This window comes from Rhinolophus hipposideros, assembly GCF_964194185.1.
Source record: "Rhinolophus hipposideros genome assembly, chromosome: 13".
Lineage (NCBI taxonomy): Eukaryota > Metazoa > Chordata > Mammalia > Chiroptera > Rhinolophidae > Rhinolophus > Rhinolophus hipposideros.
In genome coordinates, this window is record NC_138059.1 from 12,506,456 (window position 1) to 12,751,857 (window position 245,402).

The 245,402-nt window shown below is 41.9% G+C and overlaps 6 protein-coding genes and 1 pseudogene across 18 annotated transcripts; 5 read left to right on the forward strand and 2 right to left on the reverse strand.

Moving 5' to 3' along the window:
• Positions 1 to 3,653: 3,653 nt before the first annotated feature.
• Positions 3,654 to 89,447, reverse strand: NTAQ1 (N-terminal glutamine amidase 1). 7 transcript variants are annotated; one of them, XM_081070090.1, is made up of 7 exons: positions 87,525 to 88,803; positions 86,514 to 86,654; positions 83,980 to 84,079; positions 83,131 to 83,181; positions 79,474 to 79,622; positions 78,720 to 78,844; positions 74,907 to 76,906 (listed from the first exon to the last, which is right to left on the reverse strand). In XM_081070090.1, the coding sequence occupies exons 2-7, from the start codon at positions 86,567 to 86,569 to the stop codon at positions 76,740 to 76,742; spliced, it is 648 nt and encodes a 215-aa protein (XP_080926216.1). In that variant the 5' UTR covers positions 86,570 to 86,654; positions 87,525 to 88,803; the 3' UTR covers positions 74,907 to 76,739. The 7 variants fall into 7 exon arrangements, with proteins under 7 accessions (XP_080926218.1, XP_080926220.1, XP_080926217.1 ...); XM_081070092.1 differs by lacking the exons at positions 74,907 to 76,906; positions 86,514 to 86,654; positions 87,525 to 88,803 and adding exons at positions 3,654 to 3,979; positions 89,217 to 89,411; XM_081070094.1 differs by lacking the exons at positions 74,907 to 76,906; positions 86,514 to 86,654; positions 87,525 to 88,803 and adding exons at positions 64,282 to 64,401; positions 89,217 to 89,411.
• Positions 7,917 to 37,171, forward strand: FBXO32 (F-box protein 32). The gene is made up of 9 exons (XM_081070750.1): positions 7,917 to 8,498; positions 14,129 to 14,241; positions 15,089 to 15,138; positions 16,315 to 16,407; positions 27,923 to 28,016; positions 29,052 to 29,236; positions 34,912 to 35,094; positions 36,062 to 36,205; positions 36,626 to 37,171. The coding sequence occupies exons 1-9, from the start codon at positions 8,383 to 8,385 to the stop codon at positions 36,713 to 36,715; spliced, it is 1,068 nt and encodes a 355-aa protein (XP_080926876.1). The 5' UTR covers positions 7,917 to 8,382; the 3' UTR covers positions 36,716 to 37,171.
• LOC308506860 (small nuclear ribonucleoprotein-associated protein N-like) lies at positions 62,706 to 63,330 on the forward strand (annotated as a pseudogene). Its single transcript has one exon. The product of its transcript is annotated as a small nuclear ribonucleoprotein-associated protein N-like (transcript).
• Positions 89,448 to 97,214: 7,767 nt separating the features above from the next.
• On the forward strand, positions 97,215 to 153,709 carry ATAD2 (ATPase family AAA domain containing 2). Of its 4 annotated transcripts, XM_081070936.1 has the most exons (29): positions 97,215 to 97,509; positions 106,434 to 106,564; positions 109,262 to 109,311; positions 110,800 to 110,965; positions 111,292 to 111,394; positions 111,649 to 111,736; positions 112,641 to 112,811; positions 113,424 to 113,541; positions 118,794 to 118,901; positions 122,351 to 122,459; positions 122,724 to 122,839; positions 126,584 to 126,758; positions 127,621 to 127,709; positions 131,085 to 131,244; positions 131,952 to 132,042; positions 132,728 to 133,042; positions 133,562 to 133,694; positions 134,045 to 134,231; positions 134,914 to 135,099; positions 141,965 to 142,100; positions 143,060 to 143,256; positions 143,795 to 143,954; positions 146,427 to 146,549; positions 146,673 to 146,816; positions 148,409 to 148,798; positions 150,394 to 150,527; positions 151,497 to 151,625; positions 152,394 to 152,445; positions 152,869 to 153,273. In XM_081070936.1, exons 1-28 carry the CDS (start codon positions 97,342 to 97,344, stop codon positions 152,436 to 152,438), a joined length of 4,122 nt encoding a protein of 1,373 aa, XP_080927062.1. In that variant the 5' UTR covers positions 97,215 to 97,341; the 3' UTR covers positions 152,439 to 152,445; positions 152,869 to 153,273. The 4 variants fall into 4 exon arrangements, with proteins under 4 accessions (XP_080927062.1, XP_080927061.1, XP_080927063.1 ...); XM_081070935.1 differs by having other exon boundaries at positions 152,394 to 153,709; XM_081070937.1 differs by having other exon boundaries at positions 131,952 to 132,036; positions 152,394 to 153,696.
• A 14,910-nt stretch (positions 153,710 to 168,619) lies between these two features.
• ZHX1 (zinc fingers and homeoboxes 1) lies at positions 168,620 to 191,754 on the forward strand. Of its 3 annotated transcripts, none has more exons than XM_081070188.1 (4): positions 168,620 to 169,788; positions 176,063 to 176,179; positions 183,847 to 186,689; positions 189,852 to 191,754. In XM_081070188.1, the coding sequence occupies exon 3, from the start codon at positions 184,068 to 184,070 to the stop codon at positions 186,684 to 186,686; it is 2,619 nt and encodes an 872-aa protein (XP_080926314.1). In that variant the 5' UTR covers positions 168,620 to 169,788; positions 176,063 to 176,179; positions 183,847 to 184,067; the 3' UTR covers positions 186,687 to 186,689; positions 189,852 to 191,754. The 3 variants fall into 3 exon arrangements, with proteins under 3 accessions (XP_080926314.1, XP_080926315.1, XP_080926316.1); XM_081070189.1 differs by having other exon boundaries at positions 168,620 to 169,701; XM_081070190.1 differs by lacking the exon at positions 168,620 to 169,788 and adding an exon at positions 170,731 to 173,566.
• Positions 191,755 to 194,353: 2,599 nt separating this feature from the next.
• Positions 194,354 to 209,798, forward strand: LOC308506734 (uncharacterized protein C8orf76). The gene is made up of 6 exons (XM_081070623.1): positions 194,354 to 194,539; positions 195,463 to 195,558; positions 196,295 to 196,438; positions 200,060 to 200,517; positions 204,206 to 204,338; positions 209,467 to 209,798. Exons 1-6 carry the CDS (start codon positions 194,423 to 194,425, stop codon positions 209,662 to 209,664), a joined length of 1,146 nt encoding a protein of 381 aa, XP_080926749.1. The 5' UTR covers positions 194,354 to 194,422; the 3' UTR covers positions 209,665 to 209,798.
• A 6,808-nt stretch (positions 209,799 to 216,606) lies between these two features.
• On the reverse strand, positions 216,607 to 231,972 carry FAM83A (family with sequence similarity 83 member A; the record flags this gene model as incomplete). Its single annotated transcript, XM_081070573.1, has 4 exons — positions 216,607 to 217,117; positions 220,333 to 220,457; positions 222,113 to 222,280; positions 231,493 to 231,972. 4 exons carry the CDS (start codon positions 231,970 to 231,972, stop codon positions 216,607 to 216,609), a joined length of 1,284 nt encoding a protein of 427 aa, XP_080926699.1.
• Positions 231,973 to 245,402: the final 13,430 nt, after the last annotated feature.

Genomic DNA, 245,402 nt, shown 5'->3' on the forward strand with positions numbered 1-245,402 from the left:
AGGATGCCCTCCAACGAGGAACCACCAACCTCCTTCTGTCACCCCCCCTGGGAGACTGTGTGATGGATCCCTCAACCCTAAGTCCCATGCCTGCCCCTGGCTCGACCACAGCAGGGAGCGAGAGCTGCTCCCTTGAGTGCCTATATTTGAGAATAAGCACAATCTCCTCCCATCGAGACACAAAGTCGTCCATCTGAATCATACATATACCAGAGGTGCCAAAAAAATGTACATGCATTTTAAGAGATGTTAGCTATGCTCAAGCAGTAGGCCGCTGTAATCGGAAGGGTCTGGACGCTGATGGTAAGTAACCACTTTGAGCACCTCATGTCATTGCAGCAGTGAAACGTGACTTGTATTCGTCTTTTGTTATTGGTATATATTAATACCGTTTTTTCCTTTCTTAAAACGTGTATACGTTTTTTTGGCACCCCTGGTATGTAAAATTTTCAGCACACTCCCAATCATGTATTGGTTTTAGCCAATTTCATCCTTTGCTTATTTGTTTAAAACACAGTTCGTTATAACTGATTTGTAGTGAGAAATAGCTCTCTACACACTTACAACATTTTTTGAGGAACATTTCATTTCATAGTACAGGACTGTGTGTTGTAACCACTGGCACAGAAAACCTATCTTACTCAAGATGGATCAGAGAGGAGAGGACAAAAAAGAGAAGATCCGTTCTGAACATTGTTCCAAATGGAGTTCCTGCCTCTTTGGGCAGGCCCGAGCAATTAGGAAGAAGTCCTTCCAGCAACACAGGCTATCTTCCCCAGGGCAGAGGAAACTCAGAGCTTCTTCTGTTCTTGGCCCTAAAATCAGTAAAAGTGGAGGTCTCACTCAGAGCAATGAGACTCTAGTCCTCAGTCTCCCTTCCACCCATTCATTTCTTCTTTCCCTTAAAGGTGAACCTTAAAAGCCCTCTTCGGCACTCCCCTTTATTCATCGCTTGCCTCCGAACACAGGTCTCAAGTTCTTCTCCATCCCCACCTCTCCTCACTTTCTGCCTCACATTCGGTCCTTCACCGCATCCCATGCTACTTGCCTCCTCTTGTCCTTGTTCTGCCGGCTCCTCAACCTGGATGCCCAAGCCCATCTTTATCTCCTTCAGTTCCTACTCGTCCTTTAAGACCCAGCTGAAGAGCAACTTTAGGAAGCCTCACCCACTCACTATTCCAGCCAGGTTGGGTTAAGTGCCTTATCCCCACGTGTGTCCCAACAACCCCTGTGCAAATTTCTATCACTGCACATGTCACATATCTTTAGGAATTCATGTTTATGTCCCTTTCTCTCCCTGTGGCCTGATACACTCCCTGAGAGGAAATGTTCATCCTTGTGTTTCCCAAGCTGCTTGAGAAGAGTACCAGAAACATAGCAAGAGTGTGATTTATCCCTGTTGAGACAACGAATGAATGATAGTCTAATAAATTTTCTAGTCTGTAAAGTGATCAAAAACAAAACTAATGACAACCACTCCTTTTACGTAGTTGACAGAGGAGGAAAAAACGAATTTATCCATCATCTCTTCAATAGATATACAACATGAAGACCTTCTGCAAAGGCTTTTATGGAATACCATTTTTAGGAAAGCAGATGTTCAAAAGACTAAATTAGTTCTTAAATTACCATCAACAGTAAACCCTGGTTGAAAATATCATGTCCCTTAAGGGACTAAATTTCTTAAGCAGGAGTCAGAATGGGAAAGAAGACGAACATTCTGTACTTCTTTTTAAATTACTTGCTTCTTACTGAAGTGAATGTACTGTTGTTTAGAAGAAATTGTGGTTCAGTTTTATTTCTATTGAATCATCTAAGACAAACAGTAAAATGGTTTTCAGTTCATGGGCCACAATTTCTAGGCTATAACTTTGAAATTCAATTCCACATACACTGACACCTCATTTGTGCTGGACATCAAGCATGCAGCAGTGAGCAGAAAACATCTGTAGACTTTTGCTTTTTATGAGGAAATGATGGGTTTAAGACAGGCTGAGATAAGCAAACCACCCAAGAAACAGGACAGGAGAGAACTGTGTTGTTCTATTTCCCAATGAAAATTTGGAATTATTATTAATGATCACCCTTCAACCAATGATGTCATAGGCTCATACAACCATCTCAATTAACACATGTGTGCATATAAATGTAAAAACTGAACAGATTAAGTGACGTCAGAATTTGACAAATCTGTAGCTAACGCATATGAAGAAACACACTTACCATGACTCCCAAACCATTTCTCCAATCATTAGGTTGACAAGTCAAAACCTGCTGTGATTACAATTTGTAAAAATATAACAAGCTGCAGATCTGCATTCAATCTGATGGTCAGGTAAGGACATATATAAAGCATCTGATTGTTCAAATCTGCTATTTCTCTAGGATCCTGGCTGACTTTGAATACCTATTGTTTTTTTTGTACTTTTTGGACCAAACTCATTGATGAGAAGTCCTGATAAAATCCAATCACTGGAATGTGTAAATCATAGCATTTGAATTTTACTTTGAAATTTACATTTCTCCTGGCATCGGTCAGTACAGCAAGATTAATGGAATATTCTAACCCTTTCAGCTTGGTCTCATGGTATCCAATTCCCAGGACTACTACTAACTAGTTGTGTTCAAGTGACTCTCTCTTCTTTGGGTCTTGGCTTCCGCATGGGTAAAAGGAGGGAAATGAACTAGGTTATCTCTAAAAGTTTGTTTGGGTTTTTAAGCAGACCTTTGAGTAAGTGGTTAACATATCTGAGCCTTAGTCTCTTTATCTATAAAATGGGGATAAAAATACCATTTGAAAGATTATAGACAAGCTTGCTTTAACCAATTCCAGGCACTAATATAATAGTTAAAGCTTTTCATCCATAACAAATTTAACATACAGATTTACCATAACACATTTAACATCCTCATTTTAAAATTTGTGTTTTTAAAAAAAGACGGTGGAAGTCTGGGCAACTGGTGTAAATGTTGTGGCTTCATTCATTTCCCTATATTATACAAAAGTTAGCAGTCTTGTCTCCAAATTATTTTTGCCACTTATTAAAAGAAAAATAAAGAATTTTCATTAAAATTCAACGATTGGGCTATGAAACAAGGAGGATTATAGCAAAATGTCCTTGACCCTCTTTCAAAAACACAGCCAGGGCCACATTTGAGGAATATCAAATGATTCTCATTAAAGTAATGAGAATATTTTCAGTGACATGTGTCTGACCAACTTGAATTTAGTCGGTAGGACTCATGGCAGCCCGAGACCCAAAAATAACACACAGCCAGCAGTTTCTGCTCAAACACACCTAACAGAGGAGGACATAGTTCACAGTTTCAAGAATGCCCCTCCCCCACCAGAGGGACTGGGTGTAAGGTCATATGCAAATTGCTGTGGCATTAAACATACATTCCTTGTGACAACACTGACCAGTTGAATTTAATAAACTGAGTTCCTCCAGCTGTTCCTTCATAAAATTCACTCTAATTTGGAAGGGTGAGCCAACAGATTTGGTTGATTCCAGCCCCTGCCCCACCCAACAGCTAAAGTTATTTTTAACTTACAACAACTGTTGATAAGTATTTTTCACACACACAGAAAAAGCACCCTTTCAGAAAGAGAAACTATGAAAAAACAAAACACCATTACAATTCAGTGAGTAGTCAGTCCCTCATTTACAGTCAGCCAAAAGTATAAACGAATGTCATTTTGGTTTAGAAATAACAGCACACTTCATCTTTATCAAGTTTTTCAGTTATTTCCACAAACAGGTTCTCTAAACAACCTTATGAGGTAATAGGCAGGCTACAATTGTACTGGGTTTACCTTTGAAAATGTAGTCTTCTGAACAGAATAAGACTCATGTCCATAGTTCAAGTGCAATAAAGAGTAACTAATAATATGAAAACTATCATTTCGTTGTACAGTTTGCTCCAACTGACACATTTTCCCATATCTGGAAAATTCGGTGGCGAAGACAGACAGGGCCTTAAGGAAGAAAAAGATGGAGGTGTGAACTTTGCATAAAAATAATAATATTATAATAACTACCATTGGCATTGGCACCATTATAGGTATTCCAGACACATTAATTATCTCAACACATTTTCACAACACCTTTTGAGATAGGTACTATCATTGTTCCCATTTCAAAAATGAGAAAACTGTGGCACAGAGAGGTTAAGTAACTTGTCCAAGGGCACACAGCTATTTATGTGGGGAACTATAATTTGAACTCAGTCGATCTGGCTCCAGTTGGCATTTGCAATAGACCTGGGTAGCAGCTTGGGTTCCACCACCTACTAGCTGGGTGATATTAGGCAGGCTATTAAGTTTTCTGAGCCTCAGCTTTCTTGTCTATAAAATGGAAATAACAATACTTAGCTCACAAGCTTTCGTAAATAGTATTAAACAGGACTATCTTTGCAAAGTGTTGGTTTGGCACAGTATCCTCAGCATGAATGACATCTGCTATCAGGGGAACAAACACATTCAAACATTTTTTTCTAAGATGCTACCTTTTGATCACCTTCACTATTAGCCTCACCAGCTGGTAACGCATGACTGTTAGAGAATTCAGCTATGAGGGTAGAATTTGGGGGTGCCAACCCTCTCTCTTCCCCACCTTGCTATGTCCTTAGAAGTAATAAGATGTCAATAGGTGAAGATATGGGAATAACAGCATCCCAGCGTAGTTCAAAAAATTTATTGTGTTATTTATTGATTGCCTGTCATGTACCCATCACCACGCTAGGCACTGTGGTAACCAAACCACTAAGACACAGCCCTACCAACAAAGAGCCCCGTAAGAGAGAAGCACACATTAAAAAAAAAAAAATCAGAAAACCAAATACCCAGCATAGAATCTGGGCAACCTGTTGCACCAAGCTACTCAGGAGAAGCACGAGCTCAGTGTCCACACTATGGAACTCACGGCGTGGTACACACATGGTGTGCTCTGCTCGAGCCCTCAGGACATGCTGGTCCTCCCCAGTCTGTGCCTTGTGAAATTCTCCGAGTATCCTCTGCCTCTGTGTCTTCAGTCCAAAGCTACGACACTGATACTCTGCCTTTGTGATTTTCAAATGGTCAGCCATGATAAGGCTTCCACTCACAGAGTCTTCTGCAAAGTCAAGCCAACATGTGATGGGAAGATAACTGTTCCTGACATGGCCTAGCGTAGTCTTTGTTTTGAGGAGCTCAGCATTACAAGGCTTCTCGGTAGAAACCATGTGTTTGAAGAAGGATCCAGTTAGATTTTTAATGGCGTAAGAAATCTAAAGCAGTCACTCATGCTTCAGAAGAAGCCTCAGTTAAGATCTGATAGCCACAACTTTTTCTTTTCTTTCTTTTTTTGAGAAGGATACAGCTGTAGGACTAGAGACAAACATTGTGGGTTCCTGCGATTAGTTCTTAACCTAAAAGGACAGAAAAAAATTTTGATTTTCCACTTATGCTTGAATTTTAGAAATTAAAAAAATACTTTCACAATCTTTCAGCCACGCAACCCTTTGTAGTAGTCTGCTATTAACACAATAATGTTGCGTAATGAAAGACCACAATAATCTCAGTGGCATTCAACAGTAAACATTTATTTCTTGCTAACATATCTGTGGGGCATCTGGAGTGTGTGTCCGCTCCTGTGTCCAATCCTGCGACCAAGGCTGGAGGAGCAGTGGCTACCCAGGGTGTGCTCTTGCCATGGCATTGGTGGAAACACAAGGGGACAAGCCCAACCGTGCAAACACACACATATCCTCTGCTCACATCACGTCCACAAGCATTCCACTGGCCAAAGCAAGTCCCGTGGCCAAGCCCAATGTCAAAATCAGGGAAGTACACATCACTAACAGGCCATGGGTCGTGTGGGTACTTAACACTACCAAGGAGGAGGAAAGAACTGTTACCAATTGATATAGGCCGGCTGATAAAGGAACGCACATGGCTGTCTGCAGGTGCAGCCAACAGATATTTTGTTGTTTTCTTGCAGACATGGCTCTCTATCCATAGGTCAGGGTGTCTGAAACCTAACACCAATAGTCCCATTTACCACACTTCCTAACAATCCTGAAAGGGTAGGCATTCTAGGCTCTACCATGTTTCCCGAAAATAAGACCTACTCCGAAAACAAGCCCCAATTAAGATCATCAGCCAGACGGTCACATTTAGTACATTATGACTGTGTTCCAGAAGAAGATGGCATGACCATATTTGAATAAATGTAGATTGATGTACATGAAAAAATAAGACATCCCCTAAAAATACGCCCTAATGCGTCTTTTGGAGCAAAAATTAATGTAAGACCCAGTCTTATTTGGGGGGAAACGCGGTATTCTTTCTTGACAGCTGAGAAAATTGAGCCTCCAGAATTTAACTCATTCATCCAGATTGGACAGGCAGTATGTCACTCTAGCAGAATTAGAATCATCCAAATTGCCTGCCTCCTGTGATTTCTACAGCTTACTGTGGATGTAGCTTGCATGTGCATAACTAGTGATTATTAACCTGGCTACTTGAAAACAGACTTTCTTAAAAAACATCTTCACCTTCCAACATATACCTTCCCAAGACATGCACAATTTCTTTGTCTACTCCGAGCCTTAAAGATCGCACAGAGTCAGTGGAATGGAAGGTTTTGGTGGCTGCAGAGGAAGGGATATGGACAGATCCAGTTGGAAGCTAATTCTGGAGCACGGAATTTTTATTCTGCTGTGACTGCTCTGTGCAATCTCATTGCCAAACGGCTCAGAATGTGAAGCCTCATAACTAGAAGTCATGAAGGGCAAGAAGCTACCCTGGTGCCAGCACCCTCCCACATCCATTCACCTCTTCACACGGCAAAGCGTTATTGAATGGCTGTCCACTCCAGACCGGTCAAGGTGTTGGGATGCTGTATGGGCATGATGGACTACCGGTAGCTAGCATGGAGTTTGCATTCGGCAGAGATGGATAGATTGTTACCAAAAAAAAAAAAAAAAAAAAAAAAAAAAAAAAAAAAAAACCCAAAAAAAAGTGAAAGCAAAAAGGGTACTTTCAGATTGTACTAAGGCTTGTGAAGAACTACCTAGCTTTGTGACCCTGGGTAGGTCACTGGCCCAACCCTTCTGTGGGGGGGGGGGCATGCTTTCATGTGGCATTCACAGCGCAGGTCCTTTAGCCCCCATCAGTGGTTCTGAGGGGCATTCTGGGCCCCTTTCCCTTAACTAACGCTCACCAAAACGAAAACGCTTGCCCTGTTATTTCCTGGGAGAGGACTAATAGCTCAAAAGATGCCGAACAGAGGGCAAAGGAGTGTACAGTTGTTCTTCAAAACAAACGCCCAGCCCCCGGAGCCCAAGAGAAGGTGTAGAGGAGAGTGTGCAGGGCTAGGGCACCTCTTACATCGTCCCTGGCGTCTTCGTGCCGGGGGTCAGGCGCCGCGGACGCGTGCTTAGGGTGGGGTGGGGGGTTGTCTCTTTTCTCGACTTCCACCCCGCGGGGACCAGATGCCTCCCTGTCCTCTCCCCTCTGTCACCCGGAAACAAGCCTGCCAGCGGACTAGTTAACGACAGTCGGGGGCAGAGTGGGGTACGGGGCTATCCCTCTTCGGTCCAAGAGTGGGGGCTAAGTGGCGAGAAGGCTCGGGTGGCCGCGCGCCACCCCCACCCCTGCTCCTGCCGGCGCCGCGCTGGGGCCCCGCTCCCGGAGAGCTGCTCAGACTGCAGGGCCCGATGGTGACGGCTCGCGAGTGGGAGGGGAGCCGTCCCTCTTTCCCACCCCCACCTCGCAGCGCTCCCGACGTCCCTCCGGCCTCCTTCTCCCAGCACCCCGCCAGCCCAGGAGCTCCCGGAGGATGGGACGCGGCTTCCGGAGCGCCGGGCCTGGCTCTCGGGGCGGGGGCCGCTGCGCCCGGGGGGCGGGGAGGGAGCGCGGGGCGGACAGAAGCGGGGGGGGGGGGGCAGCGGGAGCCCCAGACTCGCGGCGGGGCTTCAAGTTTCCACCCGCGCGCGGTTGTGCAACAGCCAGAGGCGCGGGAGCCGCGGGCGCCACGGAAAACAAGCAGAGCCCATAAACAAAGCCACGTGGCCTCCGGGCCGGGGGGGCCGGGCTAAGAGCAGGCGGCTCTTCCGGCAACAAAGAGCCGCGGCCGGCGGCTCGGGATAAATACGGCGGCTGGGGCAGCGGCGCCGCACACTGAGCCCCGCGCGCCGAGAGACCCTCCCCAGCGCAGCGCCCTCCGCCGAGGCACGCACGCCGGGCCGCACCCCGAAACCCGCAGCCTTGCACGCGGGGTCCCCGCCGCCCGCCCCAGCACCCCGAGCGTCCGGCCCGGGCAGCGCGTCCCCGAGGCCGCCGGGCCGCTCCCGTCCGTCAGTCCGCGGCGTCCGTCGGTCGCGTCCAGTGGCGGTGCCATGCCGTTCCTCGGGCAGGACTGGCGGTCCCCCGGGCAGAGCTGGGTGAAGACGGCCGACGGCTGGAAGCGCTTCCTGGACGAGAAGAGCGGCAGCTTCGTGAGCGACCTCAGCAGGTAAGTGGTTCCACCACCAACTTCCAGCCCCGCGAAACAGACGCGGGCGGGTTGGGGGTGGGGGGGGCAGGGTTGTCGCGGGGAGAGCGAGGGGAGCGGGCCAGCAAGCTTGGAAGAGGGTACGGAGGGGGCCTCTGACCGGGGGTACGGGAACGAGTGGCCGGGTTTCTGCAGAGGTCGCCAGAGCACGGGATTCGGGGGATTCGGTTTCTCTTATTGTTCAAGGTCAGCGTCTGCAAGTGGGCAGGGCTCCTTACAGAACCCCGAGTCCCTCCGAGAATCTGACGACAGACGCGGATCTTGTTCACCAATGCTCAAACTTAAGCACGCAACGTGAGGGGTGCCCTGCCTTAAGGACGCCGGAGTGGCGCAGTTTGCAAGTGTGGGGGCGCGGGCGAGTGGGCCGCGCACCTTTCACCGCTGAGATGGTGGGGCTTGAAGCGCCCCAGCGCTGTGGGCGCAGTAGGGTGACGGCATTGAACGCGGGTTCCGCCCGGAGCGCCGCCAGGCTCTTCCCACGCACAGGCGACCACAGAATGGGCAGAGAGGATGAGTAACCAGGAAGGGACGGCCAGATTGTCCCTGGGGCACCAGCGCTTGCAGAGCAGACTTGCTGAGCAGTGGTCAGGACTAGGCGCTGCAAAGCTGAGGAGGAGGGCAGGGAGGAGGGGGATGAAACCCACAAGTCTTGTGCTTCTGGGAGGACCAAGCATTTGTACCTGTTTCCTCAGTGACCCGTTAGGTTCGTTTTCTTTGTATGATGAGTGCACCCCCATTTCAACTGGTGCTTATCAACTGCAGAAAGACCTCCTGGCTCTGCTGAGCCCCTGGGCTCGAGGTCCCACCTTAGCTGTCAGCCTGGTGGAAAATCCGAGGTCCACTGAGCCAGGTGCTCCCGTTGGTTAATAGCACAGAAGTACCAAATACCTTATTAATAAGTTAGGTGGTCTGGAATCTGTCCTGGATCTCAACGGTTGACTTCCAAATGCCTGGCATTTGGCCCAGGTGAGGAGAGCAGTGAGAGTGGGTCCAGAGGGGGTCTGTGCAGCCTGGTCACTCTTGGATGCCTTTTTCCCTCCACGCCTTTTGGTTAAACACCAGGCCAACCTGCACACCCTTAAGTTGACTTCAGTAAGTGGTCTGTGACAGCCAGGTTCCCATTTACTGAGACCAGGGGTTGGCTGAGCCCTTGACACTGAATTTTAAGAAAACTATCAAGAAAATATGATTATTTTGACAACTTGACCTCCAGAGCCCCCAATCTGTTTGTGATTTATAAAGCATCAAACTCCCTTTGCCCCCAATGGGGGAAACAACAACAACAGTATTTAGTCTTGGAAGCCTGTCAGGGGAGACAAGACCTTTACGTTAAAGAAACTTTTAGATAGACCCTGAGCATTTTGGGGAGCACTACAAAGAAATTTTGTTTATGGGAAATCAGAGAATTTACTTACAGAAAAATAAGAAAATCACCTATTGTCACCAGACTATGTCTCTTGGGGACTCGAGTTACCAATCATGCCTAAATTATTCTGTCCTAGTAGAGTAGAAGCTTCCTTCCTTCTTCCTCGTTCCCAAGGAACGATGATCTAATATTGTGATACTTCATTTCTAACAGTTCAGATTCTTTCTAGGGAGGTACAGCAATGATCTGCTGAGCTGTGTCACAGTGGCTCACCCAAATATAACTGTGGGATGCGCCTCCAGGGAAAGCAGGCCATTGGGTTCAGCAGGAGAGGATTCCAAATACAGAGCTTCTGGTTTGTAGAGATTCCCCCTGTACCTGCTCCAGGAGATAAGCTGGTATCACTCCCCTGTTATAGTAAATAGTGGTGCCTCTCTCTCCACAGTAAGATGGTTTTAACTGACCACAAAAGTTGAACCTCACCTAGGATCTGTAGCTTCCCGCCCACTTTGTCTCCTTCATGAGTCTCCTTTCTTTCCTTCCATTTCACACCTTCTGAGCTACAGCTGTCACACGCACCATCATTATCACAAATGGTGATCGATCTAGTGACTGCCTGCGGTTCTCTGATGAGTCAGAGTTTAGGAATCATTTGGTAGCTCCTAGCAAAGCAGCCAGCTGTTTGTTTGTGGAGTGCTGTATTTTTTTTCCCCAGCAATTGTAAACAATCTCTTCCCTACTTAGCATGAGAAGTCTGCCAAGTTCTTAAAAGCGGTTGGCCTTCTGCGACCTGGGTCTGTAGTCTCAAATATCCCCACTGTTTTCAGTCTTGGTGCTGTTTCTCTGTGATGTCAGGTTTGGGCTGAGTGCCTGCCTACACAGGTGAAGTTGAATGCCTCTCCTGTTAGGAGAAAACAAAAGGCAGGCCCTTTCAAAAAGGGGGCGGGGGATATAAAACAGAGGACTACAGAGACACGGTACACTTCTCTAATTCCACATACCATTGTGTGAGCTGCCCAAACAAGAGTCAGGGATGATGGGTACATTTGGTGTGTTTCAGCCTGGGGGCTGGGGTTTAGTGTTGACCACAACTTATCTGTATTGTACTCCTTCTCTGGACTCTGCTGGCCATTCTTTCTGTGGTCTTGGGTCCTGTTCTCCTCCAGCAGCAAAATGGTACAAAGCCCATCACAGCTAAGTGCCCCAAACTGAGGATTTCAGATAAGCTTAAAGCAGGGCCCCCCCTCCTCAAAAAGTTGACACTACATAAAATAGAGAAGGATGACAGGTGTTAAATCTGATGGGGCAGATTTAAGAATTCAAGAAAGAACTCAGAATGAATTGGGGTGATCCAAGAATGCTTCAAGGAAGTGGTGGTTGAGGCACCTCAGATAGCCCTTCTCACCAACAACCCCCTCCCGCCCCCTCCACCCCCAGATAAGTAATCTCAGCTATCTGTGCCCCGGCCACCCTTCTTCAAACCTCCAGCCTTGCGTTGAAAACTTTGATGTTGCTTTCCAATATAGCTAAGGCTAAACCAGGAAGCAGGAAGTTTACCTTGGTTCCTTGGATGAGTAGTGCATAAGAAAATAAAAATAATAGTTACGATTTTATGAATGCTTACTGAGTGCAACCCACTGTTCTAAGCCCTTTATACAGTAGGCTGGTTTTTTGTGGGGGTTTTTTTGTTTGTTTTTCGTTTTTTTACCAAGCAATCCGGGTACTAGCCATCTGAGTAGGACAATTTGTTGGAGCAAATTAGCATGGAAATCTCACTGGCCTTACTCTGCAACTAAACCCTTTGGGGCTGCCACTGCTTTCTTAAATGGCCTGTTATTGCAAATGAAATGAGAAATAGGGCTTTGTTTTTTTCCCCTCCTTTCCCTTTGTCTCTGCTGCCAAAATGATCTTCCTTTGAAATCTTTCCACTTTTTCTAAAGTTGCCTTAAAGTATCTTGGAATGCGATGTTAGTATAATAGGGCTAGGAGACCTGTTATTCATTCTAGGCCTGTGCCTATAAAAATCAAGATTAGTAAGAACTGACTACAAAATAGCAACTTACTGGCTATGATTGATCTTAATGAAGAAAGCAGCCTCTTTAACTGGTTTTGCTTATTTTAAAATAAATAAATAAATAAATGTCACCGTTCCTAAATCGTGGTGGCTTTTCTTGTTAAAAATTTTCTGTTGTAATTTTTCCATTGGCTTTGCAGTTCCTTGCAATAGACATAATTGACCTCTGAAAATAGCCTCTAATTGAACATATCATTGCTTAAAAGACAACATATAAGCAGGCAACATAAGTAAACCCCTTAGCCCTTCCTTCCAGGACCTACCTCTGGGGTCCAAAGCCTAAGAACCAAGCCAAAAGTGCAGGATTTCTCTTTGGTTAAAGCTTTTGTACATTCTACAGGGCGAGAACATCATCAGTTATGTCAGATTCTTCTGAAACTAGCTTTGGAAATGAGTCACTCGGATTTAAAGCACCTTATTGTCATTTCTGTGAGTAAAGCAAGTGCTCCAATTCCGTTGAGGAATGTTTTCAATTAGAAAAGAATCAGATGAAATACAAATATTTAAAATTTCTAAGGAATGGTCACAGCCTATGGCCCAGACTCTGAAAATCTTCTGCTACACCTTAAGTGTGTGATTGAGAATAAGAACCATAAGCTTCAGTTTATGGTTCTCTATAGGTGGAATTTAGGCTCTAGGTTTTGTCTATAGTGCATGTTTTCTTTTAAAAATAAAGCTTCCTGTGGTATTTTTGCACACAGAATGTCCTAACTGCTTTTCAAAGCTGTTCTCGGCTTTGGTACATCATGGACCAGACAAGTGACCTTCCATTTTTGCCCCTTCTCCTCAACTTGGATTGAAATTTCTTAAGTTAGCTTTCAGGACTCAGAATTCTGCCCTCCCTTTGTTCTGCGCCTCTTTTCCTGCTGACCTTGGAGTAGATAATTGACTGGTTGGTGGTTTGGTACCCCTGTCGTTATGCAAGTAGACAAACACACACTCACGTGCAACACAAAGCCTGGCCCAAAACATTCACCCTTGGCTTGCCTAAGAAAGTACCTCTGAGAGAGGACCTTTCTGCAGAAATCTCTCTGAAACCTAAAAATATCCTGTGTTCCTGAATGAAAAGGAGAAGGCTAAAGATATTAGGAAACTCAGTCGATAGTGTTAAACAGGGTCTTACGGGGAAGATTAACAAATGATTAGTTACCCATCATGCTTATCCCTGTGGGTCCAGAAACATTGAGTATACTGCTGGTGACGTCACATGCAAGCATTTTAGCAAGATACTTATTGTACTTACTGAAGTACTACTTGAGAGACTATTGTAGCAATAGGACCCTGGAACGTGTTTCAAACACTTTTTTTTTTTTTTTTTTTTACCATTACACAATGTCCATGGAATGGAGAAGTACAGGTATAACTTATTTTACTCCATAGGTGTATGTCCAAAAAAGATATATCAAATCACATTTCAAATTCAGCAGAGCAACTCATAACATTAAAGGACTCTGATACATTGGTAGTGTAATTTTTAAAAAACCTAATTTATGTTTTATTGGTTGGCATTAGAAAACCTGCCCCAAGGGAGTTGGGAGAGTCGAGAACCTACCTTCTCATGACACCTCATTATTTCTCCTGCACCCCTTCTGTGGAAACTCTTCAGAAATTTACTTTGAGTCAGATTGTTGTAAATGTGATCATGTTTTTAAGGCATGATACAAGCACGCTAATTAAAAGCAGCTTGGGTGCACTTTAAATAGGAGAATTGTATGGTATAAGAATAATATCTTTTGAAAAAGCTTGGGGTGCATGCTTTTGCAAAATGAAGGCATTGTGTATTACAGTGATACCAGTAATGCCCCTCTCCCTCCCCCCTATTCATCCTTTTTGCTTAAAGTAATATTGTAGTACCCTGCATTGCCCTTCATTAAAGAGTACAGGGCTGTGTGTCAAATACAATGGCAGGCACTGTTTGGAATTCAGAAGAAGCAGAAGCCCCCATCCCTGCCTTCCACCGAGATGGGACAATATTTGAGCCTAATAGAGGGAGGTCTGTGCCTGTTTAGACTTCTCTTGGGGAATCTTTATTGGTTTGTTTCAGAAGCATGTATGTTTGTGTTTTATAATCCAATAAGTTATTTATAGAAACAGCTCATATTAAAGTATAGCTGTTACAGCACATCCCCTCCTGTCTTCTGTTTCTCCTAGTTACTGCAACAAGGAAGTATACAATAAGGAGAATCTTTTCAACAGCCTGAATTATGATGTTGCCGCCAAGAAGAGAAAGAAAGACATGCTGAACAGCAAAACCAAAACTCAGTGTAAGCCGTTTGTTTTGAACTTAAGAAGAAAGCTGTTCAAAGATTGTAAGGATTGGTTCTTTGGAAGAAAAAAAAATCACACCTCGCATGTTAAACATCTGCTTCAATGTTTACTGTGTCATTGACAGAGGATACTGGGATCTTTGCACTCAGAAACCTGGCTGTGCCTTTTATGAGCGAGATTAATGTGTGCTTTATAGTCTTGTTTATAAGTCAGTTGCTAGTTGGGGCGTTTTTTTCCTGCTTGTCACTTATATTTAACATAGTTAATTTAGTTATTTATACAGTGATATGGTCAGCTGAATCAGGTCCAGCGTTTGCTTTTAAACTGTGTTTTGAGGCTTTGAAAGTAAATTTGTTTCTCCCTCTTTCCTTGTATAAATACTTATAACATTTCTAGAAGCTGTATATGAATATTAACAGAGTATGAAGTTCTATTAATAAGCAGATTACAGATCTTTAGTTTAATGCATCTGTACTGCATGGTTTCCTCATATTACGTATCTGTTTTATTTCAGTGTTTTTTATGCCCTGGTATAAGTTGTAGCCTTGGCATTTAAAACAAACTTGTACTTGGGTATTAGATTTTTATATATACATGTATATATAATTTGGAGCTATGAGATATTAAATCTGAGTATCTAAGATTTGGAATGCTTCAGACAAAGTAAATTATAATGCCGGTATTTATATACTGCAGAAATTAAGCATTTGTGTCCTCTTAGATGGTCAGTAGAGTTTTTGTATTTTTCGTCAAAACTTTTTTGAAATAAGTGAAAAGGAAACAAGTTTAAAATCTTGGGCATGTCACAAATTTTAACGCTGGGTGGTTTTTTTCTCTCCGTAGATTTCCACCAAGAAAAATGGATCTATGTTCACAAAGGAAGCACTAAAGAGGTGAGCATCCACCTGTTGAATAAATTTATTAAAAAGTATGCATAGCTTTATGCCTTCCTCAATAAAGTAGGTGGGAAACTGGGCAACAGTATTACTTCAAATCCTGACTGTCTTCTTGAATGTGGGTAGTGGTGACTAGCAGACTATTAATTATCTGACCATCAGAATTTAGGGCTACAGAGAGAGAAGAAAAAGTCACCAGGTGGATCCCCCCAATCATTCAGTGAGATAATATGTGTAAAAAAGTTTATAAAGATTAATATGCCCACGTCAAATGTATTATGACAAAGCCCTGTCCTTTCCCTCAGGGCTGTGCCTCCTTTTTGTTTTAAGATCTCTTTAGACTGCAACTCAGTGAAGTTTGAGCCCTAGAAGGGCTAGTCACTAACTATAGCAGAAGTTTTAGTGCCTTTTCCCTGAGGGGCACCAAGCTGGATTTAGAAGGGGACAAGACATTGTAATACCTACATTTGCTGGCACTTTAGAAAACCCTTTTCTGTATATTTTTCTCTCTACACAGGCATTTGCTCAGACAGCTAGGATACAGGGCAGTATAACAGAATGATAGAAGGTCTCTTGTCAGGGACCTGGGAGGTCATCCTGCTCCCCCTGTGGTTTAAGGCCCGGAGGGGGTCATTGGTACACCCTGGCCCACCCAGATACTCAGAGCAGAGCTGGGACTGTGAATCAGGGCTCTCTACTCCAGTTCATAGGTCAAAGCTCAAAACTTTTGCTTCTTCATGAAGCCTTAAAACATTTCTGATGGTCATAATGAGCAAAGCACTAGAGATGTGATGCAAGGTAGCCGGCAAACTTGACACAGGTAGATCTAATGTTCCTCCCAGGAGTACGTTATCAGGACCAACCATCATCGTCTCACACATCATATATCCAGCTCCCAACCTTTCCTGGATAAGCAACTGCTTATGGTTTTCCCTGGCTAGTGCGTGCAGAGAACAAAGACCCAAATGGTACAAGTCACGAAGAGGGGTGTTTAACCTGTGAGTCACTGACTAAAGCAGTTGCCAGCTGCACTACCCCCATATTTATGGGTTCTCAGAAAAAGCACAGGAAAGCCAATGGCCATGGTTACCTAAGACAGGCATCAAACTCGTTCAGTAGAGTCCAGGTGGATTGCTCTGGAATAATTTCTGCACACCTTCTTCTCATGTTCAGCGCCATGGTTACTGCACGTTGGGGGAAGCTTTCAACAGGCTGGACTTCTCAACTGCCATTCTGGATTCCAGAAGATTTAACTACGTCGTACGGGTAAGTCTTAAGAACCCAAAGGCTTATCCAGCCTCCCTCTCAAGTTGAGTTGTCTTTTTGAGTTGTCTCGAAGTAGTTTCCCCCAAAGTAACTTTTTAGGACCCTGGGAATTTTGAGGAAAACAGGGAGTGGACTGACTACTCAACTTCCCTCTCCCTCAACGTACTTCAAGTTCTTATGTAGATACTGCTAGGATGTCCCTGAGATTGGTCCTGACAGACAGGGACAGCCATGATACCTCAAGTGAGACATTCCCAGCCCCTGTGGAAAAATGGGAACACGCTGCAGCCAGCGCTGGTTCTGGTGGCAACATTAGCAAGAGAGAATTCAGCAGTAAGCAAGCCATAAATAAAGCACCTTGACTTGTTTTGAAAACCTTCTGCACCTCTGATAGTTCTCACTGTCCAATTCCTTGTCCGACTGCAGCTAACTCTAGACCCCAAGGTATTTGGGGTTTTCAGTCCTGTGTTTACCTAAAGCTTGAAACTACCTGTTTGGGTCAATTGCTTTCCCTTTTAAACCCTATGTTGGGGGTGGGGGGTTTTGATGAGCTTTAGCAAAATATCACGGATGAAGATAGTAAAGCAAATAAGTCTAAGGATGGCCTTCAAGTCAGTGATTCTTCTTAATAGGTTTATTGTTGTTTTTCCCCTTAAGCTCCCTTGTGCAGGGTTTTTTTGTCAGTGGTTCAACCTGGGAGGGTTTTAGGCTCTGAAATAGGAACGAATTTTCCCCTGTAGGTGTTGATTGGTTTGGTTTTTATTTTCTTTTTCCTGGGTTGTTGTGCTTCTCGGTGCCATGTCATTGAGTCAGATGATTGCAAAGGTTTGGCCAGAGTGATGACATTCAAGCCCCCTTGAGGCCTGAATCGTTCAGCTGTCATCTGGGCAGATGCAGGGCCGCCATCCCGACTGACCTGACAAAAACCCAGGCCTCCTGGAGGTTAGAGGCTCTGAGCTGAGCCCGTGACCGCATGGGCAGATCTGTCCAGTCTTCAGCTAAGCCCGTGTTCCAATCCAAAAGGTTGAAAATAAGAGACCATCTTGATGAAATGTTCGGGTCATCCGGTGTGACTCTGCCGCTTCAGGGAGGTCACTGCAGCCTGCAACCCAGTCCAGGCTGGTTGGAGACAGGCCCAGAAAGATCTGGAAAGTCTGTTGCTAAGAATATGAATAGTTTCCATAGCCTAGGTGTTAGAGGCAGACACCCAGATCTGGCATGTTGATTACAAACGGGTCAGCAAAATGGACAGTTTTTAGATGGTTCTCCACCGTAGCTGTTTTTCCTTTCACAAGAAATAAAATTAAGCAAAGGAATAAGGATCGTAATAGTGAAAATCTATTTTGTGCTATTATGTGCATTATCATCCATTATCCGTTCAATAACCCCATGAAGTACAGGTACTTTTATTATCTCTGTTTAAACACGTCGGGTACAGCAAGATAAAATGACTTGTCCAAGGTCATGAAGCTACATAAATACAGAATCAGGATGTGAAACCTGGGCAGTCTGAGTCTACACTCTTTACTGCTACAGTAAGTTCAGTATAAGCAGAGGCTTGAAAGTAAAATGGCCTAGGGTCAGATTCCAGGTCCACCTCTGTCACACTTTTAGCTTCTCTAAGACCAGGTTTCCCCCTCTGTAAGAGGGACTTAGAACAACCTCAACTTCATAGGATAGCTATAATATATTATATATAGAAAGACTCTGCAGACAAGAATCTATTATGCAGTTAGCTACTAATAGTTTTTATCACCAACTTACCCATTATTGTCATTGATTCCCCCTAACATACCTTATGCCTTTTCAATGTAGTTGATAAAAGTGTTTTTCTACTTAAAAAAATAATAATTAACTGGGGAATCTTGCAGTTGATTAAGACTCAGCACATAGAACTTGGGTCTGATAACATCTAATTGCAAAATATATCATGAGCTCTTTCTCTTAAAAAACTTTTAAGTTAGAGAAACTGTTGGATGCTTTCAGAGTTGTTAAACTCAAAAGTACTGGAAAAATATTTCTATTTTGGAAAGAACAATCTTTTTTTCCCCTTCACTGTTAGAGCCCTCTGTAATTTGAGAAATAATATGTTATTTTTATGAAGAGCTTAAAACATTTTAATGATAGGCACCGCATTTTGAGGCTTTTCTTCTAAGGAACTCAATATACTTCTCATATATTCTTCTTATCCTTAAACCAACTTTGCAAAGTAGCTTGCCAGTGTATTATCCCCATCTTACTAATGGTTTCTTAATACTACGATTCCTTAGTTCCAATAAGAAACCGAACCAACTTTGAAGGCCTTCAAAAAAAGTTGTTTTAAATCTCTTTAAAGGCAAACTACATTTTTTAAACTGTGTTGTGTTCATGCTGGCTGTCATCTTCAGAAAAAGAGATATGCAGAGGGAATAAAAGAGATGGCTGGCCAGCACTGCTATCTCAAAATGTTACAATTTTTATCAGGAAGCCCAGAAATTTTGTGGAACTTTCAGAATAAAAAAATTTTAATATAAATTGCAGAGGATTTTATATAGCATTTTTACCTTATCTTAACTGGCTTCTGGCAATACTCATTGCCTGTAGCCCCTTCCATACATATCCCCAATGGCTTAAATACAATTTTAACTGCGGATTTTAAAGATGACTTAAAATCTTTAGAAGCAGCAATTTACTCACTTATGAAAGGTCATTAAAAAAAAAAAATGGGTTTACACCACACCTCAAGACCAACACATTTTGGAAATTCCCCTGGGGCGCTGGAGAGTGCCCAGGGGCTGGGCTGGTGGTAGGGTTGGAACTCGGTAACCCCAAGAAGCTGAGTGCTGACTAACTCACCCAGGGCACAGAGAGGCCAGCAGGGAAAGTGGGTCTCCAGTAAACCAGGAGAGGGTTTCAAAGGCCACGCACTAGCTCAAGACTCTGAGGTGACACTCTGTGGCCCAGTGGTTCCCAACCCTGGCTGCACATCAGAACTACCTGCAGAGCTGGTCTACAGAAGCCTACCGCTAGAGCATCGGATTTCATTCGAGGAAGGTGGTGCCCAGGCATTGCTACTGAAATTTATCCACTAGGTGATCCCAGTGTTTTCCAGTTTGCGAACAAGCTCAGAAACTACTTGGAAACTCAAATGTTATATTTTGCCCACTACGTTTTTAAACAAGACACACTGAGGCTGACGCACAGAGAGCACTTGAATGCTTTAATGCCGTGATGGCCTTTGACCTGGTCCTCCCAGCTTTCTCCCTGGAATGAGAATGTGGTTGCATAGATGGTAACTATAGATGCCACGTTCAGACCCGGAAGGACCTTGAGTATGAGTTTCCTGAATGAACTGACCCATAGACGGTAGCAGATCGGGAAGGAAACAAAAGCTTGCAACCCCACTCTCTGTCCCTTTGCAGCAAAGAACGTCACAACCTAAATCGATGCACATTCGTTGTGTGTTTTTTTCTGTATTACCACCCTAAGTCCATTTGAATGTTTCCAGCAAGTTATGCATTCCTACCACCCCGAAAAATCTCTTCCAGAAACATGTTTTAGTTTAAGTTGACTGGCGGTTTGGCAAACGAAAGTCTGAAATGTGGCACTATGACTCAAATGCGAACCCAATGCCCTCAATTAAAGGCATGCTGGTGCCAGCCCCCGGTGGGTCGTGACGTGCGTTAGCGGCCTGGCCCCTTCACCGGGGCCCTCTGCCACAGTGACCTTGGGTTAATCTGGTACTGCACACACGTGGTGGCCTTCCTTTGATGGAGAGTGGCTTCTGCCACTTGGATCTTAAAGCTGGTGGTATCTTTTTCCACTGGGATGGAGAAGCTGGGATAGAGGGAAGAAGGCCAGCTACCTCAGCAGCAACAAAGTGAAAATAGCAGAGCCACGAGCCCATGTGAAAATCACTCGCAGAAATGGTTGGGAATTGGGAGAACCCACTACAGGGCACTGCCGGTGAGGGCACAGGTCCGGCAGTGACTGCTGAAACAGGCTGCCCATGATTTTAACAGGAGAAAGTCTGCATCTCTTGGAATTCCTGGCCTTCTCAGTCAGACTAGTAAGCGTTCACACAAGCAGACCCTGCAATGTCTGGGTGCCCACAGAAGTGGGGCATACTCAGAGGCGAGGGTCTGACCACACAAGTGAGGGCGTGGACGCAGACCTGGGAAGTTACCTGAAGAAGTGGGGGTGGGGAGGTGCCCATGGCACCACAGAAATAATGGGGTTCTTACAGAAGAGGGTACCCCCAGAAGTGGGGTCATCTGAGGAAATGGGGGAGGCAGAGAGACCAGATAGTGGTGTTTTTCACCATGGACTCCTACCAGTAAATAAATAACGAAAGCATGTACTCTCCATGTATGTATCTTCATAAATTCATTTGTAAATCATACACCTTTAGAAGGGGCTCCTAATGGCATCTACCCCGTCGTGGTACTGTGAGAATTAAACTGAATCGAAACACGTAAAATGCTTTCAGACAGGGCCTGCGTGTGGTAAGCACTCGGTGCACATCAGTTGTTGCTGTTACCATCATCTTTAGGGGCCTAACTACAGGCATTAGAAAACACACAAAAATAGGAATTAAAGATGAAATAAAATATAGACATGGATGTTTTACAATTTTTTTCTATCTGATTTTCTTTCCCATCCCACTTTGGAGACTGCTCTTTGCATAAAGTTTTTCTCGAGGACTCATCATCTAACCATACCCCACCATGGGCCCAGAAATGTATTTTATACTGAAATTCTACCTAGAAGTCTAGGCTAAATCGGGTGCTTACGACACAGGCGAATATGCTAAATTGGACAGGTTGAGCAGAGTGTTAAGTATCAGTTCAACAGACTTATCTCCTTTTGAACCCCTAAATAGGTATTTCTGTATTACGCCCATGCCATACACTTAGTGTTGCCATAGCCACTTGGGAATCATGTCAGAGCTGGCCCCTTCTCAGGAGCCTCCGGGCTACTTTGGGGGAACAAGGTGCAACTACTGAAGCAGAAAATTGAGTTTGGTCCTGTTTGGAGGATGGAGAAAGGAGCACAGGAGACAGCTTCTTGGAAGAGGTAAAACCTGAGTGTCTGTTTCCTTGAAGGACGGCCAGAAATTGGCTAGGTGGAAATGCAGATGGAAGGCTTCGCAGGGGCAAATGGCATGAGGAGAAAGCTGGGGACAGGAAAGAACGGAAGTGAAGAGGAGTGATGGAAGGACAGGGGCTGAGGGACAGGGGCATGTGACATCCAACCTCATAGAATCCTAGGGTGAGGAGTGCTGGAGTAGTTGGGGAGCCCAATTTAAGCAGGATCATTGAATCAAACAGAGCTGCCTTAGACTGATGCAGCAGAGAATAGGGCGCCATTGCAAGTTCAAAAATATCTGGGCTAGATGGAAGACAGAGAGGCAAGCTTCTCTTGGCTGAGAATACAATTAATCTGTGTAAACTTGGCCCTCCTTCTTAGGATTTTAACACCCTCAGTTAGAGAGATGTTTCACTTGCAAATAATATTTACCCAATCTTGACATGCCTGAAGATTATTAATGTAGCTGAAATGTTCCCTCTTCCAACCTGTCAGTGTTCAAGCTCAAAGTCAGGACAAAACTTTCCAGGTTTTTAATCTGTGTTATTCATTGAATAAATAAGGGTCTTGGAAGTACACAGCACTTGGTGCAGGCAGAGGCACTGCCTGATGTAACCAAAGATTGATTGCAAATACTTAGTCTTTCTGTGGGCACCCAGCTTGGATACTGAACATGTGACAAATGGCAGGGCTTTCTTGAAGCTTCTTTCCTACCTTTGATAATCCTGTGGCATGTTTTACAATCAGATATATAATGCAAACTGCAGTGCACACTGTGTTAGGAGGTGGAGGCAGTTAGGGGTAAATTACGTCCTTGGTAGTCTATGCAAGATGGACTGTACTTGGCACCAGACTCATGGTTAACCTCGGTGTGGATTTACCTCAAACTATAACAGGTAGGGCAGCTGTTGTTTTTTGTTGATGCTTCTGAAGCCCCAGTGTTTTAGTGTCCCTCTAGATCTCAGCTGCTTGCCCTCCTGGAAAGTGTTTGCAATATGTTTACATGATAAGTAATTTCTTCCTGGGGCATCAATCTGGGACCAGACCCCATAGGAATACTAGCCTGACAATTCAGACCGCCTCCCATTGACCTGGATTGTGTCACTTGACCATCATGAACCTCCTCGTCTATCGCAGGAGGAACTTGGGTACACGGTTTCCCAGGTCCCCTCTGGCTATAACACTCCTTGATTCTAAAAGACAAATGTATTAACAAGCAAATATTGGTTGAATATCTACCATGTGCCAGGTTGGGGTAGAGGGATAAACAAAACAACCCTGCTGTCTTGAAGTTCATGTCCTGATTGGAGAACCAGCGAGTAAGCAGAAAAGGTCATTTCAGATATTTTGATGGAACAATGAAGAACAATGAAACCCTAGTAAGACAAAGATGGCGACTGAGAGGTTTCCAAAGGGGATAGTCAGGGACGGTCTCCTGAGCAAGTGACATATGAACTGAGATCTGAGGGATAGGGTGGAGCCAGCACGTGATGACCTGGCAAGGGCAAAGGTGGGGAAGTGGGAATGAGCCGAGCCTGTTCACGGAACCAAAGATGGGCTGTGTGGCCACAGCAGAATGAGTTGGGGAAGTGCTGTGCAAAATAAGGCTGGAGAAGGAGCACGACCAGATCAGGGTGGGCCTTGCCAGGCATCGTAAGGAGTTTGGATGTTTTCTGAAGCGCGCAGGGAAGCCATTTGAGGGTTTCAAGCAGAGAAGTGACATGAGCTGATTTATTTGTTAAAGATGAACTGAAGGGAAGAAAAGATATGACACGTGCTTTTTCTGTGGGTAAAGTGAGATAGGAGGGAAATCTCTCTTCTCCCCATTCATCTTCCACACATCACTTCAAACTGTGGTTGATATCCGCTCTGAGGTTTGCTATATCATATTGCCTGCAACTAGATTTTTCTCCCACTGAGTGTGTCCAAAACGAGCATGAGCCAAAGCTGAGGGGCAGGATGTGGTTTCGTCATGCGGTGACCACCATCCCTTCCTCCGGTAGCTGAGAACCATTCCTGTTACTTCACCACTAGTCACTGCAAATCATGCCAGATACGGAGACTGCCCACATGGTGATGACACCACCGAATCCAGGAGGAGCCGAGAACCCTCCTCATCTTTCCCCTTCACCCTTCTGCCTCTCCTTTAAACAGAACCACAAATTACTGGCACCTGGGCTAAAATTTGCCCAGCAGAAAACAAACAGCCATTTCCAAACAAGACATTTTCCTCTGCTCTGTTTTTCTCTTGTGGCTAGGGGCAAAGAATCCAATTGGCTAAGCCATCTTGGTAAATAAATTGCTAGCTACAATCCTTCTCTCTCAGGCACACAGCTCTCTTGACACAGAAATAAAACTAATACATTCGGTCCTGTTGACCACGAGTTTCACACAATACTACTATCGACTGGTTCTGGGCCTGTAGCATTCTGCTGATATGGAAAGACGACCTAAATGGTTTACCCAAAACAACTGCCTCATCCTAAACGTGTTATTAACACTTTCTGGCTATCATTTCTCCCTGAATGGTAAAGGCTGATTACCTGTCACAATGTAATGTATTATAAAATTTCCCGACTCTGTTTCCCAGGACAGAAAACATGGTATTGCTACTATTTTTAGCGCAAAGGTTGGCCCTAGATGCAAATTTGATTGGCCTTGACAGACTGAAGTCCTGAAGCTATCAAAATGCATATTCTCTGTTAGACACTTCTGAGCTGAAGTCCTGGCTCCACCACTTACTACTGCTGGTATGTGATAGGTGAGTTCCTTCTCTGAGCTGAGTAGCCTCTTTTGTCAAACGGAGAACCCTCCCCACTGGGTTGCCTTCGAACATTCAGCAAGATCACACATGTAAAGCACTTAGCACAGTTACTGGCGTGTAATAAACAGCCATTATTATTAGCAAAATAAGACTTCATGGTAGATGCAACTATGTTAAATCATCAAATGTATCAACATTAATGGTTATCAACAGAAAGAGAGCTATTGGGGGGAGAAAAAAAACCCAGAGAGCTATTAAATGTATCACAAGCATAATAAAAAAGACAGAAAGGAATATTAAAATTTGAAAGCGTTTAAGCATTTGGTTGATAATGCATAAACTTGAAATACAGGGATTCTAAAAGACTTTAACCCAGTTATATTTTACTCTACTCACTCACTATACCCTCCCTGGTAATATTGTTACCTAGTAATATTCTCTGTATTATGATAAAATCTAATAATTTACTGAGTACCCTCTTGGTACCAGGCACTGTTATGCGAGCTTTATGAACACATTTAATCTTTACAGCAACTCTGACGTAGGTACTATTATTATGCATATTTTGCAGATGGGGAAACTGAGACAGGCAGTTTGGCTCTGCATCCCTCACTCTTGAACTTTGTATGTTTACATCAGAAGTTGGTAAACTATGGCCCAAGGGCTAAATATGTCCGCCACCTGTTTTTGTAAATAAAGTTTTATTGGAACACAGCCACACCTATTCCTTTTCCGTATTGTCTACAGCTGTTTTTATACTACTACTGCTGAATTGAGTATTTGCAACAAAAACCATATGGGCCAGAAAGACTAAAATAATTACTATCTGGCCCTTCACAGAAAAAAAAAAAAAAAAGTTTGCTAACCCTTGATATCAATTTTAATCGTCATTAAAAGATTAGGGTTTGGAGGGGGAAGAAATAATACCTTATAATAATAATGCCTTATATTTGGTTTTTACAGTGGGTTTTTACACATTTATCTCATTTAGTTCTCCTAACAACCCAGTGACATAAGTAGTCTTTTTATTTCCATTATAGAAATAAAGAAACAGGTTCCAAGAGGTTAAATGACTTACACCATAAACTCGACGGTAAACTCTATGAGTCTTTATCGTCCTATCACAACGCTAGGACAGAATGGCCACTCAAAAAATATATATGTACTTGCTAAATGAATGACAGTTGTAAAGGTCAGACAGCCAGGGAATCCAGGTCTCTCCCTATTCCGGGTTCTTTCTCCTGACCCCACAGCTGCGTGGAGATGAAAGAGGGGGCTTTCTCTTGAGATAGGATAAAACACAGGGTTGTTAACATGTCATCCTGCGTCAGTTGACAACATTTTTGCTGCTGTATTCCTACTCTTTAGTCAGAGATCATCTCAGTCGGACCAGAGGGTGTTTTCTTTTCCCTCCAGGGCACAGTCATGGCTCTGAGAGTCCTCTTGTCCTTGTGATTGGTGCATTTTTAGACAAGATTAAAACGGACACCCTCATGAGACAGGAGTCACGTGGGATCTGGGTTTTGGATGGGTTTCAGGCTGAACTCTGCCCGCCCTCCTCCCACCCCATGATGAGTCACAGTGCATAGCCAACTGCCCTTCGAAGAGCCACGCAAGGCTTTGTTTCCTTTCATCTTGCTTTGTGCTGCTCATGGGAGGCTCAGCGTATTAATAGACCATTGGCTTGGCCTTCTGAATCCGGTTGGTCAGGGAGATTAATGAAAGGTTTGGCCAATCCCTTTGTGCCATTCTTCACTCCTCTTTTGACTGTCACATGCTGGTGGGTGGAAGAGCTGAACCAGACAGGCAGAGGGCATGCAGTGTGGTTACCACCCGTGGACGTGGCCTGATGTTTTGAGGTCTTGCCTCTCTTAGTGGCCGCTTGGTTAGCTCCTGACTTCCACCCTTGAATCACCAGGACTGATCTTAACAAATCGGCCTCAGCCTTTGCCTGCTGCCTTCTCCCAGTCAGATGACTACACCTCTGCCTACATGTGTGAGAGATAATAGAAGCCAGGCAGGATAACGTTTTGGGGTTTTTGTGTTGTGGGGGTTTTTTTGTTTTGTTTTGTTTTTTAACATCAAGAAAAATTATGCTCGGGAAATTAAAAGTCTGCACGTGGTTTGACAAGCTCCTAAGGAGCTCCACAGGGACAAAATTTTTAAACAAACACCTTGGAAGCAGAAGTTCTTTGAATGGCTTGGAGCTTTGATCCAAAGGTTTCAGTTCTCCTAGGTAGCCCAGTTTTTAGAATGTCACTTGTCTAGTTCCCTCAGCCTTGATTCCAGCACCCAGCACAGTTGTCTATGAACCTGCAGAGAAGTTGGGCGGGGGGCTGGTTAGGAGATGAAACTCCCTTGGAAAGTGTCCTAGGAGCAGAGATTCAAGCTCTAACGTAAAACAGGGGTCTTGGTTTTCTAAGTCTAGTTTACTTTTTAAGTCTAAGGCTAGTCCATTTTACTTGGGGGGGGGGGCTGGTGGGTTCTGGTAAAATTACCTATTTTCATTTTTACATCAACTTCTTTTGTGTGGTAACTCCATGAAAACATGAACTGTGTTGAGAAAGAGTCTGCTGAGCCCTCTCACTGCTTTTGGCGTCGTTGGGGAGGTTTAGTCTCCCAAGCCTCAGTTTGCTCATCTGTTAAATGAGTTGAACCACATGACCTCTAAGACCCGCTTCACTCTAAGGTTTCATTTTCAACAATAGAATCTTTGAACTTAAAAAATCTTGCCACATCTGTAAAGAATTTTGCGATGGAAGGGAAGAAAGGTTGGGCTAAGAATGCACCAACTTAAGTTATTATCTTTATCTCTTCTTATTTGGCGATGATGGGAGTGGGGGGAATGGAACGTACTCCTTCAATGAACACCCCCACCTTTATTTGCCACCTAAGTTTCGCCAGCCACTGTGCTATAAGGGCTGTGTGTGCATGCCCTCATTCAAAGCTCTCCACCATCTTGGGGGCTCTATTAGAGATGAAGAAAGTTGCCCATAGTCACAGAGCTAAGAAGTGGTCAAACCAAGATTTGAACCTAAACCTAGACCTGCAAGTATCCTAGCATTTAAGTAGAAATAAATGTATATATACTATACATCCCTGAAGTTCTCTGTCTTCCAGCAATTGGCTTCTTTCTACAGAAAGTTAAATGTCTAATTAAGAGACATTTTTTATTGAACGCCGCATAAGCAGGAGCTATCTGAGTAAAAATTGCCGCTTCCTTGGAAAGTGCACCTTGATGCTGAACATGAGCTTTAGGTGCCTTGAGAGCAGTCAGTGCCAGTGGGGAAGGAGTTCAAGCGGGGGTAGAAGAATTCCCGCTGGGAGTGATTACATGACACTCAAACATTCACAGGTCATAGGAGGTTTTGTTCCCTTGGGCATACGTCAGCTTCACTTGTTGAAGTAGGACAAGTAGAATGAATTAGCCGTGGCTGAAGCCAAACTCTTTATAGTTAAAAGAAAAAAAGCAATTAAATATTCAGCCTGATTCCTGGGTTTTGAATTACCCCCCATTTGTCTTTCACTTTGAGCATCTGCTTTTTATTGCATTGTGGCCCTGCCTGCCATTTATCTCTCCCTGTCGTCAGTCAGTATCTGCGTGTCATGTGACCCAAACGCGAAGATTAGAGGAGAAAAATATCTCTGTATTCTAAGCCTGGCAACTTCTATTTTTACCCACAGCTGTTGGAACTGATAGCAAAGTCACAGCTCACATCCCTGAGTGGCATTGCCCAAAAGAACTTCATGAACATTTTGGAAAAAGTGGTACTGAAAGGTGAGCTCTCTTTCACTCTCTCACCCCTTTTTATAGGCAAGGGGACGGGCTGATGGATTTTCTAGTAGAGTGGACATGTCGTTAGATTTAAGGGAATGTGAGTGGATAGAAATGAATAACTGCAGATGCATTTTAAAAGGGCCAGATTCCAGTTCAGAAAGAGGTAAAACTGATGGTCGTGACAAAGGGTGAGACCCTCACCCTCCTGTCGTTTTATTGGGATAATCCGTTTGCCCTGCAATAAGCCTCTCAAGCTTCTCAGTGCAAATACATGTCCCCACTGAGCCTCTGGATTCCAAATTCCTAGAAGATTGAGCTGTGTGCAAGGCAGAATAAGTTCATAGACTAGGTCTCTGGCTCAACTGACTCATTGGACATTTGGGGAAACTGAGGCCCCTGAGAGTGATTTGTCCATAATCAAAAGAGTCACCCATACAGAATTAGGACCCATGCTCCCGACCCCCGCCCCATACTCCAACCACTGACCACCTAAAAGGGATAGCACTGCAGGGCGAAAGAAACTGCTTTCAGGTCAGGTGAGCCATTGGTGCTGGTGTAACAATGAAAAGAGAAGAGTCTTTGTAGAAAACCGGGGAGAAGAGAACAAAGAGAGACCTAGATAATGGAAACTCTACCTGGTAACCTGGAGTGCAGAAGCTTAGCCAAGTGGAGAAGAAACCCCAGCGAGAAAGAAAACCATATCCTCAGAGGCAGGACCCAGGTAACACGAGCAGAATAGAGAAGAAGAAAAGGCCCACTTATAAAATATGGAGGGCTAGGGGCAGCCGGTTAGCTTAGTTGGTTAGAGCGTGATGCTTGTTAACACCGGGGTTGTCGGTTTCATCCCACACGGGCCACCGTGAGCTGCGCCCTCCACAGCCAGATTGAAACAACTACTTGACTTGGAGCTGATGGGTCCTGGAAATACACACTTAAAATAAATGAAAAGTTTAAAACAAAAGTTTAAAAAAATAAAATGAAATATGGAGTGTTCGTTAGCATAACTATTATTTCTTTTTTTCTTCCCCACTCAAGTCCTTGAAGACCAGCAAAACATTAGACTCATAAGGGAACTACTCCAGACCCTCTACACGTCCTTATGTACATTGGTCCAAAGAGTTGGCAAATGTGTGCTGGTTGGGAATATTAACATGTGGGTGTACCGAATGGAGACCATTCTACACTGGCAGCAACAACTGAACAACATCCAGATCACCAGGGTAAGTAGGAAACCCCAGCTTCCTCCCAGCAGGAAAGGCTTCAGTCGGTTCCTTTGCTGGGGTGCCGGGCAGCCTTGCCAGGATTTTATCTCTAGTCCGGTGATGGAAGAGACTGGACCATTCCATTCTGATGCTTTATACTGGGTGTTGAAGGGGAGCCTGGGGTGCTTCCTGATAAAGGGAGAGTGGGAAGGAGAACTTGGCAAAACAGGATCAAAATATGGGAAAGATGACAGCCAGTGGAAACAGGATGGGAGAACCAGAAACTCAGCTTTGGGGTAGATGTTGGCTCGACCACTGAAATCTTCAGTGCAATTTGGAGATCTCTCCTCTTTGCCCGTTTCCTCTTAAAGCATATGTTGTTTATCGCTTTAGGGATGGTGCCTTGGGATACTTGGATAGAGCTGAGATGGCAGCAGAACTGGTACCAACCTTTTAAAATTCTATTAATAGATCTAAGAATCAATAGTTATGACAAAGGAAGCCTTTGATATTAGACTGTGAACATACATCTAAGAAAAGACATGAGCAATTCTAACTCAAAGCCAAAAACAAAACAGTCCTATATTACCAGCTTAACTACTAGCCGTAGTTTCTTTTAACTTTTAAAACATAACTTGGTCCTCAGCTTTTATCCTCTTCATAGTGAACAGGAGGACCAAGGCTCACAGAAAATGTGAGAAACATGCTGGTGTAAAGGCTCCCTAATGTTCAGGCACTCATGTAGGCAGCTCATGTAGCACTTGGCTAACTTATCTAATCACTGACCACAGAGGTTTTAAGTGGTTCCGGGAGCCAACCTGATAAAGGTGGGGGCTGCCCCACCTCTCAAGAAAGTAACATGTAAAAACCTCTTTGACCCCCTTTTAAATAATTATTTTCCTCTATGAAGATTTCAAAAGGCAGTGTCCTTGACTTTACTATGAATAGCCTCTCTGGGCCTTCGTTTCTTAAACTCTGCCACAGAGGGAATAATTAGAAGCGTCAGAGTTATGTGACTTCCTTAGGCTACCACACACACACACACACACACACACGCACACACACACACACGCACACACACGCATGCATACACACACACGCACACACACGTGCATACAGGATACAGAGCACAAGTCCAGGTAATCTTTCAAAAACTGTCTCAATTATTTGTTTATTATAAGAGAATAGGAGTATTTCTTATGAACCTCTACCAGATTTATTTGAATAATTGATTCCCATTCTCATCTCTCCAGTGTAGGCAGAGTCTGACACTTTGAATTTGAGACCCACATGGCCAGCTTCTCTCGCACGGAAAACCCATTTACACCTTCCGTGTGACTTCTGGCATCCGCAATAGCGTGGACTCAATACTTACTGGTTTTTCTAAGCCCAGGACCCAGTATTACCCAGCCAGTGATATATACGAGCAAGTCCCATTTGTCCCAAGGGCATCTTCCCTCCAGCAATTTTGGGACACCCATTTGAAGGGTCACCCTTGCCGAGACCTGGCCTCCGTTCCCTCTGCCCACCTCACAGGAGCCCCCCGGCCACATCCACCCGCTTCTATGAGCTTACTTCCCCAGAGGCCCCCTTACTTGAGCCACACACACTCTTCAGAGGTAGCCACTGCAGTTGCTATTACTCTTCATGGGGTGGGACCAGAGAAGCCCAGTAACTTTTCCCGAATTACACAGCAATTAGGGCCAGAGCTGAGGCCAGAACCCTGGACTCCTTATTCCTAAAATGGCAAAGCTTTCTTCACATCAGTAGTTTCCAAACTTTTTTTCAATCCAGCTCCCTTCCAAGTATTTATTCAGTGATCCAGCTTTTTGCAAGCCTTTTAAATCCAATGAAATCCCATGCAGGACCAATTAAACCCTGAGGTTCATCTCACTCTCCCTTCATCTCACTCTCTCTTCTGCTCACAGTACTCCAGCCAAGGCAAGCTATTCTCTGCATACGCTATGCTTGTCCTACCTTGGGGCTTTGAAACTTGCTGTCTCCCCTGACTGCCCAGTCTCCTGAAGCCACTGTCATCTCGCCTTCAGAGTAGTTATTACCGTCTGAAAATATCTCATATGTGTATTCACTTTCCCGTCTCTATCTGCTGGCTTATCAACTCCACAAAGAAAGGACATGATCATCTTTGTTCCCTGCTCTGTACTCTCTACCTGGCACAGAGCGGAAAGTAGTCAATACATTTCAGTTGAATGAATGAATGATTGAAGGGAAGACCCTCCCGCCTGAAGCTGCCTGAAGGACTTGTTCAAAGTTCAGAGGAATACAATTGGAAATCATCGCCCTATATTATGGATCATGATGAAAATTTACCAATTGTAGGATTTGGGGCAAGTTCTTTAGCCTCTTCATGTCTCACTTTCCTCATTTGGAAAATAATGTCTATCTCATAGCCTTGGTGTGAAATTTAATAAGTGAATACATAGAAAGCACGTGGAACCATGCCTGACATGTAGTAAGTATTGGAAATTCATCAGCTATTGTTGTTATTATTAAGGGCTGACTCTGGCAGACACACTTCTAAGTCCTTTACATATATTAATTCATCTAGTGAAGAATTATAAGTAGGAGTCATTATAATAGCTAATATTTATTGGGCATTGTGGTAAGGACTTCCATGCATTATCTCATCCATTCCTCCCAGAAACCCCGTAAGATATGTTTTCCTCATTTTATAAATGAGAAAAGTGAGACAAAGTAGTTTAGGAATAATCTGACCTAGGTCTCACCACCAGTAAGCTATAGCACGGGGATTGAACCCAGGCCTGTCTGCAGAGGCTGTGCTTTTACTCAATGCTCTCTCCTCCCTCCTGCCCTCCTTCCCAACCCTCCTTGGCTCTGAGCTGCATGATTTTGAGAGCAGGGAACCCACAGAGCCCTGAAGAGCTTTTCACCCAAATGCCCAACTCTCCAAAAGAAAGAAAGATGTGTTGAGGGGGGCGGACTTAATTACTTCAGTCTGGACTGTATTTTAAAGCTTACTTTATAACAGGTTGGACCAAAGAAAAGTATGTTATTACACGAAAATGTTAAGGTAACATTTACAGTAATTGCTTTCTATTGGCCAAAATTCTATCAGTGTTTTCCCAACACCTAATCTTGCTTTCCTTCAAAATTTCATATCTAATTCTATGGAGCCAATTTTTATGGGTAAAATAATTAACATAATAAAGGACGAAGGGGGGGAAAAAGAAGAGAACTGGTGTGTAGGAAGGAAAATTTAACAGTGTGCTGTGATTGAGGCAGGGTTCTGAAGCACATGGGGGCAGGGTAGACATAAAGGATTGTATCCAAATGCTTGGTTGGAGGAGCAAGAGTGACTCCTTATTTTTCTCTTACATGTTTATGTAAAAAGAGAAGAAAGCACACAAGCAGTTAACCATTTATCAGGAGTTAAATACTTGGCATGGGGTGTGGGCAAGGATTTTGGAAAAGTTCAGGTTTGAAAATTTGAGCGTGAACTCTGCCAAGTGGACTTTATAGGAGTTCATATAATAATTGGCCTGGGAGTTTTCACCAAAAAAGTAGATGCTTTGAAGTGCTAGGAACAAAAAGAAAATCTCATGGCAGTTTTATGAGCTCATATGATCAGCAGCATATGATAAACGACAAATAGGTCTAGAGCCTTCTGCAGCCCAGCAAAGTCCTGAATTTTGCAAAGAACGAAAAGTTCAACCCAGCTGCCGGAGCGATAAAATTGCCAAGTCATGGGCACTTCTGATGAGTTAGGGGCTGAAACTGCTCCAAAGCTGAGATTGTGGGAGCTGGAAGGGGTCTTCAGAATCTTCTAAACCAATTCATTTTGGACATGGGGAAATTGCGATCCAGTCTTCCCAAGAGTACCTGGGATGCGGGGTTCCTCCCATGCCACCTCCCATTCCTCTCCATAGTCCATCTTCCCACGGCCCCCTGCCACTGCCCACCTTTCCTCTACATGCCTGTCCTGCTTTGCAGGGGACACAGGATGGAATTCCTAAGACTGTGTGTCCCCTGGGAATCCTGTGTGTCTCGGCTTTGATGTGTCTCGTACAGTCTAGAGCCCTAAAAATGTGAGGCGGGAACAAGATACTCATACTCATTCCCAGGATATTTTCCCCTGAGTTAAAGAAGGGTTCTTCATGCTGTAATTTTTTTTTCCCTGTGACCCGCTCTGCCCCCAGAGGTGACAGAATACTGAGCTAAAAATGTCAATAGTGCAAACTCAAGAGCTCACCCAGGAATCAAGGGAAGGACAAGGAACCACAGTCTCAGGTGATTTGTGCTGACTTCTTATCCAGATGGCAACATCCAGCTGCTAGTCAGGACCTATCCGCAAATACTAGTGAGGACCTCCCGTGTACAGATGGTTCCCAGAGCGTTTGCACATGCCTCCTTGATAGCATTTAACAGACTGTTCTGTAATTATTGGCTTATGTTTCTGGATCTCTCGCCAGCCTAATGAGCCCATTGCAGCACCTCAAGGGTCAGCCCATGGTAGGCCGTCGAAAGAGGTTGTTTATGCTGAACTAATCTGCAAGGGATATGAAACTAGACCCTGGCTTCAAGGATCTAGGTCTGGGTGGGGTAACACAAGCTCATCAAAATTTAAGTAATAAAGGGCTTAAATGTAAGTTCAGGGATACAGTAGAAGAAGCTTCTGGAGAAGTTCATGCTTAATTACCAATGTATTATCCACAGACGAACAGTTTTCAAAATGCTCCATGGAGGCCTAGGTTTGAATAAAGCAGATTTAGGCCAAAGGGTTCTGGACCAGCCATTTTCCAAGGGCATGTACATGTGTGCACACATGCCGGCACTCACGAGTGCACGCACATATACACATCAGTGCGGGTCTTTCTGTTGTTGTTTACCTATTTAATGATTTGGGTTTCATTCATTCCACAAGTATTTATTGAGGGCCTGCTATGTGCTAGGCACTCTTCTAGACACTGGGGACACAGCGAGGACAAAAGATCAATATTCCTGCCTCCTTGGAGCTTACATTCTAACAGGAATGTTCCATTCCAGCTTTCTTTTGGAAGAAGGTTGCATTACATAACAAAAGGCCGGCGGGGAGGGGGCTTGTTGCACAAGGTATCTGAGAGAGATCATAGGAATTCTAGGGAGATGTGAAGAATAAGGCCTGAGAGTCACAAAACGCAGAAAAGGCGTTTCAGAGGAAGTAGGTTTGACTGGCTCTGAGGAAGAGTAACATTTGGACAGGCAGAGAGGATTGGGAGGGGGGGACCTTGCAGGCAGCGCGTTTGGGTGTGGGTGAGAAAACCTGCTTGGAGGGTCAGTGGTCATTAGAGGACAGTGAGATACAAAGCTGGGGTGGCAGGTGGGGGTGCTCTGTCCAGGGCAGTGAGCCCTTCCAGAAGGTAGCAAATCTCCTTCCTGAGTGAACTGAGTGAAGCCCAAGAATCCAACATGTGCCTCGGGGAGAATCTTTAAGCGTCCAAGTATAAAGCTTTGTGAAACAGGAAAATCGCTCTGGCGCCCGCCCTTCCAGGCTGTGCTTTGTGATCTCAGCCACGGATCTTGTTTCTTAGGGCAGGGAGAACGACTGCTTTTGATCTCTGATCAATAAACCAGCTTGAAAACGGAGGGTGAGGGGTCAGATGCAGCCTCGGAAGGTGTGGCCCAGCAAGTGGCTGCTCTCCCCCCACCACCTAACGGGAACCCTTCTCCTGCAGCCTGCCTTCAAGGGCCTCACCTTCACCGACCTGCCTTTGTGCCTACAACTGAACATCATGCAGAGACTGAGTGATGGGCGCGACCTGGTCAGCCTGGGCCAGGTAGCCCCCAACCTACACGTGCTCAGCGAGGACCGGCTGCTGTGGAAGAGGCTGTGCCAGTACCACTTCTCCGAGAGGCAGGTGGGTGGGGCCGGGCCGGCACTCCTTCCTTCTCACCCTTCTCTGCCCCCCACCCTCCAGCTTCCTTCTCATCCTTCGCAAGCTTGGAGTGTGGGTGCTCACCCTCCAGAGCTTCCTGGTTTGACTGGAAAGTTTCTAAATGTGTGTGAGGTTTGGTTTTGTTTTTTTAAGATGGTTTCGATAAGGAGAAAAAAGAAACTTACGTTCTTAACCTGTTCACATTTTACAACTTTCTCCCAAAAAAAATATTGACAAATTGGCACCAGTCCTTTTTTTCTATAACAAAATAATTTATACTTTTATGATAGTTTATAGCTAAGGTACTTTTACAGATAGTATTTCATTTTATTTTTAAAGACCCAGGGAAAGGTACCCAGAAGGGGGTCAGATATCATGATGCCCGCTTTAAAGAGATGGAGAGCCTGAGACCACAAATGGCTAAGTGACATTTTGAAATTAGTGAAGTGGCTCTCTAGGTGAGGAAACTGGCCTTGAATTTGAATGTGGGCCTTCTGACACCAGCTCTAGGCCTCACACAGACTCAGATGTTTGTTTTCCAACTTCTTTATATAGAACTGTGAGTTCAACAAGTTCTGTTCATGAAGCCTCTAATATTTAAATAGAAAATAGAGCCACTAGCATCTCCCTGGAAATGATCACCCAAGTCTACAGCAAAGAAAAGACTAAAGTTGTTTGCTGAGATCACCTAAATTGTAAAGGACCATCCAAATGCAGTTTAGTAGAGGTCACCAACCACCTATTTCTTTTAAAGACTGGTTAAAAGTTACCGTTTTAACTGGGTAGAGCTCAGAAGATACTTCTTTCAATCTTGGCTATGTTTGCCTAGCTGTTGCAGGGTAGAGATGGAAAAGAGGAGGAGGGGTGGGAGCAGAATTTTTCAGAACCAGAAAACCACAAACCCTCTTTTTAATTAACTCTCCTGCAATGACTTTTATTTGATATTTAGATCCGCAAGCGATTAATTCTGTCAGACAAAGGACAGCTGGATTGGAAGAAGATGTATTTTAAACTTGTGCGATGTTACCCACGGAAAGAGCAGTATGGAGATACCCTACAGCTTTGCAAACACTGTCACATTCTTTCCTGGAAGGTATGTGTCTCGGAAGTGGCTGCCACAGACCCCTAGCCCAGCCCCTAAGAGCCAGTAGGGCCAGCGTTCCAATGCCAAATCCTTTCCTACTCTACTCCAGCTGAAGGTGAAGGTAAAACCAGTTCTGTCTCTGGGGAGAGAAACTTTGAAAGACCTTAATTTCCTTCACCTCCCTCGCCCCCTGCGTTATGTTTATTTTTTTCCTGCAACCACCCATCCCCAAATTCTCCCATCTCTTTGTGCACAAGTGCGCACACACACACACACACACACACACACACACGCAGCTCTTTCGTTTTTCCAGTCCTTATGGCATTCTTGGCAGAAGAAAGTTGTTTTGAGTTGGGCAATGGCTTACGGTGCTCCAAGCCAACAAGATGCTTCTGAGAACTCAAACCTGACCATCCCATTCCTTTCCAGGGCACTGACCACCCGTGCACAGCCAATAACCCAGAGAGCTGCTCCGTTTCACTTTCACCCCAGGACTTTATCAACTTGTTCAAGTTCTGAATCCCAGCACATGACAACACTTCAGAAGGGTTCCCCTGCTGATTGGTTGGGAATACAGAGTTGGACACTTCATTTGTAAATAGTGTACATTTTAAACATTGGCTCGAAGCTTCTGAGATAAGTCGTGGAGAGGACGTTGGAGGGGAGAGATGCAGGCGCTGGCTGGGAATTTCAGAATATGGACTTCTCATTAGAATTGGTATGGAAAAGTGGAAATACTGTAAATAAACTTTTTTTCCTAACGATTTGCCAGCAAGACTGTAAGGGCAGGAGTTCTATTTCATCGATGAAAACGGAATTCTCTTGATGTTCACTGAAAATCCTGTATAGTTTCCCAGAGACGTGGAAGCGAAAGGCAAAGCTCGAGTACAAGGTAGAACATGCTTTGTTTACAACGTGAAAATTTGTTTTTTTAAAAAAAGAAGAAAAAAGAAGAAGAAAAATTACAGATGAGAATTTTCTGGGCTTTTGGTTTTGATTTTGGGTTTGTTTTGAAAAGGCAACAGAAGTACCACCCATCTTAAACCCATGTGGGCATAGGGCCTTATCTTACGAAGATATCACACAATAGTCTACCTCGGAAAGCATACAGTGATCTCTGACAAAGTGCATTGTCCAGTAGGCAGTGTCTGTGTTTGTTTTTTCATCATATACAAAAGTGATTTAAAATGGGAAGGGAGCTTGGAAGCAGTCCTCATCGTGTTCTTTTTTAGGCAAATGGGGCACTCCTTGGTTGCCTCTTTTCTAGAACAACCACAGAACACTTAGGCCTTTTTTCCTTTCATGTTGTAGCTCCCTCAGGGCAACCTAAGGCCAATTAAAAACAGTCCTAGAGGAAGTGCTGCTGCAGAAAAGATAGAATCAGTCACCCCGTAGCTGTGAAGACTTTCTTATTCCTGTTTAATTTCTTGGCTTGTCTGCTTCCTGGGGTATCTTCACGGATAAGCATAAGTGTATCTCTGTGGACTGGTCGGAGCCAGAGTGCTGATAAAGTCTTGTGACACAGGACTGACATATCAGTGAAACGTTTTACCAGCTGCCGTTCCTCTGGGCGGTGATGAGCTGAGGAGCTTTCTTTCCTTTCCATCCTACATCAAAATGTAGTCAGCCTGAGCTAGGGCTTCGTACAGGGATGATAAAATAAAGCCTGGAGTTCCAGCCAGATAGGGAACAGAGATGCTGTTGAGTTCATCTTCAAATTGCTCCATACCCCAGGCCATCTTGCTAGGCAAAGATCAGCAGGTAACTATGTGGAAGAAAGGAAATCTCAGGCTTTAGTGAGTTTCTTGTCAAATATTCCTGGGAGGGGGTAGGGAGTGTTTTTGTTTTTTACTTTTTATAGAACTTTGCTTTTCTACAACAATGTACATATTTTTGCCGTTGTATTTACTTTGCCTTTTTTCTTTCTTTCTTTTATTATTTTTTTTTTTGTAAATAAAATTACCACCCTGCATGTACCTAGGCAAATACGTGAAGCAGAAATAGGAATTTGCTTCACATTCACGTTGAAGAAGAGTGAATTCTTAGGGATTAAACTTGGGGTGACCTGGAGAGGTCAAAGATAATTAAGTGTATACAGAAACGAGCCCAGGGACCAGCTAGCAATGCAGGGCCTCTTCATACCCTTCCCTCAACACGCAACCCAAGTACCTGCGTTTGGAAGGGCGCCAACCAGTCAATGCTCCTCACTTTGCAGTGTTTGTGCCTACACCAGGGTTTTCATTATCACCCTCCAAAAAGAAAAAAATTAAATTGAATTTAAATTCTCCCTCATGAGAAAAATTAAAGATTAAACAATAAAATCTTGGTGGGTAAACTTGAGCTTTGGAGGGCCACAAACCATTGTAAAACTGAGGGGTCTGTTCCCCCCCCCACCTTCCGCCTCCGCAACTCAAGGTCACACTGAGGATGAAAAACCTAGTTCTTCTATAAGTCAGACAGTTCTCTCAAATGTGACAGGGTTATGGCTGTCCACAGTGATTACCTCGATGGTGCCTCTGGGACCACCTCCCCTGGTGTTATTGGCAGTGGTGTGAGACAGAGTCGAGGGAAATTTTGAAGGACCAAAAAAAAAAAAAAAAAAAGAAACCGACATTTGTGGCTCTCTTTTACTGAAAGAGGAGAATAAGAAAGGAAATGGCAGGTGGAGAGGGAGAGGGAAGGGAATAGAAATGGCATATCTTTGGTGTTGTGGTTTGTGTGAGGGCAGCAGGGATGAGCTTCGTGGGCACGGGGCAGCTGTAAGTGCCACAGGGTAGCTGTGAAGCATGGCCAGAACTTCCTGTATAAGTAAAGTGAGGTAAAAAGAAAATCCTTGTTCCCTGGGCATTAATCATCTATAAAATATCTATTGTCAAATCCTCCCAGGACAACCTGAACTAAAAATCCAAAAACAGAGAATCCCTACCTCAGAACTGCTAGTCTAAAAGCCAGAAGGGGACACGACAATGGAAATTGCTGGAAGAGACAGAATGCTCTACTCTCGTTGCTGTACGAACCTATCCCATCCCAACCCTGTGACATAGAATTTGAAATTGATACCTAATGTGAAGTAATTTCAACTTTCAGAAAAGAAAAGAGTTTTGTCCAGGGCAACGAGTGCCAACGTTGTTATATCCCTATGGAGGGATATAACATCCCTTTGGAGGGATGTTATAAAATTTGGTCCAACTCAAAGGTTTCTGAGCAATGAGCCTAGAGTTTCTTGAGAACAAGGCACAGCATTTGAGGAGAGGGAATATATGAAGCTTAAGAACCTTCACTCCAGAGCAAGATCCAGAAAGAAGTCCAATGACGTTTTAAACTAGATAGCATTATTACTCAATGCTGTTCCTTTGAACAGATGGATCAGTCACGTTGGGAGGATGAGTGGCAGAAACTACAGGTGAAAACATCCCCGGTGGGGCACTTGCGCGATGACATTTCAGTGATGATCAATTTTACGTGGAAGTGGGTTGGAGGAGATAGTTTAGATGAGCTAGATTTTCACTGCAAAACTCAACACAAGAACAGGCTTGACTTGGCGATGGTGAAGTAAGCCGATGAGTGCATATTGCATTATTGCCTCAGTTCTCATCTTTGTGGATTCAAAAACTGTTTTTCATGATGAGCTTGCTATTAACAGAGGCTCCATGTTCCTATTGTTTTTACGTGGGAGAAGAGAAAGAGTTTGGAATTTCATTTGTCTCATCAAGTGGTGTGATGTACAAGGTCAATCATTTCAAGACAAGTGCAACAGTTTATCATCCTTAGCATTCAACACAATGTTTATCATAAAATATGCACCTGAGTTTATATTTTTCTGCCAGGCTGTAGGGCAATGATGTCTTGCTATGGCCAACACTCTATTTTACGTGTGAATTTTTTTAACTGTAATTTTATGTGTGAATTTTTTTCTAACTAAACTATATCAGTTTCTATGTTGACATCTGTTGTTTTGGGTTTTTTAATCTGTTTCCAACTATCTGAGTCTGTGATCCGTCGTCCCTTCTGACTGGATGCTGGCCTAAAATCCTATTAGTGTTTAAAAAGCCCTCAGAAACACCCTGCACCGTTAGGCAAATGCAGACACGTGAGTCTGATATAGCTTGGGCTCTTGATGTCTTCAACAAACAAAATCGTAATTCCTTTCAACTCAATGTTTTCTGTAGATGCTTTCTTCTCTGTTTTGTTAAGGAAAGTAAACCCTCTGTGGTTTTCCAAGAGAAGAAAACTCTTACCCCAGACTTCAGCGCTGGAAGGGAGATTAGCATGGTGACATCTGGCACTCTCTCTGACTTTCAAGATGACATAGCAGGTCCAGAATATTCAGGGGACATGCCGCAGCCCTCCCGGAACTCAGTGGTGAACCTGAGTATACACCTGAGGCCTTGCTTGTGTGCCCCCTTCCCCAGCACCTTTTGGTGTGGCGGGAGACACGTGACACCCGACCTGCTGCTTCTCAAGACCTTCACTGTGGAAGGTCCACTGTTAGGCATCTGGGCGTTAACTTTTCCAAACCTGTTAAGTCCCTGATTCTTTCTGGAAAAGTCAAGGAGCCACCTAACGTTTCTTAGAGACTTCTGACTCTGTTATAAGTGCAGCATTCTAGTGAGTGCAATCTGCTTGCCATAAAGTGAGCAGCATGCTTTGACAAATTTATCTTTCCCTGGGTACTTACCATTTTAATTACAAAGGTGGCCCTTAAGATAGATGATGGCTGAGCAGCTGGCTTACTTTCCAGAAACTGAGGTTCTGCTGATTACCAAGCAGGTATTTCCTCTCCTCTAGACTAAGACGTACATTTAATCCATCCTCTCCATTTCCCTGTCCTCTGGTACCTGTTGTGGATACCATCCCGGGAGCTTCCATTCCAGTGGAAGTTCACTCTCTGCTAACCTCATCTTCCATGAGGCAGCAAGGAGCAAGGGATCACAAGATCCGTGACTTGTCTGCTGGATATTTTTCAAAGTGTCCTTGAATTCACTCAGCAAACAAAGCTTCCTAAAAAATCTCTCAAAACGTAGGCCCTGCTCCATTTGGCCAAAAATGGATGGCTGCTCCAAGATTCTGAACTTCTTGAAACTCCATCTGCTACAACATTACTTCTGGAGTTTGAACACGACTTTTTCTGTATTTGAGTATAGAAATGTTTGTTTAATTAACGATGCACCAGCCTGTTAAACAGAAGGTTCCAAGCGGTCGGTACTCTACACTTGTTGCCATCTTCATTCTACCAAGTGCCAGTCACCCTGGCTAAAGGGGGTGTACATTAAATTCCATATCCTAAGCTTAGAGCCTTTACCTTTTTAATGAAAAATGCTATGGGGAAAGAGGGGGTTGAACATTGTAACTAAAAGTGTAAGGTTAGACCAATTACATGCAAAAGTGTTTATTTAATATTGTGTGAGCTGAGTCCTTCTGTATAAATTATTTGCACACTTTTCTTGCATGATGAACTGATTTTTTTTTATAGTTGTTTGTACCAGACGGTGGCATATTTTTGTAAGAAATTTTTGACACTGAATTGCAATAAATGTTTTTTTCCAACAACATACACTGGTACATTTTTAGTGTGTGTCAATTCAAGTTGGCTTTTGATCATACTGAGTATGTTTATCTTTCGCCTAGAGAGGCTTATATTCCTTCTCCCAGAAACTGATCATTGTTGTAACATTTCTAGGAATACATAGAAACAGAAGCTTGCTGCTGAGTACCAACCTGAGTCAATAATACAGCATTATGCTCAAAGGGGATATTTCCACATATCGTCTGGATAGTACAATGATTAGGGAGTAATGAACTTGGAAGTCAATATCAATGAACTCATCAACAGACATTTATTGACTGACTATACTATGTGTTAGACTCTGTGCAAGGTACAGTGATAGGATGGAACTTCGATAGGATGGAGCCTTAATGGAACTCCGACTCTAGTGGAAAAGACAAAGAAAAGTAGGAAAAGAATTTAATTTGTAATAAGTGCTATGAAGGGAATAAAGGGTCTGAGATGCAGAATAACAAGGGGGAGCTACTTAAGATAGGCTGAGCAGGGGGCCCTCTCCGAGAAAGTGGTGTTGAAGCTGGGACCTGAAAGGTGGTGAGAAGGAGCTGGCCTCAGCAGAATAAAGGCATGAGCCATTCCAGAAAGAGGAAACAGCTGTGCAAGGTTCGGAGCATGGTCCTGCCACTTACCTGCAGTGTGACCTTTGTCACCTTACTTAATTCCTCTCTGTCTCAATTTCCTCGACTCTAAAAGGGTGATAATAAATCGATTTCTTGTAGATCTGAGGGTTAAGTGAACTAACACTGTAAAGTGCTTGGAGCCGGGCACATAATCCGAGTTCAATAAATGTTAGTGATTATGATTCCCTGAGCAACAAGAGTCTGAAAATTGGGTTAGGAAATTGCACTGCATTGCCAGTTGGGTGGGATCTGCTCAGGTGACTTACCTGTGGATGACTGACTTACTCTATACTTGCACGCTGGAACATACCCTGATCCTGCCACGAATTCTCCATCAGAAAATGACATAAAAGGTTCACGACAGACCTTTTTTTAAAAAAATTTCTACGAGGATCACCATTCCAGAAATATCCCATGCATTCTTTGCTCAGGCTGTTCCACCTCCCTAGAATTCTGTTCCCCCAGCCCCTCTGCCTGGTAAGTGTCTATTGCTCCTTCGGGCCACCTGCTTGCTGAAGCCCCCTCCAAATGAGTCAGTCTCATCTCCCATAACATTGTAGTCTTATTTGTGGCTGTGTCATAGTACCCTTCACTGTGCCAGGGCTGAATGAATTAATGAACCCACACATATTCATAAAATGCTTTTGAAAGTCTCACTTATAACCACATAACTTCAACTAGAATAAGAATCAGCGTACATTTAATGTGCATAGTTTCTTGGTTAAAAATTAATGGTGGTTGATAAAGTAACAAATGTGGAGACCCAGTTTTCATGAAAGTTTCTTTTAAGTTCAACTAAATCTTTACAAGTCTAGTAAATTTTCATACAAAATAAAAGGGCCTTCTTTTACTGTTTGATCAACTCACATTGAACATGCTAAAGTCCCTTTCAAAACAAGTCACTTTAACAAACTTAATAAAAATTCCTTTAAACGTTTTAAAGCTTCAATTATATATACAGCTAATGAATTTGCCTTTTTTATAAGCACTTCAAATACCTGCTCAGATAAGCTTCGACTCTAATAAGCAAAACATTCCCAAGAAAATTAATAACTTATAAATTTAATAAGTTAAGCATAAATGTGTCTCAAATTCTCTAAAAGACTCTAACATTGCGAAAATCAGTAAAATTATTATACCTTTCCATTTAAAAATCATATCTTACTCTAATTACTTATTTTAAATGAAAATCATAAGGCTACTGTAGTAGGCAGGATAGGGGTTCCCACAGCTGTCCACAGAACTGTGAACACGTGGTGTTACGTAGCAAAAGGGAAATGCCACGTGATTAAATTAAGCACTTTGAGATGGCGAGATTACCCTGTATTATCTGGGTGGGCCCAATGTAATCACAAGGGTCCTTAAAATTGGATATTCTGTATCTGCATAAATGATAGATAGATAGATAAGATAGATAGATTAGATAGATAGATTAGATAGATTAGATTAGATAGATAGATAGATAGATAGATGATTAGATAGATAGACAGACAGACAGACAGACAGACAGATAGATAGATACCATGTTTCCCCAAAAATAAGACCTAGCTGAACCATCAGCGCTAATGCATCTTTTGGAGCAAAAATTAATATAAGACCCAGTCTCATTTTAATGTAAGACTAGGTATTATATAACATTATAATACAATATATAATATAATATAATATAATATAATATAATATAATATAATATAATATAATATCGGGTCTTATATTAATTTTTGCTCCAAAAGGTGCATTAGAGCTGATGGCCTGGTAGGTCTTATTTTTGGGGAAACACGGTAGATGGATGGATAGATAGATCGACAGATAGATAGACAGACAGACACAGACAAGCAGACACATCCCATTGGTTCTGTTCCCCTGGAGAACCCTGACTAATACAAGCTCCTACCGTGTTTCCCCGAAAATAAGACCTAGCAGTACAATCAGCTCTAATGCATCTTTTGGAGCAAAAATTAATATGACTCAATATTATGTTATATATTTATTATATTATATTATATTTATTATATATGAGACCCAGTTCTAGTTTACTATATAGGGGGGAAACACAGTAGAAAGAGAACAAGGGCAAGAAAAATCTAGAGGAAGGCTTCAGAGGGCAGGAGGGAAAAGGAGAAAATCCAGAGGCAGAGCAGAATCTAGTGACTGCAAGAGGCAGTCAGCCAATACCACATCCTGAGAAATCATCTTTGGCAGATGCCAAAGAGTGCAACAAAATAGTCACTCCTAACCCACATGCAAGTGTTTCAGTGGCTCCTCTGCTTCGTACTTTTAACTTGCATTGAATTGTTCTAATTATCTTTAATATTTAGCTTTTTCTTAATTTCAAAATTATTCCAAGGCTCCCCTACAGCCTTGAGAGCGGCAGCACAGCAGTCAAGAGGAAAGAATCTGAAGCCAAACTGCCTGGGTTCAAACACCACTCCGCCACTTCCTAGCTGTATCAGACATGGTGTTAAACCCTGACATGCTTCAGTCCCCTTGTCTGTAAAATGGGGATGATGACAGTACCTGCATCATAGTACTGCTGTGAGGAGTAATTGAGTTGATGCATTTTATGCGATTAATACGTTTTGTGTGGTTAGAGCAGTGGTTAGCCCATACTAAGCTTCATATAAACATTCGTTCTTATGGATCACAAGTCCACTTTCCGTTTTGTTTTTGCATCATGTGCTTCGGGCAGAAAAACCACGTAGCCTTCACTGTCTATAAAGAGACGCATGATGAGTAAATCAATGACCCGCTCCCCCGACCCCTGCAAATCTAGCATTTGTTTATTGTTTGAACCAGCCTCTCCAACTATCCATCAGTAAAAATTTTTAAGCATAAACCCAATATATGTGTATTTATGAAGGATAGGCAAGCACCATTTTTATTAACTAATATTTCAAAGCCTAATGAACACTTACGAGAGCCATCATCAGGAATGATGGATATAAACCATATTTCAAAATAGTTGTGATCATTTTTAACTTTTTGGCCAATTTTTGGACAGATCCCATTAGCTCATCATTGGTTTTACCTCACACTGCAACCAACCATGTGGAGTGCTATGGGTCAGATCTGAGAGAGAAGTTATAAAATAAACCAGCCTGAGGCTGAGATACTGGAGTGAAACCACTTATAACCAATAGGAGATGAAAAGCTATTAAGATGGCCTGAAGGTATTCAAGGGAGACATTCCCATGAAGCCTCAGGAAAAGCCATATGAGATGGTTAGGAGTCAATACTGAAAAAAAAAACAAAAACCAATTTCATGTTTATATCTCAAACTGAGATTTCCCAGTAAGCTAGTTCAAGTTTATTCCCAAGGAGAATATATTATTTCCCAAAGGAAGTACTTTGAAGGTGACCGTAGTGACATTCAGCAATGAGGTATGTAGCACTTTTTCTAGGATGAGTTCGCGAACAATTTTAATTATCAGACCTCGTATATACAGTACTATTTATCTGCTGTGTGTCTGGCCCTAGGTCTACCAAGTCAAAAAAGACAGCTAGAGTCACCATGTTTGAGGCGCCCATATATTGACGGGAGAGAGCCAGGCATACAAACCAATAGCTTTCGTATTCCACAATCAAGTATAGATGAGGTTTAGCAGAGACGGAATAATACTTATATTGAATAGACTTTTCTGTGTTTCCATTTCTTCATCTATAAAATGGGAATAACACCAGCACCTACCTCATAGGATGGTAAAATGAGCTATTTTAAGTAGAACAGTGCCTGGCTCAGAATAAATAGGACACTTGCTAGTGTTCAATATTATAGTTATTATTGTTATTTTTATATCAAATCACTAGGCATTCCTTCTCAGCATGCTAAATGCTTGATTATCCCAACAAGACTATAAAATAGGTACTATTTACTATCCCGGTATTACAGAAGAGGGAAGTAGACAGCTTGCCCACAGACACACAGTGGAAGTGGGATTCAAACTTAGACTGTCTAAATCCAGAGGCCGCTCTCAATGTGTAGTACAGGGGTTAACAGTGGCCAATTTTGCTGGGCACTTGCGGGAATGCGAAGGCGAAAGTACTTTTTCCAAAACAACAACCGATAAAATGCAATCCTAAAATAACTCGCAACCAAAACGTCTGGCTCTCAACTTTTTAAAAACATTTGCATGGATTTTTCAATCCAATTACAATGAGAAAAGACAGAATACTTCATCATGAGGTCGCAGCTGTGAGCTCGCTGGCTGGTGCGATTCAGGCCTATCCCTACACGTTGATCCTTTAACCCTACATTCAGTTCTTTTGCAGAAAGCTGTGTCCCTATCCCTCAGCCAACTGCCTCCTTTGGTTTTGGATGCCACACCCTCCAAAGGGGAATTTCAGGTCCTCAAAGTGTAGCCTGGGCAAGCTATGCCTGCTCTCGTTGTTTATATAACCAGTCCAGCTCCAAAACAAGGGATGCTGGTACTCGGTAATTACAGACTTGCAAGCCTGTTGCTGGGGAGAAGAAAACACGGATAATAGCTCCATCTGCCTGTGGAATCCAATCTCTCTCCAGAAGCCTAAGGAGCTCCTGGAAAAGGAAGCAGCAGGCCCAGGTCCCCTAGCACCACCATTCAAAGCATCCATTTTTATTAAATAAACAGAATTTGGCTGCCCCCAAACTGAGCGTGACTGTGGTCTTGTAAATGACATCATCACATCTGGGTAGCATTTTGTTAAATGGAGAGGCTCCTATACATTTTCCAGCCACATAAATCCTCCCACCCCCGCCCAAAACATGTTCGTTAATCAAGAACAGCAAGAGTTCAACTTGAGAAGCATAAAAAAGACATGTTCATTAATCCATACTGTGTATCAGGATTCCAGACACCAAAATCATGCTTCTCTTTTACACACTAATAAATTGTGACCGCATGTCCACTGCTCCCATGGCGGGGCGGGCGTTGGCTCTCCCATCTTTAAATTCTAATGCATTTTACCAATTCTAAGATGAACATTCTTTTCATCTTTGATATCTTTGAAGTCAGGCTGCATCTTACAAGCCGTGGCATCTTAAACTCAATGAAACACAGACTCATGATTGGAACACATGTAGTTCATCAATTCTACTCTTAAATCTTCCCCTGATCATCCCCTTCTCTCCTCCACTGCTTCCTCCCACACGACAACCAGCAGCATCACTTGCCTAGAAGTTTGCAAGAGGTGCTTGACTTGTCTCCTCATCTCCAGCCTGAATCCCTGCAACACATCTACTTTGCTGCCCAAGAGGTCTTTCTAGAACACATATCTAATCATGTCACGCCCCTGCTTAAAATCACTCAACGTTGAATCTGGGTGATATGTAAATGAAAATTCTTTTTACTATTTTTTCTACTTTTGGTAGGTGTCTTAGTCTCGGGCTGCCATAAAAAATACCATAGACTGTGACCTTAAACAGCAAAAATTTATTTTTTCACAGTTCTGGAGGCTGGAAAGTCCAACATAAAGGTCTGGCCGGGTCCAGTTTCTAGTGAGAGCTCTCTTCCAGGCTTGCAGACAGCTGCCTTCTCACTGTGGCCTCATAGGGCAGATGACCTGACCTCATTTAATCTTTATTTTTATTGAGATATAATTGACATAGCGGTATACCTTGTTTAATCGTGCTTCGCTTTATTGCACTTCATTGATGTTGCTTTATTCTTTTTTTTATATTTTTACAAATTAAAGGCAAGACCCTCCACCAGGAAAAAAGATTACTACTCACTTCATTGGGGTGATCTGGAACTGAACAGGCTGTATCTCCGAGGTGTGCCTGTGTACCATTATATTACTTTCAAGTGTACAACATAATGATTTGATATTTATATACACTGCAAAATGATTACCACAATGAACGTCTACCCTTTTCACCTGAAAATAAGACCCAGTTAAGATCTCAGCCAGATGGACACATTTAGTACGTTATGACAATGTTCCAGAAGATGACATGACTGTAATTGAATAAATGTAGATTGTTGTACATGAAAAAAATAAGACATCCCCTGAAAATACGCCCTAATGGAGCAAAAATTAATATAAGACCCGGTCTTATTTTCAGGGAAACATGGTATTACTACACATATCACTACAAATATTTACAACATTTTTCTTGCGATAAGAACTTTCAAGACCCACTCTCTTTACCAACTTTCAAATATACAACACTATTATTAACTATAGTCACCATGCTGTATATTACATGCCTAGGTCTTATTTATGTTGTAACTGGAAGTTCGTACCTTTTGACCCACCCCCTCTCCTCTACCTCCCTCTCTCTGGCAAGTACCAATCTGTTCTCTGTATCTATGAGTTCCCTTTTTTTTTTTAGATTCCACATATACGTGAGATCATACCATATTTGTGTTTCTCTGACATATTTCATTATTTCACTCAGTATAATCCCCTCAGGATCCATCCATGTTGTCAAAAATTTACTTAATCTTCATTTCCTCCTAAACACCCTATCTCCAGATACAGTCACATTGGGGTGAGGGTTCAACACATTGAATTTTACGGGGACAGAATTCAGTCTATAGCAGTAAGTTTGAAATTTTACATAACAAAATTTTTAACACATCAGTGAGGAGGCACCAGACCATTAACAACAGCCACCTCTGTGGTGGTGGGGGCGCAGGGGCTGTACCAATTTGGATGGATGCAAAAGAGAGCCGTGAAAGGCACCTTTCACATTTTAACGTAAAATAATTCTGGGTTGTTTGGAAGTGTGGCAAGAGTTCCCTTTGTCATTTTTATAATAATTTTTCAAAACATTTTGAGGCTGTCTCGCAACTGGTCTAACACTGAAACTCACCACTACGGCAGCAGGGCCAGTTATACTAATCAAGCCCCTGCCTCTCCCAAAGCCTCATCGAAAGCCATAGTATCCTCTGCTCCAGCTCCTCCAAAGCACATGCAGTTCCCTAAACTAGCCACCTACTTCTTGCCTCTGTTGCCTGTGCTGTTCTTACTATCTAGAATGACCTCCCCTGTCTTGTCTGCCTGGTAAACTCCTACACTCCCGACAAGGTCCAGTTCAGATGTCACCTCTTCTGTAAAGCCTTCTCAGCCTCCAATTCCTGAGGCGCTGTGTTCATAGTCCCATTATAGGCCTGATCTTGCCATGTTATAATTATTTGTTTGCAGAGTTGTCCCTCCCAATAGACTAAGTCCTTAAAAACCTGCATGACAATTCATTCATGTTGGAATCCACAGACCTAGTTGAACGGCTTGCACACCACAGTGGTTCATTACCTATACGAGGTCTGACAATGAAGGTCACGAACTTGTTGCAATGCTGTGGCTAACCTTTTTTGATATCAGAGGGATTATCCATTATGAATTTGTACCAAGTGGACAAACAGTTAACCAAGTTTACTGGCTGCATGGAAAAGTTAGACGACCTGAACTTTTCGCCAACAATTCATGGCTCTTGCATCACGACAATGCACCAGCTCACACGGCACTGTCTGTGAGGGAGTTTTCAGCCAGTAAACAAATAACTGTATTGGAACACCCTCCCTACTCACCTGATCTGGCCCCCAATGACTTCTTTCTTTACCTGAAGATAAAGGAGATATTGAAAGGAAGACATTTTGATGACATTCAGGACATCAAGGGTAATATGACAGCTCTGATGGCCATTCCAGAAAAAGAGTTCCCAAATTGCTTTGAAGGGTGGACTAGGCACTGGCGTCAGTGCATAGCTTCCCAAGGGGAGGACTTCGAAGGTGACCCCAGTGATATTCAGCAGTGAGCTATGGAGCACTCTCTCTAGGGTGAGTTCGCAAACTTAATAGTCAGACCTCGTATATACAATAGTTATACTGTATAGTAGTCATACCATTAATGAAATGGACTTTTTTGTTCATACAATACTGTGTTCGATGAATTTATTTACAATCACAATCTAGCTAACTGGCAGCAGAACAGGGTACTGTTTTGTAGAAGGTAGGTTTAAGATGAATAAAAACCCTGCTTTCACACAATATGTAACTATGAAGTCTGTTGTCAGTTTGCCTTAAGAAATGGTCTAGATCTAAGGCACCTGTTGCTCATGAGCATCTCTGGGGGCGCATTTAAAAAAGATATCCGCCATCCTTACTCCAGGCTTGCTAAATCAGAATCTCCAAGGATGAGATCCCCAAATCTGGGAAATCTTAAAACATCCCTGGGAATCCCGATGTAGTCCATCCAAGGATAGATGTTTTGGGACCTCTACTTTCGGGCAAAATATGAAGTGTCTAAAAGAGTTCAGGTAAATTCATTTGTGATACTGTGATGCCACCTGCTTTTTGGTCTTTTTTTATAGTAAATGATGGACTGACCTTAATTCATATCATTTCCTTTGAAAACTTGCTACATCACACAGAGGGGTGCATTAGATATTAGAAACAGGTGCGCTGACTTCATTATTCTGTGCTATAAAAATATGAGGTAAAACCAAAGAAATTAGAAGCCTATACAACTCACAAAAGAAAGGGCAGAAGCAAGGGCACCATTCCAAATTTCCTACTTTACTATAAGCTCCCGATAAAAAGCAAACCACCCAGCTTGGTAACTTACACTGGGCTGGATATTTTCTATTTGCTGCTTCAAACCCACTGTCCACCCTCCTCCATCCCCTTCATGGCCTGGAAAGCTGACCCTGGTGACCTCCATCTGGGGGTCCCTTGCCTGTAGCTCCTGGTTAGATCTGGCCAGTGAGAGGAAGACAAGAAGGTCTGGAGGGTGAGGCAGGATGGGGGGAGACTATTCCTGGTGACACCTCCCTGCCAGGCCACAGGCTAGCTGCCTCCCTCTCCTGAAAGCCACAGTGGCTGTCAGTTGACCCTCTCCATGGAGCTTTCTCCCTGGGTTCTAGTCATACTTTCCTTCCCCTTACTCCTTTAGGCTTCAGGTCTGTAAAGTTTCCTGTATTCATTTCCAATCCTGCTGTAACAAATGACCACAAACCGACTGGCTTCAAAGCGACAACTATTTATGATTTTGTTATCTGTCGGTCAGAAGGCTAAAATGGGCTGCGTTCCTTCTGGAAGCTCTAGGAGAGAATCCATTTCTTCACGTTTTTCAGTTTCTAGAGGCTGCCTGCATGCCTTGGCTCTTGGCCCCACATCACTCTGACTTTGATCTCTACTCCCATCCTCACGTCTCCTTTTCTGTCTCCGGCCATCTAGCCTCCCGATTATAAGGACTACTTAGTACCAACCACCATCATTTTAGATACACACAACCCCAACAGCATTCTGATCCTGTCTAGTCCATTCTCCACACAGCGGCACATCAAATTATGTCACTCATTTACCACAAAGTGATAAGGCCCTCCATGATTTGGTACGGCCTTTTTTTAGTCTCATCTCATCCCACTCTCCCCATTATGCTCCAGCCACTCTCATCTCTTCAGGCCCTTGAACTTGTCAAGCTCCTTCCCACCTCAAAGCCTCTGTATGCTCCCTCTTCCTAGACTTTTTCACCATCCAGTCTGAAATGTCACCCACCTAAGGAAGCCTTCCTTTACTACCCCAAGTAGGGTCTGAGCCTTCTTCCCCCTGCCCCAACTCCATTATTCTATATCGCAACTCTGAGTATTTCCTTGATGGCACTTATCATCCTTTGTAATGATTTCATTTGTTGGTTTTCAATTTATTCCCTATTAGATTGCAAATTCCATGTCTCATCTAATATTGTATCATGATAGCCTTTGAATCTGACAAAACAGGCCCTTAACATGGACTGTTAAATGTAGTATATCGTCATTTCTTAGACTTGAAGAAGCAAGGGTTAATAACTGTCAACTTGGTCGCAGTGTGGGCCCCTGCACTTGTTTACAAACCCTCTAATCTGACCAGCTGTTGCTGCGACTGTATCTCCAACCCACTACAATGCCACGCGTAATAAATACGTACATTGAGTACAAACCCTCACCACCACTATTCATTTTAATTCAATAGCTACTTAGGAGCACTGAGTACTGTGTGTATCTTACCATAGGCGTGTGAGTAGCATTATCTACTTTAATACTGAAGAACAGCATTATTTTACTTATACATGTAAATAATAGCAGGAATTGTGATGCATATTATGGGCTAGAAATTGTGATAAGTTTGTTACATACATCATCTCATTTAATCTTCACAATAGCCCTACACAGTACATCATTCCTACTAAGAACATAAGTTCTGGAATTACACTGATTTGGGTTTAAATGCCAGTTCTGCTACTCTTGCAAAGTTCCATAACTTCGCTGTGCTTCTATTTCATCATGAGTAAAATGGGGGATGATAACAGTAACCACATCTTTGGGTGACTGAGAAGATTAAATGAGATAATATATGTGAGATGCTTAGCTCAGTGGCTAGCACATAAAAAGCATCCCATAAATGCCAGCTGCTTCCTCTGAGCTTGCACTTCTGGGGACATTTTACATCCTGCGGCACCAAACTGTGTATCAAGCACGAAGGGAGAATGCGTTCTCTAGGCTGACTTCCTGTTCTTTCAGAGCACGCGATCGATCCCAGACAGCTGTGAGCACATACTTAGAATTCAGAAGGAGACAGCCAACATGCTCATCCAAACGGCTCCGTTCATTTTACGGTCCAAGCACAGTAAACCCATGTTCTCATTTCCTTTTCCACCAAAATAGCCCTGGATTATTATAGTTCCTTAAATGCCCTGAAATTCTCAGGGGAGAAGGAATGTTTTTTAAAAAAACAAGCAGAGCTTGGAGCTAGAAGACAAAAGGTTAAATTCTCTTAAGCTACGACAATGTAACTCATTTCCTGTTTTTCTCAACTGTCTAGACACAGATCTCATAAGCATTAGCCATGAATCCCACCATCAGGTTAAAAATAGAAGGTTTAAATATGAAATGCTGTGGTGGAGGAAAGATTGTAGGTTTCTACCTTCATCCACAAAATGACTACTTTGAGAAAGGATTTTTTGTCTTTGTTGTTACCTTTTCCATAAATTCTGTGATGCTGTATGTCAATGGCAGGAATAGAGAACACCTTTTTTCTAAAGAATATATTTGCCCCCTTGATAAAGCTCGTGCAATTTCCCTGCAATTTAAGGTTTTAAGAGCCATGTGAAGACATATCTTCTGGCAGCCTCTCTTAACAAGGAACGTGGTCACACTTTAAAATTTTCAGGTTATTGTACAGTTTGTCCCAAATAAATTTGTGGGACAGAAAATGCATATAGATTTGACACGTTTACTTTTTCTTCTTGTATCTTCTGCTTCCATAACGTCTGATAAATGTTTTGTTTTAAACATATAATTTTTCTGTAAGACATACTTTAAAAATCCCTGGGCAGAGTTACACAGTGTGGGGGATCCACCATGCCGAATTTCCCAAACTTATTGGACCACAGAGCTCTTTCATCCTGACAATAAGCTCATTAACACCTCCCAGAACAGCACTGCACAGAATTCGAGCCTAGGAAATGTGAATTGGATACCCCTATTATTATCTTTATTTCTGGTTTCAGAATTATATGAGCTTACGTCTCTTCTCTGGCAACCTCAGCTATCTGAATCATAACATAAAATTGAAAGTAAACAAGTATTATTGACTGCAATATTGCAATGGACTTGTTCTCTTTATTATTAGGAGACAAATAGAAGCCTGCCTTACAGATACTCATGCATTTACCTTAGAATGAATGGCTTCATCATGGCTTTTAATATTTAGACAGATACATACTGAATTAAATGTAGATGTGTGTGTATGTTCGTATCCATACAAATATTTCTTGTTCACCGAGAAGACCTAGAAGCAATGATGCCCCAGAAGCAACACGCACACCCACCACCACCAAGATTTCTAAATCCATTCTCCAGTAAAAGAAACTGGTGCTTCTTGGAGAAAAGGCTGATTCCAAGGTCGGTACAAGGAAAATATAAGACAAGCCGAAAACAAAAAGGAAGTGCTCAAAAAAAAGACTGAAAAATGATGGGACATGTTAAAAGGTACAACCTGATTAAGCTCCTAAATGGCCAGAGCTGGAATGATTTGAGCAGCCCAATAAATAACGATCACATTAGATTATAACCGACCATAAAATAAATATGCGTAAGCCCATTCTAGTGTAAATAAATAAATAGGGACAACTCTTCCTTACAGAGGAATTCCAATTAATAAACGGAGAAGACATAAAAGAAATAGAAAACCGTCAATAATGAAACGTCACAGTGATAACTGCTGCAGGCAAGAATCATCTGTAGATGCTAAAACTAGCAGGCGAAAAGTGTGAGAAACAGGATATTTTCATAGTCTCAAAGTCTCTCCCCAAGATATTTGTTAGTCACAAAAGGAAAAAGAATAATGGACGGTGGAGAAAGCCGGCAGGCACCCCTTTAGCCAAGAGGTGAAGGTTAGCATCACGAGTGATAAAACAAATTGACTTGTGTATGTACCTCCTGAGATGGTGCACGGAGAACATCACATTGCTTCTGAGGTATTCGTGCCCAAACTGCATTACCTCAATTTAAATCTGAGAAGACAGAGACAAACCCAAGTGGAAGGACTTTCCATAAAGTAACTGACCATCTCTCTTCAACACTGTACAGGTCATCGAGACAAGGAGAATAAGAGAAGACTAAGTTAGTCTCTTTCTCATAACTACGTTTAATGTGGGATCCGTGATTGGATCCCGGCTCAGGAAAAAAATCCTTAATGCAAAAACTAACAAATTTAAGTAAGATCTGGAGTTCGCTTAGTATTCCATCAATGTTAAGTTCCTAGTTATGATCACTGTACTCTATGTAAGATGTTACTATTAGGGGAAGGCCGTGAAGTAATGTGGGAATTCTCTGTCATATTTTTGTAACGTTTGTTAAGTCTAAAATTATTTCAAAAATGTTAAAAAGTTTGAAAAAGGAACCATGATGTCCAAAGCCAAATATGTGTCACTCAGTGCCTGTGCATACCAAGGATATTGGTAACCTAGATAGCAATAATAGTAATGTGATTATTTTGTAAACTTTCACTTCCTGACCACCTGTAATGTACCAGGAACTGAAGCTGAGCTTGTATTTGTTCTTTCCTTTAACCTTCACAATCTGACATCATAAAGTAACATGAATAAGGTGTCAAAATCATGGAAAACAAAGAAAGATTGAGAAACTGTCGCAGAGCAGAAGAGGCTAAAGAGACATGACAACTAAATGCAATGTGGTCCATTCAACCGTGGTACAGAAAGAAGGGTATTAGTGAAAAAACTGGCGAACTCCAAATAAAGTCTGGAGTTTAACTAATAGTAATGTATCAATGTTGGTTTCTTAGTTTTCGACGAAAGTACCATGAAAATATGTTAATATTAGGGAAAAACGAAACTCAATGAGGGATATATGGGAACTCTGCAACTCTTCTATAACCCAAAATATTCCAAAGTAAAAAGTTTATTTAAAAAAAAAAAAAGGATGGGATCTACATTATGGAGTAAGGACTATATCCGAGTTAAGGGACAGTTAACTTAAGCATAAATAATTTGATTACAACAATGATTCAGTTGGGTTTCTCATATAAACTTGATACACCTCTTAATGATATTGAAAATCCTTCATCATACGGAGCTAAGAGAAGTAATGCTGAGGGAACAGTCAATGCAAGAGACTCCAATTCACACATGCATACCTCCATTAAAAAAGAAATAAAACACCTGTTAAGGCAGAGGGATTGTAATGGTGGCACTAAATCTTCTATTTTGAGGTTTGAATCTCTGGTATAATTTGATTTAACAAGTGTAATTTAGCTTGGGACTTTTTGAAAGCTTTTTTTTTCCTTCCTTCCTTTGCTTCCTTTCCGTGACCTCCTTTCCACCAACTGTTAATGGTTCTGCTTCCTGTACGTTTACTATGCAGACCAATTTTACTGTTTCTATTTACTTCAGCCCAGTGCTAGCCATGTGACTTGGGAAAGGTTTTGTACCTGTGTGAGACCCACTCCTGACTCCAACTTAAATTTACATACCATATGCACCTTCCCCCACCCCAACTGACAAAGCCGAACTCGCTAGAAAATTCCACTACAGGCTTAAGAAATTTACATCCTGACTAGAAAATATAAAACTAAAGATGAAACAAAGACTGCAGGTAGTAGTTTCCAGCAGACTCTGCCCAGCCCACTCTCCCCTTACTTTAGTAAATCGTCTATATTTCTATCTGACTCGTGAAATTCTTTCACCGCCCATGAGCAAACAACCACACCACCACCTAACCAATTAACTGCAAAACAAAGCATTGTGTTAACTCATACACAACTGCCATTGTTCAGCCCAAGTGAGGGTGCCACTGAATGTCTCTGTTAGCCTGTGACTTGGAAAAGCAATGTCTCTTTTTACCTGATTTTCTCTGTGTTTCTTGCACGGAGCACTTAGGTTCCTGAAACAACAGAAACTTTGGTTTCAATCAGAGTGGGATGCATTGGGGGAGACAGTGAGAAACAGCTCTACAGACAGAACGCTGGCTCCTTCCAGAGATCTGGCCAAAACCCTCAGTCTCTAAGGCCTCTTCCCTTTCATTCTCCAAGCCAGGAAATGGGTCTGTCTCATCAGGTATTAGCCCTTAGCAAAGAGCAATGAACACAGAGGAGATCTGGTGGGTCATAAGAAGAAGCTCACATGGGCTCTTGAGAGCAAGGACAGTAACTCACAGTCCCTTATATGCCTCTCCAAACTCCTAGCAGAGGAAGGGCAAGCACACACATTTTTGTTGATGCTGCTAACAGAAAATGAGATTCTACACAGAAACACAGATATCAGGGACTTCTCTCTTACACATACCTGTGTTCCCTGGGCCTAGTTAAAGCCTGCATTGTGGGCACGCAATAATCACTCTCTTGGTGAATTAGTTTCTCAATTAACTGATTCTCCCTTGTCATTGATGACATCTTATGAAAAGGTGTGATTAGGTCCCCATCCAATAGTCTCAAAGTTTTATTTACATTTTCATATTTTTATTCTGACCTCTCCACTTCATTCAAAAGGTCATGATAGACCCCTAATCTACCTTAAACAAGAAGAATTCTGAGACTGTATTATTTTTTCACCAATAAAAAATAATCACAACATTTGATAAGCTTTGACAAGGCTGCCAATACCACCTAATAGGAAAACAGTAGTCGTCTCTTCAACAAATGGTGTTGGAAAAACTGGATATCCACAGGCAAAAGAAGGAACTTATCTTACACCACATAAAAAATCATATACAAAAATTAACTCAAAACGGATTAAAGACCGAAAACTATAAATCTCCTAGAAGAAAACACAGGGAAGAAGCTTTATGACATTGGACTTGGCAATTTCTTCGATATGACACCAAAAGCACAGGTAACAAAAGCAACAATAGACAAAGGGGTTTACCTCAAACTTTAACATTCTGTGCATCAAAAGATACAATCAACAGTGTGAAAAGGCAACTAAGGAATAGAAGAAAATATTTGCAAATTATATATCTGATAAAGAGCTCATGTCCAGAATATATAAAGAACTCCCACAACCCAACAACAAAAAATAAAATAACCTGATTTAAAAATGAGCAAAGGAGTTGAATAGACATTTCTTCGAAGAAGATATACAAATGGCCAACAAGCATATGAAAAGATATTCAATATCATTAATCATCAGAGAGTCAAAACCACGATGAGGTATCACCTCATACCTATTGGGATAGCTAATATGGAAGGAAAATAACCAGAAAAGAATGTGTTGGTAAGGATGTGGGGAAACTGGAACCCTTGTGCGCTATTGGTGGGACTGTAAAATGCTGCAATCACTGTGAAAAACAGTATGGAATTTCCCAAAAAAGTTAAAAATAGAACTACCATGGGATCCAGCAATCCTACTTCTGCATATATATCCAAAAAAATTGAAACCAGAGTCTCTAAGGTATTTGTACACTCACGTTCATAGCCGCACTACTCACAATAGCCAAGAGGTGGCAGCAACCCAAATGTCCATCAACAGATGAATGGATAAACAAAATGGGGTCTGTACATACAACGTACAGCTCAATACTATTATTCAGCTTTAAGAAGGAAGGAACTCCTATCAATGTCAGGCATGGATGAACCTCGAGGACATTATGCTAAGTGAAATAAGCCAGCCACAAAAAGGCAAATATTGCACTTATATTGAGATATCTAGAGTAGCCAAACTCATAGAAACAGTAAGTAAAATGATGACTGGGGGGGGAGGGGAGGTTGGGGGAAGGGGATAGGGGATGTTGTTCTTCAAAGGGTAAATAAAGAATTTCCATTTTGCAAGATGAAAAAGTTCTGGAGGTGTTTCACATCAATGTGAATACTTAGCACTACTGAACTGCACACTTAAAAATGATTAAGATAGTCAATTTTGTGTTTTTTTTACAATAAATACTTTTTGAATTCATTGATATTTGGGGAGGTGGAGCATATCTCCTATCCCACTGCCCAGATTGAGGCCTGGGCCAGAATCTTTGTGTCCTGAGGCCCTTTCCCACCTCATCTTCCAACCTCATGGCCATCTCCTTACTCCTGGTTCCTTGTTTCATTTAGTGCCTTGTTTCACTCATAGCCCTTGAACCTGTCTCTTGTATTCTGATCCTCTGGCCGTGACCTCTCCCTTTCCTCCTTGCCCACAAATCCTACAGGAGTTGATCTTCTAAGTGCTCCAGGAAATCTTCTGGAAGCTGGATGTGAACAGCCAGTAATTAATTTATTATACAAAATCAGACCCTTAGCAAGAATCTATACTCGAGATATTAATGCCAAGTTTAAAGAGATTGCTAAAACACCTAATACAAGAATTGTCGTATAATAAAAGCACTTTAAAAATTATTCCAAACCTCAAATAGCACACTTAATCCCATTATATTAACAATCTTATATTATCCTGTACCATTAAATATGTGATAAAACTTTCACACAGTAGCTGGTGGGAATGTAAATTGGTACAAACCCTTAGAAAAGCAATTTGGCAATATATTTTGAGAACCACAAAAATATCCATGCCCTTTGACCTATCAACCCCATTCCTAGGAATTTACTCCAAGAAAATTATACTATAAAAGAAACGAAGGGCTTATGTATAGATGTTTATTTCTAATTTATTTATGGAACTGCTGTGTGGACATAATCAAAATGCACTTTACTGTTCTTTTCCCACCATCCTTTTAAAATGTATTCATTGTGGGCCAGCCCGGTGGCTCAGGCGGTTAAAGCTCCGTGTTCCTAACTCCGAAGGCTGCCGGTTCGATTCCCACATGGGCCAGTGGGCTCTCAACAACAAGGTTGCCAGTTCAATTTCTCGACTCCTACAAGGGATGGTGGGCTGCGCCCCCTGCAACTAGCAATGGCAACTGGACCTGGAGCTGAGCTGCACCCTCCACAACTAAGACTGAAAGGACAACTTGACGCTGAACGGCACCTTCCACAACTAAGATTGAAAGGACAACAACTTGACTTGGAAAAAAGGCCTGGAAGTACACACAGTTTCCCAATAAAGTCCTGTTCCCTTCCCCAATAAAATCTTTTAAAAAAAAGTATTCATTGTGGTGGGATGGGGGTTGGGGGCAGTAAGAAGAAGAAAGGAGCTTGTCCTTGATTCCAGTGACAACTATTGCAGTACCCTGCCTGCTCGGGTCATTTTCAGATAATGACAATCTGAGGGTCACATCAAGTCACAAACATGGTCTTGATAGAGTAATTGTGACTCTATTTGTGATAGAGTAATTGTTACTCAATTGTGAGTAATTGTGATAGAGTACTTGAATGTGTCACTTTATTATATTAATTGACAATTCAGTTTTCATTCCACAGATTTCTGCCCCTTCTCAGCTAGAGCCGGCACCTCAGTGAGAGGTGAGTAGAAAGGGACTTCAATGCAGCCAGTCTCCTCTCTCTTCCACTACGCCTTCACATTTCCTCCCCCACTCACTGGCTGCCCTTTTGGATTCCATGTCAAAACGGACGGAAGGTGGAGACATAAGTGGTTCTGTCTGGAAATACTGTAACTGGCTTGAGACTGCTACTGTTGGAAACTGATTTCATGCTCACTGGGCTTTGCCAACGTATAAAATTGCCTCTTGCTTGTGGCACTTTTCATGGACTCTTTGGAGATCCCCATCTTGGGGGACCTCTCCAGTTTTAATTCTCAGGACAAGGGAGACGTATTTCATCCCAGCAGCCACTACCACTCTGCCCCTCTTCCCCGGCAGTCCTCTCCATTCAGACTTCCTTGAGCTCCCCTCACCCTCCCCGAGGATCCCCTCAGGGCGGGACTTACATGACTCCCACTGGGAAGGGATACACAAACTAAGTCCGGGTATACAACTGAATACTACTGAGATCTAAAAAAGAATGAACTGTCGACACACGCAACCACCTGGGACTCAAGGATGTTACACTGAATGAAAAGAGCGAATCTCCAAAGGTTACATGCTGCACAATTCCATTATGGAATATTCTTGGAATGATAAAATAGTGATGGAGAACAGATCAGTGGTTGCCAAGAGATAGGGTTGGCTGGAGGGTCTGACTGCAAAGCTGTAGATGGAGGGAGGTGGGCTCTTTGTAGTAATGGAGCAATGATGTAGCCTGACTGTGGTGGTGATTATACAAACCCACAAATCTATTTTATGTGATAAAATGTCATGGTACACACACACACACACACACACGAGTACATGTAAAAATTCATGAAAACCAAGGAAAGTCTGTAGTTTAATTCATAATACTGTACCAATGTCAACGTCAATTCGCTAGTTTTGAAAATGTGCTCTGGTTTTAAGATGTTATTGGGGAAAGCTGGGTGAAGGGCTCATGGGAACTCTTTTATTTTTGCAACTTCTCATGCGTCTTCAATACATTTTTTCCAAGATTCTTTTTTTAAGTGTCTCTCACCCAGTTCTCTCTTTCTCAGGGAGCCTACATTCTCATCATTTGCCCCAACAAACCCAGGGAGGGCAGAACTAAACCTACTGTGTCCTGCTGTCACAGGCCACTCTAGCCAGTTCTTTGCCACCAACTGTAGAAACTATTTTTCAAGTTCGATATGTGGTCCTGAGGTAGCCCCCTTGATACACCTTCAGAGAAGGCGGTAGCACCCCAGCCTTTCCCCTGGGAAGTGAGGGAGGAGTCACACATGCAATGCTTTCTCCAGGGGCATCACTCTGCCCTCCCCCTCCTCCCCGTTTGGGTATTCAGTATGGCTGCCCGAGTCCAAGACTTCACAACAGGTCCGTGAGACTCCCTGGTGTAGTTGATGCTGTGGTCTCTGCCCACATCTCCCCTGAGGATGGAGACCCTCACTCCCACTCTGAGTCTCTCTGAAAAGTGCTCTAAGGTGAAGAGAGAGCTACTTCCCCTAAGGTCACATCCCCTCCCCTGGAGCAATCTGCTTCCATGACTGGTCCATATAGAGGTATAAAGCCCTGGCCTCCTTGCCTCAATAAGGGACAACTCTGCAGGACCATCTCAGCTCCGGACCTAGAGAAGGGTCGGCAGGGGCCTTTGTGGTGACTGCATCGAAGTTCAACTATTCCCTCTGCCCAGTCCCACTTCCTTTATTCTTCCACAGATCCCAAACCCTCCCCAAAACCTCCTGTACACAAATCTCCATCACAGACTCTTTTCTGGGAACCTGACCCACTGTGACACTTGGTGAATTCTATATATGATGGTCAGTCTCGCTCTCACTTTGGAATCTGGTATCTGTTGAATTGGTTCCTGAGTCAAAATTGAGGGGAAGAAAGTTCCACTTAGCACCACGTTATATTTATAACAGGAACCAAAGAGAAATGTATTGATAAATCATGGCAAATCAGCTTCATGGAGTAGTAAATAGCCAGTAAAAATTATGAACATTTTGCAGCAACATATTCCAGAAAAATGACGAAGACCTAACACAAAAATGTTGGCCCGGTGGCTGGAGATGCCTGATGTTCTGTTCTAAGGAACGGCCAGCAGCACGAAGCAGCAGGCCAGGGACCGCTTACACTCGAGATGGACTATAGAACAGCACCTACGAGAGCTGAAAGACCGACTCAAACATGGGAGGACAGGAACCAAGGGCATCAGCTCTCCCGGAGGCGATCTCAGCAGCAGCAGCAGCAGCAAGCACCTGTGGGCGATTTCCAGGCAGAACTGAGGCAGGTGTTCTTAGCCGAGACGCCCCTAAGGTGGTTAGAGCAGTCTTGGAACATTCCAGAGAGCCGACTCCAAGTGAAAAATCAGGTTCCCACCTGCTGATTGAAGCTTCTGCCCCAGGTTTCACTCTCTGTAGCAGAACCTGCGTCATACCTTTATCGGTAGCCTTCCCTGAGGTCCTAGGGTTCCCAAATGTTACTGTAGATATTGGATTTGTGACCATCATGACTGTGGGAAAGAGCAGCAAGACGCTGCAGCACTTTCACTACAGAATGAGGTGGATCCTGCACGATGGCCGAGTCTTCACGGGCACCTTGAAGGCTTTCGACAAGCCTGTGAACTGGATCCTCTGTGACTGTGATGAGTTCAGGAAGATGGAGCCAAAGAATGCGAAGCAGCCAGAGCATGTTGCGCGTCTGGTGTTACTGCTCGCGGAGAACTTGGTCTCCATGACTGTGGAGGGGCCATCCCCCAAAGATACTGGCATTGCTGTCGTACGACTTGCTGGAGCTGCAGGAAGCCCTGGGATTGGCCTGGCTGCTGGCAGAGGGGCACCAGCTGGTGTTCCAATTCCCCAGGCTCCTGCTGGGTTAGCAGGCCCTGTCCAAGGGGGTGGGGGACCATCCCAACAGGTCAGGAGACTCCCCCTACACCTGTGTGCCAAGCACCCCCACCTCCAGGCATTATAGCTCCTCCACCTGGTATGAGACCACCCATGGGCTTCCCGCAGCTCGAGAAACACCAATAGGCATGCCTACTTCAGGAATGAGACCCCCTCCACCAGGAATTAGAGGTCCACCTCCTGCAGGAATGCATCCAGCAGGACCCTCGGATATTACTGAGCCTTAATCACTTTTACCTGCAATGCATCTTTTGAAACTGCAGTGTTTGTGAGCTGTGGTCTCCTCTGTACTGCCTTCATAATTGCTATCATAACACATGCATAGAGCAATTTAAAAAACACAAAATTGATTCAGGACTGAAAAAAGGCAATAAAGGACATCGTGGGCATATTTGGAGAAATGTGAATATAGACTACGTATTAGATAATATTGTTGCATCAATGTTGAATTTCTTGGACATGATAATGAAACTGTGATTAGACAGAAAAATGTTCTTAAGAAATTCTGCTGAAGTATGTATAGGTGATGTCTGCAATCTACTTTCAAATGGCTCTGCAAAGAATTATGAGAGAGACAGAGAGACAGAGACAGAGAATGAGAGAGAAGAAGGGAAAGAGGGAGGGAGAGCGTGCTCTTCCTTGCAGAAAGCCGTACTCCCTCCCTGCAGCAACCTCACTCCAGTTCCTGTGTGGAATGCTCCCCCTTGTGTAACAAGAGAGCAGAAAGCCATCAGCAGAACGCATTATAAAACTCCCCTGTACCGTGGGAATGCAAGACCCCAAGACTTTTAAAGAAGGCCGTCCAAGTGTGCCATGTTTTAATGTATTCTTTCCCAGCCCCCAGCCAACAGTGTACTTCCTGTCCCCTGTGGGCTCTCCATGATGTCAAAATCTGAGTTCCGGATGGCATGGATGGCCGAGAAGCGGGAAGGAGAGTAGCTACAGCCTTGCCTCTGAAGGGCATGGGCTCGAGAGTCAAACAGCTCCCGGGCTGAATCCCATTGTGTCCAGTTACTACCTAGCTGGGTGACCTCGTTGAGCCTCAGCTTGCTCTTGTGTGAAGCAGTAGCACCTGTATCCCAGCGTAGCGGGGCAGACCAAGACGTAGCATAGGGGTTGGCCCACGGTCTCATTAGAGTTCAGAAAGTGTTAATCATTAAGATCTATTAACCTCTTCTTGAGGAGGCTTCTAAGAAAGTTCCTTAGAAATCCTGTCTTGTAGAGCACGATTCGAAAATTGTTGTCACAGAGTATCTGACGTGCCGTTTATTCTTTGGTGAGAATCCAGCCAATTTTGCCTACAAAGCTAAGATTACTAATCACATCTTAAAAACAAAAAGTAAGAAAAAAAATTCCCTTTCGGGGATACGTGCACTAAGATTTCAGGACTATTTCACTAGGTATATCTTTCCTCATGAGTGGTTTCCAAGAAAATGGACTTTCTGAGTTCTCCACCAATTTTTCTGCTCACCTTTGTGCCTCTTCTGGGTCTTCTGCTTTTGACACTCTAATCATAGTCTCTTCCCAGGCAAGTCACTCTCTCACACCGTGTCGAGAGGCCCAAAGCAGACCTCGCGACGGAGCCTGGGGTGCTGTGTGTATGTGTGTGCATGGGGGGGCTGGGACTGACAACATCTGCTATACCTTCTGTTTGGCGGACATGTGAGACTATGAAAGCCCCGAGCAGAGAACCTGGCAGAGCATTAAATGCACCTGACCTGACTGTACGAGGACGAAGTTCCCCCTCAACCTGTCCCTGTACCACAGAGCACGCGAAGCATGTGATTCTCTCTTTGCTTCCCTTTCAACCTTCAACTTCTAGGAACCCTAACAAACCCTCAAAACAAAACCTGCCAGATCCATTTTCCCTCCCATTTCCACAGTGGCCTCCCCAGGCCTGACCGCCATCCGTTTACATGCAGGTCTGTTCCCTCTAGTACCCCCCTCTCCTCTCTGCCAACCCCAACCTGCCAACCACAGTCAATGGACACTCTGCAAAACGCTAGTTCTCCCATATCCCTCCCTTGCTTAAGAGCTTCCCAGCAGAGCCCCCTTTTTCCTATGAGATTAAGCCCTAAATCTCCTCTGGTGTTTCAAGGCTCTCCAGGAGTAAAGGTACCCCATATACAAAAGACAGGCCACCCATTACTTCCCTAGGCTTTTATATTCCACCCTGTCCCTCAATCCTGAGACCAGCATAAGAAGTAATGCCCAGATTTTGCCTTTGGACGTATTTCAGTGTGTATGGATCTTCATTTTATGAGGTAGTAATTCTGGAGTCAGACCCAGGTTCAAATGTATTAACTGTGCTCCTTTGGGCAGGTTGCCCATGGGTGTTTCCTCACCTGAAAAATAGGGGTAACAATAATCCCTACTTCATAGGGCTGGTGTGAGGATTAATGATTTCATACACAAGTAGCTTTGAGCAGTGCCTGGTACAAAAATGAAGGCCCAGTAAATGTGAGCTACCATTATGGTTTCCCGGAAGGTGTTATTTTCAGATTCCCGAAAGAAATCGAGAGATATCTACTAAGAAGATTTTTCTCTCTTTGCATGAGTTCATGGGCTTCCTGAGCCTTTCTGTCCCCAGATTGCAGCTCAAGGCGCTAGAGGGCACAGAAACACAGCCCTCATCAGCAAGCACAGCTCCTCAGCTGTTGAAAGATCTCGCCTGTAACTCCCAGCAGCCAAATCACAGGTTAGAACTGTTGAACAAAAGGCTAAGAGCAATAGAACAGAAAAACAACGTGGGGCATTTTGTTCCTCATTCCTCAGTCTCCCGTCATGTGAACGTCCCCTTCAGGCCTGGTCTGTATGCATCTCACATCCTGGCTTTTCCCGCTGTTGCTCAATGCTGCCGTAACTACACAGCTCTGAAGCTGTACCTGTTAAAAGCTGTGTTTGTTTGGGGGGGGGAAAAAAAAACAGAGCTGTGTGGGTAAATGTGTGAGGAAACGTGTGATGTCTTCATTTTTTTCAGTGTTTGAATCTATTATGGTAAGTAATACTATATCCACAGGGCTCACAACTCTTAAAAACACAAAAGGGTATACAATGACGTTTCTCGACCCCAGCCAACCATTCTGCTCTCCAGAGGCAACGAATATGACCAGTTTCTTTAGGGCATTGGATATTCTTTTAGATAGTTTGTACAAACACAAGCAAAGACACATATATTGTTTCTCTTTTCGTATACACTTTTTCACTTGCTTTTCAAACTTGATTTTACTGATTTATTACATGCAAAAGAATATAACATAAGCTTAAGTACAAAAGAATAAAAAAGCCACCACTCTGCTTAAGAAACATAACCTTCCTCATTTATTTTCACAGCTTCGTAATTTTCTTCTCCGGCTATATCATAATTCATTTCATCAATCTCCAGTGGGTGAGCCCCTACCTAGGCTGTTTCCAATCTTTTGAAGTTATCCACAATGCTACACTGACAAACCCTCATCATCTTACATGTATCTGCAAGATAAATTCCTAGAGGGGGAATTACTAAGTCAAAGGGTATGCTCATAGGTCATTTTCAAATAACTACCTGGATTGCCCTCCATAGAGACTGAAACAAATTGGTTTGTTTGTTTTTATAAGTTGCCAAGAAACCTCGAAGTTCAACAGGTGGCAGTCACTTAACTGACAGAGCTAAGAGGGTGAGAAAGCAAAAGGAATCTCTTTAAAATGACATTTAAAAAAATAAACACTATCTATTTCTTTCTTTTTTTTTTTTTTTTTACCCTAAGATAATCATATAACACAACTCCTGGCTTCTCCTTCATGCTCGGTGAAGAGTCTAAATATATACTTTTATTCTGGTTTAATTCTTGTAAGGATTGATACTGCTTGGAACTGACCACAATTATTATTTCCTGTAATGAGGTAATTATTGAATCAAGTTCCGCAATACTTTTTTGTAACTTTGTTTACTTTAAAATGCCTAATGCCTTAGATATTTAAGATGTGTATCTTGGTTTCCAAGTTTTGAAATAAAAATCCCGGCCATCGGTAAATTCACTCAACATTCAAAAGCATCAGGAACAAGCAGGATGATGATAAATGGAAGTGTTTATCCAGAACTGTAACCACCGTCGGCTTATAGGAAACTGAAATGGAATGTCGCAGCCTGTGGAATTTGGCCCTGGAGACTCGGGTAACTAAATACAGTGAGTTACAGTAACTTACCCACACTCAACATTGCTTCTGATCACGAATCCATGTACAGAGAAAGAAGCTATCCATGTGCTGGTTCCCCCAGGACTCTCTCGTCTTACCATGCTCCCGTAACCCATGGTAGAATAAATGGCCCTTTGAAGGCGGAAGCAAGGCACCAGCTTGGAGACACTACCTGGTGACATTGGGATTATGTCCTTCAGGATGCAGTGTATGCTCTGAGCCAGTGATGGTGCTGCCCAAATTCATGAGTCCAGGCACCAAGGGAGTGACGTGAGGCGTCTCTGGCTGCTAGATCTCATGGCCCCCTCTCCAAAGGTTTGCTTCCCTTCTCTGCGACTTTGAACCAAACCCCTTCTGGCTTCGAGTAGCCAGATCGAGGAACTTCTGTTACCATGTGCAACTGAAGCACGACTGGTGTGTTTACTGAATCAGCAGCTCTCGGGGAGGGGCCTGAGCATCTGCTTGTTTACAAGTTTGTTTTTTTGTTTTTACCAAACTGTCCAATGACTCTTAAGCTCACAGTTTCAAATTCACTGATAAACATTCTTTGCAGTAACTACAGGGTAGGTTATTTTGGTGCATAGCTTTGAAGGACACTTTGCCCAGGCCATCATAGAAAAGCTGGAAGCCCCACTTCTGCCCCACAATTGAGAACACCTTTCTAGTAACTGGAATTTGATTCCAGAATGTGGGGGGATTGAGAGCTGGGTAAAATGAATGATGACAGCTGGTCCTAGAGTGGGGTTACTTGGATTCCAATCTTGCCTCACTAGCTACGTGGCTTTGGGGAAGTGACTTTAACTTACTGTGTCTTGGTTTTCCCATCTATAATATGGGAAGAATAATAGTATCTACCTTATAGTGTTGTTTTGAGGATTAAATGGTTAATAAACATAATTAGGCACACAGTGTTAGCTATTTAAAACTTTATAGAGTATGAAACATTCTCTCTCTCTCTCTCTCTCTCTCTCTCTCTCTCTCTCTCTCACACACACACACACACACACACACAATCTCTCTTTCAAAATAACTCTTTTCTTAAGACAACCAAGGCCCAGAGAGGTTAAGTGACTTCTCCAAGGCCACACAGCAAGTGACTAACAAAAGCACATCTGTAATGAGGACTAAGGACTCCAACCTGATTTTTCCTGTATTCTGAGTGCAGAGACTAGGTAACACCTGGCCCCTAGGAGGTCATACACAGCTCAGCACCCTGTGCTCCTTGAGGGGGAAGTGACTCATCCATCACTCATGATTCTAGAAATGGTGTGTGCTAGAACAGTGTATGACTATATTAACATTTTGCTCCTCAATTTCTTTCCAACGCTCTTCCCAGAAATTGCTCTAAAACTCCAGGTCCCCATGGAAACCTCAGGAAAGATTATCTATTGCCTCTAAGTGAAATTCTGCTACAACTGCTCCCTTGATAACAAATGAGTGTTATTAAAAGCCTGGCCCCAACAGAGGCCTGTTGTAGCTCATGGCCAAAGCCACGTTCTCCTCAGACTGAGACTGGAAGAGCCAGTTTACTATCCAGTGCTAAGCTGTGGTCAGCTTGGAGGAAAGGGGGAAAATGTACCGTGAGCCCCAATGGCACGATCAGGACGAGGAGCCTTCCACGCACGTTTAAGACAGGAGGCTGGAGTGAGATGCCCACTGAGAGTGTGAGAGTGACATTCCCACACTCGTGATAACCTTTGCCACCGTATCTGCAGAAGTCACGTGGAATGTGCTTTCCAAACCGAAAGGTGAAAGAGTACGCCTTGGAGTTGAGACTTGAAAGACTGCAAAAGAAATCTATTTGAAAAAGGACAGTATAACCTAAAAAAGGAACGGAATCCAGTCAAAGGGAGGAATTCAAAGAGCAACAATTCAGCAGTTTTTTTCCGGCATTACCCAGAGATCCAGTGCAGGGGGGACTGCACCTTTCAGACTCTCCTTTGTTGACAGGAACTGTTCCGTCATTAACTATTCAAAGGCTATGTGTGGAGTGCCTACACTGTGTCACACACCGTACGACGCACTAACATTAGAGAACAAAGGCACCGAGAGAGCTCCCAGTCTCGTGAAGGGAGACAGAAAACAGGCTTTTAAACACATAAATACACAAGATAATTTCAGGTAGCAATAACTGCTGTGAAGGAAAGAACATCGTGAGGTCACCTGACATGCATTGGGGCGATCGGCTTTCAGTAATTGATCAGGGAAGGATTAGACGACGTGGAGCTGAGACTTGAATGTCAGGGAGATGTCAATCACGAGAAGATATGGGAAAGAAAGGTCGAATCAGGGCAAGGAGAACGCGAGATCCCTAAGGAAGCAGTGAGCTCAAGGACGGGGACGGTGGAGCCAGTGTCAGAGGCAGCCACACTCCAGGCCACGCATGGCCAGAAGTACATGTTGAAGCCACTGTAAAGTGGCTATTGTTTGCTGTGGCTGCTGTTACTGGTTTAAAGTGGAGTGAGATGAACTGATTTATGTTTTCAAAAGATCACTCTGGCTGCTTTGTGGCAAAAACATTGCAAGGTGGGAAGGGGACAAGAAAAAAAGCAGGGAGTCTATTGGGGTGGTGCCTAAGGCTTCTTCGTGAGCTGGATGAAATATTTCTGCAGGCTACCCAGCTGTCTTTCCTCCATGTCGATGCTGAAGAACTGTTTGAACCAAAGGATGGATCTAGAGTGTTTCCCCGAAAATAAGACCTAGCCGGACCATCAGCTCTAATGCGTCTTTTGGAGCAAAAATTAATATAAGATCCGGTCTTTCATCATGTTAGATAAAACCGGTCTTAGAGTAAAATAAGTTTGGGTCTTATATTAATCTTTGTTCCAAAAGATGCATTAGAGCTGATGGTTTGGCTAGGTCTTATTTTCGGGGAAACAGAGTAATTAAAGGGAGTACCACCCAGAGCAAGAACTGAGCAGGGTTTGAACTGTGTGACAGAGGAGTGGACCTGGAGGGCAGGTCTTTGATGTCACTAGCAGTCTCCTTGGGAGGAGGAGAAATGGGTAACTTGCTCATCACAAAGGAAGAATTGAATGAGGGCCATGCACATGTCCTCCTGCAGTACGGCCCCATTTCTCTGCTGCCTTTACCGTACCACTCTGTTTCTTATCTCCCATTCTCTCCTGAACCCATTTCAAATAGGCCTTCATTCTCATCTCTCTAGTGAAATTGCTCTGAAGACATTGCCAAAGCTAATGGTCATTTCGGTCCTCAGCTTGCTCAAGTGATTAGCGCCATCTCACTCTGGAGATTCTTCCTCCTCTGGGCTTTCCTTGTTTCTCCTCCTCCCTCCCTGACCATCCCCTGACCCCTTCTGGTGCCTCATCTCCTGATGTCTAAATGTAAAAGCTTGCAGGGCTGGGTCCCCAGACCTCTTTCCATCTACACTCATTCTCTCAGTGATCTCACTGAGTCCTGTGCCTTTAAATACCATTTATTAACGGATGTCTCACAATTTTATACCCCCAGCCTGAACCTCTCCTGAATTCCAGTCTCCTTTCTGCCAACTCCTATTTGACATCTCCTTTTCGACATCTGACTTCTCAAATGTGTCAGGTCCAGAAAAAAACTCCTAATCTTTCTCTCCCAAAGTGTTTTATCCACAAGGGTCCCCAATTCAGTAAATAGCAGCCATCTTTCCACACATAGTATATGTTCATTGTCTGTCTTCACCAAGATGTGAGCTCTGTGCACACAGGAGCTTTGACTTCCTCATTGCCGAGTCATCAGGGCAGGAACAGTGTCTGGCCCCCTGCTTTACTTGCGAGTGAAAATGATGTGGCAGCTCTGTCCCTTGAACCTGAAAGTTTTGTATCTGTCTTCTCTTAGGACAGTTGTCTTGTGCATCAGGGCCTAATTGCAAATGGTAGGCAGGTAATAGATGCTGAGCGGATGGGTGGGTGGATGGAGGGAGGGAGGGAGGGAGGGAGGAAGGGAGGGAGGGAGGGAGGGAGGGATGGATGGATGGAAGGATGGATGGATGGATGGATGGAAGGATGGATGGATGGATGGATGGATGCATGGATGGATGGATAGATGGATGGATGGATAGGTGGATGGATGGGTGGATGAATGGATAGATGGACGGATGGATAAATAGAAAATGGAAAGTAGGGAGGGATGGCTTTCCCCCTACAACTTCAAACGGTGTTCTCCAAAATTTATTCAAGGCAAATGACCAAGACTTCCTCTTCCCTGAATACTGTGCATCTGGTATGCCCCAGGCTTCCAAACACTGGTGAGTGCAAACCTGTCACATGTATAGTAATCCTAACTCTTGATTTGAACACACATTCACCAACACCAAGTCCAGCTATTTAAATAAGTCTTCTCCACCCAGAATTTCTGAACATTATCAGATGTATTCAAGGCCCCACTAGTTTGTGAATTCTATGCAAAGTCATTTTCTATTTCAAAGTCCTCATGAAATGGAGACTCACTGAGAATCAGAGCCACAGCCTGCAGACTTTATCATGCATCAGCTTCATTGCTCTCAGCCAAACACTAAAATTTCAACCTCTGTCAGACCATCAATCTCCACTGTTCTCCTTCTATGCCCGAGACCAGCTACTTCCAAGGTTCCTACAGAGCCATGCTGGGCTCCTGTTATAAGTGCTCGAATGAGCACTTATTATTTAGAGAGAGCTAAACTGCTGAATCAAGGCTCACCAGTAATTGTGTGACTTAAAAAATACACAGTGTCTCTTAATGAACAATTCCACGCTATACTTTTCAGGCAGGCATACAACGTGGCTCCACAGGGTCATTCAGGTATCCAGGCTGGTGGTGGCTCTTCTATCTTCAATGGATTAACTTCTGAGGTCACTGTAGTTATCACCATTCCATCCAATAGGAAAGGGGGGAAATGTATGAAGGAGAGGGCAGGCAATGTTTCATCAGTCAGTCCTGTAAGTGGCCACATCTCTCCCCTTACAATCCAGTAGTGAGAACCTGGCCACACGGCCACACCCAGCTGTAAAGGAGACTGGGAAATGTGGTCCCTGGCACAGCAGCAACATACTAGGGGTAACTCTATTACTCCAGAACAAGGGACAGAAAATTATAGCCCAAGGATCAAATCCTTGAGTCCCCTGGTTTTGTGAACAAAGTGTGACTGTAGCACAGTCACACGCATTCATTTACACATTGTCTATGGCTGTTTTATCTGCCACAGAGGCAAAGCTGAGCAGTTATGAGACCTTATGGCCTGCAAAGCCTAAAATATTTACTATTCAGCCCTTGATAGAAAATATTTGTTATCCCCTTCTCTAGGAAAAAAAAAATGGGAGAACGGATTCTGTCGGACACCCAGCAGCCTACACTTTCAAAATTTATCTGGATCATTGTTAAAAAGACACGGGGACAAAAATATTCCTTGAAGCATTTTCTGTCATACCGAAAGACTAAAAACAACTTATAAAGGACTTAAATTTTCAACCATGCATACCACAGAATACATGTAACCTGTAAGAAGAATGAGGAAGTTCAACATGTACTGATCAGAAAAATATCCAAATATATTAGCTTGAAAAAGTAAAATGCACAACAGTATGTTTAGAATGTTGTGGGGCGGGGGGAAAAAACCAGAATTTAATCCATAATATCTATATGCTTACATGGGCATAGAAAACTCCTAGAGGAACATAAAGGAAACTGAAATCAGAAGTTAGTTTCTGGGTAGGGAAGTCAAAAAATTGAAGGACAGAGTGGAGGGAAGTTTACTTTTCACTATATACCCTTTTACATATTTTGCATTAGTACAATGTGCCTGTACTACCTACTTTTTAAATAATTAAGTTAAAAATTAAACTGAGAAAAACCACATACACAAAAGAGTTTGTCTTTATGTCCACGGCTAACCGACCCCTCTTCTGAAAGACATGATCTTTCTTAAATGCCATGGATCGAGCAGGAATAGTCCGTCTTACTGACCTGGGAACCACTTCACATTATTCGATCTGCTTCCCTCTCCACCTCTCTCCACTGTCTGTCAGATTCTCAGAGATACATTTTTTTCCCTTTTTCTTTTTCCTCCCTTATTTTCATAGTCAACTTACAAATTCTGTCTTGGTCCCCTGCTTTTCTTGAAAGTTCCTCTTTCTAAAGAGACACTGTTTATCAGTATTTATACAGTTCTCTCACATGTTAAGTATAAAGAGAAGCAAATGTGACCGCAGAGAAAAATTCAGCACGGAAATACAAAAGTAACAGTTTTCGCGACTGATAAAATGAACCACGTGGAAGAAAAATCTTGTAAGGAAAGTCACCTTTCAGGTAAAACTGACAGTGCTCCAACTTACGCAGCTGAAGAAAAAAAGGAATCCACTGGTTTATGTAACTGGAAAGTTCAAACGTTGGGCTGGCTTGAAACACAGATCTGGGTGCTCAAAATGGCCTTGGGGCTGCTGCTCGGCTGGGCTGCATTCTGCAGTCAGGCTGTTCTCTTGTGGCAGCAAGATGCCACAGTAGCTGCAAAGCCCTGGGCCTCTAGCTTAGCAAGCCTGGTGGAGAGAAAGTCTCTCTCTCTAACCTCAATACAGTAAATCCAGAGAACACTGTGACAGGTCATTCCTAGACTTGTCCGGGGTGGGGTCCAAGCCTGGCCTAGCTCAGGCTCTATGCCTTTACTTTTGGACACCAGGACTATATGGAATGTACAAAGATCGAAGGGTTCCCCAAAGGGCGCCATACAAGTGCCAAGCAGAAAAACAACAAATGTCCTCTGTTGCTTCTAACAAGCCAGGACTGTGGCCACTGGATATTTTAACAGGCTTAAAAAGATAAACTTTGCTCCTTATCCTGGTAAGAAGTAGGGGGGGTTTCAATTTCAAGGCAAGGTGGCTGGGGAGTTCAAACTTAAACATACACATTGTCTGATCTGTCTGCACTAGACATAATTTTGAATACCAGATTAGAAACCTGCTCATAAATTAGCCAAAACAAACCTCCAAAAATGCAATTTGTAAATCAGATTGCAATCCTTCGGCCCCTCTGAAATGTTTTGTCCAGGACAAAGTATTTCCGTGGTGCAGTCTGCCAAAGTGTATCTTCTTCATTTTAGCCACATCCTTTTTAAATCACCATCTGAGAGTCACTGAAAATGCCAAAGCATGAGGTCTAAATTTAGCGCTAAATTACAAAATAATTTAAAAGGTTGTACTTGTATTCGTCTTATCAAAAGTTCATTCACTTTCTCCCAGAATCTTCCTGGTCAACTAACCCAAATAGATACGTGATATTTCCTTAGATTGCTTGATTCTTGAGTAAATGCTTTCAGTTGTCCCTCCATAGTACAAGGCAGAAGATTTATATTAAATGAAAGTTTCTTAATAAGCAGAAAACTAATCTGAGATCAAAAGCTTAGACATCCTTACTGTAAGAAATTACTAATTTTTACAGTAGAATCATGAAAACATAAATGACAGCTAGTACTATATGCCAGTTTTATGCCAAACCTTTTTTCACTTAGAATTATATGACTAAAGACAAATTTCCAAAATATCATCAAAAACGAAAGTCGATAAATGTATTTTATAGCAATAGTTCCCATCTACAACTGAGATACTCTTGGGTACCTCAGGTCATCAAGAGTGACACAAAATCTTTAAACAAAATTAATTTTAAGTGAATTTTATTTATAAAAAACATATAAACAGACCAAACAATACTCAAGCCTGGAAGGGCTGTAATCTTTTTTAACAACATAATAGTCCAAAAAGACTAATACTTATTGCTGATTCAGCTCACAATATCAGCCCTCTTCAAGCAGCAACACAATCACTAGTAAACATTTTATGGGCACCTTTAATGGGTATTAGTGATTCATTGAGCAACAAGCCACAGTCCTGCCCTCCTGGAGCTTCCAGTGTAGCTGGAGAGAAATGAAACAACCAGAACAGAAACAAAGTTCACACACATCTATCACAACAAAAGCAATTACTGGCATAAGTCACCACATGTTTTAACAAATGAGCCATAGAACTATCTTAGCAAATGTACACTACATCAAGTTTCAACCTGACATATCAAAAAAAAGAAAAAAAAAAGTTTTTATTTTGTTATTTTTTGTTCACTCATGTTTCAACTGAATTGAATTAAAAAGAGGAAAACACAATTCCAAGCCAAATGTACCACGACGTTTACCATCCCATTGTTCATGTCTCCATAGTTCTACACCCAGAGCTCCAGTTCAGTAGTTTTGACTGCCAAACCGATGCACAAATTCAGATAGCGAGTAGACAGCTCCCCACCCTACCTCAGGATCCATACTGATAAAATCATTCAGGTTCATTTTGGAATCTAAAAAAATACATGAAAGAAACATCCACTGAAAACACAATTTTGGTTTAACAACAATAAAACAACCGAGAAGACCAAAGGTAGAGAAAATTATTCAATGGATAAGGGTTCTATATCACTTCTCTGGTCTTCTTGTCGCAAATGTGTAACCTTGATCTAATCATGACAAAACATCACACAAACCCAAACTGAGCGGCATTCCACAAAAGAACTGACCAGTACTCTTCAAAATATAAAAGTTCTAAAAGAAAAGAAAAAAAGAAACTGTCACAGATTGAAGGAGACCGAGGAGACCCGACAACTGTTAATACCCCGGGTCAGAAAAAAAAAAAACTGGTGGGAAGACTTGCAAAAACTTAAGTAAGGTCTTGTAAGTTATGTCAATATGTTTGTTTCAGTTGTATCATTTTCTTGGTTTTAAAAATTATACTATGGTTTACTCAGATACTCAGAATCTGAGTAAAGTGTATACAGGAGCCCTGTCCTATTGTGGCAAATTCTTTAGAAGTCCAAAATTATTTCAAAACGAAAAGTTAAATGAAAACAATGCACGAATAATCAAACTGCCAATTTACTGGATTCAACTGCCAATTTACAGGAAATTCAGGGGATTTTCAAAAAAGACACAGTTAGCAAAACCAAAAGTGTTTCTCCCAGACTCAGTTTCTTCAACAAATTATAAGGAAAAAAAAAGTTGCACAAGGAATCTATATATTTAAAAAGACTACCCTTACAACAACAAAAAAAGCAGGATAATCAGCAAAATCAGAAGTTTTGTTCAAGTCATCAGAGAGCTGGGATGCAGGATGACCAATTAACCTGAAATAAAGGAAAGACAGATACCTCCAAGGAGAGATGAGGTGGAAACTCTTGCTTATCTGGGATAGATGCCAGATTCCATATGAGTTGGTAAGTCAGCTAAAATTTTTAAAAGATTGCTAATGGAAACCTCAACTTCTGAAATATGACAGTTATTTGTTTTCTAGGACTTTCAGCCCAAGACTTGGGAAATGTCCTTGAAAACTGAGTCACGGGTAGCTGGTGCTGGAACTGAGTCTTTAGAGCAAGGCTATAAGACTGTAAATCTCAGCTTCCTTCTTATCAGGAAAAAAAAAGGGTTGGGGGGAGTTCGTTTCTTTAAAATATATTAAATGCTAAATTAAAAATAGTGGGGGCGGCCAGGTGGCTCAGGTGGTTGGAGCTCCGTGCTCCTAATGTTAAAGGCTGCAGGTTCGATTCCGACATGGGCCAGTGGACTCTCAACCACAAGGTTGCTGGTTCGACTCCTTGACTCCCGCAAGGGATGGTGGGCTCCGCCCCCTGCAACTAAGATTGAACACAGCACCTTGAGCTGAGCTGCCGCTGAGCTCCCGAATGGCTCAGTTGGTTGGAGCGCATCCTCTCAACCACAAGGTTGTCGGGTGGACTCCCGCAACTAACAATGGCAACTGGACCTGGAGCTGAGCTGCACCCTCCACAATTAAGATTGAAAGGACAACTTGACTTGGAAAAGTCCTGGAAGTACACACTGTTCCCCAATAAAGTCCTATTCCCCTTCCCCCAAAAATCTTTAAAAAATATATAAATAAATAAAATAAAATAAATCACTAATTAACTAAAAGTAGTTCCCACTTATCCTAACTCTGGACGTATTTCTTTGATAAATACAGGTCTTAAGGAATTTACCACATGAGAGAACATTATAATGTGATTCAATTATTATATGAGGAACCAGTATGTTCACCCCACACCTCAGAGAAGATTCCTTTTCATTTCAATCTCAAATTCAGGAGGCCCCTGATGAACTAAGTACCTGAGCAACAGAAAAAGACATACCCTCCTTGTAAAAAACTCTTCCTCAAGTAGTGTGCTTTCCAGAACCATATACCTTAGGCAAAGGGACTAACCTTCACACGCTTCAATTTATGTGTCTATCAAATGTGGAAAATAAAGCTTGACTCATTGAGTGGTGGTGAAAATTAAACTAATCTGAAAGGGGGCTGGCACAAAGCCTGGCACCTGCTGGGTCGTAATCATCAAAACTCAAAGGAATGACCCAAAGAGGATGAGGGCCGATGAGGTGATGTTTACTGAACACCTACTATGTGCTAGGCTCTGTGTTAGTGCTCACGTCAAAGAGAGAGCTGGGGAGCTGCCAAGGTACACTGTCTAAGACCACGCCCCGTGCAATAGGCTGTCCAAGACTGAAAGGTAGACCCATGAAGCCCTCTCCTAACCCAGGAATGGTCCCAATTCTAATACTGAGCCCAGGAAGCAGGCTTGTGGACCAAAAAGCAATTTTGATATAAATTTTAACAATTACGAGAGCTTTTTCACAGACAGCCTCAAATATCTGAGTTTGAATCCCCTTTTAGTTCACTCCCTTCAAAGATGCCAAATATATTTTTTACTTTCTTCCTTGCTGAACTCTGAATACTTTTGTCCTCCTTTCCTGGCATGCTGCACAGCTTACAGAGCACTTCCACACAGAAAGCATCACCCATGTGATGGGATGATCTCACTGCAAAATGGCAATGCTATGAACTACTCACAACCAGAAATAATGTTTCCACTCATCTGAAGGCCAAACAATAGTAAGAGGATGAAGAACACTTTATCGCCTCAAATCTCAAGAAAGTATTAATTGGACCGATGCCTAAAAGCCCACAAAGGAGATGAGTGGTGTAATAAAACCTGCCAGCTTTCACCTCCTCCTAATGCAGATTTTATTTGAGAGCCAGGGAAATGCCATTTCATCCGTCACAAGGATACACTGGGGCTTTTCTCACCATAACATGAAACCCTACCATGCCAAGGTGCTCCCAGTCCCATTGTTAAATGACACAAACACACAGATCTCCGAAGTCCAGTGTCCTGGAGGCAGGTACACCCAATACCTAGCAAGTGTCGTGGTTCTGCTCCTTAACACCCTCCCTGTCCTGTGAGTTCTTACGCCTCCTGGTCCTGCGCACTGTGCCTCCATTTCTGAATCTAATAAATACACAGCACTACACTTCCTCTTACCTCTTACCACTCGGGGTTCTACCCAAAGAACAATGCAAGTTTTGTCCTTGGTGAAGGGAAAATGCCTATCTGCACAGGCACCAGAAACCCCTCTGAGGAAGCATCTTTGGCTCACCTCCCGTTTCAATGCAGGGATATGATGGAGGAGGCTCTCTCCAGTTCCCGCTGGAATCTTTCATGTGAGATCGGTCAGAAGCAAAGTTCTTCAAATATGAATCTGCGCGGATCACTCGAAATTTCCTGCAGATCAATCAGCATTCATTTATCTCAGGGAGGTCTCCCAGTTGAAATTCTAACGTGGTTTTTATATAGACTCATTTTCTGTGGCATGCACAAAACTACTGGTGGCATTTTTTGCACTATTAGTAACATGCAAATATATACGCCGCTTTATTACCTGTTAAAGAAGCCATGAGAAATGATCAGATGAAATCCAAAATCACAAAGGCACAGAAATATATCTGGTTGCCATTATTTACTCCATTGTGGATCAGGGGCAAAGTGAATAATTTTCAGGTGCGGCCATGACAGCCTTCTAATAAGGCATCATAAGCCATCCGCCCCGCCCCCCCACACCATACACACACCCCAAAAAACAAGACGGCGAGAGAAATCCCCAAAACGACTACAATAATGTTTGAGATCTTATCACACAAATCTTTACATGACTGCCAACCTTTGATACAGTGGACAACCTTTAAAACTCAAACATTTTGAATCTTCTGTGTAGCACATCATTCTCAAATATCAACTCAATGGTGATGCCAAGACAAGTGACCTTTACAAAACAAATGCCAAAACAAACAAAACCGTGTGATTGTCAAGGTCTCACTGCAGAAAGTATGAAAATCCATCCCGAATTTCCTCACCTTCTGAACTGTGGATGGATGTCCTCATCGGATTTAAAGGCATCTTCCACGTAAGTGTCAAAAGCACAGGGAAATGGCAAGACAGTGTCAAGGTCATAAATGAAGCTCTGTCCTCCACTTGAAACATGAAGCAAGACAACATGGTAATCCTAGAAGTAAAAGTTGTTGAAGTTACTTTATGATGGTGAATTCCAGGATTATGTGATATATAACGCATGTATATTACCAAAAACAGATTCCAGACTAATATAGCCCTCTTTACAATAGCAAAATTAAACAAAGCAAACACAAAACCCTGATAACAGACCAAATGTCCGGTGACAGGGAATAGTTACCTAAATAATGGATATGTTCTTATACATTAAATGTATACCCACTGACCCAGCAATTTTACCTCTAGGAATCCATCCTACATAAAAATGGCCATACACATGTAAAGGTATATATACTAAGAAAATCTCTGTAGCACTGTTTATAATAATGGAAATTCAGGAACAACCAAAAGTCTATCAAGAGGGGAATGGTTAATAAATCACGATGCAGCCACATGACAGAATACTACGCAGCTGTTAAAAAGATTTTGGTAAATTTACGTGGAAAACAGAAAAATGTTGTTACCTAGTTGGATAGAAGCAGACTGCAGAATGTGCACATTATTTTATAAAAGCTGTATGTATACAGACAGAAGTACATAAGCATGCATACGAACACAGAGGAAAGGTCTGTAAGGATATTATCCAAACTATTAACAAAGGGAACTGCTTGAGGTTTGCCCAGAGAAAGGGAAAAGGATTTTAATTTCTTGTTTTATACATTTGCAGTTAAAAAAAATAAAAGTGTTGGTTTTGATTTTTTGTTTTTTAATCAGCTAAGCCCTCATCTGTAAGCATTAAAGGAGAAGGCTACAGAGAGCTTCTCCCACAGAGCTTGGTCACAGTGTGTACGTGAATTCTCACTCGTGTCGCTCCCAGACACCTGGCAGTGCCAGAAGGGATGTCGGGGAGGTTATCAAGGGACATGAGGGCAGTCTGGTGCTGTGAGTTCCTCAGAAGAAAAACACCCTGGCAGAGTACAGCTCTGTGAGATAAAAAATTCAATCACATCAGGACAACATTCATAACACCACCTTCCATTCCTAGGACTTCAGAGCTCACAAAGCACTTTCTCAAACGCTATTTCATTTGACTCTGTGAGGCAAGAAAGATAATTAATCAAGACTAGAGATGGTGTACCATCAGAGCCTAAAGTGCTTCCTTTGGCTCCAATTCTATCTTAGTAAAGCAGAAATAGCATCAGAAATGGATGCTTATTCCCTGTATACCCCTTAATGCATCCTACCCTCCAAGTATAAAGAAGAGCGCTCTCCCTCTAATAGTCCAATTTTCTTCCCCTGGGCTCGTTCATGCTATTCCCCTCCATCCGTAGCAACCTTCTCTACCTCTTTCCCCATATCCATCACTCAAGCTCCAGCTCAAGTGCTCTCTCCCCCATGAATCCATTTTTATCTTCTTCCACCCCCTGCCAGAAGGAGTCTCTGCTTTATCCAAAATCTGTTTCTCCCTTGACATACTGCAGTTTTTTAAAAGTATATACTCCCTATTATTTGTGGGAAACTGTGCTGTTGAAATATAGCTATAAAGATGAGAAAGACAGGTCCTTACCCTCAAAGAGTTCCCGGAGAAATGAGTGTGAAACACAAGTCAACTGTTACAGGAGTGTGAAGACACAACAGAATGAAGGAAGCAGGAAAATATGCAAGGAAGGGCATTCTGAAATCAGATCACCTGGTTCAAACCTCAGCCCCTGCACTAACCAGCCTCAGTTTCCTCTTTAATAAAATGGAGATAACTGTAGCGCTTACCTCAGAGTGTTACTGGGCAATTAACGAGATTATATATGTAAATGCATTTTTAAAAGCCAACCAAGAAACAGAGGATGGGGCCAACAGCCAAGGAGAATCTCACTGAGGAAGGGCTGCCATCATTGAATCTCACCTGAAGGGCAGAGCTTTCCAGAAAGAAGATACAACTTGTGAAAAGGCATAAATGACGACTATCCACAACCTTCTAGTTATTTCAGGTCCATATTCCTACATACCAGATGGATGATGAATTTGAGGGAAAACAGGCCTCCACTTGGAATCACCTTCATAGTACAGATGTAGAGCCAAGGAATGCAGATTTAAGCAGTAAGTCTGAGTTGGCTTCAGTGCTTACCCAAATGCCAGGAAAGACCCAGCGGGGCTAAAGGAAGGGTTGCCCACCTAGAAGTGATCTGCTCCTTGGGGTTTGGTGTCTCGACCCATTCAGGGAGGCCTACTCATGTCCTCCAAGAGGACAGCAGTGAGGCAAAGATAATATGCTAGAGGGTGCAGGGAGACGTCCTACCTCAGGACTGCCCCCCTGAGCTGCCATGAGATGTTGTGTAAAGGGGACATGACCACAAGTCCTTTCCCTGCAAGTTTCCCTGAGACATCAAGCAAGGCCATGACTCAAAGTCAGCTGAGCGGTTCAGCAATGGGGATGACTTCTAGGGCAGTGGACAGTCTGCAGCAAGGCTTATGCAGTGTCGCTAACGGTAAGAGCTAACGCTCTGGAGCACCAGTACCAGATACTATACCCGAGACCAGGGTAACGCTTTAAATGCATTATCTCATTTAAGCCTCTCGACCTCACCGACCAGAGGACAATGAAAACAGAGGGTGAATCACACATCCAGTTCACACAGCCCACCAATGGGAGGACTGGGGCTTAGCCCCAGTCGGCCTGACTCTGAGTCCAGCTCCTACCCCAAGGCTGCTGGATTGGGGCTTGAATGTCAGAGCAGATCACTTGCTGACGGGGGAAGCCAGAAGGTCAGCTCCGTGAAGTCAGGGGTTTTAGTCTACTCCATGCCTGGCATATCATAGGCACTCAATAAATGCGTGTTAAATAAATGAATGAAGCCAATTCAAATGATATCTTACTTTAAATAGGGATCAGAAACTAGGAGTTTATTACATCATCATGCATGGAGTTTTATTTTTATCTTCCCGTTTATCAGCATAAACAATTTTGTTCTTCAGGGGGCCAGGTTAAGGCAACACACAGATGAATCCTGCAAAGGACCCAGGCCTGAGACCCAGTCCTACCAGTGGTCAGCTAGATGACCTAGAGCCGTTCACTTTGCCTTTCTGGGTTTGTTTCTTCACCTGAAAAATGAAGGGGTTGGAGTATATCTGTGTGTTTCCTATGCCAGTCATGTTCACTCAGGAGTTTGCTAAAAGCACTCATTCCTGAACTCTTCTCTAGATCAACTACATCAAAAACCTGTATCTTTAACATAGTCTTCAGATAATTCTAATGTGCCGCTGGACTACGTATTGCTAAAGTTCTTTCCAGTGCTAAATGGGTAAGAGTTTGGGAGATCACAAATATATCTGCCATGCTGACCCTTTCAAGTCATTCCGGTAATAATGTCAAAATGAAAAGAAAACACACCTGGAAGTGCTTCTACCTTAGACCAAGTACCTTCTATTCTCAAAAGCTCAAATTATTGATAATTGTCATTGCTTTTCTCTACCGCCCTATCATTTCTGCTTTACCAAAACATAAAGACCACTCAGGGCCCACAAGGACTGAGGGAGGCATCAGAAGCTCTCTGAATTGACCAGCTTACCCAGATCACAGGTCCATCTCCAGGTCTTGCCTGCTGTTTCCAGATAGGTATCTACAAAACACAATAAACTTCAATTTCATAAGCCATGACTTCAGTTAAACCGCTACTAAATTCTTTAAAGCAATACATAAATAAAAAATAAAATATTTCTAAGCAACCAACAAAGTGAAAGAACGAATGGGTAAGGAGAAATCGAAATCCTTCCTAGCGTCCTTAACAATGAAAGGGCAAAAATTAATCACACGCTGTTCTTTGGAGAGTAGAAAGAGACCTGAACTAGGAATGAGAAGGCTGGGCAGGTTCAAGTCTTGCTTTGAAGTCAGATCACCTGATTTCAGATTCCGTAATTATTTATGGAACCTCCCTGAATCTCTATAAAATGGAGACAGCTGTCTGCCCCTTGCCTATTTCACAGGGTTTCCATTAGGATCAAATGAGATGATGCTTGCAAAAGTGCTTTACAAAATATGAAGGGCTTACTTTTTTAGTAATCACGTAAGTTTATTATAGTTCTATTTAAATTCCAGAAACAAAGAAACCTTTACCTCAAACCTGAGAGTAAGTGCCTCCATCCTAAGCAATTTAAAAGGCTCTAAATACCTAAAGAAAAGAGATTTAATCTGTGTGAACACAGCATCACGTATTTCCCTACCTACAAGTAAAGGACTAAACTCTCCCTAACTCAACCATGCCCATGAAGGGGGAAAAAAAAATCTCATTCAAAAACAAACTTTAAAATGTTGATATGTTTTAAAATGCTCGTTTTAAAACAGTACTAAACCCATGCTATATTTGGCTTCTAATGTCATCCTGAATTTCTTCTCTTTCTGCAATCATTCACCAACGTACCATCTTCCTCTCATTAGATATGAAGACAGCATAACATTCTTCTAAAGGATACTGGTTGTGGTTTTTGATGTATTCACACAGCTTCCAAATATTTTCTTCACTGAAATAAAATAATTGTTTAATCAGTATAATTAAGCAAGAATGCTGTCTTTCAAATTTGAACAAGACTGACGATGACATTAAAAAGCTGGAGACCTAACCACCATTTCATCCAACAATTGGCTAACATTTGAACCTTCTCTAAAACATCCCCAACAAGCTCTTACCCGACCTTTAGGGAGTGTGGAACCCTCTGCAGACAAGGAGTTCACTACCTCCCCCGTCAGTGTTTGTACATGGAAGCATTGTATAACTCACAAAATGCTACGTAAATATTCTATAAGCTTTGGGTCCAGGGACTTGCGACACAGCTGGAATTCCAACTAGCCACTTACAAGGTAAGAAGCTATGAACACTGTGACTTCCTAGAGTGCCTGCTTTTCTCCTCAGTAAAATCTCCACATCAGATTATAAAAACTCGATAAATCTTAGTTAACATTGGTTTCCTGCTCCCTCAAGGAATGGAGCAGGGTGGGTGTTTTGGGCAGGAGGGCTCCTGAATGGAAAGGATCTGGCAGTTATGTGATATGTCCAGGAATTCTTCTGGAGGGGCTCTGGGAATGGGGTTCCTTCCCCAAGCCCCTCTGGTGGGGAAGAGGGCCTGACGTAGAAAGTCGTTTCTCATAGTGAACTGCATGCAGTGTGTCTTCCTAGACCTCTGCTCCGGTAGAAATCTCTCTTCTGTATGAGAGGCCCTTAGCTCTTTGAAGCAGTGGTCAGAACTGCTTAAGTAAAGCAATTCCTGGTGCAGTGCATCAAACCACACCACACTAGTAGCCATAGCCACACCCCTACACGGGCAAGCGGTCACTGCTGGCAGTACTCACAGCTCAGCCTCTGGGTTCCTTCTTCTAATGAGCCACACGGCACCTTTGCTCAAAATGAACTACACCCACTCTCTGTTCACACATGACTCAATCTGCCAGTCTGCTAATTTCCAGCCCCCTACACCATGCCACCCGAAAATGAAGCAAGGCACCAACTGTATTGAGGATTGCCACCATTTTATGGAAATACACACTTTCCATTTGTAAGTCTTACCCTTGCCTATCTGTCTCAATGCTCCATATGACTAGGCTTAAAGTACCAAAGTTCAGTGTCTGTATTTTTCTCCTAGGATTTCATTTTTCTCTAAAATACCTAAGAAACCTTATGAAAAAAGTGGTGGTAGAGGTAACAAGAGGAGATTACTTCCTACTCCCATAGGATATGTAGTATGCAATAACAAAAATACAAAAATCTACTATTTCAATGGAACAAGTAGCTAAAATTTTTTTAATCTGGATATTCTAAGACCAAATTTCAAGAAGACATTTGTCTGTCTTGCCTATAGATGTTTGACCACAAACATCTTCAAGACAGGATGTACAAAGCACTGTGCTAAGTGCTTGGAACATATGATAAATGAGAGCTTACAGACAATGAGAGGGGACATACAGATCCATAAGCACGCAAGCATCCAAGAAGGCCATAAAAGATACACAGAGGAAGGAGTTCTTAATTTTAAGGGATACGGGAAGATGGAAGAGGTACAGGTCAGTGGTTTCTTTGCTCCCCTTCCCTCCATCCCAAGGATGGGCATAGAGTTGAGGCAAAAAATTCATGAATTCATATATACCACAAGCACTATTGGCAGGCTGAATACACATGAGGCTTGGACACACTGTGCCAATTATTTTTTAAATATGTGTGAATGTTGCACAGAGGAAAACTAATTTTTTTAAAAAAGATTTTATTGGGGAAGGGGAACAGGACTTTATTGGGGGACAGTGTGTACTTCCAGGACTTTTTTCCAAGTCAAGTTGTTGTCCTTTCGATCTGAGTTGTGCAGGGTGCTGTTCAGCTTCAATTGTTTGTCCTTTCAGTCTTAGTTGTGGAGGGCGCAGCTCAGCTCCAGGTCCAGTTGCCGTTGCTAGTTGCGGGGGGCACAGCCCACCATCCCTTGCAGGAGTCGAACTGTGCTACAACCAACTGAGCCATCTGGGAGCTCAGTGGCAGCTCAGCTCAAGGTGCCGTGTTCAATCTTAGTTGCAGGGGGCGAAGCCCACCATCCCTTGCGGGACTGAGTTGAACCGGCAACCTTGTAGTTGAGAGCCCACTGGCCCATGTGGGAATCAAACTGGCAGTCTTGGAGTTAGGAGCACGGAGCTCTAACCGCCTGAACCACCAGGCTGGCCCCAAAAAATAAATTTAAACAAAAGAGTTATTGAAGTTGCAGTCCCTTTTTATATCCATTTTGTTTTCAAGAGTGCAATTAATATCATGTAGGAAGATCTCATGATACTTTTGATGTTAATAAAAAAAAAAAGGACCTTATATACTTGGAAACGTTGGGAGTCATTTGGAATAGAAAGAGCCCTGGATTTGGTGTGAATCCTGGCATCCACTTAACTGGTCAAAAAAAAAGTGGGGAACGATGACAAAAATGTTCCAACCTGTCAGTTGACTGTTTTGGCAGCAGAAAGGCAAATAAAGCAGCATTAGGGTCCATGGTTACTTTAAGGGTTACTGGTGATAGGCTGAGTTCAGAAAGACATGCAGACAAGGATTCCTGGCACACAGTAGGGGCTCAATAACTGATTGAAAAACACAAAACAATTACAACAGAATCAGAAATGTTCTGCAAACCGCGCAGTGTCACACAAACATCGGCCACCACTATTATCCCGAAGCTGGGTCTTAAAAGATAAGTTAACATCTGACAGAAACGAACAGAAGTAGAGGCAACACTTATTTCAAGTTAGAAGTACCTGCAGGAGCAAGTGTAGTAAGGTGTACCTACCCACATGTTCAGACTGGGTAAGGCACTGGTCCACAATCAGAGACGATTTGCCTCCAGGGGACATTTGGCAATGTCTGGAGACATTTTTGGTGGTCACACATTGGGAGAGGATGCTACGGGCCTCTAGTGGGGATAGGCCAGGAATGCTGCTACACGTCCTACAATACACAGGACAGTCCCCACAAGGAATTAACATGGTCAAGATGCCAACAGAGTCAAGGTTGAGAAACTCTGGGGTAGGGCAGGGAAGGCAAGTTCAAAATGAAGTTTTGGAGGAACAGATGGTGACCAGATCTTAGAGGGCTTGCTATGCTCAGGGGACAGACTTTATTGTCTATGCCTGTAGTCCCTGAAATGTGACCGTCAGGCCAGACTCAGACTGCTCCACTGTGCTGCTCACACATCCAGACTCGGGGGTGGGGGCGTGGATCCTAAGAGCTGTATGTTTTCCAAGCTCCCAGCTGATTCTCTGGCACATTCAAATTCATGATGGCTTTGAGATGTGTACAGAAGTTAGACCTGACAGGATATGGGAGAGCTGAGCAGAGAGAACTGTTAGGAAGGACTGGAAAAGGCCCCCAACAGCAAGCAAGTCAAGGAGGACCTGACCTACGGTAGAAGGAACTCAAAAAGATGATCTACTGAAGAGACGTTCATCTCCTACCATTCTTCCACCAAATCACTCCACTCCAACCGTGTCAGCCTCCTTGTTTTCTAGAATAGTCATGGCTTGTTTCCTTCTCAGAGCCTTTGCACCTGCTGTTCCTCTGCCTGGAATGATCTCCCACCAATATCCACGAAGTTTCCGCCCTTTTTCTTCAGATCTGTTCAAATATCATTTTATCAACAATGTCTTCCTTAAATAGCCTAATATAAAACAGTAAGTCTCCATCCTTTACCTTGTTTTAATTTTCTCATATAACACTTAACAACACCTAAGCATGGTTTGTTTTTGTCTGCTTTTCCCCAACTAAAATGTAAGAACCATGAGATCTTACCAGGGACTTTTGTCTATTTTGTTCACTGCTGTATCCTCAGTACCTTAAATGTGCATTACACACTCCAAATGTCTAATAAATCCTTAGTGAATGAATAAAACAAATGAATGGACGTTAGGGACAAGAACTAATAGGATTTAGGTGAGCGGGAGGGCAGAAATAAAGTGCAGTATTTAAGCATGGACTCCTGCATTAGAGGTGTGTTTCAGGACTACCACTTGCTAAATGTCTGATCTTGGGCCAACAACAGGCCTCTCTGTGGCTGTCTTTTCATTAGTAAAACGAGGGAAATGAGAGTAATAGAACCTATCTCCTAGGCATGGATGGAAGGAAGCATTTGGCACTGGGCCTGATAAGCGGTCAGAGCTGAACAAACCTTAAGCTCTGGGTGGCACTGGTTTGGTGACCAGCTGAAGGAGGGAAAGATAGTTTTAGGTGGCCTTACGGTTCCTTGTAAAGGGACTGGAAGTGGGGAAGAGGTCATTACCCAGGCAAGAAAAGGGTACGGGTGGGAGAGAAAAGGACCAAGGTAGGAGCTGTGATTCACCCACAGAGGTGGCCTGGGACAGGGGTACAATGTGTGGACTCCAGGGCCAAACCCTACTCACAAATGCCCATTCCTTCACTTACAATGTGGCCTCAGACAAGTTACTTGCACCCCTCTGTGCTTCAGTGTTCTCATCTTCATCATGAGGATAACACCACCTACCTCCTAAGGCAATTGCGGGGCCTAAACGAATTCGTTTACATAAACCACTCCGCAACAATGTTTGGCAAGTGCTACAGGAGTGTAACAACCTTCATGACAACATGACCGTGGTTTTTGGTACAAGAGGGCCTGAAACGGATTTCTGGATACTATTAACTGGGTGACCTTGGGAAAGTTGACAGCAAAAGCTCTGCGCCTCCATGCTCTTCCGAAATTAAAATGACCATCACATCGGTGTGACAGCACACAGGCTTAGGCAACGCAGTTTCTAGGCTCTCTGCGCTCCACCCTCCGCCTCCGCCTCCGCCTCCCCTTCCGAGCCCAGGAGCACTGAGACCTGCTGAGAAACGTCCGAGCGAAAAGCGCCAGGCAAAAGGAGTACACTGCCGACTGCACCACTGCTGGCGAATTCCGCACCCCCACCCCCACCCTCTCCCCCTCCCCCACCCGCACCCGCACCCCCACCCCAATGCCCACGCTCTACTCAAAAGACGAGAGCTCCCATTCCCGCGTCCTCTGTGCGCCAACCCGGAAAACCCGCCAGGAGCGGCCCCGAGAGCCCGGGGGGAGGAGCCGGGAAGAGGCGGGGCCTCGCTGCGACGTCGCGGCGGCCACGGAGATGCTCGCGTTTGCGCCCGCGCCCCCTCACCAGTAGCAGCTGTTGTAGACACACGCATCCCTTGGAGGGCTGGCCGGCTGGTAGCTGGCGGCTGCGGCGTCGGGGACATCCCCCTCCATGGTGGCGTGGGCCAGGGCACGGGCCCGAAGCGCGCCAACTGGTCCAGCCCCGCAGGCGCGCTTTGGGGACGGAGCTGGCGTGCGGCGGCCCGCACAGGCTCTCGAAGCGGAGTGGGCGGAGCCGGGGCAGCTGGTGCAGTTCCCGAGTGGTGGAGCATGGGACGGGCACGCGGAATCTGGGCGGGGCGAGCGGCTCACAGGAGCCGGGCAAGTTCCGGTGGGTGGAGCTAGGGGCTGAAAGAGCGGGCGCAGGACGGCCCTGTGGGGGTGGAGCTGGTTCCGGTGGGCGGTGCCTGGGCGGGACGCGCAGGGCTAGTTACGGGAGGGAGGAGCCAGGGCAAAGTGGGCGGGTCTGGGGTTGGGTGAGCGGCTGGAGTTTCCCGCGGGCTGAACTCCGGCGAGGACTGCGCGATTCCGGTAGAGGGGGCCGGGACCGGTGGAGCCGGGGCGGGGCGGGGCTGGCGGCGCGGGTTCCAGGAGGGGCGGGGCCGGGAGTGCTGGGGACGGCGACCTGAAGAGTCAAGGAGGAACGTCCAGCTGGTAAACGGCCGGCCCCTGCGCGGCGCCTCGGGACTCCAGGAGGAGTCTGAGACCCTTCCTCCAGCGCGTGGTCGGGTTGCCGGCTGTGGAAGCGCCCAGTGAGACGCGGAAGACTCGACGTGTCCGAGTGAAATAAGAAACGTGTGTGTGAAAAATGAAGCTTTAGCACTTGGAGCCCAGGGCCCGCAGGATCCGGGGGGAATAAAGGAGCGGGGGTGAGTTAAGTCCAAATACGTCTGCATCCAAGACGGTTTTAGCGAAAGGTATCGCCCTGACATCCCACCGTATTGTAACATTTTTTTAAAATAGAGAATTGTATATATTGGCTAAGAAAGATCTGTGGATTCTTTGATATAGTAAGTAAAAAAAAGAAAGTTTAAAAAGAATCCACGTGGTTACCCATTGTGTTAGTCATGTTTCTTTTGTTGCCAGCCTGGAAGGAAAGACACCAAATTGTTGAAATTGTTTATCTCTGGTGAATGAATGATAACAGCGGGTTTTCACTTTATGCTTTATAATCCTCTGAATTGTCTGTATGTGCAAAGGGCACGTGTAGTTGATCAGGGTACTTCCCGTGATCAAAACTGAAATTCTTGGTGTATAGGCGATCTACAGTCCGATTTGCCCAACCCGTGAGTTCTAAAACCCCAAAATCCTAAAGACTGAGCATAAGTCCTTGGGTCAGTTGTCAATTTATTGCCTCTCAGCTCGGAATACACACTTCAGTATAGGCTCCATGACAAATAATTCCCTTAAGCATTTCTCCTTTAATGAGAGAATGGTGTTGAGCCTTCTCATTAAATCGTGTCGCAGGAAGAAGACTCCAGTTGCTGGGATGGTACAAAAGTTTGGCGTGGTCATGAGAATCATCATCCAGTGAGGTCTGCCCCTGCCACAGATCCTACTGGTCCGTCTGTGACTTTGCAGCTTTAGCTCGACAATAACCTTTCTGAAGCCCTCTTGACACAAATCAGAGGCCAGGGAGGCCTGCAGGCAACTGCCTACCCTTACTCCTTCAGCAAGCACTTCATGGCCTGCACACAGTTACCTGTGGCTGGGGGGCTCACACACTGGGCATTCTGTCAATCATCTTGGAGTCTCCCCTACTTCCCTGAGCCCCTCTATCCTTCCCCCCCCCCCGCCACCACCCCCCCAATGTATTCTGAAGGCCTTCTGCCCCTGCTGGCTCCCAGACTCCCAAGGCATCCCCACATTGGTTGGTGATCGCTCCCTTCTACCCACTTCTATCTTGCTTAAGGGAAGTTGAATGTTAAGAACTATGGTAAAAGTGTAACTATAAGATATAAGGAAACTTTACATGGTACTTAGAGGGAAGAGTACTCAAGAAGAACAAATTTGAAAGGGGTTTGGACCTCGTTGGACATGGTGTGGGTTGGTTATCAGATAGCAGAGTAGTTCTCTGGTTTATCCAGGAGGGAGGTGATCTGGAGTTGCTGGGAAAACAACAGAGAAGGGGTAGAGGAGAGCCAGCAGTCTCTGCCATAATGTGCTTCTTTATGCTTGAAATTTTCTCTTATAAGAAGGAACTACTTTTTAAATTGAAAAAAATAGACCGTATTTTAAAAATTCATATGATTTCATAGTAGAGACTATAAAAAGAGATATGGTCTCAGAGGAGTAGAGGCGCTTAGAACCAGATTCTAACCTACAGACTCCAATGAGGAAGAAACAAGAGATGCACTCCAAGAAACCAATACCCAATGAAATCAAGATGTTAAAGGGCAAGGGTTTGGAGGAGGGACACATAAAGGAAAATATGAAAAATGCCCACAGGTATGAAAGAGGAGTATCAGGAAGTCTACAGAACATAATACACAGGCTTACTAACAGAGGTTTTATTTTTTTATTGGGGGGGGGGAATTTGTAATACTAAATATTAAGAACTACAAGAAAAAGGAAGAGATAATCCCATTGCTTGGGATCATATGATATGATGTGTGATAAAACAACTGAAAGAAAACAAATAGCCAGTGACTAATTTGCTCTATCAAAGACGATGGACCTCAAGCTGTAAAGAATATGGAAAATAGCAGTAAAAGGAAATTAAAGTCAGGATAAGTACAGTGATAGGAAGCACTAAGTTGCCTTAAATGGGTTTAAAAAAAACTTCAGATCCAGATAATTATATCCCAGCATCTGCAAGTGCTTTAGAGTATGACCAAAGCCTTTCTTACGGATCTTTGAGAAAATACGTTGGAGGATGTGACCTGAGACTAAATATGAATACTTGCTGTCATGAGTCACGTAAAAGGAAACAATATGTGTTTCAAACACTAGACGCTGGTGAGCTTGATGCCTATTGTGACCATGAAGAAAGGTGATTATTTAGGGGCCTTTAGCGGTTTACCAAAGTCCATTTCATGCCAAATGGACCTCACTTGAAGTTGTTGGAAGAATTAATTGATCGTTAGAATAGGATTATAGCACTAACAATAAAATTTGGTTCCAGCAAAGCAGCTGGCCCAGTTTTATTAGTCATGACTCGTTACTTGTTCAGTTAAAAGTCAGGGCAGAAAGGCTATTTATTAGCTCATTTAACAGGACACTAAAGTAGCTCTCACCGTCAAGGATGAGCTGCAGCAACCAGGGTCTCAAGGGATCAGGAGCAGAACTCACCTCCCAGGCCTTCTTTCTTCCTGTCTCAGTCTGCTCCTCAGTGTTTGGCTTCATTCTCAGGTCACTTCACTTCTTGCTTGTGGGAGGATGGCCGCTGGCAGCCCCATATTCATATTTTCCAGGCGTGGCAATCCCAGTGGAAAGAAAACTTTTTCCTCATAGCAATCACACAGAGTGACTTGTACTTTTATTTTGTACATTTCTGTACTGCTGGAATTTTTCTCATTTTTAAGAATAAAAACTTTTTCTTACAGCAACATTAACATAAAGAGCTGTGGGGGCAGCCAATTGGTTCAAGTTGGTTAGTGCACAGTGCTCGTAACACCAAAGTCGCCGGTTCGATTCCCACATGGACCCGTGAGCTGCACCCTCCACCAGATTGAAAACGACTTGGAGCTGATGGGTCCTGGAGAAACACACTGTTCCCCAATATTCCCCAATAAGAAAAAAAAGAAAAAATATAAAGAGCTGTGTGGACAAACTGTTGCTCACTTAACTTTTCCCCTACTATTGTACAGTAGTTTGTTTTCAGATCCTAGCATTGTAAATAAAGCTGCAGTCATCATCTTTATACATAAATCTTGGTCCATGACTGCTTCTTATGTTAGGATGGAGTGCTAGAAGTGGAATTCCTGACCCAAAGGTTTTAAATATTTTCCAGGTCTCTTGATTCATGTTGCTATATTGCTTTTAAGAAATGGGCCTATACCTCAGCATCACATCGAATACTATGGTTTTATATGTATATATATATATATATATATATATATATATATAATGTCAGAAAACTGTCATTCCCATTGTTATTTTAATTTGCATTTATTTGATTACTACTTACCTGTATTAAACGGGATAATTTCAGTATAAAGCACTAAGTGCTATGGCAGCAATGTACTATGGGAGCTCTGGGTGGAGTGCACCTCATCATTGGGAAAGGGGTATTGGGCTGGGTTGGAACACAATACAATTATTACTCATCTTACTTAGAATGGGGTAGGAGGGAGGCAGTACTCCCAGAGCCCTCTGCATGGACCAGCCCATGCGTGTGGTATTAGGGAAGGCTGATAAAGCAGGAAAGTCTGAAAAGCACATAATAAAATTATGACATATCTTCCCCTCTCATTTTCTGTGCCTACATACCCTCTCTCCCAACCCTCCATCCCCCAAATCTGAAAGGGGTGTCTGTCTCACCTGGCCTCCCAACATTCCTTTGGGCAGTGTCCATTCTAGGAAACCACTGGTAAAACTCCCCTTTCTGACCTCACGCCTCTATACCAGGCTTGCAACCTCTTGTTTGCAAAGGACAGAAACCATCTCTGGCTAAGTTAAACAGGAAATAAAGTTTACTGGAAGGGTGGGGAGGAGGGAGGTTGTGTGGGTCTTGGAAGGAAAGAAGCACAGCCCAGTCCTGCTGATACAATGCACCAAGAACCCAAGAATCAGCTGATTAGGATGCTATCCGTCTCTGTGCCCTCTGCTACTGCCACCATGAATAATCTCTGCCCCTGCATCTTTGGGTCACTCCTTCCAGAGGCGATGACTATCTGACATGGCAGTAGTCCACTGACTGAGCTGAGAACTCACGCCTGAGTCCTAGTTACTAAGTTAACAGGAAAATGAAGTATCTGTCCCTATAGGATTTGTATTGAAGGAGGAAGGACTCTGTCTAACTCAAAACCCCTCAAAGAGAAAATCTCTCAGATAGGAGAGGTGTTTGTTTCAATGTAGAATCGCTAAAAAATAGCAAATGTCAACTATGACCCTCCCCGCCTCCATGTGATTGATGAATGGTTCTCTCTCTTATGTGGAAAATCAATGAGATTAGGTATCAAATTTAAGTAAGGTCAGATTTACAACATTCTGAAGCACCTATGCAAACTGATTTTTAGTTTCTAACTTTGCTACCAAAAACCAGACAGGGACTCACCTGTGACCTCATCTCAAATGAGGTAATGGAATTATGATTAGCCCTTACCTCAGCCTTCTTTTTTTGTCACACTTGAAGTAAAAAAACACTCGACTCTCTTTAAGCAGCCAGGGATTTGGGGTAAGAACCTCAGTTTCCACTGCCCCTTCTTTTTCCTAACTCAAGTCACTCCAATCTACAGTAGCTAAGACTTTGGGAAAGGAAAGGAGTATCACCTGCTAAAGACCAATTCCAGACCAACTCTATGTTTCCTAAGGCTGCTGTAATGAATTACCACAAGCTAGGTGGCTTTAAAAAATTATTCTCTCACAGTACAGCAGGCCAGAAGTCTGAGATCAAGGTGTCACCAGGATTGGTTCCTTCTGGAGGCTGTGTGCGAGAACCTACCTATTCCATACCTCTCTCCCAGCTTCTGGTGGTTGGGGGCTGTCCATGGTGTTCCTTGGCTTATTGAAGCATCACTCCAATTTTTGCCTCCTCTTCATATCACCTTCTTTGTGTGTCTCAGTGTGTCAAATCTCCTCTTTTATGAAAAGTGAACATATCAGAAGGGTAGACTGTGCTACTTTAAATAATGTTCTTTCCTGTTTTGTTTATATTGGACAAACAATCACTTTAAAGCTTGTTTCTAGTGTAAAATTAATATATACTCAATGCAAAAAAAAATCAGAAAAATTGAGAAAAGTACAAACTACACAACCATAATAAATATACACAACCATCCAGAAATTAACCATTCACATTTTGTTGTAGTTTCTTACAGAGTTTTTCTCAATACAAGCGTACACATACACTCTTTTTTCAAAACAAAAATGGAACTAGGATACCTATTTCTCTGTAGTTTCTTAAGTTACAATGCATTGTGCACATATAGTTTTCCATATAATTAAAACTTTCCATATAATTAACACAGTTACATCATAACTTGTAATGGCCGTATAACATTTTTCTTAAGAGAGGCACCGCTGGAGGACATTCAAATTGTTCTCCTTTTTTTTGACATACATAATGCTGTGGTAGATATCATGATGCACACATTTTTGAAAACTTTTTTTGAGTGCAGAATATATAACTTCTGTATCTTCAATGTGCATCAAAAGGAATTCTTGATAATCCCTCCAAATTTGCTTTAGCCACCGCCTTCTCCATCTAAGTACAGCTTCATCTTTTCATTAGCTCAAACAAAAAACCAAACATTGGAATCATCCTTGACTCTTCTCTTTCTCTGATGCCTCAGTTCAATTAATCAGCAAACTCAGTTGGCTCTTTCTTCCAAATATACCCATAACTTGACCATTTCTCATTATGTGCATGCTGTCACACTGGTCTGTGTCACCGTCATCTTTTGTCTGGATAATTTCAGTGACCTCCTATTTATTTGCCAGATATAGCAAATAAAAATACTGGACACCCCATTAAACTAGTTCATATAAACAATTTTTTTAAATATAAGTGTGTCCCAAATATTTCATTCAACATGCAGCAGCCAGAAGGATTCTTTCAAAAAGTCAGAATAAGTCACTCTGTTCAAAATCCTGTGATGTCTTTTCATCTCAAAATAAAAAGTTTAAAAAAAAAAAACACCCAAAACCTTACAGCTGAGGCCCACAACTCTGCTGGATTTGCTACTGGCGGCCCTTTGCTCTTTGAATTCATTGTACTCGCTGTTCTGCCCTTTCCTCTGCAGGCAATTCTCTTCTCCCAAATATACCTAACCTCCTTTAGGCCTTTGCTTATACTTCTGAGCAAGAGCTTCCCTAATCACTCTGTTTAAAATTGCATACTTCCCTTCCCCTACTTTACATTTCTCTGTAACAATTACCACCTTTAAACAGACATATTTAGTCTTTCTCCTCCAACCAGAATTTAAGTTCCATGAGAGCCTTTTTGCTTTTTGTTCACTGCTGCATCCACTGTGCTTAGAATAGTACCCGGCATATAATAGATGATTTATCAATATTTAATAAGTGTTAAATTAAAGAAACGTAGTTACCCAAATCAATAAATAGCTTTGGTTTCTGTTTCACTAGGACTTGCACATTCCGATCATTCAGCATGTTACCTATCTCAAAGTAGTTGAGTAACTACTGTTATCTTGCAGAAGCCACTTCCTGTCATTCTATAACAGCAAACATTTCTAAGGGCAACACGGTTCTAAGGGTAGAATATCTTAGACCTTCAGGTATTATTATTATTATAATTCATTTAAAGACGAGGAAATTAAGACCCGGAGAGGTGAATAACTTGCTCAAGATTGTCCACGTGGGACATTTGGCAGCGTTGGCTACAATACCTGCACTAATTCCAGCGCTCCACCGACTCGCTTCTAACTCCCCTGCTGTTTCCTTTTGAACTTGTTTTGGTGAAGCAACCAGCCAGAGGCTCTTCAGGATTAAAGTCAAACCCCGACAAAGGCCAATGGCTCTCGCCCTCTGCAGTGGGACTCAGCATCCAGCACCAGCATCTCGCCCTGGGGGAAGCGGGAGGCAGGTGTCGGGGCGGGGCAGAGCCGCCAATCAGAGCGGGCGGGAGCCTCCCTTCCCCCCTCTGACAGCCACGCGCCAAAATTCCAAACGCGACTTCGCGCCACTACCCTCCGTCTCCCTCCGCGCAGCGCAGCCGGAACTACATAAGCCCAAGAAGTCGGCGTGCGCCCGCCGCCGCCCGCTCGGGGCCTCCACACTGTGGGTGCGGGTTCCCAGGTGCGGCCCGAGGTCCTTCGCCCCAGCGATGGCAAGGAAGTCTCGGGCCCGCGGCCGTCGGGGGCGGTGTGGGCGGGCCCGGCGGCGGATGGATTCCGGGCGCGCGCGCGGGGCCCGCCGGCGCGGAGCTTGTGGCGCCAGAATTCGGAGCGCGGAAGCGGCTGAGCGTGTGCGGCGCGGCGCCCGGACCCGTCTCCCGCCGCGGACGCGGGGCCCGGCGGCCCGGGAAGATGGTGGTGCTCCGCAGCAGCCTGGAGCTGCACAGCCCCTCGGCCACCCCGGCCTCGAGCTCCCTGGACCTGTCCCGCGAGTTCCTCAGCTTGGAGCAGCTCGGCCGGAGGCGGCTCCGCTCGGCCCGCGCGGCTGAGCAGGCTGCCGTCACCGCGGCCGCCGCCGGCGTGAGTCCCGGGCCGGGGCGGGCCCCTGGGGCCGGGCCTGCGGCACCGCTCGCGGCCCGCTCCCCGGGTGGGGCCCGACCAGGGTGGATGGCGCGGCCGGGGTGACAGTTGGGGGCGGGGGCGGGGAGCAGTGTGCTGGCGGACGGGTAAAATGGAAGGCTTCCCGGGATCCGAGCCCCGAGGGGTGCGGGTCGGGTGACGAGGTCGCAGCGGCTGGAAGAGGGCGTTCCCACGGGGGGAAGCCGCGGCTCCCGGCGCTGAAGTGAGCTCGAGGGGCGAGCCCCGGCGTGGGGACCGCCCCACCCCCGCCCGCACGCCGCCCTCGCCGGGCTCCCGCCGCGGCGTCGCGGCCACCGGAGGCCGTTCCCACGGAGCGGGCGTCGTCCGGGTGTTAGGCTATCGCCGCGGGGGGGACCTTGCCCTCCGGGTTCCCGGCCCGCCACCGACGCGCTCGGGAGGTGCCGTCATCGCAGCGCAGTGAAGAAACCCCGGGTTGCATAATCGGGAGGGTTGGAGACCAGCATTTCGTGTGCACCCCCGTCGCGCGAGCCCTGTGGCAGGCGGCGCCGTGCCAGTGCGCGGTGTCACTTGTTTCCCAGGTGAAGAAGCGGGCTCAGGCAGGTAACCAGGCAGGGGTAGGTCTGCGGCGGGGACGTGGCTTCGCGTCCTCCCCAACCTTTCCGTGGCAGCGGGCTGCAGAGGAGCGGCGTCCGGCGGGGAAGTGTCCGCGGGGCCGGGGCCGGGAGCCCTGGGAAGGAGTGCGTCTCCGCCGTGGCTGTTGAAGGAAGCGCAGGTGGAGGGGACAGCGTTCACAGAAGGTTGGAGAAGTGGAGAAAGCGACACTGGGCAAATGAAGGCAGCACCAAGGTGTCTCGTTGTGTGTGAGAGAGGGTAGGCACGGGTGGGAGCCGGGGCGACGTGGGGGGACAGCACCAGCGAGGAGGTTAGGGACGGGGAGTCCGAAGGGAAGCCCAAGAGAGGCCTGTGTGCTGGAGGAAAGTGACAACACTTAGTTGAGCGAGTGGTCGCTCCGGGAAATGAGTTGTCAGTTTCTTTAGATGCCCCCACGCTGCTTGTTCCCCTCCGGAGGGCAGCGAAAGAGCCTGTTGGGTCCCTGAAACGGGGACTCTGGATTGTAAAAAACAATTTCCCGGCTCTCAGGATGTTTCTCAATCCTTCAGAAGTCGGTAGTGGTGTGGGGAGGCCAGACACTTCTGCCCCGAGCTCCGGTCACTTGATGTATTAACCTATTTTCGGAAAAGCTGATTCCTTCAGGAAATATGGATTCAATGTTTAGTGTGGTCAGGACGGGGCTTGATTCTGTGACTGTAATGATGTGTTGAAATACTGGTTAAGTAATAACACAGGTACTTGAAACAGCTGTTAGTTTTGCATGTCAGCTTACCAGTACACACAAGTTTTCCATCCTGGTTAAAAGCGGGGACACTCACCCCAGGGGTGGTGAGAATCAAATGTGATCGTGCACCTAAGGAGCTTACCTGAACAGCTGCCCTATACTGTAGCTATTACTAGGACGCAGTCATTGTCAGCTAGTAAGACCATAATTTTAGTTAATGGTCACTTTGTCTCTCTAGTTCCTCAGGTCGAAACCCTTAGTCACCTTTGACTCCTCTCTCATTTCACAGTAGCAAATTCCGTTGGCTCTGCTTTCAAAATATGTTCAGAATCTGACCACTTCTCAGCCCCTCCATGGTTGCCATGCTGGTTCAAGCCATTATTGCCTGGATTGTTAAAAGAGATTTTTGACTGGCCCTGGCTGTTTTCCACCATTATATATGTAATAATCCCCTCTCTTAGCATTCAGTTCTCAATATAGCTTACAGAATGATCTTGTTAAAAGTCAAAACAGTTAAGCACGCCCCTGTTCAAAAATCCCTATCAAAGGGGAAAGGTTTAAAAGTTTGGTGGCAACCCTACCTCCCTTTGCCCCCTTCTCCCTTTTGCAAAACTCAGTCTATTCCAGCCACGCTGGCCTCGCTGCTCCTTGAATACCAGGGCCTTTGTACTTGCTGTACCCTCTGTTGGGAATTCTCCTCCCCTGGGTATCTGCATGACCCGTTCCTTTCTACCTTTCACATTTTTTTTAATTAAAAAAAAAAAAAGAAAAAAACCCAAAATCTCAGAACTCATAGTGCTTAATGTATTCCAAGATTTTTACAAATATTAACTCAATTCTTATAACCTTACGAAGTGTATGGCTTGTCTTTGTTTTGTAGGTGAGAGAACTGAGGCACAGACTGAAACAATTTGCTTTTATAGTAAATTCGCCTTTAGAGTAAGCAATCGAACTGAGTTCTACCTAGGAGAACCTAGGAATCTCTTTTTCAAGTCTAGTAAAATTTCACTTCTTCAATGATGCTTACCCTTACCACTCTATAATTACAAACCACTCCTTGACATGCCCCTTTACCCTGCTTTATGTTCCCCCAGCACTTATCACCATCTAAATACTCTATAATTTCCTACTTTTTAAATATTTTTGTCTCGCTCCAAATCAGAATTTAACTCCATAGGGAGTTAGATTTTGACCTTTTATTCATCAGTGCATACCTAGCACCCAGAATAGAACCTAGAATGTAGCAGGTGCATGATATGTTTTGTTGATTGTCCTTGCTCTAATGGAACTTAGTCTAGCAAAGGAGACCTAACACAGCAACATATATACAGAGTTGCTGTACATGCCATATCAGTAGCGTGTGGTTGAGTAGTTAGCACTCGGCTGAATGTTATAGGGTAGACAGGATATTTTTTTCCAGGCCTGGATTTCCAGTAGGCATTATACCTTTTTGAGACATAGGTAGTATTCCTGTCTTCTATAAATCCTCTAGACCAAATTGTAATCAGAGGGTTACTTAGTGAGCATGGGATTGGATCAAAAGAAATGGATTATCCTGAGAGGTATTGTATTTATGCTGACAAAGCCCACCAACACCAAATATGAAACATACCTTTGTGATTGGAATATCTTCTAATTTGGAGCTTTATATTCAATACATTTGCTTCAATTATAACTTGCTTTTTACATCAGTCATGTTTTTCATAATCATAGGACTGACTATATTTGGATCTGATTTTATTTCCTAGTCTCCTCAGCTACATACCATGTTTCCCCAAAAATAAGACCTAGCCAGACAATCAGCTCTAATGTGTCTTGGAGCAAAAATTAATATAAGACCCAATTTTATTTTACTGTAATATAAGACTGGGTCTTATATTATACTATATTACATAAGACCCGGTCTTATATTAATTTTAGTTCCAAAAGACGCATTAGAGCTGATGGTCCAGCTAGGTCTTGTTTTTGGGGAAACAAGGTACTAATTGACAGCATTTCTTAGAGTAGGATACTTTTAAAGATGGTTAAATTTATTCATACTAACTCATTAACTTGGATTTTTCTTCATCTGGTCTCAGAGGCTGACCTTATCTTCAAGTTCTGAAGGTACTTATAGTCACCTATTTATTCATCACATTCTACTTCGGCATTTTGAATATGGTCTCATTAAGCTGCGCATGAGGATTCACCCCCCCCACACTTGTATGGATTCTCTGAATTTTTTGTTGTTGTTTTTAAATTTGTTTTTCTTTTCTTTTTTTTCTTTAACTTTAATTTACATCCTACCAAATTTATGAGTTTGTATGCATTTTCTGTGGTTTCTTTTTACTTCAGTCAAACTAGCCATTGTGTATTTCTGTGCTTTCACAGGTCTGAGGCTCTTTGATTCGTCACATTTACTGTAGTGTTGTTTCTCATGCTGAAGACTCACTTAAGGATGGATAGTAAGGAGGTTTTCTGGTGATGATTGTATATTACTTTTGGGTTGTGTTTACGTACATTTTTATTCCGTATATTACGGTAGGTAAACTAAAACATGCTATAGTACGTAAAAGGTATTATTTTTGTGGTTTTTTAAAAAATTGTATGTTTAAAAGTCTGGAAGGATATTCCAACTTGACAATGATGTGTACACCATATGGGAAATTTTTTAAAACTTGAAGTATAATACAACACAGAAAAATGAAAACTGAAATGTTACAAAGCCTGGATAGAGGAAGTTTGACATATGGCAATGAATGTTGCTACCTGGAGTTGGGTGACACGGCTGGTCTGCATTCGAGAGGGTACACTTGGAACTATGACTGGCCTTTGATTTTAGGTTAGAAATTGCAGCTTTCAGAACAGGGATCTGATGAGCTAACGTTTAGAAAATGGATTGTAGTCAACAAATCTGGAGTTTGGAAGACCAGTTAAGATTATAATATTAATTATATAGCATTTGCTATGTGCCAGGCAAGGTACCAAATACACACATACATATTGCCCTATAAAGTAACTTGTTATTATCCTCATTGCAGACATGTAGATAAGGTACAGAAACCTTATGTAACTTGGGCAAGATTATACAGCTCCTAAGTGATATGTCAAGAATCCATCCTAAGTAATCTATCTTAGTTTGGGCTCTTAATCAGTATTCTATTATCACAATAGACCAAAGCAGAGAAAACTAGAGCCTAAATTAAGATGTTACTAAAAGAAACTGAAAGAAAAATGCCAAATAATAATGCAAGGGTCTAAGAGTTATTCCAATACAGGGAGGGAAAGCTGCATTGTTTCCAGCTAAAGAGGTGAGCAGTAGACCATAGGGAATGTGTCAGAGGGTGCTGAAAGTTATCTATCTTTGGGAGTGGTCACCTGTGTAGAGGTGATAGTTGAATCCTTGAAGGTGAATAGAAAACATAGCAAAACACAAAAGTATTTTGGAAGATCTGGAGCAATGGCTGTATTTTAAGGGTGAGAAGAGGATTAATTATGTAAAAAAGTATCACGTGAACCAAAGGATCAAAGCATTTAAAGAAGGGAGTGATCAACTCCATAGAAGTCAGTGAGGTAGAGCAGAGGCCATTGGATTTAGCTATTGAGAGATAGTTTTAGATCTACTGAAAGGGCTGTAGATGTAGAAGCCAAATTGTTGAAGCTTGTGGAATAATAAGTGGATGGTGAGGAATTGACCACACCTTTGTTGAAAGATGATTCTAAGGGGGATATCACAACTATACATGTGTAACGTGTACCGTGGTGCATTAGTCTATGCTGCTATTCAAGCTTTCCAGGAGCCCTAAGTCTGGAGGAATACAATTTATGTCAGTATTATAACTGATTTGAAAAATCCCATTTAAACCTCATTTGTTGAATTGATACTTGAAATAACTCAACCAGCTGACCCCCATACGTATTTTTTGTTAAAAATTTAAAGCTTTAATAAGCTTGGTCTTCTGTGGGGGAAAAACGTATTAGAATATTTCTATTATACAATTGTGTCTACTTTGGGGGAAAATTTTTGTTGCATGCTCTCCATACTAATTTACAGATTCTGCAAGATTATAACAGACTCAAAATCTAACAATATATTTTTCCTCCTTTAAACCTTTTAAAGAACTACCAGTGCTCTCAATATTTAAGTAGATTTTAGCCAAGGACTAAATGAAGACATATCATCTCCAGGTTTAGTTTTCAGATTAAGTATGTTTTCTCTTCGTTTTTCACTTAGGAAATTTTTTTCTGGTGATACATGTTGTGAAAATGAATGTAAAAACTAGAAAGTGAAAGTCCCCATATCTGTGATCCAGTGTTAATTACTGTTGTGATTTGGCATTGAGCTTACCTCTTGGAATTATTTGAATTAGGTATATTAAAATGACTTTGATTTAATAACTGTGCTGGTTTCCTTAGGAAATCAGATGTACATAAGGTAATTGATCTAGAGGTATTTATGACACACAGAAAAAAAATTGCAGATAACCTAATAATAAATGTGTGATACATTAAGCAATTTGTTAAATAGATTCATGTAATAGCTGGAATACTACTCGTTCATTTAAAAAGATTTTTAGAATATTTCATGGCACGGGGAAATGTTTGTATTACTAGAAAAATGTTGCAACACATCAGTCGTATCCCAATTTAAAAATCCTGTGAATATGTTTGCATGGGAAAAGAATGGTTTGTGCGCCAAAATGTTAAAAGTGGTTATCTTTGAATGCTTATTTCACTTAGCATAATGTCTTTTATAAGAAATATTTTTGAAAGTTATTGATATTTTAAAATTTCCCAGTAGCTACCTGTATGTAGGTGACTCCCCAAAAATCTGTTTTGTTTTTTTTCTCCACACTGTTAAGAAGAGACTTTCTTCATGCCTAATGCGTATTTAGGGAGGATGAACTAAGCCACTCACTATGCAAATCAAAGATTCATTTGTACCACTTATTAGATTAAATCTTCCAAATTTCTCAAGGAATCTTTTTTCTCAGTATTTACGACCCCCCTCCTTTCTTTTTGCCTATATAAACCTTTTTTATTATCCCCAGGAATATGGTGACATTTATTTTCTTTTATATTGTAATAAAGTATAGATAACATAAAATTTATCATTTTAACCATTTTTAGTGTACAGCTCTATAGCATTAGGTACATTCACATTGTTCTGCAACTATCACCACTGTCCATCTCCAGAATATTTTCACCTTCCAAAACTGAAACTCTGTACCCATTAAACACGAACTCCCCATTCTTCCCTCCTTCCAGCTTCTGGCAACCACCGTTCTACTTTCTGTCTCTGAATTTGATGAGTCTAGGAGCCTCCCGTAAGAGGAAACATAGAGGCTCCATAAAAGGACAAATATTGTATGTTTCCTCTTATATGACGCTCCTAGACAAATACTGTCATCAAAAAAAATATGCTTACTTCACAAAAACTCTTCTGAGAGTTCCTAAATTTCTTATAGCTCTATATTTTTGTACATTTTCAAGCTGCTGCCTAAGGTTCCCCCAACCCCATTGGTTTAAATAGTTATAAAGGAGATCATTTCTGTCATCTTTTAATGTTGACATTAAAAAAATAACACTATTACATCAGACTTTTACAAGTATCCACTGGAATTTAAAAACGGTAGTTATTTGATATGTGCTTTAGAACATTAAAAAACTACCTGAACAAACTTAGGAGACAAAAATTTTACCTTGATTCTTTTTTTCCTCTTTTTCATTTGCATTTCCAATCCACTTAACCTGCAGCATTTTATCTTATATATTTTTACGCTTTAAAGTCATTAATTATTATCCTGTCATACTTGTATAACAAAATTTGAAATTATTTTCTACTTTTCTGTGATCACAGGGCTCCAAGATAATAGTTTTTGTGTATTATCATAATTATTAATATTCAATTGATCAAAGCAACAGAAACATCTATTTTGATTTAAATGATTAAACATAGGAAGTAATATCTCATTGGGATTTCTTGTGTGTGAAGTTCCCCTACTCTCCTAATTAGTTAATGTATCTGTGGATGAATCTTATTGCTGAAGACAGTATTTGGTATCAGTTACGTTGTTTTTATAATTTTAAGCACTGGGAAACATTGTTCATATAAGTAAGTAGATAGTAATGAAAGGAGTTTTGTTTAGCAGTTCCATTCAGTTTTTCTGGCTTATATGCCAAACATCATTTGTCAAAAAAATTTTTTAACGGTCTTTTAGCTTAATTAAGTCTCCTTTCAATTTTGTTTAGAAGAATTGGAAACCACTTAAAGGTAAAGATTTGTTGCCTCGCATAGTCATTCAATTTCTTAACACCTACACTAGTGTGTTTCTTTGTTTGGCTTTGTTTGGCTTTTTAATGACTTGAGGCAGTCTACAATAGTAAGATTCAAGAGTGAGAGATGGGACTTGCTTTTGTAAAACGGGAGAAAGGTAAATGACAGAAGATGCCTTATTTTAAGGTGCTTTCTCAGGCAGATCGGTTTTAAGAAAAAGTACATATGGAAATTGAGGTTACACTACACCCATCTAAGATATAGGTGTTTGTTTTAAAAATAATACACCTACCTAAAGTTTCGGTGTGTTTTTCCCAAACATTCTTAAATGTAAGTACACTGATAAATATGGTAACAAATCATACACATCATTTAATATTTTATGAAGTACCTACACAAATCCTGTGGTATGTATATATTTATTTTACTTGTGAACCGAATATTCTGCCCAAGACAAAATTAAATGGCAAAAGATCCTGATAAAACAAAATGAAATAACCGGGTAAAGCCAGCCTGGAGTGGGAGGGTTGGGGGCATTAGTTTTATTTTTTTTAAACACTGCCTGTTTTTCTAAAATTACCAATTTTTGTAGTACTAAAACAGAATTACAGAGTTAGTTGTTAGGTACTTTTGCTTTCTCTTCTAAAGTAAAAGTATCCTTTATAGGATTTCAGAGAGGTGTGTATGAACTTTTGAAAAATTTAGGACAGCACCTCTGTAGCTCAAAGGAGCCCACGAACTGTATCTGTGGTGCAGAAATAAAGTTACATAGAGCTCTATGGTTTTGACAGCCGATTAATGTACCTACACAGTTTTTACATTTAGTTGTTGCATTACCTGGGTGAAATAGATAATAACTCCTTTTTGTCATCCATCCCAAAATTATAATTCTGATGGTCCAGTTAAAGATTTCTGCTAGTGGTTACATGGCAGACAGTGGTCTCTGTGCGTGTGTGTGTGTGTGTGTGTGTGTATCTTTCTAATTTCTGTAGCCTTAAAATAAAGGAGTACTTACTGTTATGAACCATTATAACTTCTTTTCCAGTGGTGGAAAACTTTTCTCTCTAGACTGCCTACTTGTTATGAAATAGAACTATAAACCTCAATAAATTTTATATTAGCCGTTTCATAGACGTTGCTGATATTTATTGTAAAATGGTTATTATTTTTTTAAGATATTAAATATTGTAGTTTCTTGGGGAGATGCAAAATGATTCTGTTACAAACTCATAATTAGAGAAAACTATTAGGAGATGTTTAACTTGGGGATTTTGACTGAAAAACTTAGATGGCTTTCTTAATTTTCCTTAGGAAGTTGAAACCTACCACCGGAAACATGCTTTAAGGACTTTGAGAAAAAATGCCCAGAATTCTTCAGATTCTAGTTTTGATAAGAATATGGAAATAACGGAGAAACATGCTAATGGCAGGCATTTTACAAGGTAATGCAAGATGGCCAAATGCCAACCGAAAATAGTTTTAAAGTAACAATTTAGGATTTGCATTTAATTTTTAAGTGTGTTCTTGATTAGTCATTAAGATTCCAGAGTTGTAAAATGCAATTTATTTGAAATGAAATTGCCACAAATGATTATTGAATTAAAAATTTAATGTGTACACAGGTTTGTTTTTATTATCGTGTTCAAAGATTTGTGATATGTGTGAGTGCAACTGAAAACGTTGGTTGACTTGTTTGTGATTGGTTCTGCTTCATGGTTTATACAAAGCTCAAAATAGTTATATTTTTGATTGCTTGCTATCGAGTTTTTCATCAGTTCTGAGTCATTTGTGAATTTTAGTGTGTTGTGCTTCTAAAGCAGTCTTCACAGAGTCAGATGATTTCTTTTTTTTTTAAACTTGTCTAATGGGACTAGATGCTTTTTACAAATTTAAATTTTGTTTCTCAAGAACGCTGAGGTGGGTGGCGTGAATTCCGTTTTAATATTCAAACGATTGCTTTCAATCAGTTAGGTAGTTCATGGAACTTGGGTTTGTTTGGTGTAGGGTAGATTTAAATCTGGCTTTAACTGGCTAAAAACTTTGCTTTCCCCCCCAGTTTGGTGGGCCTAACATAAGTGGGGGAAGTGACAATTAGAATAAAATTTGTTGGATAAAATAATTGTTTTTACATTAATCCTTATAAAGAAATGATTCACAATGACTTAGAAGACTAAAACCCTCCCACTCTTAAATAGAATTTTGATTCTTATTTTGTGTAGCAGGTTTTCCAGATAAGTGAGGTTGTGCCCTTTTAAGTCTGTTTTTTGTTACTATTATTTTTTCAGTTATTTAGTCTTTTGTTAAATATTTTTTAATTGGCATTTTATTTCATCCATTATTTATGGAGTGTTTGCTACTGTACTTCATGGAGTCCAAGATAGCAGCAACTGGAACACACAACATTATTTTATAAAACAGTAAAAAAGAAAAAAGAACACTGAAAGTTAAAACTGTGACGTGTAATTAATTGTAAGATACATCCTAATTTCAGAGATGCTAAAATAGGGGGGGAGATGGGAAATGCACAACTTTTAGAATCAATGAAATACAATTTGAGCTACCCCAGTAGTATTTCTGAAACTGGAAGCCTTCTTGGGGTAGGGCGAGTGGTCCATGAATTCTCCATGAGAATTTTAAGATTTACTTCATGATCTAAAGAAAACATTCTGGATCATCCAAATTGCTACCTATAGAAACTAGCTATAAAATTTAAGGCCCTACATTGGTGTTTACAATTAAATTGGCACTGTTAGAATAACAGAGAAGATTTGCATAACTGTACCTTGAGGATAGGATCTCTATTTCTTTGGTCCTTGAGTTCTTAACTAGGGTCTAGTTGTTACAGTTTTTAGGGGGCACATGAAACCTCTAAAGTAATGTTTACACTTGTATGTGTATATGCAGTTTTCTAGGGAGAAAAGATGTATAGTTTTCATCAGATTCACAGGAGTTGACAAAAACTCCAGGCACCTGTTTTTGTAAATCGTTTCATTGGAATACAGCCATACCCATTCATTCTGTCTATGGCTGCTTTCCCGCTTCAATGTTGGAGTTGTTGTATGAGTAGTTGTGACAGAGACTGTATGGCACACAAGTCTAAAATATTTACTATCTAATTATGTTTAAGCACCAGTTTACCAACCCCTGTAGGGGGAAATGTGCTCCCTCCCCCTACAGGCAAAAAGAAAAGGAAAACACCCCCTTGTGTCTCTACCATCTAATAGGGGGCTGGTTTATAAAAGTGTTTATAAAAGTATAAAAGCGGGAGAGCTTCCTTTATGGGAAAAGTCTATGAGCCTTTCAACAAACTAGGTCTTGACCTGTCGGTGGATTGCTCAAAGGTTTGTATTTTGTTCTTAGTTCTTACCTGTGTTCCAACAGAGATAAGGAATCAATGGTGACTATGAGGATACATGAATTAATTCTTCTGGATAAGATGAATCATTTTAAAGTGTCACATTTGAAATTCCACATGTGCAGCCAGCCCACTTCCAAATAACTTGATGCGTAGATTGATTAGTAGATGTAGCCTATACAAGTATGGAAAATCGAGTCCCTAAAAATCAATCAATGAGACACACTGTTTTGTTAGCTCAGTGGATTCGGGAGATACGTTTTTTTAATGAAGAGAGGGTACGTTTTTTTAAGTTTTGGAAAGTGTTCTTTCCAATTCAGTACATTCTGTCTGCCAATTTATGGGTGAGATGTCTGATTCACAAATGGGACTGTTTCTACATGTGAATGATAATGCAAGGTCATGGAAAGACTATAGCCAGCAAATGTTCTTAGAAGGAAACTAGCATGTCACTAAGGGACACTCGTGCTGTTTATAACTTCCTCCAGGACCTGGGACCACTGTCTACCTGTGGGACAAGACACTTTGTCTTGTTTTTGCTCAATGCTTAGTTCTAAGCTAAGGCTTTCATTTGTTTTAAGTAAGATATTTTGATTAATTTTGTTTAGCTAAGAATTAATACATATATCAATGAATTTCACAAACAGGATTTTCAGTGTTTTTTATGTTTTTATGTAGCTGTATTTACTCTCCAAGCTATTTATTTTTTTTGCCCTAGTTTGTAGTTTTATGAAATACAGGAGTTAAAATTATGTCAGTTATTTAATTTTTTTTTTTCATATAGGCAATTGGCCAGACAGCAGGCTGCTAAAAAAAAAGAAGAGTGTAAAGAAGGTAAGGTTAAAGGCATTTCAAATTTTTAAAAAATGTAATTAATATTTTGTTTACAGGTTTATTGAGGTACATATAATAAACTGCCCATGTTTAAAGTGTACAGTTCATTTGGTTTTGACATGTCTATGCCGTGAAACTATTACTACAATAAGGTACTGAAGATAACCGTCACACCCCCAAAATTTCCTCAGGCCCCTCCTGGCTCCCTCAGCTCCTTTCCATGCCCTCTACCCCTCCAAAATCCTGAGAAACCACCGATCTGTCATTATCAACTAGTTTGCATTTTCTACAGTTTTATATGAGTGGAATTATACAGTATGCATTTTTTTGGGGGGGGGCCTGGCTTCTTTCATGTAGCATAATTACTTTCAATCATCCATTTCATTTTTTGTTTCTGCGTAGTATTTTGTTATATGCATATGCCACAATTTCTTGCTCCCTATTCTGCCAGTTTTATTGTGATATAATTGACATAAAACATTGTATAAATTTAAGGTGTACAGAGTTAATTTCATACACATATATTGGGAAATGATTACTAACATAACACACCTGCGTCATGTATAGTTATTCTTTTTTGTGGTGAGAACATTTAAGATCCTCTTAGCAATGCACAAATATATAATATTATTAACTATAATTGCTATGCTGTAGATCCCCAGAACTTAAACTCATAGCTGAAAACATATACTCTTTGACCAACATCTCCCCGTATCCCTGCACCCCTTAGCCTCTGGCAACCACCATTCCAATCTCTATTCCTATGAGTTCAGCTTATTTAGATTCCACATAGAAATGATAGTATACAATATTTCTCTTTCTCTGTCTGACTTATTTTACTTAACATAATGCCCTCAAGATCCATCCGTGTTATTGCAAAAAAACAGGATGTCCTTCTTTCTCATAATATTCCATTGAGTGTTTACAGATGGTCCTTGAATAATGTCCTTTTGTTCAAACGTTATTTCATTATAACATCGATGAGATATTGTAGGAATTTAACTCTTGATTATATCAATTAGCCTATTGTAAAATTGATTTCATTGTATGTCATTTCACTTAAAGTCACAGAACCTGTGGACAGCATTAAGTGAGGACTTAGTGTATTCCATATCTTCTTTATCCACTCATCCATTGACAGACACTTAGGTTGTTTCCCACAATTTACTCATCTTTTGATTGATGTTTGTGTTGTTTCCAGTTTGGGGCTATTACAAAACTGCTTTGAACATTTGTGTACAGGTCTTTGTATTATATAATCTTTCCTTTTCTCTTGAGAGGGGAATGACTAGATCATATGTTAGGTGTGTGTTGTAAGCGTATTTTTCTAATATTTTTAAGAAAGGTTAAATTATTTTTGTTCTCTAATATTTTTAAGAAAGGTTAAATTTGTTACGTGGAAGTATCGCTATTCAGTTCATTTTAGAATTGTTTTATAAATGCTGTTATTTCAAATCTTTCCATTTTTTTATGTAAACATCTATGAAGACAAAGTGATTCCAGTTACTCACTCATTGAGGGCTAGAAACATCGTTCAGACTGCAGAACACTTGCGGGAAGAGAATGGTGATGTTGAAGTTCGCCGCAGTTGTAGGATTAGAAGTCGTTACAGTAGTGTGAATCAGTCGGTGCTATTCGACAAACTTATAACAAAGTAAGTAAGATTTATTTAGATCAAGATTTAGCTGGCAAAACTTTTGTTGGGGAGAGATCATAAATTTCAACCCAGCAAATACTTAATGCATATAGTTTGTGTAAAGAATAAAGGAGAATGATTATTATTAAAGGACTTTGTAATAATTGCATATACATATTTAAATTCTTTGAGGAAATTTTAAAAATATTTTGATACAAGTAAATCAAGAAATAGAGATATTTAAAAATCTCAGCACTCAGATAATAGAATAGAAAGAAAATTAAGTTTCTAAAAATGTCCTATTTTACAGTTTTACCTTATATTGATATCAATTTTTTTTTAAGCACTGCTGAAGCTGTACTTCAAAAAATGGATGACATGAAAAAGATGCGTAGACGGCGAATGAGAGAGCTGGAAGACTTGGGAGTGTTCAATGAAACAGAAGAAGTAAATATATTCTTCCAGCAAGGGGTTCATTTAATAATCTTCAGTTTAACCTCTTTTCTATAGTACCTGCCTATTTTTGGTTAAATTGGTCATCATTTTATTCCGCATTTGTTTGATCTGTCATTGGTTATTGCTGCAATTGTAAGAGTTTATAGCTATAAATATTCATTTTGAGCAAGAGTGAAGCAAAATTCCTACTGAGTTTTTAAAATGAGTGTACTAAATGTGAATGGCTTTTATTTAAACGTTTTTAGGGGAATCTTAATATGTACACAAGAGGAAAACAAAAAAGTATTCAAAGAACAGATGAAGAAACAACTGACAATCAAGAAGGCAGTGTGGGTTAGTCTTTTCTCTTGTTCTATCTTCTGGGTTTGAATTTCAGTACTTTTATTTAGTAGGACATAGCCTTTTTATTCAGTAGTTGTGACACTTGTAGTTTGTGGGAGATCAGAATTTGGTCATAATTTGAAAGAAAAAAGTGAGGCGGGGAGAGCTTAAAAGGATAATATATTTTGTCAGGGAAGTATATTATAGTATATTTGTCAGGGAAGTATAAGATAGTATATTTTGTCACTTGAAATCAATTCTAAAGGAAATAAAACTGGTTTGCTTGTGTAATACATCTACAGATACATATCTCTCTACCTGTTTTAACTTTAGAAAGTGATTAAAGTTAAGTTTTGCTGTTTTATTTATTTAGGACTTATTACTGTATTTTATTAGGATTTTTCTTGAGTGAAAACCAGTTTTTTCAAATGCAATTTAAATGTTTGGTGTTTTACATTATCATAAGTAGATTATTTGAGTTATGCCCTCGTGTAATTCAGTGAGAGTCAGAAGGGCGGGTTGGATTGTAAAATTTAAGTTTAAAAGGCAAAAGCTAGGTGAGGAGATACTCAAATTTGTCAACATGTTACATTAATTTGGAAGCTTAAGTGTAGTCACCTATGTTAATGAAGTTAACAGTAATACCATAAATTTAGTTTGGTACTTACTGACAGTAGCCTTTAAACTTGTTTCTCTACTTCCTTTTTTTTTCTTTTTCTAGATGTTTTTAATACTACATTTAATTTCTTTCCATTTTCAAAAATATTTACTGTTGTAAAAGAATTACATTCTTTCTGAACAATCTAGAAGTAAATAATTTTAAAAAGAGGGTCTCTTTCTTTCTTAATTCCCCTATATTAAAAATCATTAACATTTTGGTGAGTATCCTGAAAGTAAATGTTTGTTCAAATTGTAGAATCATCCGAAGAGGGTGAGGACCAAGAAGATGAAGATGATGGTGAAGATGAAGACGATGGTGAAGATGACGAAGACGATGATGAGGAAGAAGATGGAGAAGAAGATAATCAGAAACGATATTATCTTAGACAGAGAAAAGCTACTGTTTACTACCAGGCTCCATTGGAAAGTAAGGGCTGGATTTTTTTTTTTCCTAGGAGACTATATAACTATATTTCCTTTGATTTTACTGTCCTTCCTCTGTTATTATTTTTCATGTCTTTATTTTGTGTAATACTCATGACTGTTGTCTTCTTAACCTATCCTAAATGTGCAAGAAGTCAGTTCTTTCAGAGTTAAATTTTAGCCTTTACCAAAGCAAATAATTGGGCTGTTTTGAAATTTCAAGTCTCTTTATTTTAGATTTCACAGCATTTCTACTTAATTTATTTTGTCAGTTTGTATAACTAGGACTGCTTTTGATTTTTGTTAAAGTTGTGTCTCAATACTTAAGAGCATTTACATGCAGGGCTGATAATCAGCTGTTATGCATCAGTACGATCATAATGGCTGTTTGTGCCAGTATATGTTTTGGTTGGTTGGTGTCTGTACTATACATGTTTTCAACAGCAACCCTGCAGACATGAATGATTTCAAACATGAGCTGTAAAATATTCTAGAGGAGATTTGTACTAGTATTTTCATACAATACAGCACCTTTGTAAGTATTTATATGAAGAGCAAAATTATCTTCATACATACTTATATGTCATATGCATCTAACTTTTTTTTTTCCCTTAAGAACCTCGTCACCAGAGAAAGCCCAATATATTTTATAGTGGCCCAGCTTCTCCTGCAAGACCAAGATACCGATTATCTCCTGGAGGCCCACGAAGTCCTTACTGTAAACGAATGAACAGGTTTGGTTCTGAAATAGGGATTAATTTATGACAGCATAATTTTGGCTATTTGGAAGATAGGATTCTAGAGTCTTAGAATTGGGTGTATTAGGATAAAAATTCTAGAATCTTATATTTGGAAGAGTTAACTGCCTTTACTACTCTAATCCCCACTATCACTGAATAGTTTTTGCTTTTGCTTCCACTAATAGAAATTGTTAGTAACTTACCGTGGTAAGGTAGTTTACTCCATTGTTCCACATTTTAGTAATAGACCTCTACCTTTGTTTCAGTGTTTACTGTATTCCTGATTTGGTGTTAAGCATTTTACATAGTCTCTTTCATTTAATCTTTATATGAACTTAGAGTTTGAGTTTAGTCTCGTCTTCACATACTATCACAGGTATGTTTTACTACCATCACAAAATTCTAAATTACATAGCTTCTAGACTTCTCATGACTGACCATCCTTTTCTGGATCAGTTTTTAAAATTTGTTTCTTATATGGGAGGAAAATTAATTTTCTTTGTTCAGATTATTTGTGGGTTTCTTTCCCTTCTACATTCCAACAGTTAGTGTTTGTCATATGTACATCCCAAGATGTAATTCTTGTTATTTCCTCATTTTCCAAAGTAATAAAAGGCTTTCTGATGCATTGGAACTTTTTGGGTAATGGTAGCATTACAGTAGTTCATGAATGAGAGAGCTTTTTGGTGAGGACTGAAAATGCAGAAAAAAATGACACTGGGGTGGGAAATGGTACTTTTTTCCTAATATTAATTTGCTCAGAAGTAAGACTGAAGTCCTATGAGACTTCAGCAATTTGAACAGTTCTTAGACGTCTCCTCCTAGTAGCTGACTATCTGATCATGTTTTGGTCATGGAAAGCAACACTTTATACGTGCAGACAAATTCTTCTTTTCTAGGAAAAATATGAAATACTACTTGTGTCCCTGGGTTTTGTAATTTCATTTTCAGAATGCCAAAGTCACAAGTGTATATTCTAGACTTCTAGTTACATCATCCCTTTTCTCACAATTAAAACGCAGAAGGATGGAGGATAGATAAGGAAGGCAAACTCAATCTGTCAGGGCTCTCCAAGATAAATTGCACTTGAAATGAGGCCACACTGTCAGTACTTTTCATAGGCCCCTTAGAATATTGTTCAAGACCCATATTTTGATAGGGAAATGTAACGATCTTCAGAATAGGAGAGTAAGGTCTAGTGTTCCTTGGAATCCCTAACAAGCATAGGGCCCAAGACAGCTGTCTTGGTTTCCTGATTCAAAGGACAGACCTTTCTGATCCAGCAGAAATGAGAGGGTGGCAGTTACTTTGAGACTTAATTTCTTCTCCCAACTTTACTGCTTTGTTTCTTGAAGTAACATGCTTGTTGACTGTTTCTACAGTCATCACCTGCAATGTATCTTGCATGGATAGGAATTTGTTTGCCCCTTTGGTGTTAGAGTTCCCATATTGGGTTCACAGAGTCTATTCTTTCTCTCTGTAAAGTGTTTCACATTGTTGCATAGCTCCTTGGGTGTAGAATTTTTTTCCCCTTTCCAATTATTTAACTAATGTTTCAGTACTACTATGTGCCAAGCACTATGATGTAAAAATAATGAGCCAGGTTTCCTGCCCTTGGATCTCATAGACTAGCAGAGAATCCTGACACATTTAAAGAATGAACTAAGAGATTTAAGCTGTACCCTGGAGTCAAATTGTTTGACTTAATGACCTTTTGTGTTGGTTTTGGTAGCTCCCTTTAAACTTTCTTTTTGATAATAGCTTTATTGGAATATAATCCACATAAAGATTATAGTTCACCCATTTAAAGTGTACAGTTCAATGGCTTTTAGTATACTCACAAAGTTGTGCAACTATCACCACAATCAATTTTAGAACATTTTTCTTGCCTCAAAAAGAAACTCCACTCTTTAGTTATAACTCCCCAATACCGCCATCCCCCGGCTGTAAGCCACCACTAATCTACTTTCTGTTTTTATAGTTTTGCCTATTCTGGGTATTTCATATAAGCGGAATCTTTTGTGACTGGCTTTTTTCCCTTGTATAACATTTTTCAGGTTTCATCCATGTTATAGCATGTATCAGTATCTCATTGCGTTTTCTTGCCAAATAAGATTTCATTGTATAAGTACTCGGTACCATATTTTCTTTATCCATTTATCAGTTGATGGACTGGCTTGTTTCTACTTTTTGGCTATTATAAATAATGTTACTATGAACATTTGTGTACACCTTTTTGTGTGGACATACATTTTCATTTCTCTTGGGTATATACCTAGAAGTGGAATTGCTGGGTCAAATGCTAACTATATGTAATGTTTCTAGGAAGTGCTAGATTGTTTTCCAATGGCTGCTTCACTTTACATTCCCATATACAGTGTATGCGAGTTTCAGTTTTCACACATCTTTACTAACACTTGTTATTACCTAACCTTTCGAATGTAACCCTTTAAACCTCTTTTTTTTTTTTTTAACTTTCTTGCCACGGTGGTGTGAACATCTCATTTCTTCCAACAACCTTAATGGCAGTCATTTTACTTTTTCATGAAGACACCAGCTTCTATTTATAGTTCATGTTCTACTTCAGCTAGTGAGGCATGGAAATAAAGCACACATCCAAAGAATCATTTGAACATTGCCCTTGGTGTCCATGGCAAATGGTCAAGAAACCTTGCAACCACAATTCAGGCTCTTCCAAGGGTCTTTTGGTAACTTATCACAGCAGAGCTTCTGGAATGCTGCCTTTGAACAGGATTTTCTTTCTTCTTTATGGTTGATAACTTCTAGTCATCTAAGGTTTATTCTTTAGCTTTATTATGCACTTTCTGGAACAAGCCTAGTCCTTTTGAACAAGAGGATAATGTAATGCCACAATTGCTTCACCAGTATTCCAAAGTGCTCCTTGTCAAGGAACTAGGACTGGCAACTTTAGACACTCTGATTAGGTTCACAGTGCTTGTCCATGCCAAAGTTTTCAAGTTTTTAGTAAAATGGGAAAAAAATGAGTGTGGTATGTGTATTCAGAATCTTTTTTAAACGGAAACACTGGCCTTTCTACAGCACAAAATAATTATGAAGAACCTGGACCCATGACTAGAACAGCCTAGGTTGCCAGCTCAGCTCCACCACTTACCATGTTTCCCCGAAAAATAAAACCTAACTGGAAAATAAGCCCTAGCATGATTTTTCAGGATGACATCCCCTGAACATAAGCCCTAGTGCGTCTTTTGAAGCAAAAATTAACATAAGACCTGGTTTTATTTTGGGGGAAACACGGTGTTAGTTACATTTGGCAAATTAACCTCTCTGTGCTTCAGTTTTTTTGATCTGTAGAATGGGTATAAGAGCACCAATCATAATATTGTGAGAATTAGATGAGTTAATGTAAAGCACTTAGAATAGTATCAGGCATATATTAAGTGCTACATGTATTTATTATTGTAACCATAATGTTTACAAATAATCCCTGTTTGCAAATCAAATGTTGAAAACTGATTCAGTCCAAAAGTTTTGTTTTTTGCTTATAACTTGACTGGTTTTTTGAAATAAACAACTGGAAACCATCGGTGTCAAAGTGTATAGAATGAGGATTTTTGGAATCGATAGATAACTGGTTTGAATTCTGACAGCATCATTGACTAATTCTGATATCTTGAGCAAGTTATTTAAACTATGAGTCCCTTTGGCTCTGACTGCAAGATGAGCCTACTAATAAGTACTTTTTCCAAGTTTTAATTAAGAGTAAATGAGATACTATGCCAACTAACTGGTACAGAAAGCGCTTAGTAATTTTTTATTCACTTAGTAAATGTTAGTCCCTTTTATTAATTGTGAAGTTGATCTTAATTTTATTTGAATGCATACTAAATTCACATACAATAATGTGAATTATGCGACTACAAGTTAGAGTCTCCGTAGTATTAATGGTAATATTAAATAAGTTAGCCTTTCATATAAAATTTCAGACTTACACTAGACAGTTTCAGTTTCAGGCTGATCACAAAAATGGTCTTGGGCGTGTTTGGGTAGGTGGACAGTGGAGGATTATTTTCTCACCTATATCTTTGTTTCCATAACGCCTTTTCCAAAACCATTGGGGCCATTTGTGTTTTAGAATTCCGATTTTTTGGGGGAAGGAGTATTTACAGAGGTAACATGCAATATAAACATCTCTAGTGGTGTCTGGACCAACACTGCTTAGTCAAATATATTAATTCTATAGCAAATCATGAATAATCATAGTAAGTGTGACAAATGGAGACTATGAATTGCCTTTATGACATTTCCGGTCACATTTTGCTGTTAAGTATATAATGGGAAAACTTGTTTTCAGAGTCTTTTAAGTACAAGATTCTGGACCTACACTATGCAGATAATAGATTGTGACCCTTTTCTATTTTGGAAACACCTACTTAATTATGATTTCACTGTGACTCAGGAGAAGCTCTAGACCCAAGCCAATGGAGTGATTAAAGGTTTCCCCAGCCAGACTTTTTTTCCCCCCCTTGTGTGTCTTTTGCAACTGTCCAAAGCCAGAAGTGATTTAAAAAATTCTTTAATATTTTAGCACTTGACATCTTATTTAATACTACCCACCAGCCTAAGAATTTGATTGTATTTTAATTTTTTTTTTTTAAGTGAGAAGATTGAAGCTTATATATAGGTTGGGTAACTCGCCCACATTTGCACATTAAGTGGCAGTTCTGAATTTAGTTGATGATATACTAGGTAAAAGTCCATCTTATTCCTGTTTCCTAAAATTGTATTTAACTTTTCTTAATCCCCCTTGGTTTACATAAAAATTATCATGTTCTCCTTTTAAGATCATTTGACATTTCAAAATAGGCGATTACCTTTAAAATGTAAAATTATATATAGTATAATATTGAAAATATTTTTTTAAATTATAGTCCCAAAGATTCTAATACCCTTTTTCATACCTTTCTCTTTGAAGATAACTGATTTATATCAAGACTAAGAAGTAACTCTGCCTGTACCATATCCTATCTTAATAAACATTTGATGGTCAGCTCTAACACAGCCTGCTATCTTTTTTTCCCTTCCTCTCAGTTATCCAAGGCTTTTATTCCTTTGAAAAGATTCAACCAATAAAATTTAGTTCATTGGTTCAGCAAATGTATTGATTTTAAGATAAACCTTCTTTGGATCATTAGGTATTTCTGATGTTTGGATCTTACGCTCTTTTTCCTGCCCTTCTTCATTATGATTTTAATTTTCCTCTGTAGGCGAAGGCATGCAATCCACAGTAGTGACTCTACTTCATCCTCCTCTTCTGAAGATGAACAGCACTTTGAGAGAAGGAGGAAAAAGAGCCGTAATAGAGCTATCAACAGGTAAGTGCCATATTGATGCCTTTTAGAACTATCAGCCTATTTTTTTTTAGATTTTATTGGGGAAGGGGAACAGAGCTTTATTGGGGAACAGTGTGTACTGCCCGGACGTTTTTTTTTTCCAAGTCAAGTTGTTGTCCTTTCAATCTTAGTTGTGGAGGGTGCCGTTGAGCTTCAAGTTGTTGTCCTTTCAGTTTTAGTTGTAGAGGGTGCAGCTCAGCTCCAGGTCCAGTTGCCGTTGCTAGTTGCAGGAGGTGCTGCCCACTCGAGGAATTGAACTGGCAACCTTGTGGTTGAGAGCCCGCTGGCCCACGTGGGAATCGAACCGGCAGCTTTCGGAGTTAGGAGCCTGGAGCTCTAACCTCCTGAGCCACCGAGCAGGCCCCAACCAGCTAATTATTTTAAAAAGTGAAAAAGCTGAGTAATTTGGGAATAGGTACAGCTTGACTATTTAAGAAATTATACAATAGGTTAATGTATAAAGCCAGAATGCTGTCTTGTTTGAAATAGCTACAGTTAAAACTAATAACAAGTTAGAACTTTTTTTTTTTTTTTTTTGCGCAGCCATTATGTAGCTCAAAATGGTGCTTGGTAAACACTGATTTCAGGAAATAAATCTTTTTCTATTTAAATACACTCTTTTTAATAATAACAATAATGCGTTCTTATTCCTTAGAACTCTTAAGAAAAATTGAAGAGTTTACTGATTTTATAATTCCTTGTAATATAAGTCCACATAAACCAATCAACTGATTTGATTCTCACAATGATCATATGAAGTAGATAGGGCAAGGATTATTCCCATTGTACAGATGTGGGTGGGTGAATGAAAACTGCAGTGATTGGATTCTAATATTCTTAGAGTAGAACACAAATGCTTGACAAAGCAATTGGAACATAATAATTGAAGGGGCATGCAAGCCAACCATTTTTTGTATCCTAAGCTCTATTCTTTTATCACATTAATGGTTGCCACTAGTCATGTGTGGCAATTAAGCACTTGAAATGTAGCTAGTGTGAATTGAGATGTGCTGTAAGTTTTTGTAAAAAAAAATACACTCTTGGATTTCAAAGACTTAGTACAAAAAAAAGAATATAAAATAGCTCGATTTTTAAAATATTACATTTTCATGTTGAAATGATAATACAGTATTTTGGATATATTGAGATAAGTAAAATATATTATTAAAATTTCACTTTTTTCTTTTGTATGGCTAACAGAATTTTTAAATTACGTTTTGGCTTACATTTCATTTCTATTGAACATGAGTGAGTTAAAGCATCCAAAAGCTGTATACTTGGACTACATGGATTTTTCTTTGCTTTCATAGAAATGTGCATCTAATCCTGTGAATTTTATGCAGTTATATTTCTATTAAAAATTGTTTAAGAAATATCCTTTAAAAAGCTACAATTGAAAATGTGTCCATCTTAGGTTTCACAGTGTAAATTCCTCCTGGAATTTGGGGCTAGCAAGAATTGTCACTGGGAGTAAGCATGGTGCCTTCGCTTGTGTTCATTTGCAGCAGTCATTCTTTGCTTAGGCTTTCTGGTACAAGTATCTTAACCTCTAACATACGCAGTTTTCATTTTTCTATTGATAAAACAAGCAGCTTCTTCTAGGCATGGTCTTTGTAACATACCATAACTTTTTGAAAGTAGTTAGGGAAGTAGTGATTCCTTCTTGCTTGAGAGGATGGATGTGGCTCCAAATCCTGGTGAACTGAAAATTTTGCTGAGAGGTATTTAGCAGAGTTGCTGGAGGTCTGCAGACACCCTCTTGGTCTGATTCCTGGATCTACCACTGACTTGTTTGTGACCTTGGGCATTTTAGTTTACATTTTCTGTCTTGATTTTGTTGAAAATAGGGGAAATAATAATACTTCACAAGACTGTTGTGAGGATTTAATGAAGGAATACATCTCAAGCACCTGAAAGTAAAATAGTGTCTGGCAAATGGTAAAAATTCATGTATATTAGAAATGATCATTATATGTATATTGATACTGCTGAATTCTCAACCATGAATGATTTTATGGTTTGGTGGCATCTTGAAAACTATTGTTTTCATTTGATTATATAATTTTAATAATAAAACTTCAGATATAACTATTTATAACATTTAAGTTCTCAACCTATATAGAAAATGAGGAAGTTGAAATACATAATCTTAAGATTGTTGCAGCTGAAATTTTGTTTTAAATTTTTAAGAAAAATGCACATATTTTAACAAGGCATTTGGGGGGAAAGTGAGTTGATAGTTTTGGTTTTTGAAACCTTTATTAAATTTATTGGGATGACATTGGTTAGTAAAATTATATAGGTTTCAAGTGTATATTTCTATAGTACATCTATAAATCACATTGTGTGTTCACCACCCAGAGTCAGTTCTCCATCCATCACCATATATGTGACCCCGTTTACCCTCATCTACCACCTCCCTCCCCCGTACCCTCTGGTAACCACTAAACTGCTCTCTGTGTCTATGAGTTTTTGTTTCTTTATTTGTCTTGTTCGTTTTGTCGCTTTCAGTTTTAATCCCACGTATCAGTGAAATCATATGGTTCTCGACTTTTTCTGTCTGACTTATTTCGCTTAGCATGATTATCTCAAGATCCATCCAGGTTGTCACAAATGGCAGTATTTTATCTTTTCTTATGGCCAAGCAATATTCCATTGTATATATGTACCACATCTTCTTTATCCAATCATCTATCAAAGGACACTTTAGTTGTTTCCATGTCTTGGCCACCATAAATAATGCTGCAATGAACATAGGGGTACATATGTCTTTATGGATAAATGTTTTCAGATTTTTTGGGTAGATACCCAGAAGGGGGATTGCTAGGTCGTATGGTAATTTTATTCTTAATTTTTTGAGGAGCCTCCATACTATTTTCCATAGTAGCTGTACCAAATTCCCACCAGCAGCGTCTGAAGATTTCTTTTTCTCCACAACCTCTCCAACACTTACTATTCCTTGTCTTGTTGATAATAGCCATTCTAACAGGTGTGAGGTGGTATATCATTGTGGTTTTGATTTGAATTTCCCTAATAGCTAGTAAAGTTGAGCATCTTTTTATATATCTGTTGACCGTTTGTATGTCTTCTTGGAAGAAGTGTCTGTTCAGGTCCTCTGCCCAATTTTAATTGAATTGTTTATTTTTTTGTTGTTGAGTTATACGAGTTCTTTATGTATTTTGGATATTAGCCCCTTTTCATAGGTGTTGTTTGCAAATATCTTCTCCCATTCGGTTGGTTGTCTCTGTTTTGTTCATGGTTTCTTTTGCTGTGCAGAAGCTTTTTAGTTTCCTACAGTTCCATTTATTTATTTTTGCTTTTATTTCCCTTTCCTTTGAGGTCAAATTTATAAAATCCTCTCTGAATCCAAGGTCCATAAGTTTAGTACCTGTGCTTTCTTCTATGCAATGTATTGTTTATTTTTAAAATAGGTGCCTCCCACTAAATTTTCGGAAAGATGAATTAAAAGGAATTTATAAAGATCGAATGAAAATTGGAGCAAGCCTTGCTGATGTTGATCCAATGCAACTAGATTCTTCAGTGAGTACTGTCCTGAAATGTATGCTTGAGCTGTAATAATGTTCTTTGTTTTAATGTTAAAATATATATATATGTATTTTTTTTTTTTTAATCAGAAACGTCAATTTTTACAGATTTTTTTTTTTTCTTTTAAATCTCCAAGCCACAACTAAGACACTATTACTCAGTTGACTGTGTGTGGGTTCGGGTGTAGTTTGGGGGTGGAGTGACATTTTAATTTTGACTCCATATCTAAGAATGTCACTGTTTCCCTCCCATTGCCAGGTACGATTTGATAGTGTTGGTGGCCTGTCTAATCATATTGCAGCTCTAAAGGAAATGGTTGTGTTTCCATTACTTTATCCAGAAGTCTTTGAAAAATTCAAAATTCAACCTCCAAGGTAATTTAATTATACATTTTATTGTAGCCAAAATCTGTGCTATGCTATATGATTGTCCAGAAAGATAATGCTTCTCTGTTGAAATTTTTCAGGCCTACTGTATTTGTACATTTTTTGCAAGTTTCTGGGTGCTTTTAATATTTTTACTTTCTTAATGTTTAACATGAAAAATGGTTTCAAAATTGATTATCCTTGAAAAAAATGATTCTCCATGGTTTTTGATACATTTAATGATATTCCTCCCATACATACTCTTTACCTTTTTCTTTTATTTTTAAAATTTAGTTTAAATTTGTATCAAAGTAATATATGTACATAATTTTAAAAAATCAAATAGTACTATAATTCTTTTTTGAAAAATGATAGTAGTCTCTTCTCTACCTTTCTCCATTTCAGAGCCAACTACTTTTAAATCCTTTAGCTTTACATGTGCTTATACTATAATTTTTATTTTTTTAAATTTTAGACACAGTCTATAGACTTCAAACTATGGACAGTGACTATTTGGCTCTTTTACTTTTCCTACCTTTTACATATACCTACACTTTCCCTTTCTCATATACTCCCAATAGTTCATTTATACATCTATAAAATTGTTGAGTCAATTTTCAGTGTTTGCTTTATGACTATGTAAATATTTCTTAATCTGAACCATAGATAGTATATTCTGACAACTACATAGTACGTTATTTCCTCTCTTACAACCCTCTTGTCCCCCGTCAGTTATATCTGAAGTTTTATCATTTTGCTTTTGTTTTGTTTTTATTTTTTTATACTTATCAATTCATCCATAAAGCCTTCACTAGAGTTATAAAGTTCTTTTCAGTACAGTTGAACATATCAGTCATGTTTTGGCTCCTTATATTCTAGGCATATCCTGGAGGCTTTGTTCTCCAGCTTCTTCTGGACTGGGTACTCCTAGTCTTATAATACAACTTATAATACAATAATAAGCCCTGGGACTTTCCATCACCATCTTCATGGGATTTCCTTTATGTTTCTTTCAGTGCTGTGTTCAACTAAGACCTTGATTTATAGCTGTGTTTTGATGCAGCACATTCTAGGAATGTCCTGAGAAAAAGAGTGTATGGGAGGTTATTTTTATTATGATTATTATTATATTTTGAGAACAGTCATGTGACGTCACACTTCCTTTATGTCTTTTCCCCTTCCCCTTTTATTATGCTATCTATACCTCTACAATCTGTAAACATGTCTGATTTCTGGGAAAGTTTTTTGGTATCACTTCTTTGGGAATTTTTCCACTCCAATTTTTCTCTTACCTCAATTCATGTCAGTTGGATGTTGGACTTTCTAGATGTTTTTCTCTCTTGTTTTGGTCTCTCTTAATGTTAGAGGCTTTCCCTCCCTAAGTGTCTATTGATTCTTGGCTCTCTTAAGAGTGAAGCCTGTTTTTAAAGCTCACTGGTAGCGCTTGTTAACTTGTAGGCCTCACCTTAGGGTGATTGGTGGTGGGGCTGATGCTTTCACCAGGAGTCCTCGAGTCCTCCAAGTCAGTATCTAGGGGTGTTTTTTTCCCAGAGACACATCCTCCAGTCTTCTATTTGACAGAGCCTGTCTGTCAGCATTGTAGCAGACCATTTTAGCAAGGCTTAGTCTCCACCATTAAGTGTGGGGGTTTTCACTTACTTCCTACAGCATTTCATCTTGTCCTCTATCAGAAAGTAAACCATCCAAGCAAGATGCCTACACAGGGCAGCAAAAAGGGATCAAGGTGGTGTCCAAGTTCTTTAATAATGTTTTACTCCATCCTCCTGTTTGCAGCCCTACCTTTTACACCTCCTTGAGATACACATTGCCTCTCAATCCTGAAAGGGGTTTTGAAATTCAGCCTTCTTTTTAGGAGCTTCTTTATTTTAGGTTTTTAGATTTTTCAGGTCTGCTAAAGTCATCTGCATTCTAAATTGCAAAATTTTGTTGGGATATCTCAAGTGCTGTCTCATTTTGTTATTCACTTTGTTTTATGCACTTTAGTGGAATTAAAAGGAAAAACACAGGTAAAACCATGTATTCAATCTGTCACGTTTAACTAGAAGTCCACTCTTGAACTTTTTGTATCACCATAGTTTTTTATTTTCTTCCTTTTTCTTCCAGTTTTTATACCTTATTAACCCATTTTTAAACCCTAGTCCCTGATTCCCTTTTTCTTATACACCTTTTCTCCCTGAATCTTCCTTTTCTTCCCTCACTGATTTAAGTAAACTTTTTTAAATTAATAAGCTTTTTTGCCTTTTGCATTATAAACGTGTGTACTATAAAACAATCACAGTTAAACATTGGTGAATAAAATTTTTTAAAATTTATTTTTCAGTTAATATTACTCAGCTGTAATATTTTTTTAATCAGGAAGATATTAATATTAAATAATAACATTTACTTCTTATAGGAAATCTTAGAAGTAACTAAAATAATATAGTGAACTTAGAAGCAACAACAAACTCCCATAATTTTTTCTCTTTATTTCTCTTTCCTTACAACATACATTTACCCCCATAAAAATCAAATATATGATTGTGTAAACTTGCTGTTTTCATATGTATGTTCTCTTTCCATTGTAACAGCTGAATAATGTTCCATTATGTGGATGTATCAAATTTTATTTGATTTTGCTGTTGCTGGCTATTTAGTTTTCTCCTAACTTTTCATTTTCACAAATGTCATTATCATGAACATCTCACTGCTTTCTCTTTGTGTGAATCTTTAGTTCCCTCTTTAAGATACAGTTTCACAAAGAAGATTGTTGGCTCAATAGATACATTTTTAAAATCTGTTCCTGCATTGGCTTTTAAATTAAAATCATTGTGGTTTATTCCATTTGTTTATATGTTTATATTTGTTTATATGATTGTTTTCTTACCAGTTGCTTTGTTTTTTTACGTCTGCATTTGATTATGTCCCTTATTATTTTTTCTTTTATATGTTGTTAATAAATTTTTTTCCTCTCACTTGGGACTTTTTTTCCGCCATTCTTATTTTGTCATTTCTATTTTTATGGGATTTTCCTTAAGTGTTTCTTTCCAAGAGCAGTTATTTGATGATCTGAAATTGATTATTTCATATTACTTTAATAGATCTTAATACCTGACACATTCTGTTTTTACAGCCTTTTTACATTTCTACTAAGAATTATGAGTATAGCCCATTTTCTCAGAATTCTATCCTAAGAGCAATGAATAACTTTGGAAATATGTGAAAAAGCTGTAGGTTACCCTATGGCAGTGATGCCATAAAATTTATTTTAAATTATTTACATTGTCCTATTCTCTATTGCCCAACCATCATTATTTCTTTAAATTCTCTCTCCTATCTTACTTTCTCACCTATTCAATCCCAACATGTTTTCTTGCAAAACTTGGGGTGTTCTGTTACTGAGGCTGAGACCAAAGATTGCAAATGAAATCTATTATTCTTTCCCCTGACCTGTTAGAAAAGTAAACTCTCAAGTTTTTTAAGCATGACTTTTATGCAAGGAAAGGTACTATAATGAGCATAATGAATAAATAAAAGACTTTTAAATAAAGGGTTTTATTTAGTTTCAACATTAATTTTGTAATATCAATATTAATTCCCAGGTTTTAAGTTCTGCCTTGTGGATTGAAATATGTCATTTGTCTTACTTTTTTATTCACTAATTAAGATCATTCATGAAATTAGTTTGTAATTTTGTTTAAATAGTCTACTTTTTAAAAATGTACTACTAAAATAATACTTATCCTTTTACAGAGGTTGTTTGTTTTATGGTCCACCTGGAACTGGAAAAACTCTGGTTGCTAGAGCACTTGCCAATGAGTGCAGTCAAGGAGATAAGAGAGTAGCATTTTTCATGAGGAAAGGTGCCGATTGTCTGAGTAAATGGGTAGGAGAGTCTGAAAGACAGCTACGATTGCTTTTTGATCAGGTATGACATTAAAATTTGCCTATTTAGATCTATAATGTAGATGTAAATATGTAAGGATTAGATAAATCTTGCATTTAATCAGATTTCACAGAAATAAACTAAGAAGAATTAGACTAAATATATACTCTTCCTAGGTTATTTTCCTTTGTATATGAAGATAGCACCAACCTATAAGGAACAGTTTTATAGTAAGAAGAGAAAGGAACAATTAGTTGGATCTAAGTTCTTTGGAGTCTTTGATCTCATACCTAGAGAGTGAGGGGTAGTTTCATACTTAGATACTAGTAGTTATGTCTCAATATGAGAAGATTAGTTCTGCCCTAGAGTGGCTTTCAATTTCATGTTCCAGATTGTATTGACAGCACATGTGAGATAATAGATTCTGAGCTACTGAGACATATTGCTGCAAATGTTTTTAAATCTCTTTATGGAACTCACTGAGATTTTTTATTTTAACTTTCCTGGAAGTTTTGTTGTTGTTGTTCTTGTTTTTTAACTATGTATCTTGCTAAATGTTTTCCCATCCTGACATGGAGGGAAGGCTGTATCACTATCTTATTCTAGTCTTGATGTTGTTGACAGTGGGTCTTTTTTTGTGTGTCCCAATAATGATAGCTATATGAAATCTCAGTTATGTAATCAGTAGAGTGTATTTTGAATATTTCCAATTGAAAATGCAAACAAAATTAAACTATGTTATTATAGTTTAGACTGAATCCTTAAAACATAGTTCTTGAATTTACATTTGGATTTATAAATTCTGTAAGCAAGTTAGAATGAAAATGGATTTAAATGGTTTATATTAAGTCTACATATTTGAAATTTTTCATGATAACATGCAACCACTGGACCTACTTTCTAGGCTTATCAGATGCGCCCATCAATTATTTTCTTTGATGAAATTGATGGTCTGGCTCCAGTACGATCAAGCAGGCAAGATCAAATTCACAGGTAAAACTTGCTTGATGACGTGTCTGCCTTTTTTCCTATATTCTGAGCTGTATTGATATTTCATGAGGGATAGAATGGTTAGTTGAGTGGTGAAAGAAACTTTAAAAACCCGTACTTTCTTTTTTGTGAGTAGAACCCCAATATATAGTTGAAAAAGAAAAAGTGAGCCTGTTCTGGATGGCAGGTCTCAAGCACAGTATTAAAATCTTGGTTACAGATTGAACTCTTGATACAAACTTAAATGCCCATTGGCCGGTGAGTTAAGGCAAATGAAGTGAACGAGGCAAGCCAATGGTAAGAGTGGGGCTGGGGATGGGGCTTGAGTGTTCAGTCATAAGAGCATAGGAAGTTGTTTTTAACTTCAGCCTATTATTGAAGGGCAGAATCTGAGCCAGACTTGAAAAATAAATTTTCTCTCTTAAATTTTATATTCAAATTTTGGTTTTAAGTATCTTTTAAATGTTGCCAACTAATTCAGATGCTTAATTAAGACACTGCTTAATTAAGATAATGCTAATTAAGACACTGCCTGAGCCAAACAAAATATGTCTTAGTGCATGACTGCTAGTTTAACATTCTAATGATAGCCCAACTTCATTTTCGGGATGGGAAAATTGAATGTCCCCTATGATAAGCTGCTTACTCAAAGGAGCACTTTTTCCTTAGTGCCACTTCCTCAACTTAAATCTAAATTTCTTTCAGTCCCAGTTCACCTTCAGTCTTTCAGAGCTTCTTTTCAAATGGTCTCATGAATTATCTGATTGCTTAATTAATTTGGGATACCCTAAAGCAAGTGTTTGCATGCCTTCATATACACCAGTATTATTTTTTATTGTAGATGATAATAAAAGAGGAACGAGACATAATGTGAATGATAGATTTTGACTTGCCTAAGACCTGACAATATTTACTACATTCTGGTGGCCTTGATGCTATACAGTGTCATTTGTTGCTCTGAGTAAATTAAAATGTTAAGTACTATGGTAAAAAGTTATGTCTGCATATCCTACCAGTAATCAACAAACTTTTAATATATGACACATTTCATTATCAGCCATACTGTATTCATTGTGTTAATAGGGAGAAACATTTAATACTAACATCACTTTACAGTCAAGTAATTGAGTACTTGTTATATTTTGGAACAGTTCTAAAGGGATTGGAGTAATTTTAGCAAGCATATGCCATCTCAAATATATACACACACACGTATACATATATATTTTTAAGAGAAATTTGGTGTGCAAGTAATTATGTTGATGCATTAGAAAATAACATTTTTTAGCCTAAGATGAAGAGGATGCACATATAAAATAAATTAAAACCCTAAGGTCTTTACTTTGAATTAAAGATATTATGAATTCATGATGAATTTTTTATTTTTAAAGAAAAAATAATTCCAAGCTCTGGACACTAAAAAGGTCTAGAAGCCATCACAATCCAATAGCAATTTGTACCACCAGCACCCGGATTGTGGTCTCTAAATACTAGGGCTCTTAGGAGAGATGATGGGTTGCAGAACTGAGTCAGGAAATAAGCAAGACAAGCCTGGAACATCTTGTAATGCCTGAAAGCAAGGAAGCAATCGAAGACTACGGGGGTCATAGCAGAATGACAGCCAATTTTGAAGCAGTTTCCATTGACCAAAGATGGGACAATTTGAACATCAAAAATAGTAATGACTACAACAGATTGAAATGCATCGAATAACATTTAAAAAGTCAGTTTTTAATGCTCTTTTTTTTTTTTTTTTATAAATCTAATTGGTCACCGGAGGTTGCTAAAAGAGTGACTCATGCTAAAACTTTGAAAATTGATAAAGAGAATGAATCAAGCATTTTTTTCCTGTTCTTTAATCATGATTCAGGCCATGACTCAGGCTAATTTCATAGTTGATGAAGTAACATTCTTTATAGGAAAATCATAGTTAATAAATGTAGAGGAAATTATTGAATTAGAAAAATCGACATTTTGCAACCCCTTATGAAAAAGTGAATCTAGAACTGTTCTTTTCATCTGGGGGGTGATTTTGCACCCCAGGGGACCAATGTATAGACATTTTTGACTGTCACAGCTGGGGTGGGGAGGGGAGCACTACTGGCATCTAGTGGGTAAAGACCAGGGATGCTGTTAGAAGCCCTGGAACGCACAGGACAGCTCTCCACCGCAAAGAATTATCTGACCCGAAATATCAGTTGTGCCAAGGTTGAGAAACACGGCTCTAAGCAATAATCAATGGCTGCTGAAAGAGTAAGGTATAAAGGTTGATAGTGATGTTTTTATGGTGAGTAGAGGAAGCTGAGAACACCTCATTTAAACCCAATCCACCAATCTTAAGTGAGAAACTGGTGTTACGCGCCTTCTGAGGTATACAATAGAAAATACATGGTATCTTCCTATGAAATGCTATCCCAAGTTTTTTAACCTGCATCTATAAGCTTCTAGATCTAGCTACCAGTTTATAGGAAGTACAAATGATAGAGGACAAGTTAAATGACCCCATCAGGAAGCTATTGGTCCTGTCCACAGTGTGGGAAGAAAATTCTACAAGACAAATGACCCAGTTTCTTCAACAAATAAATGGTGTGGAGGAAGAAAAAAAGTGATGGGAACTGTTACAGGTTTGAGGGATGTTTGACCACATGTGTGTGGATATTGTCTTGAACAAATAAAATGTAAAACGATATTTTGTGAAATTAAAAAAATTGGGTATTAGGTGATATTAAGGAATTATTATCATTTACATTGGTGTCAGTATTGTGGGAGTTTTTAAGTCCTCATCTCAGAAATACATACATAAATATTTTATTTATGGATTAAATGATCTGTCTGAAGCTTTTTTTGTTTTTTAAAGATGTCAGGTTAAGACATATAAAAGGAATATTATTGTTGAGACTGGGATGTGGAGATCATTCTACTAATCTCTGTCCATAATCAAAAGTTTAAAATGTAATTAAAATCCTATGTTTTTATGCGTTATGAATATTCTATTTTATTATGGGTCTTTTGTTTGATAATATGTATGCAATGGAACACTGTTATTTTTAGATAGTGTTTGTTTATCCGGTACATACTAGTATTTTTTGATATTGTGTATTGTTTGGGAACTCTCAAATTCCTTTGAGAAATGATGCTTTATGAAATGGCTTTCAGGATCCATTTGTGGCACTCAAACGACCATCTATGTTTTCTGTTGGTTTTAATCTATACATACCATTTAGTGTGGTATTTTTACAGGCGTTTTTAATTTGTTGAAAGTAGTGGGATGCTCTGAAAAAATTCATTCACGTTCAATGTATTAACTCTTACCAAAAAAAGAAATGATATATTCAGCATTTAATCAATTAATCTTTTCTCTCTTATTTTCAAATTTAGTTCTATTGTTTCCACCTTGCTAGCTCTTATGGATGGATTGGATAGCAGAGGAGAAATTGTGGTCATTGGTGCTACCAACAGGCTGGATTCTATTGATCCTGCTTTACGAAGACCTGGTCGCTTTGACAGAGAATTCCTTTTCAGCTTACCTGATAAAGATGTAAGAATTTAACGTCACTCAAGTTTTGACAGAATGTGTTACCTTTATCATGAACAAGTCTTGGTACAGTGAAAATTTGCAGATCAAGTTTTGTATGTTCTGAAGCAAAATTGTGATTAACCTCTATGCATTTTTAGGGAGGTATTACTTCATTTAAAGAAAAGAACTTGGGTATTTCTTTTTTTTTTTTTAATGCTTTCCTAAAAGTACTCTTAAAATTCTTTCAATTTGAGCACAGCCTTTGGATATTAATCATACAGCTTTATTTTGCTTTAGAACATACAGCCTAATGAACAGTCAGTCCTTAGCCAGTTTGTTAGCTTTGGTTTTTTCATGAGTACCATCATGTTTTTTTAAAGCTGTTTAATCTTTTGAGAACCAAGCAAGAAAATATAGGTAGATCTGTCAGTACTCTAAAAAAAAAACACAGTTCTTAGTATGTACCAGAATGAACAATAGTTCAGTAGTTATTTAATTTCTCTCATTCACATTTATGATAAATGGAACTTGAGTATACTATAAATATAAATCTGTTTAACATGAATTCCTTAAACTTTTACAAGTACATTTTTTTTCGCTGTTTTGTATTTCTATTTATTTAGGTATTGATATCTTTAACAATTTAGATAATTAAAAGTATTAAATTGAAATTATTCTAATCTGAATAGCACATTATTATAGACGAAAAAAATTGTTTTTATTTATAGGCTCGAAAAGAAATTCTAAAGATACACACAAGGGATTGGAATCCTAAACCACTGGACATATTTCTAGAAGAACTAGCAGAAAACTGTGTTGGTAAACATTGCTTTTTAAACATTAAAAGAAACATATTCATTTCAAAGATGGAACAAGTTGTAGTCTTGCAAGGTTATATTTAAAGAAATGCAAGGTTATATTTGTTTCTCATCTCTTATTTGTGACATGTTTTCTTCCTATAAAGTCCTCTGATATTAAGTAAAGATATTTGACAAATTGGCTGTTGGGGAATTTGAGAGCAAAGTAGACAATAATAATAATAGCTATCTTTGCTGACTGTGTGCATTTTTCTGGTCGTCCTGTTAAGCATTGTACATACGTTATTTCAGGTAAGTCTCACATCAGTCCTGCAAAGTTGGTAACATTATCCCCATCTTACAGATGGAGAAATGGCTGACAGAACATAAATGATTCTCCAAAGATCACACATCTAGTAAATGACAAACTGGAAATTGAACCTTATCTGAGATTTTAAAACTCTTGCTCTTGATTCCTGTGCTATATTAGTGTTTGCATATTTCATTCACAAAAGTTGATATTGTTGATGGTTATCACCACCATATAAATTCACTGGGTAAAAAAAAGATTTTAGTCTTATTACTCCTAAATATTTTGCTACTGTACTGTTAGTGTGATTTTTAATTTTTTTTAAACCATGGTCATGCTAATAGGACAGTGATTTACTGTTTCTTTCTTTTTTCTTTTTTTTTTTCCCCTTGAGTAGGGTACTGTGGTGCAGATATTAAGTCAATATGCTCTGAGGCTGCTTTATGTGCTCTGCGTCGACGCTACCCACAGATCTATACTACCAGTGAGAAACTGCAGTTGGATCTCTCTTCAATTCATATCTCGGCTAAGGATTTTGAGATAGCTATGCAAAAGATGATACCAGCCTCCCAAAGAGCTGTGACATCACCTGGGCAGGCACTCTCCTCCATTGTGAAACCACTCCTGGAAAGCACTGTTCACAAGATCTTAGAAGCTTTGAAGAGAGTGTTTCCACATGCAGAAATCAGAACAAATAAAGCATTAGACTCAGGTATGAAACTTAACCGACCATTTAAAGTTAGTTTTCATAATCAGTAAAACTAAATGTTTTATACATCCCAGAAATGTTTCTTTATACAGAGCCTCTTGAAAGGAGTTTGGTCATGCTTTGCTTGGATATTTGAAGAAAATTTACTTTATGGATTGCCTTTAATTTAATCTATTTTAAGTTTGGAATGCATTTTTATATTTATAGCAGGTCTTTGAATAACATCTATTCATTCAACATGGTTTCATTGTAACATTGATGAGACTAGGCACTAAATTCTTGTTTATATCAGTTGGCCTGTGATAAAATCGGTTTCTTTGTATATTGTTTCGCCGGAAGTTACAGAACCTATGGACAGCGGTTAAGTGAGGACTTACTGTACTTGTTATTCATATCTACACAAATATTTTTGATTCTCTAGAAAATGGCATTGAAGTTTACTGATTTGCTAATTGAAGCATTACATAAAAATTTGCTTGGCTATCCAGAAAAGTTACTAATGTACAATTCTTTGTTTTATAGATATTTCTTGTCCTCTGCTGGAAAGTGACTTGGCGTACAGTGATGATGATGTTCCATCAGTATATGAAAATGGGCTTTCTCAAAATTCTTCTAATAAGGCAAAAGAAAATCTTAATTTTCTTCATTTGAATAGGTACATTTCCCTTGCAAATGAATATATTTTTTGGTGCATAAATTCCCTAAAATTAAATGAGATGGTCATTGAAAAGATTAAAGATGCCAACTAAACTGCTTTGTTTTTTTAAGTTAAAATATCAAACGATCTTCTGTTGTTGTAATTGTCACTATAGTAAAAATTCCACTGTATAAAGTATTCTTAAAAATCTGTGGACAGTGTTTCCAAAAACCATATGAGCCATGCTTTTATGATTGTCCAACCATACATTCCAAATTTTTGACTTACGTAAGTTCATAATTAGTGATTTGGGAGAAAAATTTAAACTGTTTTTTTCTGAAGCATAGCTTATTACTCATTTCTTTCAGAAATACTTGTTATCAACCTATGTCTTTTCGGCCAAGAATATTGATAGTGGGAGAACCAGGATTTGGGCAAAGTTCTCATTTAGCACCAGCTGTCATCCATACTTTGGAAAAATTTGCAGTATATACATTAGACATTCCTGTTCTTTTTGGAGTCAGTGCCACATCTCCCGAAGAAATGTGTGCCCAGGTAATTCATTATTGCCCAGATAAATAAGGTATAAGACAAAGCAGTCTTCCAGAGTCAAAATCTAGAATTGCCTCATTGTTTTTGTACTGTTTTTTTGTCTTTCTGATTTGCAACTTTAGGTTCACAAAATAAAACTATGCATAATTGCTTAGTCATTAAAAGAATTTGGGTTTAAATCCCATTTCCACCAGTTGATATCTTAGTGACCATGAAAAGTTATTAAAGCTCTCTGCCTCATTTTCCCTATTTACAAAATGGAGATAATAGTATTTACCTTGTATGGCTGTTGCAAGAATTAATTTAGTAAAGTACTTAAAACAGTGACTCCTATGTAGTGAGTACTCAGTCTGCTGCTTCTGTTTTTGTAATTTTTATATTTAGATTTTTTTAAATGTAAAAGTGTTTTTTATTTATATTTTTATATTTAACCTTGTTTACAACAGAAAAGTCTAGAGTTCTTGAGCTGTTTTCTAATTGCTTGAAGCAATTATGTTCTCCTAAAAATGAGACTTAACACATTTATTTAACAATAAGATTATGGGATTAGGGGAAGCATTTTAAACTTGAGGGTTTTAGATGATAATTCTGGGAAGTTAAACATTGTTCCAGGCAAATAAAGCTAGCATTGCTGAGGGGCTGCCTCTCTTAACTGAATGTGATTTTTTTTTTTTCTCTCTACTAGATGATTCGTGAAGCTAAGAGAACAGCACCGAGCATAGTATATGTTCCTCATATCCACTTGTGGTGGGAAATAGTTGGACCAACACTCAAAGCCACTTTTACCACATTATTACAGAATATCCCTTCATTTGCTCCAGTTTTACTACTTGCAACTTCTGACAAACCCCATTCCTCTCTGCCAGAAGAGGTAATTTGGGGGGAGGAGAGTCTATACTTTAAAAGGAAAGTTATTTGTATCAAAGTAATAAGAACTTACACAAATTCCAAACACTATACAAGTGAATAAAATGATAAGGAAAAGTTTTCTTATCAACGATACCATTGTTAATTATTTGGTATATGTGCTTGTTAAGCGGGATGGTGTGTGTGTGTGTGTGTGTGTAGTAAGATTGCATTATAAATTTTTTTCTCTTACAAAAGTTAAATTATATGATGCATACTATTCTGCAATTTACTTTATATATCTTATGTATTTTTTAATACATAAGTTTCATTCCTTTTAAAAACAACATGGCTTTTTCCGTTGTCTTGATGTACCATAATTTATTTATCCAAATCCTTGTTCATAGGATTCTGGTTGTTTCCCAGTTTATTAAACTGCTACAGTGACCGTCCTTGGTTTTTAATTCGTATGAGCATTACTATGTGGTTTCTAGCACCCATTCCTAAAAGTGGAATAACTGTGACTTAAAGTTATTCACATTACAAATTTTTGATAGTACCAAATTACTGTCCTTCAGGTTGGTGCCAATTTAGACAAATACCAATAACAAACAAAAGTTCGTGCTTCTGCCTGGAGTACTCTTCTAGATAGTTGGCTGGCATGATCCATTATTTTTATCAGGTCTCTTCTCTGCTCAGATATCACCTCAGACAGGCCTCCCTGATTGGTTTCTCAATTAGAGGAATAGCTCCTGTGCCCAGCACTGGTTTTTTTTCCCTTTCTCTGCTTTGTTTTCATCACTACCTGCCATTAAATATTAATTTGTATGACTCTGTCTTTCCTAGCAGAATGTAAAGTACGTGAACTCAGGGATTTTTTTTCCCCACCTTTCTATTCCCAGAGTATATAAAAAGCATATTGTGGGCGTCCATGTTTTTCTTTAATGAATGGATTTAATAAGTTTTTCCATGCCTTTGACAACATTGGTTTGTAGTTTTTAGGACATTGGTAAGAAGATACATTCAAATATTCCGTTAAAAAATTATTTATTGAGTGCTTAGTCTGTGCCAGGCATGGTTCTAGGCCCTGGGAATATAGCAATGAACAATATAGACAGCAATTTGAATCCTCCTAGGGCTTACATTTTAGTTGAGGGGGAGGAAAAGCAAAAATAAGTAAATATATAATACTAACCTATTTGGTATGGAGAAAAATTTAGCTAAGCAGTGCCAAAAGAGTCTGGTAAGGTCAAGACCTGAAAAATGAAATGTATTGACCCATTTGAGTATTCGAGGGACAAAGTTTCCTGAGAGAGGAAAAGCAAGGGCAGCAGAGCAAAAAAAAAAAAAAAAAAAAAAAGTGTGTTTGGTATGTTGGAAAAATAGCAAGAGGGCCAGAGTGAATAGAGGAGAATGAGTAAAGAGCATGGTAGAAGGAAATGAGGTCAAGGAGTTATCCAAGGACCAGATTATGTACTGATGACTTTGTTTTAATAGTTGATTGTGAATTATTCAACTGATAGTTAAATAAACTGGGAAATTAACATTAAATACAGTAAGTCCTCAATTAATGTTGATAGGTTCTGTGACTAGGCTAAACAGTACATGAGGTGAGGTCTGACAATTATGTTCACGAATTTGTTGCAATTATGTTCCTAACCTTTTCTGATATCAGAGGGATTATTCATTACAAATTTGTTCCAACTGGACAAACACTTAACCAAGTTTACTATTTGGAAGTGCTGAAAAGGCTGCGGGAAAAAGTTAGACAACCTGAACTTTTCACCAATTCATGGCTCTTGTATCATGACAATGCACCAGCTCACACGGCACTGTCTGTGAGGGAGTTTTTAGCCAGTAAACAAATAACTGTATTGGAACACCCTCCCTACTCACCTGATCTGGCCCCCAATGACTTCTTTCTTTACTTGGAGATAAAGGAAATATTGAAAGAAAGACATTTTGATGACATTCAGGACATCAAGGGTAATATGACAGCTCTGATGGCCATTCCAGAAAAAGTTTTTCCAAAATTGCTTTTAAGGGTGGACTAGGCGCTTGCGTCAGTGCATAGCTTCCCAAGGGGAATGTTTTGAAGGTGACCGTAGTGATATTCAGCAATGAGGGATTTAGCACTTTTTCTAGGATGAGTTCGCGAACTTAATTGTCCAACTTCGTATAACAAAACCAACTTTACCACAGGCTAATTGATATAAACAAGAGTTAAGTTCCTAGGCCATCTCATCAGTGTTACAACAAAACGATGTTGAGTAAAACACTGTTATTTGAGGATCTGCTGTATATATTACAGACTTTTAGGGTTGGAAGAGTCCTTAAGAGTTCTAATTTAGTTCTGGACTTTCCTTTATAGTCTCTCCTTTATGTGGATATCTCACCTTTGTTGAAACACTTTCTTCACTATTCAGTTTGTTAGCTCCAGCTCCTTAAAAATTAGCTAATTTTGAGAGGTTTCCCTTTCTTAATTTTCATTTGTTTCCCAGGTCCAATCTATCTTCATCATGACAACTCTTTGTATTATTGAACATTCTTTTATGTTTATTTCTATCTCCTCATTCTGTCCCAGCCTTCTTCACACTGAACATTTTTTTTTCTGTTATGGTATATTCCTTGGGGTTATTAACACAATAGAAGTTTATTTCTTGCTCAGTTAACAATACTAGGCTGGTGACTAGATTGACAGATCTACCCTCCCTCATGCAGTCATTTAGACACTGGATCTGAGAGAGCTTTCTCGTTTTCATGACATGGCTTTCCAGGTTGCTTACATTCTGTCCAGCTGAAAAGAGTGGCCCATTCATGTGCCTGTTCTGAAAGTGATGTATATTATTTCCTTTCACATTCTGTTTGCTAAAACTCAGTCACAGCTCTCTCTCATTGCAAGGGAGACAGGAAATACAATATAGCGGGGTACGCACACACCAAAAAGAGAACGTGGACTGCGACAATAGTGAGTCTGCCACACATTACACAGTTTCAGTTTCTTCAAAATTCTAGTCACTCTCCTGAATGTCTTTCTCTTTATATGCTTTTTGAAAGGCTGTACCCAGAATGAATTAAGTACTCCAGCAGTGCTCTGATTAACAGAGTGAAAAAGAATTGCTGTTTAGTAGCCACATTACACCATTGGCTTATTGTACTCACTATCAATTAAAACTTTGTTAATCACTTTGAATTTGAAACAGATAATAAGCTTATACTCTTGGTAACAAGAGAAACTAAGCTGAACTTTTTTATATTGATATCAGGAGGTTGAAAAACTATAATCAGTTTAATATGGGATAACTGTATCAAGAATGTGGTAATTCTGTACTTAAAGATTGTTTTTAAAGGATAGCTTCTCTGTTTTCTTAGGCTGATATTTCCTAAGCATATAATTATAAACTAGGTAAAGTGTCTCCCCGTACCACACTGTAGAGTATGGTGAAATGGGCACAGAACCAGGACCAGATTTTGCCCATTTTTAAAAAAAAATGAATAATCTAGTTTATATGGATGCAAATAAGCAAGTCTACTTTGAGCCTTATATAGCCTTTAATGATTCAGTAATAACCGTTTATAGAGTAGCAATGGACTATATAATATGTGAGAAATACTGGGAGTACCATTGTTAGCTACATTAAATTTGTCTGTCTCAAAACTTCAGAGTTCCTATATACATGAACATATAGGCCAAAAATAAGTGCACCCCAACAACTCAGAGCAGTATGGGAAAATGAGAAAGAATGTCATCGGTGGGTTAGAAATGTTCGTGAATCCATGAAAGACAAAACAGTGGGGGTTAGATTGATGGGGGTAACCACATTTTAAAGCATGTGCATGAAAGGACTGTTTGGAAAGATGAGAGTGATTTCTAGCTCTGGGTTAGTGCTAGGAAGGAATTGAAAGAGCCTTTGGATGACTTTGGGGTACTTGGCTTTCTTCACTTCTGGCCAGGCCAAACCGTAGTCAGCAGAGTTGTTTCTCCTCAGCTAGAGCAGCGGAGGTGGGCCCAAGTGTAGCAGAGTAGTGACTTATCTATGGCTGTTAGTATCAAGAGGAATGGGAAGCCCCTGTGTCCAGAAGTCAAATGACAGGTACATTCTTTTTCCAACATAGGCTAGCTTCTTCCATGATCACTAGAAATAGAAGCTAGAATAAACAGAAAAAAGCATCTATGGACAGTCAGATTTCAAAGCAAAAATGAAAAAGAACCAATTGGAGACATTATAAGTTACTCCCTTCACATTAAAAAAAACCCAAAAACCGTAGGGCTGGAAAGGAGCAGACACAGATGAAGAGTGAATTAGCAAGGTGGAAGATCATGAGACCAGGAATACTTGCAATATATAATGCTAAAGGGCAAAGATTTGAAAAGTGAGGGAAAAGTTAAAGGAAACAAACAAGATAGATTCAGGTCTAACATCTATTTAATGGGATTTGTGGGCGAAAAGAAATGTAGGAGAGAAAATAGTCACGTAAAAGAACATTTCATAGATTTAAAGAATACCATGTCTTGGGGTGGCTGATTAGCTTAGTTGGTTAGAGCATGGTGCTAATATCACCAGGGTTGCCAGTTCAATCCCTGCATGGGCCACTGTCAGCTGTGCCCTCCTTAAAATAAGTAAATAAATAAATAGACAAACGTTGATTTAATATTAAAAAATACCAAGTCTTCAGATTATAAAGGCCCCTTGTGTACCAACTGATAGACATAAAAAGGCCTGCATCTAGATAAAATTTCAGAATGCAAAAATACAAAGGAAATCTTCTAAAAGAAAAAACATTACTAGAAAAGACTGAAAATCAAATTGCTTGCACCTTTTCGTTGGTACCACTGGCTACTAAGGAGACAAATGAGCAGTATTTTCAAAGTTTTGAAGGAAAATAATTTTGAACCTATAATTTTCTGCCCGTCGAAGCTAGCATTTAGAGAGCAAAATAAAGATAATTTTTGAACATTCAATACCTAAGAAACTATTATCCATAAACCCCTGACTGAAAGGATTATTTCTTCTTGGATTTTTCATTTTGTAAAAATGGCATATATCAAGCAGTGAGCAAAGAAAACAGTAAAACTTACTGTCACAAAGTTAGGATAGAAAAAGATTTTTTTAAGGAATGTGAAACAGTCTTAAGTTGCTCTTGGTCTGAACTTGAAATGGCAGGAAGGGCAGTGAAGGAGAAGGAAGTAATAGCACATTCAGGTTTTTTTCTGCTATGTAGATGTTGATTAACCTTACAGTTGGTTGAAAAAGAAGTTCAAATATGTCTGTTAAAACATATAACAACAAAAGAATAGAAATACAGCATATAACTTCCAGGCCACCAGAAAGGGAAAAGGTACAAATTCCAATAAAAGTCCCAACAAAAGAAGTAGATTTTAAAATTTAATGTACAAGAAAACAGTGCTCGACTTTCCAAAACATAAAAATTGAAAAAGCAATAACAAAGTTCTTGGCCCACCAAATATTAAAATATTCCATAAAGCTAGTAATTAAAACTGGAATTTGGGTCAGAATGGAAAAATAGTGGAATACAGTCCATTAATAGACTTGTATACATAGTAACTTAGTAAATTAATTAGCAAAAACAGATTTATTTCATAAATGATGTTGAGACAATAGGAAGAAAATGTTCATATCATAATGTATTGGAGAAAAACATTTTTATCATCTTGGAGCATGGAAGACCCTGCAAAGTAGAAAATACAAAAGCTATGAATGTAAACTTCTCTGTATCAAAGATACCCTAAACAAAGTACACAAGCATCATACAAGGAATAAACAGTATTATCCTCTAATAATACTGGAAAAAGTCTAGAGGTTTGTTTAGAAACATTTTTTTGGCATGTGTTTTCCCTTTATCATTTTTTTGGCAGCTCATATAAGTGGAGTCATATAGTATTTGCCCTTTTGTGAATGGCTTATTTCACTTAGCATAACATTTTCAAGGTTCATCTATGTTACAGCATGTGTTAGAATTTTATTCCTTTTTAAGGCTGAATAACACTCTATTGTGTGTAAGTACATTTTGTTTATCCACTCATCTGGTGATGGGCGTTTGGATTGTCTCCACCTCTTGGCTATTGTGAATAATCCTGCTGTGATTATTGGTTTACAAGTATCTGTTTGAGTCTTTGTGTTTAGTTCTTTTGGATATACCGTGTTGCCCCGAAAATAAGACCTAACCGGAAAATAAGCCCTAGCATGATTTTTCAGGATGACATTGCCTGAACATAAGACCTAATGTGTCTTTTGGAACAAAAATTAATATAAGACCCAGTCTTATTTTCGGGGAAACACAGTGTATACTGGGTTACGTGGTAATTCTGTGTTTAACTTTTTGAGGAACCACTATACTGTTTTCTACGGTGAATGTTAACTGAATGTTAATGGCTGCACCAATTTATAGTTCAACCAGCACAAAGGTTCTAATCTCTCCACCTCCTCACCAACACTTGTTATTTTTGGGCCTTTATTCTTACCGAACAACCACTCATTCTCATATCTCACTTTAGGCTGTGAAAGTGAGTTAATTGATCTCTAAAAAACCCTTTAAGTAAAATATTACCACGTCAATTACCAGAGTCTTAAGTTTTAAAGACGAGTAGTTCTATTCTTTTGCATACATGGTGTTATACATAAATTCAGCATATATAAAAGATTTGTTTTAAAGATCATTTCTTTATTACAAATTTAGATTGTCATTAAAATGTGTGTAATATACTGTTGCACTGAATAAATTGATAGATAGCGTGTGTGTATACATACACATACGAAGGTTGGACAGTTAAGTTCACGAAATTTCCACTATGTAATCGCATAGTGGGAAAGTTCACGAACTTAAGTGTTCGACCTCATATATATAATGCACTTATTTTCTTTTTTAAGGTGCAAGAATTATTTATTCGTGATTATGGAGAAATTTTCAATGTCAAGTTACCTGGTAAAGAAGAACGGACAAAATTTTTTGAAGATTTAATTCTAAAGCAAGCTGCTAAGCCTCCTATATCAAAAAAGAAAGCAGGTTAGTTATTATATCAAAGTTTATATATAATAACTTTGAGAAAGTAGGAATAAGATACCAGTTAATGGCAACCTTAGTCATGAGGTTGATAACCTCTACTGCTTAAAAATGTTTCCCATTAAATAGACTTTAAGTTCTTCCAGCACACAAGGCCTTTCATAGTATAGCCCAAATCTGTCTTTTCAAGCCCATTTTTGGCACTGTCGTTCTCCCCTTTCCCTCACCTCTTTCCTTACAAACCAGTCTATCTTTAAACCACATGCAAATATTCCTGCCCTTTCGTAATTTTGTCTATGCTTGCTGTCCGTCAGTAATGCTTCTGTCCCCATCTTCCATCTCTGCCTAAGGAACTCCTTGTTCTATTATAACTCATTTTTTCTTCCCTCACACATCTAGGCAAAACTAATTTTCTACCTTTATGACCCACTGTACTTTTTTCATACTAATAATGACATTATGACAGTTTTATAATTATCTTTCTTACTCCCTTAATAATAGATTGCCAACTTATTGGGGCAGTACACATATTCCTTTTTTTATCATGAGTGCTCAGTGCATATCTGTTTAACACAATATTAGACTTTGGTTATATTTGAAACATACCACAATTTTTTATTAGTTCAAGAATTAACTAGTAAAGAAAACTTTTTTTAACGCTTAGAATATTCTTGTCCTGGAAATAATGCATGTTAAAAGTTTTACTAGCCTCTTAAACGATCTTAAAACAGAACAGAAGTAACAACTTAGGAATTAGCATTCCAAATTACAAGTTATCTTTTATTACTAGGGGAGGAGGGTGTAGTTGTAGGGATAATGGTAATTTAGTATTTGAAATCCTCTGATTCCTGGTAGATGTACGGAGAATAACCCCTGAAAGCCTGGCTACTGTGTGCACTGAATCATTTGTCACACTTGATACGATGGGAGAGTAGTAACTAAAATCTTCCATTTATGTGAAGTTTTGCAGGCCTTGGAGGTTCTCCCAGTAGCACCACCACCCGAGCCAAGACTGTTGACAGCGGAAGAAGTAAAACGGCTAGAAGAACAAGAAGAAGATACATTTAGAGAACTGAGGATTTTTTTAAGAAATGTTACACATAGGCTTGCTATTGACAAGCGATTCAGAATATTTACTAAACCTGTTGACCCTGATGAGGTATTAATTTAATCTTTGGATCAAATGTGTTAAACTCTAATGCTTCAAAAGTAGAGAATATTTGAATAGTTTATGTGGTTGTCTGTCTACATTGTTTTCTCTGTGTGGAAATGTACCAAATAGAGTCTTCAAGAGCAATCTAAGGCGTTTTCCTTTCCTGCAAGAGAATAGACAACTAACTTTGTCTGCTCAATATTCTAGAAGCAATTTGAGACTGTCTGAACGCTACATGTTATTATTCTTACCTACACAAAGTAAGCTGGAGAATGAGGTCTTAAATTGACCTTGAAAGATGGGTGGTGTTTGGTTGAGGAAAGAGCTATAGGATATTCCTGAAATACAGTTGTCCAAGAATAGGAATTAATGTAAAATAAAACCAGTTTAAATAGGTAAACCAATCAAAGGTTTCATATTAATGTATTATCATTATCTCTTATGTACTTATTCTCTCTTCTTTATTGCCTGGCAAAGAAACTTGACTGAAATGTTTTTATGTTCAGAGTTAATTTAGTGATTTGGTCATTTGCTTGAATTTTAGGTTCCTGATTATGCCACTGTAATAAAGCAACCAATGGACCTTTCATCGGTAATCAGTAAAATTGATCTCCACAAGTATCTGACTGTGAAAGACTACTTGAGTGATATTGATCTAATCTGCAGTAACGCTTTAGAATACAATCCAGATAGAGATCCTGGCGGTGAGCATTAGTGAGTTTTCTTCGGGGTTGCTGACACTTGGTGAGGGTTGGTTTATGTCAGATGCTGTATTATAAACATGTTACATCCACCATGCCATGTACTTCTCATTTCCATTACAAGTTTAGAGAGGTGAAAACTCTTCAAGGTCATACTGCCAGGAAGTGGCAAAAGCATAATTTTAATGTAGGTTTCTTTCACTCCAAAATCCTTGTGTTTCCTACACAATATATCCTCTAGTGAGACACCACATTGCATAACAACTTAGCTTGTTTCCTTCGTATATCAATGCTCTTTCTCAGAGTGGAAAAATAAATACTCTTTGCACTAAAATAGGTTTGAAAGGATTTTCTTGGTTAAGACCATTACAATTTTTATTATAAAAGTAATGCAGTGTAATACTTGCTAATAATAATGTTTTAAAAACTAAGCCCCCCATTTCCTTTTTTGAAAGGTAGACACTAAGTTTGGGAGTGTCTTTCCAGACATTTTCTATGTATATACCCATTCCACCTTCACCCAGTCTTTTAATAAATAAAATTTATAAAGTACAGGGTTTTTTTGAATTATAGATTTGTTCATATATAATGATGTATTCAAATACCTACAGATTTCATATAAACTTATTTCCAAAAATATTTTTCTCAGGTGCTTCTTTTTTCTAGCTTCCTATTCTTGTTTTTATGGATGCAGTGTCCTTAAAACTTTCAGTGGATAATAATGTATTTTTTTTTATTAATTTATTTATTTATTAGTTTCAGGTGTATAAAACAAGGTAATACTTAGACGTTCATCATTTATATCCCTCACACTGTGAGCCCCCCTCCCCCCATCCACTATCCCTCCGACCTCACACTGAACCATCACATTATATATATAAAATTATAGTTGGCATTCATTAATGTTTAGCTTCTGGTGTACAATGCCATGATCAGGTGTCCACAGTATCCCTGAGGTGGTCTCCCAAATAGGACGCATGTCCATCGGATACCCAACAAAATCTTTACAACATTATAGAATACCTTCCCCAAATTAATTTTCAAAAAAAACCCTGAGGCCATCTTGTGGTTACCAGCTGCTTCCAAATCCCTTCACCTTTCCCCTTATCCCCAACCCCCCCCACACACCCATCTAACCACTCTCGGTTTTTTCTCTGCGTCCCCAAAACTGTCTCTGATTAGTTCATTCACATAGTCTTTTCTTTAGATTCCATATATAAGTGAGATCATATGGTACTTGTCTTTCTCTTTCTGACTAATAATGTATTTTTAATCATCTGTTTCCTGCATAAACTCTCCACCAGCACATTAGCTTTCTGTTCTTACCGGTAGTGCTTGTAAATTAGATTGATTAGCATAGGGACCTACTGAGTTTCTTCAGCAGTTAAAAAGCTCACTGTGTCGCCCTCCTAGTCTTCTGTCCCACCTTCCCTAGGCTTTTCCCTATATAGTTCATAGTTCTGGAGGTAAGCAGTGGGAAACAGGCTTCCAAGCTGGGAATACCCCTTAATTTTAGAAAGAAGGAAGCATTTACCCTAGAGGCAGAGGACCTTTTCTGTTTCATTGCAATCATCTGCTGCTTTTTCTGTCCAGGTGATAGCCTGAAATGATTTTGGACCAGTGGTGGTCAAATTTTAGCAAGCATTAGAATCTCTTAAAGGACTTATTAACAGATACAGATTGCTGGGCTTCATCTCCAGGGTTTCTGATTCTGTAGACCTATGGTAGGGCCTGAGAATTTGCATTTCTAATAAGTTCCTAGGTGATTCTAAGGCTACTGCACTTTGGAAACCAGAGCTTTGACTTTGCGCTGCTTTTCTTTAGGCCCAGATAACGTTAGAAGCCCCCTCCAATATCCCTTCTAATATTGTAGCTATTGCTGTCAAAAACAACGTGGGTGTGAATATTGCAGCCTGCTGCCTATGACAGGGACTCACCCAGCCATTTAGTCAATCTTGTATTCACTTACTAGCCACCTTCTGCCTTAGCATATTTCAGTCTACAGTACGTGGACTCAGTTTAGAATTTTTTTGCAGTGTTTCCTGTGTGGGACTGCTCTTTCACTGTTTTTGTTTGATTTCTCTGTCCATGCAGTAGCATTCTCTCTGTCTCTTCCAAAATCCCTTTTACATTCTGGTTCACTAATGACACTAATAGCCTTCCTTTCTGTTTTTGTTGTCATTGTGCTGTTTAGTCTTGCTATTGCTTGAGTCTTATAATTTTATCTGATATTTCAAAGGGATCTGGATAGGACATAGCAATAAAATTGTTTGGCATTAGTCTACTATCTTAAATCAGATGTCCAGAAAATTAGATTAGCACCAAAAACAGAATAACACTGTTTTAGTAACTTTTACTATTGTGATAAAACTAACAAAGGAATTGTAATGGCTAAAGTCTTAGCCCAAAATGTTCAGTTTGTTTTTGGTAAATTATTAAAAAGAGAAAATTTAAAATCCTGTATTCATTTCTCAGATCGTCGTATTAGGCACAGAGCCTGTGCTTTAAGAGATACTGCCTATGCAATAATTAAAGAAGAACTTGATGAAGACTTTGAACAGCTTTGTGAAGAAATTCAGGAATCTAGAAAGAAGAGAGGTAGGAAAATTATTTGGTATCAGGAAAAGATGCTTCTTTTTCTATAATGTGAGTCCTTCTAATCCTTCAGGTAATTTTTAAATCTGGACATTTGATTTGATGTTTGATATGTCTATTTATAAGGTTGTAGCTCCTCCAAATACGCTCCATCTTATTACCATGTGATGCCAAAGCAAAATTCCACTCCTGCTGCCGATAAAAGATCAGATCCAGAGCAGAATGAAAAGCTAAAGATGCCCAATACTCCTGTGGCTTGCAGCACTCCTGGTAAGTTTGCTTGAGTAATTTTTACTTATGAAATTGTAACCTTTACTATCTTCTAATGCCATTTACTTTCTTCCTCAGTTTCCTTTATATTGATGTAGCGAATTACATTGATTTTGTTAATATTAAGGCAACTTTGCATTCTTGAAATAAATCCAGATTTGTAATGCTACACCACTTGCAATTCCAGTTCACTTTCATCTAATTGTGGCTTGACTTAATTTGAAACTGATTTGCATTTCTTATAAATCCTGGTCTATTTCCTGTTCCTCCTTATTCTTAGAGTATAGCTTCACAGGGTACAACCCAAAGCCTGTGGGTTTTCCCAAGATCTCCCTTTCTTGGCAGGCTCTGAGTTCTATTTTTTGTTCTTTAAGCCTATGAATGTCAAACTCTCTGCCTCTAAGCCTCTTAGCCTCTCTTCTTAGCTATTCATTTGTTTTACCAGATCTGGTGTCGTGATTCCTCAATGCCTTATTAGACATCCAGTGCTTTTAAACAGACATTTTTAGTGTGTGTGTGTGCGCGCGCGCGTGTATGTTTTGCTTGTGTTGGAACCTTTCCTTACTGTACTGTAGGTTTGTCCCTCCTGGGGTAATTGATCTGAGACAGATAGAGTAAGCCCTACTTTTATAAAAATGGTAAGAGTCAGCTGGGAACCACCAGAATGGTCTCAGTCAAATCAACTTTAAGCAAATATATATATATATTCTCATATATATATACACACACATATATACATATATACATATACATATGAAAATTGAGGACATGAAAGATGAGTCCCTTACAACAATCCACTCCTAGTTATATACCCAGCAGGATTGCATACATTATGCTCATCAAAGGGACATACAAGAATGCTCATAGAACAAATATTCATAATAGCCCAACACTGGGAGCAACCGAAATGCCCATCAACAATAGAATGAAAAAATGTGGGTTATTTATATACAGCAGTAAGAATGATTAAACTTCAACTACATATTAACAGTATGGATAAATCTCCCAAACGTAATATTGCGGTTTGGTTGTACTGTGTCTAGTCTAGGTAGAATGTTTAATCTTGGCATACCTTAGTTTCTTCATTTGTAAAGTGACGTTCATAGTGGTAACAAACCTGATCAGGTTCAAGTGACATTTTAGTGAGTTAGTACATGTAAAGGACTTAGAAGAGCCCCCGTTAATATGGTAGGCACTTAGTAAGTGTGGGCCATTTTTAATCTTGCCCTTTCTCTATTTCATTCCTCCTCCTACTGCCACAGTGTTCTTTGTAATGTGCACATTGGACAGATCATACGTTGCCTTACTTAAAATTACACAAGTAAGTAAGTAAAATTACTTACTTAAAATTACTTAAAATTAAAAAATTATTCAAGGTTAAATTCAAACTCAGAATGACACGTCATTGCCCACTTCTCTACCTTCTTATAGTGCTATACTTTTGTTTCTATATTCCATCTATTCATAACTACCATGGCTTCTCAAACGCACTGTCCTCTTATAGCTCAGGAGTTATTTTTTTCCCCCCACTTACTTGGGCTTTAGAAACTTGTTGAATGTTCTTTTTTCCTGTTTCTTTAAATTCTCTGAAGCTCAATTGAAGAGAAAAATCCGCAGAAAGTCAAGGTGGTACTTAGGCACCATAACAAAACGAAGGAGGATTTCACAGACAAAAGATGATAGCCAAAATACCACAGATGACAAAATTGAGATGGACATAGAGGAAAATCACGATACAAATGTAGACCACAATGAAACCGGAAACACAGGGGAGTCTTCAATGGAAGAAAATGAGAGGCAGCAGAATGCCTCTGAAGGCAGAATAGAATTGGGAAGTAATAATTCAAATATTTCCACTATTGAGAATGAACTCGAGGAATGTAGGAAGACTACAGCATGTACAGAATTCAGGAAAGATAAGATTGCTTGCAATGGAGATGCTTTAAGCTCTCAGATAATGGATGTTTCTGATGAAGCAAAAGGTAAGTCTTTCTCAAACAACTTCCGGTTTTTAAAAGATGTTTTAATTAAAGTTCTTAAGTGACTAATTACCATCTCAATTTATTCCTTTTTCCTTGTCTTTAATATTGCTGGTGTCAATTAGGAAAGATGGCATTTTCTTAATAACTTGAGCTAGTAAATCACTGTTGTTAAAAACACTATGGCATCAGACCCATCAGATTTGAGCCCCTAGTCCACTACTGAGTAGCTTGTGACCTTGGGTAAGGTTCTTGACCTACCAGCCTCAGTTTTCTCTTCTGTAAAATTGGGACGATTAGTTGTAGGGTAATGAGATATTTTGAGGAATGAATAAAATAATTCATATAAAGCATGTAACAAAGTGCTTGGCTCTACAGTTTTGAAAAGCTGGCAGGATACCTTCTCATTTTTAAGCAAGATGGGCAGTTTCCTGTGATTCTTGCTGAGTAATATAGAACAAATATTACTCACCCCTACCATTCCTTTATCCATATTGTAGGATAAGTCCAAGATTATTTATGTTCTAATGATATTGCTGCTTCCAAAGCTTTTTCATTTAGAGTTGTCTTCCATCTGGATCTTCCTGGACCTTTGGCAGTAAATTTGTTTGGTCTTTGGAAAAGGCAGACATTATTTATTTAGTCTTACAAAGCAAAAAGAATGGTAACAGGGTTAAAAATTTATTTTGATCTAAAACAGATATTGACTAAGTTAATGACACTTGTTTTCTTTAGTGGCTTATATGCTATAGGTAAATCTTCAAGGACTTCTTTGAAATGAGTTTCAATGTGTTTGAGTAATCATAGCAGAATGGACTAGGATATAGCCTTTCCAGTGTGGGTATTTTAAATGTTAATCCTCTGACTATATAATTTATGCTTTGTTTGGGTTCAGAGTTGTTTTACTTTTCCTTTGTCATTTAGTGGTATCATTTTCTTTATCATTTATATTTAGTGGCACAGCACACTATGTAGTGGTACAGGTTCTCGTTTACATATCAGGAGATTCTTGTCCAGGCTCTTAACAAAAATCAGGTGTGTTGACCTTAGAAAAGTCTCTTCATCTCTCTTGTCCTCCTTTTTCTCATCTGTCAGTGAGTAGATTGTTCTAGATTAGGGATAGGCAAACTTTTTCCGTAAAGGGCCAGATACTAAATATTTAGCCATACAATTTCTGTCACAATTGCTCAACCCTGCCAGAAAAGCCACATTGACACGCATATGTAAGATGGGTATGGTTGTGTTCTAATAAAACTGTTTGTAACGGTAGGCCAGATTTGGTCTGTGGATGACTGTTGGCAACTCCTAGACTACTGAGGTCCCTTCTGACTCTTAAATTCTATGGGTCTTATGCCTAAGTAAAAGACAGTCTAACCTGTTGAGGATCCCCTGAAATACTCAATTTGAGAAATACTTCTCAGCTATCCTTAATTTTTGGGTATGTTTAGTGGCAGAATCTGAATATAACAGCAAGGTCAATAAGCCAGAATTGGTATTTGTGTCTTAGTAAATATGTCCTGCTATTTAATCTGCCTAATATTTATTTTAGGCATTATAATATCTGTAAATCAAATAATAACATGAATTATTCATTCTAGAAATGTGTGTTCTGCGAATGACTCGAGCAAGACGTTCCCAAGTAGAACAACAGCAGCTCATTAGTGTTGAAAAGGCTATGGCTATTCTTTCTCAGCCTACACCCTCACTTGTTGTGGACCATGAGCGATTAAAAGTATGTAAATTGAAATTGTAATGCTTTCATTGCACAGATTAGTAGCATCACCCACCAAAAGACTGCAATAGTGCATTTATCAATTTGGCGTGCAGTGAATAATGATCTTTTATGAAAGAAGCTTGGTGTAGAGTACCTTCCATAAAGGCGGTGGTGGGAGGTGGCTAGTGCCTTGATATAGTTGCAAGACTTGCCTACATCATTGATCTCATACATTATTTTTATGACCATTACCTATAACTATTTTAGTTAGTTTTTATTTAGCCATGATGGCATGTTTTGTTAACTATGAGGTAATGGTGTATCTTAGTAGGGCCAGACTTGAAGAAGAATCATAGAAATCCAGTGAGTCCGTTTCAGTCATGAGAAAAAACACTGAGCACACAATGGGATTTATAGACGATGTAATACAGAATTGTACACCTGAAATCTATGTAAATTTACTAACAATTGTCACCCCAATAAAATTTAAAAAAAAAAAAAATTAAAAAAAAAAAAAAGAAAGAAAAAACACTGAGCAGATTGAAAATCCTTTTCATAAGAAAAAGGACCATGATGAAGTGGTGAGATAGTTCACCATTTATGTACGTTTTTTGTTTCACATAACAGAGTTAGTTGTAATGTACTTACAGTGCCATAAAATACTCTGTTAAAACGTTGCTTTTTTTTCCTATTAATCTAGTTTGAGATTATTTCTTTGTCAATAGAAACTTATGGCTAGAATTGAAATTGACAACCTCTTCAGCTATAGTTTTTAGGTTGGGAGTTACCCAGGGCAGAGACTTAGAATGGTAAGAAAGTTGACTGCAGCAAAATGCTAGAGCCGCTATCGGAGGCTGCCATGTCTCATCAAATGGTTTGGTCTGCCCTCTCTCTGGTTTATGTGCTAAAAATTCCCCAAATCTTCTAAATTAAAATATCTTAGAGAATTTATCTCTCACTTATGTAAACACTCATGTTTTCTTTTAGAATCTGTTGAAGACTGTTGTTAAAAAGAGTCAACAGTACAATGTTTTTCAGTTGGAAAATTTATATGCAGTAATTAGCCAGTGTATTTATCAGCATCGCAGAGACTATGACAAAACAATGCTTATTCAGGTAAACTAATCTATATAAGAAATTAACTGATATTATAAAAAATTTTTAAAACCATTGTTTAATATGTGCATTATGGATTATGGTACAATTGAATTCCACACTTTTTTAAATTGAGCCACTAGTTTATGTTTCTTTAATAAACAGTGGAACTATAATATGAGTAAACAATGAAGAATCTTTATTTTGTGTGTATGTATATTAATGAAGGTATGTAGCTCCTTTTAATGTAGACTTAAGATAGACCTGTTTGTTTTAATCTTGCTTTACAATGGGCAGTAGAATACTTACTTTTAAAAATAGATATTGGGAAAATTAAAAAAAATAGATACTGGATGATACATAGTACAATATAAATATTACTGGCACCTGTTATATGCTTACTAGTAATATATAGTATTCAGTATACCTACTGAAGTATACTGTGTAGTCCTACAGAGTATAATATACGTAATACTAGTACCTACAAAATATAAAATGTTAATATCTACAGGCATACCACTGCCTTGATTATAACTATTTGAATTTATCGTAAGATGAACACATCTTAGACTCATTTCAAAGGGATTTAAACAGTGAAGTCCTGTCAGTGATATCAGTTTATATGATAGTCTTAAATACTGAACCAAGTTTCTGTTTTCATTGTGAGACATATACATAGGTAATAAATCCTTAAGGTTATTTACTGGGGGAAAAACAGCAATACAGTAATGTTTCTTTAGCTTTTTCCATATTGAAACTTAATATTTTTTGTTTCTACCCTTTATCTAGAAAATGGAGCAAGAGGTAGAAAACTTCAGTTGTTCCAGATCATGATATCATGGTATCACATATTCTTTATATTCTGTTTCTATTTAATTCACCTTTGTCTTATCCACATAAGTGATGCAAGATGAAATCCTGCTTCTTTAAGGATGAGATTAAAATAGTAAATAAAAATATTTAAAGTTTTTTGGTATTTATGTACACGTGTAAGATAAATTACAGAGATAACTGATAAATACTGGGGATTTGAACAAGGCACTGTAGTAATAATGCTATGACACATCAGCAGTTGAAGTGTGGCCAACTCTTAATAAAAAAGTTAATTTGATAACTAATGTTTTATGGCACTTAAGAGTAGTTAGTGACATTGACACTTTTTGTTTTAAGCACTTTTATCCTTGCTGTGAATAGTTCATTGTATCAGACTAGAAACTTAACCATGTTTCTTTGCCATCCTTTTTGTTGCCTTTGTTTTCTTCAGTGCCCATCTCCCACCTGCCTTTAGCTTCCCCTGCCTGGTCACTTAAAAGCCAGTGTTCAAGTCATGAATTGCTGGAGGACCCTTGACTATTCTGTACTTGAATGTCAAAATTAATGCTTTTTAGGTAAACATTTTTCTAATTCTAGTTTGGGTTAACAAATATTTTTAGTTAACTTTTATGATTCTACACACAACAAATGTGTTAGAACTACTGTGTTAAACAGCTTTTTAATAGCACAAAGTTTTTATATTTGAAAACTGTTTATATCCTTCTAAATTTGTGTTTAGGTTATATTCTATAGATACCTTTTATATACAATTATATAAGTATTATAAATTTTGTATGAATGATACCAAAAATACATTTCTTCTTTCTTAAAGCAATAAAACCATTCACTGCCATGCATTTTGTTTTTTGTTTTTTTTTGTTGTTGTTGTTGTTGTCGTTTTTTAAGGATACTTTCTAATATGAGTTTGTAAAACAGCTTCTGTTAGAAACTTTCAAAATGAATAGGGGATAAAGATCTCATGAGAGATTCTGGATTCTAATACAGTTTCAAAGTTGAACTGCCTTTTGTGGATTTATCTGCACATTGTATTTAAAGCTTTCTAAAAACCAGTAATTCAGATACGTTAGTAGATACTATCTTATGCAATACATAAAGCAGTGCCAGTCACGGAAAACATTTAAGTATGTGTATATTCCTGGGTTCACACATACACATATATACTCATTTTGTTGAAGTTTATTATACTTATACCAGATGCATCTTTTATAACTAGGATTTCATTTTGTATGTATAGTTTCTGTAATAAATTTTAAAGGTGAAAATTGCTTCTCAAATTTGTTTCTATTTCTTCATTATTTTAAAATATCCTAAAGATAATTCAGTACAAAAATTTGTTTTATTACTGTTTATAATTTATAATGCTGTTGACACTGGATTGTTTATATGGTATGTTTTTTAGCTACAAAGACTAATGTGCTTCCTGTCCTTTTCATGACATGCTGTCTATAGATATGGGAAGTAATATGTCTACATTCCTATGTCTACATTTCAAAACTATGCTGAAATAGTAAATCTGGAATGTTTCTCATTTTTGTTTAAAAGTGCAGTCAATGTATAGTAATTAGGCAAGAAAAAGAAATTAGATGCATCTCAATTGGAAAGGAAGAAGTAAAACTATTCACAGGTGACAATCTTATATGTAGAAAATCCTAAAGAATCACAAAAAATCTGTTAAAACTAATAAACGAATTCGGCAAAGTTACAATATAGATGAACACATAAAAATCAGTTGTATTTCTATACACTAGCAATAAACAATACAAAAAGGAAATTAAGAAAGCAATCTTATTTATAATAGCATCTAAGACAATAAACCCCTAGGAATAAATTTAACCAAGGAGGTGCAAGACTTGTACACTGGTAAGTACAAAATGTTGCTGAAAGAAATTAAAACCTAAACAAATAGAAAGACATCCTTATTCATGGATTGGAAGACAATGTTAAAATAGCAATATTCCCCAAAGCAATCTACAAATTCAGTGAGATACCTATTAAAATCTCAATGGCTTTCTTTTCTGAAATGAGAAAGTCACCCCTGAATTCATAATGGAATTGCAAGGGACCTTGAATAGATGAAACAATCTTGAAAAAGAAGAGAAAGTTGGAAGACTCACAATTCCATATTCCAAAACTTACACAAATCTACTCTGATAAAATTGGTACTGCCGGAAAGGGTAGACATACAGACCAATGAAATAGAATTGAGAGTCCAGAAACAAATCTATATATCCATTTTGACAGTGGTCCAAAGACCATTCAATGAGGGAAAAAAATAGTCTCTTCAACTAATGGTGCTGAGAAAATTGGATATCTACATGTGAAAGAATGAGGTTGGACCTCTACCTCACACCATATACAAAATTTAACAAAATCGATCAAAGACCTAAATTTAAGAGCTAAAACTATAAAATTCTGAGAAGAAAACAAGGACAAATCTTTATGACATTGAATTTGGTATTTCTTAAATATGGCACCAAAAACACTAGCAACAAAAGTAAAATTAGGTAAATATGACTTAATTTAAAAACTTCATGCTTTTTCTACAGATACTGTCATAAAGGGCTATTAAATCCCAACAGAAAAAAGTCAAGTAATGGATGTGGAAGTTTTAATGACTTAACAGTTTTGAGGACTACTCGTCAAGTATTTTGGAAGATGCCCCTCCATTGGAATTAGTCTTTTTCTCATGACTGGGATCTGGGGAGGAAGATCACAGAAGTAAAGTGATCATATCAATGTTACATATGTGATTTGTGACTCTTGTTGACCTCGATCACCTGGCAGAAGTAGTGTTTCTTGGGTTTCTCCATTACAGAATTACTCTTCCCCTCCCTTTCTACTCTGCTTGTACTTTGGAAGATCACTATCCACAGCCAACTCTTAAGTAATCGGGAGTTAAAGTCCCCATTTGCTTTTTTGTTTTTAACTGGTTCTCTCAGAGATCCCTCTAAGTATGTACTGTAGTATTGAGGTTATTGGTGAGGATATTGACAGTAATAGAGAAAAGTTGCCAACTTCAGGGATGAGTTGAATACAATTAGACACACTTTCATTTTCAGGTAACAGTGTGATGCTGGGGAGGCAGAAAAAAGTACTTTATAGTCCATACTTTGCACATAACGTTTGTGGTGGGCTGAAAAGTGGCCATTGGAAAGATATCTTCATCCTAATCCCTGGAATCTATGACTGTTTCCTTCTGTGGCAAAACAAGAAAAAGAGAGGGTCCTTTAGATGTAACTAAATTAAAGTACTTGAGTTGGGGAGATTATCCCGGATTATTTGTGTGGGTCCTAAGTACAATCCTGTATCCTATGAAAGTGAGGCAGAATGAGATTTTAGAAGAAGAAGTAATGTGACCAAGTCAGAGAACGGCATTGTGCAGCCAACAAGCCAAGGAAATGTAGACAGACAGCCACAAGGAGCTGAAAGAAGCAGGGAACAGATTTTTCCCTCGTTCCTCCAGAGGCAACAGCCCTGCCAACACTTTGATTTTGGCCTAGTGATACTGATTTTGGACTTCTGGCCTTCAGAACTGAAGGAGTTATAATTGTCTGGAAGTAATGATGGTGAGATAGAACAACTCTCCCCTTTCTGTGAGTCTTTCTCGGAAGAGGAGGCAGAAGGAGGTTGTCATGAGAATAAGATGAAGAAGAAGATGAAAAAGGTTCTGAATTGATTTTCTATGAGGGGGAATTACCTTGGAGTAGGAGTGCGACAAGTTTCAAAGCAAAAGGAAGGAGGATGGTTTTGGCTTTGTTTGGGTTTTGGTTTTTGGTCAGGAAGAAGGACATGATTAGAAGAGGACATAACTAATTGCAAAAAGACTCCAAACTACTATTGCTAAGGGGACCAGGGACGACCGTTTTGTGAATCACATGTGCACTTAGTCTTTTTCGTACTCTACCACTCATCATTCCATGCCATAGAGCACACACCTTTCTTGAAACATTTTTTTTCCCTGCTTATTGGGACACAACCATATGAGTATATGGTTTTCCCTGCAGACTCCAGGGTTGCTCTTTTTCTTTCCCCTTTTTGATAGTCTCTTCTGTCATTAATCTTCATGTTCTTCAGCGCTTGATCTTGGGCTCTCTTCTTACTCTGCTTTTTCTCCAGGTGTTACTCCCTTCTCTCAAGTCTTTAAATACTACCTGTATATATTAACTACTCCCAGATTTATGTCTCTAGGCCATGTCACTTTTCTAAACTACTTGTTTGTTTTTGTTTTTTAAGGAGGGCGCAGCCCACAGTGGCCCATGTGGGGATCGAACCAACAACGTTGGTGTTATCAGCACCACGCTCTAACCAACTGAGCTAACTGGCCACCCCAGACCAACATATTTTGATCTTTCCCTGAAACCTGCAGCTCTTTCAGAGTTCCTCTTATCAGTGAATGCCACTACCATCCATCCAAATGCTGAAGCCAGAAACCTAAAGCTTCCCTCTCCCTCAGCTTCCAATTCATCACCAAGTCCTGATTAGAAAAATTAAATGTCTCTCAGTTCTCTCCATTTGGTTCACTAGCTTGCTCAACCCACTGTCGTCACGTGCCTATACTGCCACAAGAGCCTCCCAATTGGTCTTGCTTTCTACTCTTGCCCGTGCCGTCCATTCTCCACCTAGTAGCCAAGATATTCTTTTAAGGAACTCACATGTTATACCATCATTTGCATTTGCTCATGCTCATTAATGCTTCCCATTGCAGATTCTTATTACGGTTCCTGCCTACCTCAGCTTCATCTCCCCATCCCTCTGGCCACAATACTCCAGCCATGCTTAGCCTTTTCCCAGTTCTTTTTTTCTCTGCCTCTGGGCTTTTACCTGCTATTTCCTTTGTTTAGAATGCTCTTCCTTCCACCAATGCATGTCTAACTCCTATCCTTCATTTCTCAGCATAAACATTACCATCTTAGGGAAGTTTTCCTGACCCCCCCCCCATTAAATCGATTTTTTAAACCTATTAAAATAGATTTCCTATTTTAATCTCATTTAATCCCCAGTATTCTTACATGACACTTCATAATTTGTAGCTGTGTATGTTAAAGTGTTTAATGTTTGTCTCACCACAAGACTGTAGACTTTCTAAGGTCAGTAACTGTTTTGTTCTATGATTGTAGATTCAACACTCCATAATAGGTCCATAGTTGATGGCAAATAAATATCAGTTGACTTAATGACGGGGTAATGGATAAAGAGAGCAGAAGATTAAGGACCAGATTAGGAAAATAATGAAGTTAACAGAACATGGAGGCCCATGGGGTTGAAACCTGTCTAATTAAAAGCTTTACGTAGTAAAATAACTGGAAAGACTGGGAGGTTGTGGGGTTTTTCATTTGTTTTGTTTTTTACTAGCTTTGGAAACAAGCACAAAATACCAAGAAATGTATTTATACGTAAATATATATACATACATAAAGTATATACGAAATACGTAAAATTAAATAAATTTCATTTATTATATATAAAAATATATAGGGATGACAGCAGCCATCGTTAAAAAGTTGGAGTAAGAGCAGATGGGTTTTATTGGTTAAGATTCTTTTACTTGCAAGCAACAGAAATTTTCTCTGGGTAACTAGCAAAAGCATGTTTTTGAAAGGATGTAAGTTACCGCATGGATGGTCAGAAAACCAAGAGTCAACTGAGAGAATCTGGGCTGCTCCAAGCCCTTGCAGCAGTTCTAAAAGTAGTTGCTAGCAATGTGACTCAATAAAGACACCCAGGCTCAGTGATTCTGTTTTAGATTTCAAAGTTTCCCCTAACAAAGAGTTGGATTGGTTATGATGTGCCCCCTAGCTATGGCCAGAAGCCAAGGTCATATAATTTAGACATTGCTATAGGAAACCCCCGTTATAAGAAAGTGTGAACTGGGCCTGAGGTGGTTGGATCGCCAAGCTCCTAAGCCGAGGTCACGGGTTCTATTCCCACATGAGCCAGTGAGCTGTGCCCTCTACAGCTAAGATTGTGAACAACGGCTCTGCCGTGTGCTGGCGTGAGAGGCGGGCAGCATGAGCAGCCGGCAGCTCCAGCCCTACACAACTCCACTGAGAAACCGCGGCTGGAACCGTAGTGCGGGGCGGGGGGAGGGAAGGTGGAAGAAGTGGGGGAGTGTGAACCCAGCAGCCACCCTGAGAGTTGTCTGTCATCAAGGTTAGCAAAGCCACAATTTACTGACAGTTTCTAATGTGCTTTTAAGCCAGTTATTTGATATATGTGGTGAACACTCACCTTGTGTGCAGTACCTTGTGTGCAGTTTATACACAATATCTTATTTAATACTTACAAACACCCTAGGAGGTAAGTTCTTGTATTCATTTACAAATAAAGGAACGACGCATTGATAGATGAGGTAATTTACTCAGTTTCACACATAAGTGGCAGAAGCAGGATTCCACTAATTCTGTGTGATCGAAACCCATGTGTTCGGTTAACTCCCCTGAACAGACACTACAGGTGCCCTACTCATATGCTCTTGGCATTCAACATTCCAATATATGCTCTTGGCAACCTCCTGCAAACATCTGTAACCCACCTGAGGGTTTTCTGATAGCCCATGCTGGATGTGAAGGGAGGTTAACATCCCAGGAATAGCTGCCAACCAGACATAGATGGGAGTCGGTGAATGATACCCCAGCAACCTTGCCCCTCAGGCAGAACAACTCAGAGGTGTGTTCTGAATTGTTTTTTCTAAGTTCTCCACTAGGGTTGAGCCTGAGGTCTCAGAGCAACACCTGCCTGAAACTGCATTCTGTATCAGCTCCCTTCCCTTCCGTGTCTCACTGTACTCCCCTGCTTATACTTCTTGGCATGACCTGCCAAATAACCACTTACTCCATCCACATCCTTTACTCAGGCTCTGCTTTTAGGGAGAACCCAAGATTCTCACTTCCTTTATAATGTAAAAGTAGAAAAATATGAAAGGCCCCAATGATAACTATACATTTTTTTAGGTCTCTCAGCTATTATTGAACCTCACAAACCAGCATTAATTTTATTGTGACAGCCTAACTGTTTTCAAATTTCTTCCAGTTTCAAAGATTGTCTTTATTTTGTAGCAGTGTTAAATTATGCCTTTATTCTGTTTTTAAGAAGGACAGTCTGGAAGTTTTATGTTTAGGCTATGTAACTTTAGTATGCAAAGGTTGGAAATGAAATCATTACATTTGAGCAATCAACCCTGCCAACATCCAAGCTCTGGCTGGGAGTCAGAGAACAGCATTTAACATGCAGTGAGAGGCTCTTGGAATACTACTACCTTCAGAGCACATGCCAAATCAAAATGATTGAAACATTCAAAAGATACAGGGACTAAAAGATTTAATGCATCACAGAGTGGCAAACATGGGTACCCAGGACATGCAGACATTGTGAGCTACAAGAATTTGTTTAAAGGACCATTATGAAACTTCAACTGGCTTCAAGATGGGTGGGGGGGGAGAGGGGGACTCATTGCAACAGATAATGTATTCATGAAATAATTTGGAAACTGATTACGTGTGATGAATCCTAATTATAGCTATTAACTGGTGAATATTTAGGAAAAGCAGGGTCTTAAAGACACAAGCTTTTGCTTTAATTATTTAGGAAGAAAAATAAGTTAACCCAATCTTATGTTGTATAATTATTTTCTTCATTCAGTTTACATGTTTTATATATAAGACCACAGCGTATGTCTCTTTTCTGTTTCTTCCTTAAATTTTTCTTAAGTCTCCTTCCCCACCCCATTAGGGAGAAAATGTAAATTACCACCATCACTCAAATGAATTCCCTGGTTTCTTCTGGACCTTCACCTCACAGCTGTTGCATGAAATATGGTCACTAAAATACTAGCTAAATGAAAACGTCTAACCAAAATGACAGTTTTCTAATATTCTTATACCAAATAACTGCAGGAGAAGAAACAGACTACTAAGCATGTTTTTCTTTCATTTAAAAATAGCTAATCTGGAAGTATATCAAAATGCTAATAATGGTTAGGAAGGGTGAACCATGAATGGATTCTTATCTCTTATTTTTTTTAAATTTCTACAAAGTGATTATATTCCTTTGGCAATGAAAATATTTTTAAAAAATTTAAAAGTTGCTTTTAAGCTATAATTATTTTAATTATGAAAGCTAAACTAAGGGCCAAAAGGATCAGAAAAAAATATCCCCATGTATATAAACTGAAAAGTTATGTATTTCTTAATTTTTTATAGTGTCCCTCAACTGTCTTCAGCAAATATTTTTCAAAACAGTTGTTAAATGAGAAACAAAAACTCATAGACACAGACAATAATTTAGTGGTTACCAGAGGGTAAGGGGGTGGGGGGTGGGTGATGAGGATAAAGGGGATCAAATATATGGTGATGGAAGGAGAACTGACTCTGGGTGGTGAACACGCAATGGGATTTATAGACGATGTAATACAGAATTGTACACCTGAATCTATGTAAATTTACTAACAATTGTCACCCCAATAAAATTAAAAAAAAATAGCTAATCTGGAAGTATATCAAAATGCTAATAATGGTTAGGAAGGGTGAACCATGAATGGATTCTTATCTCTTATTTTTTTTAAATTTCTACAAAGTGATTATATTCCTTTGGCAATGAAAATATTTTTAAAAAATTTAAAAGTTGCTTTTAAGCTATAATTATTTTAATTATGAAAGCTGAACTAAGGGCCAAAAGGATCAGAAAAAAATATCCCCATGTATATAAACTGAAAAGTTATGTATTTCTTAATTTTTTATAGTGTCCCTCAACTGTCTTCAGCAAATATTTTTCAAAACAGTTGTTAAATGAGAAACAAAAACTCATAGACACAGACAATAATTTAGTGGTTACCAGAGGGTAAGGGGGTGGGGGGTGGGTGATGAGGGTAAAGGGGATCAAATATATGGTGATGGAAGGAGAACTGACTCTGGGTGGTGAACACACAATGGGATTTATAGACGATGTAATACAGAATTGTACACCTGAAATCTATGTAAATTTACTAACAATTGTCACCCCAATAAAATTAAAAAAAAAAACAGTTGTTAAAAGTCTGAAGATCTATCTGCATGATCAGAAAGGAGGTGTCTAATGTTTGGGTACACGCATAATATAAACATAGCATTATATTGCCTTGCTGGCAACCATCTGCATGCTTCTCATTCAGCTGTGAAACAGGTGGGAAAAGAAATGTGCAAAGACGAGGTAGATTACAAATTGACAAATTAATGAGAAGTCCAAGCCAGTTGATCTACATTTTCAATCTGAAAATTCATAATTCAAATGAGACACAACACTAGTATGTTATTAGTAGAGTATTTTAATTGCAGTTATGAGGGAGGGCAAGAACTAATTCAGTCTTGTCCAATTAATATTTGCTGGATTTATGTACATATGTGCATAATATTACTGAGGACCAACCGTATGCGAAGCTATTAAGAAAGATATAAATAAGAATGAGATAATGGTCCCTGTCCTCCAAGGAATGTATAATACAGTAAAATTACATGTCAGCACACCTAAATCGCCTCATACCTCAGTAAAGAATTTAGGTTTCTCTTTACTTTCTTTGTCATCCAAATCACAGAAAGATGGACCGTAGCCTCACTAAATTGTGGAAAAGGAGGACCTGTGGCATCAATATGGGTTTCAACATTCAATGTGTTCTCTGAAAAAGATGCCTTTTGTTAAGGTAACATGGCAGAGACATTTACTACTCACCAAAATGTCCCTGTGCTCCCCCACGTTTCCTGTGACTAGGGCTGATCAAAGAGCTCTAAGCAGAAGTGCCACGTTTCATTTCTAAACTGAAGCATTTAATAGGTGGTAGAAAAACCTCTCCCCTGCCCTGGCAACCTAGAAGACATGTATTCAAATAACATAGCCAAAAAGAGGAAGCAGCTTGGATCCCTGAATCACCACTTAGCAGAAAGTTGCCTCAGAAAGACTGAGAGCTACAAGAAACCTTGATGCATGAGGAATCATGACATGCATATTACGCTGAGGGTATTTGGGTTGGTTACATAGTCTGTTTTGACAAACAGATCATATCTGTACTTGAGGGTTGTTAAGCCTCTGAAGGACAAATCAGTGTGAAGCCAAGACTGAGATCTGGTTTTTCAAAAGTGGCCAAAAATTGATGTGTCTCCGTGCTGATTCCTTCTACAAATAATGGAAAAGGTTTAACTAACCTCCAGCTTTATCCAGGCCCCTGAACCTTTGCCTCCACAACTTGGGGAACTTGAACAAGGACTTCAGTTTCCATGTGTATAAACTAGAGGACGTAATGCTAACACTCATAGGGTTGTTTTGAAAGTTCAATTATCCAGCTAAACCCTTACCACAGGGCCTGGTAGGGAGAAGTGCTTACTAAATCTGAGGCCAGTGATTTTCAACACTGACTGCATTTTAGAATCATTTGGGAAGATTAAAAAAATATATATGAGTGCCTGTATCCCACCCTGAAGCAAATCATCAGAATCGTTGGAGGTGGGGCTAGGACACAGATGTTTGTTAAAAGCACCAAAGTGGTTCTTTTGCTCAGTCAGATTGAGAACCATTGCCTTAGACAATGTATAAACAAAATATTTGAGTATATATCATTTAAAATAATGCCTTCACAATTTTATCTTTTTTAAAAACCTTCAAAAAACACACAGTATGACCACTTTTTCACAGACTTTAAAAAAGGCTTATTGATAAATGACAGACACAGAGAGTCACTGGTTGCTCTCAGGGACAGAAGGACAATCGGATAAGCAGAACTACTATAGATAAGCCCAGTGAATTTGCAATGGAAAGAACAGGCTCAGATACTATTTACATTGTTTATAGTGATGACTGTTCTTGTGTTGTCACAGGCTGAATTGTGTCTCCCTCAGAATTCAGATGTTGAAGTCCTAACCCCAGCCCCTCAGGATGTGATTGTATTTGGAGACAGGGTCTTTACAGGGGTAATTTAGTTAATACGTAGGCATTTGGATGGATCCTAATCCTGTATGAAAGAGGAATGGGAAAACAAGACCTATGGCAGGAAGACAATATGAAGACACTGGGAGAAGATGGGCATCTACCAGTCAAGGAGAGAGATCGGGAACAGATCCTCCTCTTACAGCCCTCAGAAGGAACCACCCCTGCCAACACCTCGATCTTGGACTTATAAGCCTCTGAAACTGGGAGAAAAATAAATTTCTGTTATTTAAGCCACCCAGTCTGTGGTCCTTTTGCACAGCAGCCCTAGCAAACTAATATGCCTGTGCTACAGCATGTGGTAGGCTTTTGGTGAGTGGATGGGAGAAATAGCCATCCTACCTCCACTTTATTAAGAGGTGTTCAGAGAGGAGATGGATTTTTATAAGGTCCTTGATGTTAAGTATTTGACTATTTGATGGGAAGGTAATTTAAAGTATTAGAGAAGGCTGCCTGTGTCCAGGAAAAGTGAATCATTTTATCTGCTGGCTCCCAGCCATCTTCAGAAGGAGCTGCCCTTGCTCACAGCCTTCCTCACAGCCAATCAGCACATTGGAATCGGGACTCTGAGAACCAGGTCATTTAGTTCTAATGAACAGAGCTCAACAGTCAGATTGAATTCATAGGCTATGGTCCCTCGGTTGGGCCGTGTTCTAGAGGAGTCTTAAAAGGAAAGTCAATGGGGGGTGGCCAGTTAGCTCAGTTGGTTAGCGCGTGGTGCTAAGAACACCAAGGTTGCCGGTTCGATCCCTGCATGGGTGTCATGCAGGGTGTCATGTGAGGTCCCGCTCCCCACATAAGAACGCAGGATATGACGAGGCCAAAAAGGAACACCCATGGATCCATAGATAGGGGAGTCATATCACTATAGTCTCACTGGTGGCTGGGTTGGAGCCACAGGAAGCGGGAGCCACAAGATCCGCAACCTGCCATCCGCTTCTCTGCCAACCAACCTCCCTTCCTAACTGCAATCCCCGCCTCTCTGCAATCTGCAATCCACCATCTGCAATCCACGCTTGCTATCTTAGCCACAGCAGTTATATTAGTGGCTAATGGTCACAGCTGATGGCCAACTAGTTACAGCTGATGACCATCTACTACCTGAGTTACTATCCGAGCCATTACCTTTCCACATGAGGCCGAGAGCCTGGAAATTGCTCTCTGGGACTCTGTCCCCACAATGGGCCACTGTTGAGCTGCGCCCTCCTTAAAAGAAAAAAAAAAGTATAAAAGGAGTCACAGGAGGAGAGGATGGGCTGGACATGCAGGGACAAACAGTAGCTTTGGCTTCTTTAATTGCGCTAGCGTGAGTGGGTTTCTGGACCACAACCAGAGAGGGTTAACCGGAACATCATGAAATCAAGAGTGAGAAAATCAGGGCCAAAGTCCTTCCCTGAGGGACCACCAAACAAAAGCAGCTTAATCTCTCTTCACGCAGCTACATAAGACTTTCCGGCTGGAAAGACCCTAGAGGATAGCATCAGCATCATCTGAGAAATTAAGGTAAACCAGACCCTTTGCATGAACTATCAACCCTTCGACATGGGGCACAACAATTGTAGTATTACCTTCATTTTACAAATGCGTAAAAGCAGAGGCTAAGAAACCTGCCTTTAATTAAAGTTACTGTGGTAAATGAGTTACAAAAATGGCCATGACTGTTTGCCCTTCCTGTGTCTTCATCCTTTAAAGTGTGACTTTGCAGCTGCTCCCATCAAGGGGTGGAATCTGAGCTGGCCCCACGACTTGCTTTGGTCAGTACAATGTGGCAGAAATGGTAGTATGTCGGTTCTGAGGCTAGGCTGAAGAGGTCTTCAATGCTGCCTCTTGATTTCTTAGAACCCCGTGCATGTGAAGGAGTCCAGACGATTCTCCTGGCAAATGAGAACACATGGGGCCCAGTCACGCCTGTGATCAATAGCCAGCCAACCACTGGAGGTGTGAGTGAGACCATCCTAGACGAGCCAGTCCCAGGTGATCCACTAACAGCCAACTGCCAGGTATGTGAATCAGACCATCCTGGACCAGGCAGCCCCCAGACAACCCACCTGCTGAACGCAGGTGTGAGCGAGTCTAGCCAAGATCAGCCCAACCTGGCCCAGATCAGCAGAACCACCTAGCCGACCCACAGGCTTACAAGCTAAATACTTGCTTAGACTTTGAAGCCAGTAAGTTTTGGTGGATTTGTTAGGCAGCAATACCTGTACATGCAGAGGATCTGGGACGTGAACAGAAGACCATCTGACTCCATCCCCAGTGAGTGTTCTCAAATCCTGTGCACACTGTACCCTGGCTAATGCAATACTTTCCTTCTGAGAAGCAGCCTATGTAGCTATCTTCATTCGATTTTAGGATTGGTCAGGGTGGGTTCAAAACCTTGCAGGTTACTGAGCAACTGGGCAGGTTAACCACTTCAAACCTTGGTTTCCTCATTTTCTTAACTGTGACGACCTCACACAGACACCAGGAAGGTAAAATGAGATAGTACGTCTAAAGTGCCCAGAGTTTCCTGGAAGATGGAAGCCTGCAATGGGTCCCGAAGTAGAATTTCTCTTTCAGTGTTGATGTCCAAGCAACTGACAGTTTTAGGAATGGCTATCTCTCCTTAGAGATACTGACTTTTTATAGCTTGAAACCTTTAGTTCTACAAGAATGCAATATGTTGTCCCCCAATTATCAGCTTTTTTTCTAGATCAGTATTTCTCAGAGTCAATTCTACATAGATCACTTACACAACAGTCACCAGCTGTTTGTCAAATGCAGATTTCACCACCTCATTCCAGACCACCTAAATTAGACTCCTGGGAGGGAGCGGGGTCTGAGAATCTACATTTTAAACAAAATTCCCCAATAATGTCCTGCACCTTTTACGTTTTAGAACTGCTGCTTAGATTCCTCTGCCAAGAATTTCAAACACAAGGAAGCATTGCATTTTCTTACTCTATTATTGCTTTCTAGTTGGGTGTTCCCCTAGGCTGTTTTGCATCCTAAGATTTTAGGTCAAAAAGATACATTGGCATCTTTTTTGTAGACATAATGTAGACATAGCCACCAACTTTTTGGTGGAACTAAAGTACACAACAGTGAATGAAGCAACCCAGATGATACTCTGATGTTTAAAAAATGTATCAACATGTTACTCCTTGAATAAATACTGAGAAATCAATTTTTCCTGTTCCTATAGTCCTAGATGTGGTCTTATGCTAGATACAGAAAAAAAGGAGTGGAGTGGGGAGGGCATTTACCAACAATATTAACTTGTTTTTACTGTTATTATCAATAACATTATTGTTTTCACAAAGCTAGCATTAAGAGGAATAGGAAATGACCTTAAATTGACTTTGAAGTTTGTTCAGTCTGAGCTAGCTTTAACAGGAACATTTTTGTTCACCTTCTGAAGTAGCCATTAGAATTGTGGGGGTGTTTCACTAATGCTAAATTGTCAAGTTCACTGAACTATATAGTTAAAAGTTTAAAGGGTTTTAGTCTGATGTCTTTTCAGCTGATCTGTTTCATGGTATCATATTTTTTAGAATACTTTTTCACCAAGAGTAGAAAAGGGGGGAAAATAACAAGGAAACTACTACAAAAAAATGCTGTTGGAAGCCCATTTCTCTTCAGATTGCACCAGTGCTTAGAACTTTTGATTCAAAACTCAAAACTTCATTTCCTACAAATACTTATTTTCACTGTTCCAAAGGTGGAAGAGGCTCTGAATAGCAAAAGTGCTGTTTTTTGAAACCTGATGGACAACTTCTCATCTCTAACAGTACTGAAATTTTGCCATAATAATCTGTGTATGACAAACTGTAAAACATATGCATAAAAAAATCTAGACTCTTCTAATTGTGCCAATCCGTGGTTAAAAACTTACTTCTGGAGCCACACAGCTGTTGAAATCAGTCATATTTACAATTTTTACAAATGAGTTTATTTTAATAAAAACAAGTTACTCTGTGAGCATGGTCTCTAAACAGATTTATGTGGGCTGGCACAATCTGCTATGCTAAACATATATTCATATTGCTTAGGTCTGCAACCAGTTTTTATGAGTGGTAACAGTCTTGCTTTGTACAAGGATACCAAATAATTGGCAGCAATTCAGCTAAGGACACTGTTCTCAGCACTGTGCTATTAAAATTGTTTTCCTGGACAGAATTGCCCTGTGGGCACGGCCCTAAATTAGGAGGACTGTGGGCTGCTGGCATTGGGCAGTGAATCAGGCAGACAGCTTATAGAAAGAAGGAGGTGACTATATAAACTGGTGCTAAAGAAGAAAAAGGAGGGGGGAGAAAAAGGAAGGAAGAAAAAAAGCTGGGGAAGGAGAAAGAAAGGAACAGGGAGAGGGAAGAAGGATGAGGGAGAGAGAGAGAGAGATGTGATTTATATTCACCAGTCCATACCCTTAAAGTGGTCTCTTTATGTATCTCTCCTTGATCTCACCTTACACCTTACTGATGTTTTTATGTTCATGCGTTTTGCTTGGTTGCTAGACTGTAATCTCCTTGAAGACAGAACTATTGCCTGACTCAGCTTTGCATCTCCCCCATTGCCTGGCATACGTTGGGGCTCAAAAACCTTGTTAAATGCATGAACAAAAGATTGAATTTCTGTATCTGAAGCATTTCCTTTCCTCAGAGATAAATACTTGAGAAGGCCTCAGGGGGCACAGTACTGCCCCCTAGGGGGCGTATTGAAATTTTGTGGGGGCAGTTTCTGTCCTGTAGTTCTCACATTGGTGCCGAGTATTTATTTACATAGTGAAAAACATTTTATAATTTTTGCTGATATTAGTATAGCATTTTGGAGTATAGTATAAGCTTTCTCTTTTTTCACCTTTATATTATTAGAATATTGGTTTCTTGAAATTATTTGCGTAGTTTACACTAGCTATGAATTTAATTCCAAGAGAGTAAATTGATGTTAGATTTTTGTTGTAAATACAGGGTGTTGAGTATGGCAGAACTGAGAACCTCTGCTTATGAAATCATTATGCTTTGCTTGCTTCTGCTTCCACCTCGTATTCTGAGATGAAACATACAAATAAAAAGAAGCTGTGCATTGATTTCAACAATCAGGCTTTCACTTTAATCAACTGCGTATTTTAGGATTAATGCAGTTCAGTGGAGCACTATTGTCAAAGCACAGAGGGTCCATGGCTGGGGAAGGGGGTGGGGCATGAACATCAAGTCTCCAGAGTTCTCACGTCCTGGTCCGTGAATCTGTGCAGAGTAGCTTGAAGGGTGAGTCGTTTCTCTTTGCTTTGGTTTATACTTTAATTCATTTTAAAAATGATGTGGGAGGTGAGGGAAGGAGAGGTGGGGAGGGACGATGATGACGTCCAGTTTTCCCCAAAGCCTAGGCCCTCCGATGGCCCCCTCTGCGGGGCTGGTTCACACTGAAGCTTGTCCGGATTTGAGGACCACGGCTTGCAAAGAAAGCCCTCCAGAAGAGTGACTCGTGACGGGGGAAAGGTGGGCTTTCGGGGAGCAGAGGGAGCAGAGGGTGGGACCGTTTTGCACAGCGGTTCAAAGTGAGGCTGAACGGAACTTTTGGTGTCAGCGGGCAGAGCTGCCACTAGTGGGGGAGTAGGGACTAGAGGCAAGAGGCGCGGTGACGGTTGACAGGTCGTGAAGTTTGGGGCTAGAATCGAGACCGGCCTCAGGAAGGCGGGGCTTCTATTGACAGAGGGCGGGGCTTCCGTTGAAACGGGGCGGGGTTTGGACAGAACTGCCACCTGGAAATGGGGCTTGCGTGGAGAAGGGGCATTTCTCAAGACCCGGCGGTGACAATAAGAAGGCGGAGCGCTCAATGGGCGGGGCCACACTGACAGAAGGCGGAGCTGCCTTCAGGGTAGACCTGAGGGAAGACTAGGCTTCTGTTGGTAGAGGGCGGAGCTATCGCCCGCAAGGGGCGGGACCGCTCCGCGACTTGGAGAAGGCGGGGCTTCTGGTGATGGGGCGGGGCCTCCGTGTACAGAGGCGGGGCTTCTGTTGACAGCGGGGCGGGGCAGCTCCTTACCTCCCGCGGTGCGCCAATTCAGGGGGTAGAGGCCCGGGTCGAACCCCACGGGAGCAGCAGGGTCCGGGAGTGGAGAACCCGGCGCGCAGCGGGGTGGGGGCGCGCAGAGGACGCGCGCGCGGGCGGGCCCCGCCTCGGCCGGCACCTCTAGCTCCACACCCGCCGCCGGCCGCTGGGGCGCGCGCCTCGCCTCGCCCCCCACCCCCGACCCCCGACCCTCCAGGTTCCACGGGGCCCGCCGAGCTCGGAGGCCGGGTGCTGGCCCGCCGAGCGGTTCCGGGTGTAAGGTTCACAGGTCAGAGTTGACTCCCTGAAAAGTGCCGCCGCTTTGAAATGCAAGATGGCGGCGGCGGGGCGCTGAGAGGCGCGGCGGGCCCTGCAGGTAGCCGGCTCGGCGACGAGTCGGCCGCGGTTCAGCGGGGCTGCGGGTGGGAACCGGAAGCTCGGAGCCCGCGGCCGGCCCGGCGGCCCGGGGGAGCGGGCGGCGCGCGGACCGGATGGCGGCGGGCGGCCCCGGGGTAGAGACCCCGCGGGGACGGAGCGTGCTCCCGGCCGCGCGTGGCGGGGCGGACCCGGCGCCGGGCGTCCGAAGGGGAGGGACCGGGCCTGCCTGCGCCGGGCATCGCCGCCGGCCGCCGAGCCCGGGCTTCCTTGGCGTTTGCGGGGTCGCTGCGGCCGGGGCCGTGTCAGGGGCGATGTCAGCCTCCCCCTGCCTGCCGGAGGACTGCGCACCTCGGCGCTGCTGAGGGCCGTGAGACGGGGTCTCCGGGGGAGGGCGCCGCGACGCCGAGGTCCTGAGGGCGCGCGGGCCCCCGAGAGTCGGGCCGGGCTCTCCCCGGGCGCGGAGCGCGCTGCGTTGGGCTGGAGCCCTGGCCCTCGGGGGGAAGTTAATAACCGGTCCCTCTCGGAGGGGACGAGGACGCTGCCCAGGGAGGCTCCGAGCCGAGGGCCTCGAGGGAACCATCGCCTCGTCCTCGCGGGGAGCGGAGGGCCGGGAGGGCGGGGGGCGGCGAGACGGCTGTAAGGGCAGGGAAGACGCGCCCCGCGCGGCGCCCCGTCCCCGCGTGTTGCCACCCAAGTTCTTGGTACGAGAGCCCTGAGATTCTTTGTTTCGTGCGTGTCCCCCGGCGCTCCCCCGTCTGGCTCACGGCGAGGGGACGGCACAGCCCCGGAGGAAGGACGGGTGCCCCGCAGTACCCTTCGCGGGGGTCGGGGAGGGTGCAGCTCCGGCCGGGACTCCGGGAGAGGCGGGGGGGGGGGGGGGGAGTCCGAGGAAGCGGGGAAGGGGATGGAGAGCCGAGCGACGCGGGGGGGACATCGGTCGGAGCAGGACTTCTCAGACGTGCCCGGTCATGTCGCGCCCCCGCTCTAAAGCGACGCAGGAGGAGAGGCCGAGCGTGGCGGGTGGCGTGGCGTGGCGCGGGGGGCCATGGTGCAGGCCGAGGCCGATGGATGGAGACAGGGTCACGTGGTTAGGTCGGGATTCCAGGTGGCTCGCGGGGAAGCGGCGGCTCCCTGGCGGCGCAGAGGAGGAGAGCAGCAGGCGGGGACACGCACCGGGCTGGGGAGCAGACGGGTCACTCCGGGAGGACCAGGCCGCGGTCCCCGGGCGGTGACGGCCCCCGGGCGGTGACGGCCCCCGGGCGGTGACGGCCCCCGGGCGGTGACGGCCCCCGGGCGGTGACGGCCCCCGGGCGGTGACGGCTCGCGGTGTCTGTGCGCGCGTTCCCGCACCCAGGCACGTTTAGGTTTGCGGCTGCTGGTGCTCCTTGCTTCTCAGCCTTTGTCCGAAAGCTCTAAATTAGCGTGTGTTTTGTGGTGGTGCTTTCGTGAATGGTCTTAGCCTTTGAATCATTGCCCTGCACACGCTTGTGTTTCTGCCAACGGTGAGGATGAGCAGAAGTTGGTTCTCACGGGGACATTGGCCTTAGGGTACCCGTAGGGTTTTTTTTTTTTGGAAATTTCTGAAGTAGCAGCGCGGACTCTGGATTTGAAGCAAAAGAAATGTTGAGTCCTGCCAAACACAATAATGCGGTAACGGGACGTATAAAAAAGAGAAAGGGCTGTCGTGAACGTTCTTCCTCTCACTTTTTCTCTCCTCGCTCTGAAGCATTTTGGGGCTACGAGGACTAATTTCGTGCCAGATACAATGTAAATTCTTGGGTCCTTTCAACACAGAAATGATACCGTTTCATGTATCAATGACTCTTTTGGGAAAAGAACCTCTTCAAATGCTTTATTTAGTGATCAGGATGGAAATGAGGAAAAAAAGAATTAAGACTCGGGTAACTGATGACAGCTAGGATTCATGCAGATTTCTGGAGCCATTCTACTCTTTTTAAGAGAGCGTTAACATCTTCAATGGAAATGTTTTAAAAAAAAACACACATTTCAAGTATAAACTAGTTTCGAGCTGCACATTTGGAACGTTATTTTACATGCGTGCTGTTCTTTGGTTTCCCCAAAGTGCATGTAGCTTTAGTTTTATATGCAATTCTGAACAGATTAGGCCGGGTGATCCACAGTGGTGCTGATGCCAGATGGTCTGAAAATATGCTAAGGCTGAAAACATAAATGTGCCTGTGCTGGGAGCGCTCACTAGTAGGTGTCTTTCCCTTGTAGCAAGTTGATTATTTCCTTGAATTCGGAGGACAGCTCATGAAGGCTGTAGCAATTATCTTTCACCTTTAATGATACTCATATTTTATAATTATTTTATTAATGAAGTTAATAGAATAGGTGAGGTGGTTTGTTTTGGAAATTTTCTCCCCTTTGTATGATTATATTTCACATTAAGACTGAAAGTTGATGTTATGATGTATTATGCATGTTCTTTCTTGTACTGTTAGTTGGGCACCATAATGTGGTATTTGGGACTAGTTTGCTTTAAATTGTAGCTTTGTATTTAAACGGAAGTACTCTTAAAATTGTTAAAATGATTACAAATGTAGCTGAGGAAATAATCTTTTTGTGTACATTGTGGCATTGTGGATTTGTGCTCAAAAGACTTTACTTATTTGAATATTAACCGTGTTGAAAGCTCAGTGCCTAAGCTGGTTTCCAATCATACATCATTTCAATAAATTCTGGGAAGTCTTTGGAAATATCTATTGCACTGTTTATGACAATAGCCAGTATAACACATTCACTTTTACATCTAAGTTTTTTCTAAATTAAAAGCCTTTAAGTCATCCTATATCATTTCAAAAGTAATTTAAATTACATTTCTTTGAAGGGAAAAAACGGTGATACCAGTCTTTGAATAATAGCCAATGTTTCCATAATATTACTGATATAGTTTATTATATCCTTTGATATATTTATAGCTGTGACTAACCAGATTTGCATGACTGAAGCTGCTGATTTAGATTACTAATCAGGATATATACATATTTGAGTTTACATTTTGGATATCTGTATTTTACACAGTTAATTTTTAAAGTAAATATTTATGGGTGTTGTTTTTTTTAATGTAGTTACCAGGTTTTGGTCTTAAAGAATACTTAATCTTTGTAGTTTGCATCATCAGTATCCCCTAAGGTATTTAAGAAGTATAAAGATGGTCTTATATACATTTGGCCTAAACAACTATGATAATATACTTTGGAAAAGAAGTATATGTGAGCAGGTTAAGAATGACATTCAAGGGAGTCAAAATTGAGTAACTCATTTTTTTTTTTTAACTTTTATTTTAAGTGTGTTTTTCCAGGACCCATCAGCTCCAAGTCAAGTAGTTGTTTTCAGTCTAGTTGTGGAGGGCGCAGCTCACAGTGGCCCATGTGGGGATCGAACAGGCAACCTTGTTGTAAAGAGCACCGTGCTCTAACCAACTGAGCTAACCGGCCGCCCGAGTAACTCATTTTTTATGCAGGATTTTTGTTTTCAGTTTTTAGATTTCAATTTTGAAAAACTCATCTTATCAAAGCTTATCTAAGAAAATTGAAACATTAAAGTGGTAGGCATATCCTATACATATTTATAATTTTAAATAACAACTTTGTCCTTAAATTTTAGTGATTTTTATATTTCTCATAGGATTTCTGACTCCCTTTTCTCCCTTCCTAAAAGTCTTTCTCTTTTTCGATTGTTGTGAAGAATGAAAGAAGATAGAAAGACTGATGTTTCTATGTATTGCACTCACAATTGTGTTTTTCTTCTATGTGAGTCTGTTTCCTTTTACCTTCTATTATTGTCAAAAAGAAGTTTGTTAAAACTTTGCTGGGCATGGACTGTACTTGGGAGTGGGGGGTATGGTAAGAAGAGAATACCTTCTCTCCATTATTATAACAAGGTTATTTATATCAGAGGTTTTTTAGTTCTATGATCCACCCCTAAAAATGTGTCATAGTTAAATGATTCATCTTGAAGCTCAGGTCAGAGAAAGTATGTGTATTTTGGGGTACGGGGTGTAAATTGTGATTGATTAATGTCTATCTGTTAAAGCCAACGTGTTCTACCATTGCTTAATACTAGGGGTGCCAAAACAATGTACACAAGTGGACACTTTGGTCAACGTTGCTCAAGTGGTAGTTCGCTGTCATCAGAAGTGTCTGGATGCCAACGGTAACCACTTTGAGGACCTCTTCTAATTGCAGAAGTCAAACGTGTCTTGTATTCATTTTTTGTTAGTGGTACATATTGCGTATTACAATTTTAATACAGTTTCCCTTTCTTAAAATGTGTATACATTTTTTGGCACCTCTGTATATATGCTCAAGGGTATGAAATGGAAAATAAAATAGATTATTGCCTGAACTTTTAAAATATTTTATACTGTTTCAACATTTAGCAACTTTTAAACAAAGACTTCGTTTGTTGTATAGCTTAAAGTTGATACCTTAAATGAAAGTCAGTAAAATCCAGCTGTGGACTTAGTAAGTGCTAGGAAATATTCCAAACACTGTACATGTGTTATTTCTTTCAATCCTCACAACAACCTTATTAAACAGGTACTATCATTAGCCCCATTTTACAGATGAGGGGGCTATAGCACAGATAGGCTAAGTAACTTGTCTGGGGCCACACAGCTGGTAAATGACAGAGCTAGAATTTGAACCCATGCAGTCTAGTTCCAGACCCCAAGCTCTTCATCTTTATTTACAATCCATCTTCTGCCAAAACAACACGTTTGTTTTATGATAGAATCTAAATGGTTAAGATGACTTCTGTAATTTTTGCAATTCACTTTAATCCTAAATTTAAAAAAAATAATGTGAATTAGAGAGAAGTGCTCTAAATTACTCCTGATAATACCAGTATAAGGAACTGAAATAACATCAGGCAAGTGTGCTTTTCATCCAGAAGTTACTGAGGAGCTCATTTGTTGCTCATCTCGTTGCCTCGTGCCTTTGCACGTCTTAGTGGCTCTTCTCAGGAGACGCTCATTTAGGTAAAACGTCTTGCAATTACTGTGCAATTTCAGAATGGATTCAAATAGGTTACGAATTTCCTGTAATATTAATAATTCATTTTGGAAAATAATCTCCCCTCTTGGCAGCTGCTTGCTGTCTTCTCTTCTAGTCCACATCCTGTAGATGGGTGGCTAGGGGGTGGCGGAACAAGGAGATACCAGGAAATGAAATAGTAGAATCCCAGGCCGCAAACATAACAGGGTGCTCCACTGCGCCTACAGAAAATGCTCTCTTGCTTCTTGTGAAAGTAGCGTAACTATTCAGCCCAAGCTTTAGTTTAACCTAGCAGCGTTTTACTAAAGGATTGGTGGATTTACATTATTTCTTGACTTAAGAGGGCTCTTTGTAAACGTGTATGTAATAATAACAGGAATCAAAGGATATGGTTTTGGGGGGAAATGATCTTTTTTAATATTCATTCACTCTGGTTTACAGAGTTTCAGGGCTTAAAGAACAACAACAAAAATGACTCAACCCTTCAAAAAAATCCCATTATTTACTGTTATTTAATAAGAGAAACAATTAGTTTTTATTAAATTCTTCTGATTGGTTTAACTCAGAGTAATATACCACAACATTTTTGGACACAAATCTGAGTTTTCAGAGAATGTTTGTCAGTTTGATTGTATAGTTTAATGTTTCCAAGTGCACTGATTGAAAAGCCATTTGGTAGTACCAAAATGCAAAAATGAAAATAGTTACACACCAGTCATTCTATTAGATACCATGTGTTCAGGGGTAGAATACTACTTTAGTTAAGTAGTATTGACTTGTCGCCAGCATTAATAATCCACTCCATTCCAATTAATACATAGTAAATTAGGATACAAATATCAGTAGGTTTATGTGTAAACATAGAAACACCTCTTCCCAACTCTTAGTTTAACTAAGTTATCTTTCGTAACTTTTGTGTAGTAATTTTTTACAATTCCCAATATCTTCATCTTAGCTTTCCTATTATATTCTGCATATATTCACATTTTGAACATTTTTATTGAAAATAGTGTAATAGTTACTCGGTTGTTTTACATAATACAAATAGAATTTTTTAAAGTGTAGTTTTCAGTTTTTGTGTTTCTTACTAATATTGGGTTTGGCATTTAGATGATTCTTTTAAAGTTGTTTTCCAAATGACATTTATTTTTAAAAAGCCAAAGCATAAACTTTGAAGTTTCCTGACTAAGACTGAATCATATCTAGAATAATAAAGTGCTATTCCATTTTTCTTTTTTTTTTTTTTTATAGGAGATGGCAGATAGGTACTTGAGACCTGTTGGCAATGATGGCCTGAGCTAAACACCTCCTAATTTGAAGGAACACCCTTCAGTATCAAAGGACAGAATGCTGAGAAAGCTATGGCAGGTATGTGTGTGCTGTTCTGCTTAAGGTAAAACTCAGATACTGAATGTGCTCACTTTAGATCTCATGACACTGTACTTAGCTACAGTTTTAAAACCTTTTGTTTGAAAAGCAGCAGATATATTCCTAACACTTTTTAAAGAAATGTACTTTCAAACTTTAAAAATATAGGAGTATTGGCTGCTTTAATGTCAAAGGAAACACCATCACACTTCGTAGTAAATCTATAAGGTATATTTATAATTGCTTTTTCAATGGATACTTGCTGAAATCCTTTCTGTGTCAGGTACTACGTATATACCAGGTGCTATGGTAACAGTGGTAAACAAGACAAATGAAGGTCACGACGCGGAGATCTTTAGTGTAGGGAAACTGATGGAGAAATCTTACTCTTGCCTATATCCAGAAAAATGCTTCAAGAACAATTCCTGAAAATATATTTTAAATATATTGTCTATTAATAGTAGTTCATTATAATTATAAAATTAGGGTGTTAATAATGAAATACTTTGATTTAGGTTAAGCATACATTATTTAAATATCTGAATATATTTTTACATAATTGCTTTTATATTTTATTTACTTGATATCTATTGGCTTTTATAAGAAGCATTAGATTACATCCTATAATGTTTGAAATATTTATACTTTAGTCCAATTGTTATTTTAGATGATTCCAGAAAGTAGTCAGCAAGATTACATAACAATATGGTGATTCACTTTTTTAAAAAAAATTTTCCTTACAACTTGGCATTGCCAATCTAATTACTATTATCTTTCAAAGTATTTAACATTTTTAAAAAATGATTATATCCTGAGTAAAATGATTATATCCTGAGTAAAATAGGTAATAATTACTTCATTTTATAAAGGGGGAAGATGGATGGTTTTTCAGCCTCTCAGTGATAATCGCACTTGCAATCAAGAATAGCTTTCTTGCATTAGACTGTGAAAGACTTACCACACCTCCTTGAGAAAAGTCAGGGAAAATTATTTTCAGCAGAAAATTACTTTTGGATCATAAAAACTTTAATAACAAATAGTGCTAGTCTCTGTATCACTCAATGTGTTACACCTACTGACATATGCCAGCAGAAGGTAGAAAACCAGAATGTTAGTGTCCTAGAGACCTTTCAAAGACATTTCACTCCTCAAATCTGGGGGCAGAGCTTGCCAGGAGAAATCTGTCCAACTTGGATTCTTCTTTTAATCTTCAGCAGTATTAAGGTCAGTTTTCTCAGGTGGAAAAAAACAGGAGAGAGGATAGAGTTTCTAAACCTTTAAGCCTTAATTAGCATTAACAAAGGGATCTTCTGAAATTAGATTATCTTTGGCCAGAGTTTCCTAGATGCTTTCACTTGCATCACATTCATTCCTGTCTGTAGTCACCTTAATACTTGAAGTTTGATTGTTTTGAGACCACTTGGGCAATTTTCTTGAGATTTATCTCTCAGGTAATGATCCTAGGTTACAGTCATTTTTAAAAATATTTGTCGTGGGTACAAATTTGGGTTGTCAAATTTCTCATTTAATTTTTTTCAAGAACTTGACTGTTGTTTCGAAATATTTTCACATTTTAGCTTTGAAAAATGCCTCAAGTGTGTAAAGGCCAAAATGGTTTTGTTTGTTTTTTAATTTAGAAGTACCCTCTTGGACGTCTTTATTTTTTTACATAGTGGATATCCTTTGTTTTAATTTGATCCTTTGTTCCTACTACTATTTCAGGCAGTCTGTGATTTTGGTGGATTTGTAACTTTTAGTTTGAATACAAACATGTAAAAATAAATATTTTCAGCTGGCTAAACAGAACTCTGACTCAGAGAGGGAGAAGTGAAACTAAATAGAATACAGAGTGCAAAGAATTCTCAGTATATGTATGAATACATATTCCGAAGGATTCTCAGTTCATATTTTAGCTATCCGAAGAACAGTTTTATTTAGTTGGTACTAGGTCAACGATAACATGATCCGTAAAAATTATCGTTATCTTCTAAATGCTCTTATTTGACCCAGAATTGGTGTAAAAAACAAAGTTTGTTTTATTCACATAAAATCTTACCAAAATAACACGCTTTTGTGGCTAGCTAGGCCAATACACTGCTATCTGTTAATCATTTAATTTGAAATATAAGACAGCCAAAAAAATAGAGGCTTGGAAATTCAGTGTAGTTATGGCTCTGCTTAACTGTAAAACTTTTTGGACCTTTTTTTCCCCCCTAGCACTAAGTATAGAAATTGAAACAATCTACTAACTTTTTATAGTGCATTACACTGAGAACTTTATTTTAATCACTTTAAAAATGTTATACCATTAAAATATAGTTCTCTCTTGGAACAGAGAAATAATAATTATAAGTTCAAATTTGCCTTTGTGATCTTTTCAAGGACTATGCCCTTTTCTCCTGAATTTCATTGCAGGACTAATCTTGGGATGAATTTGTCTCCCTTGTTTCATTCTTATGTACTCTACAAATCTAGATATACATTGTTCATACATAAAGTTGATTTGTTACAACAGAAGTATAGATGTTGGTCAATATTTGTTGTATGCTGTATTTTAAGAAGTAGAATGTTTTCTATTCAAGGATATTTTAATATTCTAATGATTACGGTAATTTTATTAGTAAGGATTTTACCACTGAAAGCAAGCACAGTTCTTTATAACTCCTCTATAAATGAGTGTTTAATGAAGTACAGTGTACGTTATAATACACAACACTGACATATTTTAAAGTTGTTGTTTTTTCTTCCAGCAGATATCACTGGGTCCTTAATAGGCACTGTGTTGGGCCTGGGGAAAGCTAAACAGACATTCTTTCTGACCATGTAAGAAGAACTGCTATTAGAAAGAACTGCCCCCAGTTTTTATACTGTGATGAAATAAATTTTGCTTTCATTAAATGCTTTTCTGGAGAGAAACTTTGTGGTAATTATTTTGATGAGTTAAGAATCATGAATTCATTGAGATGCAACCTACCGTGAAGGAGAAGAGTCAGCATGCAGATAGATCCATGGAAATTGGCTTGGTCTAGATTTACACCATGGAGATTATGGAGGCTCTTGAGTGTTCTTAGAACCAGTTGACTTCTGAGACCGTGGAGCAGCAGCTCCAAAAACGTGTCTGCAACACCCCGGAATGCTATGCGTCCTCAGGGATTCCTGCTCTCTCTGAGAAAACCTTTATGTAGCACCTGTTCCTACCTTAACAATAAAAAGCAAACTTTGTTTCCAGCTTGAGACAAATGACCACAGAAATATTTTAGTCTATTTGCAGTCTTAAGGCCTTGAAACTATTGTTTGTTGCATTTTATACTAAAGCAACGTTATAATAATATTAAAGAAAACTTGTAAATACCATACAAAAATCATACTCATCTCATGTGAAAAATTCATTTTTTTATAATCTCATCTAGTCTCTGTCCACATGCATACATATTCTCCCATAATTACTTTATTCTTATAATTAATATTCAAAGTCTTTTGATTTTTGACAATACAACAGGAAATGGATATTTTGCATATTCCTAATTACTCTTTTAATATAAAAATTATCATTTTAATAGTGGTATAACAGTTGATTTGGTCAGTTATTTTTTTTTTAAACAAATTTCTTTACTGAAAGGTTAACTGAATTACAGTGCTGATGCATTTAGAGCATATTTTTTCCTTTACTGGCAGACTTCACTTTAATTGCAAAGCCACTTCGCTACTCAGTTGTGCAATTGAACTCTAACCCCCTTTTATAGGTAAATAGTGCAAGGTTCCCCAGATTGATTTTGAGCTTTGTTTCTAGCTGACTTTCAAATAGAGGACAAGATGTCTGACAGCTAACAGTGATTTCTGTGTGGCAGTTTTCCTGTGCCAGCCCCACTGCACTTTATTGACAAAGGAGATGAATTGGAACGACACCATAGCAATTCTTAGTCTGTATTTTTACCCCTTCTGCTTTTTCATTCAATTTGTGTCTTGTCAGCTGATTAAGTTCCTTGAGAGAGAAAATAGTATAAATAATATTTCTAAATATTATTTATAAGTAAATAATATTTCTTCATCTCCCAAAAGAATTTTACAGGGTTGGACAATACCATCAATTTACCTACTGTGTATCAGACTATATGAAGCATTTTAATTGGATCACCCTCTAAGGTAGATACCACTATTCTTAATTTCTCCAGGACAGTCTTCTTTTCTAGAAGCCCCTGCAATGTGCTCATGTAGTTCCCGGTAACTTCCTCTCATTGCATTGATCATAGTATTCTACATAATTGCTTACTGCCTGGTTTCCTTGCTCAACTGCTAGTACCTGACAGACTAGGGAGAATTTGTCTTGGTCACTGCTGTATCTCTAGTGCCTAAAACAGTGCCTGGCATGTGGTTGACATTCAACGAATAGTTGTTGAATGAAATTGTTGAATTGTAGAATCTTGATTTTATAGGTGCAAAAACTGAAGTTGACATTGAGAAACTTTTCCAATCATGTAACTCCCAACTGCCAGAGGAGATTCCAAAACCTGTAGTTTCACCCTATATTTGGGTCTGGGTTTCTTCTTCCATAAAAACGGGGTGATTGTACTGAGGTCCTTGCTTCCCTCCAAATTATGCTTATAAGAATGCCGAGGATATCTTTGTTAGCGCTTTGGTCTACTTTTAGGCTATATACTATATATTAGAGTAGAGTTCAGCCATTGGACCAAATCTTGAGGCTCTTTGGGGAATTCTCAATATCCCTTTCGAAATATGTTAAATAATATACTGACTCTGGTTTTGTTAGCAAAATGTGAGCAACAGTTTTAGGAGTAAAGAGGAAAGAGTCTATATAGTTGGGTATAGAAGTAACCTGAGATTGAGGCAATCACATTTTTAGGCTTTTACATTACTGAAGATATTTTTAAAAGCCTCTCTTTTAAGGAGCTTATTTAAATTTAATTATATTGCCAAGACCAATGTTTTCAGCAGAAAAAGTACAATTGCGTATATGCATCAGATTGTAATATAACATACGAATGTTTCGTAATTTTCATGACTTTAGCAAAAAATATTTAAGCTTTTAAATTTTGTTTATATCTGCTTAAATTCGTATGAACTGACCAATTCTGAGTTAGTGAGCTATAAGGAAGAGGAATAAAATTAATAATTTGGTAGCACATTCTTATTTTTATGCTAGATAAGATTAGCCCAAGAGCTAGAGAGCCAGGATAATAAAGAGCTCTTAGCTCCTCAAGTGGCTCTTGTCTATCTCCTGTTAGTAGTGGCTTCTCTGTCCCACCCCTGGGTGCCCCAGGCCTGCCTTCTGTAGCGACACAACCTGAAAGGACACGTTAAATTCACTTTAGACTAGTTTTCAAGATTTCATGGCTCAGCAGTGGCAAGCTGAGAAGGGTTTTTGATGAAACTGATATTTTGTCTTGAAAGTGTTTACATTTTTAAGGCAAAGGCTTTCAAACATATCTCGGCTGCCATCGGAAGTGGAAGCAGGGATTGTGGGATCCGTGGGATGGATCAGGAAGCCGTTCAGCCTCTTTGCTTCTCCAACCAGACAGCTACTTTATCTGGTTTGCAGCGGCTTCTCATAGAATTTTGTTAGAAGAAAATGCTTCCCGGCTTACAATAAAAAGTTTGAAAACCACCACTTTCAGGAAAAGTAGTTTCAGGAAAAAAACCCTCTATCTTTGACTTTTAGCTACTAGTATACTCATATTAAATAGAACCTGAGATTCTAGGAGAATAACAGTCACAAAATAGCTCAGTCCCCTGTCTTTCAGCAGTTCTCCTTCACTGTCAAAGATGTAGGTTCTGCTCACTTGTACTCCAATTTCTTATAGCTGTTTGAGGAATGCCCTGTTTCTGATGACAAAAAATTATCAAACAGCTCCTCATATGCTAATCCTTGAACAAAACAGTTGTGTCCCTGTTGAATTAAATAAGAGAAATGGCATTAGCTTATTAGTTTATAACATTTAAACAGTTTTCAATGTCAGATTTCTTTACATTCCCTTAGAAATCAAAGACATTTTATAGAAGAAAAAAATAACCCATCTTTGAGAATGGGGTTTGGACTATTAACACACTTATTACTAAGCTGATGGTCTTTATTTTATAATAGGGGAAATCGGGAAACAAGGGGCATTTAGTCCAACTTTCCATCTTTTGCTTGGAGCCCTCCAATGGGTATGTAGTATGTATTTGAATAATCCCAATGAGGGGGGTGGATCTTACCACCTTCAAAAGCAGGGCATTCTCCTTTTACTGAGAATCAGTGTATCTTCTCATAGACACCCGGTTTTGCTTTATAATCTTTGAAGTGAACTTTTTCTCCTTAGTTCAGCTATGACAAGGATTATGCTAGTAAATGAGTAGTTCTAATTTGTGGTAGAGAATAAGTGAGACCACTTAGTAATTGTAGTTATGTTTACTTCATTTAGAAACACATCAGCTTTAACTGATTTAGCATCAAAATTTTATTTTAAATATTTTACATATAAAATTATTAAAATGTATTTGTATGAATATGATGCACTTTTTCTTGATTCAAGGTCATTCTTATGAATTTCAGCTACGGTTCCCTATGGTGATGCCCTCAGGGCATGTTGAGTTTTGTAGGACTGTTTTCCTGTACGCTCTAGTTCAAGTTAATAAACATTTAGTGAGTCCCTACTTCCAGGCTTCTTGTATGCAAAGGGAAAGAGAAATGAATGAGAAGTCAACCAAGAGCTCAGCTAAGAGAGCATTTGGTTAAAGATATAAAGGTCCTTGGTCCGATCCAGAGTTTCGGGAGCTTTGCTATATATCTCAGAACGCTATTACTTAAGAAAAGAAGAGGAAAAAGAATGAAACACACACCTGCAATGAGGAGACCTGGGGTTTGGATAAGTTATGGGACAGGAATATAACTGTACTACCATATATTCAAGTCAGTACTAGACTAGAAAATAAACCGGGGGGGAGGCCAGGCCAAGTTAAAGGGAGAAGGTGACCTGTAAGGTAGACAGAGAGGTCATCACACCAAGTGCTCAAACACATGCCCTGGCCTAAGAAATGGCATGCATTGCGTGTCTCATTTCTGCTGTGGTAAGAGCATAAGGAAATAGGAGTCAGGAGAGAGGTGGTAGGAAATGGAAGTCAGGGCTAGGTTGTGAAGGGAACTGTGTGTGGCTGTAGGAGACGGTACTTGGTTCTTTCAGCATTGGTGACTCATCATACACTTTCAGTCAGGAGACTGATGTGATCAGATATGTTTTGTAAGTTCTGGTAGCATTATAGAAAACGATGAAGAATAATGTTTCCGATACTTGGCTCATTCTTATTCCATCTTTGCTGTTTTTGCCATACTTGGGCATGCTTTTGGGATGAAAACATAGACTAGTAGGAAGAAGCGGGCATAACTGATGGATTGAATTTCTTATACACTGAATGGCCATAGTCTCTAAGTATCCGTAACTGCTTTTTATAGTTTTAAAGTTCCTCCCTTGTTAACAGATTATCATTTCAATACTGATAATAGTGTGCTTTCCAAAGCAGACTCTTTCCCCCACTTCCCTTCCAACGTAGAACTAACTGAAAAATCCAAATGAACTGAGCCATCCAACAACTGCATATAAATGAAATATAACTGTAATTGGTTTAAAAGACCATAATCATTTAAAAACATTTTTAAATTTATTTTAATGTAGGTGACTGGAGTTGTGCTTCAAAAACTTCAGCAGTTCAACAGTATTTTATCTGCCAACAATAAGCTCTTTACTTGATTGCACCATGAAAAAGCTGCTAATGAGACTCGTGGAGCACAAAAATGAACTTGAACCAAAAGCCATTGTTTTCAAATGAAGAACACTGACCGGTTTTAAGCCTCAATGCTCTTTAGTCACCACTGAGCATTCCCCATAAGATCAGAATGGCCAGCAGGCGAAAATCAACAATACCCTGCATGGTCCTTGCCAGTGAACAGGTTGCAGACCTCGAGGTGATATCAGATTTGGATGAAGGGCCTCCAGTACTTACGCCTGTAGAAAAGCCCAGAGCAGAGAGCATCTCAAGTGATGAAGAAGTTCATGAATCTGTGGACTCTGACAATCAGCAAAGTAAAAAAGTTGAAGGTGGCTATGAATGTAAATACTGTACTTTTCAAACTCCAGACCTAAATATGTTTACTTTTCATGTGGATTCAGAACATCCCAATGTAGTGCTAAATTCATCCTATGTGTGTGTCGAATGCAATTTTCTTACCAAAAGGTATGATGCACTTTCCGAGCATAATCTGAAATACCACCCAGGAGAAGAGAATTTTAAGTTGACTATGGTGAAACGAAATAACCAGACAATCTTTGAACAAACCATAAACGATCTGACTTTTGATGGTAGTTTTGTGAAAGAGGAGAATTCAGAACCCGCTGAATCTACTGAAGCTGCTTCTTCGGGAATATCTATCAGTAAAACTCCTATCATGAAAATGATGAAAACTAAAGTGGAGAACAAACGGATTACAGTTCACCATAACTCAGCTGAGGATGTTCCTGAAGAGAAAGAGAATGAAATCAAACCAGACCGTGAGGAAACTGTGGAAAGTCCACGTTCTTCAGCTTCTGAATCTCATACCAGTACTTCCATTGTCAACAGAATACATCCGAATACCGCCAGCACAGTGGTGACCCCGGCAGCAGTTATCCCTGGCTTAGCACAGGTGATAACCGCTGTGTCAGCTCAGCAGAATTCCAGTTTGATTCCCAAAGTCTTAATCCCTGTTAATAGCATTCCCACCTACAATGCTGCATTGGACAACAACCCCCTTTTGCTAAACACCTACAACAAATTTCCTTACCCAACGATGTCAGAAATCACTGTTCTTTCTGCCCAAGCAAAATATACAGAGGAACAGATCAAGATATGGTTTTCAGCCCAACGTCTAAAACATGGCGTGAGCTGGACTCCTGAAGAAGTAGAGGAGGCAAGAAGAAAGCAATTCAACGGAACAGTCCACACTGTACCTCAGACCATAACTGTTATTCCCACACACATTTCCACAGGCAGTAATGGCTTACCATCCATTTTACAGACATGCCAAATAGTCGGTCAGCCGGGCCTGGTTCTTACCCAAGTAGCTGGGACAAACACCTTGCCGGTAACAGCACCTATAGCCCTGACAGTGGCAGGGGTGCCAGGTCAAAGCAGTGTACAGAAAAGTCAGGCACCTGCTGCCCAGCCGACTGCGGAAACGAAACCAGCCACAGCAGCAGTTCCAGCTCCCCAGCTTGTCAAACATGAAACCGCACTGGCAAACCCCGATTCATTTGGCATTCGGGCAAAAAAGACTAAAGAGCAACTGGCAGAATTAAAAGTTAGCTACCTTAAAAATCAGTTTCCCCATGACTCAGAGATTATCAGACTGATGAAAACCACAGGCCTGACCAAAGGAGAGATTAAAAAATGGTTTAGTGACACAAGGTACAACCAGAGAAATTCAAAGAGTAACCAGTGCTTACACCTCAGCGATTCCTCCACCACGATTATCATAGACTCCAGTGATGAAACCACGGAATCCCCAACTACGGTCACTTCACAGCATAAACAGTCCTGGAATCCCTTCCCTGACTTTACTCCCCAAAAGTTTAAAGAGAAGACAGCAGAGCAGCTTCGGGCCCTTCAGGCAAGTTTTCTCAACAGCTCGGTACTTACTGATGAAGAATTAAACAGGCTAAGAGCGCAAACCAAACTTACCAGAAGGGAAATTGATGCTTGGTTTACAGAGAGGAAGAAATCAAAAGCTTTAAAGGAAGAGAAAATGGAAATCAATGCAAGTAATGCAGGCAGCTCGAAAGAAGAAGCTGGAGAAACTTCCCCCGGAGATGAGTCTGCTGCTCCTAAGACAGGGAGTACAGGAAAGATATGTAAAAAATCACCCGAGCAGTTGCATATGCTCAAAAGCGCATTTGTCCGAACACAGTGGCCGTCGCCGGAAGAGTATGACAAACTGGCCAAAGAAAGTGGGCTTGCTAGAACAGACATAGTTAGTTGGTTTGGTGATACCCGTTATGCTTGGAAAAACGGAAACTTAAAGTGGTACTATTACTATCAAAGCGCCAACTCGAGTGGGATGAATGGTCTGTCGTCCCTTCGGAGAAGGGGGAGGGGGAGACCCAAAGGCCGGGGACGGGGGAGGCCGCGCGGGCGGCCGAGAGGAGGCAAAAGGATGAACAACTGGGACAGGGGGCCGTCACTCATAAAATTTAAAACTGGAACTGCAATACTTAAGGATTATTACCTGAAGCACAAATTTCTTAACGAGCAAGACCTTGACGAACTTGTTAACAAATCACATATGGGCTATGAGCAGGTCAGAGAGTGGTTTGCAGAAAGACAGAGAAGATCCGAGTTGGGTATAGAATTATTTGAGGAAAACGAGGAGGAAGACGAAGTTATTGATGATCAGGAAGAGGATGAAGAAGAAACAGATGATAGTGACACTTGGGAACCCCCACGACATGTGAAGCGGAAGCTTTCTAAGTCAGATGACTGAAATGTAAGTTTTTAATTTGAGCAGATATTCATCAACTACATACGTTTAGAACAGTCACCTGTGTCTCTCATCTTCATTTTTGATAGTTTCTTTTTTCTAAATTAGTCTCTCTTTTACCTAATAAGAGGACTCGGTGCCACGAGGATAGCCAAGAAACACATGATTATCAGGTGTAGTCTGATTACTATGATTGTTATGTTTATTATGTAGAGTTTAATGTTGCTTATTTTTTATATGAAATGATTTACACTTTGTTTTAAGGGAAAGTTACCCATGCTCTAAGAAGGGAGACTGGTGTGCCGGGGGGAATTCACAAATACTAAAGATAACTAAAATGTATTTTTTGCAACCCTCCTTCAGTAAAGCTTCATTTTTTGCCTATTTAAGGAAAGAATTGAAAAACGAAATCTAAAAAGAAGGGGAAAAGTATACCGAAAGAAAGACTTGCCACAGGGGTCAGGATTGCTCAGTTTTAGGAAACTAGGTGAAAATGGGTATTATTTTTATTCATTGTATTACCCCCAAAACTATTAGATTTTAAATTAAGAGTTTAAAATGTTTTATGTATTAAAATTGTTAGTATTTTTCTATTAAAAACCAAAGGTCTGTTTTAGGCTATTGTATATAAATATGTTTGCTTAGGTGGCATCTGTTTTTGAAAACTGGGATATAAATTATTTCTCTTAGAGATCAAAGGGTAAAGAACAGATTTAATATTAAATTGCCTTAAAGGCCTTTTCATCTTTTGATATAAAACGTGCTACCAGCAGAAACACTGTATTTGGTTAAAAATACTTTCTGTGGTCATACAAATGCAAGTAAATATGCTTTAAATTTGATAGGTTTGGCATATTCCTTAAGTCATAATTCTTTTATAGATTGGATTAATTAAAATTTCACTATAGTTTCAAATCAAAAATCTGATTTGGAGGACTTCAATTCTTAATATTTTGGAAATTCAGTAGCATAGTTTTATTCTTTACTGTCGGTTTTGGAGTATTCCAGGATAAAACTATACTTTTTTGAAAACAGCGCAGTTGTCATGAAATGTTTGTATATGTCTATCAGTAGCATCTTGTTATCAGAAATTACTGCAGTGTGTTCAGACTGTAGGGGAGGAAACGAGGTAGAGACCTTTATTATCATCTGAACATATTTACTTATTTCCTTAGCTTTTTGCATCCCTGCTCTGTCTTCTCCTTTGATGCTCTCTTATTCTGCAGTATTTCCTTAATTCCCCCACATCTTCCTCCCTGGTTTTGTTTATTTTGTTATAAGTTATTTATAGAGAACTTAATATGTACCAGACTATTCTTATTGCTTAGGAATCCTTTTCCAGGTTTTCTTTCAATTAACTTTTTTTTTCAGGCAGAATAACTGAGTAAACTAAAAATGCACCTACTTTCAGATAAATCTCATTCAAGGTTATAAAGCCTAATGTACCATTGTAAGTCACTAGAAGTTAAACAGTTTGTACAGCTTTATCCTGACGCATATCCCTCCATTTCCTAGTGTCACAAATCTTCAGGACAGGGTTTCTTCTGACCCAGATGCATAACATATTTTTAACAGGCATTTTTTTTTTTTTATTGCTAAACACAAGAATGTGCACTCAGCCAAGATTAAATCAACAATTTTTTTTGCCACAATGAATTGTTGTTGTTGTAACTTCTGCAGTGATTTTGTAGAGAATTGCAGTCTTCTAAAAATAATGTGAAGTTTTTTGTACAGTTTAATTTGACCTTACTTTAAGTTTGTGTGGGTAATTCTTACGTTATATATTAATACTCTAATGGATACTACGGTCAGAAAATGGTTAGAAAATTCACATAAAGCCACAGTTTTCAAAACATTGTATCATATATTATACATGGACTTTTGTGATACGTATACAGGCTTGCCTTGCTTTTAAAATATACAAAAGTCTAAAATTATAAAACACATCAATTAGCAAGTTATCATTGACTTAACAAAATATTTTTTCATCTTGCAAAATGATTCACCATGTTTCCTCGAAATCGTTACTTTTTCATTTAAATATGGTTTAACTTACAAAAAGAGTAACCAAAATCTTCCCCAAATTGTTATTGCAAAAAGTGAGATACGGTAGTCCACCCTTATCCTCGGGGATACATTCCAAGATCCCCCAGTGGATGCTTGAAACTGTGGATAGTACCAAACCCTATATATACTATGTTTTTTCTTACACAAACATGCTTACAATACAATTTAATTTGTAAGTTAGGCATAGGAAGAGATTAACAGCAACAGCTAATAATAAACTAGAACAATTATGACAATATGCTGTAATAAAAGTTATGTGAATGTGGTGTCTTCCTCTCTCTCTCATAACCAGTCTGATAATCCAGAAGGCTACGAAGTGACAAATAGGCAGTTACTAGATACAGCATGGATTCTCTGGACAGAGGGATGATTCACATCCTAGCTGGGATGTAGCAAGATGGCGCAAGATTTCATCATGCTGCTCAGAATGGCATACAATTTAAAACTTATGAACTATTTCTGGGATTGTCCATTTAATATTTTTGGACAGTGGTGGACCATAGCTAACTAAAACCAGAGAAAGTGAAACCGCAGATAAGGGGAGGACTACTGTACATATATAAGTCAGCCTTGTACAGTAAGTCTTCACTTAACATTGCCAGTTAGGTTCTGCAGCTTTAAGCGAAATGATGTATAAGGAAACCGATTTTACCACTGGCTAATTGATATAAACAGTAGTTAAGTTCCTACAATATCTCATCAATGTTAAAATGATGTTGAACAAATCAATGTTAATTCGAGGACCTGCTGTATATAAATCAAAAAAAATATGAGCCTTTAGATTTCATAGTTTGTTTATTACAAATACATACATACTTCCATATGAAATACATACTTCCTACTACTAATTTCTTAATAAATTGTTACATATAGGTGAAAATGTCTATAAATATATCTGGTATATGCAGAACATAAACGTAGGCATTGCACACAAATCTAGTGTTATGTAAGATGTGGCAAGTGATCTCAGCATTACTGAGTGAATAGAGGGTGTGTTTTCATTGCTAATTCATATCACTTGATTCTAAAAGTAGTAAGCACTGAAATATGATTTTCTTTAAAATTTTAGTTTTTCAGTATTTTTTTCTTTTTTTTTTGCAGCTGCCTAAAAAATTGGAGGAGAATCAATTCTTCAACTCAAGATTTCTGATTTACTGTGAATGGGCTCAATCTTTGATGACACTGAAAATGTTTGGGGGCATACGTATTCTCAAAAAATAGGATCCCATGCCCAAAAGGAATGGAACTCAATGTTGTGCCAAAGTTAAACTACTGCAGTTGGTGGAAGTCCTGCAATGTAAATAGAATACTAATTAAAAAACAACTTGTAAAAATTCAGATTTTAATACAGTACATTTTTATTCTGATACAATGGAGACATTCTGATTCTTAGACTTTCAGAGGGGGTTTAATGACCACTAGAACTTGTCCTCATATTTTGTCCAGCTTAATACTGTATGTCTAGTAAGATGGGCCTTACTGTTGGTATTCTTTGATATGTGATTAAGATTCTAGCTTTGAGTGACCAAACATTTTCTAGAATAAAAATTGTTAGAAACAGGAAAAAAAAAATACCTGATTTACTTCTGTCTTATTTGTCAGGTCCTATACGAAGATTAAAAGTTGCGCAAGGGCTTATACATTTTCAGTGTAAGTGAAAAAAATAGCCTATTGACACATTGGAAGAATAAGATTTTGTGGTATCACCTGCCCTTGACGATTGGATCTTTCGTTAAATACATTTTATGGATACCACTGTTACTACTTGTAATGCTTCTGTTACTTTTTTTCATTAGAAGCTGAATTTAGTTTTTATTAAACTGAAGATAATATACTGAAGAAGGAAAAGAAACTGGATTAGGAATTTGGATAGGGTGAAACTCTGAAATACTGTACCAAAAATGTGAAAAAGAACTATGTAGTAAATATATACTTAGTGTTTTCTTACAATCATATGGAAATCAGAAATGTTGTACAGGTGTCAGATCAGAATTTTCAAGAATTATCTTTCGGTGAAATTTTACTTTGTGTAACAGTTTCAGTGAATAGAGAAGAAATTCTGAACTGATCATAATGAGTTAAAAGTTAGCTTTTTCACTTATGAATTGTGGGAGTGTTAACTGTTAACTCTTGCCATATCAGGAGACCGAAAGTTCATACTAACTTATAAACTTTATAAAGACTGGTGCTGTTCATTCATGTTGAGAAGGACCCTTTCTTTTGTGACTATAGGACCATTTTTCAAAATGTGCTTTCTTCATAGAAGAAATGTTCAGTTCCATTAGCTTTGGATTTTTAAATGTTTTTTTTCTTTTTTTTTTTTTTCTGAATGACCAGATGTAGTGGGCTTGGCCAGTTTATCTAATTTAATGAAAAATAAATATTAAGCTCTTGTTTTTACCTAAATGTTCGTCGGCTAATGAAAATGTTATGAAAAAGCCTTGAATATGCATGCTGCTTTTCATTTTCATAAACTTTTTATTTTTTAACTATAGCTTTATTAGTAATTCCAAAACGCTGGAATTTAGCTGATTTCTTCACTCAGACAGCTGGCGTTGTGGGTGGCTTTTTCATACTACTGTTAACTTTTTTTAAAAGAGGCAATGTAAAGACTATAACAATTTAATGCACTAAACTGTTCTTTCTTTTACATGTTTAAAAACTTCTTAAAGCACTCTGTATTATAATGATTAAATTGCTCCCTTTTTTAAACCATTGCTAATGTGGTCTGAGTTTTGTTTGGCAATAATTTTCACGTTTTCAAAATTTGAAATGTCAAGTATTGGACAAGTATGAAGCCTTTGAATATATATTGTTTCCCTTATAATGTGTTAACTTTGAATAGCTAAATAACTATTAGTAATGTCCGCCCCATCTCTTTTAAAGACTTGGTACTTAATTCTGATCTCATATGTGCTAGCTTTTAAATATATTTATTTGACAGAGCAAAAGAACCCTCTCCTGGTTGATTGTGTCCTGAATACGAAATAAAAGTCAGCAGTGATTAGTAGTTTTCAGTGACTTTTTTCCCCCTATTTTATTAACTGTTTTTTTAATGTGGTAAAATATACATAACAAAATTTACCATTACATCTGTTTTTAAGTCAGTTCAATGACCTTAATTATATTCACAATGTTGGGCAACCATCATCATTATTTCCAAAACTTTTTCATCATTCCAAACAGAAACTCTGTAACAGTTATGCAATAACTCTCCATGTCCCCTCCCCCCAGCCCCTGGTAACCTTTACTCTACTTTCTGTTTCTATGAATTTGCCTATTTTTGATAACTTAAATAAGTGGAATCATACAATACCTGTCCTTTTGTAGCTGGCTTTTTTCATTTAGCATAATGTTTTTTAAGGTTCATTCATGAAGCATATATCAGAACTTCTTATGTCTGAGTAATATTTGTGTGTGTGTGTATGTGTATGTGTGTGTATGTGTGTGTGTATGTGTGTATGTGTATGTGTGTACCACATTTTTTTTATTCATCTGTGGATGGATGAACACGGGTTATTTCTACCTTTGGCTAGAAAAATGCTGCAATGAACATGGCATACAATTATCTGAGTTCCTATTTTCAGTTATTTTGGGTATATATCTAGGAGTAGGATTGCTGAGTCATGGTAATTCTATGTTTAACTTTTTGGAGAACCGTCAAACTATTTTCCACAGTCTGTGAGTAGTATATGGTTGTTGACCATTTGTATTCTTCTTTGGAGAAATGTCTATTCAAGTCCTTTAGCAAGGTTTTTAAGTGGGTTGCCTTTTTGTGGTCTAGTTTTAGGAGTTCTTTGTATATTCTGGATATTATACCTTTATCAGATACATGATTTACAAATACAGTCAATTCTCATTATTCACAGATTTTACATATGCAAATTTGACTGCTCACTAAAATTTATAAGTCCAAAATCAGTATTCACGGCCCTATCATGCTTATTCACACACATGTACATAGTGCATAAATCCCACACAACTTCAGCAAAAACTAATTGAAAGTGTTCTTAGTGGTAAAATGGCTGGAAACCCCTGAGTTCATGAAGCCTGACTTCAAAGGGCAAACAACTCTCTTTTACCCCTATGGCTGCCCTTGCAGGGCTTCCCAACTATTTCAGCAGAATATGTAGCTCAGTTAGTTGTTGGGCCAGCAGGAGGCTAGACCTGGAGGGGCCACAGAATAGGAGAGGGTGGAAGTTCCAAAACCAGCCTTCAAAAAGAAAATGCTCTCCCTGCCTGTCTTTGTTTTGCTCTTACTTTGCACCTGGAACAGGAATTTTGAATGAACATGTATTACTCACTGACAGGCACTTTACACACATTGTTTTAATCAATGCCCATTTCACAAATTGGGTCACACAGCTAGCGAATAACTGAACTAGGATCACGAATCCAGACAAATCTGGTGCTTGAGGACCTTCAACACTATACAGTATTTCCTTTTCGGTTCAGACAGGGCATATTAGGATTCGGGCATCTCTACCTTCTTTAGACTCCATTATTTTGGGGTGATGATATGGATACCTTTTCTTCTATTTTTCTATAATTTCTATTTTTGTCTTAATAAGGACTATACAACTGATGGGAAAACAATTTTTTTTTTAATGGCCCTTCTCTGGATGAACTCCTCAGTAGCTAATGCCTGGAGGCTGTCCTGGTAGACTATTCCACCAGGACTGTTGGACGTGTGGGCTGATACCTGATTTGGGGAGTCACCAGCAGATGAATTTTGAAACCTTGGGGAATGGATTAGTTTCCACTAGAGTGAGTGTGTAGAGTAGAAAATTGTGTTGAAGAAAGAAACCTGGGAGACAAATGGGGGAAGAGGAACTGGTGAGAGTGAGGACCAATAGGAGGAAAACCAGAGAAAACTTCCATGACTGAAGTGCTGTGTAATATGGCCCAGTAATACTGTGCAATATTGGCCGGTGTTTTGTCAACGGTCTCTGTTTTCTAAAGGAACATCCTGAAAGTATACGAATGCTAGTAAATATTAGTCTTAGAGTTCTGGGATTTGGTGTTTTCTCCAGGCAGAATTAATGCTCCCTGATGGAGCCCCCAAAGAAAATCTCTAAGTTTTCTGTTTTATAAATGAGTGAATTACTCTGGTTCTTGTTATTGGTGGTGTCTCTACTCTGGTGACATGGAGAATACTGACTTTTGTTTTCCTGCTCTTAGACACGTAAGCAAGTGACTTAATCTCTCTAAACCACAATATCTTAATCTGCAAAATGAGAATCGCTGTGCCTTTCATAAGGAAAGGGCATAAAGTGCAACAAAAAAAAAGTGCTTAACACAATGTCAGGAATGTTGTTAGTGGTGAAAAAAATGGTACCTACCGGTTTTAAACAGCTGCCCTGGGGCCAGTGCTTTCTGACGCGTGCATGTAAGGATTGCTCTGTAGATCTCCTGAAAGGGAGAAGTCAAACTCTGTCCCCGAGTTCGGTCAGTTTGTGAATCAGATAAAAATCCCAGCTCAACGACTCCCAACCTGCAGCCGGCCAACTCTCGATTTAGTCCCCCCAGCACAGGACTACAAGTCCCAGCATGCCGCGCTCTGGGCCTCGGCGGCCCCGCCTCTTCGGCGGCCCCGCCTCTTCCGCGGCGGCCCGCGTGTGGGTGCCGCTGTGGACACCGCCTCCTCGCTGTGCTCCCACCTGGGGCGCGCAATGGAGACTGATTGCTGGCTGCTGGGCGGAGAGTTCGAGGACTCCGTGTTCGAAGAGAGGCCGGAGCGGCCGACCGGACCGCCTGTTTCCTACCGCGCCAAGCGCTGCGAGCCGCAGGTAAGAAGGCGGGGCCTCTCGGCCTCGCCCCGGCCCCGGGCCGCGTCCTTCGCGGGTCCCTGCGCGCCTCCTCCCCGGTCCCGCTGTTCCCATCTGGCCTCCCGGTCATCCCTTCCCCCAGGGGGAACGGGCGTCTCCGGAGCCCCACCTGGGTGGGCTCGGCCCGCTGTGCTCCCGAGAGCGCGAGGCCTGCCCGGAGCTGTCGGCAGCTGACTTGCACCTGGCGTGGGGCGCGTTGCTCCGGTCTTACCTAGGCCCCCGCTCTGAAATCTGCAATAACGCCCCTGGACCTTCCCCGATTCTGCAGTCAGCGTCCGCAGAAATCCTCCGTTCAGCCTAATTAGTCATTCTCTCCTCTTCGCTTCGATTCTACTTTTTGCTTTTACAACATTTCCGTAATAGTACTATGGTTGATCATGCTTTCCTATGTCCTTTACTAACGGAGGTGTCAATCCCTCTTCCAGCCACTGTAAAATTTCTCTACGAGAAAGCACCTGTCGGTCTAAAGAACCACGGGGAACTGTGGGAGTTCAGTGTGGGTTCCCAGGTACCACAACCCCATATTGAAAATGCTGTGCATGACACAAACCATGTCTGTGTTTGTGCTGCTTTTTCATTAGGTTGGTGCAAAAGTAATTGGGGTTTTTTTTGCGATTTTCTTTTTTAACCCTTTAAACTGCAATTACTTTTGCACCAACCTAATGGTTGAGAGGGATCATATTATTGATATGTTTATTAATTGCGGCAATTTTTATAAAACCTGGACCGTCATTTAAATTTGTCACGCATCGATGGTTTCCTCTGCGTGCCATCCTGAAGAAGTATGTCTTTTTTGCGATTTAATCAATTATATATGGGATATTGCTTCTGAGGACGAGGTGGAAGAGCATCGCTTCTTTCTCTGCTGTCTTCACCATTTCTAGTGGTTTTATGAAGAGGTGGGGAGCCATGATGATGGTGAAGTTCTAACAATCAAGAAATTCAAAGGGGACCTGGCCTACAGACAGCAGGAGTATCAGGTAGACTTCAGCGTATGTAAGATTGCATTGCTTGACACGGGCTCCTTTCAGTTACAGCATGTTGAAATGACAGGCTACTAAGTTATGAGTGTGTTGTTCGTGAAGATGAGTTTAATCTTTTGATATGTGTTTGTAACTTTGAATCCCAAGTTTCTGTCCTTTTTTAAGAGGCTCTGGGTAATTTGTTTCGTTCCTTGTAACTGCAGTGTAGGGTCTTGTGGGATCCTTATACATCGGTTTCCACAGGCTCTGTATTTCCTCATTGTGTGGGAGCCTCCAGCACAGACACCTCAAGGTGCCACGGGAGCAAAGCACCCCAACATGTGTAAGAAAAAGGCGGAACTAAGAACTAGATACCGGTTGGCTTTACGTATAGATCACATTTCATGTTACCAGAGTCCTGTTGTTATTTTGCTGATGCAAAGATTATATAGCAAGTTAGTGGCAAAATCAGGATTCAAACCCTGGTCTGTTTGGCTCCAGAATGTTCTTCCTGCTGTGCTGCAGTGTTTTGCATGGTAGTAGTGGTTATATTCTCCAGCCGTTTCTTCTGTGCCTTTTAGAAAAACAGTACTGACTGAAATACTCAAGTCTTCCTTAGCTCATTGTAGGGTCGGTTATAATATCACCTCTGCCTAGGAAAAAAAATCATCCCTGTAACTGAATCCTTTTTTTCTGTGTTTTTTGCCTTTTCATCCCATATTATCATTTCTTCTATTTAACAAATAATTGCTAGAAAGCACTGCAGGAATATTCCAGTATCTCTGAAAAATTGCCTCCTACGAATTTTGCCATGAAAAGGGATGTGGAGGAAGGGCAGGCCCGGTGCCTTGTTCATCTGGGAAGGCACGCAGAAGCGCTGGCGATGGCTGCAAACTTGGTGAGTAGTTTCATTGCTTATTTTCATTTGTTTCCATAGGATGGTTGACTATTTTCTAAAAAACAAAACAATGCAAAAAACACCTTGCCAGCAGCAAAATCTGTGGATTTGAATAAGCAGAAGAAAATTGCCAGTGGTGTAAGAACTTTATTAGGATGAAGTTTGGAGCTCGAGACATAATCACATCCTTGTAACATTTGTTCCTGTGTTATGCTCAGAATTTTTCATTGCCTGAAAAATCTCATTTGCAACGGTTTTACTCTCGTTAGGAGTAAGTACTGAGTGAAAGGATTATCAGTGATCTGTTTTCTTCTTTAGATTTTTTTTTTTTTTTTTAGATTTTTATTCTACATGAACATATATTACTTTTGTAAACTGGAAAAAAATTTACAAAAAAATGACAAAATATCATACTAAGCCAAGCTTTGATAGTCCTTTGTTTCTTAAATGGAATTTGCAGATTCTCTTTTAAAGGATAAAGAAAAACAGTTCGTTGCAATTCTAGATTCTGCTTTTTTTTGTTTTCAGATTAAGGCATCTGTGGTTTACTTTGGTTATTTGTGTAAGTTTTATATGAGGATTGGCCTTAAATTGACCAATCCTAGTTTATAGATGACCAGTTTTCTTTCTCAGAGGGAATTCATGAGGCACCAAGACCCTGATCTCGAACCCGATGGATCTAGTTGACCTGAGGTCAGCCAAAAATATGCCTGCAGTTGAGCTGTGCTCCCTCATTAACTTAGAGAAATCCCTACATTCGCTTGCTGAGGGGTTCATTTCACAGGACCCCAGCTTCTTGCAGTGAGAGGAAACCTTAGTGGTCATTGTCTTCAGAACATGAGATATAGCTGTGTTTTGTTCTTTCGTTTTTTTCCCCTCTAACTGGGGCTTAATTCTTAAGCTGGAAGACAAGACTCCCTTTAAGGAAGCACATGGGCACGAACAGTGCACTTGGTGGGATTTACCAGTGTTCATTCTCAGTCTCCCTGGTCTGCAAATGAACCGCAGTGTCGGCCCTGTTGGTACCTTGTTCTGGATTTCAGTCATCCATCCTTTGTTACTGTTTGCTCTCCCATCACCTCTCTCTCCCTAGCATCTCTTGCACAGCAGTCACTGTTGTGCTTTGTCCTTCGACTAGACCCGTGGCCGCTAGATGAGTGTCGGGCTGGATGAGCTCTGTGCTTCCTTCTAGCTTATAAGTCTCCATTTCTGTGGCTCAGAGAGAGATGTGTTGCCAGTCAGCCAGGGCCAGGTCTCCGTAGCTCGGGGTGGTCACCAGGCAGGAGGAAGGCCAGTTAGAAGACCTTCAGCGCCCGTCAGGACTTTGAGAACTATTCTTCAAGTTCTGCGCAGCCCACTGGGGAGCACTTTTGGGGAAGGAAAGGGGCAGCATAGGCTAGTGGGCCTCGCCCCTTCCTTTGGGTCTCTCCACGTCATCTCAGTGGGTGCTACCTATTTGCACGGCTTGCTTATTTCCTGGACCCTGTGTTGTGTTTTGTATTTGGTTTTCAATTTTTTTCCCTACTTGCAGATCTTTTGTTATTAGCTCTGGCCCATTTCTGTTTTTCTGTCTCAGTAATTATTGTCCCCTCGTGTTCTGTAGGGGGACAGGTCATTATGCAGAATTGAACGAAAGAGACACCTAGTCCTGGAATGCCTCTCAGGATATGAACATTTGATGCTCACAGCTTCTATTGAACTTTATTCACCTTTCTTCTGAATGATTTTTGGATAAATTTGTAATAAAACTTATTTCTTAAACAAATAATTTAAACACCTGATCGTGGCTGTGTGCTCATGTGATGAACTGTGCGAAGGAAACTGCTTTCTGACAGTAAATGTCTCTTTTTTTCATTTATGCACCCCGCAAACATTTATTTCAGTCCCTCCGTGTGCTCAGTTCTGGGCTCAGTGCTTAGGAGATAGACAGGCCATCTCTTTACCCCGCACATACATCACTTATCTAGTGTCTAGAGGGAGACTCCTGAGCCGACCAACGTGCGTCCGCTCTTCTGAAGTCCCCTTTATCCTGTGATTCCTAGTATGAGTGACGGTAGCGGTGACTCATTTGCCTCATCTGTAGAATGGGGATAATAATAGACTGTGTTTTAAAGGATTGTCATGAGGACTAAGTGAGTAAAGCACTTGGAATAGTGCCTGGCTCACGGTAAGCACTCCATCAATATTAGCCGTAGTCGTCATCATCACGTTACAGAAGGCGTTGCGACAGTCTGGAAAAATCACACAAACGCATTTAAGTGGAATTTAGTTTCCACAGCGATTTACTAGTTATGCTATCAAAACCCTTGCATCAAAATGATGGTTTGTATGTAACAACCTCTCCCCCAACACACACTTGCTGTCTCAGCATGAAAACGTTTTTAGCGTATAAAGCACTACAGACTGGTTGTAAAAGAAAGGTCGCCTTTGTTATAGGTTACCTATACATGCTTCTTTCCTTAAATATAAAAGACATGACGATGTATTACTCAACAGGTATTAACCTTACCTGTTATGGTCAAGGTACTGTACTCCTGATAGAATTTCAGCATTGAATAAAACCACTTTTGGCACTTCCTGGTCTGTTGGGAAGGACAGAATACGAAATAATAGTCATAAAACCAGAAAAGTCCTGTCACTGAAAATGTACATTGTGGCCAAGTAGGTTGTATGGGGCCTCACTTCCTTTTTTCTCTCAATACATGACTGTTGAGAATCCTCCCCAGGCTTTCACTCGCTGGTCTGCGCTGTCTTTGGGCTGCATACTGGGTAGTTTTACTCATATTTCTTACTCAGTGTAGTTCTCCCTGGAGGCTTGACCCAGGTACTAGGCCAGGTTTCCCTTACACGTACAGCAACTGAGAGGTCATTTTAGTCTGCTGTCTGCTCCGTACAACCTTTACGTTAGAAAAAGGCTTGTTTTTTTCTAACCCAGCAGGGCTTTTGCCATATGACAAGTTAGGCAAGAGGTGATAGCTCTGCTTAAGGAGACTTGAAAAGGATTTTCTGATCAGAAGGAAACCACGTAAACCCCACTGGCCAAAACTAACTGGCCTTGGCCTTGGTGAGCAGGGAAAGCATTTGGATTCAATTATGATGCAGCATGAGACACTTAGAGCTTCGGGGGCTGTCCTGCTTAAGATGTCTAAGCCAAGGACAATTTGGAAATAGAGTTCATTTGAATCCTCAAGAAATTACCATGTGGATTTTTAGAAAGCCTGGAATATTAAAATGGAACCATTAGCCCAGGGTATAAAAAGTTGGCTTAGGTCTCTCAGCTGTCTGGCTGAAGACAAGAAAGATTATAATAAAAATTGGGAATAAACTGACATTTATGGTTTTGGTACTGTACTTTGTCAGGCCACTATCACGTGATGTTATTGTTTTGACATTAGGATGTTTGGGAATGACTGGTGCGTATTTTGCTAGGTGGTATTTATTTCTCTAGGTTTATGGTTTCAAACTGATCTGTTGAAAAATATTTCATTTACTCTGCCTGTGTAGCTGTTGAAAAATACTTTTGATTTTAAACATACACAACTTGGGTTTTTAGGAATCTCCATTTGTACATGGAAAACGTTCTGCAGTTTAAAGTTTTTGACCTTTTTGTTTTCTCCCTAGGAAAATAAAGCAACCAACACAGACCATTTAACCACTGTGCTCTGCCTTGAGCTTGCTATTTGTTCAAGTTTGCAGAACGTGGAGAAAACCATTTTCTGCCTACAGAAACTGATTTCTTTGCATCCTTTTAATCCTTGGAACTGGGGCCAATTGGCAGAGGCTTACCTGAATCTGGGGCCGGCTCACTCAGCACCGTTTGCGTCATCTTACAAACAGAACAGTTTCACCTCGAGTGACAAAAGTATCAGATCCTCCTTTCCACATTCAGGAAGAGGCTGCCTTTTGTGTTTCCCTGAAACGTTGCCTGAGAGCTCTGTGTTTTCTATGGAAGCAAGCAGCGGTAATAACCAGAAGAATGAGAAAGGCCCTGATAATATTCAGAACTCTGCGGCAGAAAAGAGAGAAGCAGTATTGCTAGAGACTCAGATGAAATCCTGTGCCTCTTTTATACGAACCAGGTAAACAGACAGTGGATTGAACAATACATGGTACTAAGCTCAGAGTAAAGTTTTATTTTTCTAACTTGAAGTTTCAACAAGTTCTAGGCTAGACACTGGTACCATGTTTCCCCGAAAATAAGACCGGGTCTTATACCATATTTCCCTGAAAATAAGACTGGGTCTTATATTAATTTTTGCTCCAAAAGACACATTAGGGCGTATTTTCAGGGGATGTCTTATTTTTTCATGTACAACAATCCACATTTATTCAAATACAGTCATGTCATCTTCTTCTATTTGCTCAAGAATACAACCTGTATTATTACTCAAGATAAAAAATTAAAATTGGAAACCATTAAAATTAGGAAAAGAAAATTAAATGTATAAAACATTAACAAAGAGGGAAGAGATATTTTAGACAAGGAATTTTTCACTCATATGTTCCCCAGAAATCTGAAGGAGAAAATCTGCTCTTGTATTTAAATCATTATTAATAATAGGAATAAACAGTGTTTATTCTACAGAGGATTCCCATGGTTCAGGGACTCCAAATACTTTGAATCTATAGTATATAAGGGAAAGGGGGAATACACTTGACCAATTCTGTAATTTATGAGAGAAACAGACTCTCTTAGGTCTCAAATAATACCAAAACCACAGAGTTGTTGTTTTCCTTTTTTAACTCAGGAGAATTCAAGAAATACTGATTAGCAGTGAGGCTTACTGAGAATGATACCTATTTGGCAGATTTTACACTATTCAGGTGTTTGTTTACTGTTGCATGTGTCACTTTAATTCAGAAGTACATTGAGTGACACCTGTATGCCAGGCACATGCTGCGTGCTAGGTCATAAAGACCATTAAAAAAGCGGGCCTTTCCTTGCACTGCTCACTGTATTGAAGAGAATCTCCGTGGAGCCAGTGACAGCAGCACGGCCCGCAACTGTGTACTCGTGTGAGCAGAACTCTGCAAGGCCCAGCGTGCGTTGGCTGGTGGGTGTAGCAGGAAGAAGGAAGCCTTTACAGGGGGAACGATGCCTCTGCTGAGTGTTCCAGGAACGTCTGTTAGTTGCATAGATAAATGTGTACTAGATACTTTGTGTGCCTGATTTCACCTTGGTCCTCACTCTGGGCTGGATGCTGGGAGCCTCCTATAGAGATGAGAAAACTCACGTAGCGTCGTGCCCAGAGTGGCACACCCGGGTCTTTGTTGACTCCAGAGCCTGTGTTCTTTCCAGGACATCTTGCTGGTACCATGGAATAGTCCCCAGATGAGGAGAGCCATGCTAGATAAAGAAAGCACAGCCCAAGGGGCGAACGCGGCCTAGCAGCATTGTCACATAGTGTGGTGGTGAGAGCAGCTCTGGTGGTGGGAGCTCGACAGGCAGGCTGCAGACCACAAGGCCAGGGTGGCATGGTCACGTAGGAGGCAGGACTTTGGGGTCAGATCTGATTTTAAGGAACCTAATAAATTGTTGTCATTGACTAAAAAGTCTGGACTGCTCCATGTGCTAGCTGTCTGACCTTGCACAAATGACCTAAACTCTCTGACCTCCAGTTTCCTCTTCTCGACAGAGGGAGAAATGGGGGGAAATGCCTCCTTCGTGGGGTTGTGGGAATTACAGCACCTGAAGCCCTCGCTGTAGCACGCAGTGTGTGGTGAGCATTTGGTAAATGTCGTATTTGGTGTTTATATTAGCTCAGGACATGAACTGTCCTAAAGAGTTTGGTCCTCATGCTGAAGACCGGAAGAGTATTTGAAGGTTTTAAATGCTGAAGTGCTGTGACAGGAGCTGTCATCCGCGAGAGGGAGATCTGGTGGCCAGGAGCAAGTGTTGGCAGAAGGAGTTTGGAGCTCGGGACACCAGCGAAGGGGTTGTGGGATCATCGTGGGTGGTGACAAGGACCCGACCTGGGAAAGATAGTGCAGTGGTAATCAGGAAATGGCTGTCCCTGCACGATGGAATAGACAGGACTGGGTGACCAGCCGAGTGTGGGGGAAGAGCGGGGTGAGGAGGGAGAACAGACGGCACAGCCGGCTCTGGAAAGTGCCGTGGGTGGCTGGGTGGAGGTGGTGCCTTCCACTGAGAGGGCGGACAGCAGGAGGAACAAGAGAGCAGATGTGGGTTTAGTGTGCTGGGATTCAGCGGCCTGTAGGACATCCAGCTGGAGCTTTTCATTCGGGAATGCACGCTGAGCTCAAAAGGAATCAGACATTAAGGAGTTTGGGGAAGGAGTCCAGCAGTTAGACGGCCGGCCGTGAGAAGTCGGGTAGGATCAATTCTGAGAAGAGGATTTGAAAGCTAGAGGCGATCTGTGACCTTTGAGACGGCATTTCAGTCGCGATGGGGCGACAGGCAGATTGCAGAACGTCGAGGAGTAAATGCACATGAAATAGAAGGAGCGAGTGTAAACTGTATTTTCAAGTAATTTCAGGAGGAAGAGGGAGAAAGCAAGTCCAGAAAAAGGATCACAAATGTAAATGCTTCCAGAAGCCAGGAACGTAATGTAAACAGAATGAAACGGTGAATGTGAACCGGGTCGAATTCTTGTATAAAACTCTGCAGTGACTTCCCATTGCACTTACATAAATTCCACATTTCTGTCCACGGCCTGTGAGGTCTTATGTGATTTGACCCGACCTTTCTTTTTCTCCTCGTTTAGTACAGTGTTTTTCTCCCTGGCTGTGTTCCTCCCACAGTGATCGTCATGATTTTCAAACACTTCAAGCGAGTTCTTGTGTCAGGACCCCTTCCCCCCTTGGCAAGCCCTCTTCCCGCAGATATTCTTGCGGCGGGACCCTCATTGTTTAGACCTTGGCTTGAGTGGTGTCCCAGCAAAGGCTTCTGCCATGGCCCCTTCGCAGTACACATTTTGTCTACCCTGTCTTGGATTTTTATTTTCATAGCACTCATCACTACCTGAAATCATCTGACTATTTGTACGCTCTCTCCTTCCATTCCGTGAAGTAGGAACCTGTCAGTTTTGCTCACCAGTGTGTCCCTGTGCCTAGAGTCGTGGGTGGTACATTTCTCAACACATGACATGAGTGGACAGGAGAGCTGAGTGCCCCTGGGTAGAGCAGTAGGGACCAGGGAGGCCTGAGGGAAACTGGAAAAATCTATACACTCAGTGTTTTAAGAACCAATGAAGGAGCCACGTGGGGAGGACAGGCGGGAGGAAGAATGAGGACAGCAGGTTGTGATCATAATGGGGAAGTTAGTGGGGTGGCCGTTGCACAGTGGTCCTCAGAGGGTCCCCAAAGATTTGGCCCTGCTTTGGGTCATTGAAGTGAGCCAGAGAATCTCCGGAGTCCTTGAGGACAAGATGCTGTGGGTTCAGGGACAGGGAAAGGTCATAGGGCACTGATTTCACAGGGACACATCCCAAGGATTCTGGAGGCGGAGCCTTGGCTGGGAGGTTTGTTCTTTTCACACCACATCACTTCTGCTTTCAGTCACTTGCTTCCCTTGTACAGGAAGCCTTATTGAGGCCTTGCTCTCTAGAGATTTCTTTGAGAAGCTCTGGTCTATGAATTTTAGAAAAGACGACTCGCGTATAAATACAGGCCGTTTGTTCAGAGTGAGAAGCGTTAGGGATTCAGATGAGCCCGAGAGAACCTTCTGTTGAGCCTTGCGACCTGTGCACGCTTCCTCACTGCTTTCCTTCTGTGGAGCCTGCACAGTAGGACTTTGCTGTTTTTCAGACTTTTGCTTCAGCTCACCCAATCTCAGCAAACATCGTTTGCTTTGGAGAGGAACTTAAGGACTCAGCAGGAAATTGAAGATAAAATGAAGGCGTTCAGCTTCAAAGAAGACACTTTGCTGTTCATAGCCGAGGTGAGTATATCCCCTAGGGTTTATGTGAAACGAGGCGTCGCAGATCTTTTTCCTGTCTCCGATACCATTTTTTAAAAAATGATCAAATCTCATCCGCTGAAGGGTTTCTGTCTCCCTCCTTTACGTGCCTTTTGATGACTTCGTCCCCCAAAGCGGCCTCCTCCTCATCTTTCTCCTGCATCGGGCTAGAAGGCAGGGTTCCGGTCATTGACTCGTCGGGGCTTGAACACCAGAAATGCCCAGTAATTGGTTTTTTTTCAGTGCTGAATAAATGGGTAAACGAAGGTTGGCGTTTGTGCAGCTCTCTTTTCCATTTTCCCTCCGTTCTTCCTTGTAACAACAGCCTGTGGGACGGATAGCACTGGGAGTGAGCCTGTTGCCTGAGGTCAGACCTGAAGTGGCAGAGCTGCACTGGAACCCATCCAGCTCCAAGTCTGTTTTCTATCCGCTCCACCCTGTTACCGCTTGGATGGTTGCAGAGAAGTTCTAATGTTAATTTTTTTTAACTTTATTAGCTTTTTAAGAAATAGGCTGTTGAAATGTCTTAAGATGGCACTCTAGTTTTTCACACTAGTACCTTCTAGTATATATTAGGTTGGTGCCAACGTAATTGCAGGTTAAAAATAATTGCAGAAACTGCAATTACATTGGCACCAACCTAATAATAATTGAAACGTGACAGCTCAGGGACTTTTCCCATGAGAGTACCTTTCTCTATTCATATCCATCCTAATGCCACTAAGAAATACTTTCTGCATTTCTATGATTGCCAGGCTCCTTTCTTCCTTCCCCAAGCTAAGCTCCCATTTTGACTCCTTTTCTCTATCCCTGTCTATTCTCCCACTCGCCTGTCTATTCTCTGAGCCTTTCTCTGCCTTCCCCCATCTATGGGTTCTTTCCCTTGACGTATGCAGATACCACATGTCTCCTAAGTTTACCGTAGCCTTTCCTCAGTCTGTTTTCCTTCATCTTTTTCTAACATTGTAGCTACTGACCACTCACTTTTGCTTCCTTCTACCGTTTACAGCTGAGAGGTTACACCAGTCTGGTTTTCTCCTCTGTTGCTTAACATACCTCTGCCTCTTGGGACGCCACTGGTTTCCTCTGTGTCCTAAGTAATGACGTTCTCTGACATTTTACGTAGGTTCTCTATTCCCTCTACCTTTCTCCCGCAGAAACCATAACCACGTTCAGGGTTTCAGTTGTCACCTCTGGGCTGGTTACCCTCCAATCTGTATCTAGTCCAATCTCTGGAATACTTGTTTCACATCTCAGATTAATTACCTACTGGGTGATTAATAGGAGATGATTATTGATTATTCTACTGTCACTTCACATACAGAATGTTTAAAATGGACCCACTCATCAAAACCCTTTTCAGCCTTTCTTCCGTCCATGCCCAGCGCAGTGGAGTACCTTCCACAGACTTGGCCATCAGTGACTGTTTGTAGAGAGGAGTTGGAGAGAACCTCTTGGTTCTAGACTTACTTTGTTTCCATTGATCCCGTCTGTCATTCTTCTATCGAGACCTGGAACCTCACTGTGTGGGCCTCTTTTTCTCTAGTCTCACCTCTAGCCAAACACCAAACCCACCCTTCCTTCAGGGTCCACCTTGTCACCTCGTGTGTAACTCACTGTGACCTCCGGCTTGTCTGTCTTTGCTTCCTTGCTTCCTCCCCTCAGATCTGTCTTGAACGTTGCTGCTGGGTTCAGACATTGCCTTGACCATGTTACCTGCTTGCTTAAAAACTGAAATATGTCACCATGAGCTTAGAAGTCAGGTCTAGGTGAAAGGCCTTGATGACGATGTCCTTCCAGAAGGTAACCCCAAGCTCACGACTGTGTAATTCCTTACACAAGTCTTTTGCTTTCCCTAGACTGATCTGCCCATGTCTAACAAACTTGTCCTGGGTTTTCCCATCTCTACCTGCTTACTATTCCCATCCTCAAAGACCCAGCTGAAGTTCCACATCCTCTAGGAAGCTTTTTCTAAATATCCTGGTTGGTGGCAATTTCTCCCTCATCTGAGCTCAGAGTGATTGCTTAAATACATGGGTCTTTGGGCCCTGAAAGTACAAGAATATGTCATCTTTTCCACTAGCTTTTAGGTTCCTTATAAGTAAGACATACTTACAAGATATCATAAAACATCTTCACGCCCCTCACCCTGCCCAGCACATCTCTTGACTGATTTGAGCAATGCATGTGAAATACCAATGGAGCTTTTAAAAAAGACAAGTGTCTGGGCCCTCGTTGGGATTATGATGTACATTTCATTTTGTGCTCTGTTAATTTTATTGGACATTGTGACATGAGCATGACCCTTATCCTTAAATATTCTTCGATTGCATACTTTTTTCTTTTGTTTCTTTATAGTTGTTTTATTTGAATATGGAGCCATAAAAGGTCCATACACTGTATTGAGTTCTTTTGCCTCTTACATCTCTTCTATTCTGTCACAGTTCCCCTTCCCCCTCTTTCTTTGTGATAAAAAATATAGCATAAAACGTACCATTTTGACCATTGTTTAGTGTACAGTTCAGTGGCATTAATTACATTTACAATGTTGTACAACCATCACCATTATCCATTTCTGAAGTTTTTTCATCACATCAAACAGAAACTCTGTAACCATTAAATAATCCCCTCCACCCCCCCAACCCCAGGTAACCTGTAATCTACTTTCTGTGTCTGTGAATTTGTTTGTTCTCCATATCTCAAATAGTGGAATCATGATAGCATTTGTACTTTTGGTTCACTTAGCATTATGTTTTTAAGGTTCATCCATTTCGTGGCACGTGTCAGAACTTCATTTTTTTTTGTGGTTGAATACTATTCCGTTGCATTTACCTGTATGCTATATACACACCACGTTTTGCTTATCCGTTCCTCTGTTGATGGACACTGGCATTGTTTCCATCTTTTGGCTCTTGTGATTAATGCTGCTGTGAACACTGGCATACGAATATGTATTTGAGATCCGTTCTTTTGGGTGCATGCCTAGAAATGGAATTGCTGGGTCACATAGTAGTTCTTTGTTTAACTTTTTGTGGAACTATCAAACTGTGCGTTTCATTTCATACTTTGTGTTTTGTTTTTTTTCTTAACCTAACACTGTGTCACGATAGTGACCCCATATCCTTCAGTATTCATTTGAGTCCATACCTTTTAATGGCTGCACAGTAGTCCAGTTATAGCTTTTGATGAGCTATCATTTATTTACTTAAGTCCTCTATATTGAACACTTAACAAATGTAGTACCTATTTTAATAAGTTTTCGCAAAAAAGTAAATGTATGTATTTCTCCCTTTTAAACTAGATTACTAGAAATAGAATCACTGGGTTAAAGTATATTAACATTTTAAAGACTTGAAGCAGATTTCCAAGTTGTCGTTCAGAAAGGTTGGTTAATTTACATATTTTTCAGCAGTGTCTGAGAATCCTGATTTTCCTTCTCTAATCCTAGATACTAGGTTGAACCATATGAAATTGTCAATATTCAATCATTTTGACCTATGAAAACAATTTTATATTGATCAACTAAATATTACTTTTTGAAATCTGCGATGTGGTTGGTAGAAATAGCTATTTTTAGTATTAATGTTTATTTGATTGCTATTAAGATGAACAATTTTTTCCTATATTTATTGGCCATTTATATTTTGTGAAATACCTAGTTGTGCTTTTTCTTCATTATTCTATTTGTATGTTTCTGTTTTTCTTATTAATTTTGAAGAGCACTCTATCTCAAGCTTACTAACCTTTTATCTGTTACAGTATTTTCTGAAGTTTATATTTTTTGGTATGTAGAAATTTAAAATTTTTATATAGCCAAATGTTTTTGCAGATTTTTGGACACCTGTGAATGGTGTGCCTGCCGATCCCTCGTTTTGGAATGTGGCATTGTTTGAGTCTTACTGTTTTTCAGTTCTCTTTTTATATTAAAAGAAAGACTTGGTGTTATATTCCAGATTTTAATACAGTACATTTTATTGAATCTAAGACATCATCACTTGTAGACACATCATTGTTTGATGTGACTCTAAAAGAAAAACAAGATACTATTTACATTATGACAGCCCGTGGTTATGAGATACACCTTGATTTCAGAAATGTTAAAATATGAAAAATTTTATCTTATAATTGATAAAAAGTACTAAGCTTTAATAAATGCCGACAGTTGCCTGGTTAAGCTACTCATCTCATTGGCTCTTGCCTCAAACAGTATATAGTCTTTGAAGATTTAAAGCCAATGGAAACTTTTCTTGAAGTGCTTCTTCTAATCCATTATAATTTGAGTTTTCATGAACACAGTGGCTCTCAGAGTTTGCAGGAAACTTAGATCATCTAGTCCAGATCCCAGTGACTTGAATTCCTTCTACAACATCCCTGTCAAACGGTCTGTGAAATGTCTTGGGGCTTAATTTGAGTTCGCTGCCCTTATCAAAGGTGGGCTGATCACCTAGTGGGTTCAAGTGCCAGCTTTTCCTACAACTGAGCTTTGGGGGTGTTTTATCAAAGAGAAACTAACGCAGACCGGGCCTGATCTGACCAGTAGGGAGCAGTATTGGGCCCTGAGAGGCCGAGCACGTTTCTAAAGGGACTGAGCTTCTCTGGGTCAGGAAAGGGTGGGCCCAGCTACTTGCTGCGCCACTGTTGGCTGCCTTTGGCTTCTTTGGAGAGTTTCTAAGAGAAAGAATCTGTGCACACTGCCCAACCCTCAGAGCAGTTCTGTCCTGCCCAAACTCTGCTTTTCAGTCGTTTTACAAGTAGGGAGAACCACTCACAGTGGTTCTTGCCAACAGAAGATGCTCTTTGATAGCAGAAGTTGATTTGGTTCTCCCTGTAGGCTGAATAGAACAGCTGCCACATTAGCACTTCAGTGATCTGGTGGTCACTCAGGGAAGGATGAGACTAGAAATACAGTCTATTTTCCCATGTGGGCCTTGGATTGCTACTGCTCAGCCAACGTCTCTTCAGTATGTCGGAACTGTCAGGCTTGTCCCCTGGCTGCTAACATATTTCTGCTTTTGAATAAAATCCTTTATAAGTGAGGAAGGTCATATTCTTGCATCCCGTGTCTGCTGCCCCTTTTATTGGGTCAGGGTTTTTTCCCCTCTGACTGCAGGTTATGGGAGAAGATATTGTCCCAGAAAAAATAAAAGACGAGGTTCACACCGAAGTGAAGTGTGTCGGCTCTGCACCCCTGACCTCCTTGGTGATGGCGTCTTCGAAAGAATTTGAAGACAGGTGGTTCGGAAAGATCAAAGACCACTTCTGTTCCTTTGAAAACCAGCTGCACACAGAGATACACATCTTGGCTTAGTAGTCCCTTTAAAAACAAACAAAACCTCTTGCCCTGTATTACTTGTTCTTGTTTACTTCAGAGAGAATACACTACTAATCATGTACTACGGTGAATTAAAAGTGATTACGTTTGATAAAAATGGCTTATCTCCCAGGTTATTTCTACTGTGTTCACTGTCTTGATGTTTTTGTTCTTTTTAGATTTTTGCCGTTCACTTATCTTAGGCCTCCTACGCCTTTTAGAAGATAGCTGTTGGGAAAGGACATTAAAGAACCTTTTAGATTTTATAATCTTTTAAAAAACAGTTACTATATTATAACCAACAGCATAAGTAGGCACACTGTTTAGGTAAATTCGGCAGGAATGACCAAGAATGTTGAAATGTAATGGTAACCATTTCTACGAAGGGCGTGCCAAGGTCCGAAGGCTCTGAGATTCTGCCGTACCTGTCGGCAAGCACGTTAGCCTGCCAGTTTCATGAATGCTGCAGGAGACTTTGTGATTCGTGGCCCAGCAAGTGTATCAGCTTCAGCATATTTGCATCAGTTCCTTGTACCTCCAAGCCCCAAGGGAGTGATGCATGTGGGCCCAAACTAATGAGTGCACATGCAGTGGGGTGCATGACAGGAGGGGGACCCTGGGCTTAGGAACTCCAGTCTTTCATAGTGGGCGGTAAACGAGCTCGATCTGCGTGCCAGAGGGTGCTGTCTCTTTTTTTAAGGCTGTTTGCCATGCAGAGCTCATTGAAAGAATAGTCTGAAACGCAGGGCGGTTCACAAGGGGTACAGAAACGCGAGACCATAGAGCACTGTCTCTCAGGGTGAGTGTTCTGTCCTTTCAGCAACACCAATTATAATCACACTCTTACAACATCACCTTCACATACAAAGGGCCATTTCCTTACATTATCTGGGATGGAAGAGCTCCCGTAGGAGAAGCGGAATTTAACCATAAACCGCACACTTCCATCAAATGGTGTCCCACACAGCTTTGCATTTTGTTTTTCTTAGGAGACGGAAGAGAATTCCAGCCCTGGGCCAAAAGGTGACATCATCAGGATTTCCCTTCCACCTCACCTGCTCATTCACCCTTTCCCAAGCCCCTTCCCAAAGCAGACAAAGGTCTGATTTGGTTTATATTTTGACTACGCTGTTAGTATGAGTGACTGGTAGCATGACTGGCAAGTGTAAGGTTAGTCATTTGTCGCTAATGTGAGACAAGTCTATGACTAACAGACAGGTCAATTTTGAGGAACCATTAAAAGTTATGGAAACCCCTCCGCACGTCCCCGTTGCCCTCCCTCCATTCATTGAGTCATTAACAGTCAGTGAGCTCCTGTTATGTGACAAGCATTGCACGGTTGCCATGGAGACAGGCTATGGTCTAGGCTTCCATGGCCCTCAAAGGAGAGCCCCAACTGAAACGTGGCTTCACCATCGAGCCTTTGTCTCCCTAGGGCTTCATGTTTCCCTGCTCCCCACCTTTAAATTTCACCTTTAGGCTTTCACAGCTTTAGGCGACTCGGTCTGGCCCCTCTCCCCTGCCCCATCATGGGGCTCACCCGTACGTAGTCAGCTCTCAGGTGTCGACTTAGCTTCCCAGAAGTCTTGATCCCCACGTTGTGGTCAGTTTCCCGCCCTGTGCTCCTTCACTATTTCTCTCCCACGTTGGTCTGTAGTACTCTGTAATCGCCTGTTTGTTTTCCATGACAGACTTTAAGCTTGGTAAAATCGGGGACGAGCACTGTCTTGTTCACATTTGTACCTGCAAGGCAGAGTACCCGGCATCTCATTAAATATTGGTTGAAAAGAATCGCTGAATGAATTGGCCAGCATCTTTCTTTGCACATGAGGCTAATACCCGAAGATCTAACAGTACCGAGGCAGTCTGCGCACCCTGCCTATTTCTGTTTCTGTAGCTAAAACCCTTTCCTCCTGTTCGTCTAGGTCTAGAAATGCCCTCTTTCTCCTCTAGCCTCACTTGGCTTCCCCTCTCCCTCCTACTCCCCATCTAACTTTGCCCGGGCTTCTAGCTTTTAGCCCTCTGGCTTTCCTCCCAGACCCACCGCCTGAACTGCCACAGTGGTCAGTCTTCAGGAAGCTGCTCGTACCCTCATGCCCGCCCCACCTCGCTGTCCTGGCAGCGGCCTGTCTGTGCAGGTGAGAACCGAGCCCCCTGCGCTGATAGCTTCGGCGGTAATGGGTGGGAAAGAGCTCCCAGGAAGACTGGGCATCCCCGAGTTTCATCACACCAAATCTTGATCACTCCAGCAGAGAGAGTCCAGGTAATTAACTGAGCAATGATTCTTAAAGAAAAATCTCGGGCCAGCCCACTTAGCCACCCCACCCTCTTGTCAATGAGGGAATCACTTAGGTGATGAATGTGACCAACAGAGCTGACTGTCTGCAATCCAGGTGGGTCGACTGGGACCCAAGGGCAAGTCTGGCCTCTTGTGACCCAAGAGGCTTGTCTTCAACACTTTCTCAGCAGTGGGGGTTGGGTCTATGCCTGGTATTTGAGCTGGTGAGAGTCTTTCGTCCTTTATACTCCTACACCCCTGCAATCTCCATACTGTAGCCAATCGGATCTTATAAAAATCAAAGATCGTTCTCAGCCCTTCAGTGATTTCCCAAGTCCCTCATGCACCCTGAGAGGGCCTGCGCAGTCCAGCCCAGGCCCATGCCACCCCAGCTCCCTCTGCGCTCCTCTCATGTCCTTGGGTTCTTCACGCTTTCTGCCACCTGAGCCCTTTACCCATCCAGTTCCCTCACTTGGCACATCCCTCCCTACGATATTCCAGCCCTGCCTTAAATGTCCCCTTCCTGAGGGTCTTAGGTCAAAGGTCACTCTCAGACAAGCCGGTCCTGATCCCAGGCTGTAAGTGTTGTCATCGTGCCTGTGCTTTAGCTTTCCCCAAAAACGCTTGCTGGAATCACAATTGAGTATTCATGGTGGGAAGCCTCCTTGCTAGAGCGTAGGCTCTCGGACTGTCTCTGGTTTTCCCTTTTATGGCTGGGCTCACCCTCCTGAATGTGCCGTGATGTCTGCCCATCGCTGCCTTCCTGGAGCCCCGGGCCATTGCAGAGGCCACCTGAAGGCTGGCGTGCTAGCAGCTCCTGGGCTCATCCCTATTGAGCCCCACTGCCAGCGCCAAAGGTGACCCTGCCTGCCTGAGTGATACCACATCACAAAGATATGCTTCATTTTAGAAAAACCTTGGGTAACAATCTCTGTGAAACAAATCCAAAGCCACCGTTTGCAAAAAAGATTGTTCTAAATAGCAGCTTTCTTGTGCTTTTGAAATTTCATCTGTAAAGGGAATTTACACACTACATTCCAAGGTCTTAATCATAAAAACCGACAAGCCAACACAAACCAGAGAGGATGAGACAAAAGTATGCAAATCTCTGATTCCCAAGGTGCGACCATGCGTGCTCCCTTCCCCCTACCTGGCCGTGTCCCCTTGCTAACCCTGCCTGGGGTAGTGCTGTGGGCCCAGCTGAGCTCCGCTGCCCAGCCAGAGCTGAACTGAATGCCCCCGATGGTTCCATGAGGGGCGGCCCAGGCCTGGTTCCTCCCGTCTTCCTAATAGAACTGTGTCCATTGGGGGACTTCGCTACAGCAGTCAGGAGAAATGCAGGACACACATTTCTCTCCTTGGGGCTTAGCCTTCTTTATCCTTTTCTCCCTCTTCCACACAGAGTGGCTTTGTCACCTAAAGCTTCCGCGTTGTGTCTGCTCAGCCCTTGAGCTAACGACCACTTGGCCCCCCATCCCTTGGAACTGCCCTGTCATCCACACAGGTACATACTTGGCAGCCATGTGTGTACTCAGGAACCCTAACTGATTGGAGAGAGGAAGGAGGGTTTACCTGACCTAAGCTGGGCCAATCAGAATCTCCCCTAGAGACGGAGAAAGGAAAGATTCTTCTTATGTGTCTGAAACTTGGTCAAAACCCAAGGGTGGCTGTGTGCTGCCAAGTGGACTGAGGAGCAGACAGAACAGCTAGGTCTTCAGAGAAATAGAGAAAATGAAAGAGATGCCCGGAAAGGAATGAGGGACAGGTCTCTGCTTTGTTGCTTCCCGATTGCAGGCCCTTCCTCTTCTATAGGCCCAGCCACACTCTTCCTGCGGCCTCCATAAGATGCCTGGAATGTGTAGGTAAATAATGGCCCCACAAAGACGTCCACGTCGTAATCCTCAGGACCTATGGATTAGGGATATTTTGTACTGATCTCAGCCTATCAATAACCAGTGTAGTGGCTGGACCTGTCCTTGTAGTTCTTACTATGACCGCAGGATGACTTTCAGCAGTAACCATCAGGAAACTGTGTGGGGACAGAGCCCCAAAAAGCAGTTTCCAGGCTCTCGGCCTCACATAGAAAGGCGCTGGCTCAGGTAGTAAATGGCCATCAACCGTGATCAGATGGCCAACAGCTGTGGCTAGTTGGCTGTCAGCTGTAACCAGTGAGCCATTGGCCACTAATATAACTGCTGTGGCTCCGCTAGCAAAAGAGAAGGAATGGGGGCTAGCAAGAAGATGGTGGCTGGCAAGCGCCGACTGCTCTTAGGACGGCGGGTTGCAGATTATGTAGATCCTGCTTCCTGTGTCTCCAGCCCAGCTGCCAGCAAGAATATATTGGTTTGACTCCCCTACTTATGGCTCCGTGAGTGTTCCTTTTTGGCCTCACCATGTCCTGCGTTCTGATGTGGGGAGCGGGAGCTGAGACCCCGCCGGACGCCCCGCACGACAAACTGTCGACGAAAGAAACATCCAAACCTGTAGAGAATTTTTATGAGTTTATTTGAACCAAAACTGACGACAATTGCCCGGAAGCAAGATCTCAAATACTCAGCAGAGTGGCAATTTGCAGTTTCTTTTCTACATTTGGAATTAAGGATGGAATTTAAGGAAGATTCCGTGAAGGTGGGAGAAAACAAGGCAGGGGTTGATTTGCAAGAATATGTGCTTGCTTAAGGGTGGTTACCTTCGGGAATATTACTTCTGGCATCTCAAAGGTGTGTTAACCCAGCTGCACAAGAACAATGGACAGGGCTGGCTTAAAAACCCTTTACTAAAGAAGTTGTAGACCTGGAGCGTGACTATCCACTTGATCTGCCCAGTTAGGAATTTCTGATTTATTACGGCCCCCTTTTTCATCCACAAAACTTGAAAAAGATACAGGTTTATTACTTACAAGACCTGGAAGTTACACAGCACACCTGCAGCCACACAGGCCTGGGGTGCTACTTTTATTGGGGTCGAGGGTGGAGGCCTAGGGTTTGGCCGGCTCACTCTTTATTGATGAATTGAAAACACAAGTACCAGAATTTAATACATGGGAAGGGGGGCGGGGAAGCAAGTAGCCCAAATGGTCAGTTATTGAAATCAACCGAGGGGCCTCAGTGGTATTGCCGTATAAGCTGAGAGCTAGGGGCACAACTCTTCCCACCAACCCTGGCAGACCAGCCCCTAGCACATGGTCGGGGCGGTGGGGGGTGGTGGAAACTGGTGATCAAATACATGAATTCAGGCTGCTGGAGTGGAAGCCACAGTGGGCCTCCCAGGACTTGGGATAGAACAGTTCAGCTGGGAAACGAGGACCTGGACGTGTCTTCACTCTGTGCTCGCAGGGTGGGTTCCCAGGACAGCATGGCAGGTCTCCTCTCAGCACCAGGCCTGTGAGGAGAGCACGCGTGTGGACGTTTGGAAGAAAGGTCAGGAAGCAGCCACTGACTGCTGGCAGAAACACAGTCTCAGTCGAGAAATGCCATCTCCGGAGGCCTAGCTGAGGTGACTCGGTGGTCCGCCGTCCTGCTGCAGGGCAGATAGCTTGGGGGTTGGTTCTTCACTAGTGACCATTTCAGTGGGAAGGTCTAGAAATCTCTGTTGTCAAAGCCCAGCCCACCAGCCTGGAAGGTGCCTTTGTGTGAATTTGCCTGACGTGGTGAGTGGGCAGTGGCAGGAGCACAGCTACAGGCTGGGTTCCAGCCTCCCCTCGCCCTCAGTCCTGTGCACACACTGTCCCCCTTGCGTGCCGTGGCCACCTCCTTTGGGCCTCTCAGCATGGCTCATCATCATGTGGACACCGTCACTCGCCACACCCTACAGAGGACAGAGCATGGAATAGTATCTTGGGAAGCAACAGGTGTGTCTCAGTCAAAATACTGTGAACTCCAAGGAAAAGGAGATTGTGTTTATGCTTGTTCACTTGCGTCTGCAATATTTACATTCTCTAATAACAGTTTTTCTGACACGCTCTTCAGGAGGAAACTGAGAAAGTGAGTGACAGTTTCTCTGTGTCCAACAGCTTCTTGGACCAAGTCCAGACAGTGAAGCATGTAAAGATGCGTCTCTGCCACTCCTGTGACAGCCAGCAAGCAGAATGCAGTGGGGGAGCCCAGGTAGGTGAGGGCAGGACAGAGCCGCCATAAAGGTCGCCAGGGGTGTCTGAATGTTCTCCCAGAAACATCCAGACTATTCCCACACATTCTCCCAAATCTGTGAGGAATGGACTGCTTCTAGGCACTGGGAAATGGGAGTACATTGGTTTCATCAACGCTCTGTCTTTCGGTGCCTCAGTTTACCCATATGTAAAACATGGGCTGTATCTGCCCCTTTTTACATTACAGAGATTCAAAGAATGTTCAAGTGCTGGCTGCTCTTTGGAAGAAAGGGGCTCTATTTTCACAATTTTGTCCTCTAGCTCCCCCCACACACAGCTCCCTGGAACCTTCTGGAATGGACCTGCATAGGTCAAATTAGAGAGGAGGACCTCAGGGACCAGTGGGGGTCTCAGGCCCAGGAACACTGAAATACAGGCAATGATGTTGTCCCAGTGCCTTAGTTCAAAAGGAAGAAAGGTCAAAGCGGCTAGTCATTGAGGTGGGTTCCATGGGCCAGAGAACCCAGAAACGCCCGGCGCTGGCCCTGAGATGGCAGCTGGTAGAAGGAGCCTTTCAGAAATGGGGGGAGACCTGTAGAAAGGGCCTCCAGATGTGGGTTGCCCTGGGCACCAGGCCAAGCTGCTCGAGCTGCAGCCTCGTGGACCTGTAGGCGCAGAGAGCGGGCGGGCCGTCGTGGGGCCTCGGGGAGAAGTGGGCGTGTGGGGTCAGGGCCCCCCAAAGGCCATGGTAGGGCTGACACCTGGGAGGCAGAGGCAGGTTTGGGAGTAGGGGACTGCTGGGCCCTGAGGACTTGGACAGACTCAGGTTCTGGGGGCTGCTTCCTGTTGATGGGTCGGAGGACATGTGGTCACCGTGGGAGCAGCTACTGCCACTGAGGCGGCCGGGTGAGGGGCTGCGGCTTGCTCGGGGCTGAAGGGGTGTGACCAGCCTGGGGGACTTCAGGCCCATGACAGGCTTGGAGGAGGCGTAGAGGTGGCGAAACTCCTCATCGAACAGCTCCACTGCCTGGCCCGTGAACTTGGACAGGATATTCCGGTGGACGTGCCCGCAGAGCCAGGTGAAGCTGGGGGGAGGAGGAGAGAGAGTGAGGGGTGGGAATTGGGGGCCGTGGCTCCAGGCCTCTGTGACCTTCCTTGGGGGGACGAGGAGCAACCGGCAGGGCTGGCAGGAAGGGCATTAATGTGACCACCTCCCCTTTATGCTGGCAGAACCCCTGGAGGGTGACACTGGTGTCCCGCTTTCACAGATGGCAAAGCAAAGCACAGAGACCCGCAAATGTCTGCAGGTGAATGATGAAGTTGCCAGACTGAATCCCTGGCTTCAGGTCAGATGCTCAGACGACAGCCCCTTAGATGGTCCCTGAGGAAGCACAAAGGGCTGAGGGCCAGCTGAGTCCCAGTGTCCCCAACTGTGTGCTCATATGAGTCACCTAGCCACTGGGGCCTCAGTGGCTCCACCTGTGAAGTGTGGGGACACCTGCCTCTTCTAACCAAACAGGCTTGGGGAAGGCCTCTGCAGAAACTTGGCTGCTCCTAGAAGGCACGGGCTGTTTGTCTGTGAAAATCTAAAGGGCATAGCTCCATTTTCAGGCATGTGGACCCGGAAGGAGTGGGAGGGGAGGGAGAATCTATGCTCCTTATGAGATGGAAAGGAGAATACAGGGCGAGCCCCCAGGAGCTGGGCGTCAGTGTGGTTTGCCTAGATACCCACGAGAGAACACCCTCAAGCAGGGGTCTTGCTTTTCTCTCCACTTACAGGTTGTAAGTGAAAACAAAATGCTCAAGGTGCTTATGTATTACTTTTTATAATTCCCTGATTTCACCAGCTTCCCCTCTCTTTCTGATGGAAAACTCCCTTTTTCACGTCACCCCTAACCCCCCCCCCCCAAAAAAGACAACCTTGAAAATGCCTGGTGACAGCACAGAAGACCCATCAAGAGCATCAGGATAGAGTCCTGCTCCCTAATAATGTGAAGCTAGGCATGGAGAGCAATGTGGGGACAGGATGGTTAGAGGGGGACAGGTCATGCTGAGGGACAGCACCCGAGATGAGCAGAGACAGTCCCCACCGAGGGTCTCAGTTTCCATCCCCCCCACCTGCCTTGCCACCAAACAGCAGGGCCCAGCCGGCAGGTTCCCCGCTGTGAGGCAGGGCAGCGCCCACATGCGATGGGATGGAGCAATCGTGGGAAGAACAAGGAGGCTTTGTTTAAACCTCATCCCCTGCCCAGGAGCCACCCATGCAGCCCCAGATTGAGTGGCTGATGTTGAGCCTGGGGCCAGCCAGGTGGCAGGGAAGGCAGCAGACACAGGGTCAGTGGGACTCCCGGCTACACTAAAATAGCAAGAGCCCTGTGTTGTTTGGAACCAGGCTAAATTAGGCCAACAACTGCATGCTTTGCTCAACAAAACAGGTCCAAAGCCGCCCTGGCAACTTTTCAGGCCCCCACGCACACTGCGCCCCCACCCCCAAGGCCCTTGGGTACCTCGCGTCCTCGGTGCGTCCCTGCAGAATTGGAATGCCTCTCCCTGTGCACCAGGCAGGGGTCCCCCCTACCTACACCCCACAGGCCCATGCATCTTGCCCTCTACCTTTTACGCTTCTTATTATCACCACCCATTGTACGAAATACATTTTATTGTTTTTTTGTCCCTTAAGTACATATAATTGACTTAATCATAATTTTTGGCTCAAGACCCACTGTCTTTGGTCTGTCTATTCATGGCCCATTTGAATGTATGGAGCTATTTACTTTGTTATTTTAAATACTTTAATAAGCACTGTGAACCCACCACCTAAAGTAAAAAGCTGGCATTTTGACAATAACCGACATCTAACCATATGGTCTCTTCCATAACCCATTCTTCCTGATCCCCAAATTAGAGGAAATAATCAGCCTGAATCCTGTGTCATACTTCCCATAGTTTCCTTTCTCCATAACTAAAAAAAAACAAAACAGTTTTGTGTATTCTGGAAAGTAAATATTTCACTTCAGTTGTTTTTAACATGACAATCGTTGGGGATTTTTTCACTTCATATGTTGCTAAGATTTATCCATGTTATCTCTTGTTGTCGTACTTCATTCATTTTTAACTGCAGTATAATATTCCACTGGCTCGATTATGGTTTATTCACCTACTTTCCCCTTGGTAGGAATTGGGGTTACCTCCACAATTTTTCTTTCATGACCAGTGCTGCTACGAATGTGCTTGTATTTGTCTCCTACTGTACTGTGAACCAGTTTTTCTTGGAAGTACATTAGGAGTAGAATGACTGGGTTATAAACTAGGTGAATATTCAGCTTTAGGAGAGAATGCCAAACTCTTTCCAAAGTCACTGCACTGATTTGCGGTCCCAATAGCAATGTATAAAAGACCCCGTAAATTTAACACTTAGTATTGTCAGACTTTGTTTTCTTTGCTGGTTGAAAAGATATAAGACGCTAACTCATTCTAGCCTGGATTTGCCTTTTTTCGATCACTACTGCAGAAACACCTGTTCATGTGTTTTCACCCGCGCGTCCTTCCACCTGGCAGACTGCATGCCCACGTCCCTCACCCATGCTCTGTTGCCCCATTGTGACTCACAGTTCTTTGTGATTTTTGACACTAATCCTGTCAGGGCAGCATGAAAACCTGCTCCCGGTTTATAATCTGACTTTTCACTTTCCTTAAAATGCCTTTTGAGGAGCTAAGGTTCTTAACTGCAATATAAACAGATTTAGCAAACTTTTAGTCAATGCATTTCTGTGTTCCGTTTAGCACAGAGGGGTGTCTGTGTTAAGACATCCAATCCCCATACTACAGATGAGGAAAGTAATACTAAAAAAGAATGGCAGGCACATGTTAAATGGGTGAATCATCTGGCATGGGAATGATATATCAATGAATTTGTTATATTAAAATAATAAAACATTTTGAAAATAAAATGGAGCATGCACGCACACAGACATACACACCCCAAAACAAATTGCGTGCTTTATAATCACGCCTGAGAAGGCTGAGGAGGGAAAAAGAGGATTCCATGTCCTCTTGCAATATCAAGGGAAACGGAGGCACCTGGAAGTGCCTATCTACCCTGAAGTCCTCCCAGCAAGGTCTCAGGTGTCCCCTTTTGTCCCAGGCGAGTCCTGCTTCCAGCCTCGTGTATGAGATGAAGCCAGAGATCTGTGCAAAGGAGCAGTGTCCTGGGAGCTGCTGGTGTGTGTGGGGCGGGGTGTGCCTGCGCCACGTAGCCTTGGCCTCCACGAACCTGCGACAGGGAAAACCCGGTGCTCACCTGTACGATCCAGACAGAACGTATCTCCAGTCCGAGATGATGAACTTCTCCTGGATTTGGCCAGCGAACTTCCTGCCGGATTTGGCACAGTACACCTCTGCTTCCACACTCCGGACGGAAATGTTCTGTTGAGACGGAAGTGAAGGTGTCACGCATGAATTATGTATTTATAGATACACGTTTGCTTAGGGGAAATCCTGGAAGCATGTTCATCAAGACTTTAATAGGAGTTGGTGAGATTATGGGCGGGCCATATTTATTTTTTCCTTGGCTGAATTTTCTAAATTATCTTCATCGTCCTGACATTGAGTAATGAGAGAAAAGGAGGAAGGGGGAGATGGTAGAATTTATGAAAGCAGGAAATAGAAGACAGACGAGGGCCTGATGCCCATCGAGCCTTCAGTCTAGGTTCCCATAGACCGTAGAGGACCGGCAGTCCCAGCCTTGCCTGGTAAGTGGCTTTAGTGACATAAGTCCCTGACCTCATGTTGGTCAGAGGGAAGGCTCAGTACAGCCGGAGGGGGCAGCTCTGTGGTGACCTCAATGGACCCTCAATTGTCCTGTCTACAAAAAGGTGTGTCCACAAGCCAGATGGTGGCCCTGTTTGTCCTTTTCCTCCCCAGCAGCGTCTGCTGCCCCAGCCCTCAACCTGGATCCCTTGGAAGGCTAGAGAAATGAAAGGGCAGGTGAAGCAGGGGGGTCTCAGGCGAAGGCAGAATACTGCTGGGCCCCTGAGAACGCCAGCCAGGTGCTAGGCCAGCCTTGGGAAGAGGATGCGCAAAGCCTCCAACAGCTCCTCTCAGCCTCTCCGTTAGCTCTGAGAAGGCAGGAGGGCCACATCCCACTGCCTTTTGCTGAGTACAGGACGGTCAGTGTCGCCGGTGTGAACCATGATGGCAAAGCCTGTGCTGACTGCCTGGACCTGCCTCGATGGCCTCATGTCGAGGAAGTGTGATCTAGGTAATGGCAGGCAGACCTAGTAATCACAGGACCTGAGACCCCGGGCACCATGAGGTGCCTGCCCTCCGCTGCATGCTGGTCAGTGTGGAGGGGACAAGAAGGAGGAAGGGAGGAGGGTGGGGCTCCTGGAGGCTGGACCTGCCTGAGCTAGAGGGGAGTCACCAAGGGAACCCTGAGGACCACCCATCGGCTGTTCAACCGGGCCGGCTCAGGAAAGCTACGGATACTTTGACCCTTGACATTTGACATTTGAATTAGCTGCCCAACATTTGACATGACTAAATGAACCTTTATCTCTGGGTTTCTTTTCTCCTTGCCAGAAGAAGAAAGTCGGTTGTTCGGTCATGTCGAAGGGGCTGTGGAGTCCTAAATACGTATCAAACTGGTTCTGGATGTGGTCCTGCCCTGTGAAGCACCTCCACAGGGTTTGCTCCTCTGGGAGGAGGAAAGGCGGATGCAGCAGACTGTTGCTCTCCAGTTAGCCACAGGCCCGTTATACTTCCCAAGCCCCCCGTGCTTCTAGGGGAGGTCAAAGGGCGATGAGCAGAAGTGATGAAAATCTCTTCCAAGTCAGGTCCTAAAAACATCCTGCGAAATCCTCTGGGCCCTGCTTCCCTGCTCACTGCTCTCTCGGAGACGATGCATTCCTTATGGCATCGCTATAAGATGGGGGTGGCGGTCTGACCTCCACTGGACGGTGAGGGCTCACAAGATGTACACCTTTATTATGCAGAGCCATTGAGATGGGGGCACCGGCTGCCACGCACAGCCTGTCTTGTTCTAATACAGAACACCCTAGGGACTCCCTGGGGGGCCCCACCTTGAGGTGCTTGTCACAGATATGGACTTTGTCACACATCTCCTGGAAGAGTTTCACACCTCCCTGGTCCAGGAGCACACAGACGAACACTCCACGCTTGTTGGCCGCCTCTAGGATGTCACAGAAGATCTCCACGTCTGTGAACTCATCCATCAGGATGGCCAGCACCTGGGCCAGGGCAGAGAGGTCAAATAGTAGAGTCAGGGTCAGGTGCTAACTGGTTTCAGCCAACTGTCCTAGGTCTGGGAGAGCTGGTCCCATTGGTGCTGTGTCAGAGGGGAAGGCTGGGCTGGCGGAGGGTCTGCCGGGGCAGGATTCAACGAGGGAAAGGAAGAGCTGGCGTGCAGGCCCCTGCCTCTGTCCTGACCCTTCCTCTCCAGCCCCCCCACAAATCCTCTGGCCCAGTGTTGGAGTGGAGAATGCAGAGGAGGAAGGAGAGAAAAGCAAAAAAAGAAAAAAAAAAAAAAAAGGAGAGCAGAGAGGGGAAGAAAAGAAGAGGGGGTGGCTGGGCAGGTTCAGAGGAAAGGGACAGATTTAATGTCAAGGAGTCTCAGCCTTCTGGAGCTCGAAGGCTCTCTGTGGCCACTGGTTTCCAAATGCTTTTAAGCCGTGGAATCCTTGCCTCTAACAGAATCCTGGAGAGACCCCACATATAATCTACACTAGACTGAGATGTGCCAGCAGTTACTGCATCCCCTCTCATAACAGAAACTCAGGGAGCGGGGAACCCTACATATCCAGCAAAGGGGAGAGACGTTTGTCTTCCTGCCTGCCGAGCATGCCTTCCTCTTCTTCCACCAAGGAAACCCCTTTAAGAAATCACTGCTTCTGCACAATCAACATGGTGTAGGTGGGGCTACTGCCATACCTTGGACTGGATGTGGGGAGGACACATCACCAGGGCCAGACCAATGAGAACACTGTATCCCTCACTGGCCACGGAGATTGGCCCAAGGGTGGGCACAAGACCTAAAGTATGCTAATGAGAGCCAGCCCAGGGCTTCTGCTAGGACTCTTGTTGGAAGGAGGCATTCTTTCTGCTGGGGTTGCTTAGCTAGTAGATTATAAACTATAGCTGCTGGTAACCATCTTGCCACCACGTGGGGACAGCCTGCCTGAAAATGACGCCAACCTTGGGGGGTTGGGGGAGAGCAGGGCCAAGAGGCAGAGACAGGTTGCCAGCACCATCATTTGAACATCTGGTTTCAGTCGTGCCTGAGTCCAATCCTGCTATTGACTTTTCCATTGTGGGTTTCAATGCATGTTCCTCTTAAACTTATTTGGGGTTACTTTTTGTGTTATTGTAATTTTAATAAAAAATGTATATTTGGTCTTTGTCCTGTTTCTGGCACCAAACTCTGAAAATCCTTGGAATGTTCTAGGTGATGAGAGCAATAAAAGTGTCTTTTGTTATGTTAATGAGATTGCTTTTGGACCAAACCTAAGGATGGGGGCTGGTTGCCAAGAGAACCAACCCTGTGCTTAGAGGGTTAGAACTTTCAGTCCCCTGGCCCCTGGGGAAGGGAAAAGGAAAGGGGCCGGAGGTTGGATCAATCACCAATGGTCAATGATGTAATGAAGCCTCCCTAAAAACCCAAAAGGATGGGTTTGGAGAGCTTCCACATGGGTGAACAAGCAAAGACTTGGAGAGAGTGGTGCACCCAGGGAGGGCATGGAAGCTCAGAGCCCTTTCCCCATTCCTTGCTCTGTGGATCTTTTCCATCTGGCTCTTCCTGAGTTGTATCCTTGTGGAGACAGAGCCAGGAGAGCAGTTTCCAGGCTCTCGACCTCACGTGGAAAGGTGCTGGCTCGAGTAGTAAATGGCCTTCAGCTGTGACTAGTTGGCCGTCAGCTGTAACCAGTTAGCCAGTAGCCACTAATATAACTGCCGTGGCTACGTTAGGGGATTGGTTGGTGGGTTGGTTGGCAGAGAAGCGGACGGTGGATTGCGCATTGTGTGGCTCCTGCTTCCTGTGTCACCAAACCAGCTGCCAGCGAGACTATAGTGGCATGACTCCTCTATCTGTGGCTCCGTGGGTGTTTCTTTTTGGTCTGCGTTCTTGTGCGGGGAGCAGGACCAGAGTCCCTGCCTGACAATCCTTTTATAATAAACAGATGATTCAGTAAGTAAAATATTTCACTGAGTTCTATGAGCTACCCTAGCAAATTAATCGAACGTAAGGAAAGGGTTGTTAGACTCTTGAATCTATAGTTGGTTGGTCAGAAACACAGGTGTCAACCTGGGCTTACACTGGTGTGAGTTCAGTTGTACAATACCCAGCTGGTGTTCGAGAATTACTTGGTGGTGTAGGGGAAACTCCCACACAGCAGAAGCAGAGCAGAATTAGACTATTTTGTCACCCAATGAAGAGTCCTTCTTAATACTCAAATTGTAATATACTGACAAGTAGATTGTTATGATCATTATAATGGTTACATAGAAATGATAAGAAATGTTATAGTAAAACTTACAATATAATATGTGCTCAGCAAATATGTATTTAAATTTAATGGATTAAGTGAAAAAAGAAGACAGCACAAAATGGTAGTATGTCCACTATGGTTGCCAGTCAGGGAAAGTGCTGTGCAGACAGATAGGCACAAAGCCCGGGCTAACAGACATGTTTTGATGGGGATCTGTGGCCATTTTTTTTTCCAACAGTATGGGCGCAGAGACAGGCGAAGGAGATAGCTGGTACCCACTTCGAGTTAACTTTCTTCTCAGCTGATATGGGTGTCTGGACAGGGGAGGGAAGTGCTGATAAAGTATTCGCTCTGAGCTAGCAGTCAGAAAAGATGTTCTAATCCTGAGACCCATAATCCTTTAGAACCATGCCCTGTTATCACATGATTAAGTGTCCACATTTAAGCTTATGGCACCAATAACACTGAGGTCCTTATTTTTCTGCTGAAAAATAAATGCCTCCTCATCTAAGATATTGACAAAACAGACAATTATCTCTCCCCAGGAGGTAGTAAATCCTCCCAGTTGCTTTCCAGTGAGTCCTTTCCCTGACACAGGTCTGGTGAGCAGATGACCAACTGACAGAGAAGGGGGGCAGGTTTGCAAATAACCCAATGTCCAGATTTAAGGCATGCTTGCAAATACAGGCTTATTAGGTCTAGTTCTATTTTGCCGCCTGCTGGGATTTCTCCCAGCTGGATTGCTTCAAGACCAGTAACTTCTTCAGTCTCCTGATTGGGCGTGCTACCTTACAGAGTGTAGAAGTTTGAATGATGATATCCTAAAAGATATGCCCACATCCTAACCACCAGAAGCTATGCATGTGACCTCATTTGGAAAAAGGACCTTTGCAGATGTAATTAAGACTCTCAAAATGAGATTATCCTGGATTATCCCTAAATCCAATGACAAGTGTCTTTATGAAAGATACCCAGAGGACAGATAGAGAGACGAGAAAAAGGCAGTGTGAAAGTGCAAGCAGAGACTGGAGTTATGCAGCCACAAGCCAAGAAAGGCTTGGAGTCACTGGAAGCTGGGAAAGGAAGGAATGATCCTCCTCTAGTAGCTTCAGAGAGGAGCATGGCCCAGGTGACATCTTAATTTTGGACTTCTGATCTCCAGGACTGTGAAAGAATAGATTTCTGTTGTTTTAAATCACCAAAGGTGTGATGATTTGTTACAGTGTTTCTTTGAAACGAACACAGAGAGGTAGCAGGTAATACAGGTCTACTGAGAGTTAGGGAATTTGGCTCTAGTCTTGGTGCTACTGGAAACTAGCTGAGTGCCTTTGCACAAGTTACTTACCCTCTCTGAGCCCCAGTTTCTTTACCTATAAAACGCTGCACAATAATAGAGCATTAGCTAGTGTGCAAGGTGGGCCTAACTGTAAACCCAGATAATATAAACGTAAGCATGTGCAAGAGTAAAGGTTGTTATTCTAGTGTGTAGTTAAAATACGACTATGATTTTTATATGCGTTGCTCATAAGCAAGTGTGGATAATATTAGGATAACACCTCTGTCCACTCTGTGCAAGAATGTTGTGCAAGAATGTTGTTTTAATCCAGGTCATGGAAGAGGATTAAAATGAGTGCCCACACCTCTATGGGCATAAAAACAAAAGAGTGGGGTTCTTGTTAACACCAATCAGATGGACCAGCACAGAGAGGTGGGATTGGCTGAGATATCTTGGGGTTTTCCGTGACATCTTGCTCAAGAAGGAAGTTGGCCTGGAAGCGTAGCCTGGCAGATTGGCTCTGGGAATCTGGGACTTCAGTGAGACAGAGGAACCCCATCCAGGGGCAATCCTGTGGGAACCTCAAATCCTGGCCGAGAATCCCTAGCTACCTGCCAGGCAGATGTGAGTCCTTCATGGCTGGAAATCCTCCTGCTTCAGGAAGGGCAGGGGGCGAGAGAGGAAATGGAATTTGGGTCCTGGTGGGGCCACCAACCAGCACTCCCATCACCCACTCTGTGCTTCTAGTTCTACTCTTTCTCTTCCCTATGCACTGATGCTCGTTTTTGAGCTTGCTTTGGACATATGAGTGTAATATGAGCAGCAACGATCTGTGATCTGTGAAGCACTTACTCTCAGCCATATGTTCACCTTCTGTAACCTTCGCAGCACTGTTTCTCGGCCTCCACAGGTGAGGAGCCGGAGGTGCAGAGAAGTTAAGTAGCTTTCCAAAAGCCTCATGGCGAGAACCCAGGGAAGATGCCCCAAGCCGTAACGCAGAGCCATGCCCCCCACCCCATTCTACTTCAGGCCTAGGAAAAGGACTCCAATGTCCATGTGTCTGTTTTCACTGGATCCGGCCTGAGGGACAAAGCGCCTCCTCAGCGTGTGGGTCAGGGGTGGGACAGGAAAGGAAAGTCAAGCCTTGGGCGGGTTGGGGGACCCCAGAGCAGAGCTCACAGAGAATGTGGACAGAGAAAAGGAAGGAGGCCCAGGCGGACCCTGCACCAGCACTGCTCTGCTGACCACAGAGCAATGTGGTCAACAGCCCTCGAAAAGGCAGCTGTGGGCTGGACCACCGGGGACCACCCACGTCCAATCACAGGCCCCCATCTGTGTGTGTTGTGCCTGGCTGTGCCAGGTGCTCCCCTGGGACTCCTTGCCCCCACAGCCCAATCTGGAGTAGTGATAATATACCAGTACTCTGCCACAGCCAGGACACCCAGAGCAGAGAGCAACTTCCTCTAAGAAACTCCACTGAAAGCCTATCACAGATCTAGGAGGATGGTGTGAGCTATGGACCCCTCGCTGGTCCTTGGGGGCTGCCCCACCCTGGCGGACCTTGGGCTCCCATGCTGGTTAGGAGTGTCCTGTGCCCTGGCAGGGACCCCCATGTGCCTGGGGAACTGGATTCCTCTCCCAGGTCTGGTCCTTTCCTCAGAGGCCCTTGTCGGAGGTATGACCTTTGTCCTGACCTGGGACCCTGGAGCAAAGCCCTGGAATCCTGGGTCTCAGGTGTTGGGAGGGGGACCTGCTCATCAGCTCCTTGCAGGGGATTGTGCAGTTTCTGCTCAGATGGCTTCACTCTGTCCCTGTCCTGATCCTAGACCCTCCTCCCTTGTCCCCCTGCCCACTTTCCTCGCAATGAGCCAGAGGCCTGTGGTGGGGATGGGGAACAGCCTCTCCCAAGGCGGGGGCTCAGCCTAAAAGTCGGACCTTGGCATCTGGGGTGGGGGGAGTAAGTGGGGAGCTTCTTCCTTCTGGCTCCTCTGTTAGCCACTCTCCACCCAGCCAGCCTCCCAGAGAGCTGGTTAGATTTTTTTTTCTTTTTTCAAGGAATCTGTGTTATTTGTCGAGAGAAAGAGAGGGACAGAGGCACAGGGGGTCCAGTGCGGAGATGGGGCTTGCCTGCTAAAGTTCTCCAACTTTCTGGTCTCGGGACCCCTTTACATTCTTAAAAATTACTGAGGATTCCAGAGAGCTTCAGGCTCTGTGGATTGTGAGTATTGATATGTATCAGATGAGAAACGAAAACTGAGGAAATTTTTAAATGTTTGTTAGTTATTTTAAAATAACTAATACTGTTACTCAAAACAATATTAAGCCTACTACCTGTTAACCTAAATAACGGTTTTAATGAAAAGTTGCTATATTTTCCAAAACAACAATAACAACAGAATGTAGTGAGCAGAGTGACGTTGTTTTGCAGTTTTGCAAATCTCCGAGGTGTCTGGCTTAAGCAGAAGGCAGCTGGCTTTTCACGTCTGCTTCTGCAGCAATCAGTTGGGCTATGTTGTTTGGGTGGAAGGGTATGAAGATAATCTGGCCTCACACAGATGTGTGGTTAACTAGGGCAGGACCTCCCAGACCCCCTGAAAGGGGCACAGTATCCTGAGCCATACTTGGTTGATGTATTAAGCACACTTTGGTTGTCCGAATTTTATGATGCTTTGACATCCCAGAGCTAACTGTTCCTAGAGATAGCAAACACCTTCCCTATGAGCACACCTTTGATATGCAAACCAAGCAACCACCTCCCTCATCTAACTCACACACCAAGCCGAGAGTCCCCCTGCCCTAAATCACCCAGGGCCAGGTCCTGGACGACTGGGGATCAGCGATAGCCCAGAGCTTGCCAAAATGACTCAAACTAGCCAGTCCTAAACTGTTCGGCTTGCCCTGCCCTGTCTTTCCTGCAAAATCACAGTGAAGGCTTGTGTCCATGCTTTCTGCTTGCCCTTTCTGCCTCCTGACCAAACTTGGTGCTTCCTGTGTGGCTCTGCCTGGCATGCGGTGCCTTCTGTTTCTAGGGAATGTGAGTAAAAACTTCTTTCTTCGTGACAGTCATTGCCATGGCTGTGTGGCTTACTGCACCTGGTTCAAACAAATCCCAGGCACGTTTAAGAACAGAGAACCGTTGCTCACTCTTTGGCCCAAAGTGTAAGGCACAGCGGCTCCTAGGCTCCGATCCTTCTCCCCACCCTCACTCCACACCAACAAGGTCTGTCTCACCAGAGGGATGACCATGTCTCCCCACCTCCAGGACACCCTGAGCCTTCTCACACCTCCTGAGCTCTGTGTCTGACACTCCCTGGGCCTGGAAGTCTTTTACCTCATCTCTCTGTCTGGCAAATTCTTACTCAGCCTTTGAGACTCACCTCTTCCATGAAGCCTGCCTTAGTCACCCTCCCTATACTTCCAGGCACAGAAGGTTGCTCAAGCCCAGGGCTGCCACCCACCAGTGTTCGCCTCTCCTCCCCTCTCCTCCCTCCTCCTCTCCTCTCCTCTCCTCTCCTCTCCTCTCCTCTCCTCTCCTCTCCTCTCCTCTCCTCTCCTCTCCTCTCCTCTCTCCTCTCCTCTCCTTTCTTTTCCTCCCCTCTCCTCTTTTCTCCTCTTCTCTCCTCTCCTCCTCTCTCCTCCCTTCTCCACTCTTCTGCTCTCCTTTCCTCTCCCTTCCCCTCCCTCCCCTCCCCTCCCCTCCCCTCCCCTTTCCTCGCCTAGCCTCGCCTCTCCTCCCCTCTGCTCTCTAGCAGGGAGCTCCCCAAAAGAAAGGAGGCCTCTTGCTCTGCTCTGCCATCCTTGCTTGACTGACAGAATTTCAGGCACCATAACTGGCATTTGGTCAGGAATTGTCACAATGTCCTGGAGTCACAGGCCATCAGTGGCTGCCTGCTGTCAACTGCTGCTCTTACCCCAGGTGCACAAAGTGACTATTCAGCACAGGTCTATGCGTGCCCACTCCACCCTCCCGAAGATACAAAGGGACGAGGCAAGAACTTCGTCATCTGTAGAGATTTCTCTCTCTCTCTCTCTCTCTCTCTCTCTCTCTCTCTCTCTCTCTCTCTCTCTCGTCACTATAATTTTCAAATTTGGTTACATTTAAAAGAACTCAAAAAAGCCCAAGCTGATATGTAAGCTCATTTTTTCATGGGGTCCCAGTCTCTTGACTGAATCCCCTCCCAAGTTCAATACTGCATGAAATCTTATGGCTCCAGAAAAAGCCAGCTTGAGTGGCGAGGCTGTGTGTGGAAGGGGCGGGAGAAAGGGAGCCGAGTTCTGGAAAATTAAAGAAGGTAAGAATGTGTGGAGTGGAGCAGGTGGTGTGCCTGCTTTTCGTGTCGCTGGGCTGCCTCAGAGCGGTATTTCATGTTTCCGTGACAGGGTGGCAATAGGAGCTGACAGATGGGCCCAGGCAGGAAAGCAGGAGCGTGGGCCCTGCCTGGGGCTGGCTGCATGGCGGAGGCAAGTCCCTTAGCCTCCTCGGTCTCAGATTCCATGCTGAACCAACGTCCCTCCCAGCTCCAAGGGCCCTTTTCTAAGTGTGTAGCTCTAGGATCTCTGTGCATTCAGTTCAGTATGCTGCTGAGGGGTGGGGGCCCCGGGTATCCGGGAAATTCTCAGTTGCAGCTGCTGCTCAAAGGGTGAGTGACACTCCCTGGAAAGAAGCCAGGTTAGGGCTTGTGAAACATAATCTCCTGGCTGAGTCCCTCTTCTTCCTTACTTCTCAGCAAGGCTTCTTCTCTTGCCTGTGTGGCCCTCAGGCCTGCTGATGTCTTTTCTGTCACCAATACAGCGTGTTATGAATTTAGCACAACACTTACACATCAGAAGATTTCACCTAAAAGTAAGACTTGCCCGCTCCTCCGAGCAGGTAGGAAGACCTGGCTCTGCTGGCGCTGAGTTGTGGCCAGCTCTTTGGCTGGGTCTCCTTTGCCCAAATCCCCACCACAACCTCTTGTCCCGGGCCCTCCTGAGTTTCACCCATTTTGTTGCCTGTCAGGCTTTTGCAGGCAGAGTTTGTGATATCTCTCACGTGTGCGCATGCACACACGAGGCCTCAGGGATGGGCTGCGCCCACAGAGCTGCCAAGGGGGCTGGATCCCCAGCCACAGGCTACCCCTGGAAGTGGGCTGTGGCTCTGTTTCTGCTTAGAGCCGTCCGTGGCTCCCAGCTGCCCCAGGGGAAGAGCACACTCCTTTGCCTGGCCCACAGCCTCTCCTGTGCCTTTCCCACCTCCTGCCACTCAATACTGAGGGACCTGCACACTCTGCTTAGACCAGTCTGTACAAGTGACTGTGCAGCACCTGACTCCAGCTGGTGGTCAGGCAGAAGATGGAGTAGGCAGCAGGGAAGGGACCAAGTTAGAGTTGAAGTACAGAAAAAGTGTCTGCAGCCGTGTAGAGCCTGGATGGTTGGGGACCAAGATGGAAGAGGAGGGCCAGGCAGAAAGCTACTGTAGGAGTCCCGGGAATGGAGGGGGGTGGCGGGGACCCAGACTACGACACATGGAATCAGGAAGCCAGTGACCCAGGGTAAGGCAGAGAGTAACATCCCTGACTCCACCTGAAGCCCCAGTCATCTGGATTCTGTCCCTCAGAGCAGGATGTACCCCACTCTTCCTCCTCTACCAGCCCCCATTCCTCCTGCCCATGGTGCAGGAGACAGGCTCCGCCATCACTACCTGGCTGGTCCGGGAGATGCAGCGGCGAATAAGGTCTCTTATGTTGTTGTGCTTGTCCGTCTGGAAGTACACGGTGGCACTGGACTTTTCCTTCAGGTAGGGCTTCTCGGCCGAGGCCCAGGTATGCAGCAGGGTGGGCTCACTACCCTCTGAGGCCACGGGGAAGTAGGTACCTGATTGTAGGGAGCAGGAGTCAAGTCCCTTGGTTCCTGCCTCGGCCCCTCCTGGCTTCTCCGGAGCACAGGGTGGCTCCTTGGCGTGGGCCTGGATGTATTGGGCTTCTACCGAGGACAAGAAGTCCACCTCTCCCTCCTGGCTGAGTGCCTGCCTGTAGGCTTCAGGCCCCCCATCCAACAGAGCGTCTGTGGCCAGCCGGGCACTCTCATTGTCACTGAAGTCAGTCTTGGCTGGCCGGACCCACTGGCTCTTGACATCTTCCAGGCGTTTCCAGATCTTGCCCATGTGCCTTGACCGGCTCATGCTGCCCTGTCCCTGAGTCGTGGAGGGGAGGCTGGCACTTCAACTGTTCTTTGTGTCAGAGGCAAGCAGGCCACAACACCGAGAAGGAGTGGAGCTCCCGGCACTGCTGGACAGCACCCAGCAGCCAGGGCTACCTGCCACCCCGTGTACCCGCTCCAAGGAAGTGATTTCCCGCTGTCCTGAGCAATGCTTCACAGAGATCATAACTGCAGCCAGGGGTTGGCTTATCTCTGAGTGACACCTACCCTGCCCGCAGGCCAGGGGGCTGGCTCAATCATGCCTTGGCACACTCAGCCCTGGGAGATTTCCAGCAGCCGCGGGAGGTCAAGGTGAGCCAGTTTCCCGCTTGCCTGTTGCACAACTCTCCCCCAGACCCTCGGGGCTTTGCCACAAAGCAGGGAGGCTTTCTTAGCATCATCATCCCCTGTGCCTTGGGGTTCCCCTCCTGTGCGCCTCAGCTGCAGCTCTGGTTGCTGAGAAGACCAGAATTTCCCTGTGGGGGACACTGCTGCCCCTGAGATCTGCCTTCCCACCCATGTGAGCAGGGAAGCTGGAATCAGGCCAGGTGCTCCTCCTTTCTCTCAGAAACACCCAAGTTCCCGGACCTCCCTATCCTCTGAAAAAGCTCTTCTCTCCTATCTCTCTCCCATATTGTGATCGTCGTTGTCATATTTGAACAGAGCCCCCAGAGAGGTTACAGTTCCGGGGCCAGCGCTGGTCTGGTGGAAGAGGCTGATTGAAATAACATCTTGAGAAGACTCTGTGGCTGTGTCTGAGCCCTTGGACCGGTGGGATCTGTCGGTCTCACTGCTGGAGGGGTAGGTGACAGCAGGAGTGTTTGAAATATAGGAACTCCCAAAGGAGAAGCCACATTTTTCTTTCCGGATCAAGCCATGGTCAATTCTATGTCAGTAGATTGCAATATCTAGAGTCCAGACTGTCTTTGATTGGGTTCTGCCAGAAAGAGAGTCTGAGACTCGGATTCAAGCGCAGTCATTCCTCCGTGTCCATGGGGGGGCTTGGTTCCAGGCCCCCTGTGGATAGCAAATCTGTGGATGCTCAAGTCCCTTCTATAAAATGGCACAGTGTTTGCGTATAACCTACTCACATCCTCCTGTACACTTTAAATCATATCTGGATTATAATACCTCATACAATGGAAATGCTATGTAAATAGTTGTTATCCTGCATTGTTGAGGGAATAATGACAAGAAAAAAGTCTGTACATGTTCAGTACAAACGCATCCATCAGAGGTCTCACTACATAGTTAGTACATGTCAACAGCAACGTACTTTTTAAATTTCTATCTGAGATTGTTGAGTTCATGGATGCAGAACACACAGATGTAAAACCCCTGGATACAGAGGGCCGACTGCACAAGGAGCTAATTGGGAGATGATTCCCAAGAAGCACTGATGGGGGAGGGGAGAGTGAGATGGGAAGGGAAGAGAGCCACAGTCAGGTATGATAAAGAGCAGGGTACCATTGTGGACATCTGGGGTTATGAACATCTGTGGGAACATCTGGCAATCAGTCCTGCCAGGACCTCTGGGAGAACACATCTCAGATTATTCCTACCCAATGGCCAATGGGTGAGCAAGGTGTGGAATTTATCTACCAACCTCCATTTGTCATTGGTGGAGGGCTGTTCCCGGGGCCACATTAATTCCCCAGCACTGCTGGCCTGCCCCATTGTTCACAAAACCTTCGGGCAGAGTCGCAGTTGCGTGCAGTGAGAGGGAAGGGGTGAGTGCCAGTGGGATAAAAGCAGGGCCCTGCCAATATCTGCTAGGAGAACAGAACTATGCCGGAAACCTAGGATTGGGTGGCCTTCCAATAGTTAGTACAGTAGGAGCCAGACGTCTCTGGAGGAAATTGCTAGAATCATCTGTAACTCCATGGAAGCTGTGGCCTAGGTGGCTCAGTCCAGTGGTAGAATGGTATTTCTTTGTTAAAGCACAGTCCAAAGAAGAAAAAGAGTTTAAAAGGAATTTCTTCTCTTTTGAAGAACAGTGAATGAACCCAACTCACGACCTTGGGTAACACTCCATCTGCCCCCATGTTGTCTCCTCTCCACAATCCTTGGGACCTTGAAGAGGAGAGACCTAATAAACTGTCTTTCCCTATTGCCCCCTTGACACCAAGATTCTAGTCGAAACCTCTTAGAATAGACAGTAAATACACTCAATCAATCAATACTTATTGGTGAATAGATGGCTAAGAGCCCCTGGGGCAGAGACCAGCCTACAGAGGTAGAATATACTCACATAGGATTCCAGAGCTTGTCTGGGGGGCAGCCAAGGGCTGAGAGCCTGGGCTGTGGGCCCAGGAACCTGGAGGAACAGGGTGCCTGTTTGCCCTTAACCAGCAGTTGCCACTCTTTTCCTACTACTTCCCCCATCAAGGCCTGCAGCAGCACGAAAATTGTAGTCTCATTACCTAGTGACCTGAAAAGTGCAATTAAGTTGAAAATCAGTTGGCATAATTAATCAGACAGGAAAATAGCTTCCCGTCAACACCAATCAATCCATTCTGTGTATATAATCAGCTCAGCATAGGCAGGCACGGGGCTCCAGCAGCTGCTGTCTTCTGTTGGTAGGCAAAGGCATAGTGTGGGGAGCGAAAACGGGCCAGGGGGTCCAGCCAAGTACCCCAAACCCCACCCACCCACCCACAGGTTATTCTAGAGTTGCTTTTCATGGGAACATCCTTCCTACAGCTGGCTTCCATGAGTCCATTCTCAGCACCCAGCAAAACCACAGCTTAATACCCTGGGGCCCACAGGGGCAAAGTCTCTTTGCTCTTTCAAGTTTCCTACTTTAGAGTTCCCAGTCCATTCCTCAAACTTTCTGACATGCAGTAAAATCATAGGAGCTCCATTTGGGGGCTAGCAAATTTGCAGAAGCTTTCTAAAATTAAGGTTTAACTTAGATGCAGTCAAATTTACCCGCGTTGGTGTACAGCTCTATGAGTTTTGAGAAATGCATACAGTCACGTAACCACCACCATGATCAAGGTACAGACTATTTCCAGCACTGCAAAAATTTGCCATGCCCTCTTGTATGTAGCCAACCATTTCCCCCACCCCCAGCCCTTGGCAGCCACTGATCTGTGATCTCTCCCTAAAGTTTTGCCCTGTGTGACTTGCCCTTGTGGAATAGGAAGGTTGAAGACATCATATGGTAAAGTAAGGAATATATACGAGTAAATAGCTCATCTCAGGAACACTTGAGCTAGAGACGATTCTTAGGAATTTTATGTAGCTCTGGGTACAGGTCTCCAAATGGTCAGAACCTCTTTGTCTCTGTGGCCATCAGGTTGGAGGGAGTCACCAGAAGGACCGTCCCTCCAAGTTGGGCTGGGAAACTCTTCCTCAATAGGAGTCCATTCTGTCCCTCTCTTCAGAGTTTCTTTCTTCTGAAAAGAGCTCTATTGGCTTTTGCCTTTTGTGACTATTACATGTTCATTATAAAAAAATTGAGAAAAACAAACAAAAGTAAACAAAATAAAATACACTAAAACGAAAGAAAAAAGCGAACATGTCTCATAGTCACACCATTAGACGTCATCCCTTTTAACATTTTTCTTGTGTGTTGTGGCCACAATATAGGTTAGATCCCTTATGACGCCCTGTAGTCTCCCTCTAGTGTGCTTTTCCATGGCATGTGGAAAGCTCAAAACTCCTTTTCCCAGACTTCCCCAAACCCAGAGCTCTGCGTGGGACCCAGGCTCTGACTGGGTCTGAGCATCGTCTCCCGACTTGGATGGTGCTTGTGAGTAATCAGCAGGCCCCATCCAAGGAGGTGGTTCTTTTGCTGCAGCAGCTTAGGCAGAAATGACGTCAGAGGTGGACAGAAGGGGCAGCAGGAAGGTTTCCATTGGAACAGTCCACAGAAGTGAATGCTGTAACCCTTTCCTCTCTTCTGGCTGCACATCTTCCTGTCTGGGTTGCTCGTGCCTCGGTGGCATCTAAATGTGGTCCCCTGGGCCTCCTGGGAATTCTGTAATACTCTGTAATAAACCCCTTTCGGCTTAGCCAGTTAGAGTAGATTCTGTTGTCTGCAACAAAGAACTCATCCTTTTGGCCTCAGCTTAACTCTTCTTACCTCCTTCGCAGCACTTACCACAATATGGAAGTTCCTTGCTTATGTATTTGTTTACTCAATATCTCAATGAGGGAGGAACCAATTCTGTCTTGTTCGCCACTTTGATCCCAGGGGCTATCTCACAGTAGCACTTGGTAAATACCTGTTGAGTGAAATAATTGGTCACCTTCCAGCAACCACTACCCCAAGGGAGAGTGGAAATACCAGCTTCAGCCATTTCTGTGGATCAAGTGGGATGTGTTCCTTCTACGTGGTCCCCCACCCCTGCCAACATTTGCTGATTATCTCTTTTTGCAGAGAAAAACAATGCTCTAGAAGACTCTGGCTTGCACCCCTTTTTGGTTCTAGTGACTTAAAGATTGTAAGGGTGAATCAGCCAACGCCCTTCTTCCATTCCATGAGAAAAGACCTGCTATGCGGTGGGAGTCTGTGTGTGATAATTGGGAACAGATTTCTCAATAAAAAAGACCCACAGGCACAGGATAGCAAACTTTATATCATTCATTCATTCATTCATTCATTCATTCAACAAACACTTACTGAGTACCTACTCTGTATTTATGTGTGAGGTGCTGGAGGGATCCCAGACCTCCGAGTAAATGCCACTTTGTAATCAGACTTTCCCTCTTTAGCCGTCACATTGTCACTTAAATTAGTTGAAGCTTCTTAAGTCTTAAATTATGAGTCAAATGATGCAACTCGGCCATAATGTGGTTGTGCAACTTCAGGTACAAACGCTATGTTTGTAACACAGGTGCGGGAGTAGATTTTAGTGATATGATTTGAAAGAATGAATGGTTAAGCAGCCCAGCCCCTGGAAGCCTGGCCAGAGTGGTAAGAACCACGATACCCATTACCTCCGTGAAGAACGGGGTCTCGTGATCTATGTCCCCACAAAGACTGGGGAGTCAGGACATACACTGTGACCCCTGCCACAGCCGTTACACCTGTTGGAACTGCAGGCAAAACCACTCTCCTGTTCCAGATATGAACTTGGAAGGGATAGGCCCAGCTCCCTGGGGCCCCAGGGCTGCTGGGATCACACCCACCACCATCTGTCTCACCTGTCAAAGGGGGTGGAGTGGGGAGGCCTGAGAAGTGAATGCTGTAACCCTTTCCTCTCTTCTGGCTAGAGGACCTCACTGTCCTCTCCACCTGGGTATGGAGGTGGACAATTGACCTTAGAGTTTGTCCCTATGCTCTTGATGGAAAGCCCCTCTTGGTTCCTGGAATCAGAACTTGTATACTCGTATCTTTGGAATAAGGAAATAGGTCTTTGATCAGACTGGAAATTGGGAATATAGAAATGAACCAACTGCAGTCTCTACCTTCCAGGAAAGACAAGCAATAACGGGTAGAGTGTGAGAAGCGCTTCCTTTCATCATCAAATGCTGGAGGGTCCATCATGGACTCTGAACAGCCTACAGCATGGCCTGTGCTGTGGTGGTTCTTACAGCAAATGAGAAATTGTGACACTGAACTGGGATAAGCATTAAGGTCACGGGAACACAAGCTATGAGAATACAGAGCAGGGAGGCTGACCTAGCCCAGGGGTCAGGAGGCCTCTCTGAGGTCATGACAGTAGGTGAGGTAGGAATTACCTGGGGGAGGCAGGAGGGAATGGCTGCCCAAGGAATGTCGGGGGTGGTGAGGAGTGGGAAGAGATGACCTCAAGAGGTCATATGTCAGGGGGCACATAAGGACTTTGGCCTTTATCTTAGGGACTGTGGGAGCTATTGAAGCTGTTAAGCAGGACCCAGACAAGGCCAGATTAGCATGTGCAATGGCTTCCTCTGGCCATGGTGTGGAGAAGAGCCGAGCCCCTCAGGGAACATCCGGACTGTCAGGGGGAGGCCTTCCTTCTCAGTGCTCTGTCACACAGAGCACTGTCACAACTCAGAAGCTTCCGGCAACAGCAGGCTGACTTTCATCATCGTCCACATGTCCAGTTAAAAATGGAGCTGGGAGGACGTGGCCTTCTACTGCCCTGGACAGATGACAAAAGAACCACTGTTTGTTTCCCACAGGGCGTGTCTGAGGAAAATCTCCTCCGTTCCTACACTCGGCCTCTCTCAGCCTCCCTTGACTTGCTCAGCTGGCTGCGCCCTGGCTTCTGGCTTGTTCCAGTCAGAATAATGAGGTGAGACACGTGGGCCCACAGCCAAGTCCTACCATGTGACCACGTCCTGGCTGGGAATGGGCCAGGCCTGGGAAACCTATGCCACCTCCCAAAGTACCACAGGTGAACTTACGGCCCCATTGGGGCCCTTTTCCCTGGCCTCCTTCTTTCCCTGATAACGTTTCCCCTCATCCAGCCTCTTTACCCTCTCTCTATTCCTTATTTATGTTATTTTATTTTTAAAGCAGAGAGAGCTGGAAAGGAGACGAGACTCACAGGGAGCATGGGTTCTGGAACCCAACGGCCCTCACTTTCCCTCCAAATGAAGCAGTGGCTGCAAAGAACTATTTGAGGAAAGACAGGCTATGGGATGTGATCAGGGCAGATTCCTCCCACAGTATGGTTGTGATCGCTGCAAAGCAGATGGAGCAGTGCCCTGTGGGTGGGGTGGAAGTACAGGGAGAGGTCAGGGGTGACAAGAAAAGTCCTGGCTCTTGGCAACTGTGATGCCCCGGTTCCGACAAATCCCGCAGTTTGAAATGGTTTAAGGAGTTGAGTTTTAGTGTTGAAACAAAATTCCTCTCAATTTTTTTCACTTCTTTGTGTGAACAAAGTTTCTCAACATTTACCTCTGTAAATATGAAAAATACGAATGGAATTAATGCTGAAGCCCATCTCATTCCCGCAAAAAGTAATAGCTGGCCTTGCGTACATAAACTAAATGGGATTTAAAAGATGTGTTTATCTCATGGATAAACACAGTTGATAAAATTTTACATTTAGTAATTATTCTTCACGTCTATAAATAGATTCATGAGTTTTCATTAATTGGGTACTAATAAAAAGAATATGTCAATTTAGAAGAAAATGGTGACACTGAGAGCCTTATGGTCACAGGAAACAAAAAAAATTTCAATTTATGTGTATATTTTTGTTGTGAGAGGTATGTTAGGGTGATCAATAACAGGTATTAAAACATAAAATATGTATTACATGAGGATAAAATTCTGTAGAAGTAGAGTGAAAATAGGAGTTTTGGGGAAAATAAGTGTAAACTTGACACGTGTTAAAGAAGAGTTTCTTCATGTATATTTAAAACAGATTGTAGTTTGTATGGAAGCCATAGGATATTTCGATTTCATTGAATGCATGTATGCTGTTTTATTATTATTTTTTAATCATCATATGCAATCTACTGGATATTCCATCCTTTGTCACTGTTCGAACTTACAATGAGAAAGTTTAGGTTATCAACTTATTTTGCAAGGAGGTGCATAGATGTTTTTCAAAATTAGTTTAGGGGGTGCCCAAATGAGGAAACCCTTTTGGAAAATGCTGCTGGGGTAGATGGAGTGATGGTGAAGGGCGCAGTGTAGTTGTGTGACTCAGGATGGAATTGCTTTGCCCCTGCCACCAGCCCTTTGAACTTCGCCAGGTTGTCCAAGTCTTCGAGTTTCTGCATCTGTACACGAAGGGCAGTCGTCATACTGACCCCTTCAGTTTGTTCGGGAAGTAAATGTGCGGGGAGGAAGGAGCACCTTCATTCACCCAAGGAAGGTGGAGGGAGGCAAATGAGGGAGGAAACGGAGATCAGGTTTTAGCAGAGGGGGGGACCTTGGACCTGGCTGAAGAAAGACAAGGAAGAGATCCCCATAACAAAAAAAGGGGCTTGATGGTGGAGAATGCATATCAGGTGGAGAGAACATCCGGTGCAAAGGCCTGAAGGTGGGAAGGACGTTTTCTGGGAATTTCCCCTGAAGTCCTTTCCCTGCCCACCAGTCCTTGGCCATCAGTCACTACTAGCCAGGCCAGGGGTCACTTCCTGCGGGAGCCTCTGCGCTTGCGACCCTGGTGGGCATGTAGCACTGACCACAGCACGTGTGTGTTTCATTACACTGACATGTTCAGATAAGCCTTTGAAAACTGGAGGCACAGGTATTCAAAGATGGAAACACTTCAGTGGAATATTTGCACCGCTCCTCCGCTCCAGTTGTCTATCTTCCACCGTCCTTCCTGGGTGAGGACGGTGGTTGAAAAGCAGGTACCCAGCTTGGTGCCAGGCATGCCCCTCCACCCTCTCCCCAGCCCTAGCCTGGGGCTTTGGACCTCCGCCTCCCTTCTTCCCCCTCCCAGAGCAGGGACAAACTGAAGCCCGTGGGGGGTGAGGGGGTGGCGGGGACCCCATGGCCCAGCGCCCCTGCACACTAATTTAGAGATGTAGTGTGCAAATACTAGCAAATGTGAATATACCCGCCCCCCCCCTTTTACAGAAATGGTGGCACACACCACACCCAGCTCTGCTCTGCTCTCTTCACTCAGTTCGTGCCCATTGTTCTTGTTTGCAGCTGGGACAGACAGTCATTCCTGTGGCCACTTTCTTATTGATGACACCTGAGCTGTTTCCAGTTATTTGCAGTCCTGACACGGAATAAGCGTGGGGTAATAACCGCGAGTTTATCCGTTGGACACCTTTCCAGTCGTGGGCCTGCTGGACCCGTGAGTTTGTAATGGTGGGACACAGGGCTATTGGACAATCCACACGTCAGTCAGCACTACTTGGGCCTGGAAATCTGGGTGAAACTGCCGTGACACCCAAAGTTTGCAGTCCACAGGGGTTCAGGGATCCTGCAAGGATTCCTGTGAGTGTTTGTGTGTGTGTACGTGTGGGGTCCCCTTTCTGGCCCTGCCCGTCTGCCCTCCTGCATCGGCGGGGTGGGCCTGGGACCCTGGTAACCGAATCCCCAGTCTGCCCCTCTGTCGGGTTCCCACTGCCAGGGAGCGTGGGTGGCAGTTTCCCGAGCATTGGGAGGTCGTGGGGTTCCCACTGGGGCCCGTGAGGGTGGGAAGTTCCACCCAATCCTTAGGTCTGGGGTCAGGGCAACCTGCCCCCATCCTTTACTCCTCCTAAGGAGACAGGAGGATGCCTTAAGGAGCCCACCTGGCCTGTGGGCTACCTGCCGGGCCTCACCTGTGCTGGAGCTCTCAATCTTGCCTTGTCTGGGCCTTCTCTCCACATAGAGATCCTCACCCCAATCCACATTGTTCTCTCCCCCCAACTTGCAGGAATTCTGGTGCCTGTTCTTAAGATGTTTTCTTCTCACGCTCATATTACCACTTGCCCCCTGAACATGCCACCTTATCTCCCAAATTGAGTGATTTAAAAAATTCTTCCAACATTTTATAATTCAAATTTTCAGATAAATTGACATGGAAAGAATCGTACACTGCATATCCATACATCCACCACCTAAATCCATATTAACATCTTACGACTCGCAGGCTCCGGAATCTGTCCACCTCTCTGTCCTCAGGTCCGTGGGCCCATCAAACAGCTTTATCTTCGGAAGCCCTTCAAACTTGTAGACGTCACTACACTCCCCAAACCTTTCTGTATGCCTGCCATTGGCTGGGAACCAGTTTTAATTTACCTTTTTTTAAAAGGTAAAATTTACATAGAGTGACATATACAAATCGTAAGTTTGAGGCAGTCTGGCTGATTGTAGGTGGTACATGGACGAGTCTTTTTTATTTAATAGTTGTGTATGTATTTTAACATGTATTATGCAGGGGGAAAAACCCGTTTTCTATTTATGATAGTGACATGACGCTTCCTTTAACGATGAACGGATTTCAGTGAGCTGTTGGGGGAAGGGCTGGGGGAAGTGGAGGGGACAGGTGTGGGGGGTGTGGGGGGGTGTTCTACGATGTGGAGGCTGTGGCTCCGGGTGTCGCGTCCGTGGACGCCCATGAGAAGACTGGCCTCGGCCCGGCTGGAGCGGGGTCTGCAGTGGGGCAGGAGTAGTGTCACGTGCGCGCTCCCAAATCACTGCCTCTGAGCTCCCCCTCCAACTCTTTGAGGCTGGGAATGTGCCTCTGAACGCACGGCTGGGAATACAGGAGGCGCCTATTAAGTGTTTCCTGAGATCACAGATGTGCAAATGCCGGGTAAGCATTATACAAACATAAGAATTTACAACCCCAAGAATCCCACTCCCGGGGGTCCCCCTACTCAGCACAGGGCTGGCGAGCTAGGCGCCGTGTTTGTTGATTGACAAACAGACCTGCGGGAGGAGGACGACCAGAGCGCGGAGTGGGCCGTTCCGCCGGGACGCCCTCCGGAGTGGGCCCCGGGGCGGAGAACTCTGGCCGTCCTCGCGCAGGCCCCAGAAAACGACAGAAGTGAAGCTGCAGTTTTCCGAGCATGCGCAGGGGGCCGCAGTGGCAGCCTCATTACCCTACGGTCGGGCGTCCCTGGTAGGTGCCTCGTTAGCGCAGTAGGTAGCGCGTCAGTCTCATAATCTGAAGGTCGTGAGTTCGATCCTCACACGGGGCACAATACTTTTGTCCGGGGTAGGCCTGTGCTCCTGCGGGAAAGCGGGGTTTTGTTTGCTGGTCTGTGGACCTGGCGACCCGTGCTCCTCCGCTCTGGCGTCACCGCTCGGCTCGGTGTGTCATTCCCCAAGTACCCGCGGAGGTTTCACCGGCCCCGAGTCTCCCGAGTCTGCCCGGTCGTCCGGCCGACTCCCGGCGTCCTGGCCCCGCATCGTTAGGCGGGGCCGAGGGCCGCGGTGTGAGGACCAGCGGGGACACGTGCGGGCCCGTGCACAGCGGAGCGTCAGGCCGGAGCCCCCGGCCTCCCGCCAGGAGGGCGCCGCGTGCAAGGCGCCCGTGGGGCAGGGTCCCCCAGAGCAGTTTCCAGCTCTCGGCCTCGCTGGCGAGGTGCTGGCCGGGGAGTAGGTGGCCGTCACCTGTCACCGTTAGCCATTGGCCACGGATAGACCTGCCGCGGCTGAGCCAGCAGGGGCGGGTTGCAGTCAGCAAGGGGTCGCTAGGGTGGCAGGAGAGGACGGCAGCTGTGCGCACGCTGTGGCCCCTGCTGCGTGTCTCGAACCCGGCCGCCAGCCAGAGGGACCGGCACGAACCCCCTATCTGTGGCTGCCTTGCGGTTCCTTTTTGGCCGCGCCACGTCCTGCGCTCCTGCGTGGCGAGCGGGACCAGCGTCCCTGCATGACAGCCCTCCAATGGAGGTTCCAGAGGAGTGGCTGCACGGAAGGGCTCCGGGAGGGCGCGTGAGTCTTGGCACCGGACACCAGGGAAGTGTCCAGGGGCGTGGGAGTGGGTGGCACGTGATGCGAGCCCAGGCGCTGGAGGGCGCTGCACACCATCCTGCGGGGATTGGCCGCGGCGCTGGGAAGGGGCGGGACGTGACGGGGTCCGGAGGCGGGGTCTCGGGGGCCCGAAGCACCTGTTGGGACTTAACCGGACAGGCCTGTGCTGTTGCTGCATTGGAAACCGTCGCTCCCTTGCAGTCACCGCGGATCACGTTGCTGATAATCCAGTCATTCCACGGAGAAGTGAGAGCGCTAGCCACCCCCTTCGTCTTTCAAGTTTCTGATGGTGGCACGAATCTCTGCCATCCTCTCATCCGGGATGTGATAGTACTTTTGTTTTGCTGTCTTGGTAAGGAGGCCCTTCCAGAGGCTTTCCCTTGCCTCCTTCTACCATGATGAATGTTACTCAATGGGACATAGTGCCAGTGTGCAGATTTGGCTCGTTGTCAAGGTTTTCAATCACCCATTGAGGTCCTCAGAAAATCACCGCAGTTGGTTTCATGGCCTCACTGCGTCCACTGCAGTTCAAACTTGGTCCAAGACTCCTTCATCACCCGACCACCACTGGCCCTGACCTGGGTGGGCCACAGTCGTTAGTGTCAATGTAGAGCCAAAACACCTGTAAGGGCTGGTGTTTTCTTTTTCATTTTACACAGTCATTCAAGTAAATGGCAGCAGGTCCCCTTGGAAAGGCTTGGGGGATTCCTCAAGAGAATCTGACCTCCCCTTCACTCAAGAGGCTTTGGATTTGGAAATGAGTTTAAGTCTGGAAAATGGGTGACAGGCATCGCTCTCCATTGTGGTGACTCAAGTTAGGTTTTTGGCCACCAGATATGGTTTTTCCTGTTACGTGTATCGAGCAACATTTTAGTAGGTTGTCTATCTATTTCATTCTTAGGGACAACATACTCAATCAGCGATAGCCCCAAATCCCTTACTACTTCAACTCCTCTGCTGTCCTTTCCTGGAAGTAGTTGTCTTTGTAGTTAAATGCTGCCCTTTGGCCTCTGCTACTACAGAATCCCACCATCCCCATGGAAATCAGGGAGCACAACGGTGGCATCTCATCATCCCTGGTCACCAACAGAGAGCCACCACAGAGCTTTTCAAGTCTTCAGACACTCCCTTCACTCAGTGCCTTAACAAAGGGAGTGTCTTTGGGGCTGAGCATGTAGTTGGGAGGTGAGTGAGGAGTTTGTATGTGATAAATCCACGGCTGCATTCCTCCTTTCCAACGCCTTTGAGTAAGTTCATGGACATCCTACAGGTTGATTGTGGCATGTCAGTCTGATGACATAGGGGCTGACGCTGAGTCCATATTTCTGTCAAGCAACCAAGTCAACTGTCAGAGCCACATCCAATGGCATGCGTGTGACAGTTATCAACATATGCCTTTCAGCTCTAGTGCACTCTTCAGTACCTGCTCCCCAGTAACGGACCGAGGCTTCAAGCCTTTCTCCTCACTGTGCGTCATGTTCAGCAGTCAGTAGGAGGTGCTGGAGGACATGGTAGGAGGCATGGGTCTCTTCCTAGCTCCAAGTGGTGGTGGGCTTATTCTTGTTCCCGCTTCATGGGCCATCAGCCGTGCGTGTGTATGGACACCCAGGAGTGCTCTGTCCTAGCCGTGTGCCCAGAGGGCACATTCTTAGTGACTTTGCTGCAGTTGTTCCAACATGGACATGGCATGTTCCAGTAGCAGTCCTGATGCTCTGAGCACCTACCTTCCTTCCAGCTTCGGTTTGCCTGTGCCCCAGAGGGTGGATTCCTGTGGCCCTCCCAACATGGCCAGTGCACACACCACCCTGACAACACTCAGGGGCCCAATGCCCTGACTCCCTGTGCTTTTACCCAGCAGCCTTGGACTGCCTGCACCCCAGAGACTGGCATCCTGAGGCTTGGGGATTGTGGGCCAGCTCTAACCTAGGCAACCCAGCGACCCCATCCACTATCCAGTGGTCTGCAACCACTCCTTCTCCAACGAGGTCTGAACCTGAGCCTTGGGGGGGTGGGGGTGGGGGAGGGAGCTCCCTTCCAAAGTGCGCTTTCTTTCCCTCAGTCCTACGTGCCCTTTAGAATTCTTTACACCTTTATAG

Excerpts from the sequence above, each read along its gene's own strand:
- FBXO32 (XM_081070750.1), top strand. The coding sequence starts at position 8,383 with ATGCCGTTCCTCGGGCAGGACTGGCGGTCCCCCGGGCAGAGCTGGGTG. Across the intron at positions 14,242-15,088 it reads CAGCAAAACCAAAACTCAGT|ATTTCCACCAAGAAAAATGG; the intron begins GTAAGCCGTTTG and ends TTCTCTCCGTAG. Across the intron at positions 16,408-27,922 it reads GATTTAACTACGTCGTACGG|CTGTTGGAACTGATAGCAAA; the intron begins GTAAGTCTTAAG and ends TTTTACCCACAG.
- NTAQ1 (XM_081070089.1), bottom strand. The coding sequence starts at position 89,305 with ATGGAGGGGGATGTCCCCGACGCCGCAGCCGCCAGCTACCAGCCGGCC. Across the intron at positions 79,623-83,130 it reads GAGATGGACCTGTGATCTGG|GATTACCATGTTGTCTTGCT; the intron begins GTAAGCTGGTCA and ends TTTTACTTCTAG. Across the intron at positions 78,845-79,473 it reads ATCCATCCACAGTTCAGAAG|GAAATTTCGAGTGATCCGCG; the intron begins GTGAGGAAATTC and ends ATTGATCTGCAG.
- ZHX1 (XM_081070188.1), top strand. The coding sequence starts at position 184,068 with ATGGCCAGCAGGCGAAAATCAACAATACCCTGCATGGTCCTTGCCAGT.
- LOC308506734 (XM_081070623.1), top strand. The coding sequence starts at position 194,423 with ATGGAGACTGATTGCTGGCTGCTGGGCGGAGAGTTCGAGGACTCCGTG. Across the intron at positions 196,439-200,059 it reads TGGCGATGGCTGCAAACTTG|GAAAATAAAGCAACCAACAC; the intron begins GTGAGTAGTTTC and ends TTTTCTCCCTAG. Across the intron at positions 204,339-209,466 it reads CTTTGCTGTTCATAGCCGAG|GTTATGGGAGAAGATATTGT; the intron begins GTGAGTATATCC and ends CTCTGACTGCAG.
- ATAD2 (XM_081070935.1), top strand. The coding sequence starts at position 97,342 with ATGGTGGTGCTCCGCAGCAGCCTGGAGCTGCACAGCCCCTCGGCCACC. Across the intron at positions 122,840-126,583 it reads TTCAAAATTCAACCTCCAAG|AGGTTGTTTGTTTTATGGTC; the intron begins GTAATTTAATTA and ends ATCCTTTTACAG. Across the intron at positions 135,100-141,964 it reads ATTCCTCTCTGCCAGAAGAG|GTGCAAGAATTATTTATTCG; the intron begins GTAATTTGGGGG and ends TTCTTTTTTAAG.